This window comes from Parus major, chromosome 1A (genome assembly GCF_001522545.3).
Source record: "Parus major isolate Abel chromosome 1A, Parus_major1.1, whole genome shotgun sequence".
NCBI classification, from domain to species: Eukaryota; Metazoa; Chordata; class Aves; order Passeriformes; family Paridae; genus Parus; species Parus major.
Window position 1 is genome coordinate 43,535,060 of NC_031773.1, and position 288,358 is coordinate 43,823,417.

Consider the following 288,358-nt stretch of genomic DNA (forward strand, 5'->3'; position numbering starts at 1 on the left):
AAGATGAAACCAGATCATTCTCAAATTTCTCTTTTTAATGCTGGACATGAAGATGTAGAGAGACATGGAAATAAAAGAAGTGGGAGCAGAACTAAAATCTGACGTAGAGAATATGATGAGAAAAGGCACATGAAAATGGAGCCAGTGTGCATAGTGAATGCTGGAAGTAAAATGAGACACAGGAAATCTGGGGATAGAATGAAGTGAGCTGAGCAAAACATAGGCTATCTCAGTGAGAACTGAGTACTTCTCACATTGTTTTCTGTATGCCATAGGTCAAGGGTATATGATATGTTTTTCATGTGCAGAGACTTTCTTATATATTCTAGGGATCCCTGTGCATGCTCGGATCGACTACATTTTGTAGTTTTTTGTGCACTGGCTGCTGATTGGCCCACTGCTTTGAAATGGCAGCTTTAGAGATGTCAATAGGAGGTAGCCTTTGCAAAACAAGCACTACAGATAGAGAAGGGGGACAGGAGGAGATCTGGGATGGATGAAAGATAACGCAAGAGACAATATATGAAAAATAAATGCAGGAAATTAGGAAGTAAGTAGATGTAGGGCTTTATCAGTCTTGGCCAAAGGCTTTTACCGTTTTGTAATCTTAACAATACTAACTATGCAGGGGAGATAGGTAGAATTAAGATGTTGCTTTTTAACTGCCCCAGCTAGTTGCCCTACCCTTCTGCAGAAAGTTATTACACCCTGAGGGAGAGGAGATGGTACCATACCTATTTCCCTGTATGGAGTGGCAATTAGCTTTAACCACCAGTGAGGACATAGAGGCAGGTGAGTCAGACGCCTGTAGTTTCTTCTGACACACCTCCTAGGGAGGGTACCCTCTGGCACATGGGAGGGACAAAGTGCTGAGGTCTGTAATAATTTTTTAAGTTGCCACAGCTAGATCAGTCAGACTTTTCTTAACTAATTTTTGCTGGCCTATGAGTCCTGCTTTAGGCAGTCGTGTGTATATTTATATATTGGTGCTAGATTTGGAAGACTCCATCCAAGTGAGGCAGAAAAATGGGTGGCATAAAACCAGAAGAATATAGATGGCAGCTCCTATCTGCTCATTGAAATAAATGCTTCTTCTTAGGTACCAGTGAGAAATTTTACATAGCTACATGTGCATTTACAGTTGCATAAGACAATTTATTAAATTGATATGTAATCCATAGAATTTTTCTAACACTGAAAATACCAAAGTGCATTTTCAAATCAGATTAACAATTTCTACAGATGTAAAGGTAAAAAAAAGGAGAGGTCACTCATAAATTCCAATTGATTTAAGTGTGGAATTCCTCACCAATTTCTTTTTGTGTAGCTGCTTGGTTTGCCAAATCGCTGATTGATCAACTGAACTATTCTCTAACTCAAGCACAGCATTTTTCGAGTTGTGTTTCATTCAGCACAGTATAAAATAATTAGAGCTATAAACAAAAAAGAAGCAGGAATGCCACAGTCCCCATGTATCTATTAGTTGTCATCTGTAGAGTGTAGCTGTTACCCAGAAGCATGTTAAAATTAAATGGTGAGCTTTATTTAACATATTTATTCTCTCCTTCTTTACTTTACCATTCTTCATTTCAAAGTTCTTTTCTTGACTTCACAACATGGCATATTCCTGTTCATGTAGATACTTATACTCCACAGTAAATTGCTGCGGAATTATACTTACCTTTTAAAAACAAGCAAAAATTCAGTTGGAGCTTTTGTAGCCACTATATGCATGGCTTTAGAATTATTTAGGTATTTTGTGGGACAGATAGAAATTATATCAGCTTATAGACCATACAGAATTTAGGATGAATGTCTACTAGAAACAAACAAACAAAAAAATAAAATAAAAAAAAAAAAAAGAGGACGTAACTATGTACTTGAAAATCTCTATTGGTGTGATTTAATCTCATTAGCTTCATTCAATATTTTGTTTTGAAAAAATTATTTTACCTCTTTTATAATTCATCAAAACAGTTTATTTTGCCCACCAATAAGCTCTCCATAGAAACAGCTGTATCTTAGTAACATACCAAGACTAGAGTTCAGGGAAGACACTGCATCTGTATATACTGCCCTTAAAGAGCCATTTGTAGTTGTAATAAGGGCAGGTGAGAGTTTCCTTTCTGCAATTGTAGCAAGCACAGCACTGCAATCCATCTTGGTGCTGCCTGGGTTGATCTCCTTACACATGAGATACAGGTAATTTCTGCCTCTTATTCCTTGCCCTTCATAGAGCATATCAGCAAAGCTGTCCCTTACAGCTGGGGGGTAATTTTTTTAGTTTTGTTTTAATTGGATGCTACTTGATGAACTACGGGAACACTTCTTGCTTTTGCCCCTTGTCTAAATTCAGAACTGTTTTTACTACTGCTCCCATTTTATTTTATTTTATTTTATTCTTTTTCCATCTCAGGTCTTTCTACATGGAAAAATTTTGAAAATTGTTTTGCTGGTATCACCTTGCATGTATCTGTAGTTGCTCTGTAGGGCACTACTTTTCTACACTCCAGATGACTCTAGCTTTATCAGCTCTCTCGTTGTGTTGCCTCTTTCCTTTCTGCTCTTCCATGCTTGCTGTAGGGCACCTGTTTGTCCTCTGGCACCTTTGTTCTCTATGTCCCTCACAAAGCTGAAGTGATCCAAGGGAATGGTTACGATGACATTTTAGCTTCTCTGTGGCAATGTGTTGATATTTGCACTGAGCTGATTATTAGCAAGTTGAGCATATGACTACATTGTAAAATCTACTTAGTTTAACCAGTGCTTCAGGGGAAAAGAAGCAGGAAGTGGTGTGATGCAGGGGCTGTGTGTCACTCCTTACACGGGTTGTAGGGGCTGTGCCATAAATTTGTCTGGATAGAAAGGATGAAGCATGCTTTTCAGCTGATTCTTACACTGCTTTGTAGTTATTTGCTGCATATTGTCTGCCTTGACTGGTATTCTTCTTTGCTTCAAAATAAACCATCTAACACTAGGGTGGAGTGGAGGGTGTCCTAACCTCAACCCTCCACAAGAAGCTTTTAAGATGTCAATCAGCAGAACATCCCATCGCAGGTTTTGATTAAGGAAAAGAGTAGTTATCAGCTTTGTCTCAGGCACAGACTAACTGGGGGAATGACGGCAGAGGCAAGATACCTCTTGTCTCAGCACACAGTTATTAAAAGAACATATCTGGAGGCAAAAAGGAGGCCCAGGAACCCAGAGAAAACAGACAGATTTAACAAGAATTTCTGTTACCCTCTGTGTGGGGAGAATGAGGCAGAGAGAAAGTATCTTGCTGAAACATGGTTTTAGAAATTTTGTATTTGTGTGGTTAATCTAAATTTGCAGCAGTAGCAAGTGAGCTATTTCAGAATAAGAAATGGGGACACTGGGAGGGGTGGGTTTTTTTTTTGTTTCAGGGAAATGTTAGGGTACTGTGAACTGCCAGTAATTTTTAAGGAGGCTGAGATGTAAAAAAACAAGCACCAGAGCTTTGGAAGTCATGAGGGCTTTGACACCCCTCTCCTACCAACCTGTGTATGCCCACCTAACCCTACAGACACTCTTTTCTCACTTCTCTTTGGCTATGGCGTCTCCATGCTCATGTCTCAGGCAGCTGTTGGTCCTCATTCTACAGCCTGCATCATTTCTGCAGCCACAGATCACTTCCTGTACCTTCCATGTGGGTGGAAATGAGGCAGGCCAGGGACCTTTTCCAACATGGGAAAGGACGTAGGAAAAGAAATAACACAGAGGGCTGATAGGAAGGCCTGCAGTGATATTGAAAGGTGGTCTACATAGAGGGAAGAGATTCAGCCTAAAGCAGCTGATCTCTCCTAGGCCCTGGCAGAACCTGCAGACTGCTCCCTCATCAGCTGTCAAAGAAGGCTGTGTCCACAGTAGCAATTAGTTTGAAAGCAACAGTGTACTTTGGAGGAAAATCCTGTCATTGTCTCCACTTACCATGCAGTGTTTCAGTTCTCAAAGTAGTTTTGGTGTATACAAACCAAATTCCTTCAGGAGGAAATGAAAACAGAAGCTCTGCTTCCAATCTGTTCCACATGCACCCTAATGCTAATGGGGACAAGAGGTTCCAAAATAGCGTGTGAGCTGCATCATCACAAGGTCCTCTAGCACATACCTAACACTTCTTCTCAGAAAGCTTTGAAACACATGTGTAGCGGAGGTGTTTGGCTCCAGTGACCAGGCTATATAATTTAGAATAAACTCCCAAAACACATACCATGGAAAAATGATGTGCCTTAGTATCAAATATTTAATTTTACCAATTCAGTCCTTATGTGCTGAATTACTTTCTCCTGAAAATAGTGCTTAGTTTTTCCTGTACCTTGAGCTGGCTTTGGAAAATGCCAAATTTAACCTAAAAATGTACCTAGAATGTTTCTTGTATCTGGTAAGGGGGATGCCCACACAATTTAATTATAAATGTTAGCTCTTTAATCACTGAAGACAGCTCTCTAATCACTATTAAAGAGCTAATGTTGCTCTTCTTAACTTGAATGAAAGACATAAAGCAAAACCTGCCAGCAATCACAATAGTAAGTACGCTGATACTGTAGCCAAGGATACAGGGAGAGTTGTGGAATTGTACCCCAGGGTGGGTAAAGGCACATAGGCTGAAAACTGCACTCAGTAAGATGCCTACTCACCAAAACAAACAAAAGGCAAACATAGCTGGGTGAATAATGGTGACAATGTCATTCTCTCCTGAATGGAAGCTACTGAGTGCCTGCTCTGAGGGTAGAAGAAACCAGTGTTTATGCCAGAATGATGAAAGATGTAACAGTCTACATTTACCAATAGAATTACAAAATTATATAAATTCTTAACTCTTGTATTGTCTTTTTTTCCCCCTCCCCACTTTTCCTATGATTTCCATTTATTCATGAGCTTTTTTATTTGCATAGCTCAGTGGCAGCACTGATGTAAGCGTCTGCAAGTACCCGATGCTCTGTGCTGCTATTGTCACTTACAGTCAAGATTTAGTTACAGCTGCTCCCAGGAGCCATAATGTGCCCTCATCCCTCACATATCCTACTGTGAAGTGAAAACATGTTCTAACAAAATGTTATGAAACGACATGCAAGATTACAAAGACATTTTTTCGTATGGAAAATTTTAGTGTTCTTTAAGAATCTGTAATTTGTACAGTTTAATCTTTTTCTACTTGCCATGTCAGATAAACCTAGACATTCTGCTCTCAGATGATAGCATGTTTGGAGATATTAGAGAAACAGGGAGCTGCTGGAACATATTGCAGAAGCCTAAAGCACTTAGCAACAGAGAAAGTGTGGGCTGCAGCGACAGAAGCCGGAATGTGGAAACAAGTGACATTGAGGCGGCTGTTTGGGAAAGAAGAGCTTTTACTTTGTTTATAATTTCAGTAATTCTAAAGAACTTGGCAGTGTGGGAGGTCACTGCAGTCTCTGACTCTGCACATATCCTTTTCTGTGTGACTGTTTTTCAAATGCCTATGATAATTATTACCAAGAGTGCTGGGTGTTCTAATTTCCTTTTGTATTTCCTGTTTCTCAAAAACTAGAGAAGTAAAATTAAGATATTTGTTTTGCTTCAGTTTATCCTGTTAAGACATACTGACGTGGCAGGCGCTGTGAATAGTTTTTTTTAATTATAGTGATAATGTCTTCTAGAGTGATACAATCATTTACCATGGTGCTTTTTAGTGCTTTGCACTAGAACATTGTGATAGTGTGCACTAATGATGGATGTCAAATAACTGCTAAAGAGAAGATGCCTGAGGTGCTGAGCACGATAAATTGAGTTGAGATAAAATAAAATTTTTTCTGACATCACAGTGACTTTTACAAGGGCATTCAGAAATCAGTGCCTTTCTAAGTCCTGCAGGTCCTACTGAGGTAGAAATTATCTGGAGCACTTTACTTACCACTTGCTGGGGACTGTTTTCCCTAATGCATATGCACCTGCAAATGCAAAAATCTCCTTTCCTCTGAAAAGTTATTGTGCACATTAAATTCAGGGGCTGCACAGCTCTAGGGTTGAAAAAAAAGGCCTTAGGTGATAGAGGACACTTAAGGAGCTTGGAAACCCTACCATAATTGTCACATTTTGTATTTAATGAAGGTTGAACTAGCCATTACCTTGTATTTTCTTTTTCCTCTCTATAAATGTCTCTTGTGGTTTCCATTATTCAGTAATCTAATTGTGTCTACTTTTGAGGTATTACCTCTTGAAAATAACAGTCAAAGTAAATGATAGAGATGTACCAAATTATTATAATAGAGGTGCTCCAGAAATTCATAGAACAGAAAAGAACACAAGGATTAAATTTATATATAATAATAATGCTTGAGGAACTATTAGTATTGAAGTCTAACAAATTTATCTACTCACTGAATACTACAGTGTTGAATAGCTTCAGGCTACTGTTGATATTCTTTAACTCCACAGGTGACCTGTCATTGGGTAACTGACCTTTTAAAGGGAATTGAATTCAGCCTAACTGCTGATCAACTGTTTACTTCCAAAATGCTATAGTAATTTCAATTATTAAAGTACAGTAATCACCTCCCATTAGATGGCAAAATTTGCAAAAAAAAATAGAAAAGTAAAATAAAATTAAAAAAAACCAGCACAAAATGCAGTCACCAGGCCAAAGCTGGGTAACAAATGTATTACTGAGAAAGTTAAAGTACAAAGACATTCCTAGGCTGTAAGAGAAGTATAGTGTGGGCGTTATCAAATCATTCAGGCTCCAATAGGATGAACCTGAGAATTCATCCCATGACACTTACAAACAGCAACATCTTCAAGCCTTCCAAAACACACTGAGAGCTTTACTTATGGAGAGAAGATAGTTTTGATCTGAACCTCCCAAGGTCCCTTTGCTTAGGAACAACTCTGAAAATATGTTCCACCACTTGTAGCCTCAGGGCAAAACACTTCTCCTTGAGGAAGTTTCCCACAGCTGCCTGTCTGCAAACTTCTCAGGGACTACACGCCAGACTGTCTCTTTACATTTTAATGTCTCGCTTCCATATTAATAGCTACAGAGTCCCAGGGAGGAAGTATCACCTGTTGAAGGAGTTTAAAGACCTGAAATTCCAGCACCATTCCTAAAATATATGCCTTGACTTACTCCCACTTAATGTTTTTCCTTTCTTCTTGCTTTCTTCTATTGCTCTCAGCTGCTGCCTTTCTCTTATAATAAGCAGGACCATTATCTCTTTATCTCAGATGTCTGTTGTACCCAGCGTACATAATTGCCACCATCAACCCTGAATTCTCTGACTCAGAAAATGTAAGTCAGAGGCTTGAGTGAGCTCCACCTGCTCTGCAGAGGTCTGCCAGGGCCCCTCACCTTCCCATTCAGCACTCCCACTCTGCTTTCTATTTCAGTTACTGCTCCAAAGAACAGCTTAGATATTGGAAACTGTAGGAACAGTAAGGCTAGGCACCACACTTGCCTCTGCTAGAAGTTTTAATTTTTGTTTTTTAAACAGTGTAAAAGCTTTTCCAAAGACAAGGGAAAAAAAAAGTCCCCAAACCAACCAACCAGCCCTTTCCCAGCTCTCACTCCCTGCCAAAACACCAAAAAAACACCTTAAGAATTAAGGCTCTTTTCCCTAGAAAATGAGCCTGGAACTCCCCTTTCAATATCTGAAGGCAGCCAGCATCACTATCAGGCATGAAGCTGGATCCAGATACTAGTCAGTGTTATCAAAGGTAAATTTGTCCAACTTTTAGATCTGAGAAATAGAGGCTAGGGACTAAAGTTGCCACAGCTAACTTTATCCTTTTCTTTGCCCAGAGCCCCTGACCACAACAAAAATATAGGAAAGTGAAAGTATCTCTTTTAGGAAGGATTCTGAAGAAGATATTATTTTTAATTTTTCATGTATTTTCATCTTCTGTCCAGACTGTCTCTCACTATCCTGAGCAACCTCTGGAGATATACTTGAGAGACCTATTTCAATTAGTGTTAAAGGCATGATATTTTTTCTGTTAAGGGGAAGACTGTCCTCCTGAGGACTCTACTCTAAAACATCACAGGCACTTAGGGTGCTGCAGACCATTTTCCTTTCCTCTCATGTCCCTTCACTCCTTTGTTCTGTCTTTGCCTTCTTGTCCAGTGCTTTCTGTGAGTGTCTATATTCTGTCTGGGCTCCCCTCTCTTCTGCCCTGAAAAGAGAATGCCAGTCACATGCTCTTTTCCATCCTGTACAACTACAACAGAAGTTGCACTATCATCTACTATACTTCCTTCTCTCTGCATGCCAAATACCACATCTTACAGTCCCTGAGCTTTCCAAGGCAAATCACAGTTTCTGCATCCCATTAACAGTAGTCTCTCCCCCCTTGTCATCTCCATGCCTGTAGATTCGCAGATCCTTCACTCTGTGCACCTGTGGTACTGTGAATACTGGCCATTAAATGTGCACCCACACTACACAAAGCAGCACCCCATCAGAAATACACAGCATGATCCCGATACACGGAGTCTGGAGACAGACTGTTCTGGTACATCCTTCTGCTGTAATTACATTGTTTTGGTATTTCCACACTGAGCAGTGCTATGCCAAGTGGCTAAGCCTGATTAGAGCTGGCTCAGATGCTGCATCTGGTGTCAGATCAGAACTGGCAAGAGTCATCTGACCTCTCACTGAAATGGGAATTTGGCATTATGGCACTGATAAACTCATTTCCTTTTCTTCTTATGCTTTCCTGAAAACACAACCGCTTTCACTGTCTCTGAATGATAGGCTCCTACAAACTATAGATTAAATGCTATATATAAAAATATATATAATACATTATATATAATTATACATTATATATAATATATAATGTATTATATATAAATGCTGAAAAGATCTAAAGAAAAGGATGTTGTTATCCCAGAGCTAGAGAATACTTTGTAACAGAGCTTAATGAAGTGGTTCTCTTTTCTTAAATAAATCACAAGACAAACTACAAACCAGGTGCACAGGCCCTATTTGTAAACTTTAACCTGATATGATACCATACATAATGCACTGGCATGTTTTGTTATGTATTTCTAATCACTGCAGTTTTGTCCTCTATGTTAATGGTACCAAGGGGAGACTAAAGATATTCACCTCTTGAAGACAAACAGAAGATGTAGTTCTGCAACAAGTAAAAAATGTTTAATTTGTGGCTTAAAGTTTTTAAGCATTTCCCTCTCCTCTGTCTGCAAAGAAAAGTGGAGATAGCAGTGGTGTCTTAGGCTGTGTCTTCAAGTATGGATATTTTAAAAAACAGCTCTCCAGAAATGGCAAATTGGTTTTCATCATACTTCAAAGGAAATTTTTTTCCCAATTAGCAAAGCAGTCTATGGCTATATTACCAAGAAAAACAGTGTAAACAGAGCAGATCTGTACTGTAAAACAACTAGTCACGGGGACCAGATATTCACACAATGCACAAATTTTGGGGGTTTTACCTACTCAGTTCCTGGAGACTGAATATCTGGTATCAGATGGAGGATGTTAGATGTGTTCTTGGAGCACACCCTTCATCTTAGGCTTATACAGAGGGAGTCCAGCCCATACACTCAAGGTGTATCATACAACTGCAGACTGGGGATACTACAAGAGTGTGCTACTGATCACAACCAAATTGCTAGTGTAGATGCACCTCAGAATTGTAATGGAATTTTTTTTATTCATCTTTCAAACCTAGTGATTATGTTTCTGATGAAAAAAATATGTCTAAGTTATTTTTTGTGCTAACCCAGATGGATGTATAACACTTTACTTCAGAGAAGTTCTGTCTGCCTTCTTTAAGGAACCATCTGTCAGCCTTATAATGGAATTATACAGGTACAACATAACAACATTTTCTTCTTTAAGGATAATTTATGAAGCAAGTCTATTGCTAACAATGTAGAAGAAGGAATACAATCATTTACTTTGATTCTACAAAAGTAAATGCCATGGTTTTGTCTCTAAATGTAATAAATTATATGCCAGAGTATATGAAGTGGATCCACTGAGTAAAAAATGGGTATTTTAATATATCCATATCTAACAGATGAAGAGCCATATGTTCACCTGAAAGCATTTTAGTAAAATTTTCAAAACTTGCTAACAAGGTTTCATCTACATTTGAGGCCAAGATCTAACCACTTTTTGTTATTGTTATTAAACATGGTAAAGTGCTAATAGCAATTTCTGTTTTTCCTAAGGTATCATCATGTAGAGAAAAGACATTTGTTCACTTTTGTTGATCTGAAATTCTGAGGGAGAAAAGGGTAAAGATATACTTTTGTTTTCCGTTTCACATGTATGTAATATGCAAAACAACTACTTGTTCTTAAACATAAATTTTCTAAAACTCTAAAGTATTAAGATAAACATTCACAATTACATAATTACATATATCATTACTAGAAATAATACGTATAAAAAGATCAGAATGGTTTATATTATTAAAAACATTAGCTAGAAAATATAATTACATAGAATATTTTTCTTAGTTACTTAAAAATATGAAAAATCCAAATAACTATGTGAAAACAAAGATTTTTTTTTTTTCCTATTTCCTTGAATAAGCAATGCTTAATAATAATAAAAAAACTACTCTTCCATGTTGTATCATTTTCTACTGCTGACCTGCAGGCTGCTAAATGTCTTAGTCCAAGGTCAGGCTATTGTCCAAAACAATTTCTGTCAGCTGCTTGAAAAAACCTCAATCAGCACATACTTTGACCTTGGAGTGAAATATTCTTGCAAGTAAGTGCGAAACTAGTAAGAATGGAAAATGGAAGCAATGTTGTCAAAAAGATTCAAAATTCATACTGTAATGCAGTAAGAAAAGGTCTGAACAGAAATGCATTTATCTAAAAATACTGGAGGGCATCACCAGGTTATTTTAGGTGTCTTTTTGCTGCCAATAGTTAATTCCTAGAAGAGTCTATTTTGATCCTATGAGTACTCCTAGACCAAATGCACAACAGAGAAAGAGTCATGATAAGGATGCAGTTGGCTACTCAGTAGTTATATATACAAACAATAGTGTAATTTCCCCAGGATCATTTCCATCTACAGCATTTGCAGCAGCTCAGAATTATAAACAGCAAATGTGCGTCAGGAGAATATGAATAAAAATGCATTGTCATACTTGGCTTCAGGAGAATTGGGGAAGATCTTCAGAACTAATTTATTTCTTGGACTAGGCTATACTCTTTCCCATTTAATGTTTGTCTTGAGAATATTTATGAAATGAAGAAAATGTATTTTAAACAAGACATGCCACCACTCTTTTTCCAAAATCAAATCTAACTACTAGATGTCTGTCTAGCAATCAGCTTAAGCCAAATGTAGCTGAAATAGAAATAATTTCCACACTTCTTCTCTAGTACTTCACAGTTCATGGCAAAAAACGACCTCAGCCATCTCTGCTCAATAAATTGGATATTGTCTTTAACTAAGGACTCTGTCTAGCTTTTTTATGCATACATCTAAGTGTTCCATGTTTTTAGAATGTTTCTAAGATGCAGATTCCATGCACATCACTAAAAATCTTGTGCATACTTTCACTTTTTCACAATAGGAAGGGATTTACAGGGCTTTTCTGCAAGACATCTTTACTGTTGCTCTAAACTAGCCTTAGGTGTAGCTTCCTCATTAGAAGAACCCCTATGTCTTTCTGAGATTAGAGACAAAATCTTTAAGTGAGACACAAACTTTCCTCCATAGTCTGTCTAGTGAACTGAAAAGAGTACATTCTCAGATGAAATATCTGCAGGTCCCTAGAAGCCTTTGCAAAATAATCTCATCATCAGTTGATGATGAATTGTTGATGAGTTGATGATGATGATGGTGATGAGTTGAGTAGAATTTACTTGTAAGCTGGACTAAAGTATATCTTAAAAAAATAGAACAACATGAACTGTAGGCAAACTCTCTCCTTGAAGTAATATTTCCATTTTTGGAAAGTCACTCATGGACTTTCATATTTCTGCTACCTTTGGCACTTAAGTCCATTATGAAGATCTCAGAATCTGTCATGTTTCAGTTTAAACCTCTTACAAACTCAAGCAGCTATATAAAACCCCTGCTGTATCTCCCTCCCCAAAGACTGCTTAACCCACTCGATGCATAATGATACAACTTGAGTGGGTGAGTCAAATCTCACAGATTGTTCACACAAATATTACACACTCCTACACTTTCTTTGCAATGGGGGGAAAAATCAGCTGAACAAGATCACTTCTCCCAGATTTCTCCCATTTTCTGCAAGTCAACTGAGATTAATTTATATGCCTAAGAAAATTTTCAAAATTATAAAAGGAAATTGAGAAAACCTTTTTGTGAGCATCCACACTCAGATTTTAAAAGAAAAAAAAATTACTTACATATACAATAACCTTGAAAGCTCTCACATCATCTTTAGAGTTTGGCACTGAAGCCTTTCATATAATACAATGAAAACACAGAGACAACTGTCACCCCAAGCTTGAACGCAGCTCTGTAAGAACCTGGCACTGGCACAGTTCTCCGTCGTTGCAGTTCTTTCTTGTGTTGATCACTCTTTTTCCTTCCTCTTACAACATTGACGAACTAGATCAGAAAGGAAGCCAAAAACCATTTTCTAGTGAAAATTTAGCATTTTCCTTCTCTTAGCTTTCACTTGCATTTAAACTGTCCCAGATCTGCTTTCATTATATCTTAAAAAATCATCAGTGTCTCATGAAAAGACACACATGCCTCAGCTATTGTTAATCTATGTCCCAGAGTTCAGAGACCATGCCATTATCTGACAAATTTTGTATACTGCTCACTGACAGGAAGAGTACCAAAATATTTTACAAATATGTGACACTGTCTCAGTAAAGGAGTTGAACTGCTGCTTTGTTTGAAAAACTGTATGGTGTCCTAAGTAAGCCATTCCCACCACCTTTTCACATTTCCCTACCTTTGCAATCAGGCATGTAGCTTCCTAGTTCAACATATGTTTCTTCATGGTACAGCAAAAAAATACATATGCTATCAAAACAGGACATTGTACCTCCCATCTCCTTGGTAACTTCCCTATGGAAAGGTAGTAAGTAGCCCTTAGATAAGGGTAGGAATCCACAAATTTTAATTGAATGTAAAGGCAGATTTAAGTAAGGCATCTGAGTCTAATGACACTTCCAGTAAGCCACAAGCAGCTTTACCAAAAACAGCCCAGAAGCAAGGAGGTGGGAAGGAAATGCTGACTATATATAATCTCTCAAAGCTGCTCATAAAGGTCCAGGATTTCCATATGTGTCTCATTAGCTGTAGGTACAGACAAGTGCCACAGGAGGTGACAGCAAGAAGCTTGCAGGTCTTCTGCACCTCTCTGCTTCCTGTAGTTATATTGTAAGGTCCATTAATTCCAGCATGTGTTTTGCCTCTTGTAAGCTCAGCACAAGTTCTTATTTTTTCCCACTACCATCAGACAACTTCTTCATATTTATAAAGTGCCAGTGCTCCTGGGATTCAGCAGCTTCTGAAGTTCACTTCTTCCAGCTGTCTGATGGCTTTTTATGGGGCTTTATCAGCTTTATTGGGTAACTTAGAGCCGTTTCTTTGTATTATACATGATTCCTCTATAGCATGTAAATAGTAAATGTACTATGTACTATCATATAAGATGATGTGTTTCCTTGACCTTGTTTTGCTTGACTAACTCAAAAAGTTAATTTCTCCATAAGAATCACTACACACCTGCTATTGCTTATTTCTTTAGATTTTCTTCTATTTTTTGAATTCAACGATTCACTCCTACTCAAAGGAGAATACCCTACCCAAAGTGGATTCCCACTGGCTCTCAGGACCAGGCAGGCATACTGCAACTACAGTAAATGCAGATGTCCATTCTGAATATGTAGTACATAAGTGTATTAAGCATTACTTTAAATTCTCATGTCTTCATTAGCCTATCAGCCTGAGATACTAAGTGATGGCATAGAATAATTTCAGCTGACTATTTTTCCTGAAAGCATCAAGGAAAAGATGACATAAATGTAGCTCTTTCAAATCCCTGGGGACTGTCAAGTTACCCTGCAGAATTCTGGCGATGCAGGATCCATGACTGCTTCTTGTCTCTGAATATCAAATAGCAAAGTCTATTGGCACCATAATTCAGGTGTATATTTGCTACAAGCATCCTAGAAAGAGATCTGAACATGCATCTGAGAATTATCCATAGGAAACAAACTTTGATTGATGTACTAGATGGGGCTCAGCAGACATTACCTCAGCCCCTGAACCCAGATATCACTGCACACTCTTCCTGCCCAACTCTGCTGTGATCATGCAGTGTTTCCCCCTTTTGTCTGCTCTTAGTAACCACTGCTGTTCACACAAGTGGAACAGACACAAGAAGTAAGCAGGCAGCTTGATGAGTTAGCAACAAGGTTTTCCTCCTTTACAGTTCAAGCATACTCTTAGCCCCAAAGCAGACACTTCCTTATATGGGTTTTTACTATGTTAACTCTTTGTGGGTGCTTCTATTTATGAGGCAGCTTCCTTCTATCTGATCTGGTGGTATTAAAGCACAGGTCACTAAATTGTCTCTCTTTGGGTCAAAGGATTTACCTAAGTTCCATTTCCTGGGTTCCTGTCCATGCCAATGCTCCATAATCTGTCCTACTTTCTCCCTAATGTTACTGTAGTTCAAATTATTATCTAAATGTTCACCTACCAATGATGAATGAATCATTAGCCTTCCAATCAACAGACTACATATTTTTAGGGTGTAGGGACCCTAATGTAAGGAAATTTAAAAAAATTGCTATAAACTTTCCAAGTTATACAGGTGTGCTCTATCTTTTGAGGAAATTATCCTATCATGGTTAAAACTTCAGTAGCCATCACTCTTACTGTTTTGTATACATCAAACTTTTCTCTGTAAAGATCAGGTTATATGACCTGAATGCTTCTGAAGAATCTGCACTCCTTCTGCAGTTAAAAAGTTCTAATCACTTATCTATAAGCCTTTTTGACTTTTGGACCCAATTAAATATTCAACACACTAAATGTTAGATGGAGACTACATGAAGTTTAAACTCCAGTCTTCCCCAGAACAGTATAATAGGAATCAATATTGTAAGCATCCAAACTGAAATAATGTACACACCATAGTGTTTGTGGTGGTAGTTCCTTGCTAATGTCCACCCTTGGTGCTGAGAGGGTCAGAATTGCCCTCCATACATTAAACCTCCACCTAACAGGGAATACATGCTTTGATCCTGTTGAACCCAGGAGTTTTAGACTATGCACTCCTCATGAGCTGGCTGACCAACTACGCCCTGGTTAACCTCCCACTGGTTAAAGCTTTATCTTTACATAGTTCTGCAATCTTGCCCTCTGGGGAATGGCTATACTCCCTCTCCTTTATTGTTTTCCTTGACTCAGTTTGTTTTCTATGGCTGAAAAGCTAATCCAGATAACAAACGTTATATTCATTCCACCATCTGCTACCCAAATACTAGAGATACATAAAGTTTTACTCAGCAGTCGCGTTTCCAGTCTCTCAAGTTCCCCTTGGAGCTTCTAGGCACTGCTGGTTTGAGAACAGCACTCTCTGCATTCCATGAATGTGAGTATCAGCCCTTTGGGATACAGCTCCATCTAGTGAGGCAAACTAGCTCAGAACTTCATAGGGACTTGAAACGGATGCCACCAGCAATACATACAGTGGCACAGGCCACTTTTTCCAGGAGGCCAGTGTTTTATTAGTCATCTGGTATCCATCACAGGGAGTTCCTTCATTAGTGTGGCAAAGCACAGGCAAAAATCTTTAAATGTTGCAGTAGCTGCTCTCCAAGCCAAGTTCTCATATTTCATTTGTTCTGTAAAATTTGTCTCTAAACAAAGTGATTTCTAAATCTCCGCATCAGAATCTTTTTGCCATGTCTTTTTATTGCAGACTTCATTTTCTACCTCCTTCACACATATCTGAGGAACCCACTCCCTCTTGTGCTTTGTCTAAATTTGCCGTCACCTAAATGCATAGCCATTGTCACTGGATCTTCCCATAGTCTCACAATACTTGTTGGACAATGGATTCACACAACTGCCAGCAGGTAACAATACAAAATCAATGTGTAAAGTGAGTCAGACATGTTAGTCATAAATTAATCATATTTTCGCATCTTCCCAATTTTCCAAGGATGAATAGTAGCTAGCTGATTCCCATGTCATTTCTTTGACCTTGCTAATGCAGTATTTTCTGATTCCAATAATTCAGCATGCTGACACTGTGTGTCTCCAGCTGTTGGAAGCATAGTTATTTTGTTGTCATCTATGAATTATCTGAATGCATTTTTCAAGTGTTTCTTTGCTTTTCCTACCTCTATTGATCCTTTTCCATTCACTGTCAAGAAACTGCCTCCAAAGGCCCTGGTTGCCAGGACACTCTGCCCACTTACCACATTTCTTTCACTTTCATGTTTTCAGTTCAGCTGTCCCTTACACTCATCGTGATGACGAACATGGCAACAGAGTCAGTTTCCCTCACATCCCTCCCAAACCTCTTTACCACGGTGTCTGTAAAGAACTTCAAAACACATAGATTTACTATAGGCACCTCCTATAACATAAATACGGGCTGGTAGTTTCCTAGTTTCAAAAGTTCACCTTTTTACTGTTTTTTTCCCCTTTTCTTTCCCCAATAGACAAACATAAGCATTTAGCGGGTAAGCACACTTTTTTCTTTTATGCGTAGCCGTGCAGTAGGCACAGCGACACAATCATTAAGTGCAAAGTGCCATCCCCGATGAAACAGGCTGTGGAAAAGCCGCGCCGTTCGGCACCTCCGGGCTCGTCCAGGCTGGCCCCGCGGGGCCGCTGCCCGCGGCCGTTGCCCGGAGACAGCGTCCGGGCCCGGCCCGGCCCGAGCATGGCGGAGCCCGCCGGGCCACCGCCCCCCGTCGCCGGCCCGCAGGCCCCGCACGCCGCTTTCTTCGGGCCCGTGGCTCGGGGCAACCCGGTGGTGGACAGCTTCGAGGCCGAGCTGCGGCGCGTCCTGAGCTCCCTGCGGCGGCTGCGAGGCGTGAGGGAGGCCAAGCCGTCGCAGCACGACCTACACCGCCACGGGTAGGGCTGCGCCGCCGCCCAGATTCCCGCGTCGCCGCCCGTTCCGGCAGCCGCTGGCCCTGGTTCTCTCTCAGGTCCTTTTCTCGGCCGCACCCCTCCTGCTTCGCTCTGTTCCTTCAGCCGCCCCGCGGGCTCTTCCCGCCGGGCTGCGCTTTCCGGCCCGCCGGGCAGCGCCACGGCTCCCGGGCTGCGCTTCCCCGCCCGCCGCTGCTCGGCTCCCCCTCACGCTGCAGCCACGGGCTGCCGTGCCAGTACCGCGCCCGCTGCACTGGGAGATAGCCGGGAGTTTGCTCTCCGAACGAACTTCCCCAGCAGTGTGCCAAAGCACCCGCAATCCGGTTTTTTCTGTGTGTTTTTTTTTTTTTCTTTAAATAGTACTTTTTCATTCTAACGAAAATTCCTCAGAATCTGAACACCGCGTTTTTCTAATATTTTATTTTATTTTATTTTATTTTATTTTATTTTATTTTATTTTATTTTATTTTATTTTATTTTATTTTATTTTATTTTATTTTATTTTATNTTTATTTTATTTTATTTTATTTTATTTTATTTTATTTTATTTTATTTTATTTTATTTTATTTTATTTTATTTTATTTTATTTTATTTTATTTCTCTCTTCTCACTACTTCCTAGAAGTCTGCACTTTAGGGAAAAAGCACGAGGGGCTGTGGAAGTTGGCAGCACCACTGTTGGTTCTGCCAGAGCTGCCTGAGCTTCCTGGTGGGAAAATCCCTTGACAGTGCTGCAGGGACTGGCAGCCCCCCAGCGTGTGCTGCTGCGTGCGAGGGTGAACACTTGTGGGCACGTACTTGCCTTCAAAAGTAGGGCTACACGAGGATAACACCACACAGCTCTTTCTGTGCATATGTCTCTGTCTACGTTGGTGTATTTTTATACACATAGATGCAGGCAGAGCATATGGCAGGTATAATAGTGCATATTTGTTTGCTCGCGTACATGCATATCTGTGGGTATGCATAAGTCGAGATTTTGTAATGCCGTTAAGATAGAGCAACTGGAATCGGTCTGTGATTCATAGTGCATACATATGTCTTTTACAGACTGTGCATTTCTCATGTAGCTCTCCCTGCTGCATTAGGCACTGTGATATGAGAGCTCAACTACTTCTTTTAAGGTGAATAGTTGATTTTCTGTTGTTACCTGAATACTACTCTGTTCTAAATGTACAGGTCTTTAACATAAACCCCACAAGTTTCCCAGGGTATCAAAAGTTCCTTCAAAAACAGCATAGGAGTTAGGTTACAGGGTGGTTACCTTATTGCTTAGGTGCAGCCTTTACCCTTGCATATTTCACTCAGTAATTTCCTAGAAATAGTCCACAAATTACCCTGCTCTGAAGTAGGTGTATACATTTTCAGAAGGTGTTCAGATTCTGCAGCCTGGCCTTTGAGCTGGAGATCTTTCCTGTTCTAAGCTATCTGGCTTCCTAATTTGTTTATGGGGCATGTTCATCATCAGGTCTAGGCCTAGAAGTATCATGTAGGTATCAGTCTCCAGGTTTTTGCCTCTAGTGCTTTGAATCTCACTATGTTGTTTTTTTTTTATATTGTTTATATTGTTTCAGCAGCTGATTTTGAAGCCTTTTTGTAGTTAAAAACCTTTTCTTTTCAGCTTTAACTGATAGGTGTTATTGTATTAAAAATTATTCTCTCCAGGCCCACTTAGAAGAAGTAACACTACTTGGCTGCTTCAGACACCACCAAAATTGCCAACAGTGATTCTTCTATGTGTTCTTTGTATCTTCTAGTTGGGAGGTGGCCATGCTGAGTCTAATCTGTTTGCAATATCATGCTAAGTTACCAATTTTTGTGAAGTGTCTCCAAGCCTTTTTTTGCTTTACCTCTCAAACCTAAGTAAGTTCTGCCTTATTCAAACTGGTATTTTGTGGATGTGACACATGACCGTGAATACCTTGGCTGGCATGAGAGCATTTTCACATCTGAAGAAATGTGCAGTGTTCATCGTGGAGATGAGAACTCACTCAATCAAGGCCTTGATTCCAGATGTCTCTGGTGGTAATGATACCTACCAAAATTCCAGCGCAATAGGAATATTGAGTAACATGAAGCTTCCAGTAGCTGTGCATCCTCAGGCGTTCTTCATTTCTATATGGACAGTAAAGAGGTAGAAGACTGGAATTCTGATTATAAGCATATGTTCAGGCAGTTAACAAAGTCAAGACTATTTATTTGTGACTGGCATTTTAGGGATTTCTCTCCCTACTGCTTCATTGTTTGATAACTCAAAATTGGTGCATGTGCTGCTTGCAGAACCAGCTGTAGTCTGGTCCTAAGAATTTCTGAAGGTAATGGCTATTACAGTTGCCTTCCTAAATGCTCTAAAGACTTCTTGCTATGTCATTTTTTAAGCTGTCTTTTGTGGCATGGATTGAAATCAAAGTGTTCTCGTTCTACAAGCAGCAAGAAAACCAGCTTCCACGTGGCACGTATGTTCCATTTAGAAAAATAAAATTATGAGCTATATTCCTCCAACTCTTTCAACATTTGGTTTTTATAGGTCAACAGAAAGGCCATAATTTAGGCACTTAAATGTTCTAAGGTAGGAAGCAAAAATTACTGAAGGCTTGCCCTGGTATCACAAATCCTTTCAGTCGGAAATAGCAACAAAAGTAATTTTTCCTCAACTAAACAAGAAGTTGTTTTGCCCCATTTCTCTTGGCAGCAAAGCCATCAAAAACTTTACCTTGAACTATTGATTTTATCTCATGTTATGTGGCTTAGCTACCATTATTTAATAAGATGGCTTTTGATAAGTATCAGAGAATTCTTTATAGATGTAGTAAAGACTTTAACCACGTGGGCCTTATCCTGTGCACACTATTATGGGTTGACCTTAGGGAAATTTCTTCTATTATGGGTGGAAATAAAGAAATTTCACCTCTGAGCTCCAACAGTCCCCTATTTTTTTTTAAGAATTCACTTGTTTAACTCGTTACTCTTGTGTCCTACAGGCTGCTTATAGGAAAGGCTGAGGAGCTGTTTGGGAAGTGTCTCACACTCCTCTTTTGTCTGTGTCAAAGAAACATTCTTGTGTCATGAACTCACTTGAAGTTAGTCATGGCATTATAGCAGAATCTTACCTTAATCTTCCCACTGAAGCTGAAAGTCTGGTCAGTTCCGTCAGTACTTTGCTAAACTAGTTTTTTACAGATTTGTTACTTGTTTATTAGAGCTGAGAATCTCACATGTTAACATGAACATTCAAAGCAAAAAATGAAGATGACCAATGCTGGGGACTTACAGCCGCTCAGTCTTAAAGAAATGTACTAGTCTTACCTTACCAGAGCTTCATCTAGGGTCATTCTTTCTATCTCTTTTCCCTCTTCTTCCCCTCTTTCCCTTTCCCCTTAATATCCATCAAATCTCCTGGTCTCTGAAGGTGTTTTCCTAAATTCTTCCTTTAATAGTCCAAGGGAACTTTGCTCAGCTGTCTGACAGATTCCTTTTGCTCTGGAGCCTCTTTGCAGATACTAACTAGTGTGGAATATTTTTCTCAGTGTAAGAACTCAGTACCCACCCAGACTGTTAATTGTTAAGGATGGATCAGGAGGGACTCATTCCCATCCATTTGGAAAGTGCCCTTCATTTCACTGAGCTATGGTTTCCTTAAAAAAATTCTCCTTAAAAATGCCTTAGAACATTTTATTCTGATTGTTGCTTTTGGCCTAGTTTGTGCTGTTACTGCATTTTTCCTTTAGGATACACCTCTAGGATGTCCTACTTATTTCCTTACTGCTTTCTTTCAAGAACTGAGAATTGTGATGAGATGATACTTTTAGAAAAATAAAAGGATTATGATTGCATTTCTTTCTTGTAAAGATAATTTTGACAGATTTCTCATAAAGCCATCTGTTTCACCTTGAAATGTGAAGGTGGCTCACAGCTTTCTGTGTGGAAAAAATGTTATTTATTGTGCTCTTTTTAAAATTGGGAGTGTTCTTATAAGCTGAAATGAAGAGTTATACGAGAGACTGAGAATGCATTCCAAGTGCTTGAATGTCAAGAGAAGAGTTTAAGAAAGTGTCTTGAGTTCTGATCTACCCAATCTTAAGAGAAGTTAAAAAGTTCCAGCTACCTCACACCAGTACACATATGGTTTATGCATGACAATTCAGCTAGAACAATATTTTTTTCAGATGTTGTCTTTAAATGTTAATTTATGTTTCTTCAGTTGTTTTCTTTCCTCATAAATTGCTACCTATAAATAATTTGGCTGTAGCAGTATCACAACTCTGCTGACATTTCTGGACAAGTGATTTGTTAAGAGAATAAATGGAAGAGATGCCTGGGATGGTGAACACTATCAACACTGGTAATGATTTGTTAACGGGAATCTTTTATGAAAAAGTTCCAGTGCTAATTTGCAGTCTGTCTGATCAGTTATTGTATTCCAGCTAGAATGTAGTTTTCTTAAAGAAGCGTAGTGTGAGGAAGTTGTACACATAGGGGCATGAGGCCATCAAATCATGGTTGGTAGAGACCGTAGTACTGGCAAGATGTAGTCGGTGTCTCTGTAGCAGAGGGAAACTGCTTAGAATCTGTTACCATTTGTGGGAGGCTTGCTGGTTCAGCAAAATAGGCAATTTGTTACACAAAGAATCCTTGATGACAGCTGTGGCTAGAATCAGACAGAGGCAACAGAAGAGCATCACAACTATTGCCATACAATCCTCTCTGTTTTAGCAAGTGTGTCATTCTGTTCTCTCTGAATCCTACTTACAATTTAAATCTTGTTTCGTGACTCATGGTGTAGCTCTGTATACCATGAGCTCTGTATTCTATAGCTCTGTATACTTTGTATCTTTATGGTTTATTCCATGGCTACCAGTTCCCAAGGTTGCAACTACCTGACCATACACTGTTATTTTGAGATTTTTTTTCCTGCTCTTAACATTTGTAGTTTCTGGTCCAATAATTGCTGTGAACGGTAATTCATTGAGTCTAAGATATCAATTTTTTTCTTCAAACAGGGCTTCTCAAGTACTAGCTGAAAGGTGGGACAGATTTTGCGCTTGTGATTGTGCTTGAACAACACAAGGGAATTATTACTAGGACATTTTAATGAGAATTTACATGGGGGAAAATTCATCCTATTTAAAATGTATGGTAAAAACTGATGACAGAAATGAAACCCAGAAATGTCCTTGTCTGCCTGTTAAATCTGATTTTAATGATTACTTGTTTTGAAATACTTAGAAGTTCAAATAGATTTGGAAGAAAAGAGTTTTCACAATTTGAAGTCTTCTTGATTTGTTTACTTGTTATGACAGGTCTACTGCCAGTTTAATCTGAAACTTTTTTTCCTGTACTTTTTTTTTAGAGCAAATACTTTGTTTGACATATGGATCAAATATAAGCCACGACTACCAGAGTGGTATTACAATGAAAGACTTGTGAAAGTTGGTGATACCCTTGCTCAGATCAAAGTAAGTCATTTGAATGAGAAAAGGTTCAGTCATAGCCTTTGTTTCATTATGTTTCTATGCTACTTTAATTTTTAATCATATTTTACTGAAAGCTATTTAGAAAGTAGCAAAACTTCCACAAAATAATTCCAGTGACAGTTGATTGTTTGTATTTCTTGCTTTTTTTATTGTAAAATTTTCCTGATTTTTGAATATATTTTCTATATCTGTATTTTCTATGCACCCATTGCCTTTTCAAACACCCCAAAATCTTTCTTTAATATTTGTTTGATGTTTCAGCGTGGTAGAGTACAATATGTGACTGTGACTTCAATGCTCTTAAAGTACAAACTGACAATGATAGAGAAGTTCCACTGACTCAACTCCATGCTCAGTTAACCAACCATGGATAAAAAGAATTGTCAGGAGAGGATCAGAGAACAAAAACCAGAGTGCAACACTTTACAACTATGTGTATCAGTGATGCTTCTGCATCTTGAATTATGTGTTCATTTCTGGTCTCCTCAAACAGGGGAGATCACAACTAAAAGGGATTCAGGCGCTAAATTGTTGAAGCCAGAGTATTATTTGAGGGATGTTTCATTTTCTGATAACTCTATTTTTATGCTTTTACTTAGTTGTATGTTACTGACTACTGTTGGAGATGGGATGCCAGGCTAGTAACTGTTGATTTGACTCAATAAGGCAAATATATTTTTATATACTATTTGTCCTTTTTCCCATAAAAAATATTCCTGAAGTTTTCATAGCTTCTGGGCCCTAGGAATTGCTTGAAACATTACATGAAGCTTTTAGTGCTTGCAAACTGCTACTCTCACAGGTTATTTCAAAAGTATCAAATGCTGCTCCCTGTACTCTGCATTGGCTTCCCAAAGCAGCACTCCAGTATAGTTTGGTCTTTATGTTCAAGGTGCTTAATGACGTGACCCTAGATTGCCTGAAAATAATCCATGTTTCTGCTTAAAGACTTCTGCTTGCAGCTTCAATCTTCTAGTGTAATGTGTTTTTCTAAAGTAATTGGTGTTGCTGAAGAAGTTGTTTTGCTGGCTAGCCCAATACTTTCAACTTCTTTTTGGAACTCACACTTTTTAAAATGCACTTTTAAAACTTAATTTTAGAATGAAAACCTAGTTTTCATTCAATTTTTTTCCCTGAAAAGAAATATATAAATAACAAGGGGTGGATGTTGCAAATTTCAAATGCATTACAGGAAGGATGGATATGGTGTAAAACCAGGGTCTGTGATAGGTGGGGTAAAGTCTATTCCATAAGTACCCCTCTTGACTCCTAGTTGAAAACTAGTGTTGAATCTTTTATGTTTTAACCTTCACATTATATAATAATGATCTGTAGTCCTTAAAAAATAGTCAATGGGTAGGCACCCACTTAGCTTTCTGTCCTACTGCTGTATTTTTTTAATGCCTTTAGATTCCTTCCTATAATACATCTGCTATGTGTTTTTTAGGACACACCTAAATTCATTAAGTCATATATCTGGAAATTACTTAGTCCATTAGTCATCATATGATCAGCACTGACTCGTTTTTTCCCTGCCTCCACTCTGCCTGTATCTGCCTGTTATCCTCAGTCATACACACATTTTAAACAGTTCAGGAGAGAATTTACTTTTTTGTTACGTGTCAGTAACTATCCTAATGGTGTTCTGATTGATGGCTTGGATTCTAAGTGTTATCACAGCCTGAATGTACATATTATATTACACAAGTGACTGACTGCCCATAGCTGTCCGTAGAAAGTCAAAGTTTCTAGGTATGGCTGCTGCTTTCACACAGCAAATAGGATAATAGGGCCATGTGAGTTGGACTCCTCAGATGATGAAAAATTTAAGGTGTCACTGTGCTGGAATTTATATTGAGAAAAAAAAGTGAGTGCAAGGAAATAAGAATTTTGTGTGATTAAATGTTAAAGGATCATTTTTAGCAGCAGAAATTAGTTACTGTTTCTTTAAAAATTTATTTGGTGTGTGCTAGAATTAGTGAAATTGGTAGAGAAACCTAAATGTAATCCTTGCTGAAGGAAGTGGTGGTGATGATTCAGTAAATGTCACTTCCAGATCTGAGTCAGAGCTGAACCATAGAGTCAGCATGATTCTGGAGTGGTTCGACAAGCTGTTGGGGAGCTCTATTTGGAATGAGACAAAAAGCTCAACATCTTTCTTGCCAACAGTTCTTAAAGACCCAGTGGCAATTTCTGGTCTATTAAGGCTGATTTCTTGGCCATATGTAAATTCTAGTATTCACTTGTTTCAATCTTTTTATAAGGCATCTTACTCTCTTTCTCTCTTTATATTAAAAAAAGAAAGAAAAAAAAAAAAAGCTTTGACAACATGGAAACAAGGAAGAGAGAAGTTATTACATCTATATATTGCTTATAAAGTTCTACATTATGAAGTACTTTTTTCTGAAGTTTAATGTCATTGTCATTACTGTTATGAAGTTGTAGAGTATTCCAGCAACTCTTAATTACATTAGCCCAGCACCCTGCTTTATAATTGTTATCTGATATGTCGTATTTATGATTAGAATAAAAAAAACCACTAAAACTTGCAAAGCACAACCTGTTCTTTTAAGTATTTCAGCCTTTCATATGTTGAGTGTTCACACTACATTGCTGGATATTTGTATGAAACTGAAGTGCTTTACTTCCTGTTGTTCTTTCATGTTGTTACTTTTTTCATAAAGATAATAAAAAACTACATTTCATAGAAATAGAAATGCAATATACAAACCATAAAAAGAACTTATGATTTTATTTTTTTTCAGGAATATAAGTTGGCACTTGTACAGTGTTATGAAAGATACCTTCAGCAGTTTGTTTCTGTAAACCTTGATGATGTCATGAATGATGTGCACTGCTTTAAATCCACTTTTTTTCCAAACGGTGTCAAAGACAAAAAAGCAGCACTTACGGTAGGTTGTGGGTTTTTAAAATTTCTTCTGGTCAAAGACATGAAAGTAAGTAGTCCATTTTATCCTCCACGATTGTATTTCATATTAATTATATATTAACATTAACTAATCTTTAATAGTTTGTTGATATCAGTTGCATTGAGATTTAATGATCATATGTATGATATGAACATCTGGAATTGGTGTATATTTTTAAGAGTATGTAGGTGCCTAATGCTTTTATGGCAGAAGCCAACCACCATCAACTTAGTGTTAAAACAGCAGTCTTCTCTGAATGTGGTGTTCTGTAACTGCTTACAGCAGTTTTTGCTCTGAAATAGTTGCTATTATCCACTGTCAGAATCAGGATGTAGGCAAAATTTCATAAATGTCCTGCAATTCTGGAAATTTCTGTATTGCATGATCTAAGAACCAGGCAGAATGCAAGACAATTAAAACATTCTTCTGTATTTTGTACCATAAGTGTACAAAATACCACTTGATATAAAAGGTCACGACAGTTAGAAAAGCAGTGGTTTATTTTTTTTTTTAGCTTATTTTCTCACTGTGAAAAAAAAGGGAAAAATGCTGAATAATTTTCTAAGTGCTTTAAGCTCTAGGAAGCCAAGTGACCTTAAGAATGTTTTGGAATACTTTCGTGTTAACTGCTTATCAAAGTTGGGACTTGCAGTATGCCTTTAGTTATTCATGGAAGAAAGTGTTTCAGTTGATATAGGAAGAATGCTAAAAACATGTTATATTTTACTTTAAGCAGTTCTTTGCTGAGAAGCTCTACTTTTGTACATGGTGGGTATTTTGAATTAACTAATGCAAGTTACTCTGTGATCAAGAACAATGAACAGAAATGGTAGGCAGCTCCTGTGTATTGAGCTAATCAAATTCATATCCTCAAGTCAGGGTGTAAATAGGTGTTTAGTGAAGAGAAGAAAGCAGATGGTTTGCTTAAAAGCTAGAAGCAGAATCATAATAGAAAAGATACTTGGTTTGTGTTATTTTTTTGTTTTTAAAATGTGGTTCAGCTTCCTAGAAAGAATATGACCAAAGACTGTGTTAATACATTTTTAAAAAATGCTTTGTAAATAAATTTTAAATTCAAGAGATGCTCTCCTCTGTTTTCTGTATGTTTGAACCAGTCCTACTGGCAAATGTTATTGCAGCCCATACCAAAATGCCTGTTCTGTAACTTGGCCTTTACAGACTAAGATATCCCTAAATTTTCAGATATGGAATCTAGTTTGGCAATGATCCCTACAATTCGAAATGGAAAATTATAAAGTGTCAAATGATCACATCTAAAGGCTCTAGGTGTAATTTTTTTTGCCATGTTCCCACTGCACTTTTTTTTTTTAATGTAACACTAAGAAATGGCATTTCAGGGCTAGAAACTTCCAGCTTTGGTGAATTAACTGCAACAAAATAATATAATTTCAAAACTTACCAGTTTAGGAGGCTTTGAGAGATTGATAGGTACTGACTGGTCATGTCCCATTTAGCCCAGTTTTTAAGCTGATGCTATAGTTCAGGCACGACTGAGGTCACATTAGGTATTACAAGGAAGAGAAGAAGAAATCCATCTGTGGAAGAGAAAAGTAACAGATGAGAGTGAGAAATAAGATATTGGTAATATAGATGGAGAAGTATAGGTAAGTTAAAATTTGCCTTAGTTTGTTGAAGACTTCTACAGAGAAGCCAAGTGTCAAAGCTAGATTATTTGAATAGCAGTTCAATGCCACATTCTCCCTACACCACTTTCAGCACTCCTAGTGCACTAGGTGTGTTTTCGTCCTGTGACACAGTGGAAATTGACTCAGGTTAATGGCACAGCAACCCTGAAGCTTTAGCATTTTCTCAGTATTCTAATGCTTAGTTTAATGTTATGCTGATTTTTTTTTGCTGTTACACCTAATCTTTCCTCACCATTTTTTTGTACTTTGCTGATATGAACTGAAATATGCTTATATTTTAATTAACTTTATATATATTTCTATGTGTTTTAGTTCCATGCTTTGCAAGCGAGAAATGTTTGTATTTATGAGATGGTTTGCAGCAGAGACAGGAATCTTCAGAATCGAGAGTCCCTGCAGACTTGTCTCAGTGTCCTGGCCTCATTACGACTCACTATGCAAGTGGCTCTACCTCAGGAGAATTTGTGTTGGCTTATCTACAATGGTACCTCAGGCTTTCCATTTACATTTCTTTGCTAAGCAAAGCTGTGAAGGGAAACTTTTATACTCTTTATGCTATTCAAGGTCAACCCAAGGGTCATGAATACATCTCTAGTTAGTCTTCAATCACAGTAGGGGTTTTTTTGTAATTTTTTGTTTTTCTAATAGAAGGGATTTTAAAATTAGGATTTCCACAGTGTCCATTTTCAGGTGGACTGTTGTAAAAGCATCAACTTTTTCATCATCATGTGCTTAAGAATACTAATAAAATCAAAAGTAAGGACATTTTTGGAGTAAATCCTGATTAACAAAAAAAGCTCAAGATTTTTCTATCAATAAAATGTTTGTTTTGATGAGTTAATTTTGTCTTGGATTTTGGTTGGTGGAGCTTTTCTGGTTTTGGTTGTGGTTTTTTTCTGCTTGTTTGCTGTTGGGTTTTGGGGTTTTTTTGAAAAGGGGATTTCAGATCTAAGAGAAAAAAATTGTCTGTCATCACATCTTTGTATACATTTTTGAAAGTACTTTGAAGGGAAGAGTTGGTAATAAATCTATTCTAAAAAATACCATATGGTACTTAAGAATTTTGATCTGTGTATAAGATTTCAGGGTGCTGATTGTAAATGCTTGTATTAGGGAAAAATTGAGAAAAGAATGGAACTTCTGCAAACTAGATACAAAGAGAATGATTTATCAATTTTAATAAAAGATTTAAATTTCAGGAACAACAACAGCATACTTTTGCTTTGAAAGGCAATGTCATTTATTTTATGAGTTGGAAGGGCCGTAGAAGGATCATCAAGTCCAACTCTTGAGTGAATGGCCAGGTGGAGCCCACAACCTTGGCATTGTTAGCACCATGCTCTGACCAACTGAACTACTATTCAATTGTTGCAATATAATCTGCAGAGATAATATGTTTGTAATTTCATTTTGAAAAATGCACTTTCTCTGAGCTATGATTGGTCAAAATTCTTATCCATTTGTTTTGCTGGGACTGCTGTTGCCATCAGTCCCTACTTTTGAGGTGTGTTTTTTGATTGTATGTTTCTGTGGGAGAAGAATTAAAACTAAAATATACTCACCTGCCATTGTGACATCCCACTGCCTGTGAGTGGGACAGGTCTCTCTACCAATCCTAGCCAATAATCTACTCTAATTAGAAGGAGGCAGTAACTCAGTTTTTCCCTAGTTCCTGAGCATTTTTCTGCAATTTCAGACAATAGATTTTGTGCCTCATTACACATTTGACTGATAAAAAGAAATCTTCCTAATACTTGCTCCATTTAAGCTTATTGGCATAATAACACCCTTCTAGCTGTGACAGGTGACATTGTGATGCCTCCTGCTGCCACAGGTGTCCCTTTCTGAAGGTTCATACAGACAGAAGAATAGGCTTTTTTTTGTCTCCCAGAACTGCACTGTCTTTTATATTTCTAAGACTGATTTTTGAAAATTTTATGACATTTCTTAAATCAAGTACATTTTTGACAGGTTTTTATTTGTAAGTCATTTTGATGCTTTTGTAAACTCCACTCGCTTTCAAATTTCTTCATGTCACTTATCATTCTTAATATCATGTAATTGTGGTGGTGTCTGCCAGGGCAGTGCTATGATGGGCTAAAAGGATCATGTAAGGTAAGGTCTGTGAGGAGAGGTAGTGTTTTGCTTTAAAGACCCTGGCATTTGGGGATGAAAGTAAGATTTGTCTCTCTAGCAGTTACTGAGTAAAAATTTAATTTGGTAAATTTTTAATATTTCATTCTCATGAAATCTCATGATTATACAGCTTCACTAATAAAACTAATATGGCAGAAGAATTTAATTGTTTCATCTTTTCTAAATTAGAAGTTTTTTCAGAAAAATCATTAGTTATTAATTTGTTTAACAAAAAGTCATTAGATTGTTCTTCTCTGGAAGTAATAACCCAGAAAATAAGAAAAAGATTGAGTTGCTTAACATAACAAATTTCATGTAGGATTATAGAACTTACCTGTTTGTTTAATTTATTTTTGCAGGTACTATCCATATTTACACCATATGCAGACAATTGATGGTGATGGGTCAGTCTGCTAAGGTACAGCAAAATAAATAGAGCTGTAAAATTGTCAGGAGTTTAGAAAATGCATCTGTGTTTTGCGTAACACCGTACCCTGACTTTTCCATTTCACTGGTATTGCCAATAGTAGTACTTTGTCACAAGGAAATAAAATGTCTGTGTTTCAAAGTGGTTGATTTCTAAGCCCTCATGCCTTCCTGAGTCTGCTCCTTCCTCAGCTGTGGAATGGAGCCCAGTGTAATGTCTTGCTGGACATTGAAATGCCATATGTTAGGCTGTTTCAGAGGATTCCAGGTCCTTTGTTTTGGACAGCTATATATATTCAAGAATTGCTCTTTTGTTTCTTAAAATGTGGAAATGTGCTGACACCTGGTGGCTAGGGTTTTAGTTGTGAATACTTGATAAAAATAACCTGGCCTTTCCCCTCTGCCTTTTTTTTTTTTTTTCTGAATGTGGTTTTTATTTGTCTTAGCTTTACTATTTTCTCCTAAAACTTGAACAGAATTTGAATCAGCCTTAATACAATATATTTTCTTATTTGTTGTTTTATTAGTCTTTCACTGAGCAGGAAAGATTTTTTTATCTTTGAACATCTATTAAAAACAGAAGTGACTTAGAACCTCCTTTAACATACTCAGGTTTCTGCTATACAGGAAACAGAGGAATTGGTCATGGGTATTTCCAATTCTTGAAATTTAGACTAAAAGAAAATTTGTATATTGGCTTAATTTAGGACAAAGGTGGTGAACATTTTATGTACCTCAGGGAAAAGCTGACTCAAAGAAAATAGTAAGAGGAAGATAAAGATACTGTTCATTCAGTCAAGGACTAATTATTAAAATTAAACTGCTGCAATAACTATGTTCCCCTGCAAATTAGGAGCCAAGAGTTTCATGGGTATAAATTAATCTAAGTGCAGGTTTTCACCACAAAAGACAGACTTCAACTCTAGATCACTAGAGCTGCCAGAAAAGGGAGGGAAAGCTCTCAAGAGCAGATGAGAGAGAAGGGCAGGATCTTTGTCTGATGGCAAGACTGTGGTGAACTGGAGTGGTTAAGGTAGCTTGGAGGCTAAAATAGTGCTTGACTGCTATTTAAGATGGAAAAAACCAATAACATGCAGGTGGAAGGCTTTTCAGTCAATAAAACAGGTTAAAAACTATTACAATTTCTATGATTTTTTTCCCCCCCTCTTTCACTTTGTCCTACCAGGTGAAGGTAAGTCTTTGTATCTGTCCATTAGTAAATAGGAAGCATACTTATGTATGTTAAAATGCATTCATTTTGAAATTAGATTTCTTCAATACAGGTCCTGGAATACTTACTGTGGGCCAGTATATGTATGGAATCATCCATTCCACTCTTATCTGTGCATTATTTGACGTGGAGAGCCACCCTATATACGGCAGTTTCTCAGTGTTATTTTGATTGTCAAGCTGGCATTCATGGAGAGGTATCCTGATTTACCTTATGTAGCATTTCAGATGCAATCAAATAGGAAATATTTATTTAAATATTCCTACTGTATCAGCAGATCATATATATTTAGAGTTCTGCCCGTATTCCAAAATTTTACTCCAAAGGGGAGATGTGTTTCCACACAAATGTATAATGTATAATCAACTGAAATGCAATAGCACTTTGTAATATACTCACAGTCACAGACTTCTAGCATTAAACACTGGCCAGGTCCCATGCATATATACAAAAGGTATTTTACAAAGGTTTTATTTTCCTTTTCAATTGTTCAGGACCTGGCTTTCATTGCGGCTCTTTGCAATTGTATAAATTCAGGAACTATATTATTCTAAAATTAGATATCAACACAGAGTATGTATATATATATATATATATATGTATGTATTTTTAATTCTTTGGACAGATATTTGCTCGCCGTGGTTTGATTAAAATTGATGAAATAAAGAAATTAGAAGATATCAGTTCTTCTCTGGAACATACAAAGACAGAAAAGATTTTTAGAGAGGCCACTCTAAAGGTATCATCATGCAAGTCATTATAAAAAGGTAGAGGAGTTATGATCTTTATGAACAGAAAACATAAAACAGATATTGACTTAATTTTTAATTTGTGCCCCAGATGTCAGTAATGATTTTCAAGAGAGCAGTATATGAATCCAGAAGAAAGTCGAACAGCTCTCGACGTGAGTCAAAAGTTAACCCAAGAAAAGCAGTAAATGTAAGTCTGATATTTCACATAATCCTTCTCTTCCTTTGCTATTTTCATGTGATGAAACTGTGATATAATTTTTCCAGATACGGATGGTGCCATACACAAGCAGTAAGTTTTATATTTGCAGTTTCATAATTAACAGAATTTATTAAGAAAACTCAGAACAAGCTTCAAAGTAGGGAAGATGTACTAATTATTACTTTAGAAGTTTATCAGGAGAGATCTGCATGGTTTTAAACTACATGGCCTTAATACTCTCCCCCATAATTTCTACTGTACTATTTTTGAAGTAAAATACCATGCCACAGTGTGTCTGGCTGCTATGAATTGATTAGTCTAAGTACTGTACCTGCTTAGCATGAGGCTTTGCTATGCCTTTGAAGCATGACATTAATAACAGCAATATGTTTTACAGTATGTTATTTTCTGTTTTGAACACGTACTTACTTTCTGATGGAGAAATGTTTTGAAAAAAATCTTGCTTTATTGCAAGTTTAGATGTCACAAGGCTTAAATTACCTTTTCTTACTTAGCTGTCATGGCCTCGCACAACTACTGAGCAGCTGCTTGTGGAAATGTTTGATGGTGCTGCAGCTCAGTTCCTTGCCATCCTGGAAGCACTGTCTGATAGCAGCAGGAATCTATTGCCTCCTCATCCTCCTGTTCCTGATGAAATTCAAATCCGTGTTGTCACTTCTGAGCTTTTTTCCGCAGGCCTAGAAATCCTCTCAGGTAACAGCTTAAAGAAGCAAAGCCGGTGTTGGTGGGGAGCCTGGAACTCCATTTTATTTTGGGTTTTTTTCTATTAAAAAAAAGAGAATGTGCCTGAAGGTATATATTTAATTGATAACAATAGCACCTATAAAAGCAGGTAGTCTTTCTTATCTTCACATAATAGAAGATAAAAATCTGGTTTGATCTCCATTGTCTATTATATTCAGTAAACATCTGCAGCAGTTTATGCATCTATTTTCTAAGTAAACTGGAGTTCATTATCTTTGTAGTGGTCTTTACAGGCTTTACTGTGCCATATATTTATGTCTAAAACTGTTGTTAACACATAGTGTTTCCACTACTGCTGAGCAGTTATTGCACAGCCTCAAGGCTGTCTCTCCAACCCTCCCCTCCCCAAAGGCCGCTAGGCTGGGGGTGGGCAGGAGGCTGGGAGAGAACATAGCTGGCACAGCTGACCTGAACTCACCAAACAGCTGATCCACACCAAAAGCCATCCAGCTCAGCAGCAGAGTCTGTGACCAAGGGAGAGGATAGGGGGATTTCCCAAGCAACTGCTACACATCCTGAAGCCTTGCTTACCAGAAGGTGCATGGGTGTCTGCCCACCTATGGGAAATAGTGAATAAATTACCTTTTCTACTTCATTTTCAGTCACAGCTTTGTTTTCTTTATTTATTTGGGAGTGTCTAAACAATGAGCTTTCCATCATTTTTTCCCCCTGTCCTGTTGTGAAGCATGAGTGAGAGAGCAGAAGGATGGGGGTCGAGAAGCCAGGCAAGGTCAGAATACCATGGTATTTGATGTATTCTATTTTCTTAAAAAAATCTCTTTAAAGTTAGATGTGAAAACTTAAGAAAAACACTGGACTTGATGGTTCCTTCCACACTTTTTTTTTTGCTGGGCTGAGTATAGTCCTGGGTATAGAGGTATTTTGTCAGTAAAAGGATATATAGAGTACACTTCAAAATGATATTTTTCTTGGTATGATTACTGCCTAATTAGAATTTAACAAGTCAAATAAATTATAAATTGATTTAATAATTTTATCTTGAAGGTGGAGAGAGCAACGGCACCAGTAATTTTGGTATAATTAATCCATCATCTACCCTTCTGCAGTTGATGCTAACAGGTAAGCTAGCTTTGAATTTCAAAGGATTTCTTTAACCCAGTGATGTAAATGCTTAGTGGACAGAATTAATTTTCATGTTAGTTCTATACATAAAGAGTGTGCAAAATGGTGTCCTCTTGGAGTGGTTGTGTACAGGGCTGGGAGCTGGACTTTGTTGATCAAGCTTGTGGGTACCTTCCAACTCATGACAGTGAGTGTGGCATATTATTAGGACTACAGAACACTGCTGAATATATTAGCTAAAAAATTGCTGAGAGTTCCAAGGACCAGGAGGTCTATTTTCTGCCTTACTGTGGTCTGATAAACTTGAAAAGTGAGAAAATAGGCTCCTTATGTGTATACGAGCATTTTTGGACACAGTAAGGCGAAATGTTTACCTGTCTTGAAATAAATTGTATGTGTTTATATGCAATTTTTAACCCAAATTTTGGATAGCAAAGGTCTTTACAGGGTGATAAGCTCTTCCTGCAACAGCAAGGGTTAGATCCTTGGTGCTCTTTACACAGGTATGTTATATCAATAATTGTAGAGCCTTTTTTGAATGTAACAGGACAATGTAATAAAGTCAAGTTAGCATGCCGGTATTTGTTCAAAGTTTGGATTTGATGATCTTGGAGGCCTTTTCAAACCTATATGATTCTATGGTTGCAGATTCATCATTGAAGCAGTCTAAGCCTAGACATTACTGTGAAAAGATAAAACTATTGTTTCTTGTAAAGTTATTAAAACATCCTTCAAGATTATGTTGACTGCTGAAAAAATGTTTTGTGTTTATCAATGCCCAAATTATGAAAATAAATTAAACTTTCAATAAACTTCTGAATACATATATGTAAAACAAAGAAAATATTTTTGTCATCACTGCAGGACAAAAAGGGGTGTCTGGAAATGCTGCTGTGAAATTTGTAAAATTAGCTTTCAGCTATGAAGAGTGGGCCGTGTTTTATTCTGCGCTTGAATTTGTTAATAATTTTCTTCAGGTAATCTGGATATGATTGTGATATTCTTTAGTTGGTCTTTTCCTGTGAGGGTAAGGAGTATGCAAAATACATATTTTAAAGACCAGTCTCTATGTTTTTTCCCTCTCTATTAGACTCAAGATGACCCAGCATGGAAGAAAGCTGAAATAGAACTCAAACTCCTTACACTGATGCAACCTTTAGTATTCCCAGGAACATTTGAACGTAGTTTTTCTGTTACTGATGATAATAGCGAAGAAGCCAGCACACTTCAAGGTTCTGAAAAGACACAGACAGTTAGAAGTGAGTGTTTTTCAGTTATAATTGTGTTTGAATTTCAAATATTTTTACAGCAAGAGGTTTTGTTGATTATTTATAACAATGTAATATGTTTCATGCAGTAGTCTATGACAAAAAGTAGTAATCGAGAAAATGCTACCTATTTTTTCCAGTTTTCATTTGTCAAAATATGACTTTATATGATTTCCCTTAAGTGGGAAATGCATGATACATGTTAAACCTGTGTCTGGTTATAACCAAAGATGCAAAACGATTGAATGTTTTCAGACAAGTTTTCAGGGAAAAAGTGAAACACATCCTTGAGGGTTTTTTTTGTCTGTTCTTACACTTAATTTATGCAAAATTTCTTTACACAGAAGCAAGAAAAAATTGTTAGACCAACTGCAATTTCATTCTATGACAATCAAAAACCTGAATATATCTTGAAAACTTTCTGTTTCCTAAAAATAGAAATGCTCATTTTCACAGAAGTAAATAAACTTGGAATTATCTGTCCCCCTCTGAATTTAGTGTTTCTTAGACCATGTTATCTGCTGGTTTATATTAGTAAATTAGTTGACTCAGATATTTTCAAACTTAGTTTTTAAATTAGATATGATATCTTGCCTTTCCTTTTTTTTCCATTTTTTTATTATACATGTTGAATGTAGAGAAATCCTTAAAGCCTGAAGATCCTTTTCATGATCTTACAATTCTGGCAACAACAGTGTTTTCCTGTATCTCCACATCTGAGCAGGTAATAACAGAATTTTATTTTTTCTCAATGTATCACTTAGTCTGTAATGAATGCATATAATTGAAGATCAAAGGAATCAATTGCATGACTAACAAACTGCAAGAATACAAAAAGTGAAAAATGTACTCATGAATATTTTTAGTTTGTGATTTAAAAAAATGGTATATTCGTTCTAAAATTCTCTGTAATCAGTTACTTGAAAAATATTTAGTAGGTATTAAATTTATTTGGGAGACCATAGGGCTGATTGCATGTTTCAGCTAATCAAGGAGAGATCAAATTTCTTTACATATGTTAGATTTAGGTGGGCAAATATGCTCAGCTGTGGAAAACAGTTCTGCAATATTTATAGAAATGGGGGCAGTTACCCTACAGAATGATAATACCTTTTTAACAGCACTATGTCTGCAATTTAAGGTCAATTCTCACTGCAAAGAACTGAAACAAGCAGCAGCAACAAGAAAACCAGTGAGAGTGGGACTCTGTGCTGAAGTCTCCACTGTGGAATGAATCCCATTATGTATCTGATGATTTATTCCCAGAGTAGCCACTTCTACTTGCTCAAACTGAGATTTCCCTTATTGTGCTACTGGGAGGGGAAGAAATTATACTGCAGTGTCTCCACTACTAGCACTTACATTAAAATAATTTGTGATCCAAGAGACTAATGATTTTTTTTCCTTAGAAAAAACCTATTCTGATAACATGGCATATATCTTAACTGCAAAATTTATTTTAGATATAATTTGAATATTGCCACAATTTGGATGTAACTGGAGCAGACGCATTTTTAGTTTTGGCGTATTTTTATATTTAGTCAAAGTACCTTGCCTGTGAGGTACCCCACAGATACCTTTAGACAGCATGATTTGTCAGTTTTAAATGTGACCTCTGTATGGAGGCAGTTACCTGGATTTAAACTCTGCTGGTTCCTCTACACTTTCCTGCAAATCTTCTTGATCTTTTGTCCAGAGAAGAAAGACAAATTCGCCCCTGATTAACAGAGCATTTACTGATGGTGAAGGTACATGATATATAGCTGAGGCAATCTAACAGCTTGCTGCCACCAAAACAGTGCAAAAATTATTTTGATTTACATTTTTCCCCTTTTCTTCTCCCCTCAGTTTCATTATCAATATCCCATAAATCTTATGCTCAAAGATATATGAGATGGATATATCAGGTGTCACTGCATCTGAGATGCTGATTCAGCTCTGCTGTAACTAGTGATAAAGATGTGTACTGATCCTTACTCACTGTTCAGAATGTCTTTAACACAGATGCCTTTAACACTATTCCCTTTTAAAATGTGTTAATTAGGAGGTTAACTGACTAGAGTTTTGAATTCGTTAATTATTCTCTTTGCAAGATGCAGGTCGGGTTTCACATTTCTTTCACTTGTTAGATATTTCAGTCCAGATTTTTGTCTAGTTGTTTGTTTTTCACTGCTTCATAGTCTCAGATGCACCAACAGCCTATGGAAGTACTCTGTCAAGCAAAATGAAACTATTAATTTAGATTTTCTTCTGAAAATATTTAAATACTTCAATAAAAATAAAGTTTCTCCAGACTCTACTGATTTCAGCGTTATAGTTAATTTACTCTCTCATGTAATTTTCACCTCACTGATTTCCTTGTCTATGTTACTTTTAAGAGCTTGCCAATGAAAAAAAAAATAATAAAAAAATAACTCCCCAAACCTCTAAACCCACTTATTTTGTTGAGAGAAGAAAAGCTTGGGTGGTCTACCAGAACTATTTTTTAAAACAAATTTCTAAAGCTTTCAAAATGTTGTCATCCCTTATAGGAAGTTGACATATTTTATTTACTTGTGTTGGAAAATGTCGGACTGTTTATGTACTGAGCTATTTGTGTGTTTGTATGCCTACCTGTTTCCACAATTATATTGTTTTTTCTTTCCAGAATGTCCATCCTGACAAAGAAATACTTGTTGATGTAGTAATGTGTTTGTGGCAGAAGTGTAAAACAGACCTTCAGCAAATCCAAATGAGTGGAAGTGACTGCTTAGAATATATCCACAAACACCAAGCTTACCAAGTACTCCTTCATTATAAAGTATTTCTCTTAATGTGAATGCAGTCTGTTATAGTAAAGGCAGTGAAATACTGGTATCCAGTCTAAGTACATTTTCTTATGGTAAAATGCAGCTAAATCATCTTCAAAAATATCAATTATACACACTTTGAACACACTGTGCTCACATAAGCCAGTACCAAAATATTCTCCAAGTATAAAGTAACCCACTGTCTGCCAGTGGGCCATGGTGGTAAGAAGCTAAATTAGTGAAAACATTTGGGCAGGATGTAAGAAGAAGAATAATTTGAGATGTTGTGGCAGAAAATATCAATGTATTTCAAGAAAGTTCCCTAGGTCAGTTGAAGAAAGTGCCAAAAACCATACAACTTAAGGGAGATGGGAGTCAATAGTAGAGTAGTATTCAGCCCACTGGATGGAGTCACAGCCTTACCTAGAATTTGTTCTGTGGGTGAGAGGCTCTTGGTGAAATGGGCTCTCTGGGCCGCCAGTTGGTGCTAACCAGCTAGTTTCTGGAGGAGTTATTTTTGTGACTCTATACAGCAAAATTGTTTGGAACTTCCCCAGAAGGTAGTGTACGGTTATTTTCCTCTGTATGTACAACTGTAGCATTTGGATCTCTTTTATTCTGATTTTAAGTGGGAAGATACTTACATAAATGAGAGATATGTAATCAAATCTACTGGAAGGCTTACTGCACTAGAGGAAGGTATTAAATTTATGGCTGTAGAACATTCATAAAACTTTCCAAAAAGATTGGCAGGAATAATAATGTTCTAAAATAAAAAAAGTCTCCTGTCTGAAGGAACAGGGTCTATGGATCAGTGTAAATTCAGCATCTCAGCCTGGAGACATTTAAAAAAAGAAGCCAGATCCAGGAAAGGAGTTGTGTGCATGCTTGTGAATATTTTTAAACAATTTTGAGTGCAAAACCCTGTCTAGCTCTGTAATGCATAAATGTCTTCCGAAAATTTGATTTATCTCCATCTCGATTCTTTTTCTCCCCCTTTCCCTCATTTTTAGTGTGTTCACATACTCTGGATAGTGAATGAAATAATTAAGAAGAGCAACATAGCAGACACTAATGTAATGTTTGCAGAGATAACCTTATGTCTAGCTGCAATACTGGAAAATGTAGCTGATTCTACAATTGTATCTAAGGAAAAAGAAGGTAAGAAAAATTGAGTTTTCTTTCAAGAATGACTTTTAAGATTGGAACTTTTCTGAGCTGAAAATTGAATAACATACAAATTAAAAAAATACTGTAAAGACACTGTTGAGAGTGGAAGGACAGTATTTTTCACACAAAATTTCACCCATTATTTGAGCTAATGAAACCTGTTTTCCCAAGGATTTATGATTCCTTTCCTTACATTTCCAGTTCTACTGAAGTAACCCCATTTTGAATTACATCTCTTATTACTGACTCTCCTCACTGGTCTTCTACATGTCTCTTATCCCCTTCAGAGTAGCCTCAGATCACTGCTGTTTTCTCTGAATATGGGCTACGCAAAAGGCAGTACGTGCTGTTGCTAATTTGGAGCCTTCAAGTGCTGGTTGATTAGTAGCAGGCTAAAGGGGAAAATATTGAGGTCATACTGAAGCTTTTGCATTTATTGAGTAATCAGTTTGGTTTTCTTCTCTACATATTCTTGATTTTTGTATAGTAATTCAATTGTTTTTGAAGTTGAACTTGGCTGACATTACTGGGATATGTTAATCAATCACAGTAAACAAATTTCCTTTCAAAACCTGACTAATTTTGTAAAACATGAATATTTAGACATACTTTGAAAGCTCTCTATTGTGTATTTTGGAATATGAATCACAATTCTTGTAAATGTCTTACAGTAACTAGAGAGTAAATGTTAGGGATCTTATTAGACCATATCTAGAAACAGAAAGAAATTATAATACTTTTGCACTTTTGGAAATAAAAAAAATCTTGGGAATCTACTACTTATTATTAAGGTTGAGTAGGTATTGGTTTTGGTGGTGTTACTTAGATCATAAGGTTCTCAGGGAGACTAAATGAGTCCTCATTGTAGCACTCTTACTTTTTCATTCAGTATAAGTATGTCTTTTTGGAGGGGAAAAAAAGCTGAATAGGTAGGAGCCATTGGTCAAAACAGGCTGACAGTCAAGCATATGCTGGTGCTGAAAAGAACCTATTTACTGTGTGAATGCTGAGTGAAGACAAATTTTCTTTTTTATGAGGAGGAGACAGTGAACAAGCGAAAACTAGCATGCAGAAGTGGCACAAGGAGTGACCAGAAGGTTGTTCCTCTGAAAAGGGAAAAAAATAATTTATTTCAGAAAAAAAATGAAATTAGAGGGTTTAACCTAGAACTAAATAAATGGTTTTTCTTGTTTTGAAGAGGGAAACATAAGTTTGGATGCTTTCTTCATAAATGAATGTAATTTAAACAGTCAAAGCAAACTTTAAAAGAATGATAATACTGTTTCAAGAAATATTAAAATGAAATAATATCTCTCGTAATAATATGACCTCCTATTCCTAAAAATCCTTCTATAAGTGAAATCAACTGTGAATTAGATAATAATAGGTTTGAGTTGATTTCAAAATGGAGAATTGCTATATGAATGCTACAAAAATATAAGCAACTACAAAATGAGTCCTAGTTTCATTAGCTTGGTTATGACATGGCTATGAAATGTATGGTACCTTTAAAATACAACAGTATTAGCTAATAATATCCTGTATTAGTATAACTGTACATGTACATTGCTGTGTGTCTAAGCCCTTGAAAGCTCTTCAAGAAACAGTATTGTTACCGCTCATAGTCAAACACTGAAGAACAGAATTATTGCCAAACTCTGAAATTATTAATAGAGCTGATCAAATGGTACTAAAATTTTCTGGATTTATTTGATTTTTCACTTCTGCTTTTCTCGCTATAAAAAGGAGGAAGTGCTTCTCTTTCTCAAGATGAAACCTGTGATATGCCTGAAATACTGATGGTAACGTTCAATTTATCTTAATTGATACATTGATTTTGAATAGAATAAGAATACTTCTGCTTGAAGCTTTTCATACAATTTTGTATTTAGTTTTACAAAGATGAAATATTTCATGAAATCCTTCTAGTGCAGAGGAAAAAAACAAAGATACTTTTTCAGCTGAAATAAAATTTGAAAATATTCCCTGAGTCTTTTTTATCAATCCTTTTTCTGGAAGAGATTATATTTGAAAGCTTTGTTACAGCATGAGCATGGTAATTTCCACTCTATACCTTTTTATTATGCCAATCTGTAGTACCAGCCTTGAATGGTTTAATAGCACATTTTATTAGGATGGTAGGAATTTTAGTTCTTGCTTAATTTAGGAAAATACTTTGGGTTGTGATTTTGCTTCCTTCGTTTTGGAAGGATTATGTGGAATAAATGAAATTCTGAATTTCCTTGCTTTGTTCTGCACTTTGCAGAATTGTCCAATCAAATGGCTTACTAAAGCATGTTAAGGACAAATGATATGTGTTAGTCTGAGGATTTGGGGGGTGTTGTCAGTCGTGTCTCTTAATACTTACACACATAGACAAGGTTTAGTTCAGTGACAGTCTACTTAAAGGTTGTGTTTCCTGAAAACACTGTGTTTTCTTAGTAGTGTTTAATGGATTATTGAAAAATTGCAAGTACTATGGTTTCAATTTAATTCTTTAAGTTTGATTTCATTCTGCTATAAGCTAACTCTAAGGGGTTTTTGTTTGCTTTTGGTTTCTGGTTTGTTTTGTTGGGGTTTTTTTTCTGGTTTTTTTTTTTTTTTTATTGAGCTGATTTTATTTCAGTCCTACTTGAAATTTAAGACATTGATATTAGTATATTGAAGTATGAGGAGCTGTACGTATGTAAAGATAATCTGACAGTTTTAAACTTCAACAGCTAAGAAGAAAAGCACATTACTTTTGATAGTCTATCTTATATTTTTTTATGTTATCTAAGGAAATGTGTTTACATTTTCATTCCAGAAAACACCGACAGAACAATTAAAAATTGCTTATGAAATTCTTGAAAAAGCAATTAATGACATGAACACATCTCGGTTAATGACCCTTTTACCAGATGGAAAGTCGATATTTGACAACTGCTGTACAAAGGTAAAATTTACAAAAAGCTACACTGCAACAAAATCTATCAGTAATATATTTTGATGACACAAATTTAATTTATTTAGAAATTAATTTTATTTAGAAATCTTAGCGCTATCAAATGTACCTCATCTTCCTTGCCCATGTAAGAAGAGAATAGAAAAAAAAAAAATCTCTGCATATTAGTGTTGTGGTTTAACCCCAGCTGGAAACTGAGCCCCACAGAGCTGCTCATCCAGTCCCTCAGTGTCCTGCGGAAAAGGTAAAAGCCAGAAAACTCATGGGTTGAGATAAGGATGGTTTAATGGGGAAAGCAAAAGCAAAACAAGGAATTAATTCACCGCTTCCCACAGCAGGCAGGTGTTCAGCCAACTCCAGGAGTCCCCATCACATGTAGCGTGGGTGACTTGGGAAGACAAATGCTATCACTTGAACATCTGCCCCTTCCTCCTTCCCTGAGGTTTAGGTACTGGCTGTGATGTTGTATGGGCTGGAATATCCCTTTGGTCAGTGGGATCACCTGCCCTGGTTGTGCCTCCTCCCAACTTCTTGTGCCTCCTCTCTGGTGAGGTGGTGTGAGAAGCAGTGCTGTCACAGCCTTGAGGCTGTTTGAGCGCTGCTCATTAGTAATGAAGACATCTCTGACATTATTAACACTGTTTCCAGCACAAATCCAAACCACTGCTCCATACCAGCTACTATGAAGAAAACGAACTCTGCCCAAGCCAAAGCCAGCATGAGTTGAAAGAGCATTTTTCTCTTTCAGTAATAAACTATGAACTCCTTTAGGCTTTCTTTAACATTTTATTTTGAAATAATTATAATATATAGGTTTCTTGTGTAAAATAAGAGCAGAAATCCTGTTCATATTTATTGCTTGCAACTGTTTATTATTAAAATCAATTTTTGTTCTTGATGTGAGTTCAAGTTTTCTAAATATTTTCATTCTATATCAATATGATACTTGTTTTGTGGATTGGTAACACAGTAAAAGATAGTTTTTGCCATTTTGTCTTTATTACTGATCCAGTTTTCTATTGATTCTCAGATTTTGTCTAGTTCTCTTTGTGAATTATCTGTGCTCTCTCCGTCTGGTCACTCTCCTTTCCATGCTTTCTTGATTGACTGCCTATTACACGAATATGACAAATTTCAGTTTTGTCAGTTTACTGAAACAATATCAATATCAAGGAAAATGCAGTAATCTAAATAGTGGAATTTTGTATTTACTTAATTGCCACTTCCTATTCATTAGGTAGACTCAAATGATCAGAATTTGAATTCTGTTCTGGGATGTGGTGATGACAGAACAGGAACAGATAATGGTTTTGTAAGAGATTTACACTTGGAGCTCATTCAGGCCCAACATCGAGTAGCTGTGAAACTTCTTAAAATTACACAAGGTAGGTTTCAGTAAAGTTAAATAATCTTCATGACTTGAGTAGAGCCTTTTTGCTAATATATTCTGTAGTACATAGAAGTAAAGGAGTATCTGCTTTTTGGAGAGGAGCTGATGTTTTGGCAGTTTATATACCATTTATATACCAGAAATATTGTACTGAATTTGCAGAATTTAGATTTACATGACACTGGTCTCCAACCTTTACTCAACCGATGGCAGTTAAATTTTGCTGCAGTTAATGGATTTCATTCCTAGGCAGTTGTTGTATTTTAGTTATAATATTAACTTTTATAATGCCAGTAAAGAAAAATTGGGGTTCTGCAGATTTTTTTTTTCTGTAATGCTAATTTTCTCTCTAGAGAATGACTTAAATATTTTATTCAGTGCTTTTGGTAATTTGAACTTCTGCTCCTGTGAAGTTGTCTCTGTATCTTTCCAGTCAGTGGATACTCCACTTTTGCTAAATGGCTTCTGAAAAAAACTCAGCTTTTTCTCTCATTATTAGTGTTGTTTTGGTTTTTTAAAATTAAAACCTAGTATTAATTTGACACTGCAGAGCTACACTGTGCCCTACTTCCTATGATCAAACCTCTTTTTCTTCTTTTTTTACATTTTTCTTTACTAAAAATGTAGGCAGGAGGATGGAGTATTTTTAGTGGCATGATCTGTACAAGAAGTTCTACTTGAACCAAAGAAAAGAATGTGAAACAAAGCAGAGCTTTACTATAAAACTATGTATTAACCTCTCACTCAATTTTTTTGCAATAGCACTATCAAAATAACTCAATATTTCCATCTTACACAGCTACTCAAGTTGTTGACAGACGTCTTAAGTCTACTAAGTCTCGTGAAAAGAATATTGAAGATTTCCAGTATTTATCAGGTAAGACTTATTACTTAAGATTTTAGAAATATAATAAATTATTGCCACTGTTTCATAAATATCTTAAAATATCTGTTTTTTAGAGGAACTTATAATGAAAAAAATAAAAAGGAATAAGCTATCCAGAGCAATCTTTTTGATGCAAAAGGCTGCACAGAAGTTCCCTGAAGAGTTAACTACTACTTCCCAAAGGCAGCTACTGGAGGTAATAATAAGAACCTTATGATAGAAATGCTTTACCATTAGCACAGTTTTTCATGTTCTGTGTAATTAAGACACGTAATACTACTTTTTATAAAAACAAAAATGGAAGGAACTTGAGGGTCATTGTGTGTTTTTAACTTGTATTGTCAATTTTTTGTGAAGAAATTTCAAAGAGTAAAGTGATCTTAAAACAAAGAAAAGGCACATCCCCAAATTTTGTGCATACATGCAAATTTCAGGAAACCTGAGAGAAGATAAGATCTTTCCTTCCTTCCTATTTTATCTCCTGCACTTTGCAGTTATGAACCTATACATTGCCAAAATGTCATTCAGGTTTCCTTACTGCAATCTTTGACATTGTTCTTTTTCCAAGATCTTCAAGTCTTCTTAGAATGCTTTAGCTGGTGATGATGACATGGACTTTATTTTATTCATTCTAAAAAAACAGTTTATATATTGGGATTTTGGAATCTATTGGAGCTAAAAGTAGAGTCTTCCTGGATTTGTTTCAGTCTTTTGAAGTCAATGACAGTATTTTCATTGACCTTTGTGCCAGCATCAGCCCATGAAAATTTCCATGAAAAAGCTCATCAGCAGGGCTTGAAGTTTCTTTATAGCCTGTATAACAGATAACAGAATCTGCAATTTTCAATATAAAAGTGTATTTTAAACAAGAAGTTACTAGAAATGGTTTTTCTTTTAAGTACCACAAATTTGGAAGCATGATAAATAATACATATATTTATTACATCAGAAGAATGCAAAAACTGGATCAGAAAATGCATACATTAAAAATACCTCATATATTTGTAAAATATGTTATTTATGAATATCATATCAGATGCTGTGATACAGTATGAAAGTTGTAACTATAGTCACCAGTGAAGACTTACAAGCAATTCCCAAGAAATATCTGGTTATCCCAAGCAAACATTTACCTGTCAAAAATGACCTTCACTACATTTTACTTCTGTGCACTTTTCACCAAGAAAGATGTAGATTAAAAAATATATCTCTAGGTAGTTTCCAGAAAATACCAGAATTAATTTTGTCTGGACAAACTTAGCATGATCTCTTTGACATTTATTTTATGATGAAATATTTAATTATAAGCTCAATTAATTTTACTGCTTGAGGTGGATGGTGCTTACTTAATAAACAGCAAATCTGTACTTTTATTTTCATGCGTTTGCTTTTTTTATTGTAGAGTTTTATATTGAACTACTTGCATCTTCTGGTCTTTTCTCCTGTAATCAGCACAATATCCTACAAATCTGTTTTTATTATTTAGCAAAATAGGAAGCAGTTTATTTTATTTTGAGAAGCATACAAATAACCATTTCTCATGCAGTAAACAACTGAGTGGAATATGGAAGCTTCTGAGTCATATGTGTTTACTCAATTACATCAAACTGCTTAACTGCTGTGCATTTTTATTATTTCTTTCACAGTTGTTTAATTCTTTCTTCCTGTCCTATATGTCTAGTTGGTTATCCAAGTTTTTACAGAATTGGATACACTGGTAGTTGTCACAGGCCAGTTGTAAAATTGAAATAATGTGATTAAGTTAATACCACGGTGCAAGTCTGTGACAGAGGCAGGGATAAAATGTGTTTTATCACAGTTCAAGCATTTGGGGTTTTCATGGTGACATTTGGCTTCCTCAACTGCAAGATTAGTCTTGCTCATCTTGCAACACTGCCACGTTTATTATCTTCCAAGTTCTACAATTACTGAAGTACAGGTAACGCAGTGACACCACTCTCAGTCACAAAGCCATCTTTATTCAACCTGTTAGCATTGCCACCCTTGTGTTTACCAGAAATGTGTCTTCAGACAAGTATGAGTCCGTGATACTTTCAGTGAAAAATTGTATCATAGGACTGCTTGCCATGGAGAAGTATAGTTTTTAAGGAAGCAGTGAAGCTTCAGACTACTGCTTGCAAAAGTTGAATGGTTGAATCATGGAGTCACTCCATATCTTGTTCTTTATCTTGTATCCTTCCTGTAATATGTCCCATTACGGTGGATGCTAAAGGGTGCTAAAGGGGGAGGGAACGGGGTTGGAGTGGTAGGGCTGTGAAAGCGATTAGCTATGCAAGAGGTTCTATTAAATCTTAGCTCCCTGTTTAACTCATTTCACCATAAACCCGTAATCTTGTCATAATTTTTGGATATGAGATTCCAGGCTTACTCAGTCTGTGATCTGACCCACTATTGTGTAGTCTTCTAAACATATGAGGACAGAAACAGAGACTGTTAAGGTATAAGATTAAAGGATTGTCACTGAATTACCAATAACTTGGAACTTTCTTTTCATTTTATCTTTCAGACTCAGGTCAGCCTAAATCCTTGGTCTAGTGTAGGGTACTAAAATTCTTCAAATAATAAAGTTTCTAATTGTAGGAATACATCATTTCTTGTCTCTACACAAAGTGTAATCCTTGTTCATCTGTGAGTTGGCCTTTTTGGCTTTATTATGGGCTAAACAGCTACCGCAAGTAAAGATATAGAAGTACTAAGTTCTGAATATTAGATTTCCATGTCAAGTTTCTCTTGAACTGGCATTCAGTAGGTGAAGAAACCTACCAAGTTGCTATTCAGTCAAGTAAGAAAAAAGTGTAGCCTCCAACCAAACGGCCACATAATCATTGTATGCAAGGTTCTCCCACATCTTTGACAGCTGACTGTCAGCTTTCAGCTGTCTACAGATAACCAGGGGGAAAATGGCTTAGCCCTACCTTTTCTGGACCCAAATTCTCTTCCTTTTTATTTATTTGTAGACTTAATTTTTTTCCCCTCTGTTTCTGAAGTACAAAAAAATTCAGTCTAACTGCTTCTACAGCTCCTCTAGAAATTCCACAGGTTAGGTTTCTAGCTCTCTCCTAAATAGGAGTTGATATCTTTTTTGTTTCTTGGAGATAACCCCTTCTGGCACTAATTGCTTATCAGCATTATATGTGATCACTCTCTTTTTTCCTATGGGTTCTTCCAAAATTGGATATGCTTCTTTCATAGGTAACCCTGCATTCTCAAATTCTGAGATTAATCTGCATGTATGAGTTTACACAAAGTACCATTCATCCTCATTTAGGATGTAGGGTAATATGAAAAGGTACTGAAAGTTTCGTATGCAGCAGTGAAATTTTCTATGAGAATTTGAAAATAATGTATAAAATTTAAATCTGATTGTTATATTTTAATAGTTTTCTCTTTTGTTTTAATTTCAATCATAGGAAGCACTAAGTTTAATTGAGCAGGTTGAAGCTGAACAAAGTGCATTGTATCGCAGTCTCAAAGAAGCTGTGAGCAGCAAGAAAAACAACAGGACTCCTCCTCCTCCTCTGCTGCTTTCCAGATCACATTGCTCCATGACATTTAAACCAGCCCCATTTGATTCAGATATTCAGGTAATATTTTTCATGATGACTGCATAAGAAATAACTAAACCATACACAAGAGAAAAAGTTGTTTTACAGTGCTATACCAAAACATTTTTCTTTGTTCCTGAGAGGATTATGTTATTCTGACTTAATTAAGTATCCCTTTTTTTGTCCTCTGTGAGTCAGTTTTCCTCTGTGACTCACTGTTTTGATCTTCACATTTGCATGAGACTTTCTTAATCTCATGCATCATGTCCCTTGGCGCTTCTGTTGTCTAATACTTACTTATTCCACTTATTAAAAGCTAATTTTCTTGCTTGAGGGTTGCAACTATATTCCTAGTTACCCTCTGAAGAGAGGCAAGACTGTTGCATCATGTGATGCAAAAAAGTTCCACACTGAAGTCTCTGTTAATGAAATGTTGAAGTGGCATAGTTGAGGTGGAAGTAATCCACTTTCTGTTGAGCATGTAGAGTCACAGGACATAGGGGGCATTAGGAGAAGTCTCTTGTCCAACCTGCTCGAGTGTGAGACTAAGCAAGTTTGCTCAGAGCTTTATGCAGTCAGTTCTGAAAACTTCCAAGAATGGAGAGAGCTTCTCTGGAAAGTGTGTTCCAACAGGGCAACATGAAAGAAAACGTTTTTTTTAATGTACAGTTGCAGTCTCCCTTGCTTCAATTTAGATCTTGTTTTTCCTTCTCCTACCATGCACTACTGTGAAAAGTAAATGGCATCTACTCCTCCTCCTTCTTCTGCTAATCAAGTAATTTTGTCACAGAGGCCAGTCATGGGGGTCAGCCCTAATTTGCTCTTGGTAAATATCTTCTGACTTTTCTGAATCACCTTATTCTCCTTCCCTTTTCCAGAAAGGATTCGAACAGGCTGAAGTATGAAAAACACACTATGCAGGTTATTTCTGAGAGAAATCATAGTGATTTTGCAATCTTCTTCAAAATAATCCTGTGTATAGACCCAGTAGAAACTCAAATCTTATTAATAGTGGCAAGAATGTTTCTGTGAACAGTTGTTTTATAACCTGCAGTTTTATTGCAGTTTTATTAGTAAATTTAAAATATTTTAGTTAGGGAAGAGTTTATAACTTTTATCCTTACTGAATCTAAAATGGGAAAAAAACCTCAACCCTTTAAAATTTTGTAGTTAATTTATTTTAGTATATGTTCAAACTTCATTTTGTTTGATACAGGAGAGTGAATGCCGCATCTTGGGCCACTAGATGGCGAAGTGTGATTATTGTTATAATTTGAACCCAGAGAGTCTAAAATAATTTTTTTTCTGAAGATAGCACATAGCTGTTGAGCAGACAGGAAAGCTAGTTTTCTAATGTAGAAGTTATTAACTGAATACTTAGGATTTTAATATTTATTCTTAGGATAAATGTGCGCCTAGGACTTAATTAGACAAATATAGTTCTTGTACTAGGAGTCAAATTTTCAGATCTTAAGGCTCATTTGCTGAAAATTATCTTCTCAATTTCAATAACATCTTGTGAAAAACAGTCAACAGGGGAACACCAACAAATGTCACATTTAGACTTCTGTAAGTCCTTTGATATGGTCCCACATGAGATGCTGATCTCCAGATTGAAGAGACACAGATTTGATGGATGACATTGAATGGATAAGGAATTGGCTGGATGGACACAGCCAGAGAGGGCTCTATGTGCAGGTAGTGGATGGTGATGAGTGGGGTCCCTTAGAGCTCACTTTTGGGACTGATGCTCTTCAGTACCTTCAGTGATGACAGTGAGATGGAGTGCAGCCTCAGCAGCTTTGATGACAGGAATCTGAGCTCTGCAGCTGACGCAACAGAAGGGAAGGATGTCATACTTGCACTTCTTTTGCCTGATTTTAAGGATCTGTCCTCAAGTAGTCTGCTAAATCGGAACTCAATCCCAGCTTTAGAAGAGTACCATTGCATGGATCAAATAATGGATCTAGGTGATTTTAAATCTGTGACCTGTAGAGTTTGTGCTTTGAGATGGCTTTGAGGAATAGGGTAACTCAAGGTGGGGTTAGCATAATGGAGAATCATCTGCTTTTATTTCCACTAGTAGTATATCTGGTTTTGCAGCTAAATAAAATTGATGTTTTTAGTGCAGTTAGACTATACTTTTTTATAACTAAGCTGAGGTTTTTTGTAGAGATTGTTTTCACAAAATTTGTGCATTCTGCATTAGGCAAAAAATGGAAATAATACTGTGCATCAGCTAATTTTGTTCTCATTTTCTTTAAAGGTTTCATGGTACTGTATTTTGGGCTGTGTAGCAGGAGGAAGTCATACAAAAGTAAGGTTAAATAGCAATAAACTTCAAAATTCAGGAGAACAGGTAAGACAGAGGTAAAACTTGCTTAGGTAATTCTCTCTTCCTCTAAAAATACCCCAACTTGGAATCTTTCTATCTGACACATTTTTAAAAATGTAACTGGCTAAGCCTTTGACAAACTCTTGTATCTTTATACCAAAAAAATTTCCAGGAATCTTTTTTGAATAAGAAATTAAATTACTCAAAAGCTTCAAGTTAAACAAATCTCTACCTTGTTATAACTATGGGTTTTTGAGTGATATCTAAGAAATGCAAAAGTAAAATAAAGTATATGAAATATTTCTAGAGTGTATTACAGACACTACTCTTTCCAGGAATTAAAAAAAAGGATACGTTCTAAACAGATAAAAATTCATTATTCTTCTTAATTGTGTAACACCTATCAGCTATTTCTTCTAAACAAGACATTGCCTTACTTAATTCTGGCAGCATGATAATACAACTTTTTCAATAACCTTCACATTCAGACACAGTTTATTTCTAGGTTCATGCTCTTTCCCTTTCATTCTGTGAACATGTGGTATGGTGAATCATCCCTTACATCTTTAATTACTTATGACTGATCATGTTGACTGTGTTTGTACTCCTACGTTACTTGTTCATTACAATTTAAACTTCTTGGATTTTTTTTTTCTGCTTTGTTGGTTTGGTTTTGCATTTTTAGGTAGGTTTTTTCCCCCTTTGTGTCATATTCTGGTGTTTCTGCAGACTGAGAAAGTTCTGTTTTTCATTCACTCATGCCTGTTATTGCATTGTCCTCCAGTATGACAACAATGAACCATCCAAATACTGTGATTTAGGAAAGGATAATACTTATGATTAAGGAAAGGAGCAAGAAAGTTTCACAATATCCTCTTCAGCAGATTTTTCTGTAGTCTAACACCTCATTGATCACCTCACTGATCTTTTTTATGTCTGAAAATCTTTATGAAAAGTTCTGTTCTTTGCAGAGCAGGTCTCTTGTGCTTTCTGACAGAAGAATGATCTCAACTTCTTTTGCCTGATGTTTCAGGCTTTCCTGGCTCTGCAAGCAATAACTCTATATGTGCACTGATAGACACTGATACAAACACTGATAGTGTTTGGTGACGGAGAGGGAATCTTCCCCTTTGCATATTCCCCTGGTGCCTCTCATTAAAATAAAGTGTATGGAAAGAGAAGGTGTGTGTAGGTACTGGCAGTAGAGGTTTTGATGTAATTCCTAATACTCTGATCATCAAATCCACAAAACCAAGCTTCATGTAGTATTTCGCAAGTTAGTTTCAATATTCCATTCTGTATCAGGTGAATTGTTTGACAAGTTTGACTGTTTGACTTTCAGCCCCCTGCCAGCTGTTTTTTCTGTGAATTTTCTGTAGTCCATCTAAGCCACTGACCATCTTAGCTCTGACAGGTGGTGGATACACACAGACCTGAGGTTAACCATACGCCTCTGTCGTGGTTTTAAACTAGTAGCTAAAGAAATTACTTATTTCTTGTTGTGAGATATGGATTAAAACAAGAGCAAAACAGGCTTAAAACTTAAAAGGAATAAAGACAGTTTATTAACAAACTACAAGAATAAGAACACTAGAGTAAATTTCCAGAAAACCCCTTCTTTTACATTTTTGACCATTTCTTTGTACACATGACATGATAACATAGAGACAAATAACTTTAGAACTCTGGTGGCTAAAAAAACAGTCTTAATTTTTGTTAGAGTCTTTTCATCAGTCTTTATAGAGAAACAGAAGTCTCTTTCTGCCAATCTATGGAGTTCCTCACCAGAAAACTATTTTTTGTCATAGTTTTCTATTTCTCTAATGCCAGCTGCCCGGAAATCTGTCATTAGATCTTCTCCTCCCATCTCACATCTCTCCGAGGTGTGCATGGGTCACTAAAGTCTTGGGATTTCATTTTTTAAGGATGAGTTATTCAAAGGCAGAAGTCCTCTTCATCTGTTTCTGTGAGCTCTCCTGGAAAACAGTTTCTCTTTGCCCCCAAGGCCTCAAAATCTTCACTCTACTTGATTCCAGCAACTCACAGTGTCTCTTTTGCTCAAAACCCACACTTTGAATACTCTATTCCTCCCAATACTCTCATCATGAATTACAGGAGTCTCTTAAATGATTATTGTCCATCTCCATAGCTTTAACAAAAAGATATTTCAGCTATTAAGCATCTTCTTATTCTCTCTCTCTTATTTAAAACTTAATTCTTTTCTTCACTGTTGCATTGGTGGTTCTATGATGTCTTCTCTATGTTAGTTGTCTCTCTCTCTCTCTGTCGTTCTGAGAGAAGGAGTAATCTGTATGTTTACTCAAGGTAGTAAAAGAATTAGAGGCTTAAAAAGCTACAAGAGTTCATAGTATCAGGTTTCAGTCTAGCAGCAACAACTACAAACCAAGCTCGGCTGACCAACGCTGCTTCTCCCCCACCCCCCCCCTCCCGCGGCCTTGTCGGCCTGGAGGGAGGGGGGGGAGAGGCCACCGCAGCTTTGTTACCTTGCAAGAGCCGGAAGCGAAAAGAGATCGAGAGAACACTGTCTGTACTTCTTAAGGGGGTGTTTACAAGTTGAATTCACTTTTTAATGGTCAGATCTGCTGTCAATTCTTGGAAATGACTGATAATTGGTCAGAAGAAAGAACTCCCATCAGCCATCACTATCTTCAACTTCCCCTCTCTCCTCAGCTGCCTTAAAGGTAAAAGCTACCCCATGACAGCCTCTGCACTGGAACTTCTGTTTGCTTTAGGATAGGCTTTTGCAAAATGCTGATCTGCAGACAAAATCTCTATCTGCTGACTCCAAGAAAAATGTTTATAGAGTTCTTGGGGATCAAATGATCTATCAACTAAGCATAAAGAGATGTTTCAGACTGTTGTACAGATATTTCTGATCTGCTGGTTCAGGGTTCAGCCCCAGCATCTGAAGGGATTTCAGTTGTTCAGAGGTCTCCTTGTGAAGGACAGACTGTTTGAATAAGACCATTCCCTTGATGCTGATTCTCATGTTATCCTTCCATCGCTGGCACTTGTTTCTGGTTTCAAGACCCTTGAAGTCCTCAGATCTTCCTTGTGTAAGTCACCTTGGTCACAGAGAGGAAGGTGGAAAATCTTGTTAGGAGTGAGCCATGATATTAAAGTGCAGGTATACAACTACTTGAAAGAAAAATTAAGATCTTGAAAGTATGTTGTTTGCTTTGCAAACTTTAAAGTGCTTTTACTGGTGCTGAAAGTAGCAGAGATATCTCTGCCTATACCTGATGCAAGAAGGTGGCATGTATGAAGGAGACCAGAATGGTCTTTGTCTGGAAGCGCAGCTCAGGGACAGAACGTTTCAGCTCAGTGACTGTAAGCACGGACAATCACTGTGTGAATGTTCAAATGGACAGAAGAATCACAGAAAAACATCAGGTCCTTTTACTTAACTGTTCTCTTAGGTTATCTGCTCTGCATATGCATTGGCATTCTAGAGCAAACTGATGCTTCACCTGTCATTTCACTGTTTTCTCATAGTTTCTCATTCTTTTCAAGAATTTAATACAAGAATCTAGTATATGACATGCTATTAATCTGGATTGTACTTTGATTGTATCCAAGGCATTAAATAGTTTGTTTAATAATAAAAGTTTAGAATTTGTGACTTGTTTTTGATATGTACAGTGAGTGTAACTAGAAAAATATTTTTATTGGTAGATACCAGCGAATGGGAAAATTCTCTTTGAAGTACAAGGGTTAGATGCCAATGAGAAATACATATTTGCTGTCGCAGCATATTCTTCAGATGGAAAACTTATTGGGGATGCCATTGGCCAAATGACTAAGCCAATCCTTGCCTACCCACCCCTTTCTGCTACTACTGTTCGAGCATATTTAACTCAGGTAGGGTTAGAATATGATAATGGACCCCTACTTCCATTTAGTTGTAATTACTTGTTTTCAGTGGTTGTTCTAAAACTGCATCTGGTAACAACTTGAGACCTTCTTGCCTTGATAAGCACAAATCACAATTTTAACATAAGGATTGTATATCTAAGTAAGTTGATTCTTAATTCAGAATTATCAGAAATGTCAGGTTAAGTGGAGAGGACTCAGTTTTCTTACCCATCTCTGTTTTACAGTCTGCATTTTACTTCTTTCTTCTCTTTTTTTCTTTTTTTTTAAATTTTTTTTTCATTTTTGTGGTTGAGACCATGTACTAGAAATCGTCTTGTTAGTCATTATGGAATAAAAAATACTATTGAACTTAGCAAGTGTCAAGGGCAACCATTTTCATATTGAAACTAGTTTTGTAGTATCTTGTGAGAGACCACAATGGTTGTCAGATCACTATAATTTTCTGTGTTCTTACTAAAGGATATTTAAAACAGATTGTGACACAGAGGAAAGTGAAATTGTCTAGCCCTATAGAGAGATCATTTGGAACAGTTAGAAGCTTTCCTAAAATAGTCCAGTGTAAGATATATCCACGTGAATTTATGCCTACTTATTTGGCTTAGTTTACATGCTGTTATTCAGAACTGAAGGGCATTCTGCCTTCAGTATTAGCAAAAGAAAAATGAACCTAGATTAATTTATATGCCTTCAAAAACTTCAGCACAATGCCTGTAAGGTTTTCCACACAGGGCTGTTGGAGCATTGGTCAGCAATTAAGGAACTCCTTTGCTTTCTCTGATACTGAATCTGAACTGCTATAATATTAATAAGATCCAATTGTTGCTACATGTATTTTCTTCAACTATGCCAGAATATTCTAAGAGAAATAGTAAATTTACATGTGGGGAGTTTTGAAACATTATTTTTCCTATAATTTTATTTGGCTTGGTTATTTCATGAACATGTCAGCTCATTGTTTGTTTGTTTTGTAGGTAGCCTATCAGACAGGCAACTTTAGATTAGCCAGAGCAGCATTTTCACCAATGTGGGATTACTTTGTTTTGGATTCTTCTCCACTGCCTCCCAATGCAGCTGTTATTTCTGCAAGTAGTAATTTGACTATATCTGAAAAAAGGTAATTGGTGAAACAAAATTAAAATAATAGTTAATTTGTTATCTATAATTATTTTCTCATTATAGATGTGCACATTTTATTTAGAAGAGTTTCAAGTTGTGGAATTTTGTTCCGGCTTGTGATATGAAAAACGTTCTGAAAAAAAAAGTTTATAATTAGCTGAGGATTTTTATTATTTATGGAACTGCTAACATTTGCACACCTAATTCTTTAGAATGGCTGTTTTCTTAAGATAATTGTGAAACATTTCTAAAGTGGGTACTAATTTTATGTGATGAATTTCCATGAGCAAAATGTATCATATGCACTGGGTTCCTGACTTTCCAATTAAGGGAGCAATAGATCTCAGAAAGTGTGAACATTTTGTCAAGAACGCCAACCAAAATAGGTAAATGTTTGCTAATTTTATTTTGGGGTAGCTATATAATGTGCCAATAATCTTTGCCTATGCTAAAGGGCTTTAGAGATATTTAATTCTTTTATGAAAAAAATTTCAAATGCTCAACCATAATTATATAAGTTTTTCATAGCCCAGCTAAAAATTTTGTGGTTGCATTTACTGAAATTCAGTAGATCCAGGTTTGGAAATACATCAAAACTGAATTTAATCCCAGATAAAATAATTTTTTAGGGAATACTAGACATGAAATATTATTAAAAATAGTTTTGTATGTAAGTCAGCTATTTATGATTTGATAATAAATTAATATCCAATATAACTGAATACAAATAATCAACTTCACCATCTGCCCTTTAAGTGCCACCATGTGTCTGATAGCTGACAAAGAGATGCACCAAGGGTCTTGATGTTACATGCCATAGCAGCACTTGGGATTTGCACCCAGCCTGTGGACTGCATAGATGCTGGCAGATAATCACTACACATCCTATTTAATGATTGTGTGGGGTTTTGTAATCTATCCTTGGCCTGGGCAACAAAGCAGGAATAGTCATTGTGCTGTTTTCTGCATTTGTTTTGTCATTATATTTTTTTCATAAGCAGTTTTTTTTAACACATCCAGCTCTAGAGATAACATTGTAATGAGTCTATTTTCAGGTATTTTATTTCAGATAAGACAGAAAATTTTAAGCAGCTGTGCAAACCAATTCCAGGGATTTTGCTTTTCTGACAGTTATGGCCAAGCCTCTTTTTTATTTTTTATTTTTATTTTTTTCCAATTAACATGGAAGATTCTCACAGCTGCGGTATCGAGCAGTTTCAGTTTTACTGAGCAGCAGGTAAGAAATTGGACTTGCCAAAGGGACAGCAGAGGGAGCCTAAAGAAAGGAAACCCATGTTTCCAGCCAGAAGCCCTGGTGGTGGTATCTTGGTAATGTCAAGTATGCGAATGCGTCTATTTGATCTTCCTTCTCGAGTTTCAGTCTTTTTCAGGAAACACAATCGAGGAGAGGAAGGAGGTACTTCAAAACCATAGGATTTTTCCTGTAACAAAAATATTAAAAAAATACAGCAAGTACAAATGCCTCTCTGTGCCCAGGGAAGGAAAAAAACAACCAAAAAATATCTTGACAGAAAAGCAAGCAAAGGAAAAGAGATTCTTTTGAGACTTGTAATACAAGACAAAAGTGTTGAAAAGGATTCTGTTAGTAATACTTAGTAATGGACTTCACAACTGATTGTATCATTATCAGAATACAGAACAACAATGTATAAAAGGAGACTGAAAATAAATGAGCTGTAGCATCTGAAGTTTTCAAAGACAGTTCAAAATTGCTTTCACTGTATTAGATGATGTGAATAAGGAAAAGTCATAGATTAGTAGAAAGTGGATAGCAATTTCAAAAGAAATAATTTTTAATTTAGAAATTTCAAGCAATTTTTCAGTTTTATATGTAACTCTTATTTCCGGAAAAAGTTATACTAATCCTTTTTGTCCATAATTTTAAAACTAAAGACTTCATTTTATTATAATGCAGTGTCAGGCATGCAAGATTTCAATCATAATTAACATGCTTTTACCGTTCTTTTGCTTTTGTGTTTTGTAGGTTATGTTTTAGAGCTGTATCTCAGGCTTCTCCTATTACCTTGCACCTCTTTTTGAGGAATATATTTGCTGTTTCTGACATCAGTGTCATGGAAGGAGCACTCTTCTGTGATTCCATCTGTTCCAATGAGATATTTTATAAGGAGCAAGTATGTGTGGTTTAAAACAATATACCAGATTTGATTTTACTTTTTCATCATTGCAAGATATTGCAAGATAGATGTGGCAATCAACTAATCCTGTTTACAGAATACTCCATCTTCTGTGGGTTACATGGCCTTTCTTTCTTTCTTTCTGAAGTATTTCAGAAGCTGTTGGCTATTCAGATCCTGCTGGAATGATGGTTTCTGAATCACTTATTGCCTAATCCAAAGCACACTGATTCCTATTGAAGGATTTTTCTTTACTTCAGTGGTGGTAGACTATAATATAAGAAAGAAGTATAAGAATAGTTATTTTTGTCCTATTAAGATCTACCTTGAATTTTTAATCTTAAACATTTATGCTATTAATACATGTATCTTAATCAAGATGTAATTTCTAACAGGGTTTCATGGTTTTAATATACTAATATTTTATTTCAGAGTTTTTTATAGTATAATGGCAAGTTAATGACAAAAAACACCCTTTCTTATTTATTTGGATAATCAAGCTTTGCCTTCTGTTTTATTGCATTCCTATTCTGTTCCTTTCTTTGCTGAAGTACTTGTAAAATATGTGGGCAGTTCATTACGCAGTGACTTTACAAGATCAACTCTCACTTGCAAGGACTGCAACAGATAACTTGATGGCAAAGAAAGGAATTATCCTTCCCCTACCTACTCTGAGAGACTAGCATGTGAAATTTCTGCTCCACATAGTGTGAGGTTATTAATCAGCCTCAATTTATAAACTATATGGGCAAACTCAGAGGGCACAATTAGATCAAGAGCAATCGTTTCCTTTAGTATCAGGAATAATTTGTTTTTAATATACTTCTAACAGGTGTCAATGTAAATTCACTTTTAAACTTTCATCTTATTTGCTGCTTATCCTGCTTTTTAAATGGCAATAACATCTGTCTTCTTCCACTCAAATGATTTAAACTACAGAATGCATATTTAAATCAAAATGTGTTTTTCTTTTACAGGTTGCTAGATTAGCAGAATGTGAAAGAATGACTGTGGCAATTGAACTTAGCAACTGGTTGAACGATGCAAATTACACCCTGCAGTCTGTTGTACAATGTTATGGCCTCCTTGCCCCACTTATTTATCACAAGATTTTTTTAGTGCCAGTAGTTCAGGTGAGAGCATTTTAAGGCATAGCAGCTGTCAGGTTCTGCAGTTATAGTGATTCAAATTAAACTTTTAATAGGCAGTACAGTTGGAGAGATAAATATCTATGTTTTGCCTTCTTAATAGCTGATGAAAGAAAAGCCTTTTAGAGTTTTATATGTCCCCAATGCATATAAGTTAGGTATAAGCTGCACACATTCTGCTCTCAGATATGGTGAAGTAACTGCAGAGTATTGATTGTTTCTTCAGCATGATTGTTGGTATTTCAAACTGTAGCAGAATCTAAAATGTAATTTCTACTTGAATGTTATTTGCAGATGGCAATTTTGAGGAAACAAAAGCAGCATTTGCCTGTGGTTCTTTTTTTATTTTTTGTTTTTTAAATTTGGAATGTTTGCTTCATATACAGTTTTGTTTTCTTCTTAAAGAAAATAAAGCTATTCAGTGTTTTGATAATGCAGTCCTTAGTTTTCAGGCTTGTGCTTCTTTCCAGAAGCAAACACCTTTTCTTCAAAAATAGAGTACCTAAATCCTCCCATGCCATTTATGAAGCAGCAGATGTGGTTTTTAGATTGAGCAAGCACACAGTGGAAACACACAAATCTTTTTCCTGTAATTAGGTAGCCTTTTTAGGTAGCAGCAATAAGAGCATATTGGCTGTGTGAGAAAGAATGAGGTGACTGCACTGCAGGTGAGGCACAGACCAGCAGCATCTGAGTATGGCAGACAGAGCAGGGTGGTGGTAAGAGGATCCACTGACAGTCCAGAAAACGTGAGGTTAGGGGGCTGGCCCAGTGTCCATCCAGGACAAAAAGTCAGGGGATGCAGGAATTGAAGCCAGAGTCTGGAGACAAAGCTACAACACAGCTCCAAGGTCCATCCAGGAGAAAGAACTGAAGACCAGCACAGCAGTTCTGGAGGCTTGTGCCTGAGCTTGATTGGCACTCTTGGGCCCTGGGCAGAGGGTGTGAGGGGAGATCTCAAGTTAAGTCATCCTCACGGGGGGACTACTGGGGCACTTAGGGCCCTGGGAAGTTTTCAGGAGTCCTTAGGAAAAAAAAAAAAATTAGAAATTTGAATACAGGGATAGCTTCTTGCTTAAGACATGGTTGGCTGTGGTCTCCAGCTAAAGGTGCTGGTACAGCCACTGGAAATGTCTCCTGTTTCAGATTTCTCAATTAAAGTGAAAAAAATACCCACATGTTCTTTTCATTTCTTATGGACAAAATTGGGGAAAAAAGCATTTTATATTTACAGTATACTGGAAATATTTATTTTTTTTAATTTGAACTTCTTACCATCTCAATATATTTTTAAACAGTCCTCCAACAGGATTATGTAGTCTCACTGAATTAAACGTTCTTGGAGTCCATGTTGGTTAAATCAGCTAAAATATCCATCATGTATCTATATACTGATATCTGGGATTTTATGTGAACATGTCATTTATTCCAGCCAAGGCTGTGGTTGAAATCCTGACACTGCTCAGTTAAATGGAAATTATATTATTGGCATTTGTACAGCTAATGTTTTATCCTATTCATTAGGTTTCAAAGTATTTTCAAGGTTCACCATGAAATACAAATGGCTGTACAGAGATACAAGCTTCTAGGTATGCTTCAGACTCCAAACTTTCTTTTTAACCCTTGTATTTACAGATCCTGATTAAATGCTTGGCTGTTCTCCAAGAAATTCCAAGTGCTACTTTGCAAAGGAGACAGGAAGGATGTTACGAGAGTATTCAGCATATGATAGCTTGCACTTCATATCATACAGCAAAGGTATGGTTCATATTTTTGTGCTTAGAGTTAATTTGAGATATAGCTCTTGTCATTTAGAGAAAAAAAAAAGAAATTTAGTAAGCTGGCCTTCAGAATGATATCTTAGAGAACCAGCAATCTTTAATAATAAAAGCATACAAATATTTCTTAGTATCTTTGAATCAGTGCATTTTTATAACAATGCATTTTGACTTTTTACTATTTATTTTGAAAATAGTCTATAACTATTAGTCCATTTCATCAGATCTGCATTTTTATATGTATATTTTTACATTCAAGGTAGTACTGTTTTCAGTAATGTAATGTACATGCAATATGTAAGTTTAAATGTTTATTTATTGCAAATAAACCATATTTGTAGTTTTAATCAGATTAACATATCTGTTTTAGTCGCTAATTAGATACAAGAGACTTTATACTGTTTAGTCTTGCATGCTGGCAGAAATAACAACACCTTGACTTTCAACCATAATACATATCTATAGATGACATTTAGATACTCAATCTATTCAGTGAGATAAGGAGAAGCACGTTACTGGATATTTTCTCTCGTGTTTAGAAACATGCTGCAGTTCATTACTTGCTATCAGAAATGTGTGATACTGAAAAAGCCAGCTTTCCTCTAGCTTTGGGTACACCTCAGCTAAGAGCTCATACTGAAGCTGAGCTGTGGCTAATGATCTGAAGTATTCCCCTGTGCTGGTGATTCCTCAGCTTGGTCTTCATAGGAGCTGTATCTCTGTGCTTACCTCACAAGACCAGATCAGTATCAAATAACCCTAAAAAGACCAGCATGGCTGTGAGGCCAGGAGCCAAGGGCAATGCCATGGCTGGCAGAGCAGCAGCTGGTATTGAGGTTCAGCCAGGCATCCAGATTATCAACTAAATTTGTGGTGATGAGGCACATCAGATTTGAAGCTGGGAAGTCAGTCCACAGATCATGATAGGGCCTGGTGAGGTGGCCAGGTCAGACAGAGCCTAGCAGGCTGGTCTGTCATGATGGGAACAGTCTGATGTCAACTCAGAAGTTGGTCAATGGGTCAGGTGCCCAGTCTGGTGGATCCATTGCTGCACCCAGGCATGACTTGGACCAATCTGGAGGCCAACATTCCTGCCATATAGGAGCCAGCAGGGACTGTAGGCTTAGACTTGAGCTGAGAGGGAGCTCCTGGCCCCACAGGTGTGATCCCCAAGTGACTGATATCAGGGCCAATAAAGCATATTACATGCCTTGAAACCTTGATTAAGTGTTTGTTTGTTGTTGGATTCCTCAGCTTAATTTCTACCACTTATATTGCTGATTTTTTTTTCCTTTGAGATAGAATTTCAACAGGATAGCATACAGAATAGCAAAGAGAATGAGTGAATTGCAAAGGTTTCTCATTAAAGCATGGTATATATATTTTTCTTTTGACTTACAGTCAGGTCATGTACTGTGTTTATCCTAAGGTAATCTATACACATAGGATCAAAAAAAAGAAGATCTTTATGTGAAGTTAGCTTGCACATAGTAGAAGCACTTGGGCCTTTAGAACTCTATCTGAAGAAGATAAAGCCATCTAAAAACATTTGCTACACTGTTAATTTATAAATTTCATAATTTAAAAATAAATTTCACCAGTCCTTTCACTAACACAGTTGGGATTTTAAAATGTGCACTTGATACCAGAGAGGTAAATGAGGATCATTTAGTTACCCTTTATGTTCTTTGATAGCAGTACTGCCTGAGAACAGGGAGAGTGTCAATCACAGCAGTAGATACTTTTGGGTAAACCTTTCTATTCTCTGAGGGGGAGGCTAAGCAGAAGTAGAATGCATAGATAACAGATCTGCAATTCCAATTATCTTACATATCTACAGTCCTGTTTTTTTTTATTAAAAGAAACTTGCATATTGAGTAATTAATTTCTATTTATACTATTCCTGCATTTTGACAATTATAAGTAGACAGTAATGAAATATTACATATTATGTAAACCAAAAAATGTATAACAGATGATTCTTTTATAGGTACTACATTCATGGAAAGAATATGAACTTGCAGTAATTATCATTAACTATGGGAAAAAATTGTTGATCTCACCAGCAGTTTCACCTGGCCTATCAGGAAATGTGAAAACTGAAAGAGCACACACTGGCAAAGAGGTAAAAGTAGTTTCTCTGGTTTTTACTTTTTATTTTCTCTAAATTCTGTATTCTATTATTTTGAAGACTAGATGTATTAATATTTTTGTTCTAGAATCATAGAATTGTTTGGGTTGGAAGGGATCTTAAAGATCATCTAGCTCCAACCCCCAGCCTTGGACAGGTACACCTGCTAGACCGGGTTGCTCAGTGCCCCATTCAGCCTGGTCTTGAACACCTCCAGAGGTGGGGAGTCCCCATGCTTGCCAAAATCTGCTGTGCTAAAAAAATCATGAACATAATTTTTATTCCACCAGAAAAAAAAATAAGACAATATTGATGAAATTATAAAATATGTATTTAGAAGACTTAGGATTTAAGCTAAATTCTACTATTGACAAGCTGATTTTAGCTAAAGCTAAGCTTTCGTAACAAAGTATTCGATATTTCAGAACCATTCCTCAAGGGCATCCCATTTAGCAGCAATGAAGAAAGCAGCAGAAAATCTGAGTAGTCTTGAATCAAGTCTCCTCAAACTGACAGAACCAGGTGGGTGTACTCTTGAAATACTTCTTACCTTTGTCTATGGAGTTTTCTATACTTTGTAAAAAAACCGTTTACTGAAGAAGTACTTTTATGTCTTTCATGATGAATCAACCAAAGCAATAATGATCTTGGTAATTATCACCTGGTAGTGCGTGATGTGTGTATTTGTATTTTTTGTAATTTCCACTGGAACACTCATTTCTTCTTTCAAAGGAATATTCATTTGTGAACAGTTCTGCAAATATTTATGTTCTTCCAATATGTTTAAATTGGATTCCATGTTATTTAGCCTTGCTTTATCTCCTTAAATCAGAAAACGCAATGTCAAAGCCCATTTGTACCTTGTCTTAATACTCTTCCAATGCTCATAGTAATGACCACTGCAGGAAATTTTAGTGGAGAAAACTCTCCCTGAAGGAAGTTAACATAAATTATCCTTCTTGTGTGGCAATTGCATGCATACTAGTATTTAACTACCTTTTAACTTAGGAATGACTATACAAATTTTAAAATATCTTAGAGTCTGGATCAAGCACAAGAATTTTCTGGCTTATAATCCTGCCAAAATTAGATAAATTAACAAGAATTATAAAGAAACTTAAACTCAGAGACACTACTGATTTTTTCCCATTATATTTACATGGCATCTTGTACTCCTTGGAGTACAAGATAAATACAGTATAGAACTGTAAAATAATGTAGGTTGGAAGGCATTTCTGGAAGGTATTTATTCCAACCCCCTTCTCAAAACAGGTTCAATTAGTTCAGGTTGCTCTGAGGCTCATCCAGTTAAATTTTGAATCTTTCTGGAGAAAGAGATTTCACAACCCTTATGGGCAACTTGTTCCAATAGTTAACCACTCTTATGGTTAGAGAGGTTTTCTTTATATGTGTTTGTAATTTTCTGATTTCTGGCTTCTTTCAATTGCCTGTTGTGCTATCAGTGAGGACAGTCTCCACATTCTGTTTTCCCCCTATTAGGAAGGTTTGGATTCCTCTTAGCTTTCTTATCCTAGGACTGAATAAACCCAGTTCCCTCAGCTTCTTCTTGTTTTGTCATGCACTATAGCTCCTTGTCATCTTGGCTGTCCTTCACTGGACTTACTCCGCTGTGTCAGTGTCTTTACTGCAGTGCCCAAACCCAGGCACAGTAACCCAGATGTGGTCTTACAAGTGCTGAATAGAGGGGAATAGTCACACCCCCTTTCCTGCTGGCCTTGCTGTTTCTAGTGTAAGCCCAGTATGCAATTGGCCTTTGCTGCAAGACCACACCCCTCATGTTCTCATTGTCATCCATCATCTCTGTATATACATTTGTTCCGAAGAGGAAGCATTCTCGTGAAAAATAGGACAAAGGCTGATGGACAAATTCCATTAATCTGTGTAATAATTTTTACTTCATTTTTGCTCACGTTGATGCCTACATTCCTGCAGAACAAGTCACATAAGGAAAGAATTCTGTAAGTTAATTGAAAATCTTGTTGGTTACTTAATAGTAATTAAATTAATGGATTGATCAGTTAGGAAAAAAACCCACATTTTCAGTAGCTAGCAAATAATTGATGACCAAAGTCTGTTCTGTTGTTGAAATAGCCTATTTGTCAATAGTTTCAGGATACAAATTGAGAAGCCTTTTGGTGTAGGTATGCATAACTGACACCTGTCCTAATGATTATGTATGAATGGTTTAGGGCAGTGTGCACACCTGTAGGGCTTGCTGCTAAAAATATTTTGGAAAAAGCCTTGTCATAGGCAATCTTTATAATTGGATCAGCACTTAGCGTTCCATTGATGATAGTCTACAAGAAAAATGGAAAAGAGCTGAACCTGCTTCTTTCTTTCATACACGGTACAATTCAAATTCTGAAATTTCAAATTTTCCCCATTAAAAAATTTTGGGGCATATTTTTCTTCGTGAAAATGCTTGTTTGGAGCATACTGGAACATATTTTGAACTTGTCACATGGGAGAGAGTACTTTAAAAGGGTTTCCTAAAAAGTCTGCTTTTCCTGTTCCTACTTAATTGGACATTATTTACATTCAACAGACCTAAACTGACGGCTCTTACTGGAGGTTGTAGCTATTGATACACAATTACAACTGGTTCCAGAGTGCATTTTTAATCTTACTTTTTTCAGGGATTTGCTGCATTGATGTTTTTCAACTACAGGCCTTCTCTAAGCAGAAAATTTGTAGGTTGTGTTTCTTTATTAAGGAAAAATAACAAGTAGAACATGTAACATTGTTTTGGTGCTCATCAGTGGGTAATGCAGTTTTGTTTAACTGCCATTTTATGTAAATATTTAGCTTAAGAAAAAAGAATCTTCTACCTATTTACATTACCCATATACAGATCATGAATGCAAGCATTAGTCAATAGCAGTATCATGTGATCAGTTCTTGCTGTATAGCCTTAAATACATATTTTGACATGTCCTTCTGCACATTATTCTTTACATATGATTTTTATGTCTATTTGTTAGACCTCTGATGAGTTCCAGACATCCTCTGTATTAGTCTAGTACCTGTAAGTTCATCACTTACATCAGCTCTTATTTGGGTTGTACAGCTACTTACATTAGAAGAAAAGAGTGAGCATTTGAATTTCTCTCTGGATGACAGTGAGAGATTTAAAAGCAAACTCTGTGCTAGAGAAGGATTTTTTAAATTGTCAGTTATAGGTGGAGTTTCTATTGTATGTTCTCACTGCTTTTCATAATAGATTTCATTTGGTTATTGATGCAGGTCCTGGAACACAGCTTACAGGAAAGGAATATCCTTTGTTCCTCTACCCTGTAATTTCATGTTGGACATCAGAGCGTGCTTATCGAGAAGGTAGGGATAGCTGGTGTTTATATTAATTTTGAAGTTGCCAGTAAAGCAATCTCATTCTTGCTTGGAATAAGCTCTTGGGAATGTTATCTTCATTTGGTTCTCAAATATACAAAAGCAAGTGAAACATAGCTTTAAAAAAGTTCTGAGTATAAACACACTGAGAAGTGAATGTAACCCCAATTATTTGGGGTGTTGATGATTAGATTAGATTGAATCATGTTTGTTTTATAATAACCTTAGAAACAAGTAAATTTAAAAAAAAAAAAATTGTGCCAAGCTTTCAAAGATTCTCTTTGTATGGGATGTTCTTTTAAAATTGAGATACCTCATTTCCACATTAAATTATTTTACTGGACGAAGAATTCACAGAAATCTCTGCTTCTATAATGTTTGTAATTCTAGGAGTGTATTAAATAGAGTGAGCTTGTGATTCTGGATGCCCAGTCACAAGAAACATTTAACAACTGCTGTTGTTTATCCCTGATATTAATGTCACTATGAGTATACAACGTGACATAAGTAAGTGCTTTGAGTCATACATAGCTGTAATTCTAGCTGACTTCAGACTCCTGTTACACCATAAACACCTGTGTTATTTCTTACTTTATTGCAGTGCTTAAATTCAAAGGGCAAAAACGTTTCCTTGAGTTCTTTGTTCAACTTTTGCACAAAGTCCTGAATGAAGAGAAGTTTCAATGTGTTCTGGAGTGGGCAGACAGTATGGAAGATTACTTGAAAAGGTAGATCTCTGTTACAGTAGTAGTGAAAAACTACTTCTTAGGCTCATGAGAGTCACAGTTACAAAAGAAACTGTAAATTTTACCTGTCAGAAGACCCATCAGGAATAATTTCCCTGACTCCTAGTCTGCAGAAATTCCATGAACACAGAGGATTATACAGCTACCGTAAATACTGTATTGTGACCTGACCGTACATGGAGATGTAATATTGTGGTGATTTGCCATATTATTATGGGGTGGTGGCATAGCTTGGGAAGGTGTGATGGGTTAGATCAAAAGCAAACTGATCAGGGCTTACTATAGTGTCAAAAAAAATTCTATGGGGAAAAGATAAATGGAGCCAAATTGTAGACACCTATCTGAAAAGATCTTGTTTTTAAAAAAGCACATCAGTGTTTCTAAAATATAGGAAAGGAAATCAGTGAAAATGAGATATATATTTTAGGGAACAGGAATTGTGGTTACAAGAGACCAAAACAATAGGATGTGAAAAAATTCTGTGCATAATTCTGTTGTATAATTTGGGTAATGAGGAAAACTGTTTTGTTTTGCTAGGCATTAGGAAGGCGATATAGCTGTTACTCACAAATTCAGATTTCTATAATAAACCTTGAAAATTAACACTTCCAATTTTCTGAAGGAGATGAAGAAAAGAAAACCTTCTGAATTTAAACTTGCAAATGAAATGGAAATTGCATATTGTGCTCTATATGTTCCCAAAGATAGTCTTTTACTATGAAAGGAGTTTAACATGATGAATATGATGATGATTTCAAAAATATTTTTTTTCAGGAGGAATGAGAGCTTCCTTGGTACTGATGGAATTTCAGCACAAGCAAAATCTCTCAAGATTTCTCTGGGAGAAAGTACACGTGCTTCAGGAGTTCAGAAGGTAAGTTGTGTGTTTTTACTAGGTAGCAATACCATAAGAACAAAATAAATTTTTAAAAATTGTCTCATAAAAACCTCATCTAGAGACATCCATAGTTGCGAAAATTTAGGATGGAAACTCTAGTCCTCTGACTGAGCACAGCTGACCTCTGCACTCCTAAGATGAGGAAGAAAGGTTGGCATGGGATTCACCTGAAAGACCAACAATTTTGAGAATTTGAGATGAATCAGGATAAGGCATTCCAAAATCAGAAGAAACTTGCCTTTCCTTACTGCCTTTATAATAACATGGTGGTAATAGGAAATGTCTTGGATCCCATCGCATTAAGAAAAGGAAATCAGCTCAGGCCTTTTTTGTATAATATGTACTTGCACTTTCTTTGTGAATAATTGTTCATGGTAAACTTCTTGTGCAGATATTCTAATTGCACAAAAAAGGCTTTTTGTTCAGAATTAATTTAAAATAAATTTTTGCTTTTACTGGAAGGTACAAATAATGTTAATGGATTTGCATTATTTTGGAGGAAGTTTTTTCTCCCACATAATCCTCTAGTAATGTTGTAATATTGGTAGAATCTGAGATGGATTAGTAAAAGAGTTTTCCTGTCTCACCTTTTGCATTTCAAAGTTTTACTTTTAATATTAGGAAAAGAACTGTCATTGTTTCTGTGATGAAAACACTAGTAGATGAAAGAAAATGTTTAGGGACCTGGCTGGGTTCTTTGTGTCAGGCATTTGATGTAATTTCCAGAAAAATTATGAAATATTTCTTGTGCCGCCTTAGTTTGACAACCATTTACAGGATTTTTTTTAATGTTCTGTTCCTACATAAGCCAAACTGCTCTACACCTCAAATAATTGATAATGTAGGTATAAATAATTATTTGATGTATATTTAATATTTTGATGCAAGATTTTTTTTTTTAAAGGGAAAGGACACCTCACCTTCAAGGAAACAAAAGGCATCACCTTCGAAGAAACCAATAAAAAAAGCCATGCCTAAGAAAGGACCTCTTAGAGAGTATTTAATGAAAAATCCAGATGCAATGAGTTCTCCAGAAGCACAAAAGTAAATGAACACATTTGTCAGACTTACATGCAGAAAAAATTATTTTGACTGAAATTTAGTTTACAGTTAAATGTGTATTTTAATTTTTGTTTTATATTGAAGAGACTAATTTCTGCACAGTCCTATCAATTTTCTGATTTAGTTTAGTATAAAATTGGTTTCCATTCAAGGAAACAAAATCTGTTGCATTTCTGTTTAAGAAAATAGCTGTTAAAGATTTTGAGTCTTTGTATTAATAATCAAAGGTTGTGCTTCAGTTGTGTTAACTTAAGCATTTTGATTCATCAAGGTGGAAAAGCTCTGTTAATCTGTGTATTATAATGCTTTTCAAACTGTGTTGGGGAATTTACCTGTTACAAAGCTAATAAAAAGTATTTATTATTTCCTGTTTTTCAGGTAGTTTCAGAATAATTTTTGTGGTCCTTGTACTAGTCTTTTTGTACTATCTGTTCTGTAGCTTCCAGAAAAGCTGTTTTTTGATTAAAAAAAAATTAAAAAGGAAAGATATTCATTCACCTCTCCTTCTGGCAGATATTTGTTTTAAACAACCTAAAAAATTTCCATATAATCTTCTAAATATTCACCTAAACCATCTAAAAATGTTACTATTCCTCCTTGACAGAAGAAACCCTACGTTACTTAAAATTATTTCCATGGCTTTCACCAGAAGGGAGGATGTTAAGCCTATCTTGGGTTTTTATCACCTACTCTTTTGTGTCATGCATAATAGTAATGCTGCATAATATAATCAAAATTGTATGTGGTATACTTTTCTGCCTACACTTTAAAGGTGGAAAACAGGCACAAAAATAATTTAGATTTTAATTTAAAGGGATCAGTTTACAGTTAATTAATAAAAAAAGAAAAAATGAGATTCGGTTTGAATATAACATGGCATGTTTGTGAAGTAATACAGAATTTCTTAATCTGTCAGGGAAAATAAAAAACTTTGGCTGGAAATTAAAGGTAGGCATCCAGATTTGAAATACTATGTTCTCTTCATAATGAAGGTGGTGAACTACCAAAGAAAAGCAATAAAAAAAATTATCCAGATTTGTAATATAATAGAAGACCCTCCTAAATTGACTTTGAAGCACATTGTATTTGCTATAATAATCCGTTTGTACAATTCAGGTACAAATAACTTTAAACTGAGCTAAGCCTTTTAAAGTATTATGACAAATGTTGTATAGAAGTTGGTAAAATATAAAATAGGATTTATTGTGTGTTAAAGATTAAGTGCACTTAAAGAGGGAAAGCACAGTTGCTTTTCTCAATTAAAGCAAAAGTCTTTTGGTTAGAAATATGTCATATGCTTATGTGCTTATGAATATAAATCTGGGGATATGCAATAGGATACTTCCGTGTGTCTTTACCAGGACTTTCTTTTCTAGGGTTTCAAGAAAACAGAGTTTCACTTTTTGCTACTTCATATGTTTTGTTTTAGGAAAGGCAAGGATAAATTGAAGAAGTTAGCTCATCAAACCTTAGTGATGCTGCTGAGTAAATACGTAACCCGAAGTCAGTTTTGTCAAATGTGTCTTGAAGAGATGCCCTGGAAGTCTCAGATGAATATCTATCTGGCAGTTGCACACTACCACTTATTTAAAAAGAACCTCGAAGAGCAATATAATATTGGAATTACTGGTTCACAGCATTTGGACAGGTACATCTTACTGCACTATCAGTGATTGCTATTAACGTAGATAATTGTGCAGAAAGATCCGAATTACAATATATTCATATGAACAGTTCAGCTTTCAAAGACAAATGAGTTGTTACTATTTGAATTGTTTTGCTTTCCATCCTGTGGACATCAGGCACAGTTTTGATTGCCAACTTCATTGGTGAGATGAAAGCTTTGAAATATACTATACTAAGTTACTTTTTGGTTCCTTATAACATTTGGCTATCATTCATTATTTCTTATTCCTAAAGCTGCTGGAAAGTAATCACTTCTGAGAACCTGAATTCTGCGTATGTATTTTAAAATACTTTTTGATATTGTATGTGGGGGTTTTTTTGTGTTTTCTTCTCTTTCTCCCATTCTGCAGTTACAATATTTTGGATCCTGAGATATTCTCATTAAACAATTCCGGCACTGTACTGGCGAAAGATGCTATAGAGGATAACCTAGGAAAATCAACTACTTCTCTCTTTGAAAAGTCAGAAGGGACTGAAACCCAAACCTGTAAGAATTTTTATTGGTGCACAACTGAAATCAGTTTCAACTTTTTGTTTCTCATGATTTCTGTCTGTCTTGACCTCCATCATTAGTTGTCCACATCACCTTTGGAAAAACAGTGAGTCATGCCAAGTTAATAGAAGGCATTTTTAGGTTTAAATTGTCCTCTATATTTTTGTGTGGCATACCTTGTATAACAGAAGTCATAGCAAGGGATGTGGCATATCTAATAATTCTGAACATTGTTTAATATATTAATAAATATGTTACAGTTTATAAATTAGTTATTCTTTATCCTATACTTTATTAACAAGTTTGTAAGTTTAAAAAACATTAATGATGCTAGCTTTAGGTTTGCAGATACCACACTACCTACATATATTAAATTGGTGATATTCTTAATTATTCTGAATGCATTGATAATTTCTTTCAGTTTCTGAGATTTGCAATTGGTTGGTAGTTTCCTTTACATTTCCTAGCAGGTCAAAATTTTCCTGAGTCATTCTGTAAGTAGTTTTTAAAGTAGCTTTATAGGGTAAGTTTATTATTATCTTTCAAGTTTTCAGTAGAATTTAATTTTCCTTCTCTGCTTTCTCCCCAGTTTTTCCCTGTGTCAGAAGCTACCTCAGGACCAATTTATTTTCTAGAAATTTTATTTAATTTCTCTGTCTTTCACATTTGAAATTTATTATTATTATTATAGCTATTTTTAGTCCTATGAGGAGGTTCCAACAGGAGCCAAAAGCTCCTTCTCTGGGTAATTATGAAATGCAGGACTTTGATTTCCTCAGATATTAGTGATAGTGTACAAGCCAATGTATCTGTATCTTTTCAATAGCTCTTCAGGGACACATTCTTGCCACAGCAGTAAAGGTCAAAATTCTCGTGCCTTTTCACATAGGAGTTCCTTAGATAAAATCAACTGTCCCTTTTGCCTTCTCCAAGGAGGTGTGACAAAAACTAGCACTTGAATTCACTTTGCAACAACATGCTTTTACATAAACACCTTTGTCTTGATGCTTACCAGTCACTGAGAACCACTGAAATTGGCTGAAACCTGATAAAAGTCCTGTTTACTATCTCTTAGCCTTTGCAACAATTCTGATTAAAAGGATTACATAAAATGTGTAATTTGCCATAGATTTCAAATACTGTATAGCTTGGAATTAGCTTCTGCCTGAGGCCTATAGTTCAGATATTACCAAACCCCACTACCATGAACATTTGGTTTTCCTCATGGGGGATATTTGATAGTGAATAAAATAATGAAGGAATCCTACACATACCACCAAAGTTTTCAGAAATCTTCATTTCTTCCTAACTTCTCCTTTAAGAGGTTTTTGTTTAAGAAAGATTCTTGCAAGCTTGCCAAGAGGTTTCTTGCCATGGTGATTTCTTCCTAGAACTTAAATGAGGGCTGTGTTTTGGCTTTGATGGTGAAGACTGTTTGGTACCCATTATGATTTTGCTCAAACTTTTTTCATTCCTGCTTCTCCCAGTTCCTAAGTAAAAGCATCTTATATTTTAAATATCATAACCTTACAAACATGATAACCTTAACACTGGCATTTCTTAACATTTAAGTGTTTAGCTGCAACAGGAAAATCCTAGCTGACTGGTTTTTTCTTTTTTTAAGAACTTCAACTCAATTTTAACAAGTGAACTTTTTGTTTTCAGTTACAGATAAATCTTCTAAGAACAGAAATAAACGGGGTCGAAGTCGAGCAACAAAGAGCCCCAAAGAACAGGGCCAGTTTCCATCAGATACCCTTTTACTGAAGCATTTTACAAGCATCTTCTTGCATTTGAAAAGAGCAGTGGTAAGATGTGGTTGGTTTCTTATTAAACTATATATTACTAAGCATTGTGTTACAATACTTACTACTTCTTACATGTGAAGACCTCACACTTCAGAAAATTTAAAAAAATTTCACTGGTTGAAAGTAATATTTTCTTACTTTCTGAAAAATATCCAAATACAATGTGTGAAATGTCAGACATCACCTGTCATAATATGTATTTCTATCAAACTTACAATAATTTATATAATTGTTCTATTTTTCATTCCACCTTTGTAACTTTCCTTCTCATGTTTTTTAATTTTTTCTGAAAATACTTGCAGACTTACCCTTTACAGGTCTTGGTGAATGTCACACTAGAAACAGGAGAAACAGGGATTGAAGGGAAATGCAACCTAACTACTCTTCCCATAAAAACTTTTAAACCCAAGTAAAAACACACATATATGTGGTGTGAATTAAATTTTAATTTCTTTTTCTCACACCAAAACCTACGATTAATATAAATTATAAATTAGTGCTTCTATGAAAAGGTAAAAATCAAGGTTCTGTAATGCCTAGACTGTAATTCTGAAAGATTACTTACGCCTAAATTTTTCAACAAAAGACTGAAGCTTTTAATTTTTGCACTTTGAAAGTATTATTATATTTTGAATGGTATACACAGGTTCTTGCTCACCGTGGTGGCCACTGGACATTGCTTCAAAATGCTTGTCGAGAACTTTGGAACTACACTCAAGAATTTCAATTGATTGCTAACCAGTCACATTCCCATATGGATACATTTCCCATCACCTGGGGTTTTCTTCAGAACACCATTTGGTTGCCATTTTTTTTTGCATCTGACATGATCATTGATATGATAGTTGACCTACAGGCAAGCAGTTCTCTTAAGGTAAAAATTACTTTTATTAAGACAATTCTTTATTATCACATTTTCCCTAGAGTTTTCTCTTTCTTGCAGTATAGTCTGGTATCTCCATGTTATTCTCCATAGCAAGTTTTTTAGATGATTACAGTACTTTCTAATCTCTGTAACTGATTTCTCCTTAAAACACATTTGAAAATAACAGGTATAATAATGTTTCTTCACTGTAGATTGTGGATCCTGAAGGAGACTTTTGCATTCCCAGTTGTTTAGGAGGTATTGTGGATGAGAATGGTGGTTCTAATCTTCATCCCCAGCCTCCCCTGGATGATGTGAATGTGGTTGATCTGAGATGGATATGTAATCTGATTCTTAAAACAATAGAATTGTTATATCAAATGAAGAAGTGGGAAGCACTGGTACACATAGCTGTACAATTTAACATATTTACACAGTAAGTTATACCAACTTTAATAAAAACTAAAAAGTTAACATATCATTTAATATACTTAAATTTATATTGCTTAATTATGACACTTTATTTTTTCTTCCAGTGAGAGGTTCACAGAACAAGTCAGCCCACTGCTGGTGTATGCTCAGAGGCAGCTGACGGAAAGGATACAGCAGTTCAGTGGCCCAGACAGCCATGAATCTCATGTCACAAAATATCTGTCTGATGCACAGAAGGTGAAACACAGATTTATTTTAGGGGCACTGACTCTTAATGTGAACTAAATGTGGAGTAGCAATTTCACTGATTAGATTAATATGCTTTCTCACAGTGTTCCCAAATAGTCAGTTACAACAAACTAATGAACATAATTGATCTAAGTGCATGAAAAGGCTTGTATGACATGATTCCAAGAGCAGCAGGTGACCCAGAAGGCATTTCTTCCATGCACAACAAACTCATTCCATATTATAAGCCTAAATATAATTTCATGTTTTTCCTTGTTGACTCTTTTAATCTTAAAACATTTATTTGGATATTGCTTTGTTTCTGTATTGGAACACAGCTCCAAAAATTAATAAAATGGAGTTAAATGAAACACTGACAATGCTGACAAACTCTAAAAAACTTGATCAGCACCAAAAAATCCCTAAGCAGCACAGCAAGTTCCTCTCATTAAAAGCCATGGCACTGTATATACTTTACAGTGCCACTTGGAAAATTTTCATTGAATTAGCTATTAGAAAATCGAATTTTCCTTTTTTTTTTTATTTTTTTTAATGTAAGGTTTCTTGCTAAGAAGTTTTGCTGAAGTCAGTCTCACTGTAGCTATTTTTAGGTTGTTTCTATTACTAATGTAAAGAGAGGACTTAGAGAGGGGAGAGAAGTGGGGTTTGGAGTACCAAGCAGGTTTGTTCTGAACATGAACATGAACATGGGGTTGAGGAGCCACTGCCTTGCCTAGAGACAGCACACTGGTGCTCAGGGTTTGCGGGGACCCTGAAGGCACTGGTGGCTCGCAAGGGCAGCTGGGGTGCTCTGTACTCTCTGTTTCCTGCTGACTCTCTCTGGCCCAGCCCTTCAGAACATGGTCCTTTATCTATAAAAGGGCACCATAGCAAACCACTTCATAATGCTGGTAACTGAGCTGTCAAAGAGTAATCATAGTTTTGAAAGATAGCTTACAGATTGAAGACTAGTGCTAGCTACCAGTAGTAAGGATTTCAGGTAAGAAATTTCCTACATTTCCTCAATCAGTGCCATTCAGAGAGTCTAGAAATATTTCTGTTGGTCCTTGTGCTTCTGAAGTGGTGTAACTACATCAGCAAAAGAAAAAGTCTGTGGACTGGTCCTTTATTGGAGTCTGGAAGTTTGCTTCTCTGCCAGAGACAGATCTGTTTTTACTTGCTTAGAGCTATTTTGTATCTCCCGATGTAGCTTTCCCTTGTGTTTCCCAGGCAACATGTCCTTTAGGCATGCTTACGGTGACAGGTTCTGTGCAAGCACGCATTCATCTGGAGAAAATAAGGTGCAATATTTGCAGAATTTCAAGGTGTTTCTCATGATCATGTCAAATACCAAATAAGAGACAAGTTTAGTGCAGTCACTTTGAAGCACTTACATCCAATATTTAGGTGTGAATGTTTCACCTCTTACTGACAAGAGTTGTTATGGTCCACTGGTGTCTTTCTTAATTTGTCCTCTTTTTATTTTGTCATATGACAGAGTATATAGATATTTAGCTGTATGGACCAAACATTGAATTTTCTTAACATTGTTCAGTTATCATGAAACAATTCCTGCTTTTTAGATGAGTTGCAGAAACTACATAGGGTACAAATTACAGCTGCCAGTTGCTCGTTCTGCCATTGAAGGGGTTTTTCCTGGACGTTTTTTCAATCCTGAGACAAATAACGATTCTACAGGTAAGAGCAAAATTCAGTATTTTGTGTTCTCTTTTCTTCCAAAGTTTTTTCTTTGTTTCATGCTGGATTTTTTTCTTTTAATTCTGTTTCTCCTCCTTATCATAGTTCTTCCACTTCTCCTACAATGCGTCTTTTATTTCAAACTGAGCTTTGTCTTCAAATTACTGTTCTTGATATTTTGGATGGATTGCAATGTTGTCAAGATAATCAATTCAATATTCAATATATTCAGACTATGTCTGAAAGAAAGCAGGTGCCAGATGACCTACAACCTGTGAGGCAGCTTGGTGGTCTTGGGCCAGTGTTCTGTTGCAATTTTTGGATATCCCACAATATACCCAGAAGTTAGTGTGAATCAGCACTGTTATTAACAGAATTAATGTTTCTAGCGGTTAATAATTTGCTTTAATTCACAAAACAACAGGAAAAAAAAGGGAAAATTTTATTATACTATAGTTTGAAGTTGTGAAAATGTTCAAATATGTTTCTCAGGGTGATTTACTAAAAATATTTATTTATATATTACAAAATCTTTCTCCATAATTATTAATTCCTTTTAGATTACAATCAAGCAAAAGACCTTTTAGTTTGTGTGCCTCTTGATGTGAATGATACACTGAAATGTTTTAGAGAAACTCTAGAAAAATCTAAATATCAAAGCAGAGCACTGAGACACAGCAGAAAACTACTTTCATTGTTTCTTGCACACACACAAGGTGAGTGATTCATTGAAGTGTTTCTCCCTTGATAAAGTCATATGCCTTTGAAATAGTAAAGAGTGAAAGGAACAAATTTTTCAAAATTTAAATTTTACTTCATTTAGGAAAAAAGTATAGAATATGAAGTTAAATTTGAAGTTCTATGAGCACAAGCTCTAAACCTTATTTCCTATCATTTGTCTAATAGTTGGATGATAAATTTTTGTTCATCCAGATGTGTCACCTGTCTGTCTGCAGCCATACCCATGTCCTGACTGGCAGATCTTCCCAAGTTTATTTTCACTAACAGAGCACATATCCTTTGGTTACACTGACCAGTGAATTATGTCCAATGATTTTTATTAGGAGACACACAGAATTATAGCATAGGAAACCAAATAGAGATAGGCACACAGGAATTGTAAATTTGTTTGACTAACATGGTGTGGAAATGTTTGGGGTGCTAGAAATAGCATAATACTTTGCTAAACTGATCATATAAATCACTTTTCTAATCTAGAAAATGCTGGAAGAGCAATCAGCAGTCATATCTCCTCAAGCAGAAAGCTGAAATTTAACATGGCAGATGAAGTGATATTTCTACCAACACCACGTGACCTTTCTCAAGAAAAATATAATTTCTCCAGTACGGTTGAGAGTAGACCAATACCAAAGTCACAGCTTTCAGTAATTATCTCTTCCTATGAACAAACAATAGGTAATTTTTTTCATAAATTTCTGCTTACAGCTAAGAAGTAACATTCTGCCTATCTGTGTTTATATATATTTATTCCATTGTTATTTTCCTCTGTTGGACAGCTGAAACTGTCTGAAGGCTGGTTTCCAGGAATATACAACCTTCTTCCTCATGACTGAGGAAATCTGCTTTAGGTCCTAAACAAGCCAGTAGTTGGTTCATAATTTTTACAGTTGCCTCATTTTATGAAAAAGCATTACTTCAGTGATGTTATGCTGATTAATCCCCATTTGAGAATCTGATGTAATGCTTAGCAGATTCATTTTAATTCCATGACAGGTTTTGTTTTTTTTTCCTAGCAAATAGACTTTTCAGATTCTGTGCATTTGAGTATATGACTTGACTTCCATCTTACATTCTGGTATGGCTTTACTCAATGCAGTCACAGCTCCTTGTGACTACCTGTATTTGCTGTGTGGCTAAACACGTCAAATGCACTAGGTCAACAGATGCTCTAGGTGGTTTTATTTGCAGCATGGATTCCAAAGATGAGTCTGTGAGAGTACTGCTCTGCTGTATGCAGGCAGAGTTGTTGAGCAGGGCCAGTGATCTGGTTTCCAGTTTATCTTGTGAAAAGGAAGAAATTTTAAAGGTCTGAAAAAACAAAATTATGAAAGATTAGGTAAACAGGGTTATATATCTTATTTTTGCTCTCAAAGGTAGTTGAAATAAGAAATGGTACATTTGAAGGTAAAATATACAAGATCAATAAATTAAAAAAAAAAAAATGTGCGTTGAATTACATGTGAATTCATGTCCACTCATGACAAATTTGTTCAAGGTTCAGTAACCAGTTTAATGATATGACAGTGTTTTTTTTAAAATTGATTGAAAATAAATTACAGGAATCCTTGAAACAAATAACCAGAGAGACCTCAAGGTGCAGGCTCTACATGAACTTGGAAATCTTCACTTTTATGCTGGAAATAAAAGGTACATATTTACTGGATTTAAAAAGATAAAAGTTTAAATTTTTTTTGTCAGCCCTATACACCTCTACTGTCATGTAAGTTCTTGTGCTGTCTGGTAATCCATAGAATTTTTTTCATCTACTTACTATTAGCTATATTTTGAGAGGGCTTTTTCCTAGACGTTGTTTATTTTTCTTAGCTATCTAGTTGTCATTAAGCAAATTAATGATGCATTTTTGTGTTTTTAAGAACTAATGCTGATGGTTTGATGATTTAATTTGAGTCCAAATAAGTCTCTTGATCAGAAATGGTATACTATTTTGGTGTTGTAGAAACTGTATTTCAATTTTTAACCCAATCAGAATTAGTTAAATCTCAGTCAGTAAAGGAAAAATGAGCCAGGTCTTATCTTCCACTTCGGAAAATGTCAGCAATGTGATGGTATTTTCTATGTTACAGAGCTGCTTTTAAATATTGGTGTCAAGCCCTTGATGAAACACTCAATATTGCTGATGCTCTTAACACCTGGCAAGAGTTAAGTTTTCAGAAAGATGCTACAGACTGCTTTGCAGTTGGAAGATCAACTGATAGGAGTCAGAAATTTCTTTCTCAAGCAGGACCTTGGGGATGTTTACATGCAGCAGTCCTAGTGGCTAAGATAGCTCAGTAAGTATCTTATCCATATATGTATTTCTAGCATATTTTAAGCAAATTGCTTATCCCAGATATGAGGCAACTTCAATTTAATTAAAAATCAATAATGAGATGTTATAAAAAGGATTCATCAAAAGCAGGGGATTTTTTCCTTTCAGGGAGAAATTTGCTTCTTTGGAGAATATTGTTTTTTCCCTTTTATTGAGTTTTATCAAAGATTTATCATCTGATCATAAATGCAGCCGTATGTTATATGGAGAGATCATTACAAGAAAACAAAATGATACAAAGTCATAAGTGCAAGGATTTTACAGTCATACTGATTTTCAATCAAAATATCACATTTCCAAAGTTATTGCACATATTAAATATTAATGTATCTTGAGGTCAGATTTACTGCCTAAAGTACTAGTTTTCTGGTGAATTAGAACTAAATAAAATTTAAATTGCTGTATAAAAATCTACCATCAATAAATATTTCCATCTAGTACTCTCTGACTGCTGGAAAAACTCTGTGAATGTAATTCTGAGTTGTTCCTCAATGTATTGTGCAAAATATAAATCTAGAAGTACCCAAGACAATATTAAATGACCTTAGAAACACAATGAAAGGGCAGAGCTTCATCTAAGTAAATTACCTTACCTGTGAAGCAGGCCATATTGATAGCACTGTAAAATAGCTATAAGCCAAGGTAGCTTTGCAAGTGCTAGCATGGGTATTTCAGAATGAAGTGGCATTTCCATACTTAGAATTAGCACCCAAAAATCTTGACTCAAGGAGTCAACTCCCAGGGACTGAGTTTAACTTGATTATAAATGGCAGCCCTGTTAATTCTGAACTGTGGTTCAGTGTCCGGTCCCATTAGGCAAGACCAAATCCCTAGCTGCTTTTACAGGTGTGGCACCTATTTGCTGCACTGGACACTATCCCTTTACTGCTAATACATCCATGCCAAATCATGTCTGGATTTGGAGGGAACTGTCCTCCTGGTTTCTCCCTCAGGTGGTTTTTTTGTATTTAGACCTCACTTGGACTGTTAAACATCTTTCTCTTGAGTTGCTCTTCCTACAGCAGCTTAGTCACAGGCTGTAAAATGCAGATTAAAGGATTCTAATATTCTAAGATAGAAGTAAAGATTTCTAGGATTGTTGATCATTGGACTACCCTTCTGCCAGGATAGTTTAAGGCTCTGATGAGGTACTGTGTGGGAATCATTAAATTTAGCTAGACACCTAACATGTTAAGCTACCTGTGCTAGTTATTTTAGGCTTCCTTTATGGAAAGAAATACTCTTTAAAGTGTGAGTTTCTTAATCTGCTTTATCTATTTAGTTTTGTATTAGATGGAGTTTGCCCTTAGATTGCCTGTGTCTCTCCTTTAAGTTTGAAGATAATCTAGTCAACTCCCTTTCTCTAGTTACGTCTTTGGTCAAAGGCTTCTTTGCATGGTGTGGCTGAGCATCTATTTAAAAACAGGCAGTTGTTTTCCAGTAGGAAAAACATTTAGACTGTATTAGTATTATTATCACATTAGACTAAAAACTCAAGGATTTCAATAATTTATGTCGATGGGTACATTTGTATTTTTATTATTTCTTGCGCTTTAGGTATATAACAACATCACAGATGAGATTAAGAACAAAATACTGTTATTTTTCTGCGATACTTTTTAAGGTAAGAATGCAATTACAATTCAAATTCATGAAGTTAACAAATTGCTTCTGAAATGACCCTCTGTTAAAATAATTCTCTTTTTGTTTTGCTTGTAAAGGAAAAATGGAGATCAGAGGTAGTATACAATTTATGCATATTAGATACAATGTTTTTATTCTTTGTTTTTTAACATTATTTCTGTATTATAGCCTAAAAATTATCATTTCAATAGGAGGCTAGAGTGTCTCAGAGAAAAAATACTGAAAAGGGAAGATGACTAAAACATTTGATAGTCAAATATATTTTTCTTCACTTGAAGTATTCTGCTCAGGAAGAGCTGGATGGCATCAACAAGAGCAGAGTGCTCTCTTTTCGATCTGTAGAGTTTTCACAGATTGTCTTAAATTTTCAACAAAGAGCACAGATTCTTTGGAAAAAAAGAAATTTTTGAATCTTTTTTAGCATGGAAAAATATTAGTTTGTAACACTAAAATCTCAGCTCTATAATAAGTTTGCTCTAAAATGAGAGGATATTAAAAATGATTCAGTTTCACTCACAAAGAAAATAATATCATTAAAATTAAGTTTGCGGACTTTGAGAAAAAAGACCTATAGAGAAAAAAACCCACAACATTTCAGTTTACTTTTAAATGGAAGTTAAGATGCCAGTAGCAAAAGCAGTACAGGAAAAAGGACTGCAAGTATTCTGCCAGTTATACTCTACTGGGATCAATGATTACTCATCTCAGTGCAGTTTCAGGAAGTTTTCTGGCTTCTTCCAAAACCAAGCAATGACATGGTCTGATATCTTGTGTCATGATTGTGACTGTGAGACTTGCCCTAGGCCACATTGCAAAACTTGTTAAGCTCACCAAAGGGAGAACAAGTTTAAGAAACAAAGGTAAAGGAGAATTTTGACTTGCTTCTAGCACTGTAATTGCTGAACAATTACAAAGCTGAACAATGGTGATTCCTCCTTTCAACAGAAATGGTAGCAAACATTTGTTCCAGTTGTGTAACAGTAGAAATAATTGTGACTTGACTGAAGTGGGTCTGATGTTAATTGGGATAGAAGCAGCTTGCAGGGTGATTGTCTTGAAAAATATAATCAATTACTGTCACTGTACTGCAAGAAGTTCAAGCCATAATTTGTTCCTTGAATTGGAAAGCTTTTATAACCTTGTTTAAATTCCACCTCTGGTGTAGGCTTTAGGCTTGTTAATATTTCAGATCTGAGTGTAAATGCAAATTTCTCTAGCATATCATTGCTAATTACACCAAGATAAACACAATTGGGAAGGAATATCCAACATCAGATACAATGTTAGCACTCTTCCCTTTTAAAGAGAGAACATTTAAATGGTTTCCTTGAATTTCATATTAGTTTTTAGTTATATGATTTAAGCTGTGCTAGCTGACCTAGTTAAAGGTGGAACTAGAGTGAACAAGCTTTTAACTGGCTTTAAAGTCAGCAACATTCCCAGAAATTATTAAATTTCATATTAGTTTTTTTGTTACATGATTTGAGCTGCACTAGCTGATAAGCTGCACTACCTGACCTAGTTAAAGGTGGAACTAGGGTGGAAATAGCTTTTAACTGGCCTTAAAGTCAGCAACTCTTTCAGAAACCATGGAAGACATGCTGTCCTTAGACTATTTACATCTTGTTTATTTCTCCATCAGCTTCACACATAAAACATTTTGTCTAAAAATATTTTTCAATATTGTGGCTGGAAACAGCTGAATAATTAAGGCATTGATGGAATTGTGTTTATGAAGTCATTTATGAGTTGGAGTTTATAGTGTCTCACTAATACCTGTACACTTTTTCCCAAATAATTCATTGTTATTACTTTTAGACCCTGTTTAGAGCTTCTCTTCAACATCCAACATTTGACTATGACTTTGTACAATATGAAATAAGTATTCTTATTCCTGGTATTGACCTGTTCTCTGATCGCTACAGAGCTGATATCTCTACTGTAGTTGCAAGTCTGAATTTCATTATGTTTGAACTACACTGTGCAAAACAAAATTTAATAGTAAGTATTATTTTTATCATCTGGAAATGATTTTTAAGACACCTAATCTAACTTTTTTGTGTGGGTGTATTTATGAGATACCTCAGAACCTCTAGCAAAATACCCCTATGGCTAGATTCTGTGGCACTTGAAACAAGGTACAGTTTGCTGCTTACAAGTTTTAGAAAACACAGGAAAAATTTTTATTCTGGAAGATGACAACACATGGTTCATTTAGCTTAGACATTTTAGAGGAAATTTTCTATTATATACTACTTAAAATACATAGTACAGAAAAATACTTTAAATGCAATATGTCCTGAATGCTTTCAATACTTTAACTTCCAGTAGATAAAAGTCCCTTTTGCCTTTCTCTTTTTCATGTTCTTTTATTCTTCTGTATGAAGTCTTTATAACTTTCCTGCTATGCTGCTCATATGCCTATTTCCTCCATTTAATATCTGATCATTTCCACTTCAATTCAGCTTCCTTCAAAGGTAAGCAGGTACAGCAGGTACCTTCAAGGGTACAGCAATGCTATACGTTAGAATTGACTACTAGTACTGCAAAAAGTGCAATACTCTCTCTTTTCTAGTTTGGTCCTGTATGCACAGGATTTCCTGTCAGGTGATTATTTCACTGTAAATCAAGCATGACAGAAAACTCTCCATCTGAAAAAGCAGATAGATTTTTTCCTGCTTTGATGAGTTAAATCCAGTTATGGCAAGGTCCTGCAAGTGGCAGAGCCAGTATCAGGGATAGGGAAAGATCGGAGGGTTGGCGGCAGAGAGTAACAAAGGTTAGGAGGTAGAGATGGAAGAGGAGTTAGGCAGGAGGAGGCAGAAAGATGTTACACCTTTTTTGCCAGCAAGCCATTTGTTGAATTGATTTCTTTTGGAACTTCAGGCTAACTCCTGTTGTTGCTTCTTCCCCTCCTATGTTACTGGAGTTCACTTTGTTATTTAGCTTTGTGTTACTTCCTTGCTATGGGAGATCCAGGGAAATCAAGGAGCAGACAATTACCTAGAGGCAGAGGCACTTAATTTGTCTGCTTCACATGGCCATGCACATTTTTGATTCTTTCTGGACTTTTGCCAGCAGAATATAGATCCAGGTCTTGGATCATGGTCAAAGAAATTGCAGTTTTGGCCGAATGAGGGCTTCATTTCCCCTGAATGCTTATTGTGTGGGAATGTTTTGGATGGTGGGTGCTGAGTTGATTTGACACTTAAATCAAAATATATCAAGATTCAAGTTTTATTAAAAATAAAACTTCAAAGACTAATTTTGTTGAACTACTTCAAGTATCAGTAGGAAACTGTATGGATACATTTAAAACATTTGCCTCAAGCATTTGTAATCCAAATTCAGAAATATTAAGCTACATTATGAAAACTTAAAGTGAATTTGACAAAAATCTAACAATGCTGTTAGCATTTTCTAAGCTTGGGGACATTTTAAAGTGAAGAAAAATGTAAAAGCTGAACAGTAATTAAATTTCCGAAGTTCTTTCATTTTCAATAAACACATAAATCTGTTAGGAAAGAATCTACTTTTTCTGAAATATTGTTTAACAATAGATCATAGAATCACAGAGTGTTTAGGATTGGAAGGAATATCTAGATCATGTAGTCCCAACCTCCCATGCCAAGGGCAGGGATGCCTCCCACTAGACCAGGCTGCTCAACACCCCATCCAACCTGGCCTTGAACACTTGCATGGCTGGGGCATCCGCAGGTTCACTACGTAGCCTGCTCCAGTGTCTCAGCACCCTCACAGTAAAGAACTTCCTCCTAATATCTAACCTAAATTTCCCCTCTTTCACTTTGTACCCATTATTCCTTGTCCTTTCACTACAATGCCTGATGAAGAGTCTCTCTCCAGCTTCCCTGTAGGGCCCCTTCAGATACTGGAAGAATATACAGTGTATCTATACTTAAAAGAGCTCAGTTTTAAAATGGTTTTTTGTTAGTTGTCTCTACAAAAAAATTTCAATTTAAAATGTAAATTAATTTGTCACTAAGTCTCATCACCATCTACTTTATGTTACAACTGGTATAATTTCACTGAGACAGTTGCAGGACTTCATTGTATTTTAAAAAGCTTACAGAATTCTATTCTTCTGTTAGCTATACTGAAAAAAAAATAAGGCATCAAAATGCAGACAGTTTTAGAAATCCAACCTATTTCCAGTAGGTTTAGTCAGTAATACTGTAGTAAAAGACCTTAAATACAGAGAATAATTTGGAGAAACTTAATTACCTACATTGTGTATCACATTTAAGGTAGTATCAGAGCTTAGCTTTAGCAAGCTGATTAATTTTTAACACATTAATCTTTCAGAAAGCGTAAGAGAAGTGGTGATGGTGTGTGAAGGTCAAAGCAGTAATCTTATCTATATACTTTCGATATGTAATTGCAATGTGTTACTTCCATAATTGTACCCTGTATGATGTTTATAGCTGCATGATCTACTATTTTGCTACAGCTTTTACCTCTGTTCACATTATACCAATATATTGTGTCTGAGATTTGTAAGGACCCAGCTAAATGTATTGAAGGAAGAATCCTCAAGGTAATCAAATAAACTTTCTCAAAACACATTGTGCTTCAAGTAAGCTTTTCAATTCTTTGTTAAATGTAATTAATTCAGTATTTGTATACTTCTACTATGAAAAGTAATGCTTTGAAGTTCAGCTGCTGCTTAGTGTTTCTTAGCACAGCAGATGGTAGGGGTACTTTCTACATGCAATTATTATTTATATTCTCAATTTTAGGAGCATGTAGGTTATTTACACAGTTTTACTGTTAATTTCCTACATAGGCTGTTGGGTACTTCCATAAATTCTTTTTACTCTCTATTTAATGAAGAGGAGGTTTTCCTTCTTTGGTCCAGACTTCTCACTTGGTGTTTTTTTATCTTGTTTCACTTCTCTTTTAAATGTTTTCTTAAGTGCAAAACATGAATGACTATTTTTTCCCCAAATGTTCATTTCTGGATTTGTTCTTACTATCATGGTAGAACAGAGTTCCATGAAATCTAGGAATAGATATTTGTCTTTTCACTAATGTTCACCTTGTGTTGTTCTTGTTTAAATAATTTCCGAGTTTTGGGTTTGTTTTTTTTAAGGCATCTAACTGTTAAGAGATACTAAGAGTATTAAAGAGTCAAAGGGATATTGACTTCAGATATTTTCAGGAAATGCTGATATGGATTAGGTAGAGTAGCTGAGTACTATGAGACTATGGGTGAAATCTGTGAAATAGGTTTTGATCTTGGGCAGTCAAAATTCTTACCAGATGAAGCAAGTTCTTTCCCTTTCTCAGGAGCAAGTTTTTAAAGGATTTGTTTTTCAAAGAGAAAGACCCATCTTTGCAATTATTCACTGTAATATGTAAAAGATTTCTTTCCATTGAAGATCATTCTCCATCAATATACTATTCTAGTTGTCAAATCTATTGAAAATTACCTTTGAGTACATTTTATTTTGAGCAAAAAGAATAATGAATAACATTCAAATCAAAGGCTTTGTTATTTTTTCATAGATTAAAGTACTTACAGATATAAGATTTTTTACGGAGGCCTTTCATGAACTGTCTTTGCTTATTTCGGGAGAGAGAATTCCATGTAAAATACCAGCAGGATACAGATATACCGAACAAATCCAGGTAAACACCAGAAAAGTATGACATTGAACTTAAACAGTCTATTTTCTTCATGAAACTGCACATACTCTATATCTGCAAGTTGTTACTTGTTCCTAAGAAATTCCTGAATTTCTTTCAATAGATGAATCAAATAAACTTTGAATGACATTAAAATCTCTCACTAAATAGCAGGAACAAAAATCAGTTTTGAAACAAGTGTTTTATACACTGAGTACTGCAGATACTACTGTAGAAAAAACTATGTGTGATTTCATATGCAGGCATGAAAAGTACAGATAAAGCTGACATGGGGTCTTGGGTCCTGGGGAGGGCAGGGGCTGCATCAGGAGATGCTGGGCCATAAGAGCTATTGCTGCTCACAGAGCCTTGACACTCACATCACCCCAGGTCAGTTTGATTTTCCCTCTGTCTGGTCACTAATGTGCTACAGGTGTTGGAAGCTGTTAACAATTGACCTGGGCTTTTGTCTTACCTGTGAGCATACCTGTGCAGGCAGATCAGGTTATTGGGTAAGCCTCCCCCATAACCATCCTTTCCTTGCTTCCCAAGCACATACCAAAATGAACTAATGATTTAACCCTGCATGAATGCAATCAAGGTATCACTTATCTGAGTGGTGCTTTTGGGTAGGTGACATGACAAAAGACTTCTGGACAGAGCACCAGCATTCAGCATGAACACTAGGAAAAATTTCATCACCAAAAGCCTTGTCAAGCATTGGACAAACTTCATGTTTGCTTTCTTTACCCTGTCTTGCAGACAGTGAAGCAGAGCAAGTTGAGTTTAATGAGCAGATTTGAAGGGAAATATGCCTCCTCCCACCTCTGTTAACTCGTTGGTTTTATACTCATATTGTAACATAATAATTTCTTTTGGTTTTGTTCATTTTACAGGCCTTAAAAAAATTTGATTCCTCAAAATCTCTCATGAGTACTACAAATTTGCAGGTAAAAAAAGCCTGAAAGAGGTAAATGTTTTATGCTATAATAAATACTTATTTCTCTTAAGGCAGGAATTTTCCAGTTCAGAAATAAAATGTTGTTATTATTAAAAAAATCCAGTAAATTGAAGACATATTCTTCTCAATGGATTATTATTTCCTAAATTTTAAATTTTATGGCTGACCTCTCAAGGGAAGGGCAGCTACCATTTTCACCATTTTTCAGATGGGAGATCTAATATGTACAAATCTGTGGCTTTTCTGTGCAAAACACTAATGGAATTATTCAGTCTTTGTTGTGATATGGCAGCTTAGGTGTTTATCCTGTTAAAATATTGAGAGTGTCAGTTTTAATGTTATAATTTCTGTCAATCAGAGTTGTCTTCATAGATTTGTCCTAATTCAGATGGGGGTTGAAGTCTGTTTCTGGAGGTAAAAAAAAATTAAAATGGTGATTCTATAAAGCAGTGTCTAAACAGTAATTTTCTCATTTTATTTAAAATTACCTGTTTATCAAAAACTTCTTTTGTGTTTTTCAGTTTCAATAATTTCCTTTTATTAACCTTCTCTCAGATCCATTGAGCTGGTAGGGGTAAATGTTAGCAGAATGTGAAAAAATTGTACCATTAAAACAAATTGGTAAAATAAAACCTCTGCCGTTTTCCCTTCACTTGTCTCTGTTGTTTACAGTAAACTTATGTGTCCCATACAACAATTGGTATTACAGGATGGAAATGAGAAGTGTATCTTGACAACTTTTGATCTCACTAGTTTCTGATTTCTTTTCAAGTTGTGCATTATCTTGAGCTTTTGATTTGAATGCTTCACAGTATATGTGGCGCTGTTACTGATCTCATAATCTTGCAAGTCTGTGTAGACTTTCAACTTCTAAATGTATTAATCTAAAATGAGACTATTAAACTCATGATAAAACAAGGATGCTATAACGAATAACAAAAAGAGTCTATGAAATGTGCTAGAATGATGCAATACAAGGCTTTTTTTACCTTAACAGCAGACTTTTCTTTGAGTTGAGCTTTTTGAACTACAGATTCACCTACAATGCAGAAAAGTAGAACTTGCAGTGATAATAGCTATAACTTCATAGATACGCCTTCTAATGTAAAACCAATCTCTTGAGGCTGTAGCAAGTGTTACTAATGGGTGAAGTTTGGAAAAACAAAAAAACAACTCATTCATAATAAAGGAGAATATTACTAATATTATTCATGTTAATTGTTGATTTGTGTCATTATTAATAGAAGCAGAATATGTCTTGAACAAGAGAAGGGTAAAATGTGTCATTTCAAATAATCCCAATTATTAACCTTCTTGTAGGTACTGGAAGATACATTTAATTCGATTCTGTCTTTAACAGTGGTGCCACTGTGCAACCAACAAACTATGAATAAATTAACCTTAGCCAAAATGCATCTCATCATTTGTCTTTCTGCTACAATAAATTATATACCTGAAAAAGTTGAAAAAAAGTTATATTGTGTTGACAACAGCAGCTTGCCAGAGCCAAACAAAACTACAGCATCAAATGTAAAAGGTAATTATAAGGATGGTGGAAAAGTTTATTTATGTTCTTTCAAGCATGTTTTTCACTTTTAACTGCATATGAATTAATATGCCATGTTATGAAAATACTCATTTTAAATGTTGCTGAAAAAAATTGGTCATTATTGAAATAAACATTAAGCCTTGTTAAAGTTCTTCTATTCTATTATTCTTCTATTATTCTTCTATTATTATTAATAATTATAATGATAATAATGATAATAATGATTATAATGATAATGACAACAAAAACAACAATAATAAGTTCCATTATTACTTACTTTGATGTTGAAAGTCCTAGTTGTAAGTAGAGACAAAAGGTCTGTGTTCTTCAGTTACTGAGAATGCTTTGGTTCTGCATCTGTTACCTGAAATTTTATCTGCAATGTATTTTACAGTTGATGCTGATCAGAATTCAGGACAACAGGAACAAAGAGACAGAGTGGTGCATCTTGTTGATCGTAAAGATGAATTAAGTATAGCCATGCTGAAGGTAATTTTGATTTTTAGGAGAAAGGATTAAGAAAATGCAGATTGATCCAAAAACATTGCTAATGCCTTCAATGTAACAGAAATTATGATGAGAGGATGGTATGAAAAAGGAGACTAAAAGTTTATTTTCCTAATTTGATGTAGTCTTACTAGCTGTGCATGAAGTGTTGAACATTGGGTGCAATCATTTTTCATTTTTTGTACATCATTTTTCAAGTATTTCCACAATCAGATCTCAGTAAGACTATTTCAGCATAAAGGGTAAAGACTGAACGGTATTTCAAGATAAAATCATCTTCTTTCAGAGGGTACCATCTGTAGAACATGTCAGAGACTCTTTGATGGGGCAATATGCTATACAAATAAAAAAACATTCTCTACCATTCTCATATGTGAAATATTTCAAATTTTTCATGTTGCTCTTTCTGATACTTTATTTTGAAGAAAACATATTTTTATTAGAAAAGTATTGTTATTAGAAAACATACTATTTATTAAAGAAGCTTAGAACTTCCTTGTTTGAAGGGAGTTTGTTTAGTTGGATTTTGTTTTGCTTAATTGTAAACTTTATGCTTGGCAGTTTCACATCACAAAAATACCAAAATTAAGGGCTGACATATTCTTCATTCAGAGGGGTCTTGCACTTTGGAAGTATCTACTTTTGGCCATTGTTACAAGCAAAGTAATGCACAAAGTACATCTGGAGAAGGGAGGATGATTTTGTATAGCAACTGGTGTGGGTTATACGCTAGAAAGTTAAAAGTTTTAGAATAAATTGAAAATAGCAACTTGAAAATAACTAAAGTAGAAATGTTCATTTGAATTGATAGGGCTCATTTAAGAGGCATAGTATATTTCTTACTCTTGATTTTTGTTTAACTATTCTATTCTTTTGGAGGGGTTTTTATGGTTTGGGTTTTTTGTGATTTTTTTAAAGCAGAGCTCTGAATTTTGATCAAAGTAATGTATTGATCATACAAACATTTAAATTAATTTTTAGTTCTGCTGAAAGCTTCACAATTGAGATTTAATTTAAATCAATTTCTTCTTAGATGTGTTTTTCACAGCTTCCTACAGATTTGTTGATCAGAAAGACTGTAAATTATAGTTGAACTTTCAGGATACATACTGCACACAAGGATGTCAAAATATAGATAATATAGAGTGTAATACTTCTTTTGACACCTTTAATATTGTTTCTAATATTGTATTTGTTGTTTAAAACTCCTAACCATAGTGAGAAGTACAGTATAAAATTATCAAGTATAGCTATTAGATAAAGAATGGGAAATTAGTGAGTAACATTTCTAAGCCTTAAAATATGTAGTTAAGCATGCATGGCAATAGTACTGGCACAGTTAAGATGTAGCTGATTTAAACACAATAATTCTGAAAACGTAAGGAAAGCAGAATTACCCACCCCCATTTATAGAAAAGGCATATTTCACTTAAATTGATCTATTTTAAGATGCAGTGTTAGCAGGCTGTGCAGAAAAAATATTTCTAAAGAAAATGTTTATTTCTTTACTTTTTGAAATCATACAACTCTGTGTTCTTCCCTAGGGGATTTTATTGACAGAAGCTGAAGAAAGTCTTAGCTATTTTGTACAGGACATACAGGACAAATATGATGGGGACATATCTCGGTATTCTGTGGAAGATTTAGAGGCTCTTATTGAGGCCAAACTTGAACTTGCTTCTATTTTTCACCAAAGGCATCAAGCAGCTCTCAGGTGATTAATACTATGAACAACCTAATCTTGCACAGCCTTGACCACCAGTGATTAAAAAATAATTTCTTTATTACTACATCAGTATTGTAAATCTGAGCATTTATCTGTAACAACTCCTTTAGTATATTTACAAATGTAAGATACAGAAGATTTAATTTTTTTATTATTGTTTTATTTTACTTTTAAAAAGATGATCAGTTATAGGGTCAGAGATTCGGTTGGCCCAGAGAATCAGTTCCAATTTCCCCATGAGATGTTTTTGTGATAAAGTGTTGTATAAGAACAAAGAAAAAGTTGCAATCTTCATGATTTTGGTTAAAGTCTGGATATATTAGATCATATGTGTTCTTACAATATTAAAGTGTACAACAGAACACTAATGTTATCTCTGAACTACTGAATTCTACTTTGTTCTAGAGTGTCCTGTGTTTCTGCCCTAAAGGAACATTTCTTCATGATGTACTTACTGTTTTCAAATTAAAATGTCAAGATTTTATTGTTTAAATTACAGTGGTTAAAAAGCATTGAAGTACACATTAACATATTAGAATAGATTTTAGCAGATTTTATAGATTTTATATAATTTATAAATTATAATTTTTTTAATTATACTGTTAGTGATTGTATCTAAAATACTGTTGTATTATCTCTGCGGCTGAATTATCTCTATGTATCTGTATATATCTCCCTGATATTTTTTCCAAATTAACATTCCCAAATTCTGTGATTTTTTTTTTTTTTTTGAGATTCTGAATTCTTTTGCAGAATTTAATGTTGTTGGAGTATCCTTGACATACAGAAATACATTCACACTTTGTAGATGTTAAATTCCAAGCATTGTTTTGGTCTTTTACCTAGGAGGATTCATCTGTTTGGCATACCTGCAATATTACATTAATTTGTGTAAGAAGGATGTTAGTTTAATGCATTATTTTATCAGTGAGAAGCTCTTTTTGTCTAATATTTTATTAGAGGGGAAAATCTTTCAATTGCTAACTACAGATGGAGCGTACTCAGGTGCAACACAATCCCCTGCCAGACTAGATTGAGACTTGGTACAATGTAATCGGTATTTGTGATGTTTGTTAGGTCTAATCTAACTAAACACACCAGAATTGCTACAGTAAATCTTATATCACAGTAAGCATCAAGAAAAGGGAAAAAAATTAACCCTTTCTTTATTGTTGAAATAGTGATGAATATTGCTGATGAAATGGTAGGTGTCACATCAGGCCAATAGATAAATCACTCTCAGTGGAATTTCTTACTCAATTAAAAAAATGGTTTATTCTATGACAAAACAAGCCACCTTCCTTCTCTCAGCTCTCTTTGCTGAATAAAAACTCTCCAAATCGATACCTTTAAATAGCACAATTTCTTTTGCATTCTTATGGTACAGCAATAACAATAATTAACAAGGACAGGTGCTTCACTGTGCTGTATAGACTACTGAACTGAAAACAGTAACAGTCTGCAGGATGGTCTTTCCCCCAGGTTTTGTGTATGTTATTTTATAATTATTATGTTATTTTCCCTAAGATTCAGATGTTAGGACTGTAATCATTTAGCAATAATGTCATTAGTGAAGATGCAAAGCAAGAGTTTGTAGGTTAATTATGTACATTTCTCATCATGAAATAAAAATCTATTTTAGTGGGTTTTGAAGTAGATCAATTTACTTTAAATTGTCAAGGAGAAATCCACTAGTCACTGACAGTCACCTCATCATACTTTTGACTGTCCTGAATTTTTTAAAGGCACTATACTAGTAACCAAGTATGCACACTTAGGAAATACAGTGTGTATAATCTTAGCCTGATACTAGGCTTGGTAAAACCTGTATTAGTAGAGTCCTGTCTCAGACATTCTTACCCTGCTGAATTTGATTATATCCAGTATATGCAAGAGATTTCAATGAAGAAGCCTTCATTTTGTATGCAGTTTATATCCTAGAGACTAGTTTCTCTGTTGGTTTATAACTTGTCTCAGATTGAAGAAACTTTTTTAGAATATTGAGGATTTCAATGGATGGCAAGCATTTTATAGATCACTTCCTGTGACTCTCAAATTTTTGATGGGTGTTTGTTTAGTGGGTCTTTTACCCACTTTTATATCTTGCTAGTGGTCAGTAGCAGGGAAAAAAAAATCAAAAACAAAGTAAGAGTTTGGGTTTTTTTAACCTATTTTGCAGTTTTATTGCACTGCCATGGAAACTGCTGATATGTCTGCCTCAGATAGAAATGAAACATTTCTTCAGACAGCTGAATGTTTCCTGCCTGCCAGCCTAGAAATCAAACTTTGCATGATACTACAGAAATTCATCTTTTTTTTTTTTCCTTTAGCGAAATGACCTAGTGGTGAAATTGTTACAGTCAGCTGTACTTTCCTATTTTGATCATCTTGTCACTTTCTGATTCAACTGATAAAAGGATGTGTATTTTGTCAAGGGAAATATATAGACACATCACTCTTGTTGACAGCAGAAGAGGGTCACAAAAATTTCATCAAGCGAAGCTTCTGTATTGCAAGCTTCTGTCTTGCAAAAAAATGTATGTTTCAGAATTAAGTTTATGTATAGGACTAATCCCACTGATCTCAAAGAGAGTAGTGTCTGTCCTATAAATGTGAGCTTTTTAATTACCCAAATGTGTGCTTGTCTGGTTACATTAATAAATTGTGACTTAAAACAAGGCATATATGAATCTTTGGGCTTGTGGTCTATATTTTACTTAAGGAATCTATGTGTAACCATATAGGTAAAAATAGCCTCATTTTCAATATTGCTAAATGTTGACAAGAGCAGCTAACTTGAGGCAGTGGTGCTGAGGAATTCAGGTTAATATTTGTTAATAGCCTGTATATACTCTTAGGTGCTGTACCTTCTCCAAGGTATTTGAGATGTGAACCATAGCATCTCAAGCAATATTACAAGAAAAAAACCAGACTTTTCAGTAATTTTAACTTTGATGTCTGGTTTCAGGGGAGAACTCTTAAGAAAAGAAAAGTAGTTGGGGTACATCATTGCATTATCCTTACTTTCTGTTTTCTTTTATAAGCAAATTCTGTTTCGCCTTTTCTGTTGTTAGAGAGAAACGTATCATCAAATTCAACATTGATTTATTCTGTTTTCATTTTGTTGAATAAAACTGAGGTAAAGGGATGATGAAAGAGATTCATGAGGATTGAATTCTGAAAGGTAAAAGCCAAAATATTAATGGCTTTGGCTCTCATTGTTACTTTGAGGTCTATTTGTGCTGAATTGGTGTAATCCATCCAGGTCTGCATCACAAAAACAGCAAGGAGGGTAGAATCAGAAATGACAGGAAGACTTAAACTGCTCTCTTATCTTAACAGGAGGTTATCCATTCTGTGGTTATACATAAGTTGACAGAATAATGTGTGTAATTCAGAAGTAGTTCAGCTCTTGTTCAGCATTCTTTGTGCAAGATCTTTGCCTTTGGAACCATTAGTCTAGAACATCTCAAAAGCAGTAAATTCACACAGACCATGAATCTCTCTTGCATTAAGAACTCTTTGCATTGTTCTGGCAGCATAAAAAGACTTAAAGGTGTTAATAATTCTTTTCTATTTTTTTTTTTCATATGCTTCATAACAGCCAGTCTCAAAGTAAAGAGAGTCTATATAAAAAACCAGCATAGATAAGAACTTTGGTTATACATTTTTAACAATTAACCTGCTGAAAAAAATCTTTTAAGTAGTGAGCTAGGCATTCTCTCTGATAGCTTAGAATTATTAGAAAAATGTTTCTGTGGGCAGAGAACATGCAGAATAGTAAAAAAAAAAACCCAGACAGATAGTCCCCAAAACCAAACTCAAAAATGTTTTAGAGAAGATGTAGGAAAGTAAAGATTTACAGACATAGAGGAAAATGTGCAATTGGGAGAAACCAATACAAAGAGACATCGATTTTTGCAATTCTCAGAATATTTTGAGTAGTGTGTCCTCTGGACAACAATTCCTGTTACGAAAAAGGTGTTCTGTCTATGATGACTTTGCAGATGTCTTCATCTAATAAAACAATTGTATTTACAAAGTCTGCTGCTGTAGACACACATTTTGTACATGTAATGAAAGTGGAACATTATCTGAGTGTATCTGAGTTCTTATGAAGACAGCAAAAAAAAAACAACCTAGTAGTTAATATTTTAAGAAACCTGACAATATTTTGAGATCTAAGCCCATCATTTTTTGACACATAGGCTTGAATGTTGCACCAGTCCTATTGGTGTCTGTATCTTTCAAAGGTGCTGTTCAGAGTGAACTCCAGAAAAGAATTTAGGGTATGGGGGAGGGAGTACAGTAGATGCAATGTCATGTGATTTCTTACTGATGGGATGCCTCATTACCTTGATGGTGTTTACTAAGATCCTGTGAGTATTTGACTATGTGGATTTAACAGGATTAGTGCATAGCCTAGAAAAGTTTTAAAAAGAAAGGTATTAATCTTAGTTGTGGATGATATAGAACTCTCTTAATGTATCTTGTAATTTTCAGTATTTTTGCATCTTTTAATTTCTAATAACTTATCCCTGAAGACAGAAATCCCATGGTTGGTGTTGATCTAGTGATTTGACTAGATCTAAAAGCTGGGCTTGACAATCTTAGAGGTATTTGCCAGTAAAAAAGATTCTATAATTCTGTGTGTGCCTGGAAATTATAATGGAGTTCTGTTTTGATTTCTCCAACAGAATATGATATATTTTAGCTTACATGCTATAGATAGAATAATATAACCTCATGGTTGGAAGAGACCTTGAGCTCATCAAGTCTAACCATCAACCCAGCATTGCCACTGTGACCCCTAAACCACTAAATTGTATCACCCAGATGCAAATGCCTGTTAAGCTCCTCCAGGCATGGTGACCCCACCACCTCCCTGGGCAATCTATTCCAATGTCTGACCACCCTAAAAGTGAAATATTATCAGGTTGTCTTATGGCAGAGCTTTTTCCTCTTACTGCTGTTTTGTCACTTTTATGATGCAGTGCCTACGAATTCAGAAAATAGTCTGAGTGAAACCTTGTTTTACTGATGCAAAATTGGTAACTGTTGATTTACATCTCTGGCATAGTAAAAAATAAAGCATCTATTTTAATAAAATCATAAAGTGGCAAATATAATTAGTATTTTTAAATAGTAGTGCTCTTTTGCAATAATATAATAATATGATAATATAATTAACATAACATAACATAACATAACATAACATATATAATAATATTTCTCTATTGCAATACCACAGTGTTGCTTTGGCTTTCTCTGCAATTCGACTTCTCCAAGATGCAAAAGTTTTTAGCATTGACGGGGAACATTTTCAAGAAGAAAAGGATGGAAGGGAGTGTTTGGTATGTGTGAATATTTGTTTTAGACTTATCTTTCTTTGTACATGAATCTTTCTTGAATTAATTGTTGAGTGATTTCCATAATGTTAGAACATAGCAGTCATTTGTATTATGTGGTTACCATTACCTGGGGAAAAAATGATCTTTTTCATGCTTTGGATACCTGCTTGCTTAAAGTGTGCTCAGTGTGTCTGTTGTCATCATTATAATTTGTATGAGGTTAGGAATTACAGTTTTTATTTCTATTACTCTCAAATGGCAGCACTGAAAATCTTCTTTTGTTTAAAACCCCCCAAACAAAAAAGAAGTGAAAAAATAGCTATCAGTTGAAAATCTTTTATTATTCAGTTAAGGTACTTTAGATTTTCTGACTGAAAATGGAATTCTCTTTGAAAGAGCCAGATGGACCCTTTCACATCATAGCTGTGTTCCACATGGAGCAAGATTTCAGCTGACTTCTGTTGTCCAATGCATAGGGATTCTGACCTCTGCTTTGGAATGCCTGTTGGTCACACACCACAGTCACTCTTGAGTGCACAGTGAGTCAAACTGGCTCACATGGACAGAGCAATTGAGCAGTGAGATTTTGCAACATCTATTGAGACTGGACTTTATTGCATGCAATTAGTTATTTTCTGTCTGTGTTGCATAGCAGGGGCATCTGTCTCTCTGCACTTGCTTCTCTCTTTTCTTAGGATGGTCCTGTAGCCAGTAACTGAGCTATGGGTATTTTTTTTCTCATTTTCTCATTTGCATTAATGCAAGTCAGTCATGATATTTTTTTGTATAAGTAAAATGCATGTGGTGCATTGTCCAGTGATGGCTTGTTGAAACAAATAGTAGAACATAGACTATAGAATTTCAGTAATAGAAAGACTTTTAGAATATATAAAGATAGCACAAGGAGTTGAACTGAGAATTCTCACAAGCACCTGTATTACTACATTACACAAATATTTGTTTCTAAACACTAGAAACACAAAACTCTAGAAACCAATAACTTAAATTTTCTTTCTAGTCATTAATGAGGTACCAGAAATTGATACTGATCCTGCTCTACAATTAGACTTCTGTGTGCCTTAGAATTTTTTGTAATATTCCTTTTGGAGTGGAATAAAATCCAAACTCTTAGAATATTCTTCATAACAAATATAGTATATAGATATATTTAAGGAGTCTCACTTAAAAGTGGTTTGATATTCAATGCTTAAAATTATTTTTATATGTATTAAAATTTAAATAATAAATGGCCTCCTGTTGTTAAAAATACTTATCTACCCTTCAAATAAACTTCTGTTTAGAATGTTGCTATCATTTGTAATATATTTATATTAATTAAGACAGATGCTGCCCAGTTGCCTTGTTTGTAGTCAAGTATGTTACTCAGAAAGTAACATTTTTCTTGCTTTTGGGACTTACTAGGATTCCACCACTGAAGATGTTCAACTCCCTTCCCATGTAACAGCACAGGGGCACATGAATGTACGCTTGTGGCTGAGGTGCCGAGCGATGCTAGTGACTGCACTCGTGACACAGATACATGGTGTTGTTGATTTGAAAGGTACTATACTTTCTTGCTTTAGATTTTGGGATGATACTGGGGAAATGAGCCTATACAGACACAATTCTTACTCATAGTTAAAAAAAATACTAACCTTAATTCTGGGGCTGTATTACCACTGAATAAATTATTTGTACTAAATCCATCCAATCCAATAAGGAAAATAAATCTCTGAGCACATTATCACCTAGAACATGAAAACAGAAAGTATTATATTAATTTTCATTTAATATTCATTATCTTTTGATAATTGTGTCTAAAATTTTCAAATGTTCTAGTGTAATTCAGAAAGTATGGTTGTTTTAAAAAGTGCTGTTGCTGAGTACTTCTGGTTTTCAAAGTCTCAAAATATTTTTCACTTTCTATATCTCCAATAAATGAAATATTCCTACATAGCTCCTAAAATTTTTCCTGATTATTTTTTTTAAGATTTAAGAGAGATATTGCAAAATACGTTTTTTGAAGTTTGGTTATGAATAAAATGTTTTTCGTTCCCTGGTTCTGTGAACAACTCTGATGCTCACTTAAGTATCAAAATCAGTCTAAGTCCATTGCCAAACTTTTACTTAATCAGTGGTGGATAATTTCTCCGAAGGATGTTACTGTTTTAACTAAAATCAGATTTTTGAACAAGTGGAACAGATCTAAAATACTGTAATATTTATGTTGGTGGTTTGCATAACAAGCAAGTATTTGGATGAACTTTAACCTAGTGCAGTTTAGAAACAAAGTGATTTTTCTTTCTTTTAAAAGTGTATTTGACACAAAATTGATGAAATTGTACAAGTGCAGTGTGGAATTTATAATGTCATCTTTTCTGTAATTTTTTAGTGTATTAATACTTAAGAATGGTGGAACACACAGTAAAGTATTTTCTATTCTATTTTTACTATTCATATATTCTCTTCTTTTAGGAAATGATGTGGCTGAGCGCCGAAGTGTGATTAAAGAAGTAATATTAGAAGCAGAAGCCTTTGGTGATATTGAGACTCAGGCTGAAATAATGGTGCAAGCTGCTATTCTTGACCTGCAAGAAAAACGTCCTGTGGCAGAAGTTAAACTTCTTTTGCAGGTTTTAACACAAAGGAAAAATTTCACTTTTCTTTGATGCATTTTTTGTGTAGTCAGAACAGCTGATGGCAGCATTAAATAAGTTTGAAATATTGCCTCTAAAATAGATTTTTTTTTTTCATTTTGTGTGATTTGTCCTCATAAATAGAGAGGAAGATAGTAACTACTTTGGTTTATGTTCTCCATGTCCAAACAGAATATCATCAGTTTACTCCAAGAAGATACATTTATTTCTCTGCCAGCTTCTCTGACTCTTGTGAAAAGTATGCTTCTGCAGGCAGAAATACTGTCACTGCAAACAGAGGATTCAGAACATTGCTCTTCTGCAGTGGAACCATTAAAATTGCTTGCCTTGGCACATAAGCTTACCATTAAAGCAGTGAGTACATGCTGGTGCATTTCCAGATTCTTTCAAGAGCCTTAATTATTTATCCTGGAAAATATTTTATCAGTTATTAAATAGGGCTATTCCTAGTAACAGATCACTTCAGTTTTAACTACATTAGAATATTGTAAAGAAGTAGTTCATCTTACCAAACTTTTTATCCATACTCATCATGCATGCTCACATGTGTAATCTGGTATTTTCACAGAATTTAAAAATACTGAATAGTTGCAAAATACACACCCAGATGTAGAAAAAGATACAGGTAATTTAACTTTTAAAGAGATGAAGAACACTCTCTTTTTCCATTTTCAGTGAGGGACATATTCATACTGAACACCTCAGGGAGAATGTAAATCTCATTAAATTCCTAACTTTGAAGCATCCAAGAATTTAGCTTTGCGTCTTAGAATAATTTGAATCAGGACAATATGTTTAAAGTAACATGATACTTTAGGTGGATGTATTGTTACAATTGGTATGAGGAAATAATTTTCATGTAAAAATTTAAATATGTAATTAAAAAAATAAATCTAAAGACATACACTTCATGAGAGTACTAAACCTTTACCTGTTTGGGATCCAAAAATAGGCATTTTTATCTGAATTTGGTACAGGTTATAGAGAAATGTTTCTAGATCAAACTCTCTCCTCGTATTTTCTAAAACAGAAGTTTAATCCATTGAAATATTTATGTCCTTTAGTAATAAAGAATCATATAGATCACTTCAGTCTCAAACTTCCAACTGTGAGTTTTGCTAGCCTTCAAGTGACTTGACACTTTACAGTGTCACCCCATTGTCTTATCTCCATGAATGAAAGGTTTGACTGGCCCCTGCATGCTAATTTATTTTTCTTTTCCAGCCTTTGCTGGGTGTCAGATTTCTTTGTAGAAATGACAGCTACTTTCCAGGGCTTTGGTTACTATTGAGATCTACTTCTTAGATACTAATTTTAGGGAGTTTTAAGAGCCAAAGCCTAAAGTTACTAAACTTAATCAAGTGTTCATTAAAATTGTTTGTTTACATCACAAGACTCTTCTGCAAGACAAGTACACACTAAAGTAAAGGAATTCAAGAATATTGAATCCTTTTCTAGTGCTCTTTTCAAGACACTTCAGTTTTGCAATACCTAACTTACTTCTTCAAACTGCTATTTAATTTGCTGTCTGCAGCTTGATTTTAATGAGCATACTCTTTCCATAGATTTTTGATTGTGGTGAACCCATTGAATGGCAAAAAGACAGTACATTGACTTGTCTGGTCTTACCCACGAAGAATATCTACCTGCCATATATTAACTTGCTAGCCCAAGTCAAAATGAAAATTGGTAAGAAAAGCACAACTCATGATTATTTTTAAGTTTTAGTTAACTTTCACTTGTACAAACAATATTATAATTTTGTATTTATATCCATGATCACATGAATTTTTGGAAATTGAATTTTAACTGTAAATGTGTAGCAGCATCTCTTCTAAAGAATTAGCTTATTTTCACATTAATTGGTTGTCTACTAAATAATGTTCAAAGAACTATTTTGTTTTTTTGCTTTAGGACACACATTAGCTGAAAAAGTGACTTCTACACCTGCCACAGATCGCTTGCAATGGCTATATGCTCTCAGGCATTTAAAATCAGCATTGAATCTTTGCAGATCATCTGCAACAAAAAAATTTAATATGAAAGCTCAACTTCTTTTTCAGATAGGTAAATAAACCCCTGTGTGTACATCCTGAGTGCCTTCCTAGGCAATGTTATGTATGGTAGCTCTAAAAATGGAGACATTTTGTGGCCTGAGGGCCACACTGAGTGTGCACAACAGCACAGAACAGGCCTCTGTCTGCTCATCAGCTCCTTATATACAGTGCTCTGCTAGTTGGGATCAGGAAGTGCTAGGAATCATTATGATTCCCAAGTTTGGTTATTTTATCTACTCAGTGAAGAGAGTTGTTACACAAGCATTGTGCATTACCTTTTAAACAAACTGGAAAAGATCTCGCTTATCAGGAGAAGAGATAATGTACTGTGTTCAACTTTTCTGGAGGGAAAAACAGATTGGGTGGGTCCTACAGAATAAAAATTGTTAACATCTTGAAAATTTACTTTCTGTATTTCTTTCTAAGGTAAGATGGAACGCCAGATAACTGAAGCAGGCAATAACAAATCATCTAAAACTATTGAAACCCTGTTGGAAGCTATTAAGATCAGCCAGCAACACGATCAAAAATATGAGTAAGAATATAACTATATAACTTTGAAAAGAATTTAAATAATACATGAATATAATTTTTAAACAGTTTTTTGAGACTTGGTCTGGGATTTCTATTACAGAGTATCTTATGTTTTAGAGAGTTTTATTTCAATCGAGAAGAGCTAGTGGATGTTTATTCTCTTATTTAAAACAAATAAGAACATTTAAAAGCATTTTTTAGCGCTACACTAAAATTGCAGCTTTCTGTTCTATTTCCAAATTTGTACCCTATCTGTCAACACTGGGAACAGAGCTATCAATTAAACAGGAGGTTTATTCATATTTCAGAAGATGAGCTGTGGTCTGCCCCCTTCCAGATAACAGAAATCCGGCTTGAAAAGGTTACCAGCCAGAAATAGTCAGAAGAGCAGAGGCAGAAGGAGCGTAGGAAATGTGTTTGTAACAGATATCAGGACAGTGACTTTGGCATTAGTTATCAGCCTAGAAGATGCCTGAAGAGCTGAGCCAAGACAGCCAATAAATTCTGTCAAGCAGCTCTGATACATTGGACTTCAGTTTTTTTGTTTCTTGACCAGTCTAAATGAATAATGTGCCATGTCTAGTTAGAGACAGTGTAAAGGCAGCAATTTACCCTCCTTGTTTGGGTATTCTGTTACTTAAGTTAATGAACCAGAACTCTGAATGTAGAAGTAGTAGCATAGTAATAAACCTCAACAAGCAGCCAGCATGATGAAAGATGGTGCAGAAATGGACTGTGAAGTTTTGCAAGTTTAATTTGCTACACTCTTGTTTAATTTGCTACCATCTTTCTAAAAGAATGTACAGAGACATCAATGGACCATGGCTTTCTTGTTTTAGAGAGCTTAACATCCTGCTCACATTTATACAAGACCTGTGATATCTGTGGGATTGTTTAATTAAAGTTGTTTCTTGATGTCTCACATCCTTTTTTGTTAGCAAGACAAGAAATTTAACTAAACCGTTGCCAACCAAATGTAGAATTTGCCATCTTCTCAGTTAATTTGCTAAGTCTTTAACTGTACAATACTCTGACTTTTATATTTTGCTTCACACAAATTGTACTAAAGCTGGAATTTATTGTACTACCAACTCTGTGCAATATTAATCTCTCCAGAATAGCAACTATGTGAGCAGGAGTTTGTTGCTATGCTTGTGGAAGTCATAAATGAGATCTGAGGAAATCCGCAGAGCCAGCAAGAATCTGCATAAAAAGACTGTTATAAACCTATAGGGAATAGAAACATTGGAGAAATTCTCCAGGTCAAGGGGAATAATTCTGCCCCTCTGCTCTGATATGGTAAAATCCCTCCTGGAGTGCTGCACCTAGCTCTGGAGTTCTCAGTACAGGAAAGACGTGAACCTGTAGGAGCAGCTCCAGAGGAGTGACACAAAAATTATGAGAGGCTGGAACACCTCTCCTGTGAGATAAGGTTGAGAGAATTGGATTTTCAGGCTGGAAAAGAGAAGGTTCCAGGGAGATGTTTGGGCAGCCTTTCAATACTTTAAGGGGGCTTAGAGGATGGGGATAGAGTTTTTAGTAATGCTTGTAGTGATAGGACAATGGGTAATGGTTTTAAACCAAAAGAGGGTAGATTCAGACTAGATACAATAAGAAAGAAATTTTTTACAATGGTGATTCATTGGAATAGGTTGCCCAGAGAGTTAGTAAATGCCCTGTACCTCAAAACATTCAAGGTAAGCTTGAAAGGGGTTCTGAGCAACTTGATGTAATTGAAGATGTCCCTGCTCCTTGCAGGGGAGTGGGACTAGATGACCTTTAAAGGCTCCCTTCCAACCCAAACCGTTCTTTGATTCCATGATTTTTGTTTAGTTTACAATACTACTGTAAAAATCACTGAAAAGAGAAGGAAACATAGGAGAAGAGTGGGAATAGGTGATCACTGTATGAAGATGTGAAACGTTCTGGTACAGAGCTCAAAACTAAGAAGGTTCCTCATCTGAGCCCAGTTAGGAAACAAAAGTCTGTTTTGGTCACTGTGGGTATTTTAGCTGATTCTTGGGAGTTTGACTGAGGATCCAATTTGATTGAATCCAAATTTAGCTAGATATGTTTCAAGGAAACCAGGGCAATGGATAAATGCCTTAAATTGAGCAAGGAAGACAAACACAACAGAAAGATCACTTCCCTTGCAAAAGTAGGGTTTTTTTACTAAACATTTGCAATTTATTTATGGAATATTTGTTTCAAATAATGCAAATTATATTTGATGTACTGTTAAATCAAACTGTTACTTGTTAAGCACACCATAGGGATGTTTTAGACTCACATGACTTTAAAACAGGATCCCATGGATTTCTGAAAGAAGCTACACTTAAAGTAGATGACAGGGGCTGGATGAATGGTTTATTTGGTGAGGTATCTAGTTAGTCTAATGCAGGAGTCAGATTGTATCACTGTAATGCTTACTTTGATAGTAAAGCTGATTATTCTATGTATTGTTTCTTACAGGTTAATAAGACGGTCATACCTTGAAATAGCACTATCATATTTGAATTTTGCTGAAATTAATGAGGACGAATCACAGACAGATTTGGTGCGTTCCAAATCAAGTGTGTGTTTTCTATCTCTTGGGCAGTGGTCTCTTCCAAACAGGAAATGTATATTGTGCACCTTGCCACACTATTAATTGCAGAGACTTTTACATCATACTGATACTGAAAGTCCTCCTAGAAAAACCACACAAAGAAATAAAATAATTTTTTATCTCTCAGAATTTGATCTTGTTTGATGTTATCTCTTCCTTTTATTGCATTGAATGATAATTTTTAAAATATTTTTCTGTACAAAAAAGGAAGACACAGACCCAAGTGTTTTAATTTTTGATTATATATGAATTAATTTTTACATTGCAAAATATAGTTAACATTCAAACTTATTCAAACATTCAAACATATTTTTAAATGCTAACTTTATCAGATTTCAATTTTTCTATACAAATATGAATGACAGCATGAGACATACAAGTTTCTACAAGCCACAGATAGAAAGCAAAATGTGTAACATTGGAGAAAAGAGGTAATGAAGATTCAAAAAAAATGGAATATGATAGCAGCACTGTATACAGTAGTGACCATAGTATAAGCTGTTCTGAGGAAACTTTTTCCAGGAGGAGCCAATTAGTATGCTCTGGAAATTTTTTTTCATTTTTAGCAGTTAATCCATGGATTTACAGTCAGTGCCAATTTTTACAATTTTCAAATAAAACAATTACTTTGTAATTTTTTGTAATAATGTTTTTAATATTGTAAGTAGGAGGACTTTTTTTCTACGTATGGAATATAATTTACCATAATATATTTAGAATCCTGATTGGGAACTGGTATATAATTTTAGACCACTTCTGAAGATCGGTCTTCTGAGGAGGCTATGCAAACAGAAGTCTACAGAGTACAAGCCTGGATTGCAGTAAGAGCAGCTGCACAGGTTGGTGCAATATCCTGAAGAGATTCTTCTATTCTTACATTTCATCTTATTCTACTTACACAAGCAAATAGAAACAAGAGTGAAGGTTTCTTGAAATTTCTGGCATGGGTCTTGTTTAATAAAATTAAAATGGACACTGAATGATGCATTTAATCTCTCTTGGACAGAACTGACTTTGTTTACCTTAACTTGGATTCAGTGCAAATAAAATGGCACATGGCTTAATATGTGTGCACATGTATTTGACATGTGGGCAAACATCAGTAGCATCCAGATGAGGATATCTGGTTTGAAATCACTATGTAGTAATTAAGCTGTCAGCACTAATGATTCATTTAGATAGAATGTGTACTTTATGTGAGAAAGAAATAGAATATTTTCCTAACTTTTAAAAATATAGTATGTTTTATAATTAATTTTTGTCCTCATCTTGCTACTCTGAGAATGAGTCCCAAATAAAATAAATGTTATTTTTAGGTCAGTGAAGCTGTGCTTGCTTCTCAGCAGTTAATTGGAATGAAGAGAATTAAAGAAAAGCACATGAAGGATGACGTGAAAAAAAAAATCCCAGAATTTGCTTCTATGGATCTTTTTTCTTCGTACAGAGATTTCATATCTGGTATTCCTTTATATCTAGTAATATCAGAAAATTTAATATCTAACTTTAATTTATGAAAAATTATATATCAGTTTTGGAAAGTAAAAGCAAAAGACTCATTGTGCATAGCAATACAAAATATTAAGTAGATACTTCATGGGTCTTTAAATATCAGCCTGTGCAGTTGTTCAATATGTTAAGAAAAATTAATTGTTTGCATACTGTGTTTCAGAAAGACAGAGTGCACATATTGCCATAATTTTGGAAAAGCAGATGGTCCTTTGTTACAGGACATCCACAGTCACATAAAGCAGATATTGGCGTTCCTATCAATCATCACTGCTTTCTTTGCTTTTTTTTTCTTTTTCTTTTTCCCCCAAACCTTGACTTTTAACTGATTTTTTTCCCTAGTTATATTAGCTTTCTCTTGGAGAGTTTGTTTTCCTCTTGATTTTGCAAAGAGATGCTAGTGTTGAATAGCTTCTCTCCCTGCATCATCCCCCAAAAATCCAACCAACACAATAAAAACAAAACCACAAAAAACCCACCAAAACTAAAAAGCTCAAGCTCTTACAAAATCTTTCCAATCCAATGGATTATTATTTAGATATGCTTCCACTAGCTTGGTAGAACTTTGCCTGGTTTGTAACTAAATTCTGCATTTATATTTAGCTAAAAGAATTGATGAAATGGAAGTTTTTGATCTAAAAAAAAATCCCCAGTGAAATCCATACTGAAATCCAACAGTGAGACTAGGAATTCTGAGATAATGACTGCTAGATGTTATATAAACACTAAGGCAAAATCATAATGTTTATTTTTAAACTGGGAACCATTGATTTAGTGATAAAATTTTGGTTCAGTGACTTAATTTCAATTAATTAATTTCACAGTCACTTGTGACTGAGAAAGATTGAATTGCTCTTTTTGATAGGTGCTGGCAAAGCTGAGCCATGTCTGCGTACTGTACAGTGTTTAAACATATGTGTTTTGATTGGTTTATGAAAGCAAGTGTTGTATGCTAAGACTTTCCATCTGATTGTTTTGTACTGGCTCCATTTGCTTATAATTACAGATCATTGTTTCTCTTAGCAAATGCAGCAGGTGTTTCTCCTGATAGTTCTGTTAGCCAATACAAAGAAGAATAGAAAATGCAGAAAAGCAATAGTAGGCCAAAATACAAAACTGGAAATTCTCAGCATAGCACACTAAATATTTTCTATAAAACTTTTAATGAAACACATGTTTAAGTTTTCATCTATAAGACAGTATGGCCATTGAAACTCTTGGCATTGACAGTGAAATGTCAGGAATAACAGAGACATTCACATTTTGTAGAAGCACTCATAATTATTTTCTGAAAGCTTACTCTTAGGAATCACTATAACATAACGTTTGTTCAATTTGGAGTGAAAAACAGAGCTCAAGAACTGTGCTTTTGAAAGATCTGTGTACTAATACAGTAAAAACCAGTACTGAATACAAGCAGTGATGTAGTGGTATCTGTACTGATAAATTTTTCCTCTTTCTGCATAAGTACAACTTTTAGGCAGCACAAAGGAAAATATTATCTTTTGTTTTATTTCACAGTTTAGAGTATATTTCATTGAAAAATGTGCTTAATATCTAAAGGGGATGAAGGATTAAAACTAAAAATGAATAGTTCAGAGTACCTAACTCTTCTGAGTTTGGGTCAACATAACTGGGAGGTTCAGCTGACACAGTTATGATTGATGACTCCTTGTGTTGTTTCCATTTAGTAAATATCTCCTATTGAACAACGGGCAGAATTAATGGTTTTATATTCAAATTCAGAGAGAGAGAATGCACCTTGCTCTCTACTCTTTTTGAATTTCTTGCAAGGATTAGTAAGGTTCCTGCCCATGATCTGAGAAACAATTTTCAACTAATTTTAAGGCTATTTACTATTCCAACTCATATTAATGCAGAATAGAAATAATTTTTCTTGTATGAAAAATAGAAGCAGTTTCACAAGTTATACTTCTAATTACAGATTAGTCAATTCCAATACAACACAGAAATAGCCTTTAAATTCCAACCACTTAATGTCTGTTCTTGAACTCTGATTGGAGTTGCAGATGGATACAATGTTGTCTCTGAAACTCCTCAAGTATCTTCTACTGAAAACAAACAAATCACAGAAGACTGTCAGAGTGAAAGTGAAGGAACAGAAAGTCTTGTCACCAAGGCCAGCCAGAAGAAAGATAAAATAACGTGGGTTCACCTAATTCGCTACTACAATCATTTAAAAAGAATTTATAACACAAACCTTTCTGGTATGTATTTTTATTTCCTTCTAGAACACTGCTAGAGATGAGATACTGTTCTTGAGGGCCAACAGTGTCAGGTGTAAAGTTTGTCAACTGAAGTAGCCTAATTTTGAGTTCCTTTAAATTGTATAAATGTAAAAAAATCTTCATGGAAATCCAGATTTATGTCAGTTTACAAATGATGCAAGTGAAGATTGCCTTTCTTCATAATTATTCATAAGCCTCCACAATAACAGGAAGGATTCCCTCAAAACTTAATTGTTATTACTACATTGGAAGTTCTAGAAAAATCAAGCTTAAGTCACATCATAAATAAATCTGTTCAGTTTGAGGTTCCATTTTGGAGACCTGAGTGTAGGGTAAATGGGAAGGCTGAGCATTATTGAATGTGTTTTGACTGAAACCCCAGATGTGATTTGCATGCATGGATTCTTTCACTGTAAACAGAACATGGTAATAGATAGGGCCTTTCAAACAGAGTAAGAATCCATTAATTGCAAGGCCTTAAGACTGTGCACCTACATGTGATGGTCAGCTTTTAGATATGCAAGTGATGACCCAGTAGATGAGAAGAATACTTCATTGTACATACAGGTGTTATATAGAGAGAAACCTAGCAACTCTGAAAATAACAGTTCCAGAGAGGGCTGGGTTTTCTCCTTGCAGCACTAAATGAAAATATTCTGGCTCACCACAGAACTGTAAGGACAGGTAGGTATTGTCAAGTAGGTATTGGAACATGCATGTAAATCTCACCTTTAGTTACCTGTTGGGGAGCCTAGGGGGAAAATCAGCTGATCAGCCCCTAGCTGTCTAAACTGGGGTCTTAAGAGCTCTTAAAGCTTATTTTGACTATATTGAATAAATATGTGTTTATTCTAGTGGGTGCTTAGGCATCTAGTGAACATACTGGTGCTTAGACTCTGAATTTAAGTACCTACACCTCAAAATTACACCTCCCATTTGATGCTACTTTATAATGTCTAGTGAGAATTTGTTTCATTATCTGATCACTGGTGAAAAATTACAAATAACATAAGCTAGTAATATTTAAGGACAATCAGTATAATTGCTGGATATGCATTAATTTGATATTGAATCTATTTACATATTTTATGTTTCCAAAATTTATGAACATAGAGTAGCTGTAGTAACTTGACAATTTAATGGAAAACAATGATGTAATTTTAAAAATGTCTTTTAAAAACTTCTCCTAACCCAGGACCCGGGTCAGCAAGAGATGGACACCTTGGTTTGATTTCTGATACAGGAATTGTTCTGCGCATAGCAGAAATGCATTCCTTCCTTGAAAAGAATTTGTTTGAATATTCAATGTGTTGTCTTGAGAATTTTCCAGAAGAACTACGTGAGGTAGAAATGTCACTCAGTAGTCACAGTGATTCTTCAGAGGTACTTACGTTCTTTCTAATGTTTCAAAAATATTATACTGGTATTTCATTCAGATTCTCAATAATTCCAATGGTGATATTTCTGGGAGAACTATAGAAGAATGAAATTATTTATGGAGAAGATCAGTACAAAACCAAAATCCTGTGCAAGCAGTGAATTACGTAGTTACAAATGCAAATATCCATGTGTTATTCAGTCCTGCAAAAAAATCTTCATCCCATAGCCAGTGTATTTAGACCCTAGAAGATTAAAAACAATTATATTTAAAAAGGTGCTTTTATTGGTTAATAAAGTTGGTTGTTACTCAGTAAGCGCTGAGGTTTTAAATCTTGTAAATCTTCATCTTTCATACCAAAAATGTGAGGTCTGCTGGGACAGAACTTGGTGAGCCTCTGAAATTCCCTGTAGACTTCTCTACAAAGTGCATGCTCCAGGATCAGGTGGACTCTTGTCACTTCATGGAAGTAGCCATATAATCTGAGAATGTTAGGGTGCCTAACACTTTGTGGTTCATGTTCTGCACCAGCTTCCTCAAGCTGTGTTTTAAAGAGCACTTTCAGTGCAAGAATAAATTTGTTTTGTTTTTCATGTGCAAGGTACACTTACCCAAATTTTCCTTTCCCTGGAGGATGACCACTTTCAAAATCATCAAGAGACCATTGCCTTTTTTTAGTCTCTTTTCTTTTTGGCCTCTTTGGTTTTCTGTTTAGAGGTGCTTTCTGTTTCAGGGTTTTCTGCAGGTTCTGCAGCCTGGGGAGGTTTTTCACTGCTCTAGCTTGCAGCCTGAGGTCTCACAGTTGCCTGCTGGGGCAGTCTGGGTTGGTTGTTGGAGAGGTTTTGGGTTGACAGTACAGATATTTTGGGATTGCACAACTGGGCAAAGCTTGCAGGACACAGTGCTGGAGTGTCTCTGGTCAGTAACCGGCTCTGGGCTGAATCTGGGACACAGGGACATGTTTGGGGGCATCCCTGCTGGGATTTGCAACCTTGGTAGTGTGGCTGGGGTGCACGGTGGGGTTCTCCATGTTCCTGCCCCTAGCGCCAGAGCGGGACTGGCACATACGGCTCTGACCCGGACCCGCTGCCTCAGGGCCACCGGAGCTCTGAGAGGTGGAATCAGCAATATGGTGACCCACAGGGGGCTGTGGGACACCAGGTTGACTGGCAAGGGGTGAACCAGGCCAGGTGCTGGAGATGGAGTAGTTTTACTGTATTTAATATAATATAATATAATATAATATAATATAATATAATATAATATAATATAATATAATAATTATATAATTATTAAATTTTTAAATACATGGATTTAAACATCTGTATAACTGTTAGTCTCAAGTGGAACATGGGCATGTGTCTGTTTAAATGTGTCTTGATAATTAAAAGAAAAGGGGAATTGTAGCAGAAGGGATTACAGGCAACCTTACCCCTGATGAATCACAGCTATATCCAATATGCATGAGTGTGATAAAAGGGTAGGTTGGCTGGTCAGGGGAGAAACTGAAGGACAGAACAGATGAGGTATGATCCAGAGGAAGGACTGACCAAACAAGAGAGAGAATTGCTGCTGTGAGGCCAGTCAGAGTCTGCAAGGGAAGCCTACAATGTAGGCTGTAGGCTGAGTCTGCTGGAGTTGGAGTCAGGATGGCTGAGTTGTGAGGAAGAATAAACAGGGATCTTTTCACATTGCATGAATAAAAGTGTGTCTCTTCTCTCATTTCTATCTTTAACATGCGGTCTGCTGCGACAACAGATCACTGTGGCTTATTTTTTAGTTATTTTATTCAGTATTAAATGGAAGGGGAGCCTTGAGGAGGGAGAACTTGGTATGTTATAACAATGAATAAAAATACTTCTGTGAAAGTAGCTTGTCTGGAGTTGGTGAACTTTCTACAGTGTTGGACAGCATATCATTACTCATTTCCCAACAAAGAGCTGACTGTGCCACTGAATAAATTGTAAATATATAGTGTGTGACATTTATAACAGCCATCATATATCAAAAATTATTTTACTGTCTGCTCTTTTTTTGACATAATTAGTATTACAGTATCCTAGAATAATAAGCTTCAGAGCTCACTGTCATGTTCATGACGGGTACAAGCTGCATAATCATGTGTTAACTTCACTGTTGTAGACAGCTAACAAGCATAAAACTCTTACTTTTTTTAATTCTAAGATTCATTGATTTTTATCACATTTTTAGAAGCCTTAACTATCCAGAAGGTTATAGATGTTATTTTAAAAATGTAACTGTAATTTATTACTGTGAGTTTTAACAGTACAAATAGACATACCTTTTGAAAGAATGATTTTTATCTATGAAGTTGTTTCGCTTACATCTATCTCTGTATTCTATTTTTGACTCTTAAAGGTCTGCTGACCAAAGAATCCAAATTACATTAGGTCTATAATTAAAATTCTGAGCCCTGTTACATTTTTCATGCTTGTTTTTTGTTCTGCTCCATGATAGTAAGTAGGACTGGAAATACTTAACTAAGACAGATTGTTTTCAGATTTTTGAGAAAGTTGAATAGACAAATGTTTTATGTATGATATTCAGCAACCCACCAGTTGGACAACAGCCATTGTAATGTCCTTCTTCAAAAAGATTCAATATGAATAGAAATCCAAAGGGTGTAGTTCAGGAAAAAAAACCAAAACATAACACACATTTAAGAAAGAAATATATAGCATAAAATGGGATTTTAAGAGCTCTAGTTCAGGGGCATATCATAAATTAGGTTCTTCCCATGTCCATATATGTGTTTTCTCCTAGTTTTGTTCGCAGTCCATGCTGGCAGGACAGTTGGGTGATTCATAACTGAATTAGAAGAGGGCTGTAGAAGGTGGGTCTTCCATGCACACCCCATGGCTTACCATGGGTTATGGCCACTGAAGCACATCCATGCGTTCGAATTTATGACTTCCACATGCCTGGATTCATTGTTACTTTGACTTCTACTAAAGTTTCATGTGGGATGGTGACTGGCTTAATGGCATAAGATTAGGTTATTGTGAAAAGTCCATCTTCTGTTCACTTGGATTTACTGCCCTGTAGTTGTCATACGCTGAATTTTCTGTAGAGAAAGTAGGTAAAATTCTCCATTTTTTCCGCCATGGACATTCAAAATTTGAAAAGAACTAACTCCCCAGAGAGCTGTTTTTAGTGTCCACATTTTTGAATCAATGATGGAGACATTAGGACCATTCCAAATAGTTTCCACATTACCTGAAAATGTGACTGGCCAGTCTTCTTTGCAGATAGAGCTATGTAATAATTTAAAAAACAGAGATGGTGTGTTACTGTTCAGCCTTTAAATCAAATATTTCACAATTTTAAGAAAAGAAAATGAATTTCACAATTCATTGGTTCATGAATGAATGTTGACTGACAGTATTCCTGCATTAATTCCCTGGTGAATGACTGCCAACAGTAGCTGTTTGATGAATGCCCTGCTAATGTTCCATATGTATTTTATAAAAATACAACAAACCCTCACAAATTAAGTGATTTAATTTTCAGCAGGTGTCATCCTTTGTTAGTTGCACAGCTGAGAAAACAGATAGGTAAACATAAATAAAGCATTAGTCTAACATTCAGAATCCTGTTTTAATTATCAATATGTATGCTTGACAAATTACTTTTTCATCACTAAATTTTGTATCATCAGTGTGCCAAATACCAGATTTTAGCCAAAACCACAATGCCATAATGATTTGAAGTGAAAGGCAACAGTCATTGTGACTGTGGGTGTCTCTAAGTCAGACTACAGACCCTTTGTATTACCTTTAGAAATGTGTCATCACATGAGCTTTGAAAAGTCTTAACTTGGTAAAAAGGACACTTTTAAAAACTACCCATTTACCTAAATAAACATATATTTATGCTGGAATGAAAGTCATACCAATTCCAGCAGACACTTGATTGTAACAGATTTTTCCTGTCTCACCACAGAAAATATAATTTAAACCTTTATTTTGTGTTTCAGGTGTCTCTTGATATTACTGAAATTGCATCATTAGTGTCACATGTGAGAGTAGCTTCTCCAGTTTCTGTCGCCACAGAAGATAAGCGGACAGAGAGTAGAGCAACAAATGCTTTGGATAAGGAAATTTACATTCAGTGGTATATTCCTTCTGTGGCAAAGCCATCAAACCATACAGAAACTAAGGTATAACTAGAGCAAAGCAGAATGCCCTGACAGTTTTTTGTTGGCAGGCCAAAACTCCACCTTTTTTTGTCCATATAGAGCTTCCAGGCCATACTGTACTCATCCCTGTTGTAAATCCCTGAAGTCTTTAAGATCTCCACTCTAAGTTTGGGTAGACCTGCATGATACATTTGAATAATAGTTTGGTGGGAGACTCTTGGAAAAGCAAAGATACACATGTACAGGGAAAATAAGATTTTATAAGCCTCATTTTCCTAAAAGATCAGACTGAACATGAAAAATGAAAGAAATGGGAGGGTTGCAGGAATGCCAGAGACTATGACACGGAATTTGTTTTATTTTCACACAAGGGAACAACATGTAGGTGAAATTTCTGCTACAGCAATAAAAATCCATGATCTCGAAGTTTTTGGCATAGCAGATCTGTTTCTAAATTTCTATTGGACCCATTTATCTTTATTAGGAAACTGATAGAAGCTCTCTGAAGTTAATGTAAATAATGTACCTTTTAATATGGTTTTGCAGGTTATTTTAGCATTAGCATACAGATCAGTAGAGGACATGGGACAAGTTTTAAAATCAAATAATGTATGAATGCCATATTCTTGACATTTTCTATATAGTCAAAATACTCAGCTACCATTAGGAATCATATTTTCAACTGCACTAGTAAGTTATTGCAGTGAAAGATGAGAATATTCTATTTAATTTTCTTATAATGATATGGCTTTATTAGATTGGTGAGTTATGCACACTTCATGGATTTAAACCTAGCATGATGACAGTCATGCATGTGATTGATGGGGATCAGGACAATGCTGGGATTTTCAAAGTGGCACCATAGGGTATACCTAATTTTTAAACCCATAGTAATTATATTCAATTTAATTAATTAAATTGATTTAAAGCCTATAAAAACTGAGTGGAGTACAAATTCATATGAAGTCACACTCCTCTCTTTTTTGAAGGCCAGTTATCTAAGGCTTCATCAGTACATTATATTTGATATTTATTGTATCTTGTATCACTGAAATAGCTCAGGTCTACTGCATTGCAGTTTACCCATTCTGTCTCTTTTATAGGTTTTGTTGCTTTATGCTTATAACATAAACCCTATCAAGATTAGCGAAATGACGGTTTTTACTCCAACGTCTGTGTTTTCAGGCCACTTGTGGATTCCATTGGCTAGGTAAATAATCACTGACTCTGTCCTGTTATTTCATGCTGTATTAAAGATCAATCAGCCATTTAGGATGAGAGAAAGTAAAGTGCAAAATATCAAAGAGCTGTAAATCTTTAAAAGCATTCATTTTTTCTTTTCAAAGATTTTTCACTGTAAAACCTGTAAGATGTCATACACAGTGTTAAACCCATCCAAGCAGTTGCTTTTTCAATGCATTTATTAGCATTTTAGTTTTGGTTCTTAAAGAACCAAGTAACATATGCTAATTATATTACACTGGCATAGCAATGTAGCAGCCATAAGAAGCACTCCCAGCAGTTATTCCCATTCTCTCAGTGGATCACCTACTTTCTCCATCCCATATGACAACCCTGAGGATGCAAGAATTTTTCTCAGTTGTAGCACCAGACTGACCTGAATTTTACATCCTTGTCATTTTTCATTATTTCTTCCTTGTCATTCATCTTGTCTTAACATTTTTGGAACTGCTTAGTGGGTGGATGAGAAGAAATAATGGGCAGCCTCTGCCACCCTTGTGCTGGTTGGATGAAAAAAACTTTTCTGAGAGACACATTCCTAAAATAATTCTTCCAATTTTTCATGTAAAAAGCTAATGCATTTTATATCTCCACTTTATTAAATGGAAAGCTTATTTTTGTAAAATTATGAGATCAGTCTTGAAATTAGAGAAAATGTAGAACCTAATCAATATGTATTAAAAGCTAGATCAGCCTAATTATAACCTGGAAACAACAAATATTGTTGTTTTATACCAATAATAATGAAAAAAACCTGTCTTCTTTTAGAATTATTTCTTTAAGGGAGAAATTGACTGATCTGAAGGAGCAAGTTGAAATAATGATGCAAGGTTCTAAGAGCTTTGCAACTTCACTACCAACAAGTTTTCTTACGCAAAGTGAAACTTGGAAAATAAGTCTTTCAGATAGACACAGAGTGAGTGATGTGCAAGTGCATCTTGATGAAAAAACAGAAGTAAGTGAGAACAGTTTGGCTTTTATATATGTTTGACTTGATTTAAGATATCTGTTTTGGGGAAATAAATGACAGGCAACTTGGAAGGCAGACATTAGGCTTCCCTCACCTCTTTAAAGAAAAGCTGAAATATTTTCACTCTCTATTTATTGTTTAACTTTTCCTAATATATTGCTTGTCACTTTAGGAAAAAAACCCAGACCTTTTCAACCTTCTACTTGAAAATACAGGCTACCTCTTCAGGTACATAGACTAGGAAACTGATACCTAATTTATAGTAATCTACATTTGAAAATCCTTGGCAGTGTGTTAAATCAGCTTGGTGATCAACCCAAAGTGTTTTTTAAGCATCAGTTACACATCTTCAATGTAAAATGGGTAGTGGTGGTTTCTCAAATAAGAACCTTCTAATAACGTTATTGAGAGATGACTAAAATTGGAACTGAATTTATTTTCATTTTCTCTGTGCCATCTTCCTCTTTTCTTTTCATTAGCAAGGTTGAATATGGTCCACAAGCCAAGTAAATCTCCCCACATACACACACACACAAAAGGTAATTTCAGAATTTTCCATGTGCTCCGTTTGAGATAATGTCATTGGAATAGAATGTTGCCGCAGCATAAGTGCGGCTTGATAAATGCCAAGGCAAAATAGACGTTTATTTTCAAAGTGGGAGACATTTATCATGTGACAGGATTCTCTTTATATCTATTATGTGAAATGATTAATGATGTAGAGGCTGTCATTTTGTCTGATGGATGCTGTGAAACAGTGACAGTTGTGCACTGTGCCATTATTACGAGGCTGTATTTTGACCAGCTTGGAGAACAAATGATATTTTGGCCAATCACTGTTTTCACAAGGGTAGATAGAGCTGTCCTTTAGTGGGTGTTTCTGATTACCTGAAGGTGTTTGCTCAAACTTTCATTAATATATGTCAGTAATTGGTAAAACAATGTTCAGAATACTAATAAGATTAACGTGCCATGCATTATACATGTATAAATATCATCTTGTCAGGATGTTTGTTTATCATATCTTCAGTAAACACATAGCAAAAGTATGCTCAGTCACTGGATTTAAAACCTGAACCAGGGGCAATTTTGCCTCAGTAGAAACTGCAAGATTTGGGCATTGTGTTTGTACAGGAAACACAACTATTTGTGTTGCAGAAAAATTATATTCATCAGCTATGATTTATTTTGCTGTAAATTCAACTGGAATAACCTAAAACTTGAATATTCTGAAAAATTTTCTAAGGCTGAGCCATCTGTTAGCTTATCAGAGGAGACTGATAGTATAACATATGTTTGTACTACACAGATAGTACAAGTTTTTTCTTGTTTTGTACCATTAGGAAATTGTTAAAAGGTGTTTATCTGAAGTCAAAGCACTGCTGTCTGATGTTCCAGCCCAATCCTCTCCATTAACTGAGGTATGTTGTTCTTATTAAGAGTAAAAATCTGCTTTCTAAAATAAAACAATTTAAATCAATTAAACTGAAACATGGATTACACCATTAAGCATCTTCCCATTTTTTTTTCTCATTGTTGGACTTTCTGTTTTAGTTTTATTTTATTATCTTTACAAATAAAATACAAATGTGCATGATTACAAACTGTGAATATCTTCACTGTTCATTAGAATCAACTTTTCATACCCATAAAAATGTATTAAAAGGGGATTTTTGCTCACAATGGTTAATACAGATTATCCACCACTCTCTGGTCATTGTTTACATAGGCTCCAGTGAATTTCCATGATGCAATTGCCAAATGCAATTTCTTTCCATTATTGCTTTTTTACAGTTATTCAGGCTTGATTATTCCATTTTCTTTAGCTTTCTCTGCCTTGCCCATGACATGTTTTGAGAGATAGCATACCATTTTTTGTCCATACTGTTGGACAAAACATCTTATTCATCCTGTTACCCAGTGCACTCAGTATTCCAGAGCAGACTGTGAGGACTGGCCCATGGTGGGTGCTGTTCAGTGTTCTCAGCCACTTGGGGACATCAGGAAAGGACCACAGCTGCCAGACTCAAGAGACTCAAGGGAGATTCTGGAATCCACTGGAACATATCACTCCCTCAACTAATCCTCAGATTTCTTGCCAGTATTGTTCACAATGCAATGATAATGGAAAAGGCATCCAGTGTACTCTCCCTGTCAGTCAGAGAGCCCTTCCTACCAGAACAGAATCTGAGTTTTATCTGAGAACAGTTGGGCTAGTGCCAGCAGGAGAGAGAATCTGTAGTGCTGTTCTGTGCATCCTGCAGTCCGGTATGCACTTCCCTTTGATACACATCGCACCATTCTTGTCACTTCTCGTTACCCATCCTGAAGTTCTCTCTCAAATGATGCCCAGGCCTTCATGTCACTCAATGTGGCTTTAGCAATGCATCAGAATACACCCATATCCCTTCTGCAAAGCTGGACTTTTCAGAGTCCCACTGAAGTGTCTTCCATGGTAGCAAGATTTGATAGATTCCTAGGGAAAAATACAGACAAACTTTTTCAAAGAATCATGGAAACTTTCTGGAACTGCTTAAATTCTTGTGGATTCCTTTCACCTTGTCTGCTTCTATTTGTGGATCTATGATGGAAGTGAGGGAGCAGATTTAGTGGTGTTCTTCTATTAGAACATCATAGAACATCTCATAATACGAATTTGATGTTTACTGCACTGTTTTATTCTCTCTAAATTCCACAGCAAACTAAAATGTTTCAATGGGTGGAACATCAAAAAGCTTTTTATCAGGAAGTTTCAAATATAAACTTCAAACTAAGATGCTTTGAGATATGGTAGTTTTGGTTGAGCAGCTGAAGCCTAATCCTTCAAGATGCTAAGTATCTTCGTTCTCCTCTGAAGCCAATAGAACTTGTAGGGTGCTTAGCACTTCATTATGTATAACATATTTCAAAGTAACATTTCCAAACTTTCATATAAGTTGTATGTGTGTGCATTACCCTGTCTCAGGCAGAGACAGAAAGCTCAGGGAGGGACTATGTACACCACAGAACAGTACATTAATTTGTTTTCAAGCATGCTGGAGAAGGCAGCAGATACATTTCTTATATGTAGTTTTTTCACCATTCCCCCCCCCCCCCCAAACACTTTTCTGTTGCTCATCTTCTGGTGAATTAATTGGACAAAGTCAGTTCTAATTTGTGGTCTTTGTTTTCTCATTGTATGAGCTGTCACACATCTATCATGTTTCCACTTTCTCTTCTTTGATACTGTTTTTTCTGTCTTACAGTGTTTTTGATTCAGCCCTGAACTATGTTTATAAATTGAAAATGTGCATTTTCATTGAATTATTCATTTAAAATTATTTGACTCTTCTTGTTTTAAGAATAAAAAAGGATTAGCCTGCATGTTTTAATGCTATTTAATGAATAGCTATGTCCTTGAGGGAGATAAAGTGTAGTTTGGAAGCTCCAATCTTAAATCTTAGAAGTAAATATATAAATAAAATAATTGCATTAAAAATTAACTTCCCTAGGTAGCTTGTTCCAAGTGTCTCTTTCTTCAAATTTTTTTGTTGATACCTAAATCAGTTAAATAGTTTTCTATGTTCAGTGGACGCTCAAACCAGTTTACCATTGCCCTTTATTTCACCTTTTACTGTTACCTCAATTCCTTCAGTTTCTCATCTTTGGAAGAGCCTTTCTTGCTGCTCTTCATTTTACCTACAGATGATCATGATAAACTCTGTGAGCAAGACTGTTCGTAAAGGTTTCCTCCCTTGAATCGTGTTTTACTAGTTTCCTGCCAGAGATGTCATTAACCACAAATTTATACCAAGGCAAGAAATATTTCTAATATTTCTTACCTATTGATTGCAGTTCAGTAATCTGGCTTTATATGGAACTATTGGTATATATGTGTATATATATTGTTATATATGTGTGTATATATATATATCTGTATGTTGGTATATATCTAGTTTTAGGCACCTCTAAGCTTAATAAAGTTACTCATTTGTTTTGTTTTTTTTTTTTCAGATCCCATTTGATGTTACTTTGCAATCAATAACAAATTTGGAAGATATGTTTGATCTTGCCAATGGATGTATAGTAACTGAAGCAAATCTTTTGGATTGGCTCATTTCTCTGCTTCACTAAATGCGATTTTGCAATAACTTAATCAGTTATTAGCTGAATGCTACAGACCTAGACTTAAGTTCTGCTGTTAATGAAACAACTTCATTAATCACACCAGGATTTGGCTCCTGTTATGTTTCATAATTTTCACTTTTAGCTTATTTCTAATTATTTAAGCATTAATAGTTTCTAAAATTAAAATAATTTTTAGGAATTTAATATTTTATAAGTAGTATTTTACAAGATTTTCTAGATTTTCAATAATTTCTTATTTAGAAAAGCTGAAGAGGTTTGTAGCCTTCTACCTCCTGCTACTAGATATTCCTTTTTCTCCTGAAGTTGTATTCTCATCAGCAATTTTTAAATTTCTTTTGCAGTTGGTATTGTTTCTGAAGTTGAGAATTTTTGGGGGTCTAAAGTCATCACTGAGTTTTTCTTCTGTTCATCTGTTTGGAAACTAGCTGTTGAGGGTGCAAGTGATCATTCAGATGTCTTCATAATTTCAAAAGCACTTTTTAAAAAAACAAAACCCCCACAACAAATAAACAACTCCTCCCCCCCAACAAGGCAGTACAAAGAATAAAATAGTACAATACAGAATATTTCATTTATCATCCTAAAAAGCTAAGGGAACCTTTCTGAATGTTGCTGTAAATATTAAAGTGCTCAAGAAACACAAATGAGTCCTAACAACAGCCACCTGAGGAAATATACTTGAACATATTAGAGCATCTCAATGCTCCAGTGATTGAGATGGAGAATTTGACGTGAACAAGTAAGTTAGCACACCAGAGAGGGGCCATAGCCCTTTGGTTTTGCTCACATCCCAAAGCCAGGCACTCCTTTGCTACTTACATTGATTTGTTTGCAATAAACAACAAAAAACCCCAGGACATTTTGGCAGGAATCCTGTGCGACTAGTCCTATAACTAGTTATGGTTTTGTATTTCCAGGAAAATTCAGCATTAATGGTTACCATTCCTGGGTTCATTTCCTGTGAAAAATGCCAGTCCCCCTTCACTTCAGTCAGGCATTCCCTGTAATGTAGCCCAGTGATTAAAAAAATAAACTTTTTTGAGCTATTTGGGAACTGCAGCTTTATCCTGGCATGTGCTGTTCAGAAAAATGTTACCTGGTTGAGTTTCTTTTAGGGAGGAAGAGGGAGAGAGAGGTAAGATTCTGAATAATGGGTATCTTAAATGTGATCAGTACAGGAAGAAAGGGAATAAAGTTTTCTTCTATTTTTTTTCATTCCTATAAAAGAAAGAAGTTTGGATGTATTTGCATTATGTGTAGCTGTTTAAAAGTTGTGCTGTTTTTTATTTTGTGTACACTTTTCTGGAAGAGGGTAGGTAGTAGGAAAATTGGAAGCATAATGATACTATGATGAAAAGGAATGAAAAACTGAGTAATTGATAAAGCAGTTATTTTTACAAGACAGTTTTAAAATTGAGTTAGTATGATTATTTAACTCGACTGCCTAACAGCCACTTTGGAGGAGACACTCCTTAGCATTATTTTTTCATTAAAAGAATTTATTGTTCTGCAGTTGTTCAAAAAGCAGGAAAGGTAAAAATTGGCATTACTCATTTTTCTTTTACAAGGAACAAGTAAGAAATTGCAGCTTTCTTGTTTTTTTTTTTTAAAAAAAAAACAGTCCAACCAAACAAGGTATTCTTTCTTTTGTTGTGCTTTATAAAAACTAAAAACCTATCTTTTTCTGTTTGGGGTCACCTTGAGGATTATCATAGGACTATTATGCAGCTTAATTAATATTTGTAAAACATGCTATAGCATCAGGTGAAAATGGAAGTAAAGTTCTGTTACAGACAAGGTGTTTTGTCAGTGCTGCCTGTCTGGACCTTGTTATATTTCCTATACTTGAAAAAGAAATATTAAATAAAAGACTTCACATATTCATTTAAAATACATTACTATACTTACTGTCCTATAATACATACTTTCTAAGATTTTTTTTTTGAAAGAACAATATTATCCTTTAACACAGCACAGTGAAATAATAACATTAAAACGTTGACCCCACTGTATCCATAGCAGCAGAATTTATTCTCATAAACACAGCATAAAGTATTCAATACAGGTTTCAGAAGAAGCATTGGAGAAAACATTTTTCTTTTAGCATATAATTAAACTCTTTAGTTAAAATCTGCTTGTATGGAGGGAAGCTCATATCTAAATGTCTCCAGTAATCACACAGAAAAAAAAAGTATAAAAGTAATTGCAAATTGTTTCTTGGTTATGTACTGCAGTAGTTGGGCATTTGTTTTGTTTTTTTTCCTTACCAGTAAATGGAGAGGAGGAAGGGGGATTTCACTATGTAAGGGAAGACCTTCCTGCTATAGGAAGTTCTTCTCTATGATCTGCCCCAACAATGCCAAAGAGTTACTTACCATATTGGCAGCTTTGAACCCCTGGCATGTTTACCAGTTCTCTTCAAATTTTAACTGAAATATTTCTTCATTCTACGTCTGTGGAAGGAATGGATAGCGCTTCCGTATCTGATAAATTGTGGGATGGGGCAAGGAGAGAGACAGAAGGGAGAATGCACTGTGGGGAGAAATTGAAAGATCCTGAAAAGAATGACATTTTATCTTCAGTGCATCCCCTTGGGTGAAGGACAAGAAAGACCTATGCAACACTAAAGAACAGTAGAAAGTGGTGTTTGGGTTTTTAAATGATTTTGGTATTTTCCACTGTGTGAACTGAATGAAGCAAAAATGCTGAGAACAAAACCAGCTTCTGGTCCTGTAATTAAAAATTGTATCATAAACAACATGCTAGAGATCAAATTGAATTTGAACAGGAGCTTAACAGTGAAAGGTCTGAATGGATTTTAGAATATTTCAGTTTTCAAATACTGTTTCAGCATTGTTTTAAGTTATATTGGTGCCTTGAAAGATGTTCTATATTCAAGGCATTCACAGGATTTCTCATGCCTACAAATGTATAAAAACTTGAAATTATTTCTGGTTAAATTAATTTTATGATGTGGAAATCAGTAATTTCACACAGATTTATCCAACTGTATGTGACTGGCTTTTAAATTCCACTACAGCTCCAATTCACAATAATTTTTTGTTGTCCAAAGTATATATCCATTTTCTGAATGACATCAATCTAACAAAATAATCCTAGTAATTAGCCTCACTATGCCTCAGTTTCTTTATCTGAAGATAACAGTAATCCCCCATCAGTGAGGGATTTTAAGTTTTCTGCATCAACATTTGGAAAATATTTTCAGATCCGGGAATGAAAGAGGAAGGCTATTTATATTATTATTCAATTGAGACACGCTGAAAAGGGAACAGTCATTTGTTTCCAGTCCATTTTCAGTGAAATCCAAGAAGGAAGATTCTTTAAAAGAATAATGATGGAGTTAGAATTAATTGTTGGCTAATATCCTGAACTAATTAAGCCAGCAGAGAGATCCATTTATGCTTGCCAAAGGTTTTCTTTGAGTTAAAGATACTGAGAACATCATTAAATGAGGGAAGTGAAAATATGAAGCATAGGTTAATCTTTAAAATAGAGTGGGTGAAAGGGTCCAGAGGCAAGTGCTGAAGTCAAATATTTACCACTGCAATTTAATTTTCCACTTTGAAGCCCCAGAGATAATTAGAATTATTCTCATTTGTCTACAATCTCGGCATGATTTAGGATTCTACTTAATGTGCAAAGAAAAAAAGGAGGACTGCACTGAAGCAAATGGCACCAAAACTCTCGGTGCAGAACCAGAATACGCTACCTAAGGAACAGCCATGAGCTGACTGAGCCAGCCCTGTAGTCCTGTGTGGAGGGTGAAAGTCTGTGAAAACACAGAACTCCTACAGGGCTGGTTTAGCTCCTGGCCAGACATTCAGAGTTGAAAAGTACATTTGAGCAGCCACCAAAAAATTTCAATGCCCTAGGCAAAGCTCCTTGCTTCTTGGCAGTGACACGTCATTCCCCGTGAATTCTGGCATCATACAGCTACTATACAGCAGAGCTAGCAGTGAAAGTCAAGATTCTGTCTATGCTACGAAATTACTGTATATGTGTTAGCATCATACAATGTGCAGTCTATTAATTAACTCTGGTACAGTCCTATGATTCCACTACCAAATGGGATAATACCAACTTTGAAGTGGTTTTCAAACTGCTCTAAAAAAATTCATAAAGAAATTCAGGCCTTTTTTTTCCCCTAGTGTCCTGACTGGTCATATTCCCCTGGAACTCTTTGGCTCATCCTACAGAACCTAATGTCACCGTCCCTACAATGAAAACCTTGTTTATGGGCAAAGAGGAAATCTGTGCATGTTTAAAGGCAAAAATGTATTAGCATAACTGGAATCTTAGCCTAATCCAAGAACTGATATTAATCCAGGTCTAATTATTATGGGAAAAGAATACTTTTATATGTTAAAATTTTAATAATCGTAGTAATAATAGTTACAATTATCATATAAACTATTATTGCCTCTCTTCACCTGTGCATTGCTCACACTTCCACTGCTTTTACAGTCTTGCACAGAGGCCTTCCAGCACCAACACTGCTTTGGCTTTAAGGGTTGGGCTTCTAGCTATAGTCCTTTCCCCGAACAGGATACACCAATGTGTCCCAATGGACATATACCAAGCACAAGCACAGCACAGGCAACTGGCACAAAAAAATACCAGCAAAGGTCCTACTAGTTGGAAAAACTGATTTAATTGATTTAATTCTGTTACAGAATGAAGCATAACATGCTGATCATGTTTACTTAAAATCCCCTAAATTGTTAATTGTTCAAGGCTTCAGGGCTTGTCAGGCAGGTGCTCACCGTTGTGCCTGTAAAAACAGCTATGCTCCACAGTGAGGAGATAAAGAAAAAAAGCCAGAGGATATGGTTGTGGTAAAGAAAAGGCTTTAGATTCTCTCTGTACCAAAGCATAACAAGTAGGAATGAAAAACAAGCAATGTCCTCAGAAGTGAAACAAGATGGGTTTAGCAGAAAATTAGTACTATAAAGTGGAGTGAGGATTGAATACTTGCAGGAATGCGGTGAATCCCTTACCACTCAGCTGAGAAGGCAGGTAATTGAAGATACAAATTATGACTAATGATTGTAATGAGGATTAATAGATGCAATAAAGACATGATCCTCATTGCTGTAGGGAAATAATGGCATTTTGTGTAACAGTGGCATGATTTCTTTTCTCCTGATTCTGAGTTCACTTATACAGACTAGATATTAAATGAACTTGGAAAATCAGAAAAAGAAAGTAAATCAGGCATTTCAGCTCGACTGGTTCTGAGGGTACACAGGGTAGAGGCAAATATCTACAGAAAGTTTTGCTACAGGTTCCGTGTCTAATATACCTTTAAATTTAGTATATAATTTTGTGTTTAGGGGTAGAAAGCAGGAGTGCAAACACATATTACCTTAAAGGAAATGCTACCTTTTATTTTACCAGATGAAAATAACAAAGAAGTCCCTCCTTCTGTAAAAATCAGCATGACCAGGATAACAGTTGAACTGCAAGTCAGGAAACAGATGCAGCAATTCTCTATTAGTTGGTGTTACTAGAAGTAATGTATTAACTGCTATCACTTATTTCGCTCTGTCGCCATGCTATGCCCGTGTCCCAGATGTACGGACATTCCAGATGCCGGCTGTGCTGGATGCCTTCTGCTCAGCACTGGAACAACAGGTTGCCTTTTGCTCAGCGCTGAAACCTGCGTTTCCAATTCAAAACACGGCAGATGTGGTGCCCCTCAAAGCCACTCACGGCGGGTTTATTGCGTGGCCAGCGGCACCTTCCCTCCGCGCTGCCGGGGAGTGGCCGCATGCCCGTGTGGGGTCAGGCCGCCCCGGGACCGGCCCTGCCCGGCGCGGGAGCCGCCGCGCGGCCCCTCCGGGCCGCCGTAGCGCCGGGAGCGGCGCGCGGGGGCTGCCGGGACGGGGCGTGTGAACTTGGGCGCGGCGCGGAAAGTCGGGGCGTGAGCGCGCGCGCGGGGCCGGGGTCGCGCGGCCGGGCCCAGTCGGGACGGGCCGGTCCCGTCCCTGAGGCGGAGCCGGGGCCAGACCGCTCCCTGAGGCGGCTCTGGGCCGGGCCGGCGGGGCGAGCAGCGGGAGCTCGGCCCGGTGCCCGCCCGGCCAGGTGCGCAGCGCCGTGGGGAGAGCGCGGGAGCGGGGCCGGGACCGGGCGGTGCCGATACCAATGCCGTGGGGCGGGGTGCGCCCAGCGGCTCCTCCCGCGGCCTCCAGGGCTGAGTTGTGGGGCGGGAGACGAGCTCCGTGTGAGGCGGAAGGAGCGGCTCCGCGGGCTGATGCCGAATGAAGGCGTGTGTGGACCCTGAATTTCTTGTGTAGTTTTGTGAGTGTTGACACTCCCGGCAGTAAGAATGAATGGCCTAAAGCCGTGTGGAAACGTCCCGCAGACTTTGACTAAGGGGTGGTTGTGTTTTCAGCCAGAGGGAAGGCTCGCGTTTACAGTTGTCGTTTGTTAATAGTTTAAAATTACCTAGAGTAAAAAGCTGAGTGTCAGCGTTTCAAACCAGGAACCGGTTAACCTGGCTTGAACTCTTAAAAGGTGTAATTCACAATAAGTAGCGGTACATTGTTTCGGCCTTTTTGTTTTGTAATGTTTTGTAAGGTGCGATGATGGGTGACTCATTGTCGCTCGTATTCTGCTGTCAAAGGTTTAGTTTAAAGGACTTTGGGATATCTCCGTTGGAGGGTGAGATGAACGCTGAAGTGAGTCCTTTAGGTCCCCACTGCCAGCCTTCCCCTGCAACAGTTTGATTCTGGTTTGTATTTCCCCATCTACTGGTGGGAAATGGGTCCTTCAGATACTCAGGGCTTCCTGGGCGGCAGCTGTGAACTGTGGAGATAAAAGCTTCATTTTAGTCTCTTGATGCCATAGAGGGGGTGGGTTTGTGAAAAAGAAACTAAGCATTTCCTGCGAGAATTCAAATAAACAAAAGCTTGCAGTGTCTGCTGCTTTCACTCGTGTATGCACCTGCATGGTACTAACTGTTTAAATCTCCAAATAAATATTGTGGTTATCAAGAAAACTTCAACCGGACCATTTCAAATTGGGTTTTTGAATTGTTAGGTTGCCTGATTAATTTTTTATTTTATGTATTTTCACTTATTCATTTATTTCTGCCAAAACAGGTGCAGCCATGCAAGAAAGCATACGTTTTGCATCATCAGGAGATGACGTTAAAATATGGGATTCCTCATCTTTCTCTGTGGTGGAGCAGTTCAACCCACATACACCTTCACATCCAGTTAGTTCACTTTGCTGGGCCAGCAATAGTATCCTTTACAGTTTCAGCCGTATTTCTGTGGATGTTCTGCAAAATTCCAGTGGTTTTTTTTTCCTTTTCTTACTGAAGTGTTTGTAGAACGCAGGCCTGACACGTTTTGAAGTCTTGTTTAATAATATTGGTATGTATTTTGACCAGAGTTTTGCCATTCCCTGTGCTGAAGGGATTTGCAGAAGCAGTTAATGCTGGTAAATAATTCTGAAGAAGTTTCTCGTCTTGGGAGCCAGTGCTTTTCTAATGGCTGTAATATGCCTGAATTGCCTGCCAAGTGTAAAGCTTACTCATTTGTTTCTTCAGTAGTTGATTATGATACTTGCTTTCAAGACAGTGCTTAATTAACTAACAAGCTTGAGCAAAGCAATTACTGGTGTAGTAAAATTCTATACATAGTATAGTGAGGAAAATTGTCATCAAAGTTTTTTTTTTTCTTAATGTATGGCAAAAAAAGTTAAATGAGTTTGAACGCTATGGAATGTTTTAGCTATGGAGCTTGCAGAGAATTTGAAGCACAGATAATATGTTTTCATGTATATGCATGCACACTTGCACGTGTTTAGTAAACTTTATGTGCAGACAGTCTGTCTTATGGTCTTCTACCAGGTCTCCTCTTCATCTCCCAGAACTGAAACAATGAAGTACCTTGCTATATAGACTTGTCAGCTTGTTAGGGATAAAGCGTTAGTTCTGGTTCTGTGTAGTTCTATAAAATTATGCAAAAGTGCCTTAAGATAATGAAAGCAATAGCAAGCACTACTCTGCCTGCTGGTTTTCTTGTGTTAAATCCAGCCGCTTAACCTGTGTTATTCTTAAATAAGTAAGTACAAAATCACAGTGGTCATTGGGCTGAAGACTGAATGATTAGTCAATTTTTGTGTGGTGGTGCAGATGCAGTCTCCTTGCTCTGTAGATCTATATGTATTCTTATTACTTTGAGGTACTTGGTTTCATAAAAGATTCTTTTTGGGCTTTTGTTTTTCTTTTCTCATTACAGAGTGGGAGAAATTGGCAACTGCTCTTTGTACTCTAGAAACTGTATGGTGAAGTAGTCTAACATTTGTCATGACCAGGACCATTCTTTAAATCCATAGTCTGCTAACAGCAACAGACATTCTTTTGAACTAGTGATAAATGGGGCTCTTACTTGGGGGTGTGGGGAAACAGAATTGTAGACTGGATAAGCTGCCTTAGTGGTAAAGAGCTCTTAAATAATACCTGGCAGGTATTTCTCATCTTTTCTATCAAAGAAATTGCTGTCTCTCTTGTATTGGCAAGTAAGGGCTGCAGTTAATTTAAGGGCTCCTTAATGAAAGCTTGGAAAATAGCCTTATGTTTCTGTTTCTAGGTCCCTTCAAGGTGCAGTGCTTTAGACTGGTTAGCCAATCTGTCTTCTGTTCAATAAGGGAAACTTTGTGCTTTTATTAATCACCCGTATCCTACAATTATGCTCCTTAACTTGTGACAAAGATAGATACCTGGCCACTGCTTCTGCTGCTGGTGATAAAATAGTTGTTTCAAGCTCTAAAAGCAAACCTGTTCCACTCTTTGAAATAGCTGAAGGAGTAAGTATGAGTAATGCTTTTCCCTATTTTTTTCCCCTGTTCACTTTGTATCCTGTGTGTCTCACCTCTGTTCTGCATATTGGGATCAATTTAATTTTAGTATTGTTAGAATTATGACACATATGTAAAAACATTTCCTTGTATTGTTGCAGAGTGGGGACAACAGTGCTTATAAAATCGTTCTGTCAGTAAGAAAATACAGATGCAGTTATGCAAATGTGATAACTTGAATCAGTCAGTGGTTCAGATGTGATCTAATGTGAAGGAGATGGGATAGCTCAAATGTGAACTTCATTTTCCAACTGTCAGTATTGAGCATGCCTATGAATTGTACACTAGAAAACATAAATAAGAGTTTATGTAGAGGTTGTTCTTGGAGCATACATGTGCCAGCTTCTGGAACTGCAAGAAATGAGAATTTGTGTTGTGTTCAAGGTTTTTTGTTTTCCCCTGTTAAATGGAAGTGTGTCACTTCCAAAAGCTGGACTTAGTTTTAGAAGAGTCTCTTTTCATGGTCTCTTACATAGCTTGTTAGTTCTAAACCATTCTAATTATTCTCCTTGGATAGCTGTTGTAATGCTAATTTGGACTGGAAATGCTTTGAAAAGTTGTTCAAACCTTGCTTTGAGGGGGCTGAAGCAAACACTTTCAATGGTGGAGTGTTTGTCCTGAAGATTTCACTAAATTTGATCTATAACTAATGCAATCCCTTGCAATTTTATCATGTCAATAATTAGATGGACTTGTTTTTTCTTCAGTCAAATCTTGAGAACTTAAAAGTGAATTTTCAACGTGATGGAACTGAATAATGATTTGTCCTCAATGTAGGCCTATCATTAAGATTGACATTTTTTTTTCAAAAACTGGTATTTCAGTGATTATTTTAAAAAGAATCACTTAACTGAATTATGAGGTTTCCTGCTGTATTATTCCCTGTAATGTTTAGGGAATGTGAAGTATGTAACTTAGACTTGATTTTGAACTTCTTGATTTTCTTCTAAAGAGATTTTTTTTCCTTAACTTAGGGGTTTTTTTAAAAAACCTCAGTACCTGAATAACGTACTATGATTGCACTTTACAGAGCTATAATTTAAAGGGAAAATGTGAATTGGAGGAAAAGGTGCCAAAAAATTTGAAATGGGAATATGCAGTATTTGAAAGTTTATTAATTTATATTAATTAATACACTTACATTTTAAAGTAGATTAGATCTATGTCCAGCTGGACTTGAATTTAAATGCCTTTTGATAGAAAATGGCTGTAGAGTATGAATAGGTCTCTCTGTCAGTGGGGCTGTTTGTGCTGATGAAATTGAAAACACAAATCTATATGTTTTGAAGTAGATTTGCATAAATCCCTTAATTATCTTTAGCATACTTTTTTCTTCTTTCTCCATTAGGCAAAACAGACATGTGTGAGCTTGAGTTCTAGTTCTTCATACCTCGTCAGTGGAGGCCTTGATAACACAGTTAATATCTGGGATTTGAAATCCAGAAAGATTTACCGCAGCCTAAAGGTAAGTTGGGCTGAGGTAGCTTTCCACTCCCAGGTTTTGCTGCCAACTGTAAAAAATATACTTTCTCTAAGTATGGTGTCTGTAGGATCAAGGTCATATATAGGAGCTGGCACACATTTGGGTCTTGTTCAAGTTTGTGTTCTTTATGTGCTGTAAATAGCAATGTTAACAAACATATGTGACCTGGTGTTTTCAGAGTACAGTTCTATAATAATATATGTTTAAATTTTCAGAATAGACTTTTTATTTTGCAAATTTTTATTGGTGTTTTCTGATGGGGATTTTTTACAGGCGTTGCATTCCAGGTATTTGCTGTTTCTGATATGCTGAATGAGAAAACACTTCTGTATTTGTGGAATACTTGAGCAGAACTAATATTGTGCAAAACTGGGAGATGATTGGCTTCTAAATGATCCAGTATGAATTGTCTAAAATTTTGTTCCAGTGCACGATGACTCAGTATGATAGGATGACTTAGTATCTTTCCCAGATACCTTCAGTAGATGGTTTGCCCTTATTTAGCACCACTGTTTTAAGAGGCTATGAAACTTTAACTTTGATTTATCCTTTTTTACTTGGACTTTCAGAGTTGCAGTTGGAAACAAAACCTCTAGGTAGCCAATACAATACTTTAAATATCCATTGCTAACTTTTGGGTTAGAAGTACTCAATTGTCTTCCCCTATATAAGAAGATATGGGAAAAATAATATGTTCATTATACACAATATCATCACTGCAAATGACTGCTGAAAAGCTGGTTGGTAAATATATGTGTTAAGGCTAAAAGTGACATATGTTAATGCTAAAAGAAGGGGAAGTTGTCAGTACATCATATTAACAGAAAGTATATTCAAATAATATCACTGGGATATAATATTCTGGGAGACTTTCCTTTTAAAATAATATTCATAATAACTGTGGTAAATATTTCTGTGGTTATCTTATTAAAATATTGTATATAATTATGTGATCATCTTTACTAATTTATTAAAACCACCTAATGGAAACAATCAGAGAGTGGTTATGATTGATCTTTGGTATGTTTTGCTGCTGTTTTCTGTGGTATTCCATAAAAACTCTTAAATTTTTTAAAATGTTACAGATGGTCAGAAAAAAATCAAGCTGAAGGTTTTTTTGCAAAAGCATAAATTAGGAAGAATGTCTTTAACACTCTCCCTCTAACCTCCCTTTCTCACAGGAGCATAAAGATGAAGTCACATGTGTTGCATATAATTGGAATGATGGCTATGTTGTTTCTGGGTCTTTGAGTGGTCAAATCATCCTACACAGTGTTACTACCAACTTATCAAGTAGTCCCTTTGGTTATGGCAGCAGACAGGTAGGCTCTCTGTGTTAAGTTCCTTCAGGTACTAAGCTTAATTTGCAGTCTTTAGAAATTAAAAGTACGTATCAAGAGCTTTTAAGTTTTGGTATTCTGTTTCATTTTAATTTTTAAGAGTGCCCTTAAGGAAAGGAGAAAGCAGATCACTCTCTGCATTAGAGCCTTAAATACTATGTAGCATTGAAATCCAAACTTCTCAAGTGCCTTTTTTTCTATACAGGTTACAGCAAATTTTGCTTGGTAGACACTGGCTCCTCAAGAACAGACTTGAAGATATCTTAGAAGTGGTTAAAGCACGGTTGGCTTTACAAACCAAAGCAGGATTTTGATTCACCACTCAATATATATTGCAGAGGGCAAAGACCATGCAGTCTGCCTGGGTTCTAACTTATTCAAAGCTATCTGTACAGTAGAGGTGAATACAAGCCTGTATTTGGAAATAATTTTTTTTAATCTGGAGATTAAAATTTCACAGCTGCTCAAAGAGAAAAGTAATGAGGTTTTATCTTACCTACTCTAGGTGTTTAGTTAGTATTTGGGAGAACTAGTTTGAGGAAGAATTGTGCACAAGGCAAACACAAAGCATATGTACTACTTAAGACCCTTGTTAGGGTTTGCCACTGCAATTCCTTTCTGCAGACTCAAAAGATATTAAAAGAATTAGTGGGTATCACAAGGGGAATTCTCTTGATACAAGAGCATTTGCAGTAGTAAATGAGCTGTGTTGTCCCACTGGAAATTCCAGTGTGTGCTCTTACTGAGAATTGTTTTTTCTTATGGATAGCCATGTGTTTGAGTTCTAAACAGGCTTTTGTTTTTTACTGAATCATTTTTGCAGAGGCAGGAGCTGCCTAGGGGATGCAGAACTGTTGCCTTGGTCCTAAACCTGACCTTTAATGTTGCAAGAAATGCTAAAGTTGTAACTTACTCCTTTTCTGTTACTGCAACAGCTTTTTCAGTCTTAGATTGCAGATAGTGTCAAATTAAATTCTTCTCCTGTCTCGCACAAACAGTATAACCTGGTGAAAAATCTCTTACAATCTCATAGCATCTCAGGAATTATGGTACACTTTCTGATGAAAAATCTCTGTTAAATTGAAGCTATCTCTGCTCCTAGGTGCTGCAGTCTTTGATCCATTGCCAGTCTCATACTTATATTGAAGCAAAATTGTACTTCATACTTGGTTTGATCTTAAAAATCCATCTGTATAGTCAGGTCATTTTTCTGATTTGATTGTTACGATTTTATAAAGAATGTGGATGTGAGGCAGGAGCTGCGGGGAGGTCTGATGCCTTGAGAGGCTGTCTGGAACAGAGGCTAGACAGTGTTAAAGGAATAAAGTAGGTATTTATTAAAAGGTCTTCAAAGGATACACCTTGGGCAGTACAAGAGCCTGGCTGAGGCTCCACCCAAGATGGATGACTGGTCACGAGATTTCACACTTCTATAAGTTTTGGTCAATTTACCTACTGGGGTTAATTGTCCAATTACAGCTTCAGGTTATGAAGTCCCATCCTCCCAGATTGCTCTCCTCAATTCACTGTTTATACTTTTTGTGCCTGAAGCTGGAACAGTGTCCTTGGTTCTCAGGCTACAAAGGATTGTTTTGTCTTAACTACACCATGAAGAGAACTTGCTACCACTGTATGTGAAGTTCATTTAGTAATGCAGTACAGAAACTGGAAAATATAAAAGCTAAAGCTTAGGGCATCAGCTTCATGGCTGGATTACGCAGCTGAGGTGAATATCCTGAGTGGGGACTATGCTGCTAGTTAATTGGAAAATGAAGAAATTCTTGTGAGGATGCTTTGCATGAAGCTGTTTGATATATTCAATTCTTTCCACCAGAAAGTGATTAGGAGTAAGAGATATGCTGTGAATAACTGTTTTGTCAGATGAAATCAAGAAGTCTGCTGCAAAGCTGAGTGACCTTTAGGATGGATAACACTATTTGATGTGTTAAAGTAATTGCAAACAAAGAGTTCCTGTTCACATTCTAAAGGGTCTGTAACGTTTTCTTAGGGAGGTCAGTTATTTGATTATAGCTTTAATTTAAAATGGAATTGAGCTATGATTTTGTAATGAGTTGGCTAGTTGGATGTCCCAGTTTACCAGCTTGTCTTTGATCCTAAAAATGTTCATTACTTGTATCTGCAGAAATGGCTTTATTATTGTTTTGGGTTTGAGTTGGAGAATTGATTCTGCAGTAAAGCAAATATCTGAAGACTTGTGTAATTCTGTTAAATTTAAAAAGCCTTTACTTGATTTATAGCTTAGGGGCCAGGTTTCCTTGAGAGCAAACTTGAATAGATAAACAGTGTATTACACTGTTTGATCCTGGTGCTAGTTTTCTGACCTAGGATGGCTCACCACTCCATAGTAACTTTTTTTTAGAATTGAGGAATGTGAAGTCTGACTAACCTTATAAATTTTAGCTTGTCTGTGTTTAATTCAGCATGATGGAATGTAGTTTCCATGCCAGTTAATTTATCCTGTTGTGTAGATTCTACAAGTAGTAAAATAGCCCAAGGTTGCAGTGTTTTCTCTGACTTTAAACAAAATTCTTTTCATAGGAGCATTGGTCTATATTCTGTTAATTGATTTTAATTTAGAACACCTTTCTGTTTTATTAGAATTGAGTTCTTGCAGAGTTGTTTGCAGATCCCATAATTTGTCTTTGCTATTGGCATTCATTTAGACTACCAGATTCTTATCTGCTTGCTGTTGTGAGGATAAATTAAGGTTTGTTTCAAAATACAATGTTTGTTCAAGTCTTTGCTGCCTGGTGCAATTCTCCTAGCAACAGGATTTAGTTTTGCTGTTTGAACAGCTGGCTGATTCGTAAAGGAGTGTGATGGATTCTGGCCACTCCATATAGCGAAATGTTTGTCAGCTTTTAAAGCTAAAAGTGGGGAGCAATGGTAATATGAGGTATGTGGGCATATGAAAGAAAATGGAGAACTTGCCCAGACCTGTGAGATTAAAAGGATAGAGGAGAAAAGAAATGGCTGACTTGGTAGGATAGCAAGGGAGGTTTGAGAAGAGCTTGAAAAGATCTTGGTGGGCAGAAGGACAGGAGTGAGAAAATGAAACGAGCAGATGTCAGGGCAGTAAGGAGGAAGGTATTTGGAGGTGAAGAATTGCGAGAAGTCTGAGGGTCAGGAATATTTCCCATATAGATCCTGTTTGTAATTAAAGCTGTTACTCCTGAATCTCTCAGTATTTTTTTCCATGTAAACAAACAGAAAAATGATTATAAAATTGTGACTAGTAGTGGACCATATTAATGATGAAGGGGGGTACTTGTTCCTATTTGAATATGCAGTTGAAGGTGCCACCTCTTTAAAGTAGGTTTAAGCAATTTGGCTTCCAGCAAGACACACAATACAAGTGCTGGAAATAATTCTGGAAGAATATGAAGCAACACATATCTCCATTAAAATGAAGTTAAAGACAGAAATATGATTAAGGGCAGTAAAATGTGTTGTGTTGTGGTCTATACCAGGATAAAACAGTAGAATTTTGAGAACCTTTTCAGACAAATTAAATATAAGAGCACTCATTGGGCTGGACTTGAGTAGAGTGCGTGATTCAGTGCTTTGTGAGGAAATACTAGATAGGATGGGTAAGAAACTCATTATATTGATAAATCAAATATTTTCTTTCATTATCTGTCTTGTTTAATATTTTCATTATATAGAAATATATATTTTATGATAGTAGAAGTAAGGTCAACAAAACTGGGGAAGGGTCTGGAGCATGGGTCTTGTGAGGAGCAGCTGAGGGAGTTGGGGTTGTTCAGCCTGGAGAAAAGGAGTTGTGATGGGACCTTATTGCTCTCTACAACCACCTGAAAAATAGGTACTAGCAAGGTGGGGGTTAGTCTCTTCTCACAGGTAACAAGCAATAGAAGAGAAAATGGCCTCAAGTTACAGCAGTTTAGATTGGATATTAGGACAAAATTCTTCCCTGAAAGGGTAGTGAGGCATTAAAACAGGCTGCCCAGAGAAGTGTTGGAATCATCATCCCTTAAAGCATTCAATTCAAAATTCATAGGTGTGGGATTTAGGGACATGGTTTAGTGGAGAACATGGCAGTGCTAGGGTAAGGCTTGGACCTGATGGTCTTTGAGATCTTTTCCAGCCTTAAGGATTCTGTGACTATAGAGAGTAGAGCTATGATTAAACCCAGTGGGAGGGCATTTGCCCTTAAGAGGGGATTGTCAGTATCAAAAAGTGATTGAAACTATTGACACAGGAATAACTGTGACAGAGTAGAAATCAAGATACCAGATTTAGGGGACAACTGAGACTTTTATTAGGGTAGAATTTCAAAATTCCCAAGGGAAAGAAGGAACTGGATTTCTTAATATAAAATGACAATGACCAAAACAGACTCAAAGAAAATGCAATCCAGGACATTTTGTGGTGAGTATTTACAGTATAAAATGGATGAAATGTTATTGCTGTTGCAAAGACACTAGCAAAATATTTTGAGGATCATAAAAGATTTTAGTTGTCTGTATTCAAGAGAGAGTTGCAAAAAGACTGATGGTACTAAAAAAACAGTCCTGGGGGACTGTCTCACTTTTTTTTTTACAGCAAAATAAAGCCTGAAGGAAAGTGAGCTTGCTGCTCTTTAAAACAGGGGATAGCAGCACTGGAGAGTTAGGAAACTGGTTAAGTGTAAGGGCATTATGGGCACAGGAGCAAATAGGTGCAGATAGGTTGTAAGTAAAATTAATCAGGAAATTGAGTACTGTAGTATTAGAGCAGTGAGCTTCTGAAATGTCCTCAAACAAAATATCTGTCCTGAAAAGCAAGTTAAGTTCCTGGATTACTTGGTTCTGTGATAGAGAGGCTGTGTGTGATAAACCACATGTTATCACTTCTGTGGTCTTAGTCCACAGGCTGAAGTCTGGTCTGCAGGACCTTGCTTAACTCTGGAGTCTGTGTGTCTTGTCAGATTGGTTGATAACCAAGTACTTCAAGTCAGTGAGGGGAATTAAGTTTAACATTTTTGGCAGAAGACTAGTTGTTGAAATAATGTACTTTTTCACTCCTTTAATTTTAGATGTGATGTGGGATTTTTTTTTTTTGTATGAAGGCATGATATTTGCTGAAAATTTGAGAAACTTTTCTGCAAGTTTCATTTTTCTTCTCCATAATTTTGCTTATCAGCTCAAATGGTACCCCATAACAGTAAAAAAAAAAAGTCCTCCCCCCAATAGCAAAAATGGCATTGTAATGCAAAATTCTTTTTCTGGTTTTATTATTTATATTTCAGACTTGGAAGCCTTTGTAGGTTACTTCAACTTTGTATTCCTAATCTGTTTGTGTCTTTAGAAAATAATATCAGGTTTAATATTGGTATTAAAATTCATTTTTATGTCTGTTTTACAGCCTGTTCGACACTTGAAATATTCATCCTTTAAGAAATCCTTGCTGGGCACTGTTTCTGACAGTGGAAATGTCACTCTCTGGGATGTAAATAGCCAGAACCCATATCATAATTTTGAAAATACTCATAAAGCACCAGCCTCAGAAATCTGCTTTTCTCCAGTCAATAAGCTGCTGCTTGTAACTGTAGGTTTGGATAAAAGAATTATTCTCTATGACACGTTAAGTAAAAAGTGAGTATATGAAAGACCTTTTGATTTTAGAAGATTCCTTATTTGAGTTTTATAAACTGCAAAAACATGTCCAATTATGACATGAATTATTTCATTCAGCCCCCATGCAGAATGGTTGAAGTGGCTGGCATATTGCTATTGGAAAACCTGGTCCATTTTTCTTTCTAAGTTAATAAACAAACAATTGAAAAACCCCAAGGCATGTGGGAGCTAAATGAAGTCCAGTTCATGGGTGATGTTCTACAGTACTCGTGTGTGGGATTTCTTGTTTATAGAGAGCAGTTAACTTCTGTGAGGGGCATTGCAACCTGAGCTTAGCCTGCCTGCTTTTCTAGTTAAGATAAAAGATGTACCTGTGGTGCACAGAGCTGCTTAGATTGGGGAGAATGTTGGATGAAAAAGCAGGAAGTTTGTGTGATGAGACTTTGGAGCAAGAGGATAGGATGGCAAGTTTTGTGGGACGTTGGTTTTAGCATGAGTAGTGCTTTTACTGTAGCTGAATAAAAGCAGGAATCAGTGTTGTGGAAGAATGTAGTAGACCTGAACTAAGACCTGAAGTTTTTCCCAGAGCTGTGGGAAGGGTAGAGTTGATAGGCTTGGGAAGCTAGAGGATGAGAGGATGTATGTAGTATGATTGCTGCTGCAAGTGATGATACTAGTAGATAATGTTGGTGTTTGCTATTAAGAAGGCAGTGTGATCCTGTCCTCATTAAATCTTTTGGGGCATATGCAGTTTTTTTCTTGTTAGGCATGAATGCTCAGTATAAGCCTAATGCACTGTTTCTTAAAATAGTTCATTGAATTTACTTGGCACTGGAGAAGTTGAACTATTGACCTGTAGCTGAATTATGTAAGCTTTTTTATGTATATACATATATATAATTCATTTATATTTTTTTAAGGTACTCTGTGTTGAAAAGTTCAACTTGTGAATTCTAAAAGATTCATCCTGTCCTTTCTCGTATTTGAAGGTTACTGACAACAATTGTAGCTGATTTTCCTCTGACCACAGTAGACTTCATGCCTGATGGTACTACTTTGGCTATAGGATGTTCCCGGGGAAAGATTTGCCAGTATGACTTAAGACAACTGACATCACCAGTGAAAGCAGTTGCTGCTCACAAAGGCTGTGTGAAATGCATACGTCTTCAGTTCAGTAGCACTTTTTCCAAGGTATTTTTGTTGTTCAGATTAATGAAAGCAAAGCCTAAGTTTAAGTTCTAAAAACAGTTTAGCTTTCACTGTCGTAAGCATTACAGATGCCAACCAAATCGGATCATAGCAACAGAGGAATTGTAAACTGCTTAGTTTTAACTTGTTTAGTCATTGTTAATGTGGAATTCCCCCCACTCCTGGCCTCAGTGTAGAAATAAGTGGAATTTGTGGTCTTCTAGGTTTTCTGCTGTGGATATGCTGCCTTTGCAGATCAGTTTGTGGCACTTCTGGTTATTTGTAGGCAGTAATAGAAAGGGCTGTAATGGCCCTTCTGCTTAAGGAGAAGACACAAGGCTGCTCATCTGAAGATATTTTGTATGTCCTATATATGGACTTCTCCTAGCACATATAAACAGTGGAGAAGTTAATAGAGAAGACTTAAGAGGTTCCTCCAAGAGTTAATTAGCTCCACTGTATCCAGAAACCCCGTGTTTCCAGTTAGTAGACACTGAGAGAACCTTTGAAATGGATTCTTTACCACTCTGAGATTTTCCTTCTCCTCTAGCACACTTGCTAGAGCAATAATAGTAGTTAACTATTCCTGTAAAATTTGGAGTCTCTAATAATGTAATCTCTTGTTGTAATGTGATCTCTTTTTTCTGCTAAGTCTAAACCTGGAATCAAAATTGACTCATGCAGGATCATTTCACAGTTAAATTGTTGATATCCTTGGAGGTCCTCACAGTATCTGTATGATAATACAGATGTTTTCCATGCTCTTTGAAGTTACATGAAGATATCTTTTTTTTATATTTGTAAAGGCATATCTCCTAGGCAACTTTTGCAACTTGAACTGATTTTTTTTACTGTTTAAAAAGGAAAGTATATTGTCTTGTATTTTTACTTTTGGCTGAAGGAATAATAGCTTCTCTTAATTTGTTTTATTTTTTATTCAGTCTAACCTCACAGGTTCGTCAAATAAACCTGTGTCCAAAAGACTAGAAGTCAAAGCTGGTAGTAATCTTGGAGGAATTCAAAATACGGGCATCAAAAACATTGCCTCTCAAGCATCAGCAACAGTTTCCTCTCATCTTACGTTGATGAATGAGAATAAGGGAGCAGAGATTTTTCAGGAGAAAACAGGTAATGTTGTGTTCCTGCTTATACAATAGTTGGCATAATGTGGAAGAGGGAAGCAGTGTTTCATGTTTTGACCATTACAGTATGAAAATTTCATGGAGGTAAGGGCACTTGTTAGGAAGTACTGTATGCACATACATATGCACATTCAATAAACTTCTTTTCTCTCCCCACTGTGTAATATGTGCTATGAGACTGTAGGAGGTAAGTTGGGTCCTACTATAAGCTTAAGACACATGATGTGTAAAAATTGTGGTGGTACTATGGAACTGTCTCTTGCATTCTGACTTCTTGTAGATTATGTACTTTCTGATGCAATGTCTGCATAGAATACAGAGCTGAAGATTTGTAATTCTGTTAACAAATAAGAGTAATAGACATCATCCAAAAAAAAACACAAAAAAAACAGCCAACCAAGGAAAACACAGGAAAAAATAAAGCAACCTAGTCCAAAAACTCAAATGACAACTGAACTATATTTTTGTGAGAGGCATGATTACAGTATCACATGGTAGGAAAGATGTTAAATATAGTTGCAAGTATGATTAGTTGTATAACTGTACTTGCTATCTATGCCTCTGAAATTAACAAGTTCTTTGTAAGAATTCTGAGTATTCCAAAACTGCCACTGTGTGAAATGTACTCCTAAAATTTTATTTAATTCAAGAGTTCTGAAAATATCAAATCAGTAACACTGCTAGTTTGATTCTTGAAAAAATTCCTTAATCCATTTTAATGTAACAGCACTTTCCCCCTCCCATTTAAAATAAGGAGAATTACATTTAGTAACAGTAATTAGGCAGTAAGCCGCTGCACTCTATGAAAATGCGTATTAATGACCTCCCTTGGGTATGCAGTGAAGTATGAGGTGAAGTAGAATGTTTCCTGTGTATGCAAGAAGTGCTGCTAATCAACATTACTGAAGGGTGTGGAATTTTTTTTTTGTTAACACATATGATTTATTATCTTTATTTGAAGATGTCATGGCTGTTACCCCTTAAAGAGAACCATGCATAATAAATAAATGTTTTAAGAAAGTAAAAGCTTACCAAGCAAAACAGTTTTCCTTAATCTGAGTGTTCACTTTAAAAGTAAAGACCTCTGAATACTCCAGAAGATAGTGTCTTTAAGATTAAAAATGGGAATGTATGAGATACCACAAACTTTTTTTGTTGTCTGGAATTTCTTCTAGAACCTGTTCATGGGATTTAACTTTGGAGAAATAAGGGGCATTCAATAAAGTAATCTGATTGCATGCTTAACAAAATTGAGGCTTTTTGTCACAGGTATTTTTAAGGTACAAAAGTATAAATGGAGTCAAAATATGATGAGAAACTTGGATGTACTTTGAGCTGGCTTCCCATAAACTCCCATTTACCAACTGTTCTCTGCTTTAGGTACCTTACTATATTTAGATTACTGGGAATGGGTGAAAGTGCACAAGATATTTTGGCCCAGTTTTACATTTCACTTTTTCCATGTAGATCCTCTAAATTCTGACACACAGGTTGATACTGCACTCCTGATTTGACTCAGTATACCAAGTATTTACTGAACTAGCGAGTGCAATCCTATGCTGGTGTCACAACTAACACATCTGAAGAAGTGAAAAATGTAATCTATTAATACATTTAAATGTGAAATCGTAAACATGACTCAAGTTCCACTTAATGTAAATACTTGGACATATGATTAATTGCAGTCACCCACACAGTCATATTTGGATCACTTCAGCAAGTAATCCCACTTAGAGAAGTACTTATAGGTTTTTATGAACATTTTGTGAAATCATGAAAGTTATTTTGGTGGTTGTCTGAGCAGTTCAATTCACTTTCTAAAAACTGTAGTTTGAAGTAGGGATTTTTTTGAACTTAAGATACGCTTCCACTCTTCAGACAATTGTCCTTGGTATCGTGCATATGAAAACTAACTTTTTCCCCCTGGATTGGGTCAGGGATGGGGCTTGAGGGTAGAGCGAGGAAAGGTTTAGGAACAAGTTTGGTTGGGTTTTTTTGTTTTCAATTGTATCTTCAATTTGATTTTTTAATATTAGAATATATAAATTGATTGTCTAATATTGGAAATATGCAGAGAATATACTAGGTAAGCTTTGAAAAAGGTGTTATATAATTTCACTTGGAATGCTTAATGGCCCTAGTACAGCAAACTTCTTCTTGCAGAACAAGTTTGAATTTTTATCATCTGAGTGTGGTTACCTTATTAGCAGAAGGTACAGTCGCTAGTTTTCACTTCAGCTGATCTGCCATAAAATTGCTGCACCCATCATATAGACTTCTCTGAACATGGGTGGGTTCTCCAATTTTACAGTCCTCCTCTTTTGCTTTTAGTTGTGGTCACCTTTGTTGTCAGCCCAAATGCGGAATTTAAAATTGATCCTCAAACTGGCATCTGCAGACGATTCTCAAGTGCTTACTGGACTTGCCAAGTATCATGAGTAGTGTGAGATTGTTTGGCCATAATGTATGTTATTTTTGGAAAAGGTCATTTACTAACTGAATCATACTGTCCTTTGAAGGTTTTCCACATAGTTCCAGCTTGGATGTCATTCCATCTAAAGAAACAGATAATGGAAAACGTGCTGAATTGAATAATTTTGATGATTTGGGTCGAAGTAGTTTAGGAGATATGTTTTCTCCAGTCAGAGATGGTAAGTTACTAATACTGGAATTTTTAAAGCATCACTTGTCAGCATGTAGTGTGACAAAATGTCATTAGTGTCTTATTGACTGCTGTACCTACTTGATATTTTAATTTGTCTTTGATTATGAACTCGATGTAGTGATACAAATAAACACTTAATTTGTCTGTGTTCTGCTATTTTGTAGATATTATTGCAAATAAAGCGACTGAAGATATCCAAGGAAATGGTAAGCATATGCCACTGATAGGACTTTGGAGGACTGTGCTAGTTCTCAAATGCTGATTTTGTCATACCATTGAAAACAAGCAAATGACCAAAGCAGACACTGAAACAACTTTCCTGGAAATTGTCTGACACAGTGAGAGACACAGCATGGTAACAGGAAGTCAAGACTAAGGTCCTAAAGTGATTGGCTTTTTTCCTTTACACAGTTTACAATGATAGGCAGAGGCTTTTCATTTTCTATTACTTTTATAAAGATGGGGGCACCATAAGTTGGATGGAAGGATGTAGTTTTTGTGGAGTGCATTTTTTGGTGATTTATTTTGTCAATCATTTTTGTATGAGTGTGCAGGCATTTTAACTGTGGGATAGATTTGGTGTGTGTGTGGTGTGTGCATTCACCTGTGTGTTTCATCTTCTTAATTTTAGGCCTGGATTTCACCCACCTATTGGGTTTGGATTTTCTCCCACAACCAACCATTGCCTTTCCAATAAAAAGAAACCCAGTGGGCAGTAGTGCACAAGGGACACAGTCTAGCTCATTACATGCACTTGGAGGATCTCCAATTAAAGAAGAAGAGGAGCATCCAGAGACTGACTCGAAGAAAATAAGTCTTGGAAAACAAGAATCTAAAGATGTCTTGAAGCCGGTATTCTTGCTATGAGTGATCTTTTTAGAATCTTGGCAGAATATTTTTGCTTGAAGAAAAAAATCCTGAATAATGCTCCATCTGTTTTTATTTTGCAGCTCTTTTCACATGCTATTAACACAAATTTAAAACCTTGTGTGATTTAGATGAATTTGCCTTCAGAAATGGAAGATAAAAGTATGTTTGTCTTAAATAATATCAGGTTATATAAGTTCCCATGAAACAAAACAGGTAGCCTGAGGAGTATTTTGATTTTTCTAGAAAATCAAGGATCACTAGCTGGTTGCACCAGTATGTCTGATTGTTGTTTTTTTGGTCAATTCCACCCCTCTTCTTTCCCTGTTCTCTGTCTCCCTCTTTTCCTTGAGATATCTTTGATAAGCCTTTGCACAGAGCTTAGCTACTTTTGTATAGCACTTGAGAAGTCTGAGTTTTCTAGGAGTGATACAACTTAGTCACAACATTTTTGATGTGAAAATTAAGAGGCCCCCGCCTTTTGCACTTGCTTCTGTGTGCCCACTTGAGGCAATTTGGAATGTTTTAGCAATCAGTTTTTCAGATATCTTGCTAGGAAATGAAAAGCATGTATTTCTAAACAGATTCCTAAAAGCAAAAACGTTTGAAAGTGTATTTTGGAAAACTTAGTTTTCAAGTGCAATTAAACAATTGTAGCACATAGATTTCATCTTTAAAATTGAAAAAAAAAATTTTTGTTTTCAGGTTTCAAAATCAAGCTTATCAAGCATAGAACCTATAAGTTCTCCACCACCATCTACTCCTGATGCAAATGAGAAACTAATGAAGAATATTCAGGCCCATCCTGCATTTGATCTACCAGTAAATGGTACTACCTCAACAAGTAAGTTGATAATTTTGGCTCAATTCTAGGTGTGGTTGATTGTAAACTGATGTGAAATCTTATGAAATGAATTTAGCATTAGAAAAGAACATCTGATCTCAATTCTTTAAATTGAGCCAGCCCTCCTAGAAGTCTTTAGTTGCCTTTGAAAAGACTCGTTCTAAATCTGATATTTTTTTTTTTACCAAGCAATGTTTGAGATAAAATTAAATAAATAATTATTTTAAAATAGTATCGATGTAATGCAATATATGAGAGGTTTTTATTTGTCTTGAGGATTCTCAGTATTTTATTTTATTGTAAAGGTTCAAAGATAACATCACCTGTCACTGCTGGAGTTGCAAGTTCGTTGTCAGAAAAAATAGTAGAAACCATTGGGAGTAGCAGACCAAATGCACCTCTGACAGCAATTCAAATAAACTTCATTCAGAATATGATACAAGAAACAATGGATGACTTCAGGTACTGGTATTCCTGCAGAGTGTTGTTGTTTTCAATGGCATGTTTTCTTAATGAGGTGTTTCAGCATCTGCTCAAACAAATTTCTCCTTGGATTAGAAAATTACACCATTTATAGCCCTATTTTTGAAAAACTAGTTATGAAACTTATTTTTTAATAGCTCTGACGACTAATTAGACTGATGCCTCCAAGGGCTGTTGGTGTATGACTTTTCTGATGTTTCCAGAATGAGGGAATATTTCTCTGATAGTAAATTTAGTCTGCATAGCGAGGTCTCTACTCTCTCCCTGAGGCCTTGCACTGATTTCTTTTCTTCCTTGCTCATCTCCCTATCCCAGCTGGAGAAATTTCAAGTTGACAGTGAGGAGAGTTTGACATAGCCAGTTGACTTGTGTTGGCTTTGATTGTTATTATCTTGGTATGTGTAAGGTAAAACAGTGTGTGTATATTTCTGCTGGTGGAACTTTGCATTGAAATAATCTCTGTGCTGTAAGTCATGGTTGGTTTCAGCTTACTTTGTGGATATCTAACCAACATTCCAATTGTCTTGAAAGAAGTCAGATTAGCACAGTTCTATTTAGAGTGGAGTTTGAAGAAGGTGAAGACGTTAAGAGAATTTTTCTAGGGGATTGCTTCCCAACCCATGTTTAAGATGAAGTAGGTTGAATGGAGATGATGGACAAGAATTGCTGGGCAGGGGAAATGCTGCTGTCCTGTTGATAAAAAGCAAAGCACTAAGCAAACTTAGCTTAGTAGCTCTGTGTACTATGGCTGTTCTGTATCTGCCAACAGAAAAAACACATCAGATGTTATTTAATGTCTTTGCTTAAAAATAGTATGGTAAAACTCCCCTGGGACGTTTTGGCAATAAATACACATCTGATGAAAACCTGTAATTGATGTAACTTAAAATGCAGTCTATGTATTACAGATGTGTTTTCTTTAAAACCTGTGTTCAGGCACTCCAGAGTTAGTAGTTATGCTTGCCTTTTACTGGAAGTCTTTTACTTTCAGTACTTGAGATCTGAAGCCTTAAATATTGTGTTTCTCCTCTGACCTAAACTTTCTGGAGTGGCTGGAAGGCTCTGCTGGCCCTTGTCCCAGTTGTAAGTTGGAGATGCATTTAATCTTCATAAAATATTGTTAGTACTGGGGTCAGAAAGAGGGAACTATTTAAGCTTCCCATTGATGTAACTACCTTTCAGCTGCTGGAATTTGGAAAGGATTTTTATCTTCCCCGCCTGAAATTCATTCCTCTTCAAGTAATGGGGGAAAAGCCATGGACCTTCAGGAAAGGACCAAGAATAATATATAATTCATTAGGTTCCTAAAAGATGTTTGTTTCTTGATCTCCCTGTCTTTGGGAGATAAGCTACATCTTTGGATTTCTAGAATGCTAGCTGGCATCTATACTTGATACACTCAAGGAAGACTGCCTCCAGTAGGAGGTCTGTAGAGCAATGATCTGTGGAAAGCAAAAGTGAAGATTGCATTTGGGTTTGCTGTATGTTTGAGGAGAGGAAAATGAAATAAGATCTGTGAGTGTCCACTTAAGAAACACCTTACTTTGTCAGGCCAGTGGTACTCACAGCACAGTACAGACAACTGCACTGAGCTGCACTGGTCAGGGAGAATTTGTGAGCTTGCCTGCTTTTCTGTGAACTATTCTTGTTCTTCCTCATCTCCTGGAACTGTTGTATTATTGTTATGAGGCAATTTTCAGGCATGGTTTTTGTAGTGTAGAATGGATGTCCATGAATTAACAAATTCATGTCCACTTCCAGACAACACTGCCACTGCTTTTTATGTAGATTAACCTGGATTATTCCATGGATTGGAGAATAATATATCACTTACCACGGCTGATGTTTTGGGCCCTTTTACAAAAGAATTTTGAAAGTCAGGTACACCTTTGAAAAGGTGTATCTTCAAGTACAGATAAATATCTTTCTCTGTGGTGCTTGTAATCAAGGGATGGAAAATTAGCTTTGAATGGTAAAAATGAGAGGAACTTATAGCTTGCGAATGAAAAAGAACCTTGGTATCACCATGTATATGTTTGTGTTTTTAAACTGAAAATTTTACATATTCTTATGTGCTAAAAAAATGGTACTTATGAAAATCAATGTCTTCACAAAAGTATTCCAAAACAAGCTGTAGAGGATTATGTTTCATGGTCTCAGGGCTTCTACACTTTGTTGAGAGTGAAGGTGAGGAGCTGTGGAGTTTTGGGTGCTGAGGGTATGAGAGAGACTGCTTCCTAAATAAGTCTAAGCATCGTCTTTTTGCAATTCTTCCCCCAGAGAAGCATGCCATCGAGATATTGTGAATTTGCAAGTGGAGATGATCAAGCAATTCCATATGCAGTTGGTATGTACAAGGACCGTGATGAAAAATGTATTGAGTTTTTAATTTTGGTGATACCAAGGCATGCTATCTTCTTTCAAAACTGAAAATCTTTTTTGTTTATTAAAACCAAGAAAGGGAAGATTTCATGTGAAGGAGGGGGGAAGTATGAATGGGAATCTGTTAAATTGTTTTTTCTTTGATTAATAAAGGGAACCTAGGGGTTGAGTAGGTATGAATTCCATATTTCAGGAGTTACAAACAAATTCAGCTGTCCTTTGGAGAGAGCCAAAGGCTGGGGTAAGGAGAAGATAGATGGAATTCAAATAGAAAGCTTCACTTGTAGAGACTGTACGCATAGTGGGCTGTTCTGTATTCTTTAGCTTCACCTTTTTATGAATCTTTGTTCTTTTGATCTGCATTAAAAAGACCTTGTCTGGGTTCTGAGCATTTTAATGGAATCTGCATTAGTAGATTCTCATCCTGAAGAACTGCAAAATATCCTTTGATAAAATATTCACTAATGTATTAATGATCAAAATACTGTATGTCAGCATAAAAGGGAAAATCTTACTTTTCTTATCAAAAGTTTCTAAAAACAGAATTATCTACATTATTTCATTTTTAAAAGAAACATGAAAGCCAATAGGATAAAACTGGAATTATTAACTTTATTACTACTAATTGGGACTTTTTTCTTTTCTGTAGAATGAAATGCACGCTTTACTTGAAAGATACTCTGTAAATGAAAGCTTAGTAGCTGAAATTGAGAGACTGCGAGAGGAAAACAAAAGACTGAGGACTCACTTCTGAACGATTTACATTGCTAATTTTATTAGCGTGAACTCAATACAGGTGGTGTGTTGTCTTTGACAGATCATCTATCAATGAAGTATTGTTTGAAGACCTGTTACTATTTTGAACATGAATCTATTCTTCTGAATAACTGCTGTAAGATACTGTGTCTGATTATAAAATCTGTAGCAGATAGGCACTGTATAAAGAACATTTATTTGCATCTTCATGCTGACCACCTTGCAACACAGCCTTCTAACAGAAAAACTCAAAGGACAAGTACGGTATTGGAGTTCTAGCAACACATAAAGTGCCTTTTCGTAAACAAAATCAAACCAGGGCAGATGTTTTTACTGTAAGAACTTTTTTATATATAACTACTTTTCTATCTGTTTCTTTATTCTACTGCTGTCAGAAACAATCACTACAGCTTGCCTTTCAGATACTTGCCTTGAGGAAAGAGGGAAGTGAAAGCTCCTCTTTTGCACAGCGTGGAGTCTTGTTTACAAAGAGCTGGAAAGTACAGTAGTCAGTTAAGTTTATTCAGCTGGAAACTCTTCTGTCCTGAGTAAAACTCGAGCTTGAAAATGTTCCCAAATTCAGTGCCACAATCTTTCTTACTGCATTCATAAGTTTGTTGTTGCAAATGCTACATCAACTGCACAACAAGATTTTTTTGTTACTACTTTGGCTATGAATCTAGAATTCTTTTTATTTACATTTATTTGAATGTTGTCATAGCTTGTCTGATTTGAATGCAACTTTAGTCTTCAAAATGTAAGTATATTAAAAATATAGCCATTAATAATACAGCAATGTGTAATTGAAGTCTTTCAGTCTGACTCAAGCACCTTTTGTGCCCAATCCCCCCTTCCATTGGTAGTGAACAACATTTAATATTGAGCAGTTGTGTTTTAGTTTTGAGTCATGTTGGTTTAGCATTATTGTGGCCTTTTTCAGATAGCTGCATACCAAATCTCTTATCTTGTATTATTAACAACCATTAAAGAGCGATCATTACTTCAGTAGCATAATAGTATCATACTGGTATGTAAACATTTCTGAAATGAAGCTCACTAGGAAGTCTTGACTATTGAAGTTCATGGGATATTTGGCTTGGCCTTTATTTTGCCAGGAAGATTAAATTAAAACTTCAATTATAAATTACTATAAAAATCAAATGGAAATTTTAAATTGAGTTAAAAATATCCCTGAAAGACTTCTACAAGTGCTTCTTGCTATTTAAGTTTTTCTGGAGGCTTCTTAATTTTCCTTCTAATATATGCTTGTTTCTTTTCACAGAAGTCTGAAGAACATGGCAGGTTAATTATTTGCATCTAGTGTTTAAATCCATGATGACACTGCTACTAAATGAGTAGATAAATAAATGAAAGCCATAATATATAGTGTAACTTATTTTTATATGTTGCAAAACTAAAGAAAAACTCCAAACATGTCTATAACTTTTCCTTACCTTTAACTTCTTTTAAAAAAGAGACTTCCTTATTTTGATGTCATTTAATGAAAAACACAGTCTTGTAGCAAAATGAGGGTGTTCAAGTAGCCTTTAATATTCGGGAAATAACTTAAATGTCTAGTTCTACTGCTTTTATAAGCTTTTAAAAATATTTCTATATCACATATAACTTCATATTGAAAGGAAACAAAGTTGAGATTTTTTTACTAACTTCAGACACAGTGTAGAGAACTCTTTGGTAAATTCAAGGGGTATGTAAGCTTGACACATAGACCACACAGTTTGTGAAGACAGTAGTAGTTGAAGGTAGCAAAAGTACCTTAGCATCCTTCTATGTATGCTTTCCAGTGTTAATGAAGTAACCTTGCATATTTCCATCTCTTGATTTCTTCAAGTGCTCTTGCTGGTGTACCTGGATGACAGCAGGGAGTTAGACCATTATCTTGGGTATTGTACTTATAGTTAATTTGTTTTCTTGACTCCAAACTGTGTAATGTTTTTAATTCCCAAATGGAGGTGACTATAGCAAGAGTAAGTCAAGATTTTTAGGGATTTTTAGGGCTTTTGTCCATATCTCAGGATTACTGTAGTGCAAGTGGCTACACATGGTGTGTGGAGACCCACTCTGCCTTTCACTATAAAAGTATGTTTTGCCTTGTACACTATCTGATTTCTATGTTAAAATAAAGCTTCTTTCCACCTTTTTCAGTAAAAAGCTGTGGTGACCTGCTTATTAAAGAGAATGATCAGTGTTGTAGTTGTTATGCCTCATCAGGCACCGTCTACCTGAAATTCGGGAGTAATCTCTCTTGTACCTCTGTGGCTTTGTGTAGGCCATCCAATCGTTTCCACTGAAATGCTCACAGTACCTCGTATTCTTGGAGTAAAGGACAAATGAGCAGTTCCCCCTTCCAACTTGAAAACTGTTGCCATCATGCCAAAGTGATCATGTTCATAAGTAAAAATCATATTCAAGCAGATGCTTTGGGCAGGGGCAATAATATCTCCTAAGCTCCTGCTGAGTTGGACGTCCTGTGTCTTCTTCGTGTTAAACTTAGGGATGTTAATTTTTTTTTATTCCCTTCTCTCATGCAAATAAAGACTTTCTCTGATGAGAAGTTTATTTGCAGTTTCAAGGTATGTAGCTGATTTTGTATGTATGAAAGCTGATTTTGACTAATAGATTTATTTTCATAGAAGTGCAAAATGCCAGCATGTTTTTACTTCCTGGCAGCAGTCCACAAGTGCCTGATAGACATGCCTTACTCTTCATAAGCACGACAAGGCTGAATTTGGAAGTTGCACGTTGCCCCTCCTGCACAAGGAACATGGCATACTGAAAGAAAGAATGTGCTTTACAGACTGCATTGCCAAACTGTACAGTTTGCCATCTCTAAATACTAAAACTGAAGATGCAAAATGGTTGTAGATTTTTTGTATATAAAGGTAACAGATCTGACACCGCTGAGTGCTTAAGGCTGACAGGTGCTGTGTCTGTGCTTCCTCACCAGTGCACTTGTGTCTGTGTGTCATTACTGGTGTGCATCAACAGCTGCACCTTCTGGCCAGGCTGAGTACAGTCATTTTCACATCATTTCAGGCCATGCATCTGGGCAGTGCTAATGAACAAATTCTCAGCTGTGGAAACCATCTTGTACTCTCCCTTAAGCATCCTTTGCCAGGCACTGGCAAAGATAAATTACAAAGCTGGAGGGACAAGAGTAAAAAAGTCTGAGGTGTTTTCAGGATTAACTGTGAAATTACTTTTGATTTTGGATGTCTCTCTCTAGCCGAGGAAGTACAGACAGTACCTGTGTACTTCACATTTTTATATCTGTCTGGCGCAGCTATAGGGCAGGGAAACTTAACAGTGGAATCATACTCAATAACTACTTAAAAAGTCATGGAAAGCACATCTCTTTTTAGGTGATTTTGTCAGTTGAAACAGTGATACATTTGTGGGGCTGAGAGCCACAATCCTTCAGATGTTCAGATGTGGACAGTGTCATATCTAGTAAGCTTTCCACAGCAGTTGCTAGTAACACTTCTTATATAGCCACTTTTACAAAAATTAGGGGCTTATATGAGATGTTTCCTTTTTTGTGTGTGTGGAAAGCTCTCCTGGAGCTAGAATGCATATCTAATATTTTCAAAATAAATGGAGAAACTTTTGAGGCAGTGCATATATAATAAACTGCAGATTCTTAAGAGCATCTTTGAGATGTTAGGGGGGCTGATGGCCCAAAAAAACCTATTCTTGGTCCAGAAGGCACTTAATTTTGAGAGCAAGTTAAGAATCCACTAAATCAGCAGAAACTTACATTTTATTCTCTCTTCACCTGGATATAAACAGCAGCTGACTAAAAATGAGGGAAAGAGAAGTACAGACTGCTGATAATTACTCCTCAGCCTCATTGGTACTTAAAACATCCAGACCTGAACTCAAGTAGGATGCAGCATTCCTTCTGCTGGAGAGACTGTATCGTGACTGAAGATGTTTGGTGGAGCAAAAGTGCCGTATTTATTTTGGACTCTGCCTGTGCTGAACCAGTTCAGGCCTCCAAATGCTGGTGCAGCATAAAAAGTAATGCCCATGTTTAGGGGCTAAATCATGTTAGAATTTTCTAAGTGTTGGGGCTCTAAAATTTGCTGATGAGTGCTGGAAGCCATCCACACTCCATCACATACTAGAAGAGTTCTCTGAAACAGCTGCCCAGCTTTGTATTACCAGTTGTCCCATGTAGCCGCTGGCCTAGCTGCAGACATGATTTTGGAGGGAGTTTAAAATTGTCATTATATCTCTGAGGATCACCTGAGATGTGTTCTAGTAGTAGAAGCTTCTGTTGTTCTTACTAGCAGAATATTTTTCTCCCTTAGTTCTATCATGTGTGAGTTTCAGAACAAATGCTCATGCCTTGGGCTCACTTTCTTGAATTCCCCATTTGTCCTCTCATTCTAGCTAAAAATACCAAGGCTCATATAATGGAAAGTTATTATGGTTCCTTTCCAATTTCTTACACCACAAAGTTCTGTCTCTTTATGGAAATCACTGAGAGACAACGCTTTTTCAGCCTATTATTTTGCAAGAATGATAATGCTGATTTATTCTTTTCATCCCTGCTTGTCCTCTGAGTAATGGAGAAGGAACGAAATTACAGAGAGAAAAGGACACATGAGAAAAGAACACAATTTCCTATACAGGTTATTTACATACAAGTGCCTTTACTGGTTATAAAAATACACATTAACACAGGGCAGAAGTGTTCCAGAATTAATTTAAAAAAATTAGTACTATAAATAACTACTAGTGCCCGGTTGCATTACTGTAACACTACTTACAGAATGCCTGAATACCCAGAGGTGTCCAGCTGGGGATATTTTTTATAATTATCAGGTTCCAGAGGGTGAGCTGTATTTTCTGAACAGCAATTCTTCATGCTTGCATAAAGTCTTAGACTGGCCAATCAAAAATTAGGGTGAACAAACTTGATTCATCATTTCTGAAAGTCCCCCTAATTTCATTGCATCTAAACCAAGGCAGTTCTGGGTTTCTGGTGTTCCAGTTTTCACCACTGTGAGTCAATTTATCTAAGTCCCCCTGAATAAACAGAAAGGGTGCAAGATCTATCTAAAGCTTGAAGAGTCAAAGCACTTTGGTCTGCCACTTAATGCCATCCACTCAAGTTTTAAATTTCCAACATTACATGAGTGTCTGCAGATTTATCTTCTAGTTATTTTGTTACTGAAATCCTCTTGACAAGAGAAGTTGGCAAATTAAGGCAAGCTTAAATTAGATAGACCCTATGTCCTCATGCCATGATACCCAAAATTATTTCCATTACGTATTTGCCTAAAAGAAGTTGCATGTGGTGCTAGATGTCACACTCCAGCTTGTCCCCACTGAGTGGAGTAAAAGTGTCACTGCACTGTGTCCAAAGTACTTGTCCCCAGAGTCCTATCTCCTACCAGCTCCTCCAGCTTTGAGGAAGCTGCTGACTCCCCACCACTCGGCAATAGCAGAAGGAATTACAAGTTTTCTTCTCTGAAAGAAGCGTTTGACCCTGCTCTTGGAGCCCCTCTCCAGGGTGGTGCTCATCACTGTCTCATTCTGCCAGTGCCCATATCCTGCTGCAGGGTGTCATTCCACAGGGATGTGCTCCACCAGGTGCAGGTCATGCCATGTATGGGTTAGGCTCACAAATATACATAAATGCCACTGCTTGTTTCTATGGTAACTTTGATGCTTCAGGATGGAAAAGACCAAAAAGCCAGGAAAAACAGGAGACATGCAGGGGGGTAACAGCACTTCAGATACATAGATTTGAGTTGCCCTGTGCAATTCTGCAGTGACAGAAATCCCAGCTATGCCAGACAGTCATGCTATGATGATACTCCAATAATACTATGATTTCTATATTTATCCATCTCATAGCTGATTTGGCTATTTTTTTTTTTTGTCATCTTGGGGTTTTTTTTGAAGGTTACTTTCTACACCAGGTATTAGGCAAACAGCAATGGCATCAGTGTGACTGCTGTGTATCCTCTGCATACAATACAGAGATCAGTTGTATGAATGCTTTGAAAGCTATGCCATGCTTTTTTAGAAATACAGGGATTTCTGTATGAAACCCACATGGGAGTACAACTGGGATCAAACAAGATAAGCATTATTCCACCTTTTTCAAAAGTGTTTATCTTTGTGAAGTTGAAAAGTACTTTGATTTCATTGTGTTAATTGACAGTACTTAATTGTTGCTGACCTCTCCCAAGTTTAATGCCTAGTTATGTAGTGTATGCATTAGTTTCACTGTTGAAAGCTGGTTTTGTTTCTGTTTCACGTAAGTGGCAATTGTGTGGCAAACTTCATGGGTAGACTAATCTGGTACTGAGTGAGAGAATTGGTAGCCTGTCAGTATTTCAATCTCATTAATGACCAAGGCTTTTATACTTGCAGAAATGACAAGTTTCATCACTGCTACCACCTAATCATCATCATCATTACCTTTGTCAAAAGGGTAAGGTAAATTACCTTTGTCTCCTCAGGGTAAGGTAAATGTTAAGGAAACTCTCCTGTCTGACCATCCAGGAGGCGCCCTGGCAGTCACACATGCATCTCCTGGGCTGGGACCGAAGTCCTTTCACAGCTACACACCCCACAGCCCAGATTTCTTCCTTACCTCCTTGTCCCCAGGTTTCCTATAGCAGAGTCTCCGACGTCCCAATCCTTACAATACCTTAATCTCGGTGCATTAACTAAATAACAGCTCAAGCTGGTGCCTCCGAGGAGGGATCACGAACAAAGGAAACCCATGGCTTTTATCCCTTGAGAGTCTTAGCACGCCAATGAGGGGATCGTCGGCTCCTGCCGTGTCCCTGAGGGTCCGGTCCCCTGGCCGGTGCCACAGGTCCCCCGCGCCCTTTGTTCCTCGAAGGGCTGGCACTTCACGGCCCCTTGGCTGAGGCTCTCGCAGATTGCAAACCGAGCTACCTGCCCTGAATGTATTCCTCAGTAGTAAAGAAACCAAAATATTTCATATCTAGTCCTTAGATTTCACCGACGATTTACTCTGCTCGTGACTTTCGCCTGTTTCCATCAATTCAGTCTCTGCATACATCACACCAGCACTTTAGGAAGAGTATGAAGATTTGTCTTTCTGAGGGAGTTGATTGATATGCTGTCAATCAGTCCAGCAGTGTCCTTTCTGGACAGAGAATGTGACTACCGGGGAGAGTCCACATTTCAGATTACCATGTATTTTATCCTTTCCCAGGAGTAACACTGGGCTGGAGAAACCCGACTTGTTGATCATAGCATGCTTAGGAAGGAGGGAGAAACAGACCTAATGATGACTGAGCAATTAACCTGATTCATCTACTAATCTCCTTTGAAGATGGGAACCTTGAAGTTGATCTATAGTTTAAGAGAAAACCCAGCTACTAGTGCAACTGCTGCTTAAAACATTCCCTCTAAGGCCTCCATTACAAAGGAGATCAACTGCTTTGTATTTTTCTACACTGAAGCTGCTCTTCCTAGTAAATTCGTAGGTAGTAGCTTAACCTAGCGACCCACAAGGCTTGGCTAATATAAGTCAGTCGAGCTGCATCAGAAAAGATGGAGACATTTCTTGCCACTGTTGCTGTGTGTTAAGAGCATCGAAGAATGAAAACAACTCTCAGAGGATTTACAGCCCTTGCCACACACTGAGTCACAGCACTGAGGATTCAATAACGGGAGCCCTCCAGGTCCTTGAAATGCTTCTTTCAATGAGCATCCACTCCACCACACCAAGGCTAAGCGTAAACAAACTTTTCTATCCATATACTTGTCTCGGCCACATATTGGGTTTTCCTGATAATGCCAATGCAAACTGAAGAAGAAAGCAGTATGGCTACTCCTTGTACTATTTCAGCATCGGGGATCAAATTAACATCCCTGAGGGTGGGATAGCTTAATAAGACTTCAGAGGGCTTGTCTGAGGGCTGTTTTAAAAACAAGAAAATAAATTGGTATGTGGGGTTGTGCAATGAACACTGACATGGAAGAGGCGGAGAGGAGGATGGAACTACGGGGCAAAGAGTGGGACCTCGCTCACCTTTGTGGGGCATGAGACACTGGGGCCGCGGCCGTGGCAGCGGAGCTGGCTCTCGAGTGCTGCCGCCCGCTTTCCCGAGGCTGCCGGAGCACGGCGGGCCTGTTCCCCTCACGGCGGGGCAGCGGGGCGGCAGGACGGGCTGCGGAGCGCTGACCAGGGCGGTGCCGCCCGCGCTGCCCATGGCACGGGCTGCCTTTCCGCCGCTCTCCGCCCGCCGCCTGCGCTGTCCGGGGCGCGGGGCTGGGGCCCCTCAGCTGCGGGCCGGGAGCCGCAGGTGCTCTGCCTGCCGGGCACCGCTCCGCCGCCACCCCGCCGGTGCCCGGGGAGCAGGGCGGCCGCAGCTGCCCTGTAGCCTGGGCAGAGCCCTCGTAGCGGAGCGGCCCCGCGGGAGGCTCGGAGGGCCCCGCGGGAGGCTCGGGGCGGCGGCAGGCCGGCAGTACCTCCGGGCCCCCGCAGAGGGCAGGGCCGCCCCGCGGCTGCGGCCGCGCCCCCTCCCCGCGCACGGCCCGGCCCGGCCCGGCCCGGCTCACTCCGGACAGCGAGCGGGCGAGCCGGGGCCGCGCCGAGCCCAGCGGTAAGTGACCCCCACCACCGCCGCACCAGCGGTCGTGTGCCCGTGCCCATCCTCCTGAGGTGGGCTCGGCACGGCAGTGGTCTGTTTTTGAAGAAGCCTGATAAATAGATTTTCATTCCAACAGTTTACGGTGAAGAGATGAAAAGCGATTTAAATTTCGTTTTAGAGCTACATGAAAGCAATATGACTTAAATGAATTTTTTAATTGATAATTATTCTTGGTAATTAAGATCTGAAATATTCACTAGGACCTACATTATATTCTAGGGGCAGAAGGAAGAAGTGAAAGAATAGGATGCTATCAAATGACCTCTTTTGTGGTGGCTCATTTCCTCCCACTGTGAAAATAGTAAACTTCCTAAAGCTAAAAGCAAGGGAAAAAGTAGTTTGAACTATTTCAGTGTGTATTTATAACCCCTCTCTGAGAGGACCAGACCTTCTCTAACCCAGTGTTGTTGTAACTATGCAGCTCTAATAGGAAAATGAGACTTCACATGACCCTGTAGTCAGAGGTCTGAGTGCCTTTGACATTGTGGGGTGCCCTGCTTCACCTCTCTCCTGCAGGAAAATGTTACTAGTGGAGATCAAGGCAGCCAAACGGAAAGATTAGTCAGTATTTCTGTTTCAGTCCGGGTAGAGCAGGAAATAGAGGTAAAATTCTCCTCTGTCATGATAAGTAGCCTATGAACATATCGTCTTTGTCATAAGCTTTTATTCATTGTCGAATTCGCTCTCATTTGCTGGGAAAGTTATCTTCAGTCTCAAAATAGTCACCTTAACCCAAGGCCTGACAGCTGTTGGAGAGCAGCAGTCCTTGCTAACGCCACACCTGTGCAAGATAACCCTGAGAGAGTGCTAGACGTGACTCCAGGGTGGCTGGGCTGTATCAGCATGTGTGCAGGTACAAACTGTGGGGGAATTAAGGCTCTTTCTAGCTCAGTCCTTTCTTTTAAAGGAGTGAGAACACAGAGTCTCCTCTTCCCATTCCCTTTGACATGGCTTTTGGAAGAGTTTGGAGACAGCAGCTCTCAACTGCAAAAGGAGTTTTGCTTACAGAACCAATGGTCTCTTGGTGGCCACCTCTGAGTGGACCATATACATAGATATGTATGTATACAGTTTTTGTGTTGGTTCTGGTCCTGTGAATGACCCCACTCATGGGACAATCCTATTCATTGCCTTTCAAAGCTTGGCTAGAAACCATGGCATAAGGTAATTCATGTTGTCAGATTTTAGTGGCTCTTCATGTGCCTCACAGCAGAGAAAGGGGGTCTGCCAGGTATTTACAGGAACCAGGTGGCAACTTTAGCTCTTACCTTTTACACTTAGATGCAGTTAGTACTTAATGGTCTTTGAGTTTTAGGGTGGATTCATATGCTTTTCTTCACTGGTTGGAAGCTCAGGTCATGCTATTCTTTATAAGTTAAAGGAGTTAGCAATGTGATAGGAAAAGAAATATCAAGATTAGGGCCAGTTGACCTTCAAGCTAATTCAACAGGGTGTGGATTTGTGATTGGAATTGTTATTTGTGGCCACAATGTAAGATATCGATTGGTTTCTGAATTATTTTGACTATCTTGTTTGTGTCTTTAAACAAGAATAAAATTACCTATCAGCCTCTGGTCAGCAGGAGTGGAAATAAGAAGTAAAGGAAACAATGCGGCTTTAAAGCCTCTGACTCACTAGCTGCCTTTTAGCCTTTTAGGCTTCAGTGCACAGCAGAGCATGTTCCTCAGAGACAAATCACCTTTTTCTTCTTTTGTAGCTGTTTAAGTTTGACAAGAGTTCTTCTGAAACTGTGTTTATGTGTGAAACAGCTGTAGTTCAGGAAGGGAGAGGACATTTTTTGTTAATTTCTGAAGGCAGTGGACTCTGGTCATTCACCCATTTCTCAAGAGTGAGTTACATGTCTCTGTGGATGCCATGAAGGGTACTGGTTTCTCCTGTGGTAAACTCTTAGTTTTGATATCATGCAGCTGTGGTCCTTGGGTTAAAAAGAGTCTCAGTAAGTGGCATAGATATTACAGATGCCTTTGTTCCTCTCTTTTTTATTGAGAGAGATACTTCCAACCAGTTGTGTTCAGCGCAGGGCTGAGAGGTGGAGCAGAGAACAACACCCCTGAGCAACATCCTAAAGAGAGCCTCCTCTCCATCCAGTGAAGGCATGTTTCTCTCTATTGAGGGTATGACTGGAAGTCCAGGTCAATAATTTAAGAGCTCAAAGTTGGGAAGTGCACATACATCCTGCCCTTCATCCGTTTGCAGGCATGTCCAGGTTCATTTCGGGTTTGCTGCCTGTGTTGAACATTGCTGTTGGGTAGTGTGCTCAAAGGACTGAGGGCATGGGAAGAGCAAGGGGCCTGTGAAGTCATGGAAAAGTCATTTTCATATGAGTGAAAGAACCTCTTCTTCCCTTTTTCCTATTCTTCCCTGTGGACTGTTTTTATCTTCCATCTGTTTACTAATGGTAATGGCCATTGGCATTTATATCAGAAAGAAGGGGAAGCCCACATTTCCGATGACACCAAGGAAAAACAGTTTGGGGTTTGGATTTTAATGACGTTGGTTAAAGAAGTGTCTGTGCATAGTTCTTTATAAGCTATTGTGAATATTTATTTAAAAAATGTTTTTCTTCATTTTAGCTACTTTGGGATGGCATTTATTTCTTCTTCATCTATGACTGCACTGATGTTGAGCTTCTGTTTTTCTCTAGAAATTGTAGCAGAGGGCTATTCTGTTTATTTGGAGAAAAGCAGTAAATTCCTGACTAACAGGCTGAAATAATGCAATAAAGAACAGTGTCAAAAATTTGCATAAAAGCAAAGTTTGTCAGTGTGAGACATGGTGTGGTGAGTGATTATTGAATAGCCAGGCCAGCAAAAAGGTTTTCCTTGGGTTTGTTGTAAAGACTTGCTTAAAAAAAAAATAAAAAAAAATCTGTTTTAAAACAACATAATGAGGAATTTTTCACTTTCAGTGTAAATTATTTTCTCTTGTTAATCCTAACAGTGTTCTATTGGAACATGGTATTTTATGACATTTAGTTTGGAGTTCAGTGGTTTTGTTTTTCAGTAAAACAATGTCTTCTCAATTTATGATATTTTTATTGTGTGCATTTTCTGTTAAAAGAGAGTAAAATGACACTTTCTTTGTTTTCTCTGTGTTTTTTCTTGTGCATTTCGGATGTGTGCCCTCTTCCTTCCTTCTGTTTGTTTTGGCCTCTGGTTGCCATGTAATGGGGGATCAAGCTTAAAATGGTTTCAAGAGACCATTTCTTCATGTGAAGACTCCAGGGCTGCCAGAAATAACCAACAATTAATGCAAGTACTGTTCTAGTACTTGTTTGGAGTTGAGTCACACTGATGCTCGTAGCACAGGGAAAACAAACACCGTGTGCTCGGCACCAGGTTGGAAGGACCATAAGGGAGGTGTAAGTAGGTGAAACCCTGGAGGAGGTAGTAAATAAAACAAGACTGGATGGTAATCAGTGTTTGGTATGAGAGAATTAATCTGAGGAGGTGTTGAAGCAGAGGAAAACAAAAACAAAGTCAAAAGTATGCTTGAGACCATATGTGAAGGTTGATGGTTATTGGTTTGAAATGTAATAGGAAGGCAAGCAGAGATGAACCTGTGGTTTCAGCTGAAAATAAAGTACATAGCATGTGGCTGAGGGAGGACAGAGTAATGAACCTCTCATTTTACTGAGCTGCATGAGTTGGATAAACAACTTGTAAATAAATTTGAAACAAGTATTATCCCATTTTAAGGAACAGTAGCTTTTAAAAGTGAAACTTATGATGTTCATTGTGTTCCTTGATTGCTTGGCTGAAGATGAATGGCTGGATTTTCTTCTCTAAGATCATAAAGCTGCATTATGTGTTATCCTGAAATTAGGGGAAAGACATACAGGTACAAAGCGTGGGAGTTTCATATTCTGGGAATAACTGTGATAATGGAAAGACTCAGGAAAATGCTTTAACTTCTAGACAGTGTTTTACAGTTTGCTTACAGAGAGTAAGTATAGTCTCACTGCTACAACAGTGGAAACCATGAAAACCACCAAGGCTGAGATAGAAAACCTGTGATTAATTTTATTATCTTAATAGTCATGTGGTGATTCACAGAAAGTGCCAAGGATTTTTCCATTTCAAATGGATTGCTATTTTACTTGCATATTTTCTAAGTAATAAAGCTGAAATGATTTGTAAAAGAGCTCAGCTGAAGTAGATGGATCCATACCAGCAGAGGATTTGTTCCAGTTTCCTCTTCTGTATTCATTAGAACAATTGGGAAACTGTTATTTTCATGATGTAATGCGCTGGTTGTTTTAAGAGCTAATTTCTAAACAGCGTGCTAATTGGCCTGAAATAGTGCGGTGCATGTGGTGCCCCCTTGGGATTTGGAGTTATGGATTATCCTATTTTTTAGTGGCTTCAGAAATTAAACCTCTCATGAGTGTTTTAACTGTGCTTTTGTAAGGAATGAGTGAATAAGTGCATGATAGTTTGAAACAGTGTTCAGAGCAGTTGTTCTATATTACATGATTGCTGGGCAAATTAGACTTGCAGAGGAAATTTCCTTGCAGGCTACTGTGCTGAAGTTTTTGGCTCACCAGGGAATGATTGCAAAGATGTGATAGAAGGTATGACATATATCCTGGTCTAATTTTGCAGTAAACTAGAAACCATTTAGCAATTTCTAATGGAAAAGCAAGACACTTGGAGAATAGAGCAAGATACTTAGAGGAGTGCAGCATATAAACAGAGGCTCGAAACGTATGAATTGACTCACATTTCACATAATTTTTCTATATGTTCTATTGTCAGGATGTTATGCTTTTATATTTACACTGCTTTACTACGTTTTGAGTGGTGGAAGAGGAATCGAAAAGAGTTTTGACTTTTTACAGCTTTGTAAACAATGGTGAACACTTCAGCAGTTTGGAATTTAGATTGACAATTTTAACTGGATGTGCCTGAGCAGCTCATCAGGGACACAAAATTGATTAAGATCTTGCTACCTCCCCACCTGCCCTCCCTCCCTCCGTCATTTAGCCTTCTGAATCAACTTGATTAGCTGAACAACTCTGTTCTTAATTTTTCAGATTTGCTCAGGATGTCTCCAGAGTAGGGAAGGTGATATTGCGCTGGATTTCATTTGATCCATGTTGGTGATTTCATGACTGTGAGAACAGGGAATGTGTTTTGTTTTCAAATTAAAGATTATGTTTTTGTGTGGTGAGGTCCCAAACTCAAGGAGCAATTTCTGCAGTGATTTCTGCAGTGAGCAAAACCCTACTGTGTGGTTGTGGGCCAAGATCAATGGTGGCATTCCTGCTGCTGAGACTCTCCTGCCTTGGGGCTCATCTCTGGGCTGAGCCTACCATGAGAGACATCAAAGGTTATAAAACTGGTGGGTAAGTAGATGTTTTACTGATGAATAATGATTCAATTACATAACTTAACTATAATATCTGCTGATGGGAGTGAAGTGCACAGCGAAAGAGGCGTCGTAGGCCAGTATATGTGAAATGTGAATTAATTCAGACAATATAGAGAACATTGGAGACTTCTGCAGTATTTTTTGTGAGTGTTGTATGTGCCTCATTTTAATTGCTTGATGTTATTCTGCCAAGCTGCATGGAATTAAATAAAAGGAAACTTACAATGGAACAAACAGGAAATGAAATAATATGTGGAGTAAGATGTCTCTGGAGAGAATGGCAAGGGATTTGCAGTAATATTTGAGAAGTTATTAGATGTGAGAGTCCCACCTGTGTGCTCCAGCAGCCTTGTTTTTCTTACACCCATATAAAACTACATGGAGAGAAGTGAAGGTGGGAAAGGCTGCATGTTTGAGGAGCAGAGGCTGGATGCAGAGGCTTTTGGAGTGGCAAACAGATGGAATGTTATATTTCATCCCCTCTTTCTGCACCCCTCATCACAGCAAGTTTGGACTGGGTGGGACATAACCACAACTGAAGAAACAATAATTTGTGAATATTTGAGGCAATGAAGTATGGTTTCCTACAGTGTTTTCTCCACCTATTCACTCATTGGTGCCCATCATCCACCACTCCTCAGCTGCTCTTACACTTCAGTACCTCTCATTTTCCTCTGGCTGCTCACCATTACTTGCAGCCTCCTCATGCACACCTGAAATCGTGGAGCAGTACTCCAGCTCAGCCTCCTTGAGCTCTTTGGGCCCTGTGCTGTAGGTGGTAGAACACATGCTAGGCTCAGAATTTACTAGAGTAGCACTGTCAAACTGCATGGTCTGTTTTTCAGCCATCTGACATTAATTTGGGAGGAAGGCTAATTTTGGCTAACTTTGCTATATTGTGGGCAGGATCTTGATGCTGTGCAATCACCAGCAGCAGTGGAGACTTTTCTGGTTCCATCTTCTGTACAGTGCAGGTGCTGCTGTCATTGCTGAGCTGTTTCCTCTAGTGCTGCTTCACCTCTAGCCTTGCCATCAAAAATGGAAGCACTTGCATAGGCTACTCATCATTAGATTTACTGTTACACTGCCTAGCCCTGGTCAAATGGGACAAATTTGTCCCTTCATAAGTGGAATTTTAGCGTAATATGCACTGGCCAGCCTTGGTCCTTCTCTAGTTGTAGGCTTTGCAGTACTGCAGTTTGGTCAAAGAAGTGTGCTCAGTATGCTACTGTGCTTTCAAGTGCACAGAAAGAACCAGTCTGCTGGTTACCAGGCTGGCATAAACTATCAGTTTTTTGAACACAATGTTTGCATCTTAGTCAATGTGGCTTTTTTTTTCTTTTTTTTTTCCCCACTTAATACAATGGAGTTAGCAATTTTGCTGGCTGTGGCTCCCACTAGAGCTGATTGAGCTGGTATTTCTGTTCTCTAAGCCTTCTGTTTGTGGCTTCCATAAAGTTGAAACCAGTTCTTGGTGTTGGTTATGTATTTTTCTGGCCTAAAATTTCACCCCAATTTCATCTGTACCAGATAACCCTTCTTGGGTTTATTGAATGTTTTCTAAAATTAAAAAGAAAGCATTCTCTGTGAAGTTTTTTTTTTTTTTTTAAATTTGAAATGGTCTGTGGTATTTCTGCTAGAGTAAACACCTTTTGATCTACACGTAGTCAGTTTTTTGGAGTGAGTTTGATATGGGACTCAGAGCATCAAAATAATTTGTCTTATTGAACTGTAAGATGGGGATACTCTTGTCCTGTCAGGCCTGTGAGCTCCCTCCTGGTAAGCTGTAGTAAACTCTTAAATATTAGTATTGAAATTTTTCATGCCATCTGCCTTTTTATTTGATGTCTCATCAAAATGTTTAGGGTTATTTTTAAAAACAAATGTGTGGGGAAAGAGAAATATATTGTTTTGCCACTTGCAAAAGCCCCTTCTGTCATGGCATTGCAGGGTAGGTTTGGCAGAAGTCGGCATTTTTAGAGGAAAATACTCTGCTGCTTTTATTTAATTCTTGCCAAGTTTAGAAGTCTCTGAAAAATATGTGTCAGTAATAAAATTCTGCAAGCTTACCTGTCATCTCTGTGCAATTAAGCAGCGGATGTCCCATCCTCGCTGAGCAAGCAGGAATGTTGCAGCCCTGGGGTTATTGTGTGTTTGAACAGAGCTCCCTAAGCAGTTCCCTGTCGCTGCAGGCTCAGGTTAAACTGCATCCTGAAACAGAAAAGGAGCTTCTATTTCCAAAATACCTAGTGACCAGCAGGTTATTTAAATGCAGATGAAATTCATGCCAGGCTGTGTCAGGTGGTGCAAAGAGGGATGGATGGAAGGAAGGAAGCAGGAGGAATTTGGACATGGGCCTTGGTGACTCAGGGTAGGAAAGGGAGGGCAGTTGCCTTGGAAGATAGGAGTTCTACTGGAAGATGCTGTGACTGCTCAGAGAGGTCCTTGAACCTCTTTTTTATGTCCTCAAGCCTTATCCTTTCCTGGTTTATGTAAAGATGTACATGAGCATGAGGAAAGGATCCCTGTGAGAGCCTAAAATCTGTCTTTGGAGCAGGGGCTGGGTACCAGGTTTTACACACTGGTTTCTGCTGGTCTGCATAACACAAACACTGCCACCACATTTGCACTTTTTAAATCTCTTTCATGCAGAGATTAGTGTCTGTTGGCACCGAGGTTGAGACAGTATTTGTGCTTTTTGTCTTGTAAAATGTTCATGTGTACCTTATCTGAGCTTTGATTGTATATATATTTACTCCATTCTTGCATTGTTTTGGGAAAACACGTTATTAGTAGATATAAACCTGAGACATGATTTAAATAGGATGGAAGTTATTCAAAATAGGAATTGTCTTGAGTTTTTTTTCTTATGTCTTCAATATTAATTCTTGGATTAATATTTTATGTGATTGAGTTTGTAGTATGAATTTTACCAGCTCCATACAGGAGGCAGCAAATACAAATTGTGAGATCTAACAGCTTTAAATTCTGCCTGCACTGTTATGTTAGACATCAGTTTCACAGATTGTCCTCATGGATCCTGCCCACCTGCCAAGCCCCACTGCTTTATCCATGGCTGCATCAGTTCTAACCAGCTAAACCTTGAGGCTTTACTGGGGCTCCTGTCAGGAACCATATGTGTACCTAATAAGTCACAGTCAGAATCCTGGGAGGGCTTGCCATCTGAATGGAGAAAGACACAGCAGGTAAGTGGCACACTCAAGCAGAGGAAAAAGGTGAGAGTTGGATGGTTTGGTCAGATGTGGCTTGGTTTGGTGTTGAAGTTGGTGGGTAGTGCTACCCCATCACCAGATTCAGTCTCTGCTGACACTGTCAGGTCCAACATAAAGTCCTCTGCAGGTGAAGCTTCTCCTCAGAAACAGCCTGGCTTCATCCTCACATCAGTCAAAAAATTCCCTATGGTTCCTTTTACTGAAAAGCTGCTCTAGAACCAAACCCTTTAGCAGTAAAATCATTGTCATTTTGAGTTTAAATTAATTTGTTCCTGTATTAACAGAAGGCCATGCATTCCTTTTTGTCCTCTGGTTTGAAGGATGGTTTTGTGGTTTTTGTTTTGGCTTAGACAAATCAGTGTTCCTTACATGAAGAGGCATGGCTTTTACCTTATGAGCACACTCACATTAGAGTTGTTGCTGCGAGTGTGCCTCTGTAGACACACCTGACATACCTTTGAGCTCCCTTGTTGATACAGTTGCCAGCCACAGTGTAAAGGTCAGTACCAGGTGACCAGATTCAATATGAGTATTCTAGTTTTTGGGATTTTTTATAGAACCTAGATTTCTGGAGACTGAAGACCTAAATCTGCCAAGATTTAACTTGTGGCCTTCTTTAGAATTTTTAGATTATTTAGAATTCTTTAGCATCACCTCAAACCTTTGGCCAATGTCGGGGCCCTTCTCCAAAGCAGTTCTGAAAGCAACATCAGTTCTCATGGCTGCACTTTTCTGGTCTCAGGATGGAACCACAGTGATAGTTTGGAATCATCCTGCACTCACAGTTCTTACAGGCACTGCAGCTTGCACTGCTAAACCTTGTTTTGTGTTCACTGACATGCTTTTCTTCACTTCTGATGTTCAACCCTGTCCTAAAAGACCACTTTGAAGAAACTCCCTTAATAATGACCTTTCTGCCTGGTAATTTCCTCTTGCTCTTGCTTATCTTTTAAGTAGTTTATCTGATTTATACATCTTATACTTTTGCTGATTTTTCCCACTGTTTCCAGTTTAGCCTATGTACTACTTTGCAAAATGATTTATTAAAATCCAGACAAATTACATTCACATTTTTTGTGGGAATAAATAGAGAAGAGACATTTTGGACTAGTATGCCATGATCAGTCTTCTGTAATGTATTTGATCTGCTTTTGTGTTCCATTCTTTCATCAAGATCTGTGTGCTATCTGTAGATGACTGATGCTTCTGTGCTACCAAAATGACATTTTCCCCCTCTTTCCTCCCAAGTATAGGCACCATATTTGGCTTTCTTCAGTCATGTGGTACTCCCTCATTTGATGGATTTATTTAATATCTGTGCTATCAGACTTAAAATTTCATGTACCAGTTCTTTTGGTGTTCTGTGATTGAGATTGTTCTGCCACCCAGGCTTGACAGCAATAAGCTCTTTGGATTTTGCCTCTATCTCAGTAATTTCTATCCCTGAGAACTCATTCTTATTAGCTGTCATGTGTCTGCTCCACTGTTCAGCATCAGTTTGGGGTTTTTTAAAAATGAGTGGTGATAGTAATTTCTTTTGGGAGGTATGTGTACATTTAACATGAAGTCTGCCCTACTCCAGTAAAGAAGTTAATGATTCTTTCATGTGCTTACTGTGGTAATTCTTTGCTGTTGTGTGTTTTTGTTTTATTGGTGATTTTTTTTTTGTTTGTTTCTTTTTGTATTTAAAATGTGTCTGAAGGACTGTCTCATTCCCTAAATTCTTTTAGCAGTCTGGTTCATCTTTAGCAACACTGCTGTTGTCTGTTATGTGTCTCATCAACTCTGAGGACACGTGCTTGTGAGTTTTAGGACATCGGAACACGTTCAGCAGTTACCCCTTTACCCTTTCATTGTGTAAGATCTCTTTTTACTGTTTCTCCTTGGGGTTATCTTGTGCTGGACCCTTCTCCTGCCAGACTTTCTTCTCTTGGTGTAAAAGTTGGCATATTAGCTTTGTCACTGCTTCCTTCAAGAAATCCAGCATCACTGCACACATCTTGAAGGATCTCTGCTTTTTTAGTGACTTTGTGGAAGTAAAGAAAATGATTGTGGGAAAGCAGAAGGATGATGTAGGTTGTCTTTCAAATAATAAAGAGAAGACAATAAAGGCATGTATGTCTGTAAAAAGTACTGTGGACTGTAGGTAGAGCACATAATTAATCTCAAGCTAGATACTTTTTAGTATTGGGCCTTTTGTCCCCTACTGAGGAAGAGGCTCAATATTTCTGAAGTATTCCAGAGTAATTCCATTGCCAGCGGCACAGATCATAAAATAAACCCCAGAGTTTTACAGTGGTTTTTTTTTGGGAAGAATTTAAATTGATCTATCTTTCTGGTTTCTTTTAGAAGTCTAGCAATTAGGAGCTTTGCAGACTTTCAATGTCAGCTTTTTCTTTCTGAAGATAGTTCACACAACAAAGAGTGACCCAGTCTTGGAGTGGGTGCAGAAGCAGCATGCGTTTTGAAAAATTTTAGCCAGCTCTAATTGCTCCATGCCAAGGATGTAACTATACAGTGGGTTTTGAATTAATCTAAACTGCACTAATTTAATTCTCTGTGGACAATTCACGGACACTTTGTTATCTTCTGAAAAAACTGCAAAGCAGCAGGGAGGTATTTTTAGTTTTCTTCTAGTGCTTCTGTGGAAGCACAGAAATTAAATAAGGGCACCTTGCTTGAAAGGGCACAGATAAAATTGTATGTGGTGTGCTGCCATGGCTAGCTTTACTCAAAGATCCGTGTCTGCTGCCACGTGTAAGGTGCTCTCGCGGTGAACTGTCCACCTGACAGACGATAGCACTCTGGAAGCTGAAGCACTTTGTGACCTGGGGAGATCCTGCTGAGGGGTGGAGGAAGATGTCCCCATCTTTTGTGCTGGTGCAGGGATGCAGTCGAGTTCCAGCTGTCAGTGTGGGATCAGACAACAAAAGACTATAAGCAGAGGTGGCCTTGTGAAGGACCTGCTCAGTTCTGGCAGGGTTTGGTGGCACCAGTACTGTGAGATTCAGACTGAACTAAGCTCTTCTGGAGTCATCTCAGTAGTACTGCTTCTTCTGGGCATTGCCTGCCCATATGGGTCCTGATAGGGCCAGGCTGGCTCCACAAGGAGCTGCTTGTCTTTTGAGGGTGTTTATTAGGTTGGAGCACTAGGCTTGAAATCAGTCCAGATTTGGTGCTATGCTAATGCCAAGTTTGTCTTCCTAGAACTGGAGTGCTAAAGTGCAGATCCACTGGTGTCTTTGTAGGCATCAGAACCAACCTGTTAGGACTAAATGAGGGCAGGAGACCCTGTAAGCCTGAGCTGCCTCCATGTGCCTTGTGGTTTTGCCCAGAAAGCCACAGCTTTTTTTTCCCTAAAGCTTTGGTACCGTGGTACCGTAATCTCAGTTTTAAAAAAATTCATTCCCAAAGTAACCAGTTGGGGAAAGCAGTGTTCCCAGGGCAAACTATAACACAAAGGTAGGTTGGATTAGCTGGAGCTACATCTGCAGCAGGTGGCTGTTTCACCTTACCAAGGCTGGTGTATGTGTTTGTGTGATGGCGTTTTTTTAAGATGACATTCACTATGTTCTGGCAGGTAAGGGGGAGCCTATAGCCAGAGCTGTAAGCTACATGCTTTTAGCTATCTCTTTACTTAGCATTTGGGGAAGGAATAAATGTTTTATTATGCATGTCTCTACCATGATGATATTATAAAACATTGTAGGTAGGCTCCAAGCATTCTGTTGTTTGCTTACTGGGAGCCAGCAGGACTAACTAAGATTTTGCCTATTTTTTCACTGTAGATGCAATCTTAGATATCTTTCTATATTGAGAATCACCACAGAAAGCAAATTTAACTAGCTCCCTGCTACTGTTGGTCCTCTGTGCCCATTTGACAGTGTCCTTGATCCCTGACTCTTTTTGTTCCTCACCAGATTTGTCTTCCATTGTTCTACTCGACAGCTGGAGATTTTTGTAGGGTGTTGGGAAGTTTTAAGTCTGTGCCGAATCTGAGCATGAAGAGCAGATGATTGTGGATGCATAAAAAATGTCATTACTTGTTTTCCATTTGAGTATCAAAGCACAGATTCAGCATGTATGCACACTGGAGTCATACCACATCCTTTCATGCATGAGTTGACATCCTTACTAAGTTTTAAATTTGATTTTTTTGCCCATCCTGCCTCAGTTTCCAGTGGACTAAATTTTAGCCACTCTTCTCAGCCAAAATGATAAAATCAATTGGCTGCCCCTCTGGATGATTAGGGACAGATATGTTGGGGAAACATGATGAGAAATTGTCACTGTGAGTGCTGTAGCACTCATCATCTTTGTGTGTGCATTGACAGAAATGGATGTCCAGGAAAAACAATACCTGTAAGAGCTCTTGGTTAAAAATGTTCCTTTACTGGTGTCTGTAACTGTGTCTTGCTGTGAAGAAAGGGATTTTAAGTAACTGCAATTCTTCCATTTTCAGACACTGAAACTGTGGAAGACAATTAGATTTTATAGTTGGCTTATTTTTTTTTCTCCTGTTAGTGGGAGGAAATGGTGGAGCAGTTTTGTAAACACTGCTAATGCACAGTTTCTGGAGTGGCACAGGATTTGATAAAAAACCTTATCAAAAATCCTGCAGTATAACTCTGCAGGATTCAATAGAACTATGAGGTTGATTATGTAAAAGGTATTTGAAAGGCTGGAGAGGATGAACAGCAATGTTTACTCTCTTTCATTAAAGAAGAATCAACAGCAGGATGCAGAACTCAGTGTTTTGCAATTCAGAATTTTCAGGCTATGGCAATAAATTAGAAGACCAAATTACAGCAGTGCTTTGATTTAAAAAACAAAACAAAAAACACATCCAAAACATGTGGAAAAGTGGTATACTATTGGATATTATAATTTCTTTTGCCTGAAAAATATCACTTTGATATATAAACAGTATTATTTATGAAAGAGAAGTTGCTGAGTTGTATTTATATTAGTGTGAAAATTTAATTTCTCTTTCAGTTTGTTTACTGGAGGCCATCACAGTTAGTACAAGCAGCTATGTGTGTGTGATAATGACTAATAGGGTGGCTGTTCATGGTATTGAATGTTTTAAAGCTGTTAGTTTAAATGCTTTAGGTTTATTATTAAAAATGAGGAATTAGATTCTTAAATAGATAACACACATAACCTAAAGAAAATGAAATATAACATATTGGAGTCTTATGGAAGCTTAAACTAAAAGCGTTTGTCAACAAGTTTTTTTAAATCAGATTAGCTCTTAGTTGAAGTCTCTGCTCTATAATGTTTGGATTGCCAGAGACCATTGGGAATATCTCTTTCTGTTGTAATTAAATTGAATGGTCATGTTTATGTTACATCTTTGAAAGCCCCTCTTTGAAGGCATGTAAGAGAGCCCCCTTTAGCAAGGGAAATGCTGTAGGCAAATGCAGTGGATATTGATATGAATGTATGCTGTTTAATGAAGAAATCTTAGAGACCAAAGTTCAACAACAGCAGAGGTGAAATGAGAAACACTTGGGCAAGTGCACCAACCTAAAACCTACATAATTGATCATGATATGAGCACAATAAAATAAAGGTTAAGAATCACAAAATCTCATAAAGCAATGTCTCTGAAGTGGCTGGAGCAGAGTGGGTAATTATTCCACACAGGCCTGTGATCTCTTCAGCACAAACAGTTCTGTGCTGCTACTGAGGTCAGCACTGCTAAGCCTTCTGCAGTGCTACTGCTGTAAACGCACTTGAGAAATTGTGGTTATATTGTGAAGATGAGTGGGTTTTAAGTTCAGTAAACTTTCTCCCTCATCCCTAAGAGCTAAAATGAAGTGGCTTTCTTTATGGTCCAATTTCAAGAGAGGTAATTCTCTTCTGCAGGTCCTTAACAACCCCAGAGCTTTGTGTTACATCACAAGGGTTGTTTTCCTCTCTTGCCCCGCTCTATTCTGTAATTCCTTGTGAGCGACGTCACAGTGTTTGATTTCTGGCTGAGATTTGAGACTTTGATATCCTGTTCAATCTCTGTCTCTTTCCAAGAACTTCTAGGTGTTTGGCACTGCACTGGGTGTCCCTGCAGGGTTCTGAGGGTGGTGATCTGCAGGTGGTCCCTGTGACAAGGGCCCAGAGGCTGCCCCAAGCTGGACATGGCCAGCTCCAGTGGACTCACCACAGGACACAGTAGAGCCCATCAGCCATGAGTGTTGCACCTCTGTGAAAAACTGTCTAAAAAGGGGAAAAAATACTGGACAGGAAAAGGAGGAGGGGGAAAAGTGTGAGAAACAGTAGAGGGAAACAGATGTCAGAGAAGAAGGAGGAGGGGGAGAAAAAGATGCTTTGTGGTACCTTAGCAGATTGCCTGAGGAGGAGCCCACACTGCAGACAAATATTTTCCTTAAGAACAGCCTTTGGGAGGAGGCCAGGCTGTAGCAAGGGAGAAGAGAGAAGAGGGAAGGGGTGGTAGAGGGGAGCCCTTGTGTACCAGCTGTAATGCCCCTATTGCCCCTGTTCTGCTCAGGGTTTGGAGGGTGGAGGAGTGAAATTGAGTCTGGAAGGGAAAGGAGAAAGGATGTTGCTTTAATGTTTGTGTTTCTCCTGGCAATAAATTGAAGGAGTTTTCATTTGTCAAATCTGTCTTGCCTTTGAAGGTAATTGGTAAGGAATATCTCTGCCTTTATCTCCACCCACAAGCTTTGTCATCCTATTTTCTCCCCCTTTCCTGCTGAAGAGGACTGAGCAAACAGCTAGGTGGGCATTTGGCTCTTTGTTGGGGTTTCTTGAACACTTTGTGCTTGTGGTAGGTCAAGAGCTACATACTGGCCTGCCTTCCATTGACAAGAAACTTTAGTTGTGTATTTTAACACTGTTTTGTTGTTAGGCTCAAATATTCTGTGAAAATAATAGGAGCAGAGAACTAGTTGACTCTTTAAAAATGACACTGTGAAATAGACTTGTAGAATTTTATACATTTTATTTTATCTGGAATTTTGATTATCTGCATTTTCTTATTTTCCCTCCTTAGTGGGTAGTGAGTCCAGCGGCCAAGCAGGGAAGGGCTGTGGGGTGAAAAAAAGATAAATTCTACTGTAAATTCTCTCTGGCCTCAGTGAGCTTACGGAGGCATTAACCCTAGGAGAGTCTCTTTGCATGGTTGGATCTTTGATTTTAACAAGTATTTATCTTGAATTCAGTATCAAGCCAGGAGAGACATTAGGGGAGTTTGCAACATGAAACAGATGGCTGTTTCTTTGGAGGAAGCTAGTCTGAGAATTGAAACCCAGTCTAATTAAGCAGTTGACAGGTTGAGTCTCTCATCTTTTCTGAGCAGTCTGCAGCAAAATTAAAAATGCAAATCCTGGAAATAGTTAATTAAAAGCATCATTTTGGCCATGCAAGTTGCTTCATTGAACTGAATGGGATTTCTCCAGCGATCAGTCAGCTGTGCTGAAGTGTTTCCAGGGTTTGCATTTTTCATCTGTGAAGATCTAGACTGAGGTTCTTCAAGCTCAGGGAGTCTAATTTTTGTTGACTTTGTGATATTGAAAGCCCTAAAGCCACAGTACTGAGAAATACATAAACACTTTCTCCAAGGGTAGGCATTTTGCTCATAGCAGGAAGTAGTTACAGTATAGAAGGAGGATAAAAGGCACATGAACTTGTCTTTTCTGTTCTTTGCCTTTGAAAAGCCCAGGTGTATCTATTAAAAGACATCAGGTTTTATCTTCCTCATTTTGAAATCTATGAATTTAAAGTGATGGCACTTGAACCTTTTGTCCCTACTTTCAGTCCTAGAAATACCTGTTGGAAGGACCATGTTCTTGTATCTCCTTCTCCTTCATGTTGTGGAAAAGAGAATGACAGTAGCACTTAATGTTTTCCATCTACATGAAGAAACTTCAGCATTTCTCCCTCTCATATTATGGATGATTGTCATGGGGAAAGCGGAGATTGACGTTTGCTGAATTATGAAATGCAGCTGTTTGATCTTGTATGTAGTGGATCAAAAAGAGCCATTTCTCATTATTTTGTGCTTTTCTCGACACATTTTGGTGCAGCTGAAACGTGCTGTTACTATGAGAAGTATTGAGAAAGCCATAGGTTTTCTGTCCTCTGGCAGTATGTGTAAAATAAAAATGAAGCATTAAAATTACGATGTGGTGATAGATATTCAAATGTCTGTAAAGGTTTTGTTTTGAATAGGTGCATTTCATCTTGTCTCTAAGAACATAAACACATTTTAAAATGTGGTTTCTATTTACCTGTGCTCATTTCTTTTATTAAAGATTGTTGGTTAACACTGTAACTCATAGTATGCTGATATAACACTTTAAAATGTTCTGCACTGCTTTCCACAGTTCAACAAAACAGAATTTAAGACATTGCTAAAGGACTGGTATCTGTCTCTAGAGCAATGAGGCGAGAATTACTGCAAAGACGTGCCTTGTCAAATACTCAGCCTTCTTGGTGGAGTGGTTATATCTGATAGAGTTCTGATACACTTCTTCATCTCACTTTTGTTTTTATAAATGTCTGTATCTTGGTGCTTAGTTCTTCTAAATGTGAGATGTAGGAAATGGAACAGATGTTTGTATAACTACTTATTGAGCTCATGGAAGAAATGCGTAAAGTGGTATTTTCATTGTTGTAATGAAACTATAATTACATTTGCTTGTGAGGTTTGAATTGGGTTCTTAACAGGAGTATGTTCAACAGGCAAAAAAATATTAAATGGCATAAAACATCATGTGATATTCGAATAATGAAAAATGTATCATTTAACAGTGTTTGCATTATTCAGAGTTATACACATACAAGTGTCTGCTCTAATCCCTTGCCAGCATGTTGTCTTGGTAACCAGCTACCTGCACACCTGCTCAGCTTCTGCAAGTGAGGGAAAATGGATGGTTATTGGCCACAAATATATTGAAATGGAATATAAAAATCCAGCAGAATGTTAATATTTAATAAGGCTGTGCCTTCAAACTTCAGTGTTCTAGCTAGTCTCTAGCAGCAAGTTTTATACCTGAACAAAAAGAGATTTGACATCATTTGTGTTCTTTCTGTAAAGCAGGGAGAAGTCAAATTCAAATTTGTACTCAAAGATCCTATAACACAAACAAAAATATCAGCAGTGTCTTTATTAAAAATAGTGTTATTCTAGTGAGAGTCTATTGAGTAACTGCTTTGGAGTACTTAATAACTGTTGAGGAATTAATCACTTATCAAAACACTTCCTCTTTGCCACTGAACTGAGATTTTAGTTCCATACAGTTAAATGGACCTGAGAACCAGAAATGGATGGCAGGGGACTGGGGGGGAGGGGGGCAGGTAGATAAAATGCTGTTAGGACTGCACCTGAAAATACCCTCTGCTTTGGCTGAACTTTGTTGGCAGAGTTTTACCTTAACTTGAAACAATTTCTCCTGCTTGCTTTATAATTACAACCTTCTACTGAGCATGAAGAACTTGACACTGAGATTTCAAGAGCTGTAGAGAAGGCATAAAGGCTCATACAGGCATTTTATTATATTTATTGAACTTCAATTTCATTAATAACTGCTAGAAAAATTTGGATTTTTGACTAACTAGTATAACTGTACTTGGAAAAAAAAATCTAAAGAAAGCAAAAAGATGAATAAAATATGTAAATACCATAAGAATAGGTACCAGAACATTTTCTTGGTATAGAGGTGCCTGGTGCACAATTGGAGCCAGAAATAAGCCAGAATGGGTATGGGATTGGTTTAGGTATGACATATGAGGCCTTGTGCAAACTGATGGTGTCCCACTAAGAAATGTCTTCCCAATGCATGGACAGAGTGAGTTTGCACTTGCCTAATGCTGCAGTTGTAAACCTTTGCTGAGAGATATCTCTCTATACAGGCATGTGTATAGTCAGAGGTGACAAACCAAAAGTCATAATCCTGAAAAGGACAACTTTTACTGAAAAAGTTAACTTGATGTTAACCAGATGCATATTTAGCAGATTGTCTCCTGGGCAGGATAATGCATGTCCCTCCAGCATTTCTTGTTGAGAATATTCTAGGCATCCATTTGTACGGTGTTATACACAGTCCTGAATCACAAAATGGGACCACATTGCTTTGGAGGGATTTCTCCTTGTAGTATAAAAATTGGATGTGTTTTGCCTTTGGTTTTTGTTTTTTTTTTCAGTTGAATTTTAAAATATCAAGGATTAGGAAATTAGAAGTTATATGGAGTTAGAAATCCAGCTTTTTTAAAAAAAGCAGCCTGAACCTGTATTCATGTTAGGGTGCAAGGGGGTTTGTCCTAAAAACTACCCTGGTGCTCTTTTAAAAATGCCCTTTACCTCAGTCTTTTTTTACAATGCAGGGTCTTACATACCTTTGTGGTACAAAGAGTTGAACTGTGTGATCTGGTAAGGTGGAGTTCAGACTTTTCCAAAAAAAGGAAAAAAAAAAATAAGGCAGAAAGTCTTTATTCTAAATAAGATGTAAAATATATTGCATTCAAAAGCTGGTTTTAATCTTTTTGTTTCTGCTCATGTTTGAGCAGCCTTGACAGCACGCTAGGCTCTGCCCACGCAGAGGAAGGCTGTTTCGTCGTCCTAATGTATAGATCCCATTGCACAAGACACATGGCAAAAACAAATGAATCACCACAGGAAGAGTTTCAAGCTTCAGCTATATTTACTCCTGTGCTTACTCAGAAGTTGATCTAAGATGAACTGGGCCTCTTTTTAGAATCATGTGTATGGATATGTGTGTGATTTATATACACACAACATAAAAATGGAGTCCTCTAGATTTCTTGTTAGCTACTCTTATTGTTAACTGTTAGTAAAACAGTTAGTAAAACTAAGTGTAAATTTGATGCTATTGTACTGGCAGTTCTGAAGGCTGGAGATCAAAATAGTTTTATATTAATTATGACTTGCTTTTGTTTTGTGATTCTCTGGTACTGTAGGAAAGTACTTTGCCATGCTTTTGGCATTAGCATTATAAGCTTGGACAAGTGAAATGACAGTTGTGATTGTATTTTACTTAATAGGTTATGCAATAAGCCCAGAGATTTTTCTAATTCTGATTTACACCTCAGGATGGAAAAGACCACCACCTCAGTGGTTCTACTTTCACAGCAATCTGAACTTATTGAATTGACAGCATTTTGAGGTATAAATTCGAATTCTGTAGTTGAGAAGTATGAGAAAGGATTGTTCTCTGTTAGACTGGTTGTTCCCTCTCAGCCATGTGGGAAGGGTGTGCACAAGACTGAATGTAGTTAAAATGACATGGTCACTTATGCTGCTCCCCTCTGCTCATCCCTGGTGAAACACAGCGGGAGGATTGTGTCTCGCGCTGTCTGTCTCACTCCAAGTGTGTGGAGGCTGTCCAGCAAAGCATCATGGAGAGCATCAAAGGTCTTGGAGCATCTGACATACAAGGACAGCCTGAGAGAGCTGGGAGCATTCAGACTGGAGAAGGGAAGCTCAGGGGGATATTATCCATGTGTGTAATGGCCTGATGGGGAGGTGAGTAAAAAAGATGAAACCAGGCTCTTCTCAGTGTGCCCAGTGACAGGATGGGAGGCAAGGGGCACTAATTGAAACAAGGGAAAATCTGTTTGAATGCAGTAAAGATTTATTATTTTTAGGGTGGCTGAGAACTGGACCAGACTGCCCAGAGGGTTTGTGACATCTCCATCCTTGGAACTATTCAAAACCTGACTGGATGCAGCACTGAACAATCTACTGTAGTTGGCCCCTCTTTGAGTAGGGGGTTGGACCAGATGACTTCTGGAGTTCCCTTCCAACATGGATGCTTTTGTTAACATTCATCAGAAATTGCTAATTGTTTAGCAGTTCTGTTTATACTTTCATCCTGACTGATGGTGGACACTGTTAATGTAACACTGGTGTCCAGAAGTTAGGTTTAAAGGCAAGCATATGCCTCAAACAAATGTTTTTTTCCAACGTGTTGTGGATGCTGCGCTTAAACTCTAGGGTTCTTTCATTCCTATAAGCTGAGTATATGCTTGCTTCATTGAGAGCTTAAGAAATGATTCTGTCCAGCACACTGAAGTGCTCCACAAGCACAGGGCCACTTGCAGAAAGCACAGCAGTGTTGCATGGGGTGACTTCGGGCACAGGTGTGTATCTAACCTTGGGAAATTTTAGTTATTATCACAGGATAAATTCCCATCCAACAGCACTCTGCCTATTGCTGGGTGAAGTAGGCAAGGCAAGGTTTCAGAGACTGCCAACCCCTTGATGAGCATGAAGGTTTTTTTTTTCCTATGTTCTGTTGAACTATTTTAACAGAAATAGTACCTGTATCTGTAATTAAAATATGAAAGCTTTTAGAAATGTTTGTTGATCATAAACTGCAGATACCAAGAGTCAGATCAGAAGGTAAACAGTTAAATAAAAAGGGTGATATTTAAGGTCTGGATTTCAGAACCAACCTCTGCTAATATTTCATCTTGAGCCTGTAATCAGTAGCAGCTGTGAGGAAGAGGAAATATGAACATTATTATTTTACTGTAAAACCCTAATTCTGAATAAACCTTTCTTGCAGATGTGTTTCTGAGCGCCAACAGAAAATCTCAGTGTGAAGACTTAATACCATTTTAGTATGCAGGATTGTCATTGACAATGCTCTATGGAAAAGAGAGATTTGCTTTAGTAAGGGTAAAGTGCCTTTCAAGCTAAAAACAACAGAAAAATCCCCAATCAACAAAACAAAAGCCAAAACAGAAGTCATGGATATAGTGTCTGAAATGCCGCTCAGGAAAGTAAGAAGAGTAACAAAGGAAGTTTTTTTTCTAAGATGGATGTTAGGTGTGCATCTTCAAGAGGAGTGTATATTTTCATAGTGGTGCTCTTTGAAGTTCCAGTGTACATGTAGAAATGACTGGCAGCTCCAGGTGGGCATCTTTGACAAATTAAAATTAATTTGCTTCTCACAACTCATTGCATTGTTGGCTATTCCTGTGCAGCTTTGCTGAGATTTTAAAGCATGTTGCGATAATTTGAACATTTTGATGGATCTTTTTCTGGACTTGTGAACATATAAACCTGTAGAAGTAACTTAACTTTGGAACTTTGTTCCAGAAGAGAACTTCTGAAGTGGAGCATAATGGGGGAAAAGGTATGGGTATTATTATGGCCTCTTATTAGATCTTTGGTCTTCAGCTGTTTTTGAGACATGAGGAGATACTAGTGATTATTCACAAGTTCTGTATGTGCTGTTTAGGGACAGCTTCACCTTAAAAGCAGTTGTAAACCATGCTGTAACACAGAGCCTTTCTGAAACAGTTAAGTCTAAACTTCTTTCCTTAAGTACATTTTAATCCATGTGATAATGTATTAATCAAAACTCCAAAGATGGTATTTGGTGGCTGTGCATGGAAAATTGAGGTGTGGGAAGGAGTGGAAGAGTCTGTATGCTGTAATTTTGGTCAGTATTTGCAGGCAGTGATGGTCAGGTTCTACAGAACTACCTCCATATCAATTTTCTATTGGAGTAATTGATGTAAGGGAAGTAAGACTAGCTTTCAACTTTTGTGTGATGTAGGCAGTATATTTAAGCACATATTTATGTTTCTTCCTGTTACCAAGATATGTGATAACCACCAAATTAGTGCAATTTCCAATGATGGCTGTACATCAGCTGATTGCTGCACTGGGTATTGGAGAGGCACATCCCATTAGCTGTGCAGCTGTCCTCTGCTCCCTTCTGACTGAGTGCTCCTCTGGTTTTGGGATCTGCCACCCCACATCTGACAGTCAAGGGTAAGGCTGGTTTGGATGTTATTAATCCCCTAATCTTATGGATGTATTAGATATGCTGGCCTTATTTCTTCTCTATTTGCAGTTACTTAAGTTTGACATTATTGCCTGAGGAATGTTTATTTTCTTTTAGGAAAAATGCTTTGGAAAAAGGTTTTTTTTTCCCCAAAGATGAGATCTTGAGTGAAAATAGCACTGCTGCTTTTTTACTGCTGATTGTACTGATATGCTTTCTATCTTTTCTTTGGTCATGACTGTGGTGAATTTCTTAGGATTAAAAATGAAATGATCAGTACAATCTGTAAAAGTAAAAAAGAGAGTTATGAGTTTGTGTGAGTCCATGAGCAAAATCTACTGAGTGAAATGTTGAATGTGGAAAAGTTTTTTACTGCTGATTCTAGAAGGTCTTTGGTTTGAATTTGAGACCAAACTCGACTTTGATTTTAATGCTGTATCTTGTAGCTACACAGGTGAAGTCTTTATGAGTTGGTCTACTTATTTTACTGTACTTATGTTCTTCTCTGCACTGCTTTTCTGTGACTGTTTGGAAAATGGTTGATATAAACCATTGGTCATGCAATGGAAGCAAAACTATTACTTTCAAATGAAATTTAAATGTTTAAAAAAGGCCATCATTTGTGGAAGCTCTGCACCTTTAAGTCACACAGATATACTCAGTCATAAAAGTTGGTTATATTGATTCTCAATTAGTATTTTTATGGGATATGCAGTCTTCATTAGCAGACCTTGAGAAAGCATGAAACAATCTCCCCCCCTTTCAGATTAGCATATAGTTAAAATCTAATTAAGGCAGTACCCATTATACAGGGTTATAATTTACAATTTAAAACAATTGCCTAGTAAAACAACTAAATATGCATTAAAAGAAACAAAAAAACCTTAGCAATTCATGACCTTTTAAAATTGGAGTAATCAATCCAGACTTGTTTTCCACTTTAATGAATCCTGGCACCTCAAGTTTAAATGCCAAATGTTGTTTCTTTTCTCTCCTGTGGGTCTGAGGACATTTGTTGTAGATGTTAAGCAGAATGACAGCTGGTTTTGTCTGATGGGCAGAGCTCTTGACTATCCTGTTTTTACTTTCCTCCATAAGAAGCTGCTAACAGAAATTCACTTATCTGCAGGGTAGAGTTAATTTGTCACAGGTATTGGGCTGATGTAACAGGAGTGGAAAGCAGTAGAATAGAGAAGGATTTTTGTGTTTGTGCTCTTTTTGACTTGGTGATGTCAAACATTTTCCAATAAAAGAAGTTCTGCCTTAATGCAGTGCAATTTTAAGTAATTGTGCTGTGTTTGAAAAAACATGTTCACAGCTAAATACTTGAACTAAGGGAAAATTTGAGATTTTTTTCCTTATGTATTTGTATTTTTTCTGTCTGTATTTGCATAGTCAAGTATTTCAGTGCTATTGAAAATACTTTTGCTTATGAAACAGTGTATCTTAAGATCTACTATTAATAAAGTAGTATTCTGAGAGGAAATAGCAAACTTGTGGTTTTGGTTGTATCCTTGATAGCAAATCAAATTTTCTTTTTCAGGATGTAAATTATCCAGGTTTCATCCTCAAGGTGCTTTTCCCTCAGTTTGAGTAGTCTAATACTATGGTCAAAATGTCCCTGTGAATGTTTGCAGTTGGCACTGCACCTTTGGGGATCTCAGTATAAGGAGGCAGCAGAAGGACAAATGAACAGTAAATATTACTTCAGAATGACATAAGACAAAGCAAATTATGTAGTTTGACACTGGCTTGCATTTGTAAAAAATTCCAATTCACTATACACATCAATTAGAAAAGAAAATCTTTCTTTTCAAGAAGTATCTCGGAGAGCAAGATGTTAAGAAATTAATTCAAGCAGTGGGGTAACCTTTACAAGTTTTGGTAGCACATGAAATATTCCCCTAAGCTTGCTTTTATTTTTTGTTTCTTATAATCTTTGTTTTTGATGGTAATTCTGTAAGACAGAACCAGAAGCTGACATGTCTTCCCACAGCTTGATATAAATCTCCTCTGGTATAAAATGACTTGAGCTGCAGTGAACTTAAATGCTAATGCTGAAGACAGAAGGCAACCTGCTGCTTAGTATTACCAAGTTTTAACTTTGGCTTACTCCCACATCTTCCTTGTTTCAGTATGAGTTAAACTGGCACCTTACTGTGGCTGATGACCAAAAGATGTTCTTATTTGCAAACAAAGTAATTTTATGATCAAAAGGGTCACTAGTAACAAGCATTGCACAAGGTCGTACATACCATAGTGCAGGCTTCAGTCAGCTAAAGAATACCCCAGTCCTACATAAAGATACAAAAATTATCAAATAGGTTTGACTGTATGGGTATGACTTTCTGTCTTTAGAAGAAACAGTATTTTTCTCAGCCTCATAACCTGTATACTGGCAGAATGTGTTTGATCTGTAATACTGCATATTTTATTACATAATTATTTCCTACAATACATACTATTCTTTTAATGAATTACTTTTCCTTTAAAAATAATCGTCTTTCAATGATAAGGTATCACAGCTTCCTTCCTTTCTCCACTATATGAACTTTCATGTAACAAACTGAGTGAATTAAATAACAAGGAGTCTTTCATTCAAGCCTTTCAGAGGCTTAAATGTTCTAAGTTGTTCTCCTTTACATCTAATCAGAAGAAAATTTTGATGTCTACCCTTCTGCTACAAATCTGATCCTGCTGAATAGTCCTGCCTCTTAAACTTTTCAGGAAATGTTTCTTAGTTGGGGTAGGTGTAGTTGGTCCATAGTGGGCTGCCTTGTGTCCCTTCCACCTGTGGAATGTAATCCAGATCTGTCTCCACAGTATCTGAAGGAAAATGCTGAAATGAGGCACTGCATCTGGTCCATCAGACCTGGTAATGGGGAAGATAAAGGGCTAAAGAAACATGAAGCTCTGCCTTGTAGCCAGTGATTTGGAATTACAGTAATTTACAGTTCTTGGTTTGGAATTCTTGTCATTTCTTGGTTTACTGCACAAAGCTGGTATAGTCTGACACTAAAAAATATTGCCTGCTTGCTTGCCTTTGATCTGTATACTTAGTCTTCTTCATCTCTTCTGAATTCTGTTGAATCATTTACAATAGTAATTCTTCTGTAAGACTGAAGTAATTAGGTCTGAAGTCTTCCATCCCCATCTTCCCCACAGCAAATTTTTCATCTACTATTTCTAAATACCACTGTTTAAAGCCTATAAATTTATGTGTGGTTATGTGTTGGCCAGAGCCCATCATGTGATGATCACGAGCTTGAAGGTAACATGCTCAAATCTGACTCTGAGCAGGGTGAAGAAGGTCCATCTCCTGTTAGAAGGAGGTTTTTAAATGCATTGGGAATTCTGTGGTGTGCTTCTTAGTTCATTTGGAAGATTTACTTATAACCCTGGGCTAAACTAGTTGCAAGACTGATTTATTTACATTTCTGTTGTTCATCTGATGTGGCACTAATTTTGTATTAAAATTAAATCCTTGGTTTACATCGGGAGATAGAGAAATGAAAAGCTTTGAAAGTATAATGAGAATCTCTCAGTCTGTTCTTTTTTTCCCACTTTTTTTTTGGATATTGCATTAGTGAGCTGTATTGTCTGCTAATTTTTTTCAATTATTTTGATTATTGTTCAGGTTGTTCTCTGAATGTGGTTCTACATCCTGTATAGCTGTAATTTTAGCTAAGGTTTTCTGACATGTTGGTATTTGTCTCCTAGCAAAAGTCTCACCTTGGGAAAAGAAGCTTCTCCACTTGGTTCTGATTTTAATCACAGAATCACAGAGTAAGCCAAGTTGGAAGGGACCAACAAGAATAATCTAGTCCAATTCCTGGCCCTGCACAGGACCCTCTCCAAGAGCCATGCCACGTAGCCAAGAGTACCTGCTATTCTGAAATATTACAGAAAGGATAAGAAAGTTTCTCAGTCAAAATCTGAGTGAAGCATCTGCGATTGACAATTTCTTGCAAATGAGAAGGAAGAGTGTTTGTGTCATTTCATGTTGCATATATTAGTGTATTGCTATAAATTTTTTTAAACCAAGATAAGTTTTATGATTGAAATGTTAAATGTTTAAGTGTGCTATCCAGACAGCGTTGTGGGGTATTTGCATAATAATTTAAACAAATTATGGCAGTTACTGTGGTTTAATAAATTGATTTGAGCAAATTGGTTTGTTTGGACTTTGTGGACCTGGTTTCAGAATGTGGAAAAGGCACTGAAGCTTCATGTTTTGTTGTTGCAAGCACTGGAAACAGTTTCAAGAAACTGCAGTGAGGATGTGATGAACAACAAAAAGATTTAAAGAAAAATATCTATGCAGTTTTCTAATTGCAGATGCAAGAGTTTTGCTAATCTGTCTCCTCAGATTACTAGATTGGATGGCTGGAATGGAGCTGTTGTCTATTTTTATTTCCTCTTTGATGTTATCTGCAAAATGGGAGATTCAGCTAACTTTTTTTTGTTGATAATAATATTTGTGTTCTTTTTCTGCCAGCATCCCATATTAGTTGTTAGCATGCCAATTTAGCTATTTTAAAATAGTTTTCCTTGTGATGGAAATGATGGATTTGTGATGCATTTGGATATTCAAACAGTGGTATTTTCCTTCTATTTATAACCTTTCTTTGGTCATTGGACCCTTGTTCTGAATATATTTATTTATTTTTGAGATGTTTGTAAAGAACACCTCCAGAGGTTGTTAACATTTGTCAGCTCCTGGAATGACAGCTCCAGTCACTATAGAAGACAAGTAATTTTCCTCTTGAAGAAAAGGGATGCTAATCTCCACCTACAGTAACATGTTTGGAGAAACATAATGCACTAAGAAAATGTACCAATTACTTGGCTGAAAATTGCTTTCCTTCTGCAAGATAGACAATCATAACATTTTTGGATTTTTTTTTACTAGTTTTGTAACATAACTCCCTCTTCTACAAAGTTGGAAACATGAAGTTTTAGAGCAGACTAATATTCTATCATGTGTTGGAGCAGCATTGTACTGTGGTGTGGCATTTCAGACTCTGAATCGTGTCCAGGCTCTGTAGCTGGAAAACAAATAGGATCTGATTTATTAAGAGAATGATTAAGTAACAGTATGCTCCCATATGTTTTACTTGCACAGCTGAAGGGTGGTTCTTACACTGTTGTCCAGGATGAGGAGTTATTTTTTAGGTGTGGTTTCTTAACTGGCTTTCAGAAGCACATTACTGATTTTTGTCTGCAAATAATGTGGAGTTGTAGGTAGAAATGATATGTATGTGCTTGAATGAGTGTATGTCCCAATATAATTATTGGCATATACTAAGCCAAGACAGTGAGGAAAATGGCAATTATATTAATGAAGTTGCTTAATTGCATATAATGAAATTTTTAATTTACTGCAACCTATTGAAACTATCACTGACCTAATAAAGATTATATTCTTTTACTTCTGTTGTTTTCTGTTTAAATCAGCAGGAGTATATTAAAGCAAACTGCTTAATTGTTGAGAAATTAGATTATTTGGGAAGGAAAACATAAAGATAGAAATATAAAAATTGACTCTGTTTAATAAGCAGTTAGACAAAACTATCTTTTTAAAGATGTTTTGTGCCACAGGCTTATGACATTAGCAAATGAGTCATATCAAGTCACTTTACTTGAAAAGATTTCTAATATTTCAGCTGGAAGCCATTTGCAGTTATGTCTTCTGACAATAAAGAAATATGTTACTTTTATTCCCAGCTTTGTGGGACTCCAATGGGGCAGAAAGATATGCAGTAAGTGGCCTTTAAGAGCAAAGAGGAATAAAAGAGAGAAAAAGCTTAATTACAGCTCGTTCTGAAGATGCATTTTTAAATTGTGACAGTGGATTTCTGCAATGTAAACAGGATAGTTGGAGTTGCACCCAGCCCTTTTCTGCTCAGCGCTCCATCCCATCCCACCACTGTGATTTCCTGGTGCTTGGACCCACCAGGAGAAAAATGTTCCTCCTATGCCCTGCTGCCATCCCTTTAGTAGCCTTGTGTCTCCATCTCCTTGTGAGATCTCGCTCCGTTAGCAGCACAGGTGTTCGCTGCTGCTGCTGCCCTCTGCCAGGGAATTGGCAAAAGGAATTGCAGAGGTGGAAGGAGATCAGAAAAGTTTGGGATGAAGTTCAAGTCCTGTGCAGAGTTGCCAGAACAACAGGTTTCTGGTAGGATATAACAGAGGCAATTAGGAAAAAAGTCATGCTAGCATAAAGGCTGGAACATCTGTTCAATGGTTTAGAAAAAGTTTAATGTTCGACTTCACTAATGGCACTAAAACTTGCTATCGTTAATGTGAATGATAAAGAGTGACTCACTCCAATGTCTGATGAGTTTTGAGAGGGATGATTCCAGCTGGAGCTCTGCAACTGTTGCATTTGAAGTCATAACACTTTTACTGGAGAATTCCAGCAGGACAAAACCTATTTCGAGGTGTGTTGTTATGCATGTTCTTGGCATCTGACTAATCCAGTGCTATTTTTTGTTCCTGGCCCTGGTTATTGCCTGTATTGGTATTGTGTACTAGTGTCTAACTCCATCATAAGAACTGAAATGTCTCAAATGTTAAACTTTTATTTAAATCCTCTTGTACTTGGCTTGTACATGGGGAAATACGCAGCCTAAGTAAAGACTTTGTGTAAGGAGGATTGTTGTATTAAATGTAAGCCTGGAAATCCAATTAACTGCTCAACAATTTGAATATTTTTTTTCCAGAAACACTCTGAGCGATTTTCATCATCCCTCTCTTACTTTTAAGCTAGTTGTATCTTTGAAAAAGTAATAAAAGCTTATTTCCTTTGTAACTTGGTTTGTATACTCATGGCTGTCACATTAATCTGGTGTTAGTATTAGATTTTAATAAAAGGCTCTACATAGTAAGAAGAAAGAGCCTTGCTGATATTATAGTGTATTTCATATAATTTAATTTTTTGTTTCTAATATTTATGCTTTTGGTATATTGTGAGTGATATTGGACTTTGCCAAACATCTTTTATAAAAAAACCAAACAAACAAAACCCCAAATACAGGAGTTACATTGAAGCAATACTAAGACAGCAACAGAAGGAAAAACCTGAAAGGGCAGAAATCTGCAAAGTGCTTATCTTTTACCTGGCTTTGAGATTCAGGGAAAGGAAGAGAATATTAACAGTGAGCTGATGTTTCTTATTAGCAATTGCATTTCACATTAACAGTTTCAATGGAATTTTGTGGAGTTAAGAAAACACAGCATTTCAGAATGGATTGTGGGGGTGTGGGTGTTAGAATCCCCTTGGAAGGTTTCTATGGGGCATGATTGTATAATTAATTACTACAGGTGGGCTAGAGGCAATCCACATCTTGGTAAACAAATTAATCAGTTCAGGTTGCTTCCCACCTATGAGGCCAAGTTTTGGCTGGTCTCATGGCTGAGATGACAGCTACATCTTGTTGGGTGAGGCAATCATGGAAAAGAATATGGCTGAGATAGTGCAACTTCAAACAAACAAGAAATTCCCATATGCCCTGCTCTTGCAGGCAAGAAAAATTTGCCTGTGGGTAAAATTTATTGCCATTGCCGTATTTGTTATCCATCATATTATCTCTTATGGCTTTTTTCTAAATTACAATTTATAGTTTAAATGAGAAAAAGGGAAAAACTCTTCTTCCCTTCCCAAAGAACTATTAAATATAGTATCTTTATGTGTAAACTTGATTTAATATCTATTATTCAGAAGGAAGGGGAAAACCAAGAAGAAATTTGGTTTTCTGTAGAATTTCATGTGCCCACCAGTTCACAAATCTTCTAAACCCTGCCAGTGCTGGATATTCAAATGTGATATGGCTCTTGAAGATCCTTGTTTTAACACTGCAGCTCATGCTTGCCACCCCAAATTCCACTGCAGCCATTTTTTTTCGGTACAGCACCTCCGGCAATTGAGATAAAGGTGTTAGATAAACTTAGGCCATTGTAATGGGCTTGTGATACCCTGAGACTGGATATTGCAATCAGTGCAGAGGCTTTTTTCCTACTCACCAGGCTGGGCCTTGATCTAGTACAGGTTTACAAAAGAATGGGCTTGGACATGCACCAAGAATACCTTACAACCTAAGGGAGAGAACAATGACCTTTGCTATGAATTTCCAATAATTTAGTTCATTACTAAGGGAATGAGATGTGGATCTCTGTTGTACACATCCTCATGTGTAGTCTGTTCTAGTTATTGTGGGGTTTATGGGTGCTTGAAAAGCGTCTATGTGCTTTTTCTGTTACAAAAGATTTTTTGTGATATCTCTTGCTGCTTACAGGCTCTTGTCAATGTCAGTATAGACACTGGATTCTGACCTTGGGAGATCTGCTGTAATTATTTAGTAAATGTAGTGTGTGAAGTAGTGTAGAAAAAAAACCACCACAAAACAAACCACTAAGTCATAATTAACTGTAGCTTCAATAAGCTCTACATGTCCCTAAAAATCAATAGCAGAGATAAAGTCTAGGGCTGTGTCGCTTTTTTTCTTTTTTTCTTTTTTTTTTTTTTTTTCTTTTTTAATGTAATTAAAGTTATTTGAGCAGGATTTCTTGGGATCTGGCTTCTTGGAAGTGCCAAGGTTTAAAAAAAATCCCCAAACAACAAAACAACAAACACTAATTTTCTTTCCTTTTATCTTTTTCTGACAACAAGAATAGAAGAGTCATCGTGTAGTTTTTCTAACATACTTTCATAAGAATTAAAATCCAAATACAATTGAATGTATTCTTGAAAGAAATTTACTTTTGAGTTGTGTTTTCAGTTTTTGAGGTCTCAATTCTCTTTGCAGAGTGACTACTGCTTATCTGCACTGATTTCAATGAAAAATATTTCTAGTTGCTTACATTTGAGGGACCATGTGTAGTTTTTTGCCTGGGAGCCTGAAAAGTGGAGCTCTTGTATGTCAGGGAGGAAGGACAGGGTGAAAGTGTCACTGATGTAGTGTTTGTGTGTCTCCTTTCTTGGAGATGAAAAACTGCTTTCCTTTTAGAGGCAGGTCCTGCTTGTGTGGGAGACACTGATGTTACAGCCAAGATTCACATTTGCATTTTCCAGCTGGTCTGTTTGTTTCTGGGGTTCTTATTGTCAAAATTTAGTTTGGTAGGTAAGCCAGAATGATGCTGGTTAGGACTCTTTGAGTTAGTGGTTGTTGGGATGGGAATGTGGCTTTTATCTCTTCTGGGGACTTGATACGACAGTCAATGCAGTGTTGTGAAAAAATGGTGTAGTGATGTTGAATAGGTATCTTTGGTAACATCAGGACATGATATCTACCTCATGATTGCTGGGCTAATGTGGGAGAGAAGAGAAGAAAGCAGCAGTCTGCTGCCCATCCTAAATTTCTAAATGCCATATAAGATACGCAAGAAATAAAGAGGAAGAACTGTCAAAATTACCCACTATAAAAAAATCTGGTGATTCAGAGGCTTGAATATTTATATTGCCTTATTAACAGGATTGACATCAGTTTGTCAAGGGTGTACATGCTCTGAGGTCCAGACTGCCACTTAATTTGAGTGTGGAAATCTATGGGTAATCGTTATAGGTGGAAAAGGGAATTAATGGTGATCTTCTCACTAGCTAGCATGATTACTGTCAATGAGTAGGGGTAGAAAGAGGAAGAAAGAGTTTGTATTACTGTTGTACTTGCTGATCTTGATGAATGTCATCCCATTTGGGGAAATGGGTAAAATATTCCTGTTCAAGAAAACATTGACAGAATTTTCTGTGAAGATGGTGAATTTTCAGAAAGATGGAAGAAAGTAAGAGAATGGAAGAGGAAGATCAGAGAATTGCAGACAATTTACCTAACTTAAGGTCAAATAAAGTGCTGGAGCTTACAATCTTTGACAAAATTGAATAAAACCAACCTATACAAGGCATAATGACTGAAGGCAACTCTTTTCAAAGCAGTCTAATTTAATTTTGTAAAAGTGGCAGGCCTTTTAGAATCAGAGAGTCTGTAGATGAGATGAGATGCAGCTTGACTTTAACACCTGGACTTTTTTTTTTTTTTTTTTTGCATGCTACACTTTTAAGCAAAAAAAAAGAAGAAATACAAGGTAGCTGAAACAGCTGCAAACTGAACTAACCAGTTAGGAAACTGTGCAGACTAATTGTGTGAAACATTTGCTATTGAATAGGGGACTGAAGGTGTTTCTGGAGGGTTTAGTTTGGGTCTGCTCAGCATACTTCTTTACTTTGCAGGTGGCCATGAGGAGGAAACAGCAAGAAGTTTGGAGGACAGGATTAGGATAAATATGCTGGAGCAACAGTCTACAAAAAGTTGGGAGAAAATTTAGTAAGGACTTTTGCAGTGTGTTACTCTTTGGCATAATTAATTGCACAATCACAAGGTGAAGAAACACCCCTGCTTAGAAAATGCCGAAGAAAGCTTATGGTAACTGTATTGGATACTACACTGAAAGTGAACCCAAACTCTTCTGGTGTTTAAAAATAATTTGTAAATAGCATTACATTATGTTATGTATAATAGGATATCGGCAGAACTTATATATCATGTTTGGGGCACTGAATTTAAAGAAAAAATCAGAAAAACAGCAGAATCAAGAAGGTGAGAAAAGCAGAGGGAAGAAAGAGCACTTACAAGCCCTACTGAGGGCAGGAGAAGAGGAAAGTTAATTTGCATTGAGAGAGATTCAGGCTAGATGTTAGGCTAGATGTAGGAAATTACTTTTTCGAAAGTGAGGTAAGTAACCTCATCTAATGCCTGGGGAATGCTGTGGAGATCTCTGCTGCTGGAAGCCTCAGTTAGAGAGGCTGTGTGGATGTCTGTAGCAGAAGTGATTGGTCTTACCAGGGATTATATGACCTGTTGAGACCTTCTTAATGTGTTGTCTTGCTATCTGGAAAGTTTTATTTGAAGAAAAACAAACCCTAAACAACCCAGAGCAAAAAAAAAATCCATCTATGATTCAACTAAAATTTTATAGAGCAGTATTCCTCAGTAATATGTAGCGTGGCCTTTTAATATGAGATTGCATCTGGGATTTCTCACTCATCTGTTTACCAATTACTATCATTACTCTGATTATTTTTTCCTACCAGAAAGCAGAACAAAAACTACCGTACATCATGAACTTTCTTAAAGGAAATGTCAAAAGTGTCATTCATTTGGGAAATTTAAATGCTAAGTCCTTTCCTTGGACTCTGCAGTGTGTCATACAGTGTTTTACTCTAGTCTTTCAGAAAACAGTGCAACATAAAAAAAGTGCTTGAGGTGTCAGATTTTCTATTATCTCTATTGTTAACTGCATATTCTGTTTATAGGGACTTGCTGTAACACAGCACGGTCCAAATATTTATTATTCAGGAAGCAACATTTTAGCTCATTTACATGACAGGAAACACTTTTAAAAATCCTTTATGTTGATTTACTGTCAAGGCAGCAAAGCATATCACTAGTAATTTATTGCTGTTATCTAGTTAAATATTAGATTTTATTTATTTATTTAAACTAGCAGCATAATGTTGTTAGGATGTGTACCACTATGCCTCAGAAATATTTTTCAGTATTTTTTATATTCTCATTCTTCCTTTGTCTGCCATTTTCAAATAGGTGATAAGTTACAGATTGAAAAATTTTAGATGGCACACCGAGTGACATAAACATTTTCTGAAAAATGCGTCCTTTTACCTAATCTGTTGCCTGCCTACCTAAGGAAATGAGGCATTTGCTGTTACTCTGTCTCTATCTGTGCTCTAATAGATAATGGATCTTTTTGCCAATTTAAAGCAAGATCTTAAAAATTTGAGGTTTTAGAGGTTGCATGAAAATTGGTGTTGAGATGCAGTAGAAACCCATGTTTATGCCCCCATTTTGTGAAGAAGGAAGAAAGACTTCTGCTCTTATGACGTTTATTTTCAGTATGTGTTGTTAGAAGCAGCTTGATGTACCTCTGGGAGAAAAGGGGACAAGGGTCCTGTGCTGAGGAGTCTAAGATTAAACTTGAGTATATGGTGCTGTGTGCAGGAGTGTTTTGGGTGAGAATTGAGCAGATGCAGCATATCAACTGGCTTAGTCTGAGACAAGAAATGTCTACAGACCTGCTGTGGCTCTGGGCATGTTGGGCAGATATGGGCTGTTACAACGACAGACGTCAGGAATGTGAAGGAAAACTGGAGTTTGTGAAGGACATGGTAGACACCAGGCTAATTAGTTTAGCTGCTCAAAGAACAGTTAGTTAAGGTCCTTTACTTGTTCCTGTGTTCCTAAAACTGTTCCTCCTGTTGACTGAAATCCAGTCACAGATGACCAGACATGGACTGCAAATTAATCTGAAAAGACTGTTTATACTATTCTGATTATTCTTCAGTTGAACTGAAGAAACTTCTGTAATACAGTACAGAAAGTTTTGTGCCCTGCATTACATTTCCCTTCTGAAATTGTTCTAGGCCACTATAGCACTTCTGTGGTTGCATTTACTGGGTTTTTTACACTTTCCTTTAAGAAATGTTAGTCATCAGTTGCTCTTCCATAGCAGGCATTAGAGAACACCTGGGGGGCAGGAGGGCAGGGGAAAGGTTAAGGCAAATGTTTGCAATCCCTTCACTTATGGAAAACTTCAGCTTTACAAATCCACAGACAAAATTAAAACAAGAAATGAGGCATAACACACTACTATCTGTATCCAGCACATGGCATTAGGCAGATTGCTTATCTGATCTCACTGGCCAGCTGTCATGGGATGAGTGGAAGCTAAAGACAGGCCCTGCTTTAGCCTTAGAACTTTACCACACTTTAAAATGAAGGAATCGCTCTACAAGTTCTAATGATGGCAAACCAGATCTATTTATAAAGGTGAATATTAAACAGACAAGAGATAACAGATGGAAGATCTTAATCAGAATTGCTTACTACACAGTATAAAACTAAAGAACTCTAAGTAGATTAAAATATGACCTTAATGCAGTGACATACACTGCATTAAGGTTTCTATATTAAAGCTAGTAAAAGAAACAGTACTGATTAGGAGTTGAATATAGCTTACCACCAGAGTGATGATAATGTACACAGAGTTCTTCACACTTAACCTCCTGGTAGTAACAGAGCAGCAGGCATCCCTACTCAAGGGAGAAACTGCATAAGTTTCCAGGAAAATGTCTGGAAGGTTTGTGCTTTGTGAAAGTTTGGTGTATCTTTTATAGTTTGTGAAGTCTGATGTTACCCCATTCACTATAACTGTTTGTGCCTGACCTGTGAGCCACTTGCTCACCCACTGTATGACATGGTTATCCAGCTGTCAGCTGGATATCTTGTCCAGAAGGGTACTGTGAGAGACAGTTTCTAAGCTTTTCTGAAGTCCAAAGGAATTACATTTGCTCGCTTTCCTAGATCAGCTAGGTGGGCTCCCTCATCATAAAAGGAAATCAGGTTTCATAGGCAAGATATGGATGCTAAATCTGAACCAGAGTGCCTGTGGTTACAGCAGGCCGCGTGGCTCGGTCCTGCCTGAGAGCTAGCCTGGGAAATTCATGGGAGGATTTGAAAACAATCCTCAGAGACAGAAAACAGCCTTGCCAGGTGCTGTTTGTCTGTCCATTGTTTTCTTTGCAGGAGAGTCAGGAGGTGTTGTGCACCACTGACCAATGATGGTGATGTAGTAATTTACTAACCAATAAGAGTTTCCTTTCTGTACTTTCCATGTATCAGTCTATAAAGAGACCTGAAACAATAAACTAGAGAATTTCTCCTGTCTGACTCCATGAGAGTCTGTGTCGTCTCTACCCAGCCAGTCCTAATAGAACGACAGCAAGACTTGGCCTTCATGAAGTCATTCTGGATGTCTGAAGATGTTAATTGCTATAGCCAGGATTATGGATTCTTACATGGTCTGCAACCCATCTGAATCTTAAGTGTTTGTTATAGCTGGGTGCAGAAGTGTTTTGGGACAGTATTAAGCAAAAGCATATCAACTGGTTTAACTGAAAAAATCTAGTGTAAAAATTTATCTTTTTGTTTCTTCTAATTCAAAGTTTACTTTTTTTTCCTTTTAGAATAAAAGACAAGGAATAAGACAGAATGCTACAATGTTACAAATTCCTGAATAATGTAACTCATCTAGAAAGTGTTATACCTTCTGAATAATACAAGAAAAACATCAAGTCTTTTGTTTGAGAAAGGTCTGACATTCTAGGCGGCTGGAGATGTGATCTTTATTCCACAGGAATACCTCCATTCTACCTTCTACTTACAATGAATTACATGCCATATGCTCTGACTCACTTTCAGGTGTTCTCAAGGTGAATTGTACTACTGCTGCTCTTCATAGTGCAAACTGTCATAAAAGCATGTCTCTTCCAAGATGCTTAATTCATACTTATGATATCGTGATTTGCATAAAATGAAGTCAAGGACCCAAGTTCTTCATTTTGAAGATATCTGCTCTCTAAACAAATATGAGGCTGTGAACAAGATTAGCTATCCAGGTGATGGGCATCCCTGACTCCTTGAAACCCTTGGATTATTCTTGGATGGCATAATCCTGCATTATTTCCTTTTCACAATGCTGATCTCTATGTTGGTAACATCAAATGAAATCACTTGCACTAGCATAATAACAAATAATACAGTTGATTGGTAGTTTACATATTGAAGGTAATTCACAGTAACACTTTGGGTTGTTCAGAAATCTCATAGAATATGATAGCACTCTTTATGTTCAACTTTCCAAATCACTGCTTTGAAACTTCACAACATAATTGAAATCACTGAAGTCTCATCTTATATTCTGCCACAGATCAGGCTGGTATTGCCACGAGGTTAATTAAATTGTATAACTGTAGAAGCCAAACACTAGATAAACATTATTGTTTCTATGCTGGGAGGATATGTCCTCTGTTTCTCTTCTCATCAAAATATCCACGGAATCTATTTCCTGTGGCCATCATTCAGAATTGCTGAGACCAGGACCCCTCAAAGAATATGAGAAGGCAGTAATCCAGTCACATCAGAATTCTGATTCATTGAACTCTGCCAGACTGAAGAGACAGATATAATGAAGATTTTTATTGTTTCTCTGTGTTCTGGTGTGAAACACTAAGCCTCAGTCAGATAGTTTCTCTTGTGCTTCTTTTATGTTTTCTTCACTTCTACAAGAAATTGTTTCTACAAAGAGCCTATACTGGGTCTCTGCTCTGTGTTTGTTTCTGCAGAAGCCTTTCTTTCTTTGTTGAGTACTGAAGAGCCACAGGATACTAGCTGCCTATGTAAGGGCCTCAGCTTCAGTGGTATAAATACCACCCCCTCTGGAAACTTGAAAACTTTGTTTTTCAATATGGGATTGTTAGAAAAATATTTTTGTTGGTTTTGTGTGGGCTTTTTTGTGTGGTTTTTTTGTGGTTTTTTTTTTTGTTATTGTTTTTGTGTGTGCACCTGGGCTATTTTTGTTAATATACTTATTTTGAAGTAGTATATGTGCAGTATCAGTACAGTCCTACTATAGAGTCAAAGTGATATTAGAAGTAGTGTTAATTATTTCCTGTGATATTGTACTGAGGAATAGTGGTTAACACATGTAGCTGAATGAGGTTGGTTGGAGATGGGTTATTGCAGGCAGGAATTAACAGCAAAAAAAAATTGTTAAAGAGGTGTTCTGGACATGTTGGCAAAATTACTGCTTAGATTTATTTGCTCCAACATACCTGTAATAAAGGCTGTGGTGTTTTGAAATCTCAGTCAAAACCTGTTGAGTAAGACCATGAATGATCCTTAATGGATTATTTTTGGTGCTTTAACTATTTGACAACACAGTATTAAACTGGAAGAACCTTTCAGAAATTTGTTTATGTCTGACTAAATAACAGAAAAGCTGTTACATGGAAGGGAAACTTGAAGTCAGCAGCTAAATAAATCATTGGAAAGAGCATTCTTGGCTTTATCGATATCCTGTACTCAGAGAATTTATTATGTGAGCAGTAACAATTTCCTATATGGGCCCTGAGGAACCACGATTGTTGAGGAAGCCTCAGCTTTGTTTCCAGCTGTATGAAAAATCAGCAGGCAAAAGCACTTTGGACAGACAACAAGAAGCCCAAAATAAAATGATATAAATCCCATAGGGAATTAGTCCCATGATAGTCATGTAAAGCTGCAGAATAAATCTGCTCTGTCAGTAGCAAAATACAGCTGAATCCAAAAGAATATATCATGCAGCAAATTGATACCATAGTCATGAGCACAACCCTGTCTTACAGCATCCAGCCTGGAGCACAGCTTGAATAGATCATGCTGTTTTGCTTTGAGTAAACTCATAGCAAGCCTGAAGGCTATTTGCGTGAAGATCTAAGTGTACTTCAGCATTGTCTGTTTTTACTACATTTCAATCTATTGGCCTGACCTTTAATCCTCAGTTGGTCTGTCATTCAGCATTTGAAATACCTGAAATACTTGGTTCAGATTCATCTGGGTTGATAACTTTGATCCTAGATCAAAGATACAAGCACAAAACTGTTTTCATCAGAATGTTGTGGTGTATTCCAGAGATACATAGGTAGAGTTTTTCAAGTTGCCTGATTTGTCAGACTGTAGAAGAAAAGTCTTGAAAGTTAATGCTCCTTCCACAGAATGCTGTTTACCAGTGCTGAAAATTGTTCAAATGCAACTTTCTTTGAACATATCCTATGGGATGGAGCTGGGAAGAGGCTATCTTACTTAATGTCTAATTAAAGTTTTGTAGCTTTTTTAAGGCTCTGCCTTTTTCTTGGGAAAACTCCCAAGGTTTCTGAATTCTGAAGTTTCCAAGCAAAAGTTGAACAAGTTTCTGGGACCCCGACTTAAGAGAGTAAGTTTACACGAAGTTTGGTCCTTTTCAAAATCTTTTCCCTCTGCTTCCCAAATAAATAAAATAAATAAATTGTTAGGTGGTTGTATGTGGGGTGAGGTTTTTTGGTAGTGTTTGTTTGTGCATGCCATATATTGGGTTTTGGTCTATTTTGGTTTCGTTTCTTCTCTTTTTTTTTCTTCTCCCCAGGATCCTGCTTCTTCTGAAAATGCGTAGTATTTTCCTTGGCATGCAATACTTGAGCTTATAAGAGAAAATTTAGTGTCAATATTCTTCATTAGGAAAAAGATTCATGAACTCCCAGAAATAAGGTGTCCTGTCTGGAATGTTGTGTATCACAGGGCAATGTCAGCTTCTGTCGACTGTGTGAAAGTCAATAAGTTGTTAAATCAATGGCTCGTGCATGGCAGAGTGGTACTGAGTTGGTGTTGTCAGCACAAAGAAGGGTCAATATTGTACCTTAGGACCTGGAGGGCTGTTACTCCTATAAAAATGAGCTGGGTTTAGCCATGGAAATGGTAGAAGATGACTGTGGCTTTGCTTTGGTATTTATAGCTTCCAATGCTCTCTGTTGGGGTAGCATTTAATGGAAAGACTGCCTACAGGGAAAAGAAAGCTATGGTCTTCACTGGAAGCCAGAAGACTTGAGAATGACTGTTCTATTCTCACCTTATTTTGTATGTTGTCTCTCCAAGTATGACCTCTTTTCTGCTGTTTTAGATGGCCTCTTGATCTCAGCCAGAAGAGAAGGCTGACTGGATGATGTTTGAGAGTTTCATCATCTATGCTGGGTCTGGTGTCTTGACAGCCTGATCTGGAATGTTGGATCTCGAAGGTGTAGGATCTGATGAATTACAGGGACATCATTGCTGCTGCTTTTCCTGGTCAGACTCCAACCTGCTTTGAGGCTGTTCTTCCAGCCCTGTTCATCTTGGGCCCTTGGAGTATGGTCTCTGAGCTGGGTTTTGATCTCTTTAACACTCAGTTCTGTACTACCACTGGGACCTTGTTGGTCTGGCTTTAGGATATCACCATTTTCAAGCTACAGCATGACTGCAGCCCAGGAGTTTGTTAGCACTGAAGTCACTTTGCATGTACTGGGTGGGTAAATTGATGGAGTGATTTTACTGGACACTGTATGCTTCCAGAGAGAGGCTGGGTGAGTCCATTATGTGTATGTTATCTAGCTCAGAAGCAGTCATTAAACACAGGCCTGATCATATCACCTTGTCTCTTTCCCATTGTGTCACAGTAGCAATTTTCTCAGATGAAATTAGTTTTATTGTTCTGCTTGCTAAAGATGAAGCTCTGAGTCAGGGAGAAATGTTCTCTCAGCCTCAGTTAGGGTCACCTTTATTGCTCTCCAGAGGCTGTGCTCAGCATTGGGGTGTCCTTTGTAGCTGTGCCTCTTGGAATTCACAATTGCTCCACCTCAGGTGCACAGGGATGACCACAGGGTCTCCTCAGTAATTTCACCCATTGGAGGTTGGATAGCACAGAAATTATGTGAAGGAATTGAATTCAAAAGAGGAGCAAGACAGATGTCTCCCCTTTGATATTGTTTCATCAAAGAAGTAGTAAAAGTCAGTGGACGTTACCTCGGGAAATTGGTTCAAAATGCTCATCTTCAAGCCTAATATGTAATATCCAGGCTGTAGGATAGACCCACCATCTGCATGGGCTTCCTCATATGAGTTTTCTTCTGAAGTAGAGGCTCCCTTATGACACAGAAGTAGTTCTCGGTGGGTTCAGTTTGATTGCTTTTTAAACTGGCTTTCAGCTTGGGTTTTTTGTTGTAGTTGTTGGTTTGGTTTGGTTTTTGGGATTTTTTAAATTTGTTCTTGGTTTTATTTTGTTTTGGTATGGGTAGAGCATCTATAATTCAGTGGATATTTATTTGAATCTTGTAGTGTTTGTCAGTTATTGTGAAAAACAGAATGTACGACAGTGAGCATGAGGGCAGAATTTTTTATTAGCAGTTTAAGTCCTGTGTACCTCTCTGGATAATCCCTCTCCTTACCGACTTTGTGGGAAAGAAAAACAAGATAAGTATACTTTCAGTGATATCAGTAGAAATATTTTGGAATTGAGATGAAAAACAGTTGAAACTTATTCTGGTTTAGGTCTATGTTTATTCTGCTTTGTCTTCTGTAACTAAAGGACTCTTTAAGGTTTGCCTCTGCTCTTCTCTCTCCCCAGCCCTTTTCTATTTTCCTCTGGGTATTTTCTGGCTAATACATGTGTTTCAAAGTTTACCTCTGAAATGGGATGATAGATTTGGCGATACCCATTGAATATGTAATTAAAAGAAATCCTACGATGGCTAGGCTTTGTGTTTCACCTTATGAAAACAGTCTAAAGAGATCACCAGATATCAAAATGAAATGTGAATTTGAAAGGTTACTTAAAAATATGTTTGTATGATTAAGACTTTCAGATTGGTACATCCTACTGGTCACATGATAATGTTAGTAGGAGTTGGGATTCAAGGCCAGATTAGGTGGGGTTCTGGGAAACCTGGTCTGGTTGAAGATGTCCTTGGTCATAGAAGGAGAGGCTGGACTAGATGACTTTTAAAGGTCTTTTCCAACCCAAACCATTCAAAAATTTGTCAGTGGATTTTCATGCGCCTCTGCATCTCAACTGTTTTTATTTACAGCATAATACATTTGAGTATCACTTTGAAGATGCATCCTTTTCCACTGGGCAACCTTTGGAATAGACCATGGCATTCAAAGACAAGGTATAACCAGGAGCTGACAAATTTTAGGAGTTGGTACCTTTTCCCCTGCTATTTGAATATCACTCCCTCAAAATATTGGCTGATTATTCTTTTTCTGTAAACAAGTGCATAGATAGAACTTAATAATGCTCTTCCTTTTGTATGTAACAACATAAATAAAAATGTGCATTCAGACAAAATGTACTTGAATTTTAATTAAATTCAATGGTTTCTGTTTTTCCCTAATAGTACTTCTTGTTAATGAGATAGATGAGTCTGCTTGGAGTCACAAATCTGTTTAGGAGCAGTGGGAAGTTTCAGACATAAAAGTAGCTCATTCTCAGTACTCAGCAGGTTACTGTACTTGTTTTTAACAACAGCTTTTCCAGAAAATTCTGCTTCACAGAGATATGAAGAAATAGAAAAAAGAGCATTGTGGAACATATGGTAAAAGGGTAATATGCATCCTTATTTCATAAACAAACCCCTATATTTGTCTTCCTGTAATTTCAGTAGCTCATCACAAGAGCAGTCATGCATCTTGTACACCTTTGGAGTTCTGTGGTGTTTGCTGATGTGTTCTTCAAAAATACGAACATAAATTAATGTCCTTCTAATGTGAGGATCATCCTCAGGGAAGAATGCTTTATGTATGATCTAAAGTTTGAGGAGCTGTCTAAAAAGCTTTGATCAAGCTGCATGGGTAGTTTTTAGAACTGTCCTTTCAGGGAATTTCCACATTCAAGTGGCATTGCACCAAGGTGGGTTAGGTTCACATTATCCAAGGGATTCTTTCTGACTGTAGGAGTGAAGGAAAGTGAGCAACCTGGCTGCAGGGTGATAGGGTTATTGCTCTCTTACACATGCATATGTATTTTGTTTACCTATGGAGAAGAGTCTGAGACTCAGTTAGGATATCACCACTTTCATTGAAACTTCATTTTTAAAAAGTATTAATTTCAGGAAATGAGGACTGAAACCCAAAGAGAAGTGGAGGAATGAGGGCCAGAGAAGTATTTAAATGGCAGAACTATGAGCAAACCTTTCATGCTTTCCCTGGTGGCCCAGTGCATAGGAAGCAACAAGGAATACAAAGTCAGGGTAGCATCTGGGTACCTCTTTAGGGGTACAGAGATGTGGTATGGGATGGCTGACATGAATAGTGCATGGTAGTGGAGGAATGCAGACTCTTTTAGCAGTAACGGCTGCTGAGATGGAAGAAAGGCTTGTGCTCCAGTGGTTGCTTGAATTTGCACATCCAGATTTGATTGGAAGGAGTAATAAGCTGGTCAAGGTCAGAGAGTCCAACATGAATGCCTCTCAGTGATCATCTGCTACAGACTGAGTGAGAGGAGAAAGGAATTGTCTGAAACCTTCTTTAGAGGACTGGAGGAAGCTTGATTGAAAACATTGTTTCTTGTGAGCAACTTTGACCTGTCAACATGTGTTGGATTGCATAGCATGGTGTGGCACATGCCATCAAAGGAGATTTTTGGGATGTGCTGAGGATCTGTTTAAGGTAAGTGCTGCCCCATCAGTCACGGAAGGTGATCTGCTGCTCATGGGTAGAGTACCTGGTGATGCATGGGAAGGGCAGTGGTGGCTCCAGCTGTACACCTGTAAGGCGGTGGTGAGGAAGGTAAATAGATTAGAACCCTGGGGTTCAGAGTTCAGTAATACCTTGGTGGCCAAACCGATGGCATGCAGATTAGGCAGACTAAGGTAGCTGGAAAACAAGCTTGACTTCTGGGCCTAAAGGCTTAGGGCCAGTGTGATCTGAAGTCCAGCTGATCACCAGTTGCTGGAAGTTCTATAGGGCTCAGCACGGGAACCAGGATTACTTGGCTCCTTCATAACAATCTGTACCATTCTTTTGCATGCAATCTCAGTGAGTTTGCCCAGTGTTGATCTTTTGGAGGGAAGTGGTTGATTTGCTGGGGCATGGGGCTGCTCTTCAGAGTGCTCTCAGCAGGCTGAAGAAATGGGCTTGGAGGAACCTTGCCTTCAGCAAAGGCAAATGCAAATTGCTGCAGTTAGGATGGAACAACTGCGTGCAACACTACACAGTGAGGGCTGTCTGGCTAGAAACCAGCTTTGCAGAACACCAAGCTAGAAAGGGAACAAAAAAAGCTGAGGACTGGATTGATTAAGTATAGATAATAGAGGACTGAAGGGGAAGTTTGAGGCACAACTGTAATTGTTGTCTTCAATTATCTAAAAGGAGCTTATAGAGAATTTGGGTTCAAGACTAGATGGCCCAGCACCTTGTCCAGCTGAATCCTAGTTGTGCCCAACACTGGGGAATCATCCACCACTTCCCTGGGAAGGTTATTCCAATATCTGGCTGTTCTCATTTTGAAAAACTATTCCTGTTCCATCTCCCCAGGAGTAAATTGTTCCCATTACTCCTTGTCTTTTTCACATGACTCCATGTAAAAAGGGGATCTTTTCTTTGTAGCCAACTTTAAATAGTGGAACACGGGGATAACACCTCCCCTAAGACTTCTTTTCTCAAGGTGAACAAAGCCTGTAATTTCAGCCTTTCCCTTCATGGCAGGCTTCCCAGTCATCTGTTCCCCTTTGTGGCCCTTCTATGGGCCCTCCTCAGCCTGCTTGTGTCTATTTTTTATAGTGGGGACCAAAACTGACCAAAACAGTATTCCACATAGGTGTGGCCTGACAAGCTCTGAAGTGCTCTACACAGACACTTTCTTCTTGTAGTTCTTAATTCTTTGTCAACGCATATAAATTTAGCATATTCAAAGAAAGCCAAAACCAAGTTGTGACAGCAAAGGCATGGATAAAACTTAGGACTGACAATCTTGCAATCACACAATTCCTTTTAAAACATGAAATCTGTTAAAGAAATTAAGAATATCAAATTTGTTAACCAGCATTGTGTTGTCACTCTCCATATTTATTATGAAACACATTTTTTTAACCATTAAATAAATGAGCAAATGAATAAATAAAAAAAGAACTTGGATTTGGATTAGTAATCAAAGCAATTCAGCCAGCTGATCCATACCAGATGTCAGCAGATTTTTATTTCAAACCATGAACGAGGTGTCTTAAAATTTATTTTTACTTTTCAGATACTCTGGGTGAATATTTCTACTTTTACTGCTGCTTCCTCTTTTGCCAGGAGTATGATTCAATATTATAAAAATAGTAAAAAGAATACCAAGAATTTCCATTTCTCTTGTGCTAATATATTAGCATGTACTGGAAGTGGGCACAGCCAGGGCTAATGTTGAATCTGAGTTAAATGACAGTGCTGTCAGCCATTATTCCTCATTTCTGCATTGCTTAAAGACACAGTTTTCTGATGCTGGATAACAGGCATCTGAAAGTTAAGACAATACACCCTCCTAGCAGAAATTCTATTTCGAAAGAAGGATTCTCAGGAAGTGTCTGCACTTTGAAGATATATTTGAGATGCTGCATTGTATGTCTGTATGTCCAAATATGATTATCTCCTTCCTTCATCTGCTACTTGGGCAGGTTTGAAAACAGAAGAAGGTAGAGACTTTACTTTCACTGTTGCCTGTGCTGAGATATACTGAGCATTCAGTGCTTCTAGATAAATTTTGCTTTTGTAAGTCCTGCTAGGCGATAGATTTGGGACAATAACACAGCTACAGTTATTTTTTCTGGTTATGTAGTGATTCCTGCTCTATCTCAAAGCACTTCAGGCATATGGAGAGCTCTGAGGGCAGAACCTACAGGGCTTGTGCCAAAGTGTGCCACTCAGCAAGAGTGCTTTGTGTGTTTTAGCTCTAGTGATGAGAGAAGCCCATCTCTAAAGGGGAGAACCTGCTGCCTGTGGGGTGCTGGCTGCACTGTTAATACTACTGAGGGCTTCAAGGTCCTCACCTCCTCTTTGTGCCCACCTGTGGATGCAGATAACTGGTTCAATGGAGGGTGAGGATGGAGGATAACAATGCAAGTCCAGTGGCATTTACATGATGTTGAGTTTAGCTCCTTTTTATGTGAACTAAACAGGTGAATTTAGGGAGGGTTTTCCCCCACCATAGTTTGGTGTGCTTGGACATTGCCCTCTCTCATTAGCCATTGTCTTTGACAGTCCAGAAGAGATTGATGTGATATCTGTTTCAAAGGTTATGATAAAGGTTTTCCAGCTTGCTTTTTACTTCCCTCAAAGTGTTGTGGGGGTCTTGGCTTCCAGGTTTCTGGTAGAAGGGTTTTTTTCCAGGCAGATGAAGCCACTCTTGAGGGATAATGGACCAAAAGAGAGGAAGCAGGTACGGACGAGATTTTTAAAGATAGCTATTAAGTGCTAATAGTTCCTTCTGAATGCTTGTAGAGAGTTGTACCATGGATTATTTGATACAGGAGTCCTCAGTGTTGCAAAAAATTGGAAAGCTGGTTTTTTAAATGAAAAATACCAGAGTTTTTTAGTCATTACTAAAGGCTTGTAGTAGATCTTCACAATTTGCAGTAGGTCTTTGTGGAAAATATTTGAAATGCCATGGAAGACTAGATGAATAGCACTTTGGCAAAATTTGAATATACAGTTGATGCAGGTGAAGATGGTGAAGAGTGGTGTCTCTCAAATTTAGTCTCAAAGAATTCAAGTTTTTCACTTTCTTTGCATTTCACAATTTAGATTTAAGAAGAAATTAATTCCAAACATGGTTTCACTCAAAGTCCTACCTACTTCTGAACTTACAAAAAATATCACTTTACAAATTGGTTGCTGAAGACCAGATATGACCTTCATGTGTTCCCAAGGATCCAGACTCCTGTTTTACTGACATAGAGCACCAAGGCATTGCTTCCTAGGGAGAACATCTTCACTCTGCCTTAGCTGACAGAACTGGTCATGGAGTCTCTGAGGATGGATTATATTTTTAAGATGTTGTCTTATGTACCTCACTTGGCTTAATAATAAACAGTCTCACTCCTCAAATGTATTTTAGATGAAAAGAGTGAAAGAATTTTCATTTGATTTGGGTTTTTTTCACCTTTTCTTCCCAGGTCTGTATGAGTTGGGGCTTGTATCTGTACTGGGGAATTGCTTAAGTGCCTGCCTGTGGATGTGCTTCCTACCTTGGCATCCTTTTGGCCTGGAACTGAAATATCAACTGATAGACAAGGAAAATTTTGTTTGTAAACTGGAGGCATCAGACTTGTATAAACTTGAATTAGGGATTAGTGTTTCTTGGTTCAAATACAGACATGCTGATTATTATTCTTGCAACAATGAAGATGCTTATAAAGTATTGTAACCAAACAGAAATATCCCCACTAAGATGGCCTCCTCAAGTCTCTTAGAATGTTGTTTTAAGTCAGTTTCTCTTAACTCATTATTAATTCTGGCTACAGTGTTAATTATATTTCATCGTAAGTTTTGTTTTTTGAGAGCAGAGACCAACTATGTTGAGAATTTCTCTGCTTATAGGGAACACTTTTCCTGCTGAATTTGATTTGCATTTCTGTTTATCTGTTCTGGTTCTTGACATACGTTTTTAAGAAGGTATAAACCAGCAGTGCTGCTTCCAAAAAGACTCAGTGAATGCTTTTGTCATTCTGCATGCTTCTGAGCAGCCACCTGCATTAATATTGAGGATGCACTGGCTTGTGCATGAATTCAAGTTGATTAGTCGAGAGTGCAGTTCTTGGTTTTATTCAGAAAATGGATTTTTTTATGAAGGGCAAGAAATTTACTTTGAAGCAGAAGCCAAGATACAGATAATATTTTATATTTTTGTACATTTACACACCATAGTTTATAGGCTGCATGCAGCTCTCCCAACTCAAAATTGCAATATCTTAGTGTGTTACACAGGAAGCCTTGCAATCCATATATCCTCTTCTGAAAAGCTTTGCAGAGCATTATATCGAGTAGTAAAATCTATTTTTTGTGATACTGTGCACAGCTGATCTTGAAAACATAAATTAGCTGAACATTAAGTTTTCAATAGTTTTTTAACAAGAGCTTTTTCAGTTGATTGGTTTGTTGAATTTTGCAGCACTTCAGAAATAAAAACATCCACTACATTTTCTCAATTGATTATGGAAATTGAGTACAACTTAATGTTATGCTTGAAAGAAAAATCTAGAAACAACAGCTCACCCCAACCAGTGGTTTGACAGAAACCAAACATTTTGAAAACAATTTAGTATTACTGGAAGAGAAATGATGCTCAACACAGTTCCTTTTGCCATGTTGACTGGCCCCTGATCTGCGGGGAGTAATTTGCCTGTCCTACCAAGGAGAGAAAAAGTATGGTAATGCACTGGCAGCTGTTAACAGCAGCTACCAGAGGGATATGGAGAGAACACACATCTTTTCTACCAGCAGAATTATGTAAAGGCTCCATTCCCCTTAGTTAAAGACCTTATCCTTTTCTGTCTCACACTGCTAAGAATGAGAAGGCAGAGATAGGGATGTTCTATTGTTTTATTGGTATCTCCTGTTTCTGAGTCGACATTGCAAGCACAGCTGAAGAACAAACTAGTTGACATTTAAGTAGAGCAGATATTCACCACTGGTTTTTCCTTTCTGTGCTGTTGCTAAATGGAAGTATTGCTTGACTTCATTGTTTGAGGGAAAGGATTTAAATACAAGTTCGTATCATTCATGTCCTTGGCTGCAAGTTTTCGAACTTGAAATTGAATTGTTATCTTTCAGTAACTTTTATCTTTCTGACTTGTATTTGAGCACCGTGTGTCCACAATGATGAGGTGATTAGGCCATTGCCATGCAGACACCATCCCTGTGCATTTAGCAGAGCTCAGATTTGATTCTGCTGCTGCTGGCATTATTGTGCCATTTTTTCTTTCGCTTTCCTCTTTTCCTCATCATTCCTCTGTGGCCTGCCATGGCTCAGGTGCTACTGGCTGCTGTTAGTGTCCAGGATTTATGAGCCATCTTTCATAGCGGGTCTCACATTCCTGGCAAGAACTGGATGGATGAAGCATCCTGGATCATCACTCAATGCTGGTCTGGTCATGAAGAGCATGTGGTCGCATTGTGGGGCCTGATTATTTCTCAGGAAGTCCATTCACTAGCAAAGAAATACTGAGGAAACATAAAAAAGTTAAAATATTAACAGTAGTGATTTTTCAGAGGAAGTAATATAGTATGCTCACACCCATATAAAAAAAAAAAATACCCTCAAGATAAATCCAGTATTGGAGTAGAGGATGAATTTTTATTGACTTCACTTTGAATTGTTGCCTATTTATGCCTGGCTAATCCTGGGAATTACCTGAGCAATGACAAAGACAGCTCAACACAAAGCAGCAGTGTGCAGTTCCTTAAAATGATGTTTTTATAATTTATTTTAGCCTGTGTTAAACTCGTGAATCATTCCACATTGTAAAAAAAAAGTAAAATATTCTCCTGGCTATTTAGTTGTGTGTTTGCATATGTTTTTAATTTTTTCATGACACAATAAAGTAGACAATTTTCTGAGTATTTTGTGTAATGGCAGTGCAGAATGTTATGACTCTATCTACTTGGCAAAATGTCTTGCTGAGATATAAATAGATTTCTAATGGCTGTCAGGCTCTGTGCCCAAGAAATTTTCTTGTAGATATCTCATTACAGAAATAACATCATCAATAAAATAGCTGAAATATTTTGAAAACGCGGGAATATTTTTTACATCAGTAACTGCAAGGAAAATACCTACCATATGCATAATTTGAGGCTGATTTAAAAACTGTAATTTATCATAATTATCTGCATATTATCATGGCAAAACATGCTTAATTGCTTTTGACTGGACTGGTATTATGATGAGAAGGAAACTTAACAGCAGATGGCCCTACTGTCAAAACTGTAGTCTCTTAACCCAAAATGAAGTAGCAGACTGAACATAACATGTTTCTGGCTTCTTTTTCTGATTTTCATCATGAACTAGCATTTGGTGGGGTTGTGAATGTTTACAGACCAATAGAAATTGTCTCAGCTGGTGACAAAAATAGCAATGTAAACTTGACTACATAGGATTCCTCATCACAATATGACTTCGCTTTTCTAAAGCACATAAAGTTGTTTAAAATATTAAACCGGTCTGAAAAGCAAATTCCTTCCAAAATATTAGAATGGACTATAACACTATTTTCTGCCCTTTTACCACCATATGTGCATCTTCTACTTTCATACAGCAATGAAAAAAAGAAGTGCTTAATCTTCCATACCTCTCTGGCTGTGAAGAAATAAATTAACAGTTGAAGCAACAGATAATTTTGCAGTGCTTCAAATAAGTTCAGCTTTGCTGCATCAATTGCAATATGCCTGAAGGATTTCTCTTGTATTAATCACAATGTGCATGCACAGATGCGGTGCTGTAAAAATCCCAGCATCTCTACTCACAAAATGCCCGAGAGAATTGAAGAATTTAAGATTACATTTGTACAAAGTTAAATTACAGAATAGGGGAGAGAAAGGCAGGTTTCCTTTTTTTTAAAAAAATGTCTAGCCAGAGAGAATCGCAATAAGCAGGTGGTACATTATACTGCTGGATGGTCAATGAAAGTAAATTAGCTGCTTCAGCTGATAGAAAGGAAATGCTGGCCTGATCAGCTTAAATAAAGGTGACATGTTATTTGTGAAATAATGTGAATACCGAAATGTGGTTTAACCCCAAAGTTTGTGTGTATATTTGTATGTATATTTTGTGTGTGCCTCGTATTATAGATTTTATAACAGTTAATCTTCTAGACTAAAATAATGGGTGAATTTATTAGAAAGCAGAACTCATTACAGGGAGAGATTTATTATTTGCTTTGTGTCAGAACCAATGTTGCTCAGATGTGCTGATTGATGGGACAGTGTAATTTGTTCATCATAGTAAGGAAAACAGTGGGACAAATATATTGTGCACCTTAAACATTTTCCTCTTTTACAGTCCAAGCCTAACAGGAAGATTTTTAGAAGATATACTATTTTTTAAAGGGCTAACCAAAATAAATTGGTAGCGTTTTTAGATCTAAATTAAATAGTAAGACATAAACAGTCTAGGAAAAAAACCCTTTGTGTAGGTATTTTTAACACTGAGGTGATGCATATTTAAACTTTTTTCAATACATCATCATTTAGTGGTGATATTTCTGGAAACTGACAGCCAGTTGCCAGTTACAACCTGCATAATGCCTATTTCAGGAGGCTGTTAGTTTTTTAATCTTTAAATTTGCTCCTTAGGCTTTATCATCTTGACCCTTGTTTCAGTTAATGCAGATACACAACTTGATAACATTTCATGGTGTAATGTAGGTATACAAGGGCACAGTACTCAGACTTTCTCTGCTCTTTCAAAACCCGAAAGGATACTTTGAATAACTTACTACGCATAGCATTAAGTTATGTGCACTATGTTTATAATTTTTATTTAGCATACAGTATCATAGTAGACACTAAGATAGGTACTTTGAACATTCAAAACCAGTTGTAAAAAAGTCTGTAAGAATCTTCCCATTCTTTATTTTTCCTTGGAATCATCCTTGCCTTTGTAGGAGGTTCTCAAGATAGGTTTTCTTTGAACATCTAGTAATGCGATATTTTGCTTTTACCCCATGCTGGTCGTCTGAGCATTCACTAAGAAGGTTTCTGTGATCCAAAGTTCCAAGTTCAAATTAATTAAAATATCTCATTATTTTAATCTGATTCATGTACTGTAGAGGTTTTTTTTGGGAGGCTTTAATGAATCAAGTTTGAATTAAAATGAAAAAACTTGATGATTCACTTATCTTTTGCTGATTCTCTACAGTCCCTTACAAAACATTAATGCAGTACACAGGGATCTTGGAAGTAGAGTGAGGAGCACAATCTCACAAGAGTTTTTAAGAGTTTACCTGCTAAGCTCTGTTTTTAAATGGATGCCTTATACAATTCTGGGAAAGTTCTGTTTGCTGTTGGGGAATCATATTTCTCATTTTATATGCGCAGTTTTGCTACACTTTTTAATTGCTGAAACCTAAGCAAAGAAGCAAAAGCCATTCACAAAAATGCATAAATTCTGATGATTTAAAATTTTGCCTATTGTTTCTCCTCTACCATTATTTTTTCATACTACTTTTTTTTAAACCTTTGTTAAAGTAATTATTCACTTTAACTTATTGTTCATCAAAGTGTTGTTCTCTTTGTATAAAGCCTATATTCCCTATCTTTTTATGAGTCAGCAGAAGGGTGAATTGTAGAATGTGATAACTATCAAGATTCTGGAAGCCTCTCTGTAAAGAAAACACAATTTTTGTTTGTTGCAGGTTGACAGCTGAAATCTTGAGAAGTGAAAGCAGAGCAGAATATCAGGAAAGGAGTGAAAGCTAGATGTAAAGATTCAATAATATTCCAAATGTTACAATGAAACAACTAACAGAATCATTAGAGAAAATTTAAGATAGTGAGGAAGTCACTTTGAAATTATGGCTTGACATTTTTAGTCCAGTAAAATTTTCCGCCATGGGTTAAACAGTTTGATCTTGCAATGAAGCCTTAGGTCCAGAGCAAAGAGGAAGAAATCTCCATCAGTGTGCATTTATAGAGAAGTCTTTCTTCTTCATGTAACTAACTGGAATGAAGTATTCTTGTATAGGGCATCTAAAAGTATGTGGAGTCATGTTCTGTTTCAGACCTAAATAGTACTTTTTTGCTTTATACAATTATTGCTCTTGCTTCAAATATTAAATCATGGTTTAGTTGAGTAAGAACGAAGTGGCTTGTTTTTTTACTACTGTCAGCTTATTAAGTTGGTTATTTTTTAAGTTATGTGTCTTCCCAAATCTTTACACTTGAACTTCAGTACAAGGGAACACCAAAAATGACATTTATTGAAAATGAGTCTTAAGTTGTTAAAGGCTTGAAGGGTGTCACTGCGGTGTTGCACATGTCATGAAACCAGCAGATTCTGGCACTCCAGATGCAACACAATGCCTCTAACATTTTTCTTTTCCCTGCCAGAACAGGCAAGCTCCAAAGGCCTGTGTTGACAGGTAATGAGATCTAATAAGCAAGGGGAAAAGGGGTAGATGGGAATGAAAGAGTAAGGGAATATCCATATTCATTATTTAATCAAATAAGATTCTCTTGATGGATTTTGGGAATACTCATTCCTTGCTTCAAAAGCTTCTCTGTGATAGCTGTAAACAAATTACCTCTATGAATAACTTCTTAATCAGCGAAGAGTAGAGCTGTTCTCTACTTGATCTCTCCCTTTGGGTGGTCCCAGTCAGAGAGCAGCAGCCTTCCTTCTGATGGCTTGGCTTCAGAGAAGCTATATGATATTATGCTGACAGCTGTAGACCTCTTTTTGTTAGGGATAACAAACATCCTGTGCTGAGGACAGCATCAAGCCCAGCCTGCAGTATGCCCAATTAGAGAAGCTAAAATCTCATTTGTTTCACCATGGGAGTCTCTGAAAGCACACCGTTTTGGCCTCATTACAGTATTTTTAACTTTACAAAAACAATTTCATTATGGAAATTAAAGAAGCTCATTTAGTCTTAGCGTTTATGCTTAACTTAATAAATTCCACAAGTGTACCAGTTGCCCTAGTGTGCAGGCTTTTTATTCTTTATCTAAGAAAAAATTTGTTTTAGAAACTATTTGCAGAGACTGTTTCATAAAGGAATGTGCCATTTTAATATGCTGGTTATTTATTATTAAAATGAACAAATTTCTGGACTCCATTGTAGTAATTTTCCTGTGTTGAACATCTGAGCATTGACCAGCAGTGACTCTGCTGTACTCCATCATGTAAATTGGTGAAAAGATGCCAGAGGATAATCTCTTTTAGTCCCTAGCAATGTGGGCTAAGGATAGAATACCTTAAGGTACAGGTGAAGTAGCTGTTTATCCCACTAACTGCATGTGATATGCTTTAGTTTCCCTGAAATTTTTCTTTAAGATGAAATAAATCAATAAAAGGGGACTGCTATAAACTATGCAGTTACTATATAGTTCTCAAAACAAACAAAATTGATTGTAAGCATCTGTTTTTATGTACTTTTTTCTCCTTGGAATATGTCCCAGTGGTTTGTTCTTTGTTAGAATGATCCAATTTACTTAATAAGCTATAAATATGTTGAGCTCAAGTCAACAAAGGTGTTTTCAACAAACACAGCAGTGTAAATAAATCAAAATTTTTTCTTACAACTCTTATGGGCTGCAGTAGGAGAAAGGTAATCAGTATCAGTGGTGCACCTGGGGCTTTTCTGGTCTCAGGTGCCAAATTCCTTTTCCTTGCTGCTGGAGTTGGCACTGTCACCGCTGCTCCATTTTTACTTGCCATTGTAGACAGGAGCTGGAAGGAAACAGGAGTGAATGAGGCAGAGGCAACCTCATTCCCACCACTCTTCATCTTTCCTGTACTGTCACTGGAGCTACCCCATCAGCTTCCTTGAATTCCCTGTGTTAAGATTTATTTAGACCACTGAGAGGTGTCTGCTTAAATCCAGCTTAAATGGGTCATTTTTCAGAGAAGCAGCTGTCCAGCTTGCTTCAAAACTGGATTGTGTTTAGTGGCTATAATAATTTGTTTCTCTGATAGTTTGCTTTTTCAGTCAAGCTATGGCATTTTCCATAGTTAGAATGTGAGCTGTCTTTGTTTGCTTTTTTGTTTAACTAGGGTGAAGTGATGCTAAAGTCTGTGAGAACATTCTGTTTCCCTTAAAATAATTGGACTTCAGTTCTTCAAAGATGATTGTTTTCTTTTTAAGTCTGTTGAAACCCCAAATCCTTACATTACTGAGAGCTGAAATGGTGATTTTATTATTTTCATCCCTCTTGGCTCTCCATCAATGTGATAAAAAGTTGGACTCATTTAAGTAAATGAGCATAAATAAAGCTATCCAAATGGAGGAGTGGTGAAAATGGCTAATCTGCAGTTGGCTTGTACCAGGTATTCTCTTGAATCATAGATACACAGTCTCAGTCTCTCTTTTGGTTTTCCTTTGGAGACGTTCAAAACTTGACTGAACATGGCCTTAAGTGACCCAATGCAGCACAAAAGTTGGCCTGGTTTGAGTGAGGAGTTGGTCAAGATGACATCCACAGGTCTATGCTGCGGTTCCAAGTCTAGGAGGGAATAACTAGCAGATACTGAATGTCTGGTTCCAGTGGATAATTTCCTTAGAAACATAATTTTTCACCAAAACTTGCTTTTAAGCAGCTGTGTGAAGCAGAGCAACAAATAAGTAGTTACTGAAAACTAATTCTGTGAACTCCTCATGGTTGTAAGCCTGCACTGCCATCAAAATCACAGCAATGTGCTATTCCTTTTCCTCTTCTCTGCCCCTCTCTCTCCCTCCTCTACCCTCTTCCCCCATTTCTTCCTTCTGCTCTTCTGCTTTTCTCTTTAGACATCCCATACCCTTGCCTGGTTAATGCACCATGCATTGTATAGCTTCATTGTGAACAGAAATGGCGACTGATATAGCTGAAAAAACCTATTTTAATGGACCGAGTTTTAATTAGTTTTGTTTTGGTTTTTTTTTAATTGAAAATAAAAACCAGAACCTTAGCAGAACTGTAAATGTGTGTGAGAGTGTGGATGTCTTGGGACTGGTCTGGGAAATTTGTGATATTTTGATTTTTTTTCCTATATGTGTAATAAAACAAGTTACACAAGGTGAATGGTAGTCTTGGAGATCTTTTTTTATTCATACAAATCTAAAGAGGGGAATGAGATTCCTGTTGAGTATGAATAATGGCAATCTTCAGTCATTTGGTGTCCTCTGAGTCTTACTTTTGTTCACTATTCCAAATGTCATTTTGTGTGTTAGAAAATATCAGGACTCCTATCTTACATAAGCTGCATTAAAAATACAGCTTCTCTGCCTTTGTTTCAAAGCCAATTAAAGTGTAAAGCTGAAATAATACAATGTGGTTAAACTATAGATCAAATGTTGTGCAGATGTATCATTGAACGGTACTCAGTCCATTTTATGCTAATATAAAATACAGAAACACTATGTTTACTTCCTTTATAAATCAAGCAAATCTTGTTTTTATTGCAGAGAGTGGGAGGTGAGGTAATAGTAGAGTGGGAGGATAATTTAGAATAGAGGTACCTGGAACATGCAGATACAGTGCTCCAGAGTATTAGGATATGTTATGTTCCTTTTGAGAACTTGTTTGTAATGATTTTTAATAACATCCCACAAGAGGAAGCAGAATGTAAGTATGCTGAAATCCAATCAAAGTTGTGATATAAAGTTCAGGATCATTTATATCAGATGAGAATCTTAATAGGAGGGCAATCAACAATTTTGTCGGGAGCTCAGTCCATACTCCTTCAATTTATTGAAGTTGTGAGTGGTCTGACCTGTCTGTTTTCTGAAAGAACTCTATATTTAGTAGTTATCAGAAACTGAAAGGGCAATAATATGGAAAAAATGTGGAGAAGAAGATAGTAATTCTAACTGGTAATGAGGCCGTGTGTAACAGTCAGAATTTTTTTTTCCAGCTGACATATAACAAAATGAAGAAAAATGGAAAGTAAACATTCGACTTCCATCTAATTTTTCCTTCTAGTTAGGATGTCCCATTTTGGTTTGACAGAGTTGGCATCCTTTAACTCAAGTCTGTTTATTCAGTAAAAAAGAGGCTCTACCAGTATCACTACTTCTTCTTCAGTTATTTCATCCCCAGGAAAGAAAACTGCCTACTTGGTATTGGATTTCTTAGTATACAGTTGATCTGATACTGTAAATAACTTCTTTCACAGAGGCATATTTTTCTAGAGGAGAACAAACTTAGGGGAGCTTCTAAAATTTGAAAGGACATATTTTGGCAAGAGAGAGCTAATGATAATAATAGAAATATGTCTAAAAAAATATCTACTTGCAGAAAGCTTTTCATAGCAATCTGGTAGGAAATCTACCTACCCAAAAAGTGCTGTCTTTTAACAAATGGCTTCTAGACTCATGCTTGTTTTTAAAATTGTTGCTTTGACTCATTCAGGAAAAAAGATCAGCAACATTGCAGCAAAGTTTGTGGTGTCTTTAGGTTGAAATGTTGACATCAAAATTGGTGTGAGATTTATAATGAGTCTGTGTGTATATATGTATATATATGCATATTTACCTCTGTGTGTGTATGTATGTACGCATATATATGTGACATCTGATGGCAACATCAGTGACTGAAGGAGTAATAAAAACTCGATTTTTTTGAGGAATCCTGGCATTATTTTGACAGATATCTTTGAAGAATAGACAGAACTAAATGTTGACTTACCAGCTAGGCCCCCAGTTAAGAAGACTGCTGAAAATGTGATATTAGATATAATAAGTGTTGTGATGGTGTTTAGAAACAGCAAATTTATTGGCTTCTTTAAACAAAAGCATTTCCTAGGAGCAGGTGTGTCCACAATCATGTGGCTTTGGAAGTGGGTGGGAAAGTTTACCTTTTGTATCCATGTTGGTGAAAGTAATTGCAACCCTTCCCCTTCATCTGATCCCTTGCTCTGTTACAGGTCTCCTCACCTATCCCTCTCTACCTGTGCGAGTTCAGGATCACCCTGATGTCTGTACCTAGATTTGTAGGAAACTGTTTCTGTTGTGGTTATGCATTTAATAGTTGGGCTGCTTATGCCAGCTAATTCTTTTCTTTTCTCCTCATCATAAAAGCTCTTCCTTGCCTTATATGTAAGCAGATGTATATTAATCTGCCTTGAAAACCACTTGTTATCTACCAGGCTTCCCAGTTATCCCATGTGTATGCAAAAGACAAAGTAACTTTAGAGTAATTTATTCCTTATAAGTACTTTCCAAGCAGTGAAGCACTAGATTGCACTGTAATGCATATCATCAAATTAAAAAAAAAAATTACTATCAAGGTCTTTGATTAGGACACTCAAAAAATACACATATTTCATGGGATATGCAAGTGTCATTGGATATGGTGAAAGGACATCCACTAAGAAATGTAAACATATTTTGTACAAGACATTGAAACCTCATGCAAATGGAAATGCACAAGTTCAATGGAAACTTTGACCCAAATGGATAGTTAGTTGTAGCCTACAGATTCTTATTCAAATCATTAACTGCATCTCACGGTGTCTTGCAAAGAAAGAAAGAGGCTATTGCTTAATGAGCCTTTCTTTGAAATAGATCTGACAGCCAAGCTTCTTACGATTGGCCAATTTAGGATTTAGAAAATGGTTTAATTTAATTCAAACACTAGGGCTTTGTAAATGATTATATATGTATGTATGTACTACATGCAATAGTAAAATTGTCAGATGTGTTATATACTTCATTTGCCATAAACTCCCAGCTGCCCTGCCTGCATTTTGCCCATTAATCTGTCATGGACTTTAACACTTCAGAAACACGTTTCTGAAGAGCCCAAATAATTATCTTATTTAATCTATCAAAATTAACTTGTCATATGAGTAACACTTCTTTTTTTTAACAACCAGGGATGAATTTTCCTCAGACTGTGTATTTTATTTTGCTGTTGTACATGCAGAGCCAGACAAACATGGGTACGCTGTTTCTCCCACCTGTTGTCAAATCCAGGGTGATGTTTAGTTCTGAGCATATGATGATTTTCTAGTTTGCATTTTTCAGTCTTCTTGGTTTTAAATACAAAGGATTTGTGCCACGTGGATGTAGAAATACACAGAAGTAGGTGTATGCTATAAATCAGTACTCAATTTTTTATATAAAACTGAAGATTAATAGATTTGCCTTATCAATTAGGTAGGCAGCATGAAGACAATGTTATAAGAATTGCTATTTTTTGGATTACTAGGTTTTTTTTTCTCCCAGATAAATATTGATACAAATTTGTAACCCCTTGTGTTTTCCTGACTTTCTTGGGACTTTTTGAAAGGGAAAGTCCTTGCAAAATATACTGCTTTTATTTTTTTTACTCTAAAGCCACAGGTGATATTAACACGATCAAAGGAAAAATTAGGAAAAACGTTATTTTTCATATTAATAATTAATTTCATCACTTAATTCACTGTGGAGATTTTCAGTGTGGCAAATCACACTTTGTTTTGGGAAAGCTGTGAGGAGGAGTATTCTGGGACATCCATCCAAGCTTCTCCCACAGTGCTCATGAAGAAGGTAACACTTATTGTGGTGAATGTTGGGGTCTTGGGGAAGAAAGGAGGAGCTGGACCAGACAGGGGTGTGAATCCTGTTGCTGCCAACACGAACACAGAGCTCTGCCCAGGCTCTGGGGCGTTTCTGGTGCTCAAGTTGTGTAGGACAAAAGGGTAACAGGTTCCAAGTTTCTGCAGGGCTGCATCCACCCTTTTTTCCATAAGCTGGAGTATGAGCAGACAGTAAGACAGCCCTGGAAGCACAGGTGTCAGCTTTTGCTGGGAGCTTCTGAGGGCAGTGAGTTGCAAGCAGTGATCTGTGCAGATTTGGAGCTACACACAAGTTTTCATTTGGTGTACTGTTACCTTTCTCTTCTTTCCTGTTCTCATCAAAAAGAAAGATGTCTCAGAGAGAGGAGCAAATCCTTTCACCCTAAAGTGATGTAAGGATGTCTGTGCAGCTTTTAGGTTTATGTTACATCCTATCTCCAGGAGAGATGTGTAGCAGATGCTTTGATAGAAAAAATCAGCAGAACAAACAAAAATGTTTTTCAGTTTTTTGTCCGCCCTTCCATGAATTTGATAGTTTGATAGCTTCAAAATGGTATTGCTGGCAGAAGAGAAGGAAGGTGGCAGTTGAGGGGTTTATTTACTTATTTTATATTTAACTTCCTTAAATGATATCCTGTTTGAGTCATCAGTTCTTTGAGGCAGTTTTCCACAATTTATTTTGCATTTTTAGTTTGATTAATGTATTAGTTACAATGAGATCAAGAAACTTTAAATGTTTTTGTGTATGCTTTGTTAATTTTCCCATTGAATAGTTAGGTATTTTTGTCCTAGTTTTTTTAGAGCTGCTTATTTAAATTTAAATAAGATATTATTACTGATTGTTCATTTGTGTAATGTTAACTCATGTTTATTGGATGCTTTTAGTATGATATTGCTCATTCTCACGTGTGATTATTAAACATGTGAGTTTAAATTGTAGAGAATTATTGAACAATGACTATTAGAATGGAAGTTTTTCCATGCTATCATTATTTTATATTCAGGCTTGAATTGGCAGCAATATAAATGAGAAACATTTTGACATTTGAAGGTTTTTTCCTTTTTCTGCTTGATTGAAATGGTTGTTCACTTTGAGTGGCATTTCTGTAACAGTCCCTGGTATACAGACTCAAGAAGCATTGACCAATTTTCAATTGAGTTCCTTCTGGCATCTCTGAGTGAAGTTTTATTCAGTTTGGTGATGACTGGAGGAGTAGAAGAAGAGTTGTACCACCAACCTCACTGTCTCTTTATGCCTGTAGAAGCTAAACTAGTCAGTAGTTACCATGAATGGTTACCTTTCGTCTTAAAAGCATCACCATCACCTCTGTCATTCTAAAATGTTAACTCACATAATGATTAGTTCCTCAATCTAGGAAGGAAGGAAGGAATTATTTGCTGCTGTGAGGAAATGATTCAGGTGTACATAAGCCCACAGAGGGTGAAAAAGGAGGCCAGGCTTCTGGCATGACAGATGGGTTGCAAGGTGGGATGAATTTAGTATGAACTGAATACAGGAGGAAATGTGGAATGGGGATTTTGGACCTTTCTCAATACAGTGAGGGAAAGGCAATGGCATGTGCCTCTGGAAGGATTAAAGTTGTTCAGAGAGAGAGGGTATGTCCCATAGAAGGCAAAAAAGCAGAGAAATCCTGGGGCATTTAGAATGACAGCATCTAGTTTTATTTTAAACAGGGAATGGAATATTAAAAGGGCTGGTGGAAGATAGGGGACTTCAAACTGGAATACTTCTGAAAACCAACTTAGTGGCTTTTGAGACTTTTAGGTAGTTGAAGTAAATTAGTTTGGGCCATTTCTTAAAAACATGGCTCTGTAAATCTTTTGCTTGTCGGTGTAAAAATAGATGATGATGCAGAGATCCAGCAGCGGCAGTGCTAATGAGTAGAGGCTGCTGCTATGCTCATTGTTTGTTGTTTTTTTCCTGAAAGACTTGTCAAGAAGACTGTCTGGATTTTTATCTAACTGCAACCTTAGTTGAATTGTTGCAACTCTTCCCTTATAATTGGGTGATATTGCTCAACTCTGAAATATTTTGTAGCCCTATTTGAAGCTGGACTTTTTATCTGTTTCAGCTTTTACAGATGTCTTGTGGCTCTGCCTGCTATTTGAGACCCACAGAGTTTGTGAACACAGTGTTTGTCTTTGAGGAAATGGGTATTTCGACTTTTTGTTGCATGTTATAGCTTTGTAGTTATATTTTATTATGAAGTGCAAGTTTTCATTAATGCATTTTCTCCATCTGAAAACTGTCTGAAGCCAAAAAAGTTACTTTTTATTGATTTCCTACACTTTTGAAAACTTCAAGTGGCCCTCACAAGTTTAATTTTTTTTCTTCTTTTTGCCCTTTTTCGTACAAGATGTACAAGATGCAGTAAATCTATGGCAAGTGTAATGTGGGAAGTCAGAGTTTACAAGGAAAGGAATATAGAAATAGTTGATACTTACGGGGTTAATATTGTGTGGGTGTAATTTTAAAGAGTTGGTGAACTTTAAAGAAATGTGTGCAAGCTCTTCCTAAGCATTATTATGTAACCTAAAAAACCTAAAATTTTTGTGCAGAATGTCTTTGTACTCTAAAGTTAAAAAGAGTAATTGAAGTTTGCAGAACAGAATCAGGAAAACACTGTAACTATAGGTGCTTCTGGTGTTGGTTTTCGGGGTGGTTTTAATGATCTGTAGCTTGCAAATAGTTGGAAAATTTTTCTTTCAGTTCCATGAAAAGAACAGCTTGCAGCAGTGGATACGTTTTACAGTTGCATCAAGTGCACAGTTACTAAGCAAGGATGGGAAGCCTGACAGTTTTACTTCTAGCAAAGCTGACCTCTGGAGGATTTTATTAAAGGAATTTCAATTTTTTAACAGCTGAACTGAAAACAATAATCTCTCATGAAACAGAGCCAACAGATTGTATTGCTAACCACGTTCCTTCCAAACTTGGAGAACTTCAAGGAATCAATGTAGTTTAAGTTTCTAGGCACTGTTATTTGAGGCTATGGAGTACAGCTCCCTTTGTTCTAAATGCATTATGAATTATCACCGTAGTCTCTCTCTTGGTTTATGGGTGCAGTCCTCTATCTTACCTGGATGTAGCTATGATTTATGTATTAACCTGAACTGTTTCATGGCTCCTCAGTCTTTACAGGCTGGTAAACAAGTGTCATGGCACAGAGAAAGATGTATCAGTCAGGAGTGTAGAGCCATGCTTATTTTTATTTCATTGATGCACATTCCTGTGGCAGGATGAAGGGAAACCATTAGGTTGGGACTAGAGTTTCTATCTAAAAACCAAAACAGCCCCTTCCTATATTCCCCAACCAGACAAACAACCCCCTGCAAACCAAACAGAAACCTCACTAAAAACTAAAGTGTTGTAAAAGTGATTAGTTCAGTGTTGTGTTTGGAGTACTTGTATAGGTGAAATACAGTAATTTTCAATATTTATGTACTCTCAAGATAATTTTTTTAACTGGAAAATGTAAATATGAAAGTTACTGGATAGACACAAAGAATAAGAGACGAAAGGAAGCTGACATAATTTTTTGAGTAGAATCAAAGGAGATTTTCAATAAAATATGAAAGTTAGCTTTCCTTAAACTAGGTTTTTAATTATTGAAATATCCTTTCCCATCACTGAAAAGAGTGAAATTCTGTAATTGAGCACTACCTATTCCTGTCATATACATGCACATCTTTTATCATACATAGGAAGCCTACAAGCTTTCTGGTTATAGTGTACATAATATAGATTATATTTGTATATTGTCCTGGTTTAGGGCAAACCTCCAAATGGGGTCCCTCTAGAAAACAAATTAAAGTGGCCTTCCCCCCTCCACCAGTTCAGGAAAAGATTTTCTTGGAGAAAAGTGGAAAAAAAACCAGTTTATTTAACAAGCAAAGTACTCACAAACATGAAAAAGAAAGAGAAAAATATTAAACAATGGAACCTCTCACTGTTGTGAAGAGATGGCAAATTCAGAAAGTGCTTTTCATGGGGTGTAGCTCGGCTTGCTCAGTCTCTTATCAATCCCTCTGGTTCTGGAAAGTGCCAAGGCCCAGGCCCTGGTGGGCCACAGGCCTGAGCTCCCGGGGTTTGGCTGGGTTTTCTGTCCAGAGCAGGTTTGAACAGATCCAAGGAAAAAAAACACAGTCCAGGGGACTTCTCTGCCACAGCTAGCTAAAAAAATAACTAAAATCAGAGGAAAGCTCTGTCCTGCCGTCTCTCTGTGCTGCAGACAGCACGTTCCAGGAGCAGCATGCTCTCCAGGGGGAGCGAGTGCAATTTCTGAACACAAACTGTGGCTTCTTCTCCCGCCGCTTCACTCTCAGATCCCGTCTGAAAGGTGCAGAACTTAGCATCCAGCATAAACAGAACAGAAAATTGGGGGTACAATTAAGTCACCCCAGGACACCGATACATATACGTAATATTTGCCTGGAGAAGGAGGAATGGTATCTAAACACAATTATGTGGAGGAAGGAATTTGTCTGCATGTTGCTCATACTTTTTGTGAGTCTAGTGCAGGCAGGAAAGTTATGGTTCAAAAGTAGTGACCATGATTTCTAGATCCTGTGGTCCCTCCTAGCCATGTGTGTTGGGGTAGGGGTAAAAAAGACTAAGACAGGCTCTTCTCTGTGGTGCCCAGAGACAGGACAAGAGACAAAGAGCACAAATTCAAATACAGGATACTCAATTAAAACATAAGAAATTTTACTACTGTGAGAGTGGTCAAAGACTGGATTGGTCTACCTAGAGGCCAATGGAGACATTAAAAACCCAACTCATGGCCACAGTCAACATGCTGTAGTTGGCCCTGCTTTGATCAAGGGGTTGGACTGGGTGGACCTGCCAGCACCTCTTCCAACCTCACCTGTCCTATGTGCCATTTTCATTTTATTGCAAACAAAATGTTGGTTGCATTTCCTCTCTGATTCCCATGTTTCTACACTGTCTTTTCAGACACACCTGAGGGAAGTTTCTATGCATACTGAAAAGCTGCAATGTTGAGGGGTTTAGAACAGCTTCTTTCATATAGAGTAGTTAAAGGTTGCCATTCATTGAGAAACATTGCAGCAAAATACATATAGGGATTTAAATAAAATTTTTGGAAGCTCAGGAGTCATAGCTAGCCACTTACCTGTCCATTTTATATGTTATGTTCAAACATGGCTAAGCTTTCATGTTAACATTTTGTAAAGATCATAATTTTTCTCTATAAAGGGTTTGCTGGACTGTTCTCCATCTGTTAGCTGGCAACAGAATTTTAAGAAGTCTGCTCTATTTGCTATGCTAAAGAATACATTCACCTTGACAGGGTCTACAGTCCTTTCTAGAGAGCCTATACTTCAGCCATCCTTAAGGAAAGTCCAACTCCACTGTTTAATCCATTATCATAAAAGGGTGGGGCCTCATTAATTTTTGGCATGGGGAAAGAGAGTCTCATTATTATTAGGATAATAAGGTGTGCCAAAAGGATGCAATTGATACTAAATATGGTGCAAAAGGAAAATGCTGGTTAAAGAGTAGGATCCATTAGCGTTTATGAGAAAAGGTGTATTCTCTGGGCAATGCTGTATCATCTGGAAATATTTAAAATAGTGTCTATTATGATCATAGTGAAGCCTCAAGAAGCTGGGAGGACTTATATAATAATAACAATACCTTCTAGGTAAAATACCCTACTGAATCAGAACTGAATTAACAATATATTAACAGATATTTGAGGGAGATAAATGTAATTTTCTGAATATGCATACTGAATATGTATACCTTCTGCTTTATTTTGCACTTTGAAGGGAAGTGGGGATAAGGCATGTGAAGTTCCTATCCTTAGCCTGATTACCACATCTATTGCATTTTCACAAGGGGAAATTGTATGGCTAGCTTTTGTATCTTAGAATTCCCATCCTGACACTGTTCTGTGGCATACACATATTATAAATATTTTTCTTTGGCCTATTATACTTCCGTACTCCATATGTTAGATAAAATTTTGTGTTCAGCCCTCAGTTTTAAAATTTGAAATGTTGAATGAATATCTGACAGTGACAAATGCTGATAAATCCTCTTCTGTTGGTATTTTGCATTCAAATGGAACAACTTGCTGCAGAATTATAGAATGAAGATTAGATACACTTCAGGTCAGATTCTGGATTTAGCTTGTTTAGTTAGGGACAGGGACAGATGTGAAAAAAAAGATGCTGGGGCATAGCTTCTATCCACCTTTCTGTAGTAGAGCTCTTAAACTTCATGTCAGTTAATCCTGAAGCAGTCAGCTTTCTCTTACAGGTACTTGGCATGGGGAAAGCCATTGGTAAGGTTGTGGTGGCTTTACTGTTCCAGTGACCCTTCCCATGCAACAGCACAGGGTGTGTAGGGGCAGTTTGGAAGACAGTTCTGTAAAAAAGGCCTGGGCATTGTGTTGGACAGGCTGAACACAAGGTCATCTGTGTCATGAAAACCAGCCAAGTTTTGGGTTGGAATAGGCAGAATGTAGAGAGCAGGTTGAAATTATATGTTTTTTTTTCCATATTTTGTTGTCACTTACAAGTCAGTAGCTGTGTGACTATGTGCAGCTTAGGTCTCCCAGGACAGGAAAGATGTTCATGGGGAGTCCAGCATGGGGTCACCCAAGTGAGTGCTACAGAAATGATACATGAAGATTTGTTCAGTCTGCCCAAGAGAGGGTCTGAGGCTGATCTCAGTGCTGTCTTCTGTTATCTGATGGGAGGTTATAGACATGACCCCTCTGTTAGGACTGTGCAGTAATGAGTGAGAAGCAATTGGCACAAGAGAAATCTGATTAGTTATTAGAATGAAATAATTTTTCACGTGTGATAATGATTAAGCACTGGAAAAAGTGCCTAGCAAGGGCATATTCATCATCGGAAATTCTCAAAACTTAACTGAATATTACTCATCCCTGATGACATGCTCTAGCTTTGAAGTTAGATTCAACAACAAATTTGAAGGAGGATTTGGGGCCAAAAGACCTTCCAGACTAAATTATTCTGTGATTCCATCAACCACCTAGGCCCCCAATAGCAGTGATGATTCTTACGGAATTAACCAGGAAATATTTTCTTGTCACAGAGAGTATCACACATCCTGAATACATTTCAATCTCTTTCCTGTCAGTAGCTTCTGGGGAATTAAGAGATGGACTGCATGGTCACAACAATAAATAAGAAACCAACTATTTTTGCTTGTTATTCAGTGTTTTGTTTTGGGTTTTTTTTCTTTATTGAATGCATAGAATTTTCAGACTTAATATTTATCATAAGCAGGTAAATTTTTAAATTGCATAATTAAAAAAAAATGTGTATAATGTTGTATGCCAAATGCTTTTTGGCTTGTAGTGACATAGAAGTGAATTCAGCTTTTTCTTGCTACAGGAAGCCCATCAAGTACAGCTCATGTTCTTGTTTTTGGCATTTCCTTACATGTCTTCTTTGAAAATATGAAGAATATTTGGCTATGTTCAGGAAACATTAATTAGTTGATTCCTTAGCTGATTCATATTTAGCTTAGATCAGTGACTTTCCCATTCTTTTTAGGGACACTACTTTATCCTGCTTTTCTGGACTGCTTCTGTTGCTTCTTCTTTCAGATCAATTGCAGATGGGAATGAGGAATCAATTGCTGTTATAATTTATACAGGAATAAATGTTAATCAATTCCTTTAGTATCCCAATGCTAATGAGAGAGACAAGCCTTCACAGTAATCCAGTGTATGAAAGCAGATTTGAGCTTTATAGACTAAATTAATTTAGAATGACTTTTAAAAAATAAATGGGTATTTCTCTTTCCTCTGTCCTGCCCTTCTTTCAGGGTGAAATATATATATATATTCCCAGCTGCCTTGATGGATTTTCCTTATTTTACCTTTTTTATTTTCTCCCCTGTGGGAAAGCTGACAGCGGTGGCTGAACATGTCTGTGGGTTCATACAAAGTTTGCAGAATTGGTTTAATGGAGGGAAACCTGTGTTTATTGGGAAATGTCTAATGTATGCCCTCAGTAATGGAGATAAATGCACACAGTACCCTTCACAGTTCTTGGAAAAATTAAGAATCTGAAATATGGCATCAGACAATTGCTGTTTTGATTCATGTCCCCATTTTTCCTCTTCTGCTTTTTCCTTACCTTTGTACAGAACTTCTACAAGTCTGAAACATTTCCTATAAAATGAGAAATTTTATTTTGAAGAGTTTGAAGTCTGCATTCATAGGCATCTTTTGTAAAAAATGAGCAGTGGGCTTGCAAGCCTTTACCTCTTCTGCCTCAGCCTCAACAGGGGCACGTGTACCAGCATTAGGTGTTTGAATGAGGCAGGTGCACTGAGACAGCTGAAGGAGAGGTGTGAGGGTGACATGGGATGGGTGGACTGACCTTAGGGGCTGGTGGAGCTGCACTTTCTGTAACAAAGACATTAATAGTAACTGGACTCCAAAATGGCATGTAAAAGTGGGAATGTTCCTGGGAAAGAGGAAGAGGGAGCATTTTTCTTTCTAAATGCAACAGAGACAGAGGATGTGGCTGAGCTGTCAACTGACTTTTAATAGCTGAAAATGCCTAACATATCAAGCTGCTGCAATATGGACAATGTCTGCTCTTTACCTGTGCTGTTAGCTCTTCAGTGCTTGGCTTCTGCTCCTCGTTTCTCTTGCATTTTATTTTACCATCAAATTCTAGCCTCTTCTTCCTGAACTGTCTGCTCTCTCCCTGCCCTGCATCCTCTTTTGGGTCCTCTGTGGCATGGGCTCTGTCAAACCAGGAGACAGATATGACTTGGAAAGCTGTTGGGTAGACAAGACCTTTATTTTATAAATTATTGCTTTAATTTGCACACCTTTGTTTCTTACACTTGTTCCTTTTTGCCACAGAAAAGTCTGCAAGATCTTAAAACAAATTCTGTGTTTCTGTTTTATGTCTGCCCAAGAGAAATGTGGCTCTGGCTGTCAAGTGCTCTCCTAAAGCCAGTGGTGAATCAGAAGTAGCACATCAAAGAGGTCTGGGGGAAGCTGTTCTCCACACCTGCCACACAGGGCTCGTTACCAACCAGAGTGTATTTTCTGGGTGCATACATTACCATCAGCCAGGTCCTCAGTCACGTTAGTCTCCTGCAGGATGGCTGCAAAACAATGGTTGCTCAGGAGGTATTCTGATAATTTTGAGAGTCTTTGAGAAGCTGCATGGAGAGTGAGGCACACCTGCAGGAGATGCAGGAGAGGTGCATTTCTGCTGTGTCTCCTGCTGAAGGCTGAGAGTTGGGGAGATTGTAGGTTTGGCAGGGGCAGCAGAACAGGGAGATATTACCTTCGCCAACCATGCAGTTTGAGACAAAAAAAGGAGGCAACATGTGATGAAATTAGTTATAACTTTAACATAGTCAGCATTTATAGATATTTTAAAAGTGCATGAATTAAAATGAAGGTGCTAAAGACACTGACTGTGGACTCAGGAGGTCTGCGAAGTTTCTGAGGAGCCTTATAAAATGGCTATTGCAAATAAGCAGTAACATCTAGCAGTACGGTTTAAAAAACTGCATCCTAATTCAAGCTATTTAAACGTGTGCATAGGCAGATGTAGCTGGAAATTCTGTTTATTCTCTGAACATAAACTCTTTGTTTCAGTACTCCACCATCTGTCTTCCACTCTGATGTTCTGGTCCGTTTCAGTTAAAATTGTCAGGGAGCAGCAAGACTTGGTGGATCCCGAGGGATGGAGAGCCGAGAGTGACCCTCATCCCTGTGTCACATTCCCAAGGGTCCTGACAAAAATAAGCAACCCTGCTTAGTACTGACATTTTCTAAAGCTAATTGCTGGCAGTGTTTTAGGCAGTTGGTTTATCCTGGTGTGATCCGGGGGCAGTTCCGAGGGCAGGCCGGTTCCGTCGTTCCCTCCTGACAGCTGTGCGCAGCCGTTCCTCGTCGGGACTTTGGCAGCCACTGACCTCAACAGGCACTTTAAAAAAATGTTTTGAATATGTACAGTTTCCATATTTTCTCCCAAACATTTGTCTTCTTATTTTTCCCCCTCCTGGAATTCTGATTAGTTACATGAGCAGAAGTGACTTTGGTATTAATGATGCCATTATATACTACACTGAGTCCATTAATAAATTAATAATGCTGTGTCTTGTTTGTTTATAAATGAGGCTTACTGAGGGCTGTTTCAGATGAAAAATACCACCAATTGCTTGTAATTTAATCTAGTGAGTTTTTATGCGTGTGAGGCAATTAGCCCTAGCCGAGACATTTCTAACTTCCAACTAGACTTCAAATTTAACGCAAATAATAGCAACCCGGAAAAAAAGGGAAAAATATTGACAGAATTATTTTGTTGTAAAAGCCCTTTTTAATAGTTAGTTCTGTTTTGAAATGTGGTTCTCTTTATGCCTTCCTCTTGTGTGTCTGAGAAGAATGTTTTATTTTTTGTATGTAATCCTAAATTTGAAATCTATTTAGATTGTGTTGACCTGGTTTAGCGCCAAAATCTGGAATTTTCCTGTAACACGAGATAAAATGTCATTAGGCAGCACAATTTGTCAACAAAAGCCTGTAAACTGCAAAGTTGTTCAAGCCTTTATTTTCTTCTTTCTTTGTCAGCTTTTTGCATTGTTGATTGATTTGCTGTAGTGCTGCTGTCAGTAGTTTACCAATAGCCTGTTAGAATCTCATGACTGGCATTTTGCCTTTTTAAAAACCATCTCATTGCTGCAGTAAAGTATCTGAATCTCTAAATCAGCTATCAAAGCTGTTAGCCTTCTTTTATTATTATTAATGTGCTCTTGGGAAAGGAATATTGAACAATAACTAGGAGCAAGTAAAGTATTGGAATAAGCCTGAAAAGGTCAGTCCCTAGGCAAGAGGCCTTTCATATGTTATCTCTATTTATTTCTATGTTTTAATATAGTAAGATGCCTGAATTTATATTTTTAAATGGAGTTTAAAGTGCTGCTCCTTAAACTATCGGTAATTATTTGCAAACCACACCTCAGCAGCAATGGTGATGTTCAGTTTAATTCCCAGCTACTTTATTTAAATGTTTTTACATGCTTTTTGTAAAAGTGGTAACAAACATTATGAATACTTTTCCACATAATGATAGAAAAGTACTGAATATTGAGAAAAATGTGACACTTTAATTCTATAAATTATATTTATAAAATGTAGATACAATGCCATTTTATTTTATGCTTAAGGGGCCTTAGGTGAAGAAAGTGATGTCAGAATTTGAGGCAGACTGAGGAAAAGTTTGTGCGTCATAGCAAGCAACTGCAATATGCACAGGAAATTCTTCTGGAGGAAAATGTCTTTAAGTGCTGCATGATGCTGTGGGATATCAAATGTTTTGGATGTAATTTTTAATCCCTTGCAGGTAGGTGAATCTTTATGACCAGGGACCAGGAAAGCTAATACAATTCTGTAGGAGTATTAAGTGATCATGTAAGAATTCTCTCTTTTTAGTCTTAAGTAGTAATAAAATAATGAACTAGCTTTTATATGAAATATTTTGGCAAATTATTGCTTTATTTATCTAATGGCCATTCTTTAATATGTTGCTCTACTGACTACTTGTATTTTAAAAGATTGGAAAACATAAGATGCTTTAAAATTTTTCACTACTCAACCCTAAAGGTAGGTTTTCCTTCTAGTAAAAATCTGCATATTCTGTTACATGTGCCTGAGATACCAGTGCTAGTATATTTGTAAGATACTTTAGAGGCTGTGCATTCCTCATGCATTCAACCCTGAAGGTCACTGATGATTTCTGTGTATATGTGGAATAATGAAGTATAGAAGACACATCTGGTTTAAGCTTTTAAAGGCTAATTATCCCATAGAGTAATCTATAACTAAGTGGATTTTGTGAAATCATGGGAGGGAGGAAAGGTTGCAGACAGAAAGTTCTATGAGCTGAGAAGGTGGCAGTGAAAAGCAATTCTTCAACATAATATTTCTTGTTGAAATTCTTAGATTTTTGTCAATGTTTAAAAATTAAAGATCATCCCAGAGGACATATTTAACAAGGCAGTGAACAGTTATTTTTTAAATCAAGAAATATTTTAAACCCCCCCAACAATATTAGAAGTTATAGAAATTTAGACTCCCTTTCCTGTCCCTGTATGTTTAAGTTGCATGCATGTATTTAAATTATCCAGGTTGACAGCTGGTAGCATGTCTTGTTAGAAAATGGCAGGAAATATTGTTTATTAGCACTGCTTAGAACTGAATAAATGCTTTCTACTATATTGTGACAACTGGAAAATATCATACATTTACCAAGCTGAAGATGAAGCTATTCTTCATTAATAGCTTCATCTTCATTATTCAATCATTCAATATTCTTCATTAATAGCTTAATTACTGTTTAATAGTAAATTTAAATGCAGGCATATTAAGTATTGTTTATTGGTATTGCATGTTCTACATCTAATTTATAAGTTACAGATTCTAATGAGAATTCAGAAGGCCATTCCTTTTTATTAAACACTGTACTCTTTAGTATCATTTTGCCAAACAAATTGAGAAGTCTTATCTGCCAAAACTTCTAATTCAGCACAGTTATTTTTTTCTAGCACCTAGCCGCATCACCTTGGGAAATCTGGGATGAATTGGAACAGTAAGTCTAGAGGAGGTGATTTTTCTTTAGCAAGGTAACTAAGGAAGGTGCAGGAAAAAAAATCTCTTGAACAGATAACATTTTGGAAAGTCTCTTCACAGTGACCTCTCAATTCCTCTCTCTCCAGAGAGCAGTTTGTAGTAAAATTAAATATTTCTTGCAGAACAGCCCATTTGTCTTGGCTACATTGCTCTTTTTGTTGGTGGTTGGTTTTTTTTTTTTGGTTTTCTTTCCCATGGGTGAGAGGGAGAGAAGAAACTGTGGTGGAGAGGATTAACAGCAGGACTAATTTCCATAAGCTAGAATTCACAGATGGCAGAGGAAAGTTGTGGATAGCCCCATTTTCACTGCTGTGGAGTATGTATGCACAGTATTAATGTATCTCCTACCTGTATTGTACTGTAGGTGTACATGAGAGATTTGTTTGCCACTTATTCTATTTTCCTATTTGAGCCAGGTCTTCACTTCTTTTCTATCTTGATACCCCTACTTGGGATAAATGCTCTAAACTTTTCTTTAAAGGATATAAACTCTTACAGGGCTGTATCCGTATAAGAAGAAGAAAGTACTTAGGATTAGTTTGGAATAAAGCTTTAGCCAGTCTGTTGGGATTATTTGTAATCCTCTATGTGAGATTTGTGTTTAAGGATAAAACTTATGTGTATTTGAAGTTTTATTGTTCAGCACTGCTTACTCTGTATTTCTGTGATAACTTTTTCAGGCAGATGTCTTTGCAGAACCTTCCCACTCAAGTTTTCAGCTTTAATGCAGTTACCAGCCATAACTATTTTAAAAACTAAAGGCCATATTTAGTCTTCAGTGATCCAACATAAAAATGAGTGAAATTCATACAATGTACATTTTAAGGAATATGTATGGCTATCTGTCATTTGAAAATTCTCTATTATCATGAATTTGGAGGAGTTACATTTTTTCGAGGTGTTGTTGGGAAAGTGGTGGAATGGATTTTACTTGCATGCTAGTTAGCAAATTCAAATGGCTGATAAGAGGTGCAATAGTTTTGCTTTTTAAAATTTACCACTATTCTACTCAGAAACTTTGCAAGTCTTCCAGCCCATTCAGCTGGAAAATGGAAATTTCTATTTTTCAGTAATACTAAAGATACACTCTACCTATCAGGAGAGAATCTGGAAGTTGGTAACGTTTAGAAAAGCTGAGATTAGCAAAATGTTTTGATTTCCACACAGTTGCACATTGCCAGCCAGTTCTAGACTATGCTGCACCTGGGGGTTTTTTCCTCCTTGTTTCAGGGATATTTGTAGCTCAGAATCATCTATGAATTTGGATCATGAGTGGGAAGTGCAATGATACAATTTCATTCGATAAGATTAAATTGGTAGCTTTGAACAACACGTACAGACATGCTTAGTGATTAAAAACACCTCTAAGTACCCCAAACCCCACCCCACAAAACCAAAACCCAGCCTTTTGACTCCAAAATGGCCACAATCCCATTTGCCCTCTGGCTGGTGTATTTGCTATTTCTTTTTCTACAAGGCTGTCTACAAGTGAGGAGAGAGAAACGATGTCTGGCAGCAGCTTCCATTTCCACACTTCCTTAGTTCTGACATAAGCCCCACTAGTATTTGGGCTGGGAGGGGGATTTTAGCAGTCTACTGGTGATGATGTTTGTTTGTTTTTTCTTAATTGCTTGATTCTTAAGATACAAGTTGAAGTGGTCCAAGCACAAGAACTTCAAGCCTTGTAGTAGCTTGTCATCTTAGGCAGGTTGTATTTAGCTTCTGAGTGGGACTATGTGAAGTTCTGCTTGTCCTGTTTTCCCCAGTGCAGTCCTATTTGAAATGGGTAGAAGTAAGGCTCCCCCACAAAGGGAAGAATGAGTGTTTATTTTGTAAAAATAAAGGTGTTGAAACTCTTCCATATGCAATGCATATGCCTTCTGCATACCAACCATAGGACATTTCAGGCTTTCAAAAGTGAATTACAAAGATATCTTTGAAGTTGGAAGGTATTTAAAAGTCTTTTTTTAAAAAAAAAAATGCTTCTTTTTTCTGTATGTTGGCATCCTAATTTTTTCTGCATTCCTTGTCATGCACTCCTCTTTCCTTCACCAGTAGAGGGTTTTATAGTGCATCTAGTCAAATGTCAGGAGGTGATGCACCACCAAAAGTATGTCAGGGAAATCTTTTACTAAAGGTCTGTTGAAAAATACCTGGAACAGCTGCAGGGGAAGAAGCATTGTCTCATTCTTACTGTTTTTCTCGACTCATGAAAATCTCGTTCAGAGCTTTGATGAGTTTAGAGAAATTCTGCCAAAACCTAGAAACGACATATAAAGCCACAAAAATAATGGTTCCCCCTTTACTGAAATATACTCCAGAAGTGAGAAGAATATGAAGACAGCTACTTGTGGGCTGGCTGGAGGTGGCATAGGGACAGCCCAGAGCCCAGGTCATGGGGCAAATTCATGGTTACAGGTGACCATGCATTTAAATACTGGATATTAAAAATCTGCATTTAAAATACAACATATCAAATCAAATTAATATGAAAATTAATACTTTCCTAGGTGTTAATTCTGGAAGGTGTAAAGAGTGCAGTCTCACAGCAGGTTATGAGGGCAGAAAACTCAAAAGTTGCTGTGTCTCAGAAATGTGACAACTGCCAAATTTTTCAGGCTCTTAGAAAATGGAACAAAAGCTGTTTGTAATAAAAGTAAGAGCTCATCATTTTTACTAATTGGCTTTTCTGTTTAATTTACAGTGCATTAAAATAAAGGCTGGTTTGAAGTTCAATAGTACCATCATTTTCCTCATGGTTGCTGTATTTTGAGGAAATCTCAGGGCAATGTAGGTAAAAAGAAATATTTTCTTTTTGAACCTTGTAGGAATATCTCCTTTTCCTTTTCTCTCCACCAGTTCCATCTGAGTGAACTTGATATATTTTCCCAAAGAACTAAATTCACTGAGTACTGAAGTTTACCCTGGAAGAACTTCAGAACTTCCTCTTTTTTATTTCTGTAATGAAAAAATACTTGATGCCTCTTTTTTTTTTTCCTTTTCTTCTTTTTCCAGAGGCACTAAGGATCAAAGGGAGCCTTTTGTTAAAACAGGAGATTGTCCTGATGTTTTAACCAGATATTTTATTTTTCTATTTACTGTGACATTGGCTCGCTACTCCTACCCATGCCAAGAAATACCAGTTTTATACTTTTGCTCTGATTTATTTATAGTCTCAAGAGTATTTTAGACTCCCTCAGACTCCAAATAAAGTATTTATTTAAATACAGCATATGCTATTATCTTAAATTCCTTGTAGAATCAGATAGATAAATCTGGCATTCTTTTGTCCTTTGTGTATTTATATTTTATTATTTTGCAAGTTGTATTATCCTTATTACATACTACTGTGCACTGAGAATTCCTACTGCATTTCCAGATATGGCTGTACTATCTCAAGTTGTTATGATATAAATAATAGAATACTGGCTTGCTTGTCCTCTCAGTTCTTGTGCTTTTGACATTTAGTAGCGATACACCGCTGATTTTTCTTCACTTCTTCCTATTGACTAAATGAATTTGTCTTTATGCTGGCCTTGCTGTGGGGCAGGAAGCCCTGACTGCTCCACCAGTGAAGGTTGGCTGGGAGCCCCACGTTGTGGCGAGGCAGGTGACCACCACAACAAGGAGCCAGGGTGCTGAGTGAGGGCTGGGGTTAGGGCTGGAGACAGTGGTCAGGGCCAGAGGTTAAACAGTGATTTCCCAGCAAGTCCACTGGGAGTTGGGGCATGTCTGAAGCTGAGACAGAAGGTCTGGACCAGGGTGAAGACCAGAGTGATGGGAGAGCAGATACAACAGCAGTGCAGCAGGGAGGGGAGCCAGTGGTACAGCCCCAGCCAAAAAGCAGCTGGGCAAGAACCTCCCTCCTTGTTTTCTTCACGATGATCCTTCTCAGCAATGTTGATAAGTTTGGACTCAGCTTCTAAGCTGGACTTGGCTTAAAGCCATCAAGAAAGATGTGCTGAGAGTCCTCACAGTGGCAGAAGTTTAATTTATCATTAGTGTGACTTCTTCATCAGAGCACCATCATCGGAGAAGGGATCTCCAGAGGTCAGCAGGTCCGGCATCCCTGCTTGAGCAGAACCACCTAAAGCAAGCTGCCCAGGACTTTATCCAGATGGTTTTTAGGTGTCTCCAATAATGGAGATACAATGAAATTAAAAGCTATGTTGGAACCTGAATCATTGGTACCCAGGAGCTAATTATCCCGCTTCCAGCAACCAGATGCTTGTAAGTGATGCATCCATGTAGTTTTCTGTATTCAGTAAATGGCAATATTCCCCAGTCTATAACCACATCTGGAGATGCCAAGCAATAAGTGCAGTAGACAACAATGTATTTTCTTTTTCTCAGCCCATTTTTTTTTTAATAGTTTCTTCTCTCTCTTACTGTTGGGGTTCAAACATGTAATGTCTAAGTCTTTTTCACCTCCCACCTGTGTTAGAGACCATTAGTGTGAGGTTTTCTGCACAATGATGAGCTATCTGTGCATCTCTTTTCTTCTTAGCTGAGCTTAGAAACCCGTGTGATCAAGAAAAATATCAAATGTCAACATTATACTAGGCCACTAATCTTGAGTGTTGAACTAACAGCTTCTTAATTCTTAGGATACTGTTACCACATGGCCAGAGGCATGTTTGTGGTTTTTCAGTTGTGTGCTTTAGAAACTGAAAAGAAATATTTGATTAATTTTTTTTGTTAAAACAGATTCTGTTTGAGCTGTATCATAGGGTTTTTGTTTTCTGACTGTGTGCAGTCTGTTCCTTATGCCATTTTATTTCTGCTTGTTGTCCCTCTTATGTTCCTCATCAGCCTTTTAGCCCCTATGCTTTCTTTTAGTGGAGTGGTTGACGACCTGTTAGATTTACCTTCGTAATTGGACAGAATGGGTCTTTATGTCACTGTCTAACATGATGTTTAGCCTACTTTTGTCTTTGAATTATCTTTTTCTAGAAGACTTAACAAAATGACAATCCAGTAACAGACAAAAATTAAACACTAAAAGCCACTGAGCCTGGTTCTCAGCACTGAAACTTGAGCATGTTTCCTTTTTCCTCTCCTTTTCCAGCCTTAATCCTTATTACATAAGGAATTTGTTGGCTTCAGAATAATAACAGAAATTAGAAAGAGAATGGATATGCATATGTTATTGGGAGAAAGATTTTAAATATATTTGGGGTTTTTTTATCTTTATACTTTTAATCAGGAAACGTAAAAGTAAATAATTGCAATGAGTCACCAAAAAAAAAATCTTAAGAAAAAAATGAGAAATGAAATGCATGATAGGTGCTAGAAGATCATGCTGGTTCAGAATTTCCCTTGTTAAAAGCAGTTTTCCTGAATTTTTTGAGGAGAATCCTCAGTAGTCAGGCATTGTGAGACTGTAGAAGGGATGGGATATTGTGCTGGGAATTTAGCTGCCATGGAATTTAAGTGCCATTTCTTGTCCTGTACTGTAGTATTTTGTAGTATTTACTGTAGTATTTTACATTTGTAATCCTAGGCATAACATATGTACAAATTTCACAAATATGCTAGAAAAGTTTAGGTCTTCCACAGCTGTGAAAGAGATATTTTAGTCTTTATTATTTCAACAGACTCAGATTTCCATAAAAATAATGGTTATATCTCTTATAACATTAATCTAGGGTGGTTGATAAATTTTTGGTTTTGTTTGTTTTGGATTTTTTTTGTTTGTTTGTTTTTTTTTGTTTTTGTTTTACCAGCAGGTCTAGAGGAAGCCTGAAATACCCCTAGAATTTAATGGTTGAAAGGATTAGGGCACCTTATAGTATTTTGTTTTTACTAACATCTATGTAACTACTGCAGAGATTTGAAAAAAAAGTCATGACTTGTTAAATGCTCAACTCCTTCCAGTAATACCTTCCAGTAATATATGATTTGCACTATAAAAACCTTAAAATTGAGATTGAGATTGACATTTCAAATGCTTAAGTTTTTTTTTAAAAGGAAATGCTAAAACTAAGAGCTTTCCCTAAATAAATAAAGAAAATTCTTTAGGCAAAAGTCCAATTTAAGAAAGCAGGCCAAAAATTGACAGTTCTAATTTAGGAAATATTTTCTAAATGAAGAATTGATGTTCATTTAAACAAAGCCATGATTCCTTTGGAGACAAGGATGTTTTGACAAACCATTTTAATGTTATGACAGCAAACTTTTAAAAATTAAATGCTTCTCAGATGGCATCCTTACAGATATCTGGCAATGATTTATGAAGCTATTGTGGTGTTGTTAGTTAACCAGAAATTAATACTTGTTTAGCAGTAAAAGAAAAAATTTGCATTGATTATCATTAATGCTGGTATAATTTTAAAATGGAAGAATGTTTGAATGGTCTTATTCCACACTGTTAAATCCAATCTCAATATCTTGATTGTTTGTTTGTTTAATTATACTTAGATTAAATTCAAAACAGCCAGCTGATCTTAGCAGCTGGTAAATATTTACTGCTCATTTGCCAAATTCCTCAGAGCACAAATTTTTGCTTTTTCTGTGTCCTAATACTTAATTGATAAGAACTCATTCCTCAAAAATTGCACTGTGGGAAGTAGCAGGGGTGGCAGGGAGCCTAGACATTCTGATACTGCTCCTGAACATGAAAAATGCATGTGGAAGTTTTGGGAACATTACAGGGCTGGATATTCTGCATGTTGAACATAAAAGCAGTCTCCCTTGAAAATGCACCAAGACTTGAGTGAACAGGTGGTAGTTATTAGTGTTTTTTCTGGGGTGTACCTGTGCCCATGCTTGCTACAGCTCTGTTTAGCACAGCTTCATCCAACAGGCTTGGTATTTAGGAAGCAATAGGAATATTGGAAGAGATGTGAAGTTGGATTTGTGTGCTGAACCAGTAGGAATCATACAGCAGTGAAAGCCACCTGACATTTGCTTTAAAAAGTGCAGAGGAAAGACATTTACTTTTTGAATCATCCATCAGCCATTGGTTATATGGATGTATCTGTTCTAGGAAAAGGTGATGGAGTGTTGTGAACCAGTAAAAGGTGTTATGTGTTCAGGAAGTGGCAAGGATTGTGTTTTGGGCTATTGCACTGCACAACTCCAGGCACATGTCCCATGAAGAAAAAATATATTTGAGAGATTTGTGGCCTAGAATGAACAATTTAGAAGATAATGTAATTGGTCATTAAAGTCCAGCAAACCATAAAACTCTAAGCATATGCAAAGGGATGCAAGTGCTTTTTTTTTTTTTGGTACAGAATAAAATTCATGTATGTAATTTAGGGGGCAGAAACATTCTGTCAAGAAGTAAAATAGTCTGCTTGGCTCCTGAGCAGAAGGAATCTTTCATGAACTTGAAATTTATATTGCATTTTTTTGTGGTTTTGTTTTTTCTCCACCCAATTACTTTTCAAGTGGGGAGCAGGTTTGGAACTTGATTAGGTGTTTTTGGAAAAAAAAAAAATCTACTAATTTATAGTCAAGCTACCAATAATATGAAGTGAACAAACTGAAAAGTCTAGTTAAACTTCTAAAAGTTTTAACAGTTTGCCTCCTCTTACCTGCAGCAGTATTAGATGCTGCTTTTAATTTAACTTGTTGGCAATATATAAAAAGATATAGCTTTTTAACAAAGGGAATTTACACTTTACAGTGTGTCTTGCAGTTCAAGAGTCTGTATTTAAGCGAGATAGATATTTTGGAGTCTTATTAATATCATCTGGAGTTGTGCATTAAAAAGAGAAAGGTAAACAGTTCCCAGACATTACAATGTGATAAATAATGAACTGAGCTCTTTCCTGCCATATTTTCCTCACTAAGGGAAGCACAGGATATTTTGAATTATTCATGAACTCCTATATGTTACTGACTGAGTCCAATCCCCTGTCTTGTAATCTTTTTTGGTTTCTTTTAAAACATGCGTCTCCTTTCATGGCAAGATTATTTACTTTTGCTACAGCTTGCTTAATTCTGGATGAATCTGACTATTTGCAAACTCAGAGGAATGGTCATAGGGAAATGAGGGGTTACTGCTTTGGCTTAATATTTCATAAAAGAGTGAATTGCATTGCGCCTCTGAGAGCATAAAATTTCAGATCCTACCCCTAAAAACAAATCTACAAAGAAACTTTCAGAGAAGCATTCATTCAGAGGGGTTTTTTTCCCTTTTCCCTTTTTCTGTTTCTTTCATAATGATATGTTAATGGTGATCCTGCTCTCCTGACTGGCACTTCAGTGCCTCAAGGCATTTGGGTACGGGTTGTAACACTTAGTAAATTGCCACATGTATGGAAATTGCCCATTTGCCACCAACACTGTATCAGAGAGGCAGCAGGAGGTCCACACTTCCCTTCATATGTGCTCTTAAGTTAATGCTATTATTAGCAGGGAGCTGTGAAGAGGAATATCAGGTTTTATTCTCAGGCTATTTTGCTGTGAGCTTTGCTGTCAACTTTTGCAGTGCTTTTTTTTGGCACAGTTTCAACATTCAGTGATAACCACTTAATTAGCGTCAGTTTAAAAACTAGTTTTGGGCCAGGGATACTGTTTTTCATGGCCTATTTGAACTCCTGTTGCTTGTAAACATAATGTTTTCAAAAATACATGTGCAAAAGGTCATCATGAAAACCGGGTGTGTTGATGTACCTGAAGTAAAGTACCTTTTATAAATGTTTTATATGTATTTAATACTTAAGTATTAAGTTCATGGTATGCATTGCCTTTTTAATATAGTAACTAGACAGTACCTATGTGTTCGTTTTTCAAACTGGATTTTATTCTTTTGTATTTCTTTCTGAGAAAAAAGATAATTTTCTTCATAATGATCATTTACCAATGTTATAATTTGAAAAGTATATACAAAAATCACCCCAAAACTCCAGCAACATAGATGAGTAATTTGAGTTGCCCCAGGTTTTTATGTAACTTGTGTGATTATACTGCTTCAGACAAGGTGCAGTGAATCAGAAGTCCTCCTAAAGCACTTCATCACATAAAAACTGTAATTAATCAGTGGCTAATGTTTCATGATATAATTTATTCTTTTCTATGAAATTCATTTACTTATTATACAAAAAATTGTGTGTGTGTTGTGCTGATTATTTTCTGGGTAGCAGAAGAATATGCTGCTAGGGGGAGGAAGTTAATTTATTATATACTGGCGTTACTCTCATCTTCTGATGTAGTTTTCAGATTGAGTTTGGATTTTAAACAGATAAAACAACATTTATGTACTTACTGTGTAGACCATTGGGAGATAAATAGCAGAATTTATCAATTCCTATCTAATGGAGGAAAAAGGGACTTCCAGAATACTGTTAGGATCGTTAGTCAGGAAATCATGAGATACAGAGGCAAAAAGACATAATTAGAAATGTTAAAGAAATTCTTATGGCAGATTACAAGCACAATAAAATAGGAAACTGGTAAAGATCCAGCCTGAAAAGAAGGCACAGTAATGCACTGTTTAAGGAAATGACAGCACAAAATTAAAAAATGGGAATTGGTAATCCAGGGCAATGTGAAAGCCTAGATCAATGAATGTGTTTCCTGCATTTTAAAATCTTCCATATAAACAAAGATTGAAACTAATTTGGAATTAAATAATAATAACTTGTAGCATCATCCCTTTTATGTTCTTTACATATGTCTATCTTACATAAAAAAAATTTCTCAGGATGTTTGGAGGGTACTTCTGGAAAAGTTAACTATATTGTTAGAAATATGATAAATCATAGTTAACATGCAACCTGGAGATCTCTGTATATTACTAATGTAGAAAGAAAATTGTATCTTGGACAGCAGATTTTGTTTAATATTGTGGAGGATAAGAGCATAGTGACTGAGAAAAATCCTTGCTTAATGCTTAAAATGTAAGATGATCTGTAATCTGAAAGAACTCACATGCAACAAGAAGTGTGTAAAGAGGGAAATATCTTTTATCCTCTTGGAATTGCTGGGAGAGCAATAAACAGGGATTCAGTATGCTTAGAACCTTTCACAGACCTCTAGGGCTCTGCAAAATGGCAGGTGCTCTACTACTAATATACAAAACAGAGAACAGCAATTGTCATTGGATGTTGTTACATCTTTAGATGTCAAGGCAGGGTCCCATTAAATGTTTGGGCAGACACACTGCCTAATTATGATCTGATACAACAAAAATAACAGAGCAGGTAAGCACTAGGTTTCCTCTGTGAGTTGGTGTGGCCAGCTTTGTGTGGCTCACATTGATGTTTGCATCCCTTCCTTTCTCGTCATGTTTGAGTGTTACTACTTTGTGTCTTTGGAGAAGAGCAGGCATTCCTGTGGAACTGGTGGTTTCACAGAGGTGCAGAAGGCCACTTAGCAGCCAATATAACTGAATTCTCATAAGCAATAACTTTGGCTTGTCTATAGAATAAACCAAAGGTCTCCTCACATGACTTTCTAACAGTGAGCAGACGACCCCTGGAAATATGTTAACATGGGTAAGGGCAAGTTTCTCACACAGTCCCAAGAATGTGAATCTTCCTTAGACCATGCTGTTGCTGTTTGTGAACAGTGATGTGATTCCAGCACACCAGCCGAGCACAAGCACTGTCATCTCTTACTGGGCTTGCAAATTTCAGTAAAACCAAGATCCTTGAACAGCTGAATCATGCAGTAGTTGTTTTGCCTTGCCTTTTAAGTCTTTGTAATGCCAGTACTGCCAGTGAACTCTAATCTGCCTACATTAAATGCTGTAAAACATCTCTATTGCCCTCCACTTTCACCTTTCCATCAGCCGCAATAGCAAAATCAGGAGGCATTTATGCACCAGAGTCATAACATCGGTTCTGCAGAAACAAACAGAAGGAATTTATGTAGGGAAAAAATGTCCATTCTAAATGTGTCTGTGAGCTAAAAATATCCCCATTCAAACAGGGCAAGCAAGTTCTCTCTGAAAGCATCCTAAGACAAATCATTGGCTTGAAAGATTGAGGAGCACATTGAGAGAGATCCCGAGGAATCCTAGCAACAAGCCTGTTACCTAAGATATCTGCTTAATGCAATTATACAGGTGTGGGTTGAGTGCTTCTCTGCAGTATATACATTCAGAGGTGAGCTTGCTAATTCTGGGTGTTTATTCTCAATTAAGTACATATCCTCCTTGGGTATAACATCTGTGCATGATTTCCTCATCTGTAAATAAGGGATGTTAAAATATCTTTCAAGTTTTGTGGCAAGTTTTTCCTCTGGTGCTTTCTTCTCAGTTGCTCAGAATTTTGACAACAGGCTTGCCTGAAAGTTTAGTTCTTGATCAAGATTATTCTTATTTGTTTAATAGAGTCAATGTTATGGTTCAGATAAAATTTTCACATGCGTTTGTACTTCAACATTGCTGAACATTAATAAAGAAAAACTTTTTTTTTTTTAAAGGCTTTATTTCTGTTAGTTTCCTATACAAAACAAATTACTTTGGGTCTTTTAGTATGATGATAATGAACACAATAAAGTTGTAAACCACAATATTGCAAATACCTGAGGTGCAGAAAATTTGCAGTTGAGTGCGTTCTGTCATATGAACAGTGACAAATGAAAGAAACCTCTTCTCTTCCCCCTTCTCTCCATCACCAGAACAGACTAATGGTAGACTCCCTAAACTCCTTACAACTAGGAAGTCAAACAGAAGCTCATTTTGTGACTCAGCTATGTGTTATTCAGGCTACAGAAGTAAGATTGTTGCTTCATTTTAGCAACAAACCAAAATAAACCCCAGTTTTGGAAATCCAAGTGGACAAAGCCCTATGTGAACACAATGCTAGGGCTAAACTATCACTACCTAAAAATAAACTGTATCCTATAGTATAGAAATTATTTTCAACCATCTTTTCAATATATTTCATTTTCAAACAGAGCAATGGGAGATTTATCTATAGTAGGCTTTGCTGGGAAAAAAAAAAAAAAAGAATGAGGGGAATAAAAAAAAAACCCTCTGTAAATGACTGAGAACTTTAATTGGAAGAAGAATGTGAAAGTTTATTTTTCCCCCCACTAAATCTCTGATTTTGCAGGACTTTTGAGGTAAATAAAAGCATTATATAGAAACAGTATTAAATAGTTTGAATATTCTAGAAACCAAAAAATATAAAATTAAGGTATAGTAGAGTGTGATTTGTAGCTGAAATTTTAAGTAAATTTATTATGTTTATTCTAGTAGCTATTAAGAAGCAGCAACAGAATAGGTTCATACTGAGAGGATGAATGTATTGAATTAGTTTATGAATCTTAAGAGATTAGTGGATATCATTATACAATTAGTTGCAATTTTTCATTTCCTAGTGGTCTTTAACAATAAAGATTTTTTCAAATTATTCTTTATAATTTTATGATAATAGCAGAAAATTACTTTTCAATTTTTGGTTTCCCTATTTTGTTTTCCACTCAAATCTATTTTCACTTTTCTAATAAAATGAGAGAAAAGAAAAGAGTGACCTACAAAGAAAGAATTGGGACATTTTGCTTATTAACAATGACAAAAAAGTATTTTTTTTTAACAGTTGTAATGCAAATAAGGTTTCATTTAGTCAGTTCTCTTTTTTTTCCATTGACCAGAAAGATGAAATGAACTTTTCCTTTATGTTTCTGAAATGAATGTGTATTCAAACCTGAAATGGTATTTAAAGAAGTCTGTTCTTCTATAGTGTTTCTTTCTACATGTGTTTCAGTCTAAAATTCAAGAAGGAAAAGTATTTTGTCTTTATAGGATACTAGATTTTGTTTTTCATCTGGTAATGTTAGTATTAAGTGAATGCTCAATCTTTTATTAAGTTTTGTATCCAAGTCTTGTTTTGAAGACAGTTTTTGTCTGTGCAATGTGTCTGCTGGATTTTAGTGTCTGTTCATGGGCAGGGCAGTGGTGAGGGTCAGGCTTCATTCCAGGTTAAGGGGTGAGTGTTGGGTGACTGTGGGTTGGGTGGTGGATTTCATTTTCTTCTCTCTGAGCTCCAGGTTGGCTCTCATACTTCTTGTCAAATGCTGCACAGCGCTGACAGTTTTGTCAACAGCTTTTATGTTCAGGAGGCTTTTTCTCTTTGTTATTGATACTTCTCAAGGCAGACTTTGAGCTATTTTGGAGTAGTATCAAAATGTTTTTACTGTTCTTCAGATGTTCATTTGCCAAAAATACACTGTCTGTCAAAAGCCTCCTTAGGATGCTGGATTCTTCCATTTTCATGGCTTGCCCAGCCTGATGCAGGTTGGAAGTGCGTGAGGTTTTGGCACTAGATGGGCTACTATGTGAGAGAACGCAAATTTTGTCACATCCTATTTGTCACCTGTAGCCCACTGCAGACAGCACACCTGACATTAGCTGAGTTTTTGGAGAAGAGTTACAGCCCAAAGCTGTGAAGGAAGCTATAAAAGCAGGAAACTACCCCTGCTTATTGCATGAGTCTGTCAAGTAGCCGATCCCTCAGTGACTCTGTGGGAGATAACCTTACTGCAGCCTGAGGATAAACTTGCTTTCGAAGCTTGGAAGAGATTTTGTTGTCAACAGCTTCTGGCCAGGGAAGACAGCAGCCAGGGGGAAGTCTGTTGGTCATTTTAAATGTAATTACCTCATTCTGCTCCTGTGAAAGCTGGATACAAAGTTTTTGAGGACTGTTAAAGAACAGAGGCAGCAATTCAGCTCCTTTAAGGGTCCACTGTTTCCAGAGTTGCCAGCTGTCAAGCTCCAGGTGAGTGTTCGTGACCCTGGGCTACAGGATGTAGCAGGTGATGGTCAGGTTTATTGAGGAAGGCTGTTAGTACTGAAAATGAGGCCAGAGGTGAAATTTAGACAGCCCAATTTAACTTAATTTGTGACAAGCTCATCAGGAATACATGTAGTTCTTAGTCCAGTGCTTTTTATTACACAGAAATGGATAATGGATAAGGCCAGAGAGATATATTTTGACAAAGATCTTTAGAAAGCTACTCAATTTCTAATTGTTTTTATACTTGTGACTCTTCCATTGACAGATCTTCAGCTGGAAAGAAAAATGTGCAGGATTTTCAAATGTGTGTTCAAGACTCAGCTGGATAAACTATCCAACTTAATTACCTGCCACTGAGGCAGTGTGTTAGTCCTGTTCCAGTTCTGTTCTCTGGTCTCCTACTCTAAGTGAGCATTTAGCTTGCCTGATACAGTCTGCAGTTTGAGGGAGTTAAACCTGTGGAACTTGAGGGATGGCAGTGGTGATGTTAGTTTGGTTTTGTTTGGGGATTTTAAGAACCACTTAGTTTTCCATGCCATGGAGAGATAAATATGCCGGTTCTGAGTGCACAGCTCCCCGTGACTGTCTGTGGTCATCAGACTCACTTGGCTGAACAGTGAAGCAGCATGCATAGGTACCTTTGTGTCAGGGAAAGGAGATGTCAGGTGTGAGATCAACACCACTGCTTTCTCAGGATAAAAAGCAAAATTCAGCTGTAATGATTGTTGTATAAGGGGTGATCATTATCTTCATTGCTGGAGCAAAGGATTCTATGTTTGTGATACTGTGAGTTAAAGCATGAAACTAAAAATGAAGAAAGGAAATGCTCAGTCAATCACACAAGATTTTTCACATATTGCAGATGTTTTCTTTTTAATGTACCTTGTTTGTCTCTTTTGATGTTGAGTTGCTGTTTTTTAACAGTTTTCCTTTTCATCTATCCAGCATAATCATCTTGCTAACCTAATGTTCCGTTTTGCAGTTTATAATTATCAATCTGTTCCTTCATTGTCTGTCTTTCCTCCTTGGGATTCTAATTGACTTTTAATGGTGTATTTCTGCATTGTTTTTTGCTATATCTACTTCTACTTTTCAGCTGTTTACTTTCACATGCATCTGGTCATATCTTTATCTGAACTGTAGTCTCTGCCACCCCTCTTTTACTGATGTAAACACCCTTTCTTTTACAAGAAGAATTCATGATTGGTAGGTTCATTCTTTTCATTCTTTTTAGATCTCTGGCTAAAGTGTATTGGTTTGGGGTTTTGCTCAGGACTGCAATGGATTTCTTGACTGACAAAGCATCAGTGGAGTCTTACAGCAAAATGTGCCCCCATCTCTGAGGTAGCAGTTGCAGCATGATAGAGGTGTGTACCCAGGCATTAATACTGCCTGAAAATTATCCTCATCCAGGGTTTCAGAGGAAATCTTTAAGGAAAAGCAAACAAAAAGTCTGTAATAATTACTGGGTAATTTCTCCGAACTAAAGTTACAAGTTGTTTTTTCTAGTCAGTGAAATTTCCTTCAGCAAGAGCTTGCCGGATTAAATGTGGGAAAAGCTGGTTGTTACTTAGTTGTTTTCAATGTTTCCTGTGGGTTTTTCTGCAGTCTCCATAACAGTCAAGATGAGGACTGAGCTGCTGGTTGTGGAATGAGCCCTTGGGGATAGAGCAACTTGGAGACTTCCACTCCTCTGGGGCTGGGACTCTGACCAGCCTGTGCCAGAGGGTCTGGGAGGGTGTGGGGGCAATGACAAGGCTGTGTGGTACCTCAGTGGGGGACACTGGCTTCCACTTAGGATCCTACAGCATGAAATCACGAGACAGTTCTGTTACAGCTCTTGCAAATGACAGTGGCAGCAAGAAAAATTTTAATTTTTTCCCAAGCCATTTTTGAATAGCTTCTAAAAATTAACTTTCTCAGCTCATTCCACTGATTCTAGTATTAGATCCTAAGCAAACACTCATAGTTCTTGTTGTAAGCAACAACAAAAATTCCGTGTTTTGTTCATAGTCAGAGAACATAATTTTCAAATAGTCTTCATACTACAGCCAGCAAGTTCAGCAGTGGGCCTAGATTCCTACTTTTCCACTGACAGATATTTGTCTTTTCCAGTGATATATAGTTTTCTTTTTTGTTGAGAGTGGTCTTTGGTATACTAAATCTGTCTGCTACTGGTTCTGCATCTTGGACTAAAGGGGTTTAAAGAAGATGAGGGAATACAAATGAATCTGTTTCTGGCAAGGTTTAATCTAGGAGAACTTTCCCTGTAAATGCTAAAAAAAAAACCCCAAAAAACCCAAAAAGACAATGTTATAGGTAAGGTAGGTGTGAATAAACCAGTTAAGGATGCACCATCAGGACAATTAATTTTAATTTATGTGGTTTATCATTGTGTATGTGCATCTAGATAAAATACTGGTACACAGAACAAAACTGTGATGTGTTAGATGAAACTGTTTGTATAGATACAGTTTTTAATAGTAAATTTTCCTCCTGAATTTCTCTCTTGAGAAGATGCTTTCAAGTTGATTTCTCCCTTGAATGGGGACAGACTTGCTAAAAAATCTTGTGGGGAGGTAGTTTTGTGTGTTTTAGTAGAAGTATAACATGAGTTATACTCATGAAGAAGAACACGAGTAAAACTGAGAAAAGTCAGAGTAACTTGCTATTTTAGCATAAGGCTTTGGGTAAGGTTCAGGATGTTGTGCTCTGCTGGAACTCTGTAATTCAGTGAAGTAGAAGGCTAGTAATAATTTAGAGCCTTTAATTTTGTTTGTTTTGGATCACATTGGGTTCACTTGGAGCTTCCATTGGCCCTTCCCTGTTTTGAGAACACCATGATCAAAACAGCAATGCATTTTGATAAAATACATTTGCAGGATAAGTGGTTCACTTAGAATATCCAAAGAAGCAGTGTTTTCACATGTCAGCAGTCTACTTAAGCACCCTACCTGAATGACTGAATAGCTGATTGGGATGCAATCGGAGGAGCATTGTCACAGTGATCATGCTGTAACACTATCAAACTGTTGTATCCCTTTTACCTTTCAGACCTCCTCATTACTCAGCAGGAGCAAGCTGGGGGTGCTGTGTGAGGCCTGTGATAATCTGATCAATTGTATCTTAATGTTTTCCAGATCATTTTGTTAACTCTGAAACTCTAATTCAAGTTTTCTTTCATTACTGCATTGTATCTTATACTTTTATTCACTAATTTTTTGAAAAGGAGAAAATTATCAGTATGAAGCTGATAGTGCCATCCTTACAGGGTGTTAATAATAAAATCAAAATCCTCTGGAGGTAGTCCTAAACTTAGTGATGTTTCTAAAACTTAACATTTTGACAGCTGTCAAGTACTATCTGATCAAAGGAAGTGCATTTGATAAAATTTAATGGTTTGGGAGTCACTTCAGTAGTAATTAATCCTTCTTGCTTTAGCATTTCTTAAACTGTAAATCCATTTGACTGCTTTAACAACAGTCCTGTTATCAGCTTATTGGGGGAGGTCAGATAAGTGTCCCTGTTTTGTATGTATACTCTGAACAACTTTAATCTCTAGAGACATTGTTTTTAAATGGGAGAAAAATTAGAATTTACTTGCTTGAAAAAGAGGCCGGTATTGTTCCTTCTCTGCACCAAAATTCCTTTTTAAGTTGGCTGGAACAGTTTGAAGGGTAAAGCTGAGGGCAAGACAAGTTCACTTGGAGTTTATATAAGCAAAATGGTGCAAGCTTTTCTATAAAACTTTAAAGTGATTTAATGATGGTATTTATATAAATACAAAACGTTATATGTTCAATAAAATTTTGAAGAGTTGTCTAGGTAAGTCAACAAGAAAGCAATTTTCTTCCACTCCAGTTAATTTGTTTGCAGGGAACATATCTACTGAATAAACAAGCAAATCTAATCACTATGACTTAAAACACAATAATCAGTTTTTAATATAGAAGTGTGTAGGAATCTAGAGTTTTGAAAATAACACCACATATATCATCTTAGATTTAAGTCTCAGGCTGAGAAGTCAAGTCACTAAGTCTCATGTCTCCTACCCAGACTGAAGCAAACAGGAAGGGAATGCACAGAAGGTGTTCAAAATGTTCAGACTAAGTGCTGACAGTCTCTTAAATTCACAGAACTTCTTGAATGGGAGGACATATTTGAATTCAGTCTGACCTATTTGATTCCCATTTCTAAATGATGTTGTTTTCATGTTATTCAATAAAACAGAAGAGCTTACTTCAGAGCAAAACGTGATATATTCTTATGGTTTAGATAATGCACATTGTTAGAAACATGACCTGTTTGCTTCTTCCATGATTCTGAAGAAATTCTGTTGATATTAACTACTTACCTGCAAGCTGTAACTCATTTCACAAGTGTGTTTTTTTTGTGTAGATGGTGCAGACCTGTAAACTTAGTTTCAGAGATAGCAGAATTAAGTATAATACATATGCCTTATATTTCCACAGGGCCTTGGTCTTTATCAACTGAGGTAATGTGCCTGTCATGCTCCTGAAGTAATATTAACTGGAAATAACATCTTACATCCAATTTCAAAGGTACTGTTGCAGAGTATTTGATTGTAACTGCTACAGCCACTCTGATCTGTTTCAGCACTTGAAGCCACCCCAAACTACTGCAAAATTTTCTCCCTGTTCATAGTTTCCTTAAGAAACAAAACATGTGTTGAAGAGTGGTCTTTGGCATATTTAGATGTTTCAGATCTGGTATGTGTGAAAGTTTTAACAATAAATTGACTAATCTGCTAGGATTCACAGGAGGGGAGAAAGGCAATTGTTAGTTACTGGGATAAGATGTTCGATTTAACACTTTAATAAGTAACCTCTGTCTGACAGATGTGATGTTTTGGAAGAGTGTGCCAAGTACAAAGTCTGTCTGATAAAATTTATACATTTATACATTTTCTAATTTCCAATAAACATACTTATCAGAGGAAAGAGAAATTCAGAGGTTTAATGTGAGGACAACTCAATAGAAATATGACTTTAAAATGAAATTTGCAATATTCATTTTAGAAAGGCCTTCACTGACTAGTGAAGCAAGTATGCTGGGAGTTTTGCCCATTTTTATTCCTCCCCCCCCACCCTCAAAATAAATGTTTATAACAACTTCTGTTTTTTAAGCCAATATAAAAAGAGGAACATATTTCCACTGCAGAAAACAAGAAAAAAAACCCAACAAAACAACCCCAACAACCAAACCCCTCAAAATGATCTCTCTTTCCAGGTATGTCCCTTATGTTTTTTAGGTTGAGTGATTGGGTGTTGAATTTTAATTTCAGGATAATTGGCAACTGTGCTAAAGGATATGTTTGTGGGTTTTTTTACTAATTGTTGGCTAACTGACATCCCCATTACTCAGTCTGATCTACACAAGTGCATCCTTGTTTAAACACAGAACTTTGCAGGTCCAAGATGTTGAAGTTTCTCCAGCATAGTGCAAATTGCAGAATAGAGAGGCACCACAGTAACATTAAATCACTTGCAAAGAAACTTGCATTTAGTATGGAAGTCTGTGTGAGGTATCTTGTAAATCTAGTGGTTGATTTGAACATTGTATCTGAAACTATTTTATTTTCCTCATGAGTTTGGAGGTGCTTGCATTTTTCTGAGTATGAAATATGCCTGTGGGCTTTTTTAAGAGTGTATTTGTTTGAAAACTTACCATCACTGAGAGTAATTCAATGATTGCTCACTACAGGATTCTAAAAGCAGTAAAATAACAATTAGAGGCTGAATGTTCTCTGAGGTACTTGAGATGGAGTTTTATTGCAGGTGGTAGATAAGGGAAAAACCATCTTTGACATTCAAAAAGTAGTAAAATTTTTGTTTGACTTCAGTGGAATTTGATCTACCTCACAACCCATGACAATGTCTTGAGGTGAAAATCTGTTTCCTACATGAAACTGCCTTTACAGACTGGGATCTTCAGGCTGCCTTGAAAATTGTCCATGCAATTAACCTTATTAGGGACTACAAAAACATGAGTTTAAATATCTGTTTGTTTTGAGAGGTTACAACAGAAGTACCCCTTCATGTATCCTAATTTAATTTTTTTTTTCTGGTAGCAAAAGAAGATCACTGAAACTTCTGTCTTAATGTTTGTCCATATTTAAATTTCTCTCACATGACTGATCAATAACATACATCTTCAATCCATGTTTTCAGACATGTAAAAATATTACTCTATGGTATCAAGTATGCAATCAAGTTAAAGTTGCTAAAAGTCACTGCAGTGAACAGCCTGTGCACGCCCTGGTAACATGCAGCAGATCTGGAGTACTTTGTCTGACCAAGCTGCCTTTGCACAACGAACTTGGCTAAGTATAGACTGTTCCTCAGGAGTAGTCAGCATGGTTTCACCAAAGGGAAATCATGCTCGATCGCTCTGATAGCCTTCTGTGATGGCAGGATGGGTCGATGAGGGGAGAGCAGTGGATCATGTCTACCTTGACTTCAGCAAAGCTTTTGACAATGTCTGCCAACACATCCTTGTAGGTAAGCAAAGGAAATGTGGGTTAGAGCAATGGACAGTGAGGTGGATCAAGAACTAGGTGAATGCCAGAGCTCAGAGCATCAGAGCAGAATCCAGTTGGAGGCCTGCAGCCAGTGACATTCCCCAGAGATCAGCTCTGGGTCCAGTCTTACTCAACTAGTTTATCAGAGACCCAGATTAAGGAATAGAATATACCCTTGGCAAGTTTGCTGATGATATGGAACTGGGGCGGTGGCTCATACACCTCAAGGTGTATTTGCTTTTTTGTCCTGAGCTTCTGTTTGTACAGTGAAATGTAGGACTCTGCTAGGTTTCATTCCAATGGGGATCTCTGGGCCCTTTAGAGCCCAGACTAGAGAACAAGAGAAAAGTGCCTGAAATTTGAAAGGCCTGAGGAACTGTATGGATCCCAGAGTGCTGTCCATTGAGGGAGAATTTCTTGGAACAGTTTTGTTCTGATAAACAAATGTGTGATTTGTGTGATAGTCCTCCAGTACTAATGATCTATCACTATCTATTTCAAAATGCTTAATCAGTAGGGCTGGAAATACTGAGTCATAAGAATAATAATCTGTTTTTAATGCCCTAGAAATTGGTAGAATATCCAAAAAGGCTTATTATAGTTTGAGTCTGATGCTTCCATCCCTTCTGTGACCTCTGTGGGACTCCCAGAACATGTAGAAGCATCATTGAAATAAAGTTCAGGGCAAATTTTGCCTTTTGACAGACTACCCAGGCAAATGTGCAGATTTTGCTCTGCAAGAACTTGACATTAAAAATGCATTTAGTAGGCTGAGACATATGGAAGCTATAACACATCTGGTCCCTAAAGCCAAATTGTGTATGAAGCACTATTGGTCTTTTTTCATTCCTAAATGTTCTCTACTCTGATGGTAGATTAAATGGTTTGTAATGTTTCCCAATATGTTGATGTTCATGTAAATCAACACATAATCTATCAGCATTGTATCATTTTGTCTAGTGATATTTCTCACTATCGATTTTGTATAGCTTTGAATACAGAATACTGAAGGAGTGATTACCTTATTTACACCATTCTTTTAGTTTTAAAACATGAGGTCATTCTGATACATTTTCATTTCTGGTTTATAAACTCCATTGCCCAAAACAACAGCTGAGAGTCGTCTTAATGAAGAATTAAGACAGAGGATATGAGCACTTGCACAAGCGTAAAAGATACTTGATGATGTATTGTAATGTTCCCCAAGCAAAGCATTCCTAAAAAATAAAAGGGAATCATAATGTAAAAGATAAATGTAAAAGATGGTGAAGAGAACCTGCAGACTTGATATATGGATATATGCTTCCTCTTGCTTGAGGCAACCTACCAAGTGTAACACTGACTAATTGTACTGTTTCTTTTCTCAGAAAAGATTATATTAATAATCAAATTAAATTTCAAACCCATACTTCTACCTCTTGGATAACTATGGAAAGCATTTTTGAGGTTGTTGGGGACAGCAGTGGCACTCTATAGAACCAAAGAATGGTTTCAGTTTGAAGGGACCTTAATGACCATCTGTTTCCAACCCCCCATCCATGGGCAGGAACACCTTCCACCAGACCAGGTTGCTACAAACCCCATCCAGCCTGGCCTTGAATGTTTCCACAGCTGTGGCATCCACAAATTTTCTGGGAAACCTGCGCCTCACCACTCTGGTAGTAAAGAATTTCTTCCTAGTATCTGATCTAAACCTGCTCTCTCTCAGTTACAAACCATAACCCCTTGTCCTATCACTGTGTGTTCACCCCGTACAAGAGAACAGATCTCTCCTGAACTAGCGGTAATCACTTGGCTCCAGACCTAAAAGGCAGTGCAGCTACAGCAGGGAGATGTAGCACATGAGGGTTTTTTTCCTTCACATCAGGTATTCTGAGGGCTTCAGATGTAAAGATGTAAAGTGTTAAAAGACCCTGTGACACTGACAGATTTCAACCTTCTTAAATAATACTGTTTGCCTACAGTGTCTGCTCAAGAGCAGATGTAGCACATTAGGATCCGAGCTTGTTGCGAGTTTAGGATCTTATTGACAACATGGCTTTTCATCTCTGAAAGAGGACTGATTTAATTCACTTTTTAATTAAATAAAGGTTAATTAATTTAATGCAAAGACTGAAGCTTAATGTTGTAACATGTTCTGGCAGGATCAGATTGATGTTGCTGCTCCCTGATGTCCATTCCCACTGTTGACCAGCTTTATTGACAGAAGTGTGGTGCAGTTAGTGCAGTGACCAAATTAAAGTACTGTTCCATCTGAAATGCAACCCAGTGAAATGAAACAAAGTGTTTTAGTATTTCTTATACCCAACAAGACCAGGTTCCCAGCTCTATGTGTCCTCATGGAAAGCTAAGAAATTAGGGGAGGACGAGAAAAGCAGCAGGTGGAAATTTTATGAGAAAGAATTTTGTGGTAAGAGATCACAACTACAGATGTCATGGACAGCAGAGCTTTTTCCCTAGCTCTTCCACTCAAGAGCTGAGCAACTTTGAATTTATAACTTTTCTGTTTGCAATTCTTTCAAAACGCTACTGAAATCTTAAGGAAGTAATGTTTTTTTTGTTGGAAAGTGTTAGGTCAGAGGAGTGTAAATGTTTCAATTTTACATAGGCTTTTGCCATATCATGTGTTTTGCTACAGTGAGCTACATGAAGACTACTGGCTTCCTTGACTTTGCTCCATGACTGAAAGTCATAGAGCCATAAGATGGTTCGGGCTGGAAGGAACCTTAAAGATCATCACCACTTGGTCTTAAATTACAGTCTCCTGAAGATTTTACATCTCTCTGCGAGCAGCCTAAGAAGCCTTGGAATCCCAGTTTTAGGAAGAGGCTTTCAGAAATTCTTTGCAGTTACCCTTTCTCATCATGGAGGACAAGTTATATTCATGGGAATTAAGGCAGTGTGGTTGTCTTGGAAGTCAGAGTGATTTTTTTTTTCTTGTATCAGATGTTTCTAATATTCAATTGACTAGAGAAGATATATTTTTCAGAATATTTGACTTCTAGTGACAGAAACCCTGTTTTGATCATCCTGATTTTATGCCTTTACTCAAGACCTCTGTCTGGTTTTAGTATGTTTTTGGTTTGTTCATGTTCCTTCATTCATTTGCTTTCAGCACTCCTACCTGGAGAATGTAATATAACGATCAGCTCTATAAGACTATATTAGAGCAATCCACTTTCATCATCCTGTGAGACTTTTAAGGTCATCATTGAAGTCCTTCCTTTACTTTAGCTGAAGTTGACATGCCTTAGTCTCTGTACAATATTTACTTAAAATATAAGTTGGTTTTTTTTCCTCACAGACAGTTATTTTAATGTTTCTGTGGTATTCCACTGCTTGCACTGTGGGGTTTTAAAAATTATTTCATATTGTACATGGACAACTGCAACCATGTTTGACAGACTACAATTTGACAGAGCATATCTTCTATATCTTCTATATGCAATATAAAAAAAAAAAAAACAACAATTTTTTTTTCTTCTCTCTAATTTAGTGCATCTTCAGACTGGTTCAGTAAACTTCATATGAAAGGAGGGATGTCAGTGATCTTTGGCTGTGTCTGTACAGAGATCTTGGTCCCTGGTGTGCCTTGTATAGGCCTGGAAGTGGCCTTGTACATGACTGCTCTGGGGCAGGGCAGTAAGATGAAGATAATGGCCCATGGACCTGATCTCCTGGTAGAACACATACACTGTGTGTCCTGTAGCCACAATGCTCAGTGCTTGTTTCTTATCTCCAGCTGAGATGTAGCACTGTGAAATTTCTGTGGTCTGTATTAGGACAAGAGAAATCAAACCCTAACCACAGCTGGGCTCTTAGACTGTGTTAGTCTGTCCAGGCTCTAAATTAGACTGAAAAATGTTGTCCTATTTGTGCTGCAAGATGGCTAAAACAGCTTCTCTTCATAATTTTTCAACTGTTTGTAGACCCTCTAGCTGAGATGAGAGGTAGTATTGGACCCGTGGTACACAAAACAATCAAGTGTGAACATAAGACTGCTGCAATAGGAGTTTGCCATGGAGAAGGCTTAGGTAAGGTATGTATTTGGGTAGTCCTACAGAGATATTTTTATTTTGTTTGGAGCTCATTTAATTTGTATAGTAAAGAGCTAATACATTTCTTCTGTGGATTTTAGAGGCTTTATATTTGAAAAGTCTTGTAGTAGGGTTGTTTTTGTTTTTATTTTTTTTAAGGAATGCCAGTAATGACTGTCTGAATACTGTGGTGATCCATTCTTAATTTATGTAACAGTTATCAGCTTAAAACTGAGGTTGATTTATTCCACTTGCAAACTGTAGTGTATGGGAAGTTCTTTTCTGCATGGGTTATGTGTAGATCCATGGAAGGACACAGATTTGCTGTGGAAAATGCGAGGATAACTGCCCAGGCAGTTTTGTGCAATGATTGAAGCAATGGTAATTTATCACTTTGGGATAAATTAATTTTTTTATCCATACATCACTCAGAATTGATTTAGCATAAAAATGTCAGACTTTATAATCTTGCTCTCATCAACGTTACCTTGGCTGTCCAGTGTTACGCTGACCTTCGAATAATACGTTCTGTGTTAGCAGTTGAGCTTGATTGATGATGTGTGGATTTTTAACAGCAACTGGGGCTAGTAACTATGTATAACTGGGCACGAATTTGTTTAGTGATGGAAACAGCAAGAGATGCATGCACACTGTATATACACACTTCTCTGTGGGCTGCTGATATTGAATTTATCACTGTTCAGTTTATCACAGTTGCAGTTCACTTTCTGAATATTGGCATCACAAATAAGTTTTATTTACTATTTTATTATTTCATATATTATTATTTAAGGTGTCTAAATACACTTAGTTGTGTCTGTCTTTATTCCTAGTACTATACATTTTGGATTGAAAGGGCAAATTAAATTATTAAAGTTTCCTTTTCTCTCTGTCCCCATCATTTTTTTTTTCCTTCTTTCCTACCAGTATTCCCAGTATTCCCTTTATGCACTTTTTCTCTGGTTTTTATCTTTGTTATCTGACATCACCCAAGCACAGTAAAGTGAGTTGATTTCCATTTCTGCTGAATAAAACATGGTTTCCAGGTAGTTCTATATATTTATAGAGAATGGTCATCATGTGACTTTGATTTTAAAATTGCAATTCTACACTGATAGGCAATTCCACAAAGTAATTTCTTCCCCCTAAATGTGTCTATTTTTTGAAATCATGTTTGTATCTGGATGGTTTAGTTTATTTTAAAAAGTAAAGAAAAAAAAAAAGCTTTATAAAGGCAAATATCAGTTTGTCCTACTGTTATCTGTCCAAAGTTGCATAAGGGGTAAGTGAAAGCAAGCAAGCTGGATTTAGTCTTTTTTTTGTATAGTATTTAGTGACATTATATACATAGCTGCAATTATCGCTGTGCAAAATCTTTGGAGGCTCTTTGTGCTGATGAAATGGAGAATACAGTCTGAATATGATGAAATTACTAGACAGCTGTGCCAGAGTATCATCCTTGGAGATGTGTTTCCTTTTAATTAATGATGTAAAGAAGGAACTGACATTCTGTGCAAGATCCTGAGAGGTGCTAAAGGATCTGGTGCTTACTCTCTAGCAAATACTGTATTTTCATTTATAAATGATGGATCCTTAGGAGGCAATAAACACAGAATCCCACCCTCGGTGCCATTTTTTTAGAATTCATGCAGGAAGTGCATTTCAAGACATGGTACCACAAACAAAGCTGTATGTCCTGTAGAGATCAGTAGAGCTGTGTACTCCCTGAACTGTTGTTTAAGTTCTGAAAGCTGATCTTTGGCAGGTTTCTCAGCTCTGTGAGATCTTACATTGTGATTGTTCTCCTTGTTTTTAAAAGCTAAGGTATTTATTTATTTATTTTACTTGAAGCTTTGAGCTAGGCAGCCTAGTGATTTCTCTAAGCTGCACTGCTTCTAATGTAAGAACCATGATATTTGTGAGGCCTGGAACACAGAGCTTATGGTTTTTGAAGCCAGGTGTACAGTCAGTTTCTTTAATCCTTTTGGTTTTTAAGCTGCTCTGTGGCTAGACCCCTGGTTTGCCTGACTTGGGGCTTCAAAACTTTCTGCTTCCCTCTGGGTGAACAGGATATCAGTGAATTGGGATAAAATTGTTTTCAGCTTTCTGTACAACTAGAATGGACTTGCAAGTTTACCTCAGTTCAATTGCTCCTCTGGCATCTGTCAGACTGATTTTGCTTTCAAATTTTTTTTAGCTTCCCAGCCAAGTTAGTAATAAAGCTTGAAATCTTTCTCCTCATCTGAACCCACTTGCTGCTTCTATAGTTGTCAAATTAGTGCTCTGTACTAAAGTGTCTCTGTAGTGCTTTTAAATTTAAGTGTTAGTCTGTAGCTATAAAAATATCCCTTTTGTGCCTGCCTATGCAAAAAGAATGGGCAGAATTAATACTTCACTGATTGCTGTGAAAGACTGGATGAAAGACTTCTATAGTAGATGTCTTCCTTGCCATTTCCCCACTTCTCTGGCCACAGCTAACAACATAATTGCTGGCCTTTTGGACATGGCCCGAGATTACACAAAGCAACCAGACTGATCTAATCGTTTGCTGCTGCTGAGACTGCTGCCTCCTGGCTTTCTTACTGGGAATTGTGAATCTGATCCTGGGTGAATCACAACAGTTCACTGCACTGTTAGAAAATTAATCTACGGAAAAAAAGAAGGGGGGAAATAAAGTGAATTTCTTCCCAGCTATTTAAAAATCTAGACCAGCTTACTTGAGAGAATTTGTCCAAGGAAACATCCTGACTGCATTCCTGGGAGCTCAGGAACTCCAATGAAGCATAGATCACCTCTGACAGTGACTACTTGATCAGCATTATAGTAAAACCTTGCTCTTCCTCCGCAGATTATTAAGATGGCCAATATGACAATATGGGCTGGGACAGTGCTATGTCTATTAGGTACTTAGGTTTGGCACAGTGCTTACCGCAGTTTTCTACCTGTTTGATTTTTTCCTGATAGCAGGTAAGCAGGCTGTGATTTGAGCACACAAAATCAGTGTCTCCTCACATACTCCAAGAGCTCTGTCTATCCCTACATAGTGAAAATAAATTCTTTGGTTGAAAACATGGTACGTCTTTGTGAGTGGAAAATAAAAACTGGCAGCATTCTAAACTGCACTAAGCATATTTTTAACTGGTTTTACCCCCCACCATGGTAAAAATATAGAATTCAGCAACATGAAAATAAAACATAATTTTCCATATCACTATGTGAACAGTGGATTACTTCTTCCTACTTGGGAAAAAAAGAAACTAAAAGCTGAAATATTTAATCCAAAGAAGTTTAAAATTGAAAGTATTTTGCCTTTTAATATTAGGTACCACTGCCATGATCTGGCCTAGAACTCTGTACTTTGTCATTTGGTTTCTCAGAAGCAGAGATCAGAAACACTTCCCTCTTTTCTAATGCTCCAGCATCCAGGTTTAAGAATTTTATGTTTTTACTTTAACTCACAACAGCATTCCTTCTATCTGCCTCCTCTGTGTAATCCTTCCAGTAAGTGCACTAACAGTGTGACCTGCAGGCTGTCAACCAGATGATCATCTCTTAAGTCCTTACTTCATTTTACCACAGGAGCTCAGTCTACCATGTTTTGACAGACTGCTGGTATTAAACTGCTGGAATTGACCCTGCTCCCTTCATGGATCAAAGCAGGGGTTTTCACTTCCTTGTCTGCAGCTCTGTGATTCTGGTGTCTGTTTAGCATATGCTAGTGCCATATGTGAGAAAGGGAGGTGTTAGCTTTCCCCTCCTCTCCGTGCGGAACCCGGGGAGCTGCGGCTGATGCCTTGCATGCATGCTGCAATCCCTGTGTGATCAGAGCAGGCTGAAGGTCTGTGCTGCAATCTCACAGCCCTATAGATGGCTACTTCACAGCCCTGTCCTACTGTTTTCTTCCTTGTTGAGGGATGTATTTTAAAATCTTTCATACATTCAAGGCTGATTTTGTATTTCTGTTTGTTGCTTTGTTTTCTTTTTCTACAAGTTCATTAAACTATGCTTTGAGCTACTTTGCAGTTATGTTAATTGCATGAAGCTGACTTATTGATATAGAATTGGCTGAGGAATCAGTCTGTAATGATTCAAACCAGACATCCTTCAGAGTTCCTTTTTGTCTTATGAAAGAACAAATATGGAGGTACGGCAATAAAGGACATTTTTCTTTAACTGAGAGGAGAGTATAGCAGAGGGAATGAATTTTGGTGGTGGGAGGGGGAGAAGAATGCTGGAGGAGATGAAGCTGCTGCAACATGCAGTGCTGAAATAAATGTCTGTCCCTGCTCTGAGAGTCAGCTCAGTTAGATAGTCCATTTGCTTAGCAGGTTGCTGGCACTTAATGAAGAGAGTTCACAAGGGTGTGGAAGGCCCAGTACAGTGTCATCAGCAATGAAAGGCCACCTCTCACTCACCTGGGGAAAAAGGCATTCAGTTTGAGCTAAGGCCTGGAGTCTTGATATTCTCACCCCATCCCAGCCTGATTGACACTACTAGAGGAGCATGTGATGTTTCAGTTCTGACTTTGTCTTATGGGTTGTCAAAATACTTGTTTGACTGGTTTTGTTCCGTTAAAGGCACGTTTCTGAGAAGAGGTTCCCACCCCTGCTTAGAAGCAGGTGAAAAATGAAAAGTGTGGCTTCTGATAGAGAAGTGTCCACATAGGGCAGAAGCAGAACACTTAGGGGATGGAGCTGTCATTTGTGTGCATGTCTACCTATTCTTTCCCTTTGTTTTTTGTGCAGGTTTTGAGGGGTAACAAAATATTATGTATAACTTTTTTTTTGGTTTTTTTTTTGTTTTCGCTTTTGAGCTCATGAACACCACTAACACATAAAGTAAATTATAGTAAACCTTGTTGTAAAGCTCTTCATTTCAGGAGCTGCATAAATGCATTGTGGTTCCCTTTTTTTTTAAAGTTAACTAAACTCTCACAGTCTAATAAGCAGGCAAACTGCCTGAAGTATAACTGTTTAATTTTCTTTGGTTTCCCTACACTTTCACTTTGAACTACTTTAGTGCAAACAATGCTTTGATAAATATGTAGCAAAGCTTCTTTCAAATAGATCTTACAAATGATTTGACAAGAAAATCTCTCTCTCTGCACCATAGAAACTCTTGACTTCCATCAGTGAAAATTGTAAAATGATGATAATTATCTGGAACTTTTTGGCTGTGCCATAAGAGAATGATATGTCACCTCACTAATAATTTTATTTTCAACCTGATGATGGACTTTATAGACAAGAATATATCCTTACCATATGATGCATCTAAAGTAAATGATCATGTGCATGTATCCAGCTAGCTTTTATAACTCCTGAAATTGGAAATAATTGAAAAACACCTCTTTCACATCCTGGAAAAAAAAAATGTGTATCTGTAACTTAGATCCCAGTGAAAAGATCTTGATGTTCCCAAGGATCCTCTTCATTCAAAAAAGAAAAGCTAAATAGATTTTTTCTTTTTTGTAGGAAGTAGGTTTTATAAAAGGAAGATGGTTTTGATAAAAATCATGATGAATATCTTTCTATGACAATATAGGAACAAAAAAAAAAAGCTATAAAATTCTAGGAAGAATAGTACATCATACCACAATCTTTTTTCTTTAATTATTTTATTTTTTAAAGTGTTTTAGATTAGTTTTTGGGCAGAATCTAACTATGAAAAACGTATAAATTCTAATCAATTATTTGATTCAGTGGTACTTTGAAACTGTTGAAAATGTGTTTGCTAAGGTTTTGACATGTTACATGTTGAACTTGTATGTACTGTGCCCCTCCAATTACACCTGAAACTGGGGAGGGTGGGGCAGAGGAGGTGGAGCTGGACATGGCAGGCAAATTTGTTAAATTAAAACTGCTGCAGCTCTGTGTCTGTTTGCAGCTATCTAAAAGTCTTTGAAGTTAATGGGAAGATTTCCACTGATGGTATGTTGTGGATGGGGAGCTTTGTGCATTCTTTCTTCATTGTGTCCTTTTGTATTATTTACACGGCCAGTGTTCCTCATTAATTTATTGCCTCTTTTCTCATATCTGTTACAGGGCCAAGAATGTACTGTTGATACTTGTCACAGAGTAAAATGATAATATTTTTTTCAGAGCAGGTTGTTCTTCCATTTAGGTGCATTGGAATTCATGAAGATTTCGAAAATATGGATTAATGTGAGCCTGTGAGGTTTTAGGAGGAACTTTCTGCACTTTTCCTATAATAGTATAAATTATTTATTAGTCAACTGTAATAAAGCTGCAGTCTTTAGGCTATAAAAATAATGCTTGTCATCTGCTGGTTCTGGAAAGTTTTAACTGTTACCTGTTTTTCATTACTGTTCTTCCAACTGAAGAGAAGCTTATATGTGTATTGAAGAAACCTGACCTTACACTTAAAAGAAGGAAAAAGTAGCGAAAACAAAACCTGGCCTATTGTCTTGTTAGATTTAGGATGTTTACTTTAAGAAAGTCCATATGACTTAATGAGCTTGCCCATATTTTAAAATTTTTCCTATCCTCCTTCCAACCATCACGTGTGTGAGGATGTGATGTTTCATATGTGGTTCATGTGTGGTGCATGATCATGATTTTAGTATCTCCTTTTCTCATCACCAATTTTTTCTCTACTCTGTGAGATTCAGTTTTTTAGTCCTTTAATTGTGTATCTTTCGTTGGTGTGTTTTAGCTCTCATTTTGGTTATTATTTCATTAGTCTCCTGATAGAGAATGAAAAGTTTTTCAGTTTGAGAGAGCAGAAAGTAAAAACAAAAAAAAGTTCGATCTGGGGAGATAGCCTGATGATCAGGGATAGATGGGATCTGTGAACCGTGGAAGATAAGAACTCAGAAAATGATGAAATTTGTAACCCTGCTGCATGCAGCATGAATAAGGTGTCACACTGCCCAGTCATAACCTAGAAGCACATTTTAGCAAATCAATATTTGGTAAGTAAGGGACAATTTTAAAAGAAATAATCTATTTGGTGTAAAGAGTTTAAAATATTTCTAAAGACAATATATTCCAGGCATTATAAGTGCAATTTTAAATGTGTGCCTCATGATTCAGATTACTTTGCAAGCAACATGAAATGCATCCTTTCATATATGTCAGTCTTTAACAAAGCGCTGTTTACACCATGGATCAAATATGCAACATTAAAATTCATTATAGGCATATTACCCACTCTCATTATATGACAGAAGTGTGTCAGTGAAATTAGCAGCCACAAAAAAGACAAAGATTTTCTTACCTATTAGTTGGAAGGTAGCAGCTGTTTGAGTAATTCCACAGAGGGATAACAATGACCAACTGACTTGCACGTTTTAAAGAAAAAATGATATCAAATCCTTTGAGGATGCCATATGTTCTGGGCTTTGAGGCAGGCTGTGTACACTATCATAGCAATTAGACAGACTGGAGACTCTGCTAAAATTTTATCCAAAATGCCAGCAGAGAAGTATTTCTTGAGGCTTTTTAGTTGTGAACATGGATATATTTATGCTTTCATTATTTATTAGAGGATAAGTTAGTTAAAGTGTAGAATTTTTTCCCAATAATTTCCCATGGAAAACTATGTATAAATAAGCTGGTTTGGTGTGGGGTTTGGGTTTTTTATTTATTTTCCTGTTTAGTTCTTCTTGAATTTATTTAGGCTTTTTAAAGTTATGTATGGTGGTTATCCTTTTGCTTACAGAAGAGACTGTGAAATAATGTTGCTTAGAATAATTCTCGCCTCCTTTGTTATTTGTGAATGGGGTCTGAAGGATGCCAAGCCTTCTCAAACAAACTTGGTAATTGCCGCCGAGAGTTGGGCCATTCAGATGATCAGTGGATCCATCTGTGTGTTCTGTAGTTTGGTATTGAATTTCTGTAGTTTGATGTGACTTGCCAGACCTATTGTGATTTAGGAAAGCTTGTACTGAGCAGTTTACCCAAAGTGGGCACATACAAATAACCTGTGCTGATGCTGTGGAGATGGGTCACCCGCCAAGCTTCGCTGGCTAAAAGGAAGATGCCTGTATCAGAGAAGATCTATTTGGAGCCATTAGGAAGCAGAAAGGTCTGTTAGCTGAAACTGCTGTGAAGATGTGTTGAGCCTGTGCAACACAGTCTCCAGAGACCCACCAGGACACATAAGTCTCCATTAACGAGCTGAGAGATGGTTTGTCTATGGATACCCAGTACTCAGAGCTGCTTTGTCCATTTTGATGCAAGGCCTTTTCTGCTGTGCAAGCTGTAGGCTGTATTATTTCTTTGCCTAATAACTGTCAGTAGAATCCACACTGGCACTTTACTCTTCTTCCAGTGTCTTGGACCTGTTTGGCAGTTCACAAAGAGCCTTTCTGACTCTACAGGCATTTTGGTATTCAGCTTTCCTTTTATTTAAAGCACAAACCTTGTACATGTACAAAAAAGCTCCTCAGAGCTTTATAATTCCAGGTCATGGTGCTTTCTAGTGCAGTATTGCAGTATTACTGTATTGAGAACTGTGGTTCCCAGGTCCCCTTGTAGTCCCTCCCCTCCCCCTGACCCTCATCCAGAGCTGTATTGAATCCCCAGATTGATCTCTGAAGTCAATAGAATTATTTAGGTTTACTGTTAGATGAAGTTGGGGATTACGAAGAAAGCAGTATAACCAAAGGCTTGCCTAAGAGGCAGTGCAAAACTATGAGCATGGAGTATGGAGAATTTGAGGTCTGAGATTTTATGACCTGTTAGATTTAATATCAGGAAGAGAAAGTAAAGGAATGATAGATCCTGTGTTTTTCTGTGATACAGTGAAAGAATATAAAAATTGAATCAATAGTGACCATCCAACTCTAAAAGCAATACGAGGGCTAATTTATATAGTTGAGAGTAAAAGGGAAAATACTTTCTGAATGGTTTAGGTTTTGTTTTTACGTTTTGGGGTAATTTTACTCCATAGAAACAGATGTTTGAAACTGTGAAGCTTGCCATCACGGACCCAATACTGATTGGTTTAAATGAGCATGTTAAGTAATGAAGCCACAGTTATGTGGCGAATACAGTTTTAAACATACTTTTGTAGTTTATCATGCTTATTCTGCTGAGGTACATGTATTATACACACTGCATAAACTCAGTAAGTAATCTCTACTTAAGATACATAAATTAATTTTGGGTTTGTTTTTTCCTTTGCTTGTTTAAAAGAAGCATCAAGTAATGTTTGAAATGCCTGGTATAAGAGTGTAATTTTCTACGTGACCTCAGTATTATACACCCAGGTATTTATGTGCTATAAAGGGATGAAAGGGAAGCTTCTTCCCTTTATTTATATATTAGGAGTTTCTGTATTTTCTTCCCTGCCTCTCAGATGTTGTGAGCATTTCTGGAAAAGCCACAGACAGTTGGTGACTGGGGACATTGTGGTGTCTCTGGATCTGTCTCCATGACTGTGGTATCAGTTCTTAAGGGCTCCTAATAGTCAGTCAGGCTGAATCAAGCAATCTGCTATTACTTGCCATTCCTTTGAAATGTCTTTGCTGCTACTGTGGAAAAAATACAGGGATGCAGACAATCCTTGAGCACTGGCATTGCTATTGCCTGCTTTATCAAGCCATAGCAACCACAAGGAGAGGATCCTGGGGTATCTCCATTCTGAGGGTGCTGAGAGTTGCTGCTATATTTCAGCCAAAAACACACCTGACAGGAAGAGGATGGCAGGAGGTGTTTGCTCTGAAGGAAAAATGCAGTCCCAAAGGGAAGGGGGAGGAAATAAAAATCCTCTCTGTGCTGGAGGCATTGTGAAGTGGGAGGATTTCTTCCCAAAGGGATTTCTTTCCTTTTAGGGAAAGGTTATTGCTGTTTGTCTCAACAAAATGATGGTGGACTATCTCTTTCACTTTTTACTGAAGGTGTTATTTTCCAGTTATACATCAGTCATTTTCATCCTCAGGAAATTGCATGCAGTCACCTCTTACTCTAAGTCATGGACCCAAAGCAATGTAGGGCAATCTGGTAAAAAGGATTATGTTTAGGTATTGTGATATCTTCTTTGTTACACCTGAGAGGTCTTTCTTGCTGAAATTAAATGTAATTGAAGTTGCTGCCTGGATACCTCACAAGCACTGTGCATCAGGCTGGGAGGAACTGCCTGCAGCACTGCTGGTAAAAGGAGTGTAGGGGGAATTTTGACAGCTGGGTCCATACACAGCTGGGATCTGGGAGTCATGATATTTAGGGAAAGAGATTTGTACAGGGCTGCTGGGTAACTGGATTTGGTGAGGCCCTTGACTTCAGCACAGCCTACAGTCATGCTTTACTTCTAGTTTGGAGAGCCAAATGTAGCCCAGGATCCTTTAAAAGTGAGCAATCTTTAAGAAACTGGGTGAATCAGCACATAAAGAACTTAATTGTCTCCCATTTTACCAGGTGACTTGTACAGAAGCAGGATTGTATCAATTAGTAGCTGGAAGGGACTTTGCTTATTTTAATAAACCCAAGGGAGAAGGAGGTGGTTGTCAGTACAGGGGAAGGGGACAGACACAGCTGGACACACATCTTACTCTGCATAACCACTGTGTTGCTTCCAACACTTCCTTAAAAGTTCTGCTCCTCTGCCAAGAAAGTAGAATAAACCATATAATGAATGAAATAAAAAAAAAACAAACCTGCCAGTATCCAAAAACAGTAGCAAATTAATATAGAGAGAGCTGTACCTGTACAAATCTAGGTGTAGGTGAATAGGAATAGGCATAGCATACATGTAATATTATCAGAGAAGTTTATGATTTGAATTACAGGGTAAAGATGGTGAGGTATATACAAGAGACAGCATTGGAGTTCAATGTGTTGAATCTTGTAATTAATCTGTAAGATTTTTTTTCCCTAGGATTTTTAATAACTTGCACTGTTTTACTTTTGTTGCTCTCTACATCTGCTGCTTTAATTGTGACAGCAGTTTATGCTGCATATAAAAGCATTAAATGTTTTTGCTCTTACAGTGTTTGCTATTGACTTTACATATGCTTCTCTATATAAAACAAAATTAATTTCCTAATATATCAATAGAAAACTCTGTTCAAAAAGCAGGCTGAATAAATGGTCTAGTATTTCAGCACTTATGGATGCCATTTCATTTTATCTCACTGTGAATTGACAGGTTATGACAGGCAATTGAGAACAGAATGCAGTTCAACTTCTTTTGTGCCAGTGATATGTCTTTTAAGAGGTAAAATACTTTAATTAAAAGACAGTTGAAATCTTAGCTTAAATTTTACTTGATGTGTCAGATTTTTTTTGCTGCAGTCCTAACCATTACTATTCTTGTCTTTTTCTGTGTATTTTTAAAAAAATATTTTCATAGAAAGCATCTTTTTTAAAATTTCATTCTAGATATTATGTCTATTTACTGATCTCAGGAAGCAAAAAATATCAATAATAATTCCCTGACTACCTGTTCCTTGTTTTAAATTTAAACTAGCTTAAGTTTGGCTTTCTCTTGCACATGTTTAAAGCAAAAGCTTACCACTAGGCAGTCTGGTCATAAATTCGTCATTATATTATTTTGGTATTGTAGCTGGACATGACTACTGTAAGAATTATTATACATTTTCTAAAATTTTCATATAAATTAGAAGGTTTATAAAGGAGCTCAGTTTGTTTTTGATGTCACAATTTAATTTTGTTCTCTAAGAATAATTATTTTTAAAATGTTCTTTTGCTGTGGGACAGGTAATCTGGGCGCTAAGCACTATAGATCATCCTCTTTGTGTCATCTACTGACAGCCATGTCAGGCCTCTTTTCTCTCAGTGTCTAGATTGATCCTTTCCTCAGGTCACCCATCATCTATCTTTCTCTCTTTTTATGTCTGAGAAACAAAAGAAGAGGGGAAGAAAACCCTCAAACAAAGGAGGAGCAAGAAGGCCAAGACTGCGGTGAAGAAAGTAGGTAGAAATGCAGTGGGAAGGGCAGAGCAGGCTTCTGACAGTTTGTCCTAAGAGACTATTCCAGCTCATTTTCACTATCAGAACCAATAAAAAAGTGGTATCCAAATTTCAGGGAGTCAGGTTTTCCAAGTGTCTGTTTATCCCATTGTCTCCTTCCAAGCAGTGGCCTTCTCACCCTTGCAAGAGACCGGGACTGTGTGTTTAGCTGCCTCCTATGGACTTGCATCTGACAGCAAATAAACCTGGCCATCACTATTACTTTCTGTATGCATCTTTCCTTTAACAAGGTTTGCTACTGGGTTTGTGGACAAAAGCCCAGCTACCCATGTTCTGTCTTTTCACTGGCTCTTTGTGTTTAAGCAGAGAAGTGTTTCTGAAGTAGGCAGCTCAGACATCAGAAAAAATGACACTGGTGATAGAATTGCTTCAGCTGCAGTGGAAAAGATCATTGTACTTTGTTTTGAAAGCTACAAGAACAAAGAGCGCTTTCCCTCTAATAAGGCCTGTGGCTCCTTCATTCCTCTGCACATCATCACAGAAGGTCAGGCAAGACAATGCAGTGGTTACTTCTCTGGGTCTTTGATAGTTCTGTCACCTTGGTTTCTAGAAATTGATGAGTCTGGCAGCTCATTCATTTTTGGACACTTTAAAAGACACTGAACATTTGTTTTAGTGCCCTGTTCTTCAAAATCTTAGGTGACTTTTGAAGGTGACTACAAGGAAGATGAGTAGAGTTGCTTCATGCAGCTGAGTTTTTCAGCTGTTGCTTGATTTAATAGCAAGAAGTCGTGGACTTTGTAGGTGATTTCTTTCCTTTTGCAGATGAGAGGACAGTGTAGCATTGCCAGCTCCCAACTTCCTCTTGAACTATTGAAACTTTTCTTTTCTTTGGAGCCTATAAAATTCTGCATGCCCAAGATACTCTCCCTAAAACTAGCTTTGCAATTAAAGAATTTGAAAAGAAAGAAAAGTTAACATCTCAAAGCTTGTGAAGCCCTCCTTTTGGCTCTGGAATACTATTGTGGGAGCTTTGCTTTGGTTTCAGATTCCTAGGAAACTCTCTACTGAGAATGCTCTGTGGCTTTTTTAAAGTGGCATAAGAACTCATCTTTTACCAATAGGTTAAGAAAATTCTGAGCTGTAGCAATTTCCATCTTAATTTTCCCTGAGATTTCTTTGTTATTAATTTATTGAGTAGATTTGTTTTTCTTGATCATTAATTTACCAAAACCTTTTGTCCTGGCAACTTTTGCAGCTGCTGCCAGTGAGACTCCTGAAAGCTTTAACGCTTTCTTGGCTGCTAGGAAATATTTTTGGTTAATGGCTATGGTAAAGGTGACTTGGACTTGAGGTCACAATTTCAGGATGTGTGTGAAGATGTTGCTAATCAGGGAGCCTTTGATAAAATGCTTTTGGCTGAGGAAAGAGCAGGTGTAGGTAACCATGTCTCAAGGCAAGAGAAGGACCATGTGAGCTCCTGGAGCTCCTCTTTGTTTATGTTGTGCCATTCTGTGGTTTTGCCCCATCTCACTTGGGGGGTCAGGCAAGGGGATTCCTGGCCTGTTTTCTTTTCTGCCAGCATAATTCAGTGTTACAGCAAATGAGTGTTAAGCCTACATCTCTAAGGTGTCCACTGAAGGCTCTTTATCAGTTTGAAGATGGTAGAACTGTTGTGTGGAGAGAAAGGACTTGCTGCTCAGTTGTTGTTTTATTTGAAAATTTGATCTGTATGGGGGCTGTTCCCAGCAAATTTTAAATCTCACCAACATAAGAAGCAAGTATGGGGCCCGGAAGGAGGGGATCACTAAGCATAAGTGTGTGCATTAGGAAAGTGGTTTCAAAACCGTTTTGCCTCTGTTTTTTCTGATAGATTATTGCTAACTCTCTGAACAGCTTGTATGGGAAGGGAAGGGAGCAGACTATGACAAACAACTAGTGGAAAGTAATTTTTCTTTGTGTCAGTAAAACTGAGTAATAGATAATCTTTTGTGAGTGGATGGTTTCTAGTGTGCATTTGTTATTTTAATTAACACTTTTTTAAAGCATTAACAAAACCCAAAAGATCCTATTGATGTCCAGGAGAGGCATAAACAGGGAAAAACCGATTAATCCTAATCTTGCCCATTGTGAAAGATTTTATATATAGTCACTGTGATCTCTACCCTGACTTTTTAATCCGGGGTCCTGAAAGGTGAATAGCAATTCTCACTGTTCCAGAATGCTTCTGCAAATCCATATTGATAAATCTTTTGCAAAGGTTCCCTTAGAACTTCCTCCTGCCAGACTTCTGTAAGTCTCTGACTCGCACAGGTATAATCTCTGAGCTACCTATAGCAGGTGTCAGCATTTTCTGCATTTATTGTTGTGTAGTAAAAATGTAAGAAACGTGATTACAGACTTCCCCAATGCTGGAGGGTGTGTTAGCCATTTCCTTGAGCTTTGCAGGCAAGGGTAGGTCAAATGTAGCTTTGTTGGAGTTTTGGGTTGGGTTTGGTTTGGTTTTTGAGTTTAGAAAAGACGTATGGTTTGCTGTACTGTTTGTTTGGTTTTTTTTTAATAATGAAGAATTGAGTAGCAGTATGGAAGCTGTTTAAACTCCAGTTAATAATTCAGGGGAGAGCACATCTTATAATTTCCAAAGCTTATAACTTATCTGAAAGCATGCAAATTTCCTCTGGTTATGTTGACCTGATATCTCTTTGGGATCCTTGTAAATGCTGTGTCATTTCTATTGGTATGTGTCAGGGTTCTAGTTTTTGTACATTCATTATCACCAGTTACATTAGCATTTAAGCAAGTTTGTCAGATGGGATGGAGGGACAAAGGAAAACATGTAATGTGTTTCTTATTCTATCTTGCCCTCTGTAGGGGTAGCAGATCATGGATTTCATTCAGGTTCATTTGAATGCTAAAATCTATGTCTTGGTTTGATAGAGATAGTTAAGATATGTTAGCTTAGCTCCCCAGCTGAATGCGGGGATGTTTCCTCTCATGCAGTAGAGGAAAACAATTTTTTCTTTTCCTAGGACAGAAAAGGGAGATATAAACATTAGAAAGCCTGTGAAACAGATGGTGATTTAACTGGTAAAGTTATTACAGATAGGATGGCAGTCATTCAGACAGAAGATGTGCAAATCATAATAGCTTCTCAGGTGCATATGCATGATACGAGCTGTGTTAACAGAGCAGGTCAAGCAATCAGTTTTACATTCATATCCTGAGCCTCAGTCATTTTTGTTAGATCACTCTCCTGTGAGCTGCTTATTCCGTCAGGGCATGGAAATTTATTCTCAAATGAAGAGCATTTGTTTGGCAAAAGAAACAGGAAATTCAAACTGGTTTGACCTGTTTCTGGATGACCAAGATAAAACTACTTTTAGTCTTGTTGGGATATGGTGGCAACTTATTCTTTAAAACACAAATGGAGCTTTTAACTTTAGTAAGGTAACAAAAATATTGCAGGTGTTTTTATGTGGGAAAGAATATCCATAATATTTTCCCACTGTTCTTTCATGTTTCTAAGGTGCTTTTCATTAGAAATACCCTAGTTTTCTTTTTAAGCTTTTATGTATAGGTATGGTCCTGCCTATTTTGTCATTCTCTGTAAAATCTATTCATTAGCACAATGTCATGTAGATGAGTCTTAAAGTTCTTTGGATAAAGAAAGAAAAAGAACATTTCCAAACATTGAAACATGTATAAATGGATGTGCCATCATCTCCTTGAAAGTGCAGCAAGCCTGCAACAGGAACTTTGATCTTTTGGACTGTTCTTATTATCTCTTTGGAGTGTCAACATTCAAACTGTGTGATAAAAATGTCAGTGGCAATCTTATCCATTTTTGTGTTGATCACTTTCATAGAAGTATTCACCAACTGAGCCTATTTCTCAAGCCCAGGTCATATTTGAAGCACTAAATCCTTCATCCATTTTTTTCTGTGCAACTGCCAAAATTTCCTCTTGCTATAATGATGTTGACGATCACTCTTAAAACTAAAGTTACTTATTTAATACAAAAAGTAAACCAGGTGTTTTTATGAATTTGAGTATGAAGTTCTGTCTGATTTCCTTTTTCCTTTTAAAAAAGGAGATTAGCAGTGATCTCTGTGATGAAAGTAAGTTGAATTTCATACCAGGGAATATTTTACTGAAAGTCTCTTCAACTCACAGTTCAATAAAAATTGTCAATCACTGTGAAAGTATTTCCAGTTTGTCTAGTAAACTACCACAATTATAAAAGACTTCAAAAAAAACAGAGCAGCAACTATTTAGTCAAGTTCAGGGTCAAACCAACAGGTGAGAGCATCTCAGCTTTAGAGCAGCTGATGATCTAGAAAACCTGAGCAAGGCTTAGCTGTGTGGGTGCCAGGATCAATTTGAGTCTTTGCCTTCTCAAGTGCCAGCCTCTGGTAGGGTTTTGTTAGTGCTTCTAGCTTTGACATACCACAGACACATGGCAGAAACACAAGCAAGAGCAGCTTCCTCGCCTGTGAAATAATTCTGTATTTCAGGGGCTGAAAGCACCAAGTGCTCAGGAGCTCCAGTAACCCTGCCTGTGCCATGGTGCCCCTCTAGCTAGAGGCAACCACCTGCAGGGGTGGGAGAGGAAGAGGCACTAGAGGAGGCCTAGGACAGTTAGCAAGCTGCCTAGGACTTTTATTCGAAACAAAATAGGTACCTGCGGAGGTGACAATGATCAGCAAAAGTGCCAAAGGAAGTGTGACTAGACGAGGCTTCCACTTACATAAGTGGAAGTCAGCAGATCAAACATGTAAGTAAAGTTAGCAGAAGCAAAATGGAAATTATCTTCTTTTTTCTCCAAATAGTGCATAATTTTCATGGTTTATTTTGGAAAAGAGCTAGTATGTTATTGTAGGACCAATAAAATGGGTATATGATCATATATTTGATCAAATAGAAAATCTATTATGTATGTTCTAAAAAGAAAAATCTAAACAAGGTCTTAGTAAGACAATAGAACACATTTTACAGAAAATATAAATATTTAAGGCTTGAAAATAATTCAAAGTGGGATAAATGCTAGAAAGGTTTACTAAACGTGCATTGTGCCAGGCAGAGATGACGTTGTCTTTGCTAAATGAATGAATTTCTAGACCAAAGATGTCTGGTTTACATCACCTGACTGTACTGGATATCTGGTAATTAATATCTGGATATTAGTAGTCAAAAGTGGAAAACTGGGGATGTGCATAAGTAATTGATTAGCTAAATGAAAGACAGCACTCGTTAGTGCTGAGTGAGAAACTACAGGGTTGTGTAGGTATCCCTGTTGGAGTTCTTGGAGGATGAGTTTTGTGATCAGTCTTGAATTTTTCAAGTGACTTACTTGGACACTGAAAATGAGAGCAAGTTGATGAATTTTTCTCATGAGAAGGAAGAGAGATGATTCAATTAGGTGATCATTGAATGACTAAGTCACTGTTATTATACATCAGCTGGAAAGGGAGATGGAAAATCATTCGGCTTTGATTCTGCCCCACTATTTTATACCAATTAAAGCATGTGTTTAGTTCTTTGTGACCTAAACTGCAACAGTGAGGATTAGTGTCATAATAGATCCTTTCCTTTTGCCAATAAGAACCTTGCAGGTATGCAAAGATGTATCTCGAATACTTTGTATTATGTGCAAATGAGCCCTGCAGTGCAGTCATATAAGGGGGAAAAAAAGGGACAGGAAAGTGTTTTGGGAGACTTTACCCTGTATGCATGATGGCAGGAAGAAAGGATTCTTCTGCAAATCAAGCTGACTACCTCAGATTTGACACAGTGCTGAGTGGTTTGCAATGCGAGCTTGCACACCTCTGCAAACAAGAACATTTTTCCTGTAGAATCAATTTGTGAGAACAGATCAGAGAGAACTGGAGAGAAATGGTACAAAGGGGAGCCCGAGAGAAGAGTGGTGCAGATAAGGAGACAGAAGGAACCAGAATATCAAAAAGATGGAAGGGAGAATAATATAAAGATGAGCAGGGATAAGGAGAGCAGGGGATGAAAAATAGAGAGGGCATGAGGGAAGGCAGGCAGAGGAAGGTGTGAATGGATGGCAGTAGGAGCTGCTGAGAAAAGGCTCATGTGCACTGCAGCAGCAGAGGAAGATGCAGGATGGATGCACGTACTGGGGGGAGGGGGAGAGGCAGTGAATACTCTCAGCAGGAGGGGGAGAGAGATAGATGGCAAACATACACAGAGGAGTGGTGGGGAGAAATAGTGGATGTACACAGCAGGGAGAGAGCAAGTGAGAGAGAGAGGCACAGCAGATGCACACAGCAGGGGGGAAAAATGCATAGAATGAGGAGGGGGGCAGCACAGGGAAAGTATCAAAAAGCCTCAACAAAATTTAACAATAAAAGAATAAGAACCAATAAAATTATTGATTTGAACATTTATCATGATTTAACACAGGAAATCAAGAAGAGAATTGAAGAGAATTTACATCAGTTAAAAATTTTAAGCGTTTCAAATGTTAATAGCGTTTGGTTTGGAATAAGACTATGCTTGACGTAATGAATTCCTCTTTGCATTTGCAGTGAAGCAGATGTCTGCTTTCTGTGTCTGACAGGGGACCCAATCCATTGCTTTTTGACGTCAATAGGACCGGGGCTTTTTCAAGGGCACGCATTTATCTTGTCAGTGTGGTCTAACCAGCCAGCCTCGCTTCACTGCTCTGGTCTCACACAGGTGAGGAAGGTGGGTGGGAAGTGTTGTCACCTAAACTTTCCGAAATCTAACAGCTGTCACATGCTTCTCAGTACTCTTATGCATGTTTGGGCACTGATCCCTGATACTCAGTGCATCATGCACTTGAAAGGAGGTTGCTGTGATGTGCCTCTGTGTGGCTCATTGAGGTGTCTGGCACCAGTCTGGCGGCATAGACAAGGTTAGACCATCTTGATAAGTATAAAGCAGCATCAGTAAGAGAGCAGTCAAATAGTGAAACAGGTAAAGGAGCAGTTTTTGGAGGATCCCTTTTTCTGTTCATGTGTTAAACGACGGGTAACTTTTCCCAGATTCTGTGGAAAACAGACAAGAAAGCTCCAAAAATTTTATGAGCATAACAAACTCCGCTGGTATGGGTACAGAGAGAACACTGCACTGCCGCTGGAGTGACTTTGTTATTACACCTGTAAATAAAGTTACTTCTCTGTGGCTGAGCTGGCAATTCAAGGGAAAAAAAAAAAAGACATGGAAAAGGGACTCAAAGGGAGACAATTCTCAACTGTGAGGAGACAATGTTGGTGCAGCAAAGGTGTGAAGAACTGGAGGTCGTACTGCTTCTTAACAAAGCAAGGTTTACTGCATAGGAGAGGGAGTGTCCCAAAAGTGTGGATGGATATTTTGGTTTGTTTTTGTAGGTGGAATCAAAGGAAGGTACTGCAGTTGGGCATCAGTATGGGTTGTTAGGAAAGTCTCTTTCTACTTCAAATGGTTTATAGCCCCTAAAATGATTTATTGCCATTGCTTCAAGGAGGGCTCTACATGATGCTGCTAACATGCTTTTGAAGGGAGAGGTACCAGTGTCCAAATTCAAGGGACAAAGAGAGTACAGCCAATGTCCCCTGTACAGCCAATGTACAGCCAATGTATCCATGCACACACCTTTGATCAGGGAATGGGAACGTGAGGTTTATATACCTTCAATGAAAAGTAGAATAGTGATTGGATTACTTTAAGGTGGAAATGTGGTAGAGGACATGCTCAAAAAACAATAGCTGTTTTTATTCATACCATCTTCCTCCCTTCTGAATTCTTACTTATTCTGAAAGCTCACAGAGAAAAGATTTTTTCCATTTTCATTTAACCTCTGCAATATGTTCTGTGCTTGCTGCTGTCCTCCTATGGTGTAAGGAGCTTCATGGAGTGCTGTGCTCTCTGGCCAAGCAGACACAGCAAAAAGAGAGACAAGGTGGGAGAAATATGTGGGTTTCAAGAGAGAAGATGTATATGTCAGAGACTGATATCAAAATGCCAGTGTTGTAGGTCATACTGAGAAACTAGGGAGTTCTAGAAGGGTCTGCTTGTCTTGTCCAGACTTGGAAGGATCTCACTGCCCATTTCCTTCTGCCATGGTGAAGCCTGTTGTGATTTGGCAAGCAATGTGGAAAAGCAGGGAGGGAGTCTCCTGCCGAAATGATTCCTTGTCTTTTTGTGCAAGTGAAAACAGAAATAAATGTGGTGTGGTGGGACTGATGCTTTCAATTAGATTTCAATATGTGTGAAAGGGCAGTTCATAAGCAAGCTGGCTGTTCTGCTTCTGTGTGAGTTGGTACCTGTTCTGAGGGTCTCGGTGATCTTAGTGTGAGTGCTGTATGTATTAATTGCCTGTAAACACTTCTATCAGTCTTCTACTAGCTCAGTATGATGAGTTTATGCTTCTTTTTCTAAACTGTTTGAATAGCAGATTTTTTCCTGAGAACTGCTGTAGTGGGGAAAGGTTAGTTCTGAATTGCTGTCACAGCCATCTCCATCCTCAATTCTCTGGTAGCATCACCCAAGGCTTCTCTCATTCTGTGCCCTCATGCTGTTTTGTATACAGCAGGGCATGGCTCAGTCACCTGAGCGACCAAAATGAATGCTGATGACTAAGAGTTCTCTCTTGCACACTTCTGCAACCACATTTTCATAGTGCTGCTGGGGTTGAGGCAGAGGGAGGAACTTGCACGACTTCTGGGACCGCTGTGAAAAGCTGTCTGCAGCTAATGGGAATATGTGTCTTTAAGCTGGGCCCTTAAAAGACTAAATAATTGCTTTTTAAATGGTAAAAATAGCTAGAGTATTAACATTGTCTCTTTCTGTATTGGTAGAATAAGTTTTGTCGCTCTTCTTAAATGCTTTAAATTTCTACATTGTTTTCAAATGTAAAAATCCTGTAAAAGTCCAGGTGTTCACATGGGACTTGGAAAAAAATCCCCCTTTGCATTCTGATAAATCTAGTTTGTGGCCAGGATGAGCCTGGGAAAGCAAGGGTTATCTTAGGCAATTCAAGTGTGACAAGACAAGCTGAATCTTATTATCAGAAATCCAGCAACAACAACAACAACAACAAAAGTCTAAAATACAGGGAATCAGTAAATGGTGGTGATTTAAAAAAAAATACCAACCAAACAGTAGATAGAGCTTCAGTAGGCCTATTATAAAAGCAAAAGCTTAGCTGATAGTATCAGATGGGTGACAGCTGATAACTCCGTGAAGGGAATGCTGCCACCACAGAACCCATGTGTGACTGTTGTGGGGACAGGAGCACCATTTGGCCTCAGGTACCATAACTGCTCTGTAATTCTCTGATGAAATCTCTGCTTTTCAATAACTCTTAGTTTAGGTTCTTTTAAGACATGCTTATATGTCAATAGCACAACAAAGTATTTTGTGATTTATGTTCTCCTGCATATGTAAGTAACACCTCAAAAACCCCAAATCTTGTTTATGAAGTGACTGCTGTGAAGATTTAATTCTGGAGGGACAAGTTTTAGTAATACCTATAAAATACTAAAACCTTTCTCTTTTTTATCAGCTTCCCTATTGAAATTAATTTTGCAGAATTTCAAATTAGGTGCTGTTTGTTTAACTACTTGAACTGTAGGGGTTACAAGCCAGATAAAGAAAAGTGTTTTGAATATAAAATAGTAGAAAATTAAGTCATTCAAAAATGAGAATGAAAACTGTGAGAAAAGCTCTGTCCCCTTTAGCTCTGATTAGTGACTGCATGATACTTAAAGGGATAGGCTTGAATGTTAATATGGTTGATGTGTCCTGTCTTCAATCTATTCTATAAAAATTAGAATTAGGTGCAAAGCATAAATCACCTCTGATCCTGTTATTTCATACAAAATCCTTGGCTTTTTTGGGTTCAGAATTTTATTTTTTTTGAAGCATGTATGTTGCTTGTTTTTAACTTCAGCATTAGTGGTGGTGTGATTTAAATTATCCTCCTCATATTCAGAATGAAATTCGAGGACCTTATCTAGATGTTGATTGCCGTTTTGCTGATTTTTGTTCAGGACTGGGTAGTGTGCAGACATTTTAGCCTCTTTTGCCCTGTCAACAAGCAGAGGAAAAAAGATATAATTCTCACATATGATGAAGGACTGGAAGGAAAAGACAGAGAGCAAAAAGTAAAATGGCAGGTAGGGTAAAAAGAGGAGTGCAATGCAGCTGAATTTCTGTGCATTTATGCAGCACAAGCCAGGACTTAACACAGCAACGTGACAAAAATGTCAATTATGACCATTTCACTGCTATGTGACTAAAAGGAATGGCCTTCTCAGCTCTTGATATATACCAATATCTTGATTTCAGTTGTGTTAATGAAGTTGCATTTAGGTAATGTCATAATTACAAATGTATTAAAAAGAAAGAAAAAATGAAAAGTTTATACATGCTCCTTCAGACCTATCTCCCCATTGACAGTTCAAAACAGAACATAGCATGCAATTTTAAAAGTATTTTTTACTTCATTATTAGTAAGGATTTTCTTAGTCTATATTGACATCAATTAATGGTACAATTTGCACAAAAAGTGTCTTAGTGACCTTATTTTAAAATACTGTTTTGGATATGTTTTTTCCCCCTCCCCTTCCCTGCCCCCCAACCAATATATTTTACAGATTCTGAGAGCATTTTTCTATTCTATTCATTTTTATATAATTATATAATTATTTATATAATAATAATAATAATAATTCATTTTTTTCTCCATCTAGTCATTGTATTCAATCAGTAAGATCTTTCCTTTCTAATGTCTTTGTGTCTAGGGGCTTAGCGTGTGAGGGCATGATGAGAGAGTTCAGTGCATCTTCTTCCTTTCTTTATTGTTTTTCTTGTGACAAATCTTTAACAGACTCTAGAGAAAATCAGTGTATTTGAAAAAAAAAAAAAATTAGACAACTCTTCCCCTAGGATTTTTTTAGAAGATGGATACAATATTGTCTTCCTGATACATGTTAAATAGGAAAAAAACATTTTTACACTCTTAGGAATGCGTGTTGTCTGTGTGATTTGCATTAGACTGGAATAGGATGTAGCAATATACAGTATTTAGTATTCCTCAATTAATGGCTTACTCCATATTAATGTATCATATTCAGTTCTCAACAGCTTTATTTCCTAAATGTACTTCCATTTAGGAAATGAGTTAAAAATAAATATGACAGTTACAGATAAGATAAAACTCTGACTACAGGCACATTTGGAAGAGTATATGACAATAAAGTAATCTGTTAGTTGGGAGAAATTCTCCCTACTCTGTTGATGGGCACCTACTTGGGTCCTCTCTTGAAAGATACTTATGATGGTCTGGGAAGAAAAGGAGAGTCCCAGCGCAATGCATGGCTTTTGTGATGTCTTGTGGAATTCAACTCTTTGAACTAAATTTGTATGGTAAAAGCAAGAATTTCTTTTCAAGAGGCTGAAAATGCATTAACACATCCAAAAATTGCTTTTTGTTTGTGTTGTGAGAAGAATTAGCCAATCATTTTTACTCTACACTATGTGTTTATTTATTTACTTAATTATTTTTGCAGATGGACATCTTAGGATGAACTGAAGAGACTCCTGACCAACTGTGAGGTCTCAAGCAGGCAGAGGGAAAGATATCATGTCCTGTATTGTTTCATTTTTTTCATCAGTCACAGCAAGTCAGTTCTCTAATTATAGGGTAAAAAGTTATATATAGAGTATAAGACATGAGGAATGAGAATAAATAAGTGAAAAGCTGTTAATATGCCTTTCTACATCAGCAACAGGAATTGCATTTAAAATGCTCAACGCAATATTGTATCAACAATACAAAAATGTTGGAGAGAATACAGAAAAACCTGAGCGTTAAAAACCTTTTTAAAAGGGAAAAGCAAAAAACACTGAAATTTCTTATAATCAAATAAATGAATTTGGTACTTATGGTTAACATTTTTTTATTAACAACAGATTATTCAGTAAAACAGGAAGGTGAGCCAGAAGGCTTCTGTGGCATACTACTAAAAAAAAATTGAATGTGGTATAGTAGGAAATAGTTAACAGGTCTTTGACTTTTAAATCTAATTTACTTTGAACTTTGGAGTATTTGTCAAACTCTTTACCAAACGGTCTTCAGAAAAAAAATGAAGTGTGCTAAAATGACTTTGTCTACAAGGGCAGGCTGAGCAGACTGGAACTTTTAAGAACAGGAGGGGTGCATACATGGGAACTCTGGTAGAGGTGAATACAAAGATTATTGCTGCAGAGGGGATAAGCATGGAATTGTGAGCTGGCAGCCTTAGGCAGGGGGAGAATAAAACCCTTAACCATTTTGTTTTCCTCTACTAAAGAATTTAAACTGCAGAATGCACCTCTAGTAGTTTTGGATGGTCTTGATCTAAACTGATTTAAAAAGAGACTGGAAGAACAAGAGAGAACTGACTAATGAATAGCTATTGAAGACAATTGTGTGGACACAACCTGTGACTTGTATAATAATAATTAAAATAATTCTCATTTATTACTGACAGGCATTTTGCATATTCCTTGTGGTAGCAGCTATGGAGAGAGACTGTGTACTAGATGGACTAATGCTCTAATCTGCAGTTGCATTTTTCTAGATTTCCAATTTGAATAAGGATATTTGTTCAAAAATAATTACATTAATCTTTTTCCAAAGCCTAGGAAAGATCCAAAAATCACTTGCTATAGTGCATCCCTGTAAAACACTCTGCATGAAATATGGGTTGCTGTGTGGTTCATTGCCTGTGTTCCTTCTCTGGAAAATACTCTTGGATGTGATGGGGAGGAATGTTTTTAAGTCACCCTTTTCTCTATAAGGGGCACACACTTCAAAGCTTCTGGTGGTGATTATACCCCAGTTATGTTCTGCCTGGCTCCTGTTGATTGAATTACAGAATGACAATTGAACCTCTGGGGGCTTCATAATGTATATACTGTTGTTGCATGACGTGGTGGAAAGCAGCATCCTTCTGCACACCAGTTTTGGACTGAGGAAATAAATGCACTGTGCAGTTTTGAGTAATTACTTGTAGTCTGTTCTTGAATCTGTGTCTCTGCCATTTATTTAAGCCAAAGCAATTCTCTGGTTGCCTCCAAGACTTTGGTTTTTCTTTTAAAATTCTTTGGCAGAAGAATGCTTTCTCTCCTCCTTCAGGAGGTTAGCTGCTTGTCAACCTATTCAACTTGTCATTTCCTGAGCATACAGTTGGGGGGCAGTCAGAGCAGGAGCCTGCTGTTGGGGGCTTCCTGCACAGTGTGCTACAAACGAAAGGAAGCTTCACTTTATATTCATCATGTTATATTTTTAACAAAAAGGTTTTTTGCCTTATTTGATTTAAAATATTTTAAAAATTATTTGCTTAAATTTAAAACATAGAAATGATATTCAGTCAATTAATATATAGATCTAAGTACAGTAGTCTTTGAAAAAGTATTTTAAAATGTAAGTATTAGCTAGTTTAGAAACTGTGAATAAAAACTAATTCATAACATATGGATCTGGCTCTTCATAAAATACACCCGATTCTGAAATGTTGGTGAATTAATACTTTTGAAGAAGCTAAAAGCTGAAGGAGTCACCTAATTAATATGCGTAGCAAGTAATAACCTGTCTGCTGCATATGACTTCAGCAACAGAGCCAAAGAATATGGCTTTGTGCAATTTTATCAGCACAAAATTTAGGCTTATACTCAATTTTTCAGCATACTCTTATATTTCTGGACTGAAAGTGAAACCTATGCCCACTGACATTCCTTAATGGCAGTGGACCCTGGATACTTGAATGCTTTTGTGGGCTGAGGCCTAATCAATAAGTATCTGGAATATAGGGTTCTTCTGGAAGAGTCAAATATGTTAGTGGTTTAACAGATCTCAAATTCAATCTGTTTTTTTGGCATAACTGTGTTTTCACAGAGTGGCCTGCTTTTACTTGGAGAATGTTATAATTGTGTAAGGGCTCTCTTGTATGCCTTTCCTTTTCAAGAGAAAAAAACAAATAAAAACATATATATATATATATATACACTCCCAAACCCAAAAGAGACTGAAGGTCTTGCATAACTCTTAATGGAAGAGCTGTGCCTTGTTCTGAGGTTAAAAAGGAAAATTGAAACAAAAGAATGGCCAATTAATAGAATGTAGGATGTTTAGGTAAAATAAAGTCATTTCATCCATGATGAAGAAGGTGCCTACTGTCAAGCAAGCACAGTGTGAAGAAGGCATAATAACTAATAACTTATTTGTACCTGGGTTATTAGGATAAATCTGCAGATAAGGATATGTGTATAATGGAAGCTTCAAAAGCTGCAAATCTGATGTGATAAATGATTCAAAGTGCAACACATTAGATTAGATTTTAATGTTTGTAAAATGAATGAAACAATACATCTATATGCCAAAACCATATTATCATAAACGTATTTGCCAAACTATAAGACATAAATTGCACTTAAATTTAGTAATCTATGATGGTATGCTTGAATGTATCTTTGTGATTAAATGTGAACAATTGCTCCTTTAAGGTTAAGGTCTGTGTATGTGTGATTAATCAGATTGAAATGACAGGGCGGACAGCTCATGCCATGCCTGGTTATCAGAGTGATTGATTTTAGTCAATGCTGCTGGATAAAAAAAAATCTGTTAATAACTACAGCTGCAAAACTCCTGATGTCATTGATAGCACAAATCACTTCTCTCACTCCTATTATCTGGCTCATTTGCAGATACGGAGCACACAAACCAATCCATTGGAACGCAAAATTATAACGTACAGATTTATGCAAGAGGGATGACTGCAAAGTGCGTTTCATGAGCAGTGTAAGAAGCTGAAAATTGCTGCTGTTGTAGCTGTCATAGGCACGTTATTTTCTTTGGTATGTGTGGAGATTTTGCTGTCAGGCTTTTATCCTCCAGATTGTTTGTGCTGTACCTCTCTTCCTGCTTAAAATAGAAAATCAGTCACTGAACCTGGATGCTATTAAGTGTTCTTAGAATAGTTCTTAACTAAGTTGGCTGATTTGCACTTTCTGATGAAGGAACATTTGGTTGTTTATTGCAGGCTCTGAACAAACATGTTTTTCCAGAATCGACTAATAAGATTACTAATTGCATTTCATCAACAGAATTGTTTATCGTAGGTACATTCCTTCCATCTAATATTTATCATTTTAGTTGCATTTTTATTTTGAAAGATCTGGAATTTATCTGCATCAAACATTGTGTCTTATCTGCATTTTGCAGGGGATAACAGGGAATGTTGATGTCTTAGGGAGTTCATAGGAGAAGGGGGACAACAAGTATTTGATAGGATTGTTATCCCAAATCCAGCCCCTTACCTAGCCTTTCTCCATTACCTTTTCATCCACCATTCCCCACTGGCCTAAAGCAACACATTTGATATACATCCAATCATAAAAATCTTTTTTTGGTTCTTATAGTCCCTTGTCCCCCCAGAATTCATAGATGTATCTGTTTTCAGGAAGCACATACAGTTATGGTCTGAAATGCTTGGGCTCTTGATTTTTTGAAATGATAAAATAATCTTTTGCTTTTTCAAGCTTCTCCCTTCTGCTCTGTAGGCAAACCATTCTGCTGAAAAAGTATTTGTATGAAAAACCCCAGACTTACTAATGTGTATGCTATTTCACCACACTGCTTTTAGTTCTGTCTGGTATTCTGCAGAAGACCAGAGTGTGCTCATAGGGATACCAGTTAGCCCCAACACTTCATGCATGTAAATGACAGGGGAAAAAAATGTTTAGTTCAAGAAAGCAGAGATGATTCTTGCTTAGTTGGATATTAAAGAACTACCGTCATTATTATGTGTTCTTATTTCTCCAGAGGATCTGTGTCTTGATTAAGATTCTGTTGTGGCAAGTGCCTCTATCAATCACAGGGAGATCAAGTCCTTGCCTGAAGATGTGCATATAAAGATACCCCATACAGCAGCATGCCTTGAAGGAGCTTGATGGTAATCTCATAGGTGCTAAATATATTAATGTGAGTTCAGGTAGACTGGCATGTTTCTGAAGTCTGAGGTGTTTCAAGATAAAACCTTCTATTTATTTATTTATTTTAATTATTTCTATGATTCTCACAGGAATAACTGTGATGCAAAAACAAAGGATTTACCTGACTTTCAGATTTGTGACTTTCTGAACTTTGGATATTGTCCTTTAATATGTTGAGTAAGGTTGTGTAGGAGTTCTGTGTTAGGTGATTTCATCAAAGGAATGAAAAACTGAAGATGAATCCTTGTCACAAGTGCAGTTTACTTAGGAATTTACTGAGGATTTATCCCTTAATCTAAAGGTCATAACATTTTAAATAACATGCTTTTAATATTCAGAATAGACCCAATTGCCCTCTAAGCAGCTTATAACTTTGAAATGCTGTTAGCCACAGGTACCCATACATTACCTTCCCTCACTTTCCTTTCATAGGAATAATGAAACTTGAACTTTACTGCAAATATGCTTTTGTCTTTTGTTCAAGCAAAAGAGTAAGAGTTGACTGTAAGCCTGTTCATGTGTGGTGCTCCTGAGTTCACTGCTTGATTTGTTTGCAGATATGGCAAACCGAGAAGACACGTTTAAAATATTGCCAGTTTTTATGTGTGAGAAGAATCCCATCCACGAAGGAATCTGAACTAGAAGGACAAGACAGGAGCTCTTGGCTGCACTAAGATCATTAAGCCATTGCCATAAGATTGTATGAAGATGCACCACCCAAGGAATTTAAGATAAAACACCAAATACAGGGCATATATATATATACACATCCATTCCATTTCACAGAGCAGCCACTCTGTCTCCAGGCACAGCTGCAGGACTCTTCATAAATAAATAACCTCGTGTAAGACAGATTATGTTCCTCGGATATCAATCACTGGTAAATATCGTGTTCTTACTTACGATGTAAGAATACTAAATGGAAACTCATGAAGATTTCAGATTGCCATTATATTTACAGTCCTGGGGCTTACTGCTGAGAATTATTGGATGTCTTTGCCTCTGAATGTGGGCTGAAAGCTGCAGTGGGATACTCATTCCTAGCTTGCCTCTCAGATTTTCAAATCAAGGTTAATTGTAGTTCTTAAAGCCCTACCTCTAAATCACTGCAAATATTGCAAAAATATTCCAAACTTTGACAGATAGGGTCAGTGAGGGAACAAAAGCCCAAAATCATCCTTTTCTGATTCCATATCTGGAAAATGTTTTGGACCAAAGTGTTGTTTGATTACAGCAACTAAATGTAGTGGGAGAGATGGAGGGAAAAATGTCAAAAAGCCACCTGGAGCATTGGAGTGCCTTCTGCGCAGTGAAAGGGCAGTTATGTCATTCCCTTTATTTTACTGTGCCATCAGCTCTTTTTCTGTCAGTGGTCAGACATTCACCAATTCCAGCTGCAAATAATGCATCTCTCTACATACTGATATCAAGAAGCAGGGTTGTTTTAACTCTGAATTCTTACCATCTTTCAGAGGTAGTGAGTCTTATTTCTTTGCAGTCTGTTTGAATTCCTCCCTCACCAGCCCCTGTTGTCCATTGGCCAAAATAAGGGTGAGAGGTTGTTTACAAATTCAGGAATTCTGTGTTGGACACTGTCAGTTTTTTGAATGAAGCCACAGTTGGGTATTCTGAGATGACTGTATTTATTTTTTTTCCAATATGAGTGCAGCTGCTCTTTCATTCCTTGTTAATTTTGGCTCATTTATAAATAATCCCAGACAAATTTCAATATTTCTTTTTCATTATCTATTCCTTTCTCTTTATTCTTACAAGGGAAAAATATAGTTAGAATATACAGAATCCTGTCCCCCCCATTATTTAGAATATCACAGATTAGTTTGTGATCATTTTTATTGAACTCTAAGGATAAGGAAATACTCAAAGCTTGCTAAATACTCTTTAATTGTTGTTTTTACTAGGGAATATATGAAGGGATATTTGTTATCATCTACCTTCTTAACATAATTGCTCTTCTTTTAGGATTGGACTAGTTTAGTTCTATAGCATTCTCATTAAATGGGAAAAGGATGATCAAAACAGAGGAGTGGCCCAGCAGAACAGTGTCAGCAGTGTCAAAGCCACCTTGGCCAAAGTGTGAGCTGAGAGGGGTGCACAGCTTTTCATCAGCCTGGTTTAGTCCAGGTGCCCTGGAAGGATTCCTAGGGAGGGTATCTCAGCCTGGTGAGAGAACCACTGCAGCTTACTGTAGCCATCTTTATCCTTAAGGAGATTTAATGTGGGGCAGTAGGATAAATTCAGATATTTGTTGAGGGATGATTGTTCTCAACTGGCATATAGCATGTATGATTTTTTCCTAAAGTTTTTTTTTTTTTAATTTCTGGTTAGAGTTAAAGCTAGGAAAAATTAATTTCAATGTGCCTCTTAATTTGTAACTTTTGTGGTAATGCTCTACTTCATAAGACATCGTGGTTAGTACACCATGGGCCTCCTGAATTTTCCAAAAAGATTACTTCATTGTAGGGGAAAGTTTATTATTTTGCTATTAGTCTCTATAACGGAATAAATAATTAAAAGATAAAAAGTGATTTAGCTTACCACAGAAATGCACAATGTTTTCAAATGTAGAAATCAGAAGCCTATTTTTACTACTTGTATGAAACAGTAACTAGGAGAAAATCATTTATGAATTGAGAAAGGGAGGTAGAGACTTCTTAGAGATGTATTCAGCCAATTTTGATTCTCTTAAATTATCTTGGGTATTTTCAAGCATTTTTCTTCAGTGGATTCATATTTCAGACAATATTTCTGACAATCTATTTTATGCTTCATTGACTACAAGGTTTGAAATTCTAGCTCATATTGGCACAGTAGTGTCAAATTTGTAGTGATAAATGGATAACTTTTTTTTAAATTTTAAATAGGTCTCTGTTGTTTAATTTGAGATCTGTAATTTTTTTTTTTGGTTCATTACTTCTGCTATTTTTCTGTCCAGGAAAAAGTGATTAAAAGAGACAGAGGGATCAAGGTGCTTTAGACTTGTCCATGTGAAGAAATGGATTGTCCAAGGGAGGGTGAATGTACTCATGCTATCTATTCATTTTGCTTTAACAGAATTAATATTATAGTGTTCTGAATTTATTCTTTTTTTTACTGAACCAGCACTGCTACTCTTGGGAATCTGTTTAAAATGTTCTACCCAGGATTCATTCTTGGGTAGTATGCTTGCTAATGTTATTTTCATAAGCAGAGATCTTTTATTTAGGTGTATCATGAATTAATTTTCTTGACTTTCAACAGAGTAGTAGTGTTGCTAAATTATAACCTCCTTATACTTAAAGTGATAATACCTCCTATCATTATTTAAGTATGTTCCACTACCTAATTGTGAGGAGGAGAAAGCTGAAGAGGAAATTATGCACTGAGAAAATGTTTCTATTTTAGCATGTTCTCTATTATTCTTTATCCATTTTATAACAAACTATATATCTTCAAAAATGGGCCTTGAATCTAAAGTTAGTCATGTTTCTTTTCAATATCTATAGAAATTTTCATATTATATTACTCATGTAAGATAATTCTGATCCCAGTCCTTAAGATTGTGTCAATTTTTTTTTATTGCTTTTTCTTGAAACTGGTGGAAAATATTCCTAGATTTTCATATGCTGTAATATCTGGGAGAGTCCATTTTTTGTATAGACTACAATTAAATAGAGAGGACATAGAGTGGGATTATAATATGTCAAGAGGCCAAGAAGACAGTTCCCTACGGGTGGTCAATGAATTGCTTGAGAGGGCTGTTTTATATCCAAATAAAATACAAATATCAACTGTTCCTTGAAGTGGAATATAGAGCTTGCTTCTGGAACTGGTGACAATTTCAAGTCATGGTGTGATGAGGAATAGGACTGCTCCCCTTATTTGGGTCTTTGGCTTGTGTGTACTTCTGTGCATTACATTTCCTTGTGTATACTTTGTGTTGTGAACTCTTCAAGTTCCTGCTTTTTGCGTGTATCAAACCTATGTTTTCACCAGGAAAATATATTTGACATTGTTTTTTATTGCCATTTGTCCAGGAAGCCATCATAGTGAATCACAGGATCATGGACTATCCTGAGCTGGAAGGGACTCAAAAATCAACTCCTCATTCCACATGGGGCAACATAAAAGTTAAACTTAATGTGTAAGAGTGTTCAAACACTCTTGAACGCTTCCAGGCTTGGATCCATGACTTCCCTGGTGAGCTTGTTTCAGTTCCTAATCACGTTTTCAGTGAAGAGCGTTTTCTGAATCACAGAGTCAAAGAATACCATGTTGGAAGGGTTCTCAAGGGTCACCTGGTCCAACCATTCTTAGCAAAAGCACTGTCTCAACACGATGGCCCAGCACCATGTCCAGCCAAAGTGTCCAGTGCTGAGGAAATCACCACTTCTCTGGGGAAGTCATTCCAATGCTTGATTGTCCTTATTGTGAAAAATTCTCCTTGTGTGACCAACAAGGATCTCCCCAGCAGTAGCTTGTACCCATTAAACTTTGTCTTTTCCGTGTGACTGCTTGTAAGAAGAGCTTCCTTTCAAAGTGGTTTCACAAATCTGATCGATTCTAGAAATGCTAAACTGTTATGTTGCAGTACAAACAGAAAATCTTTTAGTTAAGTAAAGATGAAATGTTTCAACTGGCACATATTGATGTGCAAATGTATGTGTATATATAAATATTCATATATGTAAAACACAGTCTTATGTATATAATACTTATATCATGAGTAAGTGAGCAATATAAAACTTACATCATGAACTGTGATAATAATGTGCTAAAACGTGAATGGAAATTCCAGCATAACCAGGTGACACTTTGTCCTCAAAATTCTGGTTGAAAAGCTATTATTTTACCATTTTCTTTACTGTTACAAATTCAAGAAAGGTCTTTCAATATAAGTAAGAATAAGGGGGAAATAAAAGTACACAACCCCTTTTCTTTAGGATTTTTTTGGTAGGGCTTACTGTTGAATTTCAAAGGCAGGTGCATTTGAGGAAATGTTGGTTGGTATTCCAAAGTGTGCTGACCTTACCACTATAAGTTATTGATATCACAAATTGTCTCAAATATTACTGTGAGATCACTATCCCACTCTGAGGTTTGATTATAATTGGCTAATAAGTTAAAAAATCACTGTACCTAGAAAAAAAACATGATCTCATTACGCCTGATTTCCTAAGAAATCAGTCCAAAGTGTTAAGACAGAAAGATGTGGTGCTTATGGTGTTAAATATGTTTAGCATTTAGTGTTTTCAAAGAGAACTAAAGATTTTTTTGGGCTGGGAGTGAGGATTGATTGCTGGTGAATCGCATATATAATTCGTCAGTTGTCCTCATGTATTTTGATACTTGCGAATTTGTAACGTAGGCAATGACACTTGAAAACAAAATGATTCTCCTCCTCTTCTTTTTCTCACTGATTTTCTTTAACTTCATCTGTGTTGCCAGAAAGGAGCTGGAAGGAAGGGAATTTGGATGAATTTATCTGTCATGAGGGGAAAAGAAAGGCAAGGAAGAGCTTCTAATGTTTTAGCATGCATTAGAATGTTAATAGACAATTATCATAATTAAATAAAAACATTCTGGTTCCTTAGTAGTGTGCCAGTTTTCAAAAAGCAAGTATTCCTTGTTGTCTCTTACTTGAGAGCTATAAATCAATTTGTCTACTAAATCCAGGAGATGTCAAAGCACATGTTTTATTTATCATGGTGTGTTCATCTATTTGTCTTCTTCTTTATTGAAAATGTGGGTTGGTTTGAGACTTAAAATTGTTAATTTGCTACCCTCTCTCTCTACTTGAATGTCCTTTATTTTCATGTGCAGTCAAAGAACCATGAGTATAAGCCTCCATGCTGTGCGTATAAATAACTCCTCTAGCAACTGGAAAGAATTAAAACACGGCATTAGCAGCAAAAGCTGCATTAGTTGGATGGTTTACCCAGGATACGCTGATAAACTTGTATCTATTTAAGAAAGATCTAATTAGGATCCTTTTGTTACATAAACTAAACCATTTTATTATAATGAAACATACATAAAATAATGAATAGAACATAATTTTTTATAATTTCATTCAAATGAGATGACTTAAAGGTAATTTCTACATTTTAAGCATTTAGTTTCATGACATTTTCTAGCAATTCACCAATTATAATGCCTCAAATGTTTGTCATTATTAAGAAACATTTAATGTAAGATTAGATTAGTCATAAATATTTTATAGGGAAAAAAATTATATTATTTCAGGTACATCCCAACATCTTTATGCCTGTAATTCTGTGCATCTGCATACAAATAAAAGGGATGCTTTGTTAGCATATTGCACTCCTACTATATCCTTCTGTTGTGGGTGAGTCAGTCTTGAAGATTGTCTTGATTTTGCTTCCAAAGTCTAAAGCTAGATACATTTTGGGATGACTTTTCTTCCCTTTCTCTGTACTGTCATCCCAGCAGCCTTTGAAGTTGTGGCTGTTCCCAGGCATTTGAAGATCTGTCCTTGACTGTCCATAGCATGGCTCTGTCACAGTAAGGGACAGGTCTGGCAGCCTCCTTGTTTTTCTAGACCACTAGGACAGATATGCCATTTTGGCTTATTTTGTAATGAAAAACTGAAGTACTACAATTTTAAGTGATGGTGTAGAGTTTTGATGGGCTGTGGCACAGAGGTGCTTTGCTCAGTACCTTTAATTACCTTTTGAACTGCAACACTGTTGAGGCATTGGTCTTCCCAGGGAAGACAAGATCTGCACCATGGCAGTCTCATATGAGGGAAAATCAGTCTTCGTGGATCAAGCCAGTAAAGAGTAAAGGGGAAGGTGGAAAGAAGGAAACGGCATTTTATTTCATATTTAACAGCAGGATTGCTGCAAACATAAATATTTTAATTTTTAGGCACACATTTTAAGAAAAAAAATAGTTAATCTCCCAAGGAAACAAGAAATATTCTGTAGGGGTTTTCCCTCTTCATTCTCTTTGCTCTTCTTGTCAAAGAACTGCATACCAACCTGCTTCTGGCCCATTGTGCCCTCATCCCTCCTGATTATACTCTCATTTTTATGACCCAAACAGCAGTCCCAAAAGCTCCTTTCTCAGGGGCTTGTGGCATGTATCTGGGCTGTGACTCACCTGCAGCACTCTGGGCATCACTTGGTTGGTGACATTAAGGACACCCTGCCTTACAGCAAACAGAGCCTAACTGAGGAGCTGCTGGTGTGAGCCCTAGGCAGGAGCTGGACGTGGGCAGCAGCAGCAGGAGCAGCCTGGTGTGGAGCTTCCTGGAGAACACCCACAGTTTTACAAAGCAATAGCACATCTCAGAAGAGATGCTTGGTAAGATCTCTCTGCTGTGTGCTTTAGGGGTGTTTGTCACTGTAGAAGTTTAATAAGCTTGAAGGAATCGTAGTGTCTGCTCTGGAGCCTGTCTGCTCCGTTTATTCTCTTGCTATCTGAGCACAAAACAATGCTGGGTGATTCTATTTGGATCCCACATTAACCAAATTTCTATCAGTGACTTAAAATATAAATAATATTAGCTGCTAAACAAAGTAGTGTTTCACAGAACCATTTAAAACTGTCTAATCAAATGAAATAAGAAATAATTTCTTGTAAGGTTGTTTTTTAGTTTATGTCTAGCCTCTGTTTTCTGCAGTTTTGTGCATCTATAAATTCTGCCAAGTCTGTTATTTTCAATAGACAATATTGGTCTTCCTTTGAAAGTTTGATTTGCTGCCTATGAGATTTCTTGATATATAGTAGAAGTTTAGTTATGACTTAAGCTTAAAAGAAATACAACCTTGACTGTTTCATTGCCTCTTGATAACCTTAAAAATATGTGTGGTCCACATGCTACCACCTGGGTGTTGAAGCAGCAGCATTTCTTTTAAAAATGAACACAATTATTAAGAAAGATAAGGGGCTAAAATAATAAAAAAATAAAAAAAATATATATATTCTTATGTAGAACATGTGATTCTTATGTTTTTAAAATAGTCTTAGCTGTATACTTGGCAGCAATTTCTTAAAATTTTATTTTCATTCAGCTGTGGATTCCCCTTAGTCATCTATACTAACGCAAGCAGCAGTCCCCATTCAATGCATACAAGGCTTTTAGTAAGTTGTAAGGGTAAGAATAGTGTCTTTGCTTTTTAAATTTTCCCTTTTGTTAGCAAACATATTGGAAAGAGAGAGAGAATAGGCTGGCAATGTCCTTTCTTAGTGTTTAATGAAATGCTGTTAAAAATCAACAGTATGACAGAATTTATTTCCTTCCAGCAGAAACAAAAGGAAAACAAAGTTGTTTACAATAACACCATTTTACCGTTTATTTCCCTTTTTTCACTATATGATAAACACCATATTTCTTGTGTAAGAAGACCATTTCTCTTCTCATACACCCTGTGAAGTAATTACAGCCATTAGTTCCTTGGTGCCCATTCTGCTGGTACTAATGAAATCTCTTCTACTTATTTATCTTGTGGTTAACTTTACTTTGGAGCCTCGGAATGGCATAAACATTGATTGAAACTTTTCACAGGTTTTGTGCCTGAGCTCTTTCCCTTGTTGGCTTCTCCGGTGCATACATCCAGGCCACAGCCTGTCCCT

The 288,358-nt window shown here is 36.9% G+C and overlaps 2 protein-coding genes and 1 long non-coding RNA gene across 6 annotated transcripts in view; all 3 read left to right on the forward strand.

Moving 5' to 3' along the window:
* The first annotated feature begins 15,390 nt into the window (after positions 1-15,390).
* Positions 15,391-121,172, forward strand: CFAP54 (cilia and flagella associated protein 54). 3 transcript variants are annotated; one of them, XM_015627290.2, is made up of 69 exons: positions 15,391-17,078; positions 22,444-22,549; positions 25,333-25,479; positions 27,477-27,648; positions 29,660-29,718; positions 31,010-31,153; positions 31,583-31,696; positions 31,798-31,896; positions 32,424-32,622; positions 33,679-33,753; positions 34,621-34,733; positions 34,847-35,015; positions 35,663-35,748; positions 37,672-37,806; positions 38,827-38,974; positions 40,730-40,785; positions 41,790-41,918; positions 43,165-43,312; positions 44,117-44,194; positions 44,278-44,399; positions 47,635-47,808; positions 50,036-50,128; positions 53,801-53,986; positions 54,973-55,115; positions 57,123-57,270; positions 58,251-58,406; positions 60,057-60,179; positions 62,190-62,324; positions 62,756-62,852; positions 65,595-65,684; positions 66,298-66,424; positions 67,217-67,316; positions 68,245-68,384; positions 69,832-70,050; positions 70,439-70,575; positions 72,247-72,389; positions 73,036-73,263; positions 73,467-73,690; positions 73,791-73,923; positions 75,498-75,612; positions 76,173-76,328; positions 76,831-77,028; positions 77,913-78,000; positions 78,438-78,644; positions 80,240-80,306; positions 82,145-82,327; positions 84,795-84,881; positions 85,853-85,975; positions 86,869-86,922; positions 88,254-88,470; positions 88,877-88,971; positions 90,534-90,703; positions 95,967-96,069; positions 97,489-97,627; positions 98,542-98,699; positions 98,895-99,077; positions 100,289-100,412; positions 100,638-100,790; positions 101,207-101,315; positions 103,787-103,871; positions 104,672-104,761; positions 105,239-105,380; positions 107,453-107,656; positions 108,873-109,060; positions 113,053-113,235; positions 114,318-114,424; positions 115,225-115,411; positions 116,770-116,847; positions 119,420-121,172. In XM_015627290.2, exons 1-69 carry the CDS (start codon positions 16,759-16,761, stop codon positions 119,537-119,539), a joined length of 9,528 nt encoding a protein of 3,175 aa, XP_015482776.1. In that variant the 5' UTR covers positions 15,391-16,758; the 3' UTR covers positions 119,540-121,172. The 3 variants fall into 3 exon arrangements, with proteins under 3 accessions (XP_015482776.1, XP_015482779.1, XP_015482778.1); XM_015627292.3 differs by having other exon boundaries at positions 15,392-17,078; positions 107,459-107,656; XM_015627293.3 differs by lacking the exon at positions 100,638-100,790.
* A 4,329-nt stretch (positions 121,173-125,501) lies between these two features.
* NEDD1 (NEDD1 gamma-tubulin ring complex targeting factor) lies at positions 125,502-149,388 on the forward strand. 2 transcript variants are annotated; one of them, XM_015629040.3, is made up of 15 exons: positions 125,502-125,659; positions 126,679-126,822; positions 128,298-128,392; positions 129,792-129,908; positions 131,108-131,248; positions 136,655-136,884; positions 137,856-138,057; positions 138,996-139,182; positions 141,716-141,847; positions 142,026-142,067; positions 142,493-142,713; positions 143,434-143,572; positions 143,878-144,034; positions 146,336-146,402; positions 147,087-149,388. In XM_015629040.3, the coding sequence occupies exons 2-15, from the start codon at positions 126,687-126,689 to the stop codon at positions 147,189-147,191; spliced, it is 1,971 nt and encodes a 656-aa protein (XP_015484526.1). In that variant the 5' UTR covers positions 125,502-125,659; positions 126,679-126,686; the 3' UTR covers positions 147,192-149,388. The 2 variants fall into 2 exon arrangements, with proteins under 2 accessions (XP_015484526.1, XP_015484528.1); XM_015629042.2 differs by lacking the exon at positions 125,502-125,659 and adding an exon at positions 125,710-125,875.
* A 138,464-nt stretch (positions 149,389-287,852) lies between these two features.
* Positions 287,853-288,358, forward strand: part of LOC107204144 — a 9,974-nt gene continuing 9,468 nt past the window's right edge. Inside the window, exon 1 of the long non-coding RNA XR_004497681.1 lies at positions 287,853-288,358. This exon is cut by the window's right edge and continues 4,658 nt beyond it. This is a non-coding gene — a long non-coding RNA (uncharacterized LOC107204144).

What these genes read in the sequence shown, in the direction of transcription:
- CFAP54 (XM_015627290.2), top strand. Translation starts at nt 16,759, where the DNA reads ATGAAACAGGCTGTGGAAAAGCCGCGCCGTTCGGCACCTCCGGGCTCG. An exon ending in GTTTCTTGCACACACACAAG is followed by an intron (nt 76,329 to 76,830) that starts GTGAGTGATTCA and finishes TTTCTAATCTAG; the next exon opens with AAAATGCTGGAAGAGCAATC. An exon ending in AGGCATCAAGCAGCTCTCAG is followed by an intron (nt 90,704 to 95,966) that starts GTGATTAATACT and finishes GCAATACCACAG; the next exon opens with TGTTGCTTTGGCTTTCTCTG.
- NEDD1 (XM_015629040.3), top strand. Translation starts at nt 126,687, where the DNA reads ATGCAAGAAAGCATACGTTTTGCATCATCAGGAGATGACGTTAAAATA. An exon ending in TCTTTGAAATAGCTGAAGGA is followed by an intron (nt 128,393 to 129,791) that starts GTAAGTATGAGT and finishes TTTCTCCATTAG; the next exon opens with GCAAAACAGACATGTGTGAG. An exon ending in GTTTTCTCCAGTCAGAGATG is followed by an intron (nt 141,848 to 142,025) that starts GTAAGTTACTAA and finishes GCTATTTTGTAG; the next exon opens with ATATTATTGCAAATAAAGCG.